This window comes from Acartia tonsa, chromosome 4 (assembly GCF_053477335.1).
Source record: "Acartia tonsa isolate MP-2025a chromosome 4, ASM5347733v1, whole genome shotgun sequence".
Classification (NCBI taxonomy): domain Eukaryota; kingdom Metazoa; phylum Arthropoda; class Copepoda; order Calanoida; family Acartiidae; genus Acartia; species Acartia tonsa.
In genome coordinates this window covers 20885814-21103843 of record NC_137263.1, presented here as the reverse complement: position 1 = coordinate 21103843, position 218030 = coordinate 20885814, and the positions used below count along the sequence as shown (strand labels likewise).

At 33.0% G+C, this 218030-nt stretch overlaps 14 protein-coding genes and 2 long non-coding RNA genes across 24 annotated transcripts; 8 read left to right on the top strand and 8 right to left on the bottom strand.

The window, feature by feature from the left end:
* Positions 1-4170: 4170 nt before the first annotated feature.
* Positions 4171-9318, bottom strand: LOC145316413 (uncharacterized). Its single transcript, XM_080156883.1, has 5 exons — positions 9133-9318; positions 8406-8505; positions 6394-6476; positions 5470-5919; positions 4171-4385 (listed from the first exon to the last, which is right to left on the bottom strand). The coding sequence occupies exons 2-5, from the start codon at positions 8494-8496 to the stop codon at positions 4305-4307; spliced, it is 705 nt and encodes a 234-aa protein (XP_080013009.1). The 5' UTR covers positions 8497-8505; positions 9133-9318; the 3' UTR covers positions 4171-4304.
* A 993-nt stretch (positions 9319-10311) lies between these two features.
* LOC145316412 (uncharacterized) lies at positions 10312-17697 on the top strand. Its single transcript, XM_080156882.1, has 8 exons — positions 10312-10502; positions 11932-12008; positions 12455-12536; positions 14025-14071; positions 14443-14589; positions 15290-15466; positions 16620-16709; positions 17172-17697. The coding sequence occupies exons 1-8, from the start codon at positions 10332-10334 to the stop codon at positions 17302-17304; spliced, it is 924 nt and encodes a 307-aa protein (XP_080013008.1). The 5' UTR covers positions 10312-10331; the 3' UTR covers positions 17305-17697.
* A 2990-nt stretch (positions 17698-20687) lies between these two features.
* LOC145316411 (uncharacterized) lies at positions 20688-33273 on the top strand. 2 transcript variants are annotated; one of them, XR_013878476.1, is made up of 7 exons: positions 20688-20818; positions 21600-21688; positions 21948-22795; positions 29105-29552; positions 29817-29903; positions 31200-32011; positions 32153-32334. XR_013878476.1 is itself a non-coding variant. In XM_080156881.1 (6 exons), the coding sequence occupies exons 2-6, from the start codon at positions 21605-21607 to the stop codon at positions 31308-31310; spliced, it is 1578 nt and encodes a 525-aa protein (XP_080013007.1). In that variant the 5' UTR covers positions 20688-20818; positions 21600-21604; the 3' UTR covers positions 31311-33273. The 2 variants fall into 2 exon arrangements, 1 of the variants encoding a protein (XP_080013007.1); XM_080156881.1 differs by having other exon boundaries at positions 31200-33273.
* Positions 33274-38764: 5491 nt separating this feature from the next.
* On the top strand, positions 38765-64408 carry LOC145316410 (immunoglobulin domain-containing protein oig-4-like). Its single transcript, XM_080156880.1, has 7 exons — positions 38765-38828; positions 48724-48799; positions 50374-50449; positions 59519-59575; positions 61506-61598; positions 62372-62475; positions 62937-64408. Exons 1-7 carry the CDS (start codon positions 38780-38782, stop codon positions 63016-63018), a joined length of 537 nt encoding a protein of 178 aa, XP_080013006.1. The 5' UTR covers positions 38765-38779; the 3' UTR covers positions 63019-64408.
* A 5994-nt stretch (positions 64409-70402) lies between these two features.
* Positions 70403-74301, bottom strand: LOC145316408 (translocon-associated protein subunit gamma). Its single transcript, XM_080156878.1, has 4 exons — positions 74046-74301; positions 73388-73569; positions 71355-71447; positions 70403-70868 (listed from the first exon to the last, which is right to left on the bottom strand). Exons 1-4 carry the CDS (start codon positions 74299-74301, stop codon positions 70782-70784), a joined length of 618 nt encoding a protein of 205 aa, XP_080013004.1. The 3' UTR covers positions 70403-70781.
* LOC145316409 (protein transport protein Sec61 subunit gamma) lies at positions 74248-75708 on the bottom strand. The gene is made up of 2 exons (XM_080156879.1): positions 75412-75708; positions 74248-74644 (listed from the first exon to the last, which is right to left on the bottom strand). The coding sequence occupies exons 1-2, from the start codon at positions 75468-75470 to the stop codon at positions 74497-74499; spliced, it is 207 nt and encodes a 68-aa protein (XP_080013005.1). The 5' UTR covers positions 75471-75708; the 3' UTR covers positions 74248-74496.
* A 1437-nt stretch (positions 75709-77145) lies between these two features.
* LOC145316407 (damage-control phosphatase 1-like) lies at positions 77146-82078 on the top strand. The gene is made up of 9 exons (XM_080156877.1): positions 77146-77281; positions 77415-77518; positions 77928-78083; positions 78488-78700; positions 79139-79253; positions 79663-79782; positions 80124-80241; positions 80524-80747; positions 81226-82078. The coding sequence occupies exons 1-9, from the start codon at positions 77162-77164 to the stop codon at positions 81379-81381; spliced, it is 1326 nt and encodes a 441-aa protein (XP_080013003.1). The 5' UTR covers positions 77146-77161; the 3' UTR covers positions 81382-82078.
* Positions 82079-82385: 307 nt separating this feature from the next.
* Positions 82386-92328, bottom strand: cutlet (chromosome transmission fidelity protein 18 homolog). 2 transcript variants are annotated; one of them, XR_013878470.1, is made up of 12 exons: positions 92252-92328; positions 91299-91807; positions 90907-91045; positions 90218-90424; positions 88826-89975; positions 87821-88044; positions 87391-87439; positions 86231-86309; positions 85580-85686; positions 84196-84314; positions 82769-83143; positions 82386-82549 (listed from the first exon to the last, which is right to left on the bottom strand). XR_013878470.1 is itself a non-coding variant. In XM_080156873.1 (11 exons), exons 1-11 carry the CDS (start codon positions 92312-92314, stop codon positions 83015-83017), a joined length of 2775 nt encoding a protein of 924 aa, XP_080012999.1. In that variant the 5' UTR covers positions 92315-92328; the 3' UTR covers positions 82386-83014. The 2 variants fall into 2 exon arrangements, 1 of the variants encoding a protein (XP_080012999.1); XM_080156873.1 differs by having other exon boundaries at positions 82386-83143.
* Positions 92329-92667: 339 nt separating this feature from the next.
* Positions 92668-103741, bottom strand: LOC145316406 (transmembrane 7 superfamily member 3-like). The gene is made up of 13 exons (XM_080156876.1): positions 103546-103741; positions 102872-102971; positions 102215-102320; positions 101121-101299; positions 100643-100805; positions 100134-100240; positions 99648-99799; positions 99003-99276; positions 98325-98529; positions 97781-97878; positions 96826-96937; positions 95436-95518; positions 92668-95194 (listed from the first exon to the last, which is right to left on the bottom strand). Exons 1-13 carry the CDS (start codon positions 103719-103721, stop codon positions 95126-95128), a joined length of 1824 nt encoding a protein of 607 aa, XP_080013002.1. The 5' UTR covers positions 103722-103741; the 3' UTR covers positions 92668-95125.
* Positions 103742-103743: 2 nt separating this feature from the next.
* Positions 103744-110756, bottom strand: LOC145315387 (solute carrier family 2, facilitated glucose transporter member 10-like). Its single transcript, XM_080155371.1, has 9 exons — positions 110635-110756; positions 109870-110103; positions 109384-109485; positions 108996-109078; positions 108319-108431; positions 107717-107780; positions 106543-106745; positions 106053-106200; positions 103744-105874 (listed from the first exon to the last, which is right to left on the bottom strand). Exons 1-9 carry the CDS (start codon positions 110730-110732, stop codon positions 105096-105098), a joined length of 1824 nt encoding a protein of 607 aa, XP_080011497.1. The 5' UTR covers positions 110733-110756; the 3' UTR covers positions 103744-105095.
* Positions 110745-122305, bottom strand: LOC145316405 (protein Aster-B-like). Of its 4 annotated transcripts, none has more exons than XR_013878473.1 (15): positions 122157-122305; positions 121371-121706; positions 120786-120927; positions 120400-120503; positions 119916-120028; positions 119300-119489; positions 118273-118581; positions 117681-117897; positions 117406-117523; positions 115892-115997; positions 115137-115325; positions 114917-114970; positions 114160-114316; positions 111225-113871; positions 110745-110890 (listed from the first exon to the last, which is right to left on the bottom strand). XR_013878473.1 is itself a non-coding variant. In XM_080156875.1 (14 exons), the coding sequence occupies exons 1-14, from the start codon at positions 122202-122204 to the stop codon at positions 114206-114208; spliced, it is 2037 nt and encodes a 678-aa protein (XP_080013001.1). In that variant the 5' UTR covers positions 122205-122305; the 3' UTR covers positions 113794-114205. The 4 variants fall into 4 exon arrangements, 2 of the variants coding, with proteins under 2 accessions (XP_080013001.1, XP_080013000.1); XR_013878472.1 differs by having other exon boundaries at positions 114086-114316; positions 122157-122304; XM_080156875.1 differs by lacking the exon at positions 110745-110890 and adding an exon at positions 117275-117347 and having other exon boundaries at positions 113794-114316; positions 117479-117523.
* Positions 122306-124893: 2588 nt separating this feature from the next.
* LOC145316379 (uncharacterized) lies at positions 124894-130691 on the top strand. Its single transcript, XR_013878447.1, has 5 exons — positions 124894-124971; positions 125865-125946; positions 127975-128133; positions 129641-129910; positions 130443-130691. It is a non-coding gene; the product is annotated as an uncharacterized LOC145316379 (long non-coding RNA).
* Positions 130692-132563: 1872 nt separating this feature from the next.
* LOC145316402 (uncharacterized) lies at positions 132564-142501 on the bottom strand. 3 transcript variants are annotated; one of them, XR_013878468.1, is made up of 5 exons: positions 142409-142501; positions 138856-138915; positions 135366-135507; positions 134088-134994; positions 132564-133624 (listed from the first exon to the last, which is right to left on the bottom strand). It is a non-coding gene; the product is annotated as an uncharacterized LOC145316402 (long non-coding RNA). The 3 variants fall into 3 exon arrangements; XR_013878469.1 differs by having other exon boundaries at positions 134099-134994; XR_013878467.1 differs by having other exon boundaries at positions 132564-134994.
* Positions 142502-148149: 5648 nt separating this feature from the next.
* On the top strand, positions 148150-157822 carry MICAL-like (protein). Its single transcript, XM_080156872.1, has 6 exons — positions 148150-148936; positions 149244-150405; positions 150941-151209; positions 151619-152421; positions 152998-153189; positions 154009-157822. The coding sequence occupies exons 1-6, from the start codon at positions 148619-148621 to the stop codon at positions 154184-154186; spliced, it is 2922 nt and encodes a 973-aa protein (XP_080012998.1). The 5' UTR covers positions 148150-148618; the 3' UTR covers positions 154187-157822.
* Positions 157823-159898: 2076 nt separating this feature from the next.
* On the top strand, positions 159899-176034 carry LOC145316400 (uncharacterized). The gene is made up of 18 exons (XM_080156871.1): positions 159899-160016; positions 161228-161297; positions 161738-161808; positions 162214-162262; positions 162904-162943; positions 163349-163522; positions 164070-164135; positions 165075-165169; positions 166676-166728; positions 167489-167558; positions 168074-168251; positions 168660-168690; positions 168963-169028; positions 170504-170551; positions 171242-171324; positions 173160-173180; positions 173752-173904; positions 174218-176034. Exons 1-18 carry the CDS (start codon positions 159904-159906, stop codon positions 175837-175839), a joined length of 3003 nt encoding a protein of 1000 aa, XP_080012997.1. The 5' UTR covers positions 159899-159903; the 3' UTR covers positions 175840-176034.
* A 911-nt stretch (positions 176035-176945) lies between these two features.
* On the top strand, positions 176946-209107 carry LOC145316399 (neuronal acetylcholine receptor subunit alpha-10-like). 2 transcript variants are annotated; one of them, XM_080156870.1, is made up of 14 exons: positions 176946-177033; positions 181650-181780; positions 184195-184317; positions 188629-188683; positions 190935-191095; positions 193060-193110; positions 196948-197071; positions 199057-199139; positions 202341-202437; positions 202840-202936; positions 206101-206191; positions 207235-207332; positions 207759-207902; positions 208777-209107. In XM_080156870.1, exons 1-14 carry the CDS (start codon positions 176994-176996, stop codon positions 208865-208867), a joined length of 1386 nt encoding a protein of 461 aa, XP_080012996.1. In that variant the 5' UTR covers positions 176946-176993; the 3' UTR covers positions 208868-209107. The 2 variants fall into 2 exon arrangements, with proteins under 2 accessions (XP_080012996.1, XP_080012995.1); XM_080156869.1 differs by lacking the exons at positions 176946-177033; positions 181650-181780; positions 184195-184317 and adding an exon at positions 184926-185015.
* Positions 209108-218030: the final 8923 nt, after the last annotated feature.

Genomic DNA, 218030 nt, shown 5'->3' with positions numbered 1-218030 from the left:
AATGTATTGAAACATTTTTAGTCTGAAAGTTAGATTAGATGAAGGGGAGCTTATTACTGTAGATATTTCGTAATCTACACTAGTTTGAAACCAATTAATCAAAACACAATAAAAGTGTTCACAGTTTAAGTTAAAAGAATACAGTAACGTGGTTATAAAACTTTGGGTGCTAAAGTAATTTATCCAGGGAGGGAGGGGACATTTGGGCTGTTTATTACACTAGTCCCCAAAGTTTTATAATAACGCCTCCTTAATGTTAGCTTTAAATTTTTGGACACTTTTCAAAATTTTCATAGATTTGTTAATTAAGTTGAGTGTCCAAATGTTTAAACCAATAAGGACACACCCTTTGAGATGCAAATAAATTTATTGGCCATTGTCTTATCCTCTAGTTTTCTGGTAATTTAAGTTAATTTTATTATAGTCCCTCCCTGCCTGAAAATTGGACGTAGTCATAGAAGTTTTCGGAAAATTTTAATCCGTTTTTAGCTTTTGATGAGGTACCCATTTTAATATGATTACGAGATCTCTACTTCCCCTTTAAGATTGATAATGTAAATGTAAGAGTGTACAGTACAGTACAATCAATTAAACCAGGATGATACCAATCAAAGTAGGCAAAGCAGATATTCTGAAGGTGCGAATTTCTTAAAAGAAAGCACAACCGAAGCTTTTCGCGCACGCACCTGTAAGAAGCTCTTTATAGTGCCTATTAAAAAAGGGGATACATTTAAAAAACTTTCGCCCGAAGTGGTCCAAATGACGTCATAGAATAATGGACAACTCTAATATGACATCATTTGAGATACTTTTGCCAAAGTCTTTTGATTTATACCCTTTTTTGTAGGCATTATAATGAGCCTCCACCTGTAAAGTTACCCTGCGTTATATTATCTTTTACAATTATTTGTATGTTGTAGGGTTTATTAAGACAACCCTAGCATTACCGACGACAGACAGAAGGACAAATAGACAGACATAAACAACGGTGCTACAATTTTTTTTATGACGGATTTTTTCTTATGCCTATATCTCCAAAGGGGGGTGTTGCTTCCCCCCTACCTAATAGCATAAACCCTTCCCTGGAACAATATAAAACTTCCTTGAAAATTTGGGTACAATCGTCCTGGCCGTTTACAAGACCCTACTAGACATACAGACAGACAGGTTGACTGATAATCAAACAGATTGATAGACAGAAAGACATCCTCCTGTTTCTTTAGGTTTTAAAATTTACAACCAAGAAATATTATATTGACGCATAAATACCAAGAATAGAAAAGACTGGCTACTAGATATAATTAATTGTTTCGTGTCTGGTGCTAGATAACAGTTGGGGCAAATAAAAACTTCAAGACCAATATGGAATCACCATATCCACCCCACCCTCTAACAAATATTAAAAAAATAATTGAGAGTAGGGGGCATTTAAGGCTTGTAGAAGGAAGAATATTTCTTGGAAACTTCAGATAGAAGGAATAAGGTAAATAAAGTACATATATTTTATTCTTATTCTATGAGGATTCCTACAACAATAGAGATTTTACTCTATATCTTACTTTAACCTTTGTTGTCTTTGTTCAATAGTATATATGGATATTCTATGAGAAATGTTCCGATTTTTATGTATAGATTTTTATAGATATTTTGGGTATAGTCCCTTTTAAGAGGCGGTTTGTTTTATTTACACACTAGCTTTTCCCCTAGTTGTAGCCCCTACGAGGCCAATTGCCTAAACCTGCAGGGTAATCACCTAACCTAACCAGACCTAACCTAAAACAACTATTAAAAGGTACTGGTAAAATATGACGAAACGGCCCTTTCGAGGTGTTATCACGAAAGGCACTAGATCTGATATTTATAACACATTATTTCCGTCTATTGCTTGGCATTCCTTCATAATTTTTTATTCATAAGCTTCGCTACTTACAAATGTTTTCATCCTTGTTTTCAAAATTTTATTTTGTTTGAATATTGTCGTATTATTCATTATCGTAACTGGTAATAAAAGTTGTCAAACTAGCAGCCATCAAATTAATTTGATAGAAGACCAAAAAGTACACAAGACGCCGCATCTGTCTTAAAATTGGTTGAAATTATTGGTGCTTTTACAAAAAGTGTGTGTTGAACATTTGTTACCCCCACCCCCTTTACTTTTAGGAATCTAAATCTAAACCTACGGCACCCTCAAAATCATTTGGGGGGGGGGGGGGGGTAAGGTATCACCCTTTATCCCTCTTCCACTTTTGGACGTCCCTGGGGCCGGGGGGGGGGGGAGTTTTTTCTTTTCCTAACCTGCTTACCCTAACTCTCTGGGCTATAAAGAAACAAACGAAAAGCCCCCTCCCCCCTCGTCTTATTTTCATTTTATTTCAAAAATAAGGAGGAGCAATCTGCTGTGTCAACAAGCGAATTTTTCTTATGATTATAATTCATGTCAATTTGGCAATAGCAAAGTTTTCATTTGTTGATAAACAAGTACAATTAAATTAGAATATACGTGGATATTATGACAGGGAAAATATTATCGTCAATTTAGGTTGCCAACATGGACATCACTTATTTTTTAGTTCGTTCAGTCAGTAGAAGGGGCAAAAAGAGTGATTGGGGGGGATAGTTATTTTAGCCAGCGACAAGTTCCACTTTATTAGAGGATATGATAATCTGGTGTAAGGTCCAATAAATAATAAATCCATTTACAATTATCATCTTACGCAATTTGCAAATTTAACCTAGGCTAACAAGTAACAACATTTAAATACGATTTGTGAAAAATACAAATATCAAAATAATTAAATAATAATTACTTTTTCTTTGGTAAGTTAATTTGACTTTTGACAATAATTGTTTTTTTTTTAATTTTTTAAATCCGACATTTAACTAAAAAACCTTTTTCGAACAATATTTTAATTCTAAACAAAAATGTCAAAGAAACCTAAATACAGGATCTGCATTATGCGGACATACTAACATTTTAAGACGTGATGATAGAGATGCTTTGCTTACCTAATAAATTAGTGTTCATTAGTCCTATAAAACCTTATTCTAAAAATCAGATAAATAGAAAAATATTTGTTTGGCATTGTTTAATGAGTTCCTACGCTACTTATGTTGTACCTTACTGTCACAAGAATCACCATGCCAAGTTTAAGTTACAGAGCAAGGATCACTTTTAGCTGTTGTCTTCTGGGTAACGATGCAATAGTATTCAAAAATAAAAATAAATATTTTGTCTAATTTATTACAAATTTATTTTAAAATCTAAATTTTTATATACAATTCTATTATTTACATAGTGTTTTGTTATCAAACAAGCACAGGATTATTAGAAAAATAGACAAGGAAATATATTATCAATTTACAATTTGAAAACTTTGAATCATTCTTAAAATTGTTTGTTTTAAGTCTGTGCAAAAACATAAGTTGACTTTTTAAGAAGTCCTATGTTATCATTGTAAAGGATTATTATGAAAAAAAATTTCCTTAAACTGAGGTGAATTCTTAAAATTTCTTTTTGCACCAGTAAAATCAGTTTGCCCCACTAAAATTTTAGTGAGGCAAAATTATCCCCTCTAAATTTTTAGTTTGCAAAAGTTTTTTAAGAATTCACCCCTGTATAGACTGAAGGCTCTGACGATGACAATTTTTTATCACAGAGACTGTTCAAATTTACAAAAGTTTATTTTAAAAAGTGCATGAAAAAAGTGTAAAGAAAAAATCCTGGCGTCTTTCCTCAAACTGCCTGGTTGAAACTCCCCATCCCCCATTAAAAAGATTAAATAGAGAGGAATAGTCCCGAAGGGTTAGAGCCACCCGGAGGGGTAAGGCATAAGAGAAAAAATACCCACCTCTTATTTTTTATTGCAAAAGTAAGGGGGGGGGGAGTAGCTCGACAGGCACTTTGAAGAAAAGCACAAGAATCCTTGCTGTGAAATAATTTTATTTGTTTTAGTTTCACAAAAAAAAACATTTTTGGTGAAAGATGTATACTTACAATGTCTTAAGAATTATTGCACTATTTACTATTATTTTTTTTGTAATTAGAGAAATATCATAAACAAGCAGCTTTTTTGATTTTTGGAGGGGTTGTGGGTGTCCCACCCCCTAAGAAAATAGCCTAAAATCACCACAGGACAAGTAGGAATATTCCCTGAAGAGTAGAATCCAATCGGTTCAGTGGTTACCGAGATCCTAAGGGACGGACAGACAGACGGACTGATAGACATCAAAGCTACTTTGTATTATAGATATCAAAAAATATAATAATTCATCCTATTCAAAGTTTGAAAACATGTAAAACTAAATTATCTTTGTTCTTCTAGTTCTTGGTTTGTTCTTTGATTTGATAACTCTTTCAATTGATATTTCAGCTTGTCAAAGAAATCCTAAAATTAAACAATAACATTAGCATTCCATAGTAGCGAATTTTAAAAAAAATATGGTAGAATTTATGGAAATATGATGTTAAAAAGGTAGTAAGATTTTTTGTTGGTAAAGATCTCGTTCACAGCTGCAAGTATCAAAAAAGTACAAAAATAAAGATGACAGTGTTTGTGTGCTAGTGACTGAAAATTTTAGAAACAGGCAGATACTGGTAGTAAAATTGCATAGCTAAATGAATATACGTGGAGTGTGGACATATTGACAGGGGAAAATTTGTCGTCAAATTAGGTGGCTAACATGGACCTCATTTATTGGTAAGTTCGTTTATCCAGTAGGAGGGGAGGGAATAAGTTGGGGTATCGCTATTTATAGCCAACTGTGAGCATTACTTTATTACAGTACATGAAAAACTGGTGCAATTTACAAGTAATATACATCAATTACTCTATAATAAATTTCAAGAATTACATTTTTACTTCAAAAAAGTTATTTTGTTTTAATTTCAGCAGTTGATAACTTAACATAAGAAAAAAAAGTTGGAGATTTCAACGGAAATATGCAAAGACAACCAATCTGTATTAGTTTTTTTTTTGGAGAGGGTTTAAAGTAAAATATTAAAAGTGGTTAATAGTTCAACTTTGTAACGCAGAGCGCGGCAAAATTTTCCACAACCAATCCAAATATCCATAGGGTTTATTTACATGTGGGGTACCATTCTACCCAAAAAAAACATTGGCAGAGATACGGCACCAAAAATGTAACAGTTACTTTATATTATGACATTCTTTTTATGGTTAAAAATGTTTGTTTTTGAATAAAAAAAAAAGGCTTTAAAACAATGGATTTTATTGACAAGTTTAATGCATTTTTTCTTTAGGTGTCAACTCTCCCTTTAATAGTTAAATTTTGGATCATGGAAAGAAACGAAGTAGCGGATTTCGTCGTTTTTTCATAGTAGCTTTTCTTTTATTCCTTACCATGCAGGGCAATTATTGCCATTTACCTAACCTAACCTATCTAAAGCTACTTTGAAAATACGACGAAACCCGGTACTTCGTGTACTTTCCATTATCCGAAATTTGTTACCTGAACAAGATATATAAGGTATGTAAGAAGAATAATAGCAGCAACAATTGAACTAGAATATCCTAACAGCACGGTACAAGCAACATGGTTTCCCCCAACACACTCACTCCCTGCACCACCATCCTCAACATTCTCGTAGTGGTCATAAGCACCATTGTGAATGCCAACTGAGGAGGTCAGGCTGTAGCCAGTCCTGGCATCGGAAATCAGGTACGGTCGTGGATGGATGGTAGCCTGGTCATCATCAGCCAGGCCTACAGCACCTGCGGTGGTACTGCAGGGGTGTTGCATGGCGTTGCATTCTGTCTGCACGTACAGGATGAGGTAGTAGCAGGAGAAGGCTGCCAGGGCGAAGCAGAGGAGCACGTGGGAGGTTAGCCAGGGAACCAGCAGAGGTCGGAGTGGCAACACCAGACCAAGAAATAACAGCAGGTTTGTCATCAAACATATCTGAAAAAATGATAAATAAATATAGATTGTATTTTATCATTTGTTTTGGACGGACATGTAAGTAAAATTTAAAGTAATTTAAGGGCCCAAAAAAACTTCTTATTTGGAGTTTGTTTTCTGATCGGCAGTATTTTATTGCATATGCGGAGATTTTTTATTTTAAACAGATTTTCTTTTTAATTTTATTGGTCTATAATGCACAAAAGCCTAAATTCAATCCTATTTTTCGTTATTTTGCCCACTTTGTAGCACAGGTAAAAGTTTTATTTCAGTTGGACTGACAATTTTGAACTTGTTCTAATAAAGAAATTAAAGATTTTACAATTATTCATTTTACAAAAATTATTAAGAAGCAGCTTATAGGGCCTATTGATAGGCAATATTTATTTTAATTGACCAATAGTAGGCCAGTATGACGTAAATTTTCACTATAAAGATTCATTAGTAATATTACAATTATCTTATTATACTTACTCCATAGACAGAGAGGCAGACTTGATGTAGAATATCCGTGGTAAATGTGGAAAATCCAGGTCCAAAGTCATGACCGTGAAGACCTATATGTCATCAAGAAATGGATAAGGTACAGGGATCACAAGGGATAAGACAATGGCTGATAAGTTGATTTACATCCCAAATAATGATACACAAATTACCCATCCTGTAGATTATAAATAATGGTTGAAACGTTTGGATTCTAAACTTAATTAACAAACCTATCAAAATTAAATAGAAGTCCCAAAAGTTATTAAGCCATAGAATAAATTTTTTTTTAGAAAACTTTGGGGACTAATGTAATAAACAGCCCAATGTCCACTCTCTCCCTGGATAAGGTATGTACCGGATATATGGCAGGGGCAGGGTTTCGGATCCGCATATTTTTGAGTCCAAGGATCCTTGGACTCAAAAAAATGCGGAAAAAATGGAAAAATCTACCTAAATTTATATAAAATCTCAGACATTCTCTTGATGAGAGCCTATCTTTAAGGTTTAGGTTCAGACTTGAAAATTAAAAGTATTTTTGACTTCGAATTAAAGAATAAAATTTTTTTTGAAAAAGGGATAGTTTCACGAAGTGCATTTAAAAAAAAATAGTGAACTGTAAGTTTTTTCTATTTTAAATAACGTAGTAGTGCATAATATAAAGTTATTGATTAAAATTAGGAGATTTTACCAGGGATTTTCCTTAAAAAATGAGTTTTTCATTTTTATTTTCAACTTCGTTGCGTGTTATTTGATAGAAATGATTGTGATAAAGAATTTTAACATTGACCTGACCAAACTTTTTTTATTTGACAATATCTAAAAGAGTTAGTGATTTGCAACATAAATTACATGAGAATGGTCTTTTTATATATATATATATATATGTTGTATGGTTAGTTGGTATTTCCGCTTGAGATAATGTGTATATTGTAAGGAAACCGGATGGTTTTCTTTATTTTTTTAATAATAATCTATAGAAAACCTGTCCTATAGTGAACCGGACGGTATTTTTTATGTTTTTTAAGTAACTTGTCCCAAGGGGAACCCCTGTTAAATTTTTTTATAACTCTTGTGAAATATGTGGAAAAAGATTATCTAAAATTGGTGTTTTGGCTATACATATTTGGAAAAAAATAGACCATTCTCATGTAATTTATGTGGCAAATCTCTTTAACTTTTTTCGATATTGTCAAATAAAAAAAGTTTGGTCTGGTCAATGTTAAAAATTCTTTAACATATAATCATATCTATCCAATGCCTAATATATTCTACTAAGACATATAAAAGTTCACTACTCTAAGTACCTTAACTCTTTAAATACACTTCATAGAACTATCCCTTTGGTGATTTTATTTTTATTGTCAAGGATCCGGATCCGGATCCGCACTGTTCAAATTTTGAGGATCCGGATCCGCATATAATCAATGCGGATCCGAAACCCTGGGCAGGGGTAACATAATGAGCACACATACATATGTTTATAATTGGGTTTTAATGTATATTTATTTGGTAGTTTTATAGACAGTTTTTTACAGAAAGAAAAATGGGAAATTATAATGTATTCCGGTATTAATGCTAAATTCGTATTTTTTTCTTTAGAAAATTTATAAAAGATATGATTTAACAGAAGTTGGGGTTTGGGATGTAGAGTTATATCAGGAAACTCAATTATAGGGGGGGGGGGGGAGGGCTGGTCAAATTTTACGAATATTATTGTGAGAAATAATTGCTTATGTTTGATTCATCTTTCTTTTAAAGTAATGAAAAATGGATTTATTTTTACTTGGATCTTACACTAGATTATCACATATTCTAATAAAATAAAACTTGTAGTTGGTTAAAACAACGACCCCCTTTCCTCCTACTAGATGAACGAACTACCCAATAAGTGATGCCCATGTTGGCAACCTAAATTGACGACAATTTTTTCCCCTGTCATAATATCGACGTATATTCTATATCCATTGTCCCGGCCGGTACTTATCCGTTTCTATTCCTGCCTAGTACAGAGAGCAGAGCCACAGCTATGGCAGTTCCATAGACAGAAACCAGGAGGACAGTGTCCCCTCGAGTTAGGGACGTACACCCCATTCCAGCCACCTGAATAGTAGCTCAAGTCACACATTAGATAATAGTTATTCATTGCATCGTATTATAAACAGCTTTCCGAGGATATTAAAATGAAAAATTAAAAAACTATAAACTTAAAACTAGTTTTGTTTGCCTCGAGTTAACAAAACTGGTATCAAAGTTATGATTTTTATTTTAATATACATGGAAAAGTGTCTATAATGCTTAATATTGTTTTTTCAGCATAGCTGAAATTCAGCAGATATTATTCGGTTTCGAAGCCATACTGAAAAATAAAATCTTGTAAGACTTTTAGGTTCTGATTATTTTTTGGCTTTAATATTTTGTTTGTATTTTTTGTAGGCACAATGTAATAAGCGAAGCATCTCTATAATCAAGTCTAAAAATTCCAGTACTTCCTATTTAACATATCCTATTTAACGACATACATTTACATCAAATTTGTATTCGAAATAATAATCTGTTCCTATGATATTAGAAATTCAGTTCTTCTATATTTGTTAGTTTGATTCGCTTTTATGGATGTTTCCATCCTTGTAAAATAAATTTTTTGACTAAGATAAAATATATCATTACATTTAATCTTAGAAGAAAATGCTTTAAAAATATTTCAAAACTTATGTTTGTAAAACTTACCCTAAAGTCACTTTTTAATTCTTATTTTCATATTTAACTATATTTAATTTTTTTATACATAACATTAGTATTTAAAACTTTCAAAACATTTGAATATCTTTTTGTGAACTAATATACACTTTTGTGCAAAACTTTCTCCATACTATGATACTACATCTTATTAAGGACAATTTGAGCCCCATACACAAATCACACACACATACACACACACACACACACACACACTCACACACACTATGGTTCACAATAATAATTGCAGATTTCCCCAAAAGTTTCCCAAGTAAAATTCATTTTACAACTGAGCATTTGAAGAAAGGTTGGAAAGTCGTCTTTGACAAAATATTTTTTCTGTTGAGAAAAATCCGAAATGACATGGGAAGAAATATTGAATAAACTAAACGTGGATATTATGACAGGGAAAAAATTGTTGTCAATTAAAATATAGGTTGATAACATGGTAATCACTTATTGATCAGTTCGTTCATCCAGTAATGAGGATGGGATAAATGGCGTTGATGGGAAAGATCGGTATTTTAGCCAGCTACAAATTTCACCTCATTAGAGTACATGATTATCTGGTGTAAGATCCAAGCAATAATACATCCATTGATATGACATGGGTTACAACATCCATAAAATCAATTATTTGTTACTGGAAAAGGATGTTTTCAAATCCACTCAAAGATAATTGGAGGGTGTCAAAAAATGTCATGTGATAGTAATTTTTTTTTGAAACACCTTGCGCATTTCTTGAAAAATTTCTGTGCTCGCGCTATAATGTAAAATTGTAGAGCCGCTGTGCTCCAAATATTATGAATGTGCTATAATTGATAGTCAAATTACTAAATAAGATTATCTATAAATATAATTTATGCGGCTGTGAGTTAGATTTAGATATAATTATCTCAGCTTCGCCTTTGTGTATGTAGCTTTCCTTGTTTTATAAATATATGATGAATTTTTATAATTGAGAATTGTTTATGTCAAAATTGAAGATTTAATCATTGCCCAAGGCCATACAATGACCGTTAGCTGCGCACAGCAGGTGGTCAGTTGACCCAATGCGCGCACACGCACACTAGGGGTCAACACACGCACACTAGGACAAAACACACACACACACGCACTAGGTCAACTCACACACACACACTACTGCGCTCAGGTCAACCATATATTCTCACTTTAGTTTTGCTTTGATAATGGAGTTATCACATTCTGACAGCTATATTAAGCCTTACGCCAACTCAAGTGCTGCGTTTTCAAATGTTCCATTTGAAGTACATAGAAATGCTGTTTTCAATAGTTTTGTTAATGATATGTTTGTTGATGAGCCTGGCGGTGGTTTTATGGAAAAAATTAAGATGTTTAAAGTGAGTATATGATGAATATATGATATCGATGAAATCTTAAATTTTTCATAAATTTATTTATAAATTTATACTTCTTTTTTTTTCTTTGACATTAGAGCTATTATATTACCAAATATCCGTCTGTTTTTCCGTCTGTCAGCTTCATCTAGTTGGAAACTTTTCTTTCTATTTTCTTGACACCTATTCAAGATAGACGGCTAAATACAGGTACTGCTCTGAAAAGCATAAGGTTTTCATAATTTCTTTAAAGATAGAATGCGTATAAACTATACAAAACATTTATCCGTCCTATTGTATGTCAGGCTCACTTTTTTCCACAACTATTGTATGTTTAAAGTTAGGTTAGGTTAAGTAAGGTTTCAGAGAGCCCAGTACGGTTAGAACTCTCCACTGAACCCTCAAACACATAAGGGGACGGGACTATCAGTGGTCGACTTGTTAGGACGGCGAGATAGTTTGCGTGGATAAGTCTACCATTACATTACCCCCCTAGAAAAAAGAACCCATAAGACTTAGGGTGGGTTCATATCGGAATTAGACAAAGCGGGGATATGCAACAGATAAAATTAACCTTAAAAACATTTCTGACCGAAAAAGAATTTTAAAAAATTGAGTTATAGAACACGACCACTTAAAAATATAATTCATTACTTATTAGTATGCAAAGACGACATTCAACAAAATTTTTGAATCAGAACTATGGCTTCATGGTGCTCCCTGGAAAGGCCTTGAGGAGCTGAATCAGGAACTTTTGTCCGTTTCAAAATATCTCGTTCCTAGCCTTAGAAATCACTAAAAAACCAAAATTTTTAAAGGTTTATTGAGAACTATCCAATTTGTAGAGGTTTTTTAGATTTTCTCAGGCTAGGAACGAGATTTTTTGAAACGGTCAAAAGTTCCTGACTCAGCTCCTCAAGGCATTTCCAGGGAGCACCATGAAGCCATAGTTCTGATTCAGTAAATTTTTGACTCCCATTTACAAATAGCTATACAATTGAATGTCTGGTCGTCAGCGGTTTTAAGACTTAGGATAAATTTTAAATCATCCAGAGGTGTATTATATCTATATAAATTGAGTGCAGATCCCCGCTTTGGCCTCAGAAAAAAAATGTCCAAAATCGACCCACTCTAATAAGTATTGTGTTTAATCGTCTGTTTGTCTGTCATACTCACTTTTCTTTACTTTTGTTCTTTATATTTTCATCATTGTTTTTTTTTGTAATAGTGAACCAAAGAAAAGTATTATACTGTTAATTGATTTTAGGTTAGGTCAAGTTAGGGTGCAGAGAGCCAAGCATTGTTAGAGCTCCTAGATTTAAAAAAAATAAGTAGGGGGATTATTTATTAATCTATTCGTAAGTTCGGTTCAGTCCTTGAATTAACTCCAAAATATGAAAAAGCAAAGTGCTATTCAATTCATTTATTTTAGTTTCGAGAAACAAACGAAGCATTTTCCAACATTGTAAAGGCATCCATAACTTCTGTTCTTATTGGAATTGGATACAGGTTCAAATTTTTTTTTCAAATCCGATCCATTTCCGCTGGATTAAAACCGGTTCTGGGTAAAATTGATAAAAACAAATATTAATATTTGGTACTATAGACAATTTTCTATGGATACAATAATAAAAATCAAAGATCCCTGTTTTGTTGGCCCTGGTAGTCGGAAAAGCAAACAGTTTTAATAATAGAGTGGCAGTGCAACAGATGTCTAAATTAATAGATAAATGTTCTAAAATTGCGTCAAATGCAGGATTCTTGAAATTGACTCATGTACATTTAAGACCCAATTATTTAGAGTTTTTACAACTACAATTTCTAAGCATCTTAGGCTTAACAATTTTTATATAACAGAGCTATTAAGATTTTTAAAAAATATCCTATAGCTATGTTAAAATTTATTAAATCACGAAACCTCATTTATATATAATAATAAAAATCTTATGTTTTAGCTTATATGTGCTTGGAATAATCCATGCCGTTTACCCTCTACCTGGCCATGATAATGGGCGTATTTTTCCTATCTATGTAAAGGTAAGTTTACCCTCTACCATGATAATGGATGTATTATTCCTATCTATGTAAAGGTAAGTTTACCCTCTACTATGATAATGGGCGTATTTTTCCTATCTATGTAAAGGTAAGTTTACCCTCTACCATGATAATGGATGTATTATTCCTATCTATGTAAAGGTAAGTTTACCCTCTACCATGATAATGGATGTATTTTTCCTATCTATGTAAAGGTAAGTTTACCCTCTACCATGATAATGGATGTATTATTCCTATCTATGTAAAGGTAAGTTTACCCTCTACTATGATAATGGGCGTATTTTTTCTATCTATGTAAAGGTAAGTTTACCCTCTACCATGATAATTGATGTATTTTTCCTATCTATGTAAAGGTAAGTTTACCCTCTACCATGATAAAGGATGTATTATTCCTATCTATGTAAAGGTAAGTTTACCCTCTACCATGATAATAGAGGTATTATTCCCATCTATGTAAAGGTAAGTTTACCCTCTACCATGATAATAGATGTATTATTCCTATCTATGTAAAGGTAAGTTTACCCTCTACCATGATAATGGATGTATTATTCCTATCTATGTAAAGGTAAGTATACCCTCTACCATGATAATGAATGTATTATTCCCATCTATGTAAAGGTAAGTTTACCCTCTACCATGATAATGGATGTATTATTCCTATCTATGTAAAGGTAAATTTACCCTCTACCATGATAATGGACGTATTTTTCCTATCTATGTAAAGGTAAGTTTACCCTCTACCATGATAATGGATGTATTATTTCTATCTATGTAAAGGTAAGTTTACCATCTACCATGATAATGGATGTATTATTCCTATCTATGTAAAGGTAAGTTTACCCTCTACCATGATAATGGATGTATTATTCCTATCTATGTAAAGGTAAGTTTACCCTCTACCATGATAATGGATGTATTATTCTTATCTATGTAAAGGTAAGTTTACCCTCTACCATGATAATGGATGTATTATTCCTATCTATGTAAAGGTAAGTTTACCCTCTACCATGATAATGGATGTATTTTTCCTATCTATGTAAAGGTAAGTTTACCCTCTACCATGATAATGGATGTATTATTCTTATCTATGTAAAGGTAAGTTTACCCTCTACCATGATAATGGATGTATTATTCCTATCTATGTAAAGGTAAGTTTACCCTCTACCATGATAATGGATGTATTATTCCTATCTATGTAAAGGTAAGTTTACCCTCTACTATGATAATAGAGGTATTTTTCCTATCTATGTAAAGGTAAGTTTACCCTCTACCATGATAATGGATGTATAATTCCTATCTATGTAAAGGTAAGTTTACCCTCTACCTGGCCATGATAATGGACATATTATTCCTATCTATTGTAAAGGTAAGTTTACCCTCTACTATGATAAAAGAGGTATTTTTCCTATCTATGTAAAGGTAAGTTTACCCTCTACCATGATAATGTAATAAAAAGACTTTAATATTTAGGAGCATTACACAGAAGAAACATCACAAAATCTGTTTGATCCTTACAGGTATAATAATAGCTATTTATTGCATCGTATTATAGACAGCTTTCCTCGGATAGTAGAATGAAAAATGAATGAAAGTTTAAAACCGGTATTATTAGAACTGAGGGGCTGGAGGCCCTGTCAAATGATGCTCTTCAAGTAAATGCACTATATGTTATTTACCTTTTTCGACATTTTTTCCAAAATCACTCTGTATTGTATTTTATTGATTTATTTTAAATAAATGTCTAAGCAAATATATATGTTTATTGTATAACCCAGACAACTATATGGCCCAAGTGGTGGGGACCTTTTTCGTCTGCTTGCATATTGCTGTCTGTTCTTTTGAAGCGACTTGGCAGCGGTCATCATGGATAAAATTTTTCATGCTTCAGTTTCTCTCATGTGTCGCATGGTATGCTCGGGTACCTGGTTGGATATTTGACTGGCCTACCTGTGGGAGGAGGACTCATACTCGCCATCACAAGCGCCATACTCTTCGAGATGCTTGAGAATACTAATCTCATCATTTTTCTATTCAGGTAAGTTTTCCTCCAAGGATCTAAAGGGATAAAACTGTAGCCGTTAAATTAATGTACATACCCAATGATGAAATGAATCACAAAATTACCCCTTCTGTAGATTACAGTTAGTTGTTGAAACGTTTTGACACTCAACTTAATGAACTAACCAATCAAATTTAAATAAAAGTCTCAAAGTTGTTGAGCCAATCAATAACTTTGTGGGCTAGTGCAATAAACAGCCATTTGTTCCCTTCTTTTCTGATATCCTTATATTTGTCTGCAGCAAATGATCTTACTAACCGTTATGGTTCTTCTTCAAACTTTTGAACCTTATCTGGATCTACAAGAAGCTTCACTGTAAAGGAAAACCATATCGGTCTTGTAGTAAGCAAGATCTTAAGAGACAAGCATACGACAGACAGAAAACTGTTCCTTTTATACAAGAATTTAAAATAAACGATGTCTAACTAACCTTCTATAAAGCTTAAGATCTCGGTAACCGTTGAACCAATTAGGCCAGGGGCGAAACCAGCAGTAAAAAACAAAGTAGCTGGATGTGTATCTCCCTGTTATAAATAATTCGCAAAACAATAATCAGAAGTCTATCTCAAGATGAATTACTCTTAAATATTTTCTGGGGGACTGACGTACGGACGGACAGACAGACAAAGTAATTTAAAGACCATATCCTAAACTTCACAGTAAACTAATAACTTAGGGAGAACTCTGGGACAAGTGAGCTGTACATGGGTGACAGCAGGATCAACGTGGTCGGTGACGTCATCAGCTGTGCCTGTGGCTACACTCTGGCACATGTAGGCACTAACATTCTGGGACCCTGGTTTCCACTGGCGGCTTTCATTGCCTCGGAGCTAATTCTTGCCGCAACTATCAGGTAAATTTTGACAAAAGTAAAGCTCTGTTTTAGTCAAATTTTCTTGGCTCTAGAAATATTTTCTTGAAAATGAAATGGATATGAAATATTGGTACTACGTCAAACACTAGATACGTCAAACAGTAGATGCGACAAACGCTAGACAGACAAATAGTAGATGCGTCAAACGCTAGACAGACAAACAATAGATGCGTCAAACACTAGACTACGACAAACAGTAGAATTTTCAATTTCGCGACAAACAGTAGAATTTTTAAAGTGCGACAAACACTAGAAGCGACATACGCTAGAATTTAGACTTAAAAAATATTCAAAGATTTTTTCGTTTATAAATACTAAATTTATATTACTATCAATGCAGGGACCTAAAGGGATAAGATATTGGCCGAAAATGTACATCCCCTATAGCATAAAATTAACGGTTAAAACGTTTGAACACTCAACTTATTAAACCAACCAATCAAATTCATTAAAGTACCAAAAGTTGGTTAGCCAACGAATAAGAAAACTTTTGACCCCCCCCCCTCAACCTCATTTTTTATTTTAGTATATTTTAAAATATTTTTTTTGGGGGGGGGGAGTAATTTTTTTAGGGCGAAATATCTGGGGAGGGTGGTGGTACCCTCAACCAAAATAGTTATAATCCTTCCCATGACCTATGAGAATCTACCCTGTTAAGGAGAATTCGATCGGTTCAGCATTTAGCGAGATCCTGCAGTATAGAAAAACAAACATCCTTTTACTTTTTATAAAGATTAATTCTAGCGTTTGTCGTATCTATTGTTTGTCGCCTTTAGAAAAAATCTAGCGTTTGTCATATTCTAGTCTTTGTCGCATTCTAGCGTTTGTCGTATCTAGCGTATGTCGTGTCTAGGGTTTGTCTGTCTACTGTTTGTCGCATCTACTGTTTGACGTATCTAGGGTTTGACGTAGTACCGAAATATTATACATAGATATTATGACAGGGAAAAAATTTAGGTTGCTAACATTGACATTACTTATTGGTCAGTTCATTAATTTAGCAGGAGGAGAGGGGATGGAGTAAAGGTAGTAGATGTGGGGATTGTTATTTTAGCCAGCTTTATGTTTCACTTTATTAGAGTACATGATAATCTGGTGTAAGATCCAAGTAATAATAAATCCATTGTTTAAGGGATGGAATGATTTTAATGGGCTTACAATTGCTGGCTCCAAGTGAGATGATCAAAGAGTGGCAACTGAATGGTATTCCAGAAGAGTTCAGGTAATTATCCTGTTATATGAAGTATTAAGGTTTTTTGTTTGTAGCTTACGATTTCGATAATTGTACTGATAGGGATATATTTACATTTTCAGGATAGATATGCTACTCTTATAACATTCTACCTTGTTGTCTTAGGGAGCATTATTCTAAAAATCAAATGTATAGGTTTATTGTATCATAAGTTTTTAGAGGAACAACCCAGGGAGGGAGGGGACGTTGGGCTGTTTAATACACTAGTCCCAAAAAGTTTTAAAATAACAACTTTGGGGACTTTCATTGAATTTTGATTGGTTGAAGTGTCCAAACGTTTTATCTACTAATAATTGTAATTTACAGAATGGATAATTTTGTGTATAACCAATACAATGGGGATGTACATTAATTTATCGGCCATTCTCATATCATTTAGATCCCTGGGAAATGCTTTAATCATAAAATTATCAGTGTTTTTTTACTTTTCAGGGAAGATAATGGATTAAGCAACAAGATGAATAGAATTAGCAAATTATTTCATGATAAAAATCTAAGTGAAAGACTTAATTCTCTTTTAATATTGTTGGAGGACAGAGAATCAAATTTAAAGTATCTCTTTTAGTTTTAAAAAAAGATAGATATAATAAATAATAAATTTTGGATATTGGAAAGAAAACGAAGTAACGAGTTTCTTTTCTCCTATTCCTAGTCCCTGTGGGGGGCTCTAACCTTGCGAAGCCTATATCCTATCCCTGCAGGGCAATCATCAACATTTACCTAACCTAAAATAATCTATGAAAAGCTACTGTGAAAATACGACAAAACCGCTACTTTGTTTTCTTTCAATGAACGTATTTTGTTAAAGAAGCAAATGATTTTTTTTAAATGCTTTAATATTGATGTAATATATATAATGACAATTTATAATTTGTGTTTAGATTTTTAGAAATCTAACTTAAATTTCTTGTTCTCTAATATTAAATATTATTTTAATAAATTTGTATTATCATTTGTACTTTGTATGTAAAATTTCCTGGTAAAATTGCAGTTTACAAGAATGGATATAATATTGCTTGGCTTTTACACCAGATTTTCATGTTCTCTAATAAAGTGAAACTTGCAGCTGGATAAAATGATGATATGAGAAAATTGAGCTGTTAATAGTACACTGAAAATGACGCATAAAAATTTTAGCATTACATACAGATCAACAAACCAATTGAGTGATAGAAAAAACTCAAATTAGAATCTACAAAAATTATTACAACGTCTATAATAGCCGCTGCTGAGGATAGTTTTTTTTTATTGCATCGTATTATAGACAGCTTTCAGCAGATATTATAAATTATAAAATTAAACCAAATTTGTTTAATTTTTGTTTTGATATTTGTAGAAAATGTAAGTAACACAATGATATAAATTATTTTTCAGTATTCGACTTGGAACTGGTTCTAATCCAGCGGATATTAATTGGTTTCAAAAACATTCTGAAAAACACAATAATTAACAATATAATTTTTATTTCCGTCCAAACATAACAGTTAGATTAAGTAATTATGAGCATTAATAAAGTTAAAAGTTATAACAACTTGGTTTAATACTTAATATTATAATATAAAAAAGGTGTATTTTTTTTTTCATCAAAACTGTGAATTTGACAGCCTCATTGAATTTCATGGGAGTGAATATGACAGTAAAACTGTGTTTATGACAGCAGTAAAGGTGTGATTTTGACAGTGGATAAAAAATATTGCCAAAAAAACAACTAAGACGAAATTGACAAAAACACGCCCACTTTTTGTCAAAAACACAGTGGCTGTATTTTTGCTAGTGGTAAAAGTTACAGCACCCCTTCTAGATATGCCATTAGAAATAAGCCAACTATGTCTCATAGCAGCCGAGAAAATCACTTTTCTTCTGAAGGACCGGACGCACTATGACATACAACGTGAGTTAAGGAGAACTTCTGCGCAGTACTAAAAAAGAGCTGGATTTAACTACCCTATCCTATTATATAAAGCTGTAAGGTTTTTTGTTTTAATCTAACGTCCAAATCGATTCTACTTTTCAGAGAAGCTTTATACATATCTTAGGGTAGTTTTAGGCTATTTTTCTGACCTCCCCTCGACCTACAGCTTCCAATGAATAGATTTTATATGCCAGGGGCGCAGCTGTTGAAATAGAATAACAGCTGAACATTGTCTTATTCCATAATTGATTTAAAGACCACTTGAATTAAAGGCTCGGTTCATTGGTGGGGAACCTAAAGGGGGACAAAGGAGTTTTATGAAGAGGTATTTGAAATCTCAGAAATACTGGTGTAGCCTGGGACGGGAGGGAGGGAAATTTAAATCCCTAGTCTGAGGAAAATTTCAACCAATAAGAGCTCAGTGTTATAAAAAAGTCTTATTTTTAATATTTATAATTTATATCATATTAAAAATACATACTAAAAAGTAAGAAAATATTACCATTAAATTTAAGTTTCATTTACAATAAACTAATTTTTATTAAATAAATTTTTTACGCGCAACCAATGAGAGTTGAGTAAGAGTTTAGTCACATGATCAATTCAACCAATGAGAGATCAATAATTCAAATTCTTTGGTACCAGAAGGTGACTATGACAGGGTGAAGGGGGGAGGGAGAAGGGAGAAATTTCACTTAAGAGGGGGATCACAGAGGGGAAGGGGAACATATTCTCTACACAATTAATACTAGAAGCTTAGATCCTCAATTCCTTATTTGACGAACATGAACATAAAGCATGAAAAATCCGACTATACAATTGGTTATAAGGTGAACATATTTCAGTATAATATGGCTATTAATTTTTCATATAATTCTTATATTAAGTCAGCTAAAAATAGTGAATTTCTCGGGATAAAGTTTGCTTTTTGGAAATTTTATACTAAAAAATTTAGTCCTTTGTATGATTAGATAAGTAATATGTTACCAAATAAAAACAAAAGTCTACGTCTGCTAGATATTCCTTTTAAATTTGGACGGCTGTGTTTGTCGTGTTGACAATCTAGAATAATAAATCTAATGGCACAGTATAGGAAGGGGTGTGGAGGGAAGGAATGACCTCAAAATGAGAGGTGGGAGGAAGGAGGGAGAGTGGTAAAGGGGGTAGGGATGAGGTATGAAGGGATGGGGTCACAGCGAATGGAGAGAGGGGAAAGGGGCTAGGGGATTTAAAGTAACGAATTTTAAATTTTCAGTCGGATGAAATCTTTTCCTTGGGTGCGCTGAAATAGTGAATTATTTTAAGCAATTTTAACAATTTTTTATGAAGTGTCAGTGCTAGTGTTATATATTATAATGCTTAATAGTGGAATAAACAAAATTTATTAAAAATCGAAAGGAATGTATGTTTTTTGATGATAAAAATCTTTAATTTTGAAAAAATGGCTCTGTTTTTATTTATGGATGAAAGGTTTTAATTTATCATAAAATAGCATTAAACATGCCAACAACAGATAATAAGCTTCTGAATACGGGAACTATGTTATTAATGCCGTTCACGAGATCTTCGAGGAGGAAAGGACGAAAATTTTCTTGTTTTGGTTTTGAATTTCTAGCGATACTTAAATAACAGGATGTCTGACTGTCGGCTAAGATCTCGTAGACGGCTAGACCGTTCGTTCCGTAATATTAGTTTTATTAAAGGGCGATTTATCTTGGGAGGGTGGTGGTACCCTTCCCCCTAAATAGTTATAAACCTTGCCATGACTTACATAAAGCTTACTAAATTGTGAAGGAGAACCATATTGGTTCTGCGGTTAGCGAGATCCTTCGGTACACATACTTACAAATCCTGTTTACTTTATTATGAGAACTAGTTGCTTCGCCTCTAGCCTCTATCCGGATATAACAGGAAAATAGCCTAAAACCATATCAAGACATTTATAAAGCATCCCTAAAAAGTACAACCCATTCGGACCAACGTCCAGCATTTCCGAGAACTTTAGCTTCAGACAAAAAATACATACAAAATTAAATAGTTTCTGGGAGAGACTTTCACCAAGAAAAAATACAAAAAGTTTAGCACATTGCTGAGAACCAAAAAATCTAAACCCTGGCAGCCTGTGGCCAAAATATAAATTTCTCAGCCCTGGGAGGGTTATCTATAGGTAACTTTTAATAATTTATTTTAACTTTATCTCGTTTTAGTGTTTTACGTTTAACGTTTAACGGATAGATATGTTAATTTGGACTTGTTCGAATTGTCCAATCGGTTTCTAACTTTTCATGATTCTTGCAACAATGAGGTACACTAAAATTCTAACAATAATCTTTAAGTCCAGTTTGAACATGATGATATATTAGACCTGCTAATCTTGTGATCTTGATGTTTGTCATGCTGATACCTAGGACAATTAGACACAATGATCAAAGCGCGCGTAGCACAATAATGTATATTTATACCTAAATAATATTCTTGTAACTTACTGTTTGTTCGTCAGATTTGATGAGCTTTGTTTTATGGATTTTGTCACTTTTCCTAAGAAATCACCGGTTTTTTAGGGGGGGGGGGGGCTGTATAAGTGCTAAATAAAATATTATGGGCTACTCTCACTTCTTGAAGCCCCTAGAATTTCTTGTGTAATAAACTAAGAAAATCATTGCATTCCCTGAAAGTACACTATTATCGCATCGTGTTATAGTCAGCTTTCCGCGGATATTAAATGTAGAATTATTAGAATGGTATGAAGCAGGGAAAGTAATCTGGCGTAGTTTTTTGTTAAAATTTTAAAATTCTTAAACAGATTAGGTATGATATTGGATTTTAAAACACATTTGTATGCGAATTAAGCTTTACACCCGGCCCGTAAACTGGTTTATATAATGGGTTAGGGGAGCTTCCAAAAACAAAAATATTATTTACACTATTTTTATATTTGTTTTTTGTAGGTGCTATGTCTTCGATGTACGGCCTAAAGCCCGACATGAACCATTTACATGGAGTTCATGATCCACACATGAACGGTCTTTCTTTACAGGTATGCCTTCATTTTATTCATTTCAAATCATCTTGATATCCAAGGATAATCAATGTGAGTAGAATCTCTAAAAATAGCTTAAACCTACCGCAGGCCCAGTAGTTATATTTCCCTGTAAAGTAGATTCCAATTGGCTAGCGGTTACCGTGGTTTAAAGCTTCAGACTGATAGACATTGTTCTACTTTGTATATATCAGAAATAAAGAAAATATTTTGTATATCTTATTTTTTCTTGGCTAATGCGTGCTATTATTTTCAGGAGATGATAGACACAGACATCAAGGCAGAGTTTGACGATGTCATGACGTCCAGCCAGCTTAGCTTCAGCGGGATTGATTCCCTGGAGCTGTTGGGCAACCTCGACCACCTGGAGACACCTTTTAAGTTTGATTCTCGGTTCCACGAGGTGGACGAGGTGTTAAATCATCCGCATAACACCTGGAACAACCACAGTGGCAATTCTATGAACATGAACGGGGGCCAACAGGATATGGTGGCTCTGCACAGCACATATTTTGATGACAGTCTGAGCGGCAATGTTATGGTGAATCCTGCAAGTGTGATGCCAGCCCAGCACATCTACCACCATCAACAGCAACAACAACATAATCCCCCCTCCCACACACCATCACCCGTACCTCCCATGGGTAATCAACAACAACAACATACTCTTACAGTTAATACGGGCTATTCAAATAACCCAACCCACTTGAATTTACAGTCCCCCTCACCATCACCCATATCACCCCATACATATCCAAGTCAAGCTGGAGTTGTGGCCCAACAACAGCAGCAACAACAACACCACCAACTATACCAGTTCACCACCCATCCCAACCACCAACAGAAAACATTAAAAATTCTGCCCCCAGTGAGTTCACCCATGCAGCAAGTGCCCAGTCCTAGCGGGGGTGCCCACCACCTCTCAGGTGCACCCCTAACACCCAACAGCATGATGAGAAAGAAGGTGGTGACGGGCAGTGGCATGCATCCCAAAGATTCAGGCTTTCCCAAGCCAGCATATTCATACAGTTGTCTCATCGCTTTGGCCCTTAAGAACTCCAGAACGGGCTCCATGTCAGTTTCAGAAATATACAAATTCATGTGGTAAGCATAAATTATCTTAATTTTGTCTTTAAAAAAATATTCTTATTCCTAAAAATCCTCCATACTAATAATAAAAAAATATATCTGTTGTTGAAAAGCAACAGTAGGAGTGTAGTTAAGGTTAAAACAAGTCACCGCAACAAATATTTCACATTCATATTGTTGACAATTGGCAAAGCCATCTTGGTGGTAGCAGCTAGTGTAGAGGTGGGTTTCATTGCTGTGTAACTAAGTGCTTGCAGAGAACAAGTCAATATTATTGTGTTAATACCATGTTAAATGTGACCAATTTCACCCTTGACATTGATCGTATACACACACACATCCACATTCCGCAGTAAACCACACACACACACACACACAATCTACCGCACGCCTACACATACACACACAAACACACATCATATGAGAACAAATATACGTATGTTGTAGAAATGTTAATATGATATATATATGTGTGAGTGTGTGTGTGTGTGTGTGTTCATGGATCATACAAGCAAAAAAATTTGCAAAAAAAATATTGATATCGTATCGTCACAGTTGTTGAGGGAGAAATTTTATTATAATATTTTTCTAATTCAAAGTTTCCCCTTAAATTTTTTTATTTTGATATAATAACTTGATGGTGCATTAGTTATTTTTCGCATCATATTGTAGACATCTTTCCGCGGATATTGAAATAAAAGATTATAAAATTATTAGGTACCAGTATTGTTAGCCCCGAGGGGCCGAAGGTTCGTGAAAAAGTTGTCTGTATAGCGATGCTATACATGATTTTTCAGTATGATTGTGAACCGGCTCTAATCCAGCGGATATTAAGGGTTTCGAAGCCATACTGTAAAATAATTTCCCCTACTTTTTACTCTTTAACCTTAATTATAGAATATAGGTGTGTGTGTGTGGTTATTGATTTATAATAGTTATATAGAAACTATTGATTTACAATTTCAACCTTTGTCGTAATTGTTAATTGTCATAATTTTATCATTTAGTGCCAGATTAGAATATGACCTATGTAATTATTTGATGCATTCCAATCATAGGTCACTCATCATCATCTGGTATCAATTACCATTCAATTTTTAAATTTCACGGTGCCTGAGTTGCTATTGCATCTCCACCTTCCCCCTCCCATATACTCCAGACAAAATATAGAATTTAATCTCATCCCAATTGTAATTTTTATCGAATTGACCTTAATTATGTCTAAATAATTGAATTTTGATTTTGTCAGTGGTGTGTAGTGTGTGTGTGTTGATTTATTTTTGACATTGATTTATCATTTTTTGATAATGATTAATTTAATTCATTTGGTATTAGCAATTTTTTATCAGGCAATTTAGCAGGTTCTAGGCTATTTCCAGGGGATAAATCTTTATTGGAATAAACCATGGGAAAAATTAATTTTTATTACTTGGATCATACACCAGATACCATGTATACTAAAGTGAATCTTGGAGCGTTCTAAAATAACGATCCACCCCACCCCCATCCTCCTGGTTTAAAAAGCTGACCAATAATTGATATGGGAAATAGCAACCTAAATTGACTACAATTTTGAATATTTCCTCTGTCATAATATCCATGTTGTATATTCTACAATCTACATCCATTATGGTAAGGGATAGAGGCGTAGCCAACCAAGATAAAAACTAACATATAAATTGTCCTTAATCAATATTAAACATTTATCCTAGCCCCAAGTCCTAATGTTTAATTGTCTAAAAAGATAATAGGAAGAAAATATAAAACCTCAAATGCAATTAATAATCAACATAATAAAGATGTCCTAGTAGGTTAATATTTTATTATTATAATAAAGGGAAAAATTATCAGGGAGATTGGTTAAAACTTATTTGGTTACTTACAGAAATGGATTACTTTGTGTTGGGAGAGCTATTTTAATGAAATATATCTTACTTTTTATGCAATGGAAATCTCCCAATCGGATCATAAAGAATATATTTAGCATTAAATGTTTCTCTACAAAAATCAAATCAAATGCTTCTAATTAAGAATCTAGTTTTCATCAAGGTGGGAGGGGACATTCTGCAGTTTATTAGTCCCCAAAGTCTTATATCATTTTCTTAATTGTTGGCCTAAAATTTTGTTAAATTTTGATTAATCTACAGAAGAATTAGTTTTGTGTATCATAATTTGGGATAAACATCAATTTACGGCCATTGTCTTACCCCCGAGTTTTAATAGCTTTCTGAAACACATGCCTAGTTATTAAATATTAATCAAATTTTTGTTGCTAAACCCTACCAAAACACATGGATTAACTTATGTATCTAACTGTTATTGAAGCATGTGTGAGTGTGTGTGTGTATGAAAGAATCATCTGTGTAAATTTGTAAAAATTTCAAGGCAGTTATCTGGTGTGAAGTTCATTTAATAATATTAATTCTTAACTTTTGTCTTGCTAATTTTTAATTTATTTGGGCTGAGAAAACCTTCTTTATGGCCCAGAATATTTAATCTCTTTTTTCCACCAGAATTTAACCGGTTCTAAATTCTTTGTCTTACAAAGATTGTCTGCAGAAAATAAATATAGATAATGGTTTTCATTTCACCCTTAATAAAAATGATATTTAGATATGTTTAAATAAGAAAAGTTTCATAAATATTGACCAAGGGAGGGCTTTTCAGTTAATATTTGAAATTGAAATTCACTCATCTTAAATAAATTTGGGCTATTCCTTTAAAAAATTACACAAAGTTACTTTAATAGTCATGAATCTATATGCTCGATGTTTTATACTAATTTAAAATGGGATTGAATCCAGACGGGATTTCTCCATATATTAAAAGGACCTAACCTTTCCCTTAATTTAATCAAATATCCACTTCGCTCTTCTAATGGACTTTTAACGAGTCCTAACCTCTTTTGTGGGTGCATTGTATATTTTAAATACTAGTGGCTGCTCCCCTATTATATAAATGAAAAGGGTCAAGAAAATACCATAATAAATACAATCCCGATACCCATTAGAGTCTTCTCGTAAATGTAGAACTGAATTATTTTGGTAGTTATCGAGATCTTAAAGGACTACTTAAACTTAACTCAATAGGATATAGTTTCCCTAGTACGTATTAGTGCATAGCAACATTTACAATTATAAAATTCCCTTTTTATATTCCAAGTGTCATTTTCAGTGGTTTTTAAAATTTTTAGATCACCTGCACTGGGGGATTTAAATCTCCTATTCTAGACCCTTTAAATTGCCCTCTCTCCTTACCATATTTCCCTTTTCTCATTTTTTCATGTCAGTAACCGGTTTCCAACTCCTAACCGTCTTTTCTGAAGAGCCGTTTAAATGTCCAACCCCTCCCCCCACCCTGCCCTCATTACTGCCGTTATATCCACGAAAGATAGTACCACCCTTTTCTCTCTTTTTCTTTGATTCATTTTTGGCCCCCCTCACTCCAGCCCTCCCCTTTTCACCCTTAATAATTTTTCCCATGAGCCCTAACCAATAGATATAGGAAGTCTAGATCCCCTATCCCGTAATTGAACTATGACAACATAAAAATTTAGATAGTGGACACTTTTATATACAAAGAGCAGTTATTTTTAATTTAACCCATAAATAAGCCAGTAATTAAAAGTTTCTTAGGATTAAGTATTGCTTTTTGTACTTACATCAAATATTATTTATCAATTTTAGTCTTAGGATGGTTTTAGGCTATATTACTTCTCTTATCTACCATTTCAAATACAAATCCACAAGAGGCTAAGGGGGCAACCGCTGGTTGAATCATAAAGGGTTAAATTTAAATTAATAGTCTTCAACGGCTAGAAATTACTTTTTAAGTTGAAAAGTTGATTATTGGTCACCTAGGGTAATACGTCTATTCCTAACCTATTTTGAATCGAAATTCTTATCTTCCTTCCCTTTAAATTACTGCCGGAAAGTCACCCCCAAATTCCTTCCCCACATATTTTCCCCCTTCCTCTTTGACACAAAGGAATTTCCCTCCTCATACTTCTATAGTTCTAACCGTCATTTTGTAGCTCACAAATATTTGGCGGGAAGCAAATTTCATTTCTTTCAAGAAGATAATTTTATAGGAAAGGAAATATTAAAAGTAAGAAAACTTTAAAAATTAAACATAAAAAGTTAATAGGTATGAAGTAAAAAACAAATTATTTAAACCCATTCTACTTTTGCTTTAATGTTATATGGCCAATATCATTATGATTTAGATTATATTCATTTCATAAAGTTTTAAAAATTAATTTTGCACTGATAACCTGATAAAATACTTCAAATGTGATTTATTTTCATTAAAACCTCCTTTATATTTCAATAAATTATCGCTGTATGATCTTATGTACAAAAAAAATATGTTTTTTTTTCAACCTATAATTGTGAGCGTTTTAGCTCGTGCCCAAAGGAATTTATTAAATCTCCCAAAAAATTCAACTGACAAATAACCGTCTTGGTATTAAAGTTCTTTTTTAAATGGATAGGAATTTTGGCTATTTTATTACGATTTATTTAGGTTTATTTAATTCAAATGTAAAGAATTGAAAGAGTTTTATGCTTGAAATGAAATTAAGAAAATCTTAAAAAATGAGTTATGATGTGTTGTACTTCTATAATTTAAACTAGCGGGTATGCCCCTAGTGGCCTTAATAGGGGCACTTGAGAAAAGAGTTAGAGGAGTCGATCTTCCATTTCAATTTAAGTTTGAAAAAATTGAAATTTTTATACTACGGTTGAATTTTTTTTTTTGGGGGGGGGGTGGGTTGGTTTTCGTCAACTAATTCTTAATTTGACGGGTTGAAAAGTTTATGACAGTAATAAGATACCTAAGTTATTTAAAATAAATTTTTTTTTCATACTTATGCTACTTCGTCCCAATTTCAAGTTTTGGAACGGGGTTTTTCTTATATGAGTTGACTTGTAATTCCAAAGAGTTCCTTACCTTTATGAAAAGCATTAAACCAATCCAGTCGTAAGACAGTCAAATAAAAAGACATTTTTTTTTTATATCGCAACGTTTTTTGAAACCTCACTCAATTATGTTAGTCTTAGTACTTATCTTAGAGAGATATTTATTTTGTCAAATTTTGATATTTAGGATTTTGAATTTATTTATGCTGCTTTTTAGCACACTATCGGCTTCGCCCCTAGCCTTTAGGGACTTCGCCCTAAGAGGTAAAGGGAATTCAACCCTTCCATATAGAATTTTTCTTACTGTCAAATTACTCGTGTGTTGTTCGCCATATATGAGTTCTTGGGGCAAAAAATAGGTACCTAAAACCACCACAGGTCCAGTATATTATATATTCGCTGAAGAGTAGAATCCAATCAGTTCAGTGGTTACCGAGATTTTAAGGGGCGGGCAGACGGACGTACAGACATCAAGCTACTTTATATTATAGATTCCATCCATATTGCTAACACACATACACACCACTCACATACACACACACACCTAACTACTCATTGAACAATGAAATGCAGTTGAAATAATTTGATTGACAAGTACATTTATTATCCTAATGTAATGTCAGCCAGTATAGCACTCAGTGCCAATAGATATATTATTACTTGGATATTACACCAGCTTTTAATGTTCTCTATTAAAGAGAAACGTGCAGTTGTCTAAAATAACGATCACATCCCTTTACTCCCTTTACCCCAACGGCTACACCCCTTGATATCTTTAGGGGTACTTGACTGTATTACCTAAAACAGTTTAAAACCTTCCCTGGTCTCATTAAAGGATGATCTACAGTTCAAGGTAGCCATTTCGGTATACTGTTTAAGTACAGATAGAATTTTTATAGATGATCTAGATATTATTTTATTAGCTGACCCTCATATTCATTTTACAATAACCTTGGTTTACATTTATAAAATAAAAATAATAGATAACAACATTCATTTAAAATGGGATTTATTTTTGTCCTTTTTGACAGATTTTGTTTTCATGGAAGCTTCTCACTAATAGCAAAGTTCCAAGTAGATATAAAAATCGAACATTAGAAGATTGGTAAGAGGTTTCGTGATTTTTAAAGGTGTTTTGAAATTTTATAAGCATAATTCACATCAATGGATATATTATTACTTAGATCTTACAGTATATTTTCATATTCTCTAATATGGCAAAACTTGCAGCGGGCTAAAAAACGATTTCCACTTCCGTTACCCTATTCCCTCCTCTCCTACTGGATAAATTAACTGACCAATAAAAGAGTTCCTTGTTAGCAATTTGAATTATTCCACTGTCATAATTACACGTATATTCTTCATTAATTTTTAAATTCAAAACTTATTATTTTTCTTATTTCAGTGAACACTTTCCTTACTTCAAGACTGCTCCCAACGGCTGGAAAAACTCTGTCCGCCACAATTTATCCCTGAACAAATGCTTTGAAAAGATCGAGAAACCCGCGAGCAACGGCGCCAACCAGAGGAAGGGTTGTCTGTGGGCCATGAACAAGGAGAAGATCACCAAGATGGACGAGGAGGTGAAGAAGTGGTCGCGCAAGGACCCGATGGCCATCAAGAAGGCCATGTACTTCCCCAACACCCTGGAGGCGCTGGAGCGCGGCGAGATGGTGAAGGACTACAACGCCAACACGGCCTCCCTGGACAGCGAGGATGAGGAGGATCCGAGGACCCCCGCCAGTGTCTCCTCACAGGGCAGCCAGGGTTATGCGTCCGCTGAAAATGATTTTATTGACATGGAGGGATTCCCGACTGTACCGGATAATTCTATGCCTGAGCTCAATTTACAGGTAAATTTGTCATTTGATTTTAGGAGCGCGGCTACTCTTCAAGGACATTTCCGAACGTCCGCCTGATTAGTATACAAACACATTTTAAATCATAAATAGATAAAAACTAATTTACAAAAGGATCGTTTTATGAAAGATTCATCTTAGTTGAAGTTAATTTTAAGATTTCAACAAATTTTACGGTGTAAGTTTTCCAAAACTAAAATCGCAAAATTGAGAAGAAGAAAAAATGCAAGGATAAAAAGTTACAATGTTTTTTTTTAGTCTGTTGGAGGTATTTACGATGACATGATGATAATTCACAGACGAAACACGTCACCTCCCCAAGTTAACACGGTGTCCGGACCTAAGGTGAGTTTCAAATCAGGGATCTAGAGGGATAAAACAATAGCAAATTAATTGATGTACATCACCAATGATGATACATAAAATTCCCTTTTTTGTAGATTACAATTACTGGTTGACACTCAACTTAATGAATCAACCGATTAAAATTCATTAAAAGCTCCAAAGTTGTTAAGCCATCTGTTAATAAAACGGTATTATTAAACATTGGGGACTAGTGTAATTTACATTGTCCCCCTCCTTCCTGGTAAGGTGTGAGGAGAGATTAGACTGTAAATTATACTGGTACCCAAAGTTTTATAAACCGCTCTCTTATTTGTTGTCTTTAAAACTAAGTACTTTTAATAAATCTTTATTGGTTAGTTCAAGCTAGCAGTGTTCAAACTTTTCAACTAACAATTTTAATCCACAGAAGAGGATTTGTTCATCAATTTATCTTATCCCCTAAGATTATACTTTTATGGGACTATTTACGAATGGTATTACAAGAATTTACATACTTTGAAAAAAAAGAGATTTCCACGAAGGGAAAAAAAATATTTGAGAAGTTAAGTTTAGGTTAGACTATAAGATTAAAGCTGTATTAACTACTTTAATATTTTACTATAGGCCGAAAAGCCACTGTGGCCACACTGAAGGTGGGGGGGGGGGGGGGGTCTACCCCCTCCTCCCAGTTTTCAAAGTTCTAAAAGTAAAAAAAATCCTTGACAGTGTGGGTGGACATACTCTCCCAAAAATAGTTATAAACCTTCCCTGGACCTAACATATCCTAAAAGAAAACCATATCGGCTCAGCGTTTAGCAAGATCCTTCGCTACAGACAATACAATAAAAGATAACTAATTATGGATATATTTGTCCTTGAATAATATTAGCATTATATGAAAAATATCCATTTTTCTCAATTACAGGAAATCTATTATGCACATATGCTACACACCCCATCCATTTATATCCATGTATAAACAAGAAAAAATTTGGCAACTTGTAGCGCAGCATTAACCAGTGAACATTATTCTTTTGATACGAGAAAGAGCATGTTTAATTTATTTTGTAAATAGATATATTATTACTTAGATGTTTTAGATTTTCATGTACTCTAATAAGGGCAAACTCGCAGCTGACTAAAATAACATTGATCTTCATCCACCCCTTTTACCTCATCCCCTCCCCCACTACTGGATAACCGAACAGACCACTGAATGGGGGCCAAAATAGCAACCCAAATTGACGACAAATATTTCCTTGTCATTATATCTACGTATATCATATATTCATTTTTATAATGAATTTCTTTTTTTAGATTGGAGTCTCCGGCCCCGTTGGAAAATCAGTTTTTATTCCACAGAGATATACAGCAAACTATTCAATCAACTCAATAAACTTTGCCCCAGTCTCTCACGCCGCAGAATAAAGTAGAAGCCTGAGTTGGGTAACAACAAATTATATTCTTTCACTCACATGTTGTGAGCTTTTAAAAATGTAGTTTTACCCCCCTCACAGGACATTATAGATAACAATAGAATTCAAATGGAACGGACAATTCTTTCATGATAATATAATTATCAAACTATTGTGAATTTTATGAAAAAAGAAATGTATATTTTGATGCCTGTGTTGCAGAAACTACTTAATGAAAAAGTGATAAAATAGTGTTACCAAACCAATCAACCTCACAAAATTAAGATTGCTCACTTATAATACTTTAAAATACTGATTTTTACCTATTGATATTAATCTTATTTCTTTTTGACAATTAATTTCACCCAGAAAATTCTTTTTAAAAGCGAAGCTTTTCTATAATTATTTTTTAAAACTTTATCGCACTTGCATTAACTTACTTATTGTATCCCTAGTCGAGTATAGAGACATTTAATGTTTTTAATTAATCAATTCATTCAGAAATTAAATTGCAGATTTTTTTCATTGGTCGCATATACTTAAGAAGCATAAAAATGGGCATGTATAATATTTGATTTAGCAAGTTATTTTTTTATTATGTGATATTTAATCTAAAAACCCATTTAGAATTTGTGCTTCATAATTAGATCATCTATTTTCTTTATGTAAAAAAAGTAGATTTTGAATAGTTTTGTAATATTTATTAATCGCATCGTATTATAGACAGCTGTCCGCGGATATTAAAGTGAAAAATTATAAGATTTTAGACAAGTTACAGGAAAACAAAACTGGTTTTAATTTTATGATTTTTTTATATATTCGTGGAAAATTGTCTGTAATACGATGATTTTTCAGTATGGCTGAGAACTGGTTCTAATCCAGCGGATATCAATCGGTTTCGAAGCCATACTGGAAATTAATGTTATACCATCTGCCAAAAATGGACTTCTTGATTTTTTGTAAGTCCTAATATTTTTTTATGTAAAAACTCCCTCTCCGGTGAGACAATCTAATCTTTTAAGCTAAATAATTTAAAACCAAAATACAAAGCAAAATATTTTAGAAATTAGAATTAATAAGAAGTTGTTATAAAGGAAAACTTTAAATATATTTTTTCTCTACATTCAATTTAAAGGGGACAGGCAAAAAACGTTATAATCAAAGTAAGTTTATATCAAACTGATGGAAGACAAAAAAAATTGTACCTAATGGTTTTGAATTTTGACAACATAACTACTTTTGCTCACTACCCCCCTTTATATAATATTTTTTTATACTTCTATGCAGCTCAAAAACTCATTCTCTATAATAGTTACTTATCGCATCGTATTAAAGATTGCTTTCCGCGGATATTAAATGAAAAATTATAGGATAAAAACCAGTTTGTGGTAATAGTTTATGATTTTTATTTTAATATTCATGGAAAATTGTCTGTAATACGATGCTATACATAATTTTTCGGAATGGCTGAGAGCCGGTTCTAATCCAGCGGTTATTATCGGCTTCAAAGCCATAATGGAAATATAAATTATTATTTTCAAAAAGTTTGTTAGGGTGCAATTACATTTATTTCAATTAATTAAAACATTAAAAAAAACGCGTGACGCCTAATAAAAAGAACAAAATTCATGCACAAAGATTGTTTTTATTTTTATTTTTTTATATTTGTGATATTATTATGTACCTACTACCTACAACAAAAATGTGAATCTATTCACGACATAACCATGAAAGTCAAATTATGAAAGATTGATAGCTGAAAAACTTTCACATGATGTAAATGATATAAATGAAGTTTGTATGCTCATGGTGGTGTGAATATCTAACTTATTTGTATTGGAAACCAGTGTATTATTATCTTTTAAAGATTATAATTTCAATAATATAATTTGATTATTATAATCTAAGAGTAATAATTAAAAATGAATACTTTATTCTTACTTTCTTATTGTTGTAAATATATATATTTTAGTGAATTGTTTTATTATTTTTTTAATAGCAAAGCTACTCTGTAACTATTTTTATTCTTATGTCCAGGGTTTCGGATCCGGATCCGCAAGGATCCGCATATTTTCGAGTCCAAGGATCCGGATCCGGATCCTTGGACTCAAAAAAATGCGGAAAAAATGGAAAAATCTACCTAAATTTATATAAAATCTCAGACATTCTCTTGATGAGAGCCAATCTTTAAGGTTTAGGGGTCAGACTTGAAAATTAAAAGTATTTTTGACTTAGAATTAAAGAATAAATATTTTTTGAAAAGTTTGGTGATTTTATTTTTATTGCCAAGGATCCGGATCCGCACTGACCAAATTTGGAGGATCCAGATCCTCCAAAAATCAATGCGGATCCGAAACCCTGCTATGGCTGTCTTTCGGTGTTAGGTTTGTCGGATTTTTAATAAAATTCTAAAAGTGGAGATTTTAGTAATAAGCCTATTCTTAAACGTCCATGGGTAGGTGTAAAGGGGGATTACCGCCCTCCTAAGTTACCCCATAAAATTTATCAAAGTACTATCCTTGATAATCCTTTCAAAACTTTAAAACCCCTCTAAATATAAAGCTTGGACGTCCCTAACCCTGGGTATTTAGACACTTTCAAGTAGTAACTTTATATAGAATCCAGATAGTTCATAAAATTATTTTAATAAAAAATAGCATGGCTATCAAAGCCATTAAAATGCTGTAACTATGAGAAAAACAGGGTCTATTAAACCAACTGAAGTGTTGTATATATCAGGGTTCTAAATGGATAAGACAATGGCCAATAAATTGATGTACATCCCCAATTATGATACATAAAATTACTCTTTCTGTATATTAAAATTAGTGGTTGAAACGTTTGAACTAAATTAGCCAACCAATCAAAATCTTCAAAGTTGTTAAGCCAACGAATAAGAAAACGTTATTATAAAACTTTGGGGACTAGTGTAATAAACAGCCCATTGTCCCCTCTCCGTACCAGCCACCTCCCCAATACCATTTACCCGAGAGTTGAACTGCTAGCAAAGGACTGCGCAAAATTAATTGTTCTATTCCGAGGCCCCCTCAACACACACTCACTTTACTTGCGGATCCTCGCGTCATTGACAAGGATTTACATAACAGCACAAATATTGGCTTATTCAAATGCTGATAGTATTGTGAATAAACATCTTTCACACCTCTAGGAAGCATATTAATACCTTCATGGGAGATTTCAGTCAGTTGCTTCAAAACCCTTTAGCTTGTCAAACCATTTCACAATTTTTTATCAATATTAATAAAACACTATTTTTATACAATAAATTAATTTTAAGCGGTAAAATATATCATAATTTTTTCGATTTGAGTGACAAAAAAGACGAAAATCATATATTTATGACATTAATAAAATTAATAAGTTAAAATGTATAAATATTGGTTAAATGAAGTAAATAAACTGCCTAATAATATGTACTTTGTATGATATACCTAGTTAGAATGGTAACTTAATATTAATCAAATATTATAATAATGGCATGATTTATTTTGTTAAAGTAATCAGGGAAGGTGTAGACATAGGGCTGTTTATTACACTGGTCCCCAAAGTTTTATAATAACATTGGCTCTACAACTTTGAGGACTTTTTTAAAATTTCAATTTCTTGGTTCATTGAATTGAGTGTCCAAACGTTTTAACCTTTCTTTGAAATCTACAGAAGGGGTGATTTTGTGTATAATCATCGGGGATGTACATCAATTTATAGGCCTTATCACTTAAATTTCCTGAAATTTATATTATGATTATAATAGCTGAATTGCAAAAGTAATTGTAATAGGTTTTATTTTCGAATTTTTCTTTTTTAGTTTATTTAACAATTTATTTATAATTATTAAAGAAAAGCTTTTCAAAATTAAATATTTGTCTATAGTTCTTGATTGAATTAAAAGAGTTAAACAAAAAAATGAAAGCGTGGCGACTCTATATATATTGAATATATTGAATAGAGTTAGTACGTCACTTTTAAACTTTTCGTCAATAAATTCCTTTATGAAACAATCTTTTAAATGAGTTTGACTTTTCTTAAGGTAATTTACATTTTTCTGAAAAGTTCATCAACTTTCTTAATTGTAATAATCCTAAATAATATTAACATTCATAAATATTAAAAATTACTCTGTATGTTCGTTTGTTCAATTGCTGATTTATTCAGCTTCATTTTTAAGGATAATGTCATCCTTGTTAATATTATTGTTTCTTTGACTTAACCAAAGCAGTTGACTTTTTAATAAGGTAAATGGATATACGTGGATATATTGACAGGGGGAAATTTGTCATAACCAGAAAGTCTGCTTTTTCAAATAAAATTATTTTTTAGATTTTGTAAAAATTCATATAGTGATAAAATATCCTATTATGGAATATTGAGTCCTAAGATTATTAGGCACACTGTAATTGAAGCATCTCTATAATTTACTCTTAAAATGTGCGTATGTCGATCGTCCATTTTCCCATCCTGTATATTAGAATACTTTTTTGTTTGATGTACACAATATTTTCTAAAACTATTTAATTTTAAAAGTGCTGACACTTTTATGAATGAATGTCAGTTAAGCTTGCTAACACGAAACTCGTTGATTGGTCAGTTCGCTTATCCAGAAAAGGGGAGGGGATGAGGTAAAGTAGGTGGAAAGGGGAATCGTTATTTTAGCCAGCTGCAAGTTTCACTTTAATAGATAACATGAAAATCTAGTGTAAGATCCAAGTAATAATATATCCATTCTCTTATTTGTAGCTTGACAGAGATTAGTCTAAACAGCCCGACAGACGAAGATAATTATAAAGAATAATGTGAATGTATTTAAGATTTAGGATATCAGAATTTTAAACTAGATTTATAAAGTAATGCAGATAAACTATACATCTTTTTCTAAACCAGGAAATCAGGGCTAGTACAATATGCGATAAATTGTATAGATTTTTTATTAATTGGATCTTACGCCAGATTATTATGTACAATAATAAATTGAAACTTGTAGTTGGCTAAAATAACGATCTCCCTCATCCACCCCCTTTAAGCAAACCTTGCTTACATGTTGGAACGAACTGACTTGGCCTATGGGTGGGGAGCTTTTTTGTCTGTTAGAAATTTGCTTTATGCTCTTATGTAGCGACCCTGCTGTTTTAATATTTTCGACGCTATTTGCTGATTTTCACGGTCCCTTCTCCATGTGTCCCCTAAATTCTTTAATACTTAATGTTTCCTACCTCGCTGATTAAAACTAAGTTTGAAAAGGAGTCAATGTAAATTATTTCCACTTTTTTATCTTACAACTTTCCTTAACTTGGGAAATAGATAGGATTGGTTTTAAACAAGGATGACAATATCTTGAAAAGAATAACCTGAAATAAATTTGAATATGACATTTCTGTCTGTCAAAATTATCGTAGAAGTATGAATCATCAATCATTAATTATGAAAAAAAAATCTATCAAAATAAAATATTAATGTTTATTTCTCGTAAATTGTTGATGATGCAAGGTACTGAATTTGGACGTACTTACTTATTTGCAATAAAACTATAAAGGTTTTTTACTAATTCAATATTCATATGTAATTTTATTTGTCTTAGGAATCACCATTCAAATCCATCGTTTTTTTCTATCAAGCAAAACTTGGTGTCAAAAACCTATTACTTTCATAGATAAGTAAATGGGTTTATTATTACTTGGATCTTACACCAGATTATCATGTACTCTTGTAGCTGGCTTAAATAACGAACCCCCCTTCTTCAATCCACCCTCTTTACACCATCCCTTCCCCTCCTAACGAACTAGCCAATAAATGAGTTACATGTTAACAAGCTAAATTGACGACCATTTCCCCCTGTCATAATATCTACGTATATTCTACATCCATTTAGGTGTCAAAACCCAAACACTATCATAGATAAGTAATCTCTGTGAAGAAAGAAAAAATATTAAATTATTTGTCCTGGCAAAATTGAAAATCTATATTTTTGTGACAGCTTCAAATTAGATATATTGTATTTTATAGATTGGCAGGGAGTGAGGGATATATCCTCAGTTTTTAACCAGGAAGGGAGGGGACATTGCATTGGGATGCTTATTGCTCTAGTCCTCAAAGCTTAATAACAAGGTTTTTTCCAAGGCCTAACAAATAAGTGGACTTTACTTGAATTTTGATTGGTTGGTTCAATAGTGTGCAAACGTTATAAACACTAATTGTTATCTACAGAAACGGTAATTTTGTGTGTCATTATAAGGGACATAAATCCATTTATCAGTCATTGCCATATCCTTTTAAATGTCTGGGCTTTAACATTGCAGTACCCTAGATTCCTGCAAAGTCCTGCAAATGCCGCGATACATTCTTTTAATACATTTTCAGGCAACACTTTGTCTCTCAATTTTAGGGGTTCTAAACCCACCAAGCCACAAAAACTTTGTGCTAAATGATATTATAAAATTCATGGATCCAAAGGGATAAGACAATGGCCAATAAAATAATATAATGCACAAAATTACTTCTTCTTTAGATTACAATTAGTGATTGAAACATTTAGACACTCAATTTAATAAACCAACCAATCAAAAAAACAATAAAAGTCGCCAAAGTTAATAATCCAACGAATAAGAATAGAAAGCATTACTATAAAACTTTGGGGACTTGTGTAACAAACAGCACATTGTCCCCTCTCTCTATATATAAAAGCAATGCTTAAATCTCATGTTTCACCTCCCTGTATCCCTGATAGATAGATGACAAAGAAATCAATATTTCAAATTGAATTGGAAAAGTATTTGCTTTGCAAAATCTACAGAGTTAAATATAATTTTAAAAGATGAAATTAATGTTATATATCGCATCGTATTATAGACAGCTTCCGCGGATTTTAAAATGATAAATTATAAGATCAAAACCAGTTATGTTAGAACCCTGGGGCTTAATGCCCTGGCTAACAAAACTTGTAATAATTTTATGATTTTTATTTTAGTATACGTGGAATTGTCTGTAATATGATGCTGAGTATGGCTGAGAACCGGTTCTAATCCAGCGGATATTAATCGGTTTCGAAGCCGTACTAGTATAAATGTGAATAGTTTCCTGGATGCAACAACATTTAAAGTGCATAAAATTTTTCTTTACAAAGACTTTAAGATTTGACTTTGCTAAATTTACTTACCCTAAAGTGAGCCCTACCCCCCCCCCTATCCCCCCTAAAAAATGTAATTATAACTTAAGAAAAGCTATAGAAGGATTGATTATTTATAAAATTAGATTCAATGGCGTGCACATAGGCGAAGAGTGAAGGCAGGCTTTCCGAATTCAATTTTTGATGAGGGTGTTTACATCCCCCATTCCAAGCTTATATATTTTAAATTTAAAACAGTTTCAAATTAAAGGAAACAAGTTATCATTATAAACTGAGTTAATTAGTAAAACAAAACTGATCATAAATAAATATCATGATAATATTTATGTTATAGAAATGCTAAGATGTCAGTAAGGTGGCAGATTGTTTTTCTTCTTCTGGGATTATGTATAGGTGAGTATAATATTATATGTACTTCAGTTATTTTAGGCTTATTTGTTTTTGTTTAATTAAAATCTCTAACCCCCCCCTGCCCCCCCCCCTCTCAAAAAAAAATAAATAAATCAGGCTAAGTATAAATGAAGATTCATATGAGAATACCTGAAAAAAATTGTTTGTATGTTGTAATGATATGTGGTAACCTCTCCCCTAGATACATTAGTGACTACACACCTAGTATCTAGAGAAGAGACAGCAGTAAAATAGCCTTAAACCAACTCTTTCAATATACAAATTTAATAAAACTATCCAAGGACCTCTGTGAAGCTTCCCTATATGGACAACTCAATCAAAAAAAAAACATTACTAAGATAATAAGGTAGTAAAATGTAATTACAGAAAAGTTTTGTGATTTATAAGCTCGTTTTCTTCGTCTAATACTTTATTTTCACAATCAACTATCGGATGTGCTCCTAGAGGTCTCTTGGGGCACTTGAGGTAATGGGAGCTTAATTAAACCCCCCCCCCCCAAATTATTTCACTTTCAAAAAGAAAAGGAAAAATAATTATTGTGGAATACATTTTTAAGGGGGGGGGGGGGGGAGAGTACCCAATCCAAAAATAGCTATGGACCTTCAGAATACATTTATATAAAAATCTAATGTCTGTATGTCTATGTCTATATATGTATAAGAAATTAATTCAGTAAAGTTTTACCCTCTCAAAGTTTCGATATTCTTTGAAACTTTCAAATATCCAGTCATCTGCAGATAACAGGCAGGCCAATAGTTGGTTAGATAGACAGTAGGGTGGGTCGATTTTGGACATTTTTTTTCTGAGGCCAAAGCGGGGATCTGCAAATGATTTGTATGAGTATAATACACCTCTGGATGATTTAAAATTTATCCTAAGTCTTAAAACTGCTGACGACCAGACATTCAATTGTATAGCTATTCGAAATAGGAGTCAAAAAATTATTGAATCAGAACTATGGCTTCATGGTGCTCCCAGGAAAGGCATTGAGGAGTAGAATCAGGAACTTTTGACCGTTTCAAAAAATCTCGTTCCTAGCCTGAGAAAATCTAAAAAACCTCTACAAATTGGACAATTCTCAATAAACCTTTAAAAATGTGGTTTTTTAGTGACTTCTAAGGCTAGGAACGAGATATTTTGAAACGGACAGAAGTTCCTGATTCAGCTCCGTAAGGCCTTTCCAGGGAGCACCATGAAGCCATAGTTCTGATTCAAAAAAAAATTTGAATGTCGTCTTTGCATATTAATAAGTAATCAAATATATTTTTTAGTGGTTGCGTTCTAAAACTCAATTTTTTAAAATTCTTTTTCGGTCAGAAAAGTTTTAAAGGTTAATTTTATCTGTTGCATATCCCCTCTTTGTCTAATTCCGATATGAACCCGCCCTAAGAGACAGTCAGATGGATAGATAGACAGCCAGATAGATAGATAGCATGTCAGTTGGATAGATAGGCAGTCGAATGGATAGATATTAAGATAGCTAATCGGATGGATAGATATACAGCCAAAGGGACAGATAGACATGCAGATGGATAGATATACAGTCAGATGGATAGATAGGCTGTCAGATTGATAAATATACATGCAGATGGATAGAGAGTCAGCCAGATGGATAGATAGGCTGTCAGATTGATAAATATACATGCAGATGGATAGAGAGTCAGCCAGATGGATAGATAGGCTGTCAGATTGATAAATATACATGCAGATGGATAGAGAGTCAGCCAGATGGATAGATAGGCTGTCAGATGGATAAATATACATGAAGATGGATAGAGAGTCAGCCAGATGGATAGATAGGCTGTCAGATTGATAAATATACATGAAGATGGATAGATAGGTAGTTAAATAAGTTTGCACATATTCAGATTGATAGGTATTGATGATATGGAAAGAGACACGACAATTATATGGAAAGATAGACTCTCAGATATAGTCTGCCAGGTGGATAGACATTCGAATGGATAGATAAACAGTTTAAATGATATACATTAAGATGGATAGACACATTTACTGGATAGATGTAGATAGACTGTCGAATGTATAGATAGTAAGATAGTTAGGCAGATTGATAGATATACAGCCAGTTAGATAGATATACAGCCAGTTAAATAGATACATAGCCTGTTGGATAGATAGGCAGCATGTCATTTGGATAGAAAGTCAGATTGATTGGTAGACTATTATACAATTAAAACTTTTCACAGATTAGAATGGTCCTAGGACAAACGCAGGAGTCCCAAACGTCGGAGTGGAAAAACGCAGGAGTGGACACTTAACCTAACCTAACCTATTTTAAACCATATTTTGGGTTTTTTAAATGCCTGACCCCTGCGGGGGGCTTATTTGTACATTCATATCTTAACCTAACCTAACCTGTATAGAATTACTTACTTAAATTAATATTTTAACACTCCTGTTTTTGTACGCTCCGACGTTTGGGACTTCTGCATTTGTCGTGGAACCATTATAATCTTATGGTTGGATGCATGGTTAATCATATACCTACAATACTATAAGGACAAAAGAGTCTTGCTTACCACTTAAGCGATATGATTTTCCTTTACAGAGTAGCTGGCAAGGTTGATGACTATGTTTTGGGAGGGTAACACCACCCTACTAAGAGAAATCGTCAAAATATATTGAAGAGTTGCTGCTGGGCGGCGCCAGTGTTGTAGAAACATGAATAAGAAACAGTTGATCTTAAAAGAGACAAATTATTTCTCAAATTATATGTATATTTTAAAAGAAAATATTTTAAGTGCTCCAAGGTCCATTTGTTCTACCGTCAGATTTCCAAATTTCTCTTTTATGGATGATGTTATCCTATTATATAAAGTTATTTTTCTGAAGCATAAGATCTCAGTAACTACTGGGTTCTCTCTTTTAGGTAGGCTTTATATTGTTACATTTTTGTAACACCACTGAAATTATAAACCACAACCATGCACGACTGAGCGCGCGGACAACCAGACAAGAATGAAGAACCAGCTACCTGTGAAAGAAGCCAGTCTTTTTTATACATTGATCGACAGTTTTCTTTCTAAAGAATCTAGAGTACATAAAAACGTCGTTAAAAGGGTGGATGTAGAATGGGAGCAGGTAGACATTTGCGCAGAAGATCTTTACGATCATCTAAGTGATGATGAATGTAATTATGGCCCACAGAATGTTTTTAAGTTAAACAGCTATCAAAGTAAAGCTTCTCTAAAATGCGATATTTGCAAAAGGATAGGACATAAAAATAGTCAATGTATATTTAACCCTAATGATAGTCTTAGGCTAGCAAATCTTCAAAATGTGAAAATAAAATTTTGTCTTCTTTGTAGAGATAAGGCCCATACTGACACTAAATGTCCTAACTTCCCTAATGTGAAACCTATTCCAACTGCTTGTCCCAATTGTCAAGACGCTGGTTTTTATATGTATAATCACCCTGTAGATGCTTGTGTAAAGAATAATTTTTTAGAGAAGTTAAAAAGATCCAAAGTACACATAAGAAAATGTTGCAACAAAAAACTTAATACTTATGATACTGACTATCTTTCTTCTTCCTCTTCTGAAAATGAAGATATTAATAAAAGATATAACACAAATCCTGTTACAGATCGTATGGAGAATCATATCGCCACTACAGATATGGAGTCTAATAAATCTGGTTTAGTTGTAAACAACGATATCAATATCGCCAATACAGATATTATGTTAAATAAATCCGTCCTTGTCACAAATAACGATAACAATATCGCCAATACAGATATTCTGTCAAATCAATCCGTGTCTCTTAAAAATGTGTCTAAATTAATTAATGTAAATGAAACAGAATGTAGTAATGTGTTGACAAAACAGAAACTCTTCATGGAGAAAGATGATTTAAATGTAAAATATACTTATGTAAATACTCCCTCTAATAAAAATTCTTGTCTTACAAAAAATTACATACAATCTTCCCTGTCAAAGTTTATGGGAAAGACATCTTTTATCTGTTCTAACCTTTGGAATATTATTATTAATCATAACTTCATTTCTCAAGCAAATTTATATTATTTAATACCTTTACTAATATGTGTCTGTTTATTAAACCCTGAACTAGCAATATATATCTTCGCTTTATGTGTTAATATAATATGCGCTAGTAGTTTAATGTTAGGTTTATTCCCATTGTATAAACTAAAAATAAATAATAAATTGACATATGGTATCCCTAATTAATTTAACCCACACCTAGATAAAGCAGATATAGAAGGTGAAATAAAAGTGAAATTGGGAAAATCCCACTTTTCACCCTTGGTAGTAGTAGATGAAATATTCACTGAGAGAAAAGGATTTTCATTACAAGTCCTTAGCCTCAATGATTTGATTAAAGTAAAAACCCCTAGTAAATCATTTTTCACCTCAATATTACCTAGCTCATCTACTCCTAAATCACTCGATTTATGGAACGAGATTGTTGGAATCTAAAAGGATTCAACAATCCTATGGTCCCTTTTTTGATTCCAGCCTAACTACTTGCTATATAACTAACATTCAATCAGCCCTTAAACACGCTCTAGATGAAATATCTGACGGTAGAGTTAAACGTAATTCTGATTCAGATAGTTCTAATCAAGATAGTTCCACTACTACTACTAGTACAACAGAATCTAGTGTCCCAGACCCTTACACCGAGGCTAAAATTAATGCAGAAGTTAAGCGTGTAATTGATCTTGTAAGAAAATTAGATACACACTATAATAAACCTAAAAAATCGTCCATGCAAATTAAAGCTTCAACTTACCACGGGATTAAGGTTATGATTGCTTGTTGGGTAAATAACAAGCATAGAACATATCTTGTGCACACTTATGAACAGGTATTAAAACATAATGGAGTAGCCTATTCAGAAACAACTAAAACAGAACAAGAATTTATGCCCTTAAATGAATTAAGAAAGCAGCTCCTTGAACTGATAGTTATGTCTGTATCAGGTACACTCAGATTAGACTTTACTAATATTCCCCTAAGTGAACCTGAAAAAGCGTGTACCGTTGACCTTGAAAACCTTACCTATGAGGAGCTAAGATCAGTGCAAGATGAACAAGACATAGCTTCTTTTTGTACTTCTACTCCCCAAGTTTGCATTGAAAAAGAACCTAAAATGAATGTTAGAAAAAAGCTCCTTGATTTCGGTTTGGGGGAGGCTGATGCTACAAAGTTAATATCAGAGTCTTTAACTTTGGCAGACGTATATAGTAAAGCTATGGACATTAAAGCCACCCAAAACACATATACCTTAACTAGAACCGTAAATTACGGAGAAATGGTTAACATTGACACCACTAAATTAAGTAATAAATTTAAGGAAGGTTATAAATCTGAAGACGCTATGTTCAATATATTATCGCCTATATTAAATGAATTGAAATTTCTAAATATTGTTTACGCTACCGAACTAAAATATCAAGATAAGCCTTTGTCAGCAAAATTTTTCAAGTGTGCAGCCCTACAAGATAAGACACACTTTTCTCGTCATGGAAACAAGCTATATTATTACCTTAATATATTCGAAAATAAAAATGTTTTCTATCCCCTGCCCTTTTGTGCTGAAACCTGTAAAATTTTAGTTGCTGATCCTTATGTAGAATTAGACGATAACAAGTTTGGAACCATATCCACCTCTTCTGATTCTAAATATGGTTATGTAAGTAAAATAACTCAAAACAAACCTACATGTTCTATGATAAAAAAACCTAGTGATATATGTATTTTTAAAGATATACCTTATGCCAAACAAATCTCAATACTCGACCTATTTGTATACCACTGTACAAAATCAGAAGGTTGTAATTATTTCAATGAAGGAATAGTTGTGGCTAAAGGTTTTATCACTATATCCGAATTTAATCTAAACTTTGTTGACACGGAAAACGATTCAAATATATCCTTTTTTCCAGAAGAAAACGAAATTCTGGTCAAAGGCTTAATATATTCAGCTATATCTGGTGCGGTTCTTGTTTTATTCGCTGCCGCTAAAAGGTTTGTTATATTTTGTTATAACAACGCTCACGCTATGGCTACTTGTTCTTGTTGTAAAACTAAAACTGGAAATACAAGAAGAAGTACAAGGTATACACCAGCTAATACACAAGAACCTGTGTTTATATCTCCCCAAGTCAATCCTAATCAGGAATAAAATATTAAAGCTGATATATTATTGACATGTCCCTAAATTAAGCATTTTATAATTCACTCTTTATAAAAATTGCGTAACCACAACAAGATAATTCAAACTTTATCTAGTTGTTATGTAAATTAATAGTAGTAAAATATATCAGCCGTTAATTCATTCTTTAACCGGCTAATAGAATCGAAATGTAAATCAATCAATAATCCATTCTTTATTCGATTGAGGAAATTTGTTATAAACCGACAAATAAACCATTCTTTATAATTAAATACATGCACGAATCAATCTAATAACCAATATGTCATACTTTATTTGGTTTATAATTAAATACATGTACGAATCAATCTAATAACCAATATGTCATACTTTATTTGGTTATAATAAAACAAATAAAAAACAGCAAAACAAAGAAACAATAATTATGATATTCAATTCTTATAATAATTATAATCAACAATTAGAATATGCTATAATTTTGGCGACATTAATTAATCTTTATTCTTTAATTTCTTATTTTTAGTTATGTTACATGTGTACCGCAAAAGTAATTAATTTTTTTTAATCTTTCGATCATTTTCGCCAATATTGTTACCTAAAATTGTGATACAAATTTTATGTAATTTTAAACATTTATTAATATATGAACTATATATTTATATATATTAAATCTTTTTAATGAAAAACTTAAAATGAAAAAATTAAATCAAATTTTTTGCAACAAAACTAAAGTTAAAATGTCATTTAATTTTGATTTTTTTTTATGCTTCATGACAATTAAAAATTTAATACAAATAGTAAATATTTCCCTTTGATTAAAAAAGGTAATATTGATTAACATTTTTAAAAAAATTTTATAGCCATCTATAGATATAATAATTTGTAATATATGATATTGTGTATTGTGTAACATGAACTTTTAAACATAAGTAATTAATGATACGAAGCAACTCCACTTTTGAACAAAAGTTTTAAAAATTCACAGATTTGTTTGTTATCATTCTACTTCATATTATTCATATTATCCGCAAGCTTCTACTTTGTCATCCTGGTTGAACCATCATATTGTCATCGAAACCTGAAAACAAAAACTTATACTATGTTGAAGACGACATTTGCAATGACTTCCAATTCTACGTTTAAAAGAAGCTAATAGTTCCAGGTTACTGAATGCATTGTAAGTTCCTGCCCCATTGGTCTCATTAAGAGGGGGGGAATTTATGTTACATTTTTGTAACACCACTGAAATTATAAACCACAACCATGCACGACTGAGCGCGCGGACAACCAGACAAGAATGAAGAACCAGCTACCTGTGAAAGAAGCCAGTCTTTTTTATACATTGAAAGTTAAACCATATATTTTTTAGTAGCGAAGCTACTCTATAATTCACTTTGTCCGTCCGTCAGTCAGTCCGTCAGTCAGTCCGTCAGTCCGTAACGCTATGGGGGAAATGGGATTTACTCAGCTCCTATAAAAGATAGAATGCTGAAATTTTTTGACAACATTCCCATTAATAAGGAGCACAATTGACTATAAAACATCATTTGCGGTCGGACCGATTTTTAGCAGGTTTTAGGCTATTTTTATATTTTTCTCCATATCTTCAGTGTTTATGGGCCGATTTTCAAAATTTTTTCAGTTACAGATATCAAAATTAAATTTTCTGTCGTTTAAAGAAACAATCATGAAGGCCAGACTGCCTTTTTAGCAGGTTTTAGGCTATTTTTATATTTTTCACATTTTTCTCCATATCTTCAGTGTATGGTCCGATTTTCAAAATTTTTTCAGTTATGGATATCAAAATTAAATTTCCCGTCTTTTAAAGAAGACAACCATGACGGCCAGACTGCCTTTTCAGCAGGTTTTAGGCTGTTTATAAATATATTTAACACTTTTTTCCATATCTTCAGTGTATATGGTCCGATTTTCCAAATTTTTAAAGTTTTTAAGGATTTAAAAATTAAATTTTTTGTCTTTTTAAGAAAACAACCATGGCGGCCAGACTGCCTTTTATCAGGTTTTTGGCTATTTTTATATTTTTAACATTTTTCTCCATATCTTCAGTGTTTATAGTTCGATTTTCAAAAATTTTTCAGTTGTAGATATCAAAATTAAATTTCCCGTCTTTAAAGGAAATAACCATGACGGCCAGACTGCCTTTTTGGCAGGTTTTAGGCTATTTATAAATATATTTAACACTTTTTTCCATATCTTCAGTGTATATAGTCCGATTTTCCAAATTTTTAAAGTTTTTAAGGATTTAAAAATTAAATTTTTTGTCTTTTTAAGAAAACAACCATGGCGGCCAGACTGCCTTTTATCAGGTTTTTGGCTATTTTTATATGTTTTACATATTTCCCAATATCTTTGTTTATTTTGATCCAATTTTGTCATCATACAAAATAAAACAAGGTTTCATATTTATTTTATCCAATAAATCTATTCTTGATTTTAGTAAAAACCTTAGAAATCTACCTGTACGTATTCCCATCTATGATTTTTTGTGCTTCGCTACTTATGGATGTTGTCATCCTTGTATTAAAATGTCTGAATAGTGAAAATACATATATTGTTGATAAATAATATCTTAATTAATTAAAGCGTAAAATATGCAATAATATAGATCCTATTATGGTTTAAGGCTATTTTTGGGCATAGTCCCTTTTGTGGCAACGCCTCTTAAGGGCGTTTTGTCGTATATTCACAGTACCTTTTGATATGTTATTTTAGGTTAGGCTAGGTTAAGTTAGATAAGGTGAATGCTCCGCAAGGTTAGGCAAGGTTAGTGCCCCCCACAGGTGCTATAAATATGGGAAAAACTACTGTAAAAATATGAAGAAACGCCCCTTAAAAGGCGTTGCCACGATAGGGACTATACACCTATTTCGTTTTCCGAGTTAAAGACTTTGAATGGTTTTAAGCTATTTTTCTAGCCTTTCTCTGCACTTTATTTTCCCTTGATGATAGGGGCGTAGCCGTTAGTTCTTGATGATATAGAACTACTGTATCTGTTAAGGAACTGTATAAATGCTATGTATTGTGAGTAAAACATAAGTTAGGCAAAGTTTATTGCAATGCACTCCCCAAAGTTGTAGAATTGAATTTGGTACAATTTGGCTCAATAAATTATATGGAGGTACAAATGTATTTATTTTCCAGTGGCGTAGTTACCAGAGTGTTCAGAACTCATGTATCTTGTTGAAACCTTGTATCACATGACAATTAATAAACAAATAATGAACAATTAATGCTAGATAAAAAAAATTTTCTTCAATTTTTATTTACTTTTAAATGTTCTTTTATTTTAGACATAACTAGGTCTTTCGCCCCTTGCATCTAGGTCTCGAGGGGAACTGAAAGGAACACAGTAATAGTGTCTGACTGATTATGACGTAACAAAAAAAATTAGCCAATGAGAGGCCACTATAAATTTTACCATTGGGCAATAACGGCCTCTCATTGGCTAATTTTTTTGTTACGTCATAATCAGTCAGACACTATTACTGTGTTCACTGAAAGTCAAGAAATTGTCAAAATCTATAAATGAAATCTGATTAATCTAGAGGCAATAGGGGCACTGGAGGGAAAGGGAAGGGATATTTTTTGCAAGTGCAATTTCTCTTGTATTGGTGGAGATACCCTCCCCCAGATTATTCCTAGGACCTAAGCATTTCCCCTTGCTAGTTCCTTAAATAAAATATTATATTGCAGGTTCGAGTCTGTCAGCTGGAGGACGGAATATTGGTCACAAACTCCGGGTGGCTGGAGAACCTGGCAGATTGACAGGGTAAGTCACATGGGTGCATAACATTTCTACAACCGACAAAAAAACACTTAGAAATAGATGTATATTTGACAATTTTAGATGTATAAATGTCAGTGTGTTAGATGTATATTTGTCAGCATGTCTACATTTAGCAAATTGCTGTCGAATTTATATCCATACAAACAATTTTGACAAAAAACTTCCAAGGTATATTTGACAGTTGTAGACATGAGAGCGTTATAGTCACATTATCTAAAAAATTTTACGTCCGCGACTAAACGTCTCCGAGAGTCGTCGAGAAGGTATCGAGTTCGAGACTTGGCTACAATTGTGTGATAACTTAAACGTTTCTATTGGGATAATGCCACGGCACCAACACAGGCGCAACTCGTTAACATGTAGTGTAAACTTTAGGACAAAGGCCATGCAATAAAATTATTACTATTGTATGATGATAGCTTAAATGATCATGAATTATTGTTTATCACTAAAAATAATAAATGAAGAATTAAAAAGTGTGAGAAAGTCCTTCGAAAAAAATATTTTTTAATCCAGCTGTAAACAAAAAGTTTTAGTATATTTTGCTTTTGCTGGAAGCAGTATATAGAGCCTATAAAATATAAAAATTGACGTCATAAAATACAAATAACTAAAGATAGGTCAATACATAGACTAAATAACCAATGGTAGACCAGTATACATTTTAATTGACCAATGGTAGGCTATTATGACGTCATTCTTTATAGGCACTATAAGCTGCTTCTTTCGCTGCTGGCCATGAAAATTTTGCGAGAAATAAATATTCTAACCTGAAAGTGTTTTTTCCCGTGTAACAAATAAAAAAAGTCTAGATCACTAATCCTTTAATTGGTCTAAAAGAAACACAGTGTAAGGACAATCCGCACAAATTATGTGTTAAATAGTGAACTACTTTTTTCCTTTCATTGTAATAATCAGTCAGCTATAAATAGATGTTTGGGGAAATTATTTCCTCAAAACATTTCGTCGGATGGAATCTTAAGAAAAAATTAGGAAACTAATATTTTACCTATTTTTTTGTATGATCAGCCATCTAGGGTAATAAATCTATTACCTGTGCATAAAGGTTAAGGGGAAAATATATACATATACATACATCCAACAGGGGAAATAAATATATTTCAAGAAATGCACTTTAAATGAAATTGAAGGCTGATATTATCTGACTTTAAGAAACATAGCTACTCAATTTTGTTGTTTATTTTACCTATTTTGTATAGTGATCAAAGGGGAAGACAATAGCAATAGACAAATATTTCAAGTATATGGCTTCGAAACCGAAACAGACAATTTTCCCCGAAAATAAAATTAAAATCATAATATTAATACCAGTTTTACTAGCCCCAGGGCAGTCGTACCCTCCCTCATAATAGTTATAAACCTTTACAGGACTTATTAGAAGCTTCACTGTAAAGGAGAACCATATAAGCCTGGCGGTTAGCGAGATCCTTCAGTACAAACAGACACCAAGACAGATAGACATCCTGTTACTTTTTAAGTAAGGATCAAGCTGCGCTTCTCTGCAACCTTATAATTCTACTTGTGTTTAATTTCAGGTACAGCCAAGTAAGAACCCCGTTCACAGATGAATGGCCTGATAATAAGACCATGCAATGGTATACAACTAAAAAGGTTAGGCTTACACATTTATATACAGTAGTGGTTGGGGGAGTCCTATGGGGGTATATATATGATAATAAGACCATGCAATGGTATACAACTAAAAATGTTAGGCATACACATTCATACTTATACAGTAGTGGTTGGGGGAGCCCTATGGGGGTATATATGATAATAAGACCATGCAATGGTATACAACTAAAGAGGTTAGGCTTACACATTCATATTATACAGTAGTGGTTGGGGGAGCCCTATGGGGGTATATATATGATAATAAGACCATGCAATGGTATACAACTAAAAAGGTTAGGCATACACATTCATACTTATACAGTAGTGGTTGGGGGAGCCCTATGGGGGTATATATGATAATAAGACCATGCAATGGTATACAACTAAAAAGGTTAGGCATACCCATATCATAGAGGTTGGTGGCCATTTGGAGTTGTAATTTGTACTTTTTTTTTGGGGGGGGGGGGGGCGGGGGGCATTGTGGTGGGTTAGACATAAATTAAGTTTATGTCTTTTAAAAGTTTATTTGATGCTAGCGGATACGCCCCTAGAGGCCTCTAGGGACACTTGAGTGGGAGGATTTAAAAAGAAAAAGAATTTTTTTTGGAGGAAGGTAATTTTTTTCTAGGGGTAATTTATCTTGGGAGAGTTGTGGTACTCTCCCCTAAAATAGTTACAAACCTTCCTAGGACCTATAAGTAGCTACAATGTAAAGGAGAATCAAAACGGTTGAGCGTTCCACACACGGTACACGCACACACAGACAGATATCCTTTTACTTTATACTAAGGATTTAAACTTAAAAAGTATTACATAAATAACATTTGATATGACCGCAGTCAAATACGAATAAAGAATTCCATTTAATATCCACATTTGTATTAAAATATCATTACCATAACCACAAAAAGCAATTTACAATATAATAAACTAGTGGCTTCGCCTCTAGCCTCTAGGGGCTTTGCTTCAAGAGGTTTGATTAACCTTTTTTGTGTGTTATTTAGATTTAAAAAGAAAAGTAAAAAAAAATTTTGAGGGGAGGGGGAAATTATTTTTTTGGGGGGGGGTTGGGAGTTCCCACCCCCCCCAAGAAAATAGCTTAAAACCATCACAGGACCAGTAGGTATATTCCTTGAAGAGTAGAGCCCCGTCGGTTCAGTATACTTTGTATTATAGGTACTTGGTACATTAACATTTTAAAGGAATATTTTTGATTTATACAAAATTTCCATTAGGAAATAGTGTAAAACAAATTTAGTTCAATACTTGTCAATAAATTTCATTTATCTAATGGCGTCAGGTAGAAGGGGAAATTGAACTGTTTATTACAGTAGTCCCCAAAGTTTTCTTATTCGTTGGCTGAATAACTTTGGGGACTTTTAATAAACTTTGATTGGTTGGTTCATTAAAATGAGTGTTAAAACATTTTTAACTCTAATAGCGATCTACAGAAGGGGTAATTTTGTGTACATCATTGGGAATGTAAATCAATTTATCGCCCATTGTCTTCTTATCCCTTTAGATCCCTGTAATAGCTTCCTCTGTAAAAGCTTTACACACATTATTTCCACAAAATGTAACTCTGTGAACAGGGCGTACTAAGGATTATTCTTTGAAGACATAAGTTCCAAAAATTGGAGTAAAACACTAGAGGGAAAGGGTTAAATAACTGTATGTCCCCACCCCGTGGACCCTATAACGACTTTCAATTAGGTCTTTGAATTTCATCCAATAGCGTCGTTAATATTAACAAAGGCAAGTCGCTAAAAAAGAGCAGAAAGCAGTTCGATAGAACGAAAAAGGTTCGCAACAGGGGCCAGGTAGATGTGACTGATGGTTTTTTTAATATATATATTTATTACATATATTTTTTAAAATATTCTCTTAGTTAAAAAATTTTTTTTGGTTTTTAATATCTTCCTTTTAGTTAAGATTTTAAAAAGGCAATTTAAAATGTTTCTAATTATCTTGAATTTAGAGCCCCAACGGTCAACATGCCAATTAAAAGGCGTGTGTCGTGTAGGTCAACTGTCCCACTTCCCCAGGCCAACCTGCCACCTCCCTTCCCCCTAAAGATGCCCTTAATTTTGGTGAGAACTTGGACATGAAAGTGACTTTGTGTGTGTGTGTGTGTGTGAAAGTGTGACTTTGCGTTTGTGTGTGTGTGTGTTTAGTGTGTTTGGGTGTGAAATTGCTGGTGTGTGTGTGTGACTTTGTGTGTGTGTGTGTGTGTGTGTGTGTATAACACTTTATAAGTTAACCAATTAAGATCTTCTTTCATGGAAATGCAAAATGAAAAGTTTGTTTGTCACCCAATGCTTTAGTTAGATCAAGATATTTTGCAATTTCACATAGAACAAATAGACCCTAAACTCAGGGATCTAAAGGGATGAGACAGTGGCTGATAAATTGTTGTTTATCTCCAACTCAATGATGATACACAAATTTACCCCTTCTGTAGATTGCAATTAGTGGTTACGAGGACAGCCAACTTAATGAACCAACCAATCAAAATTCAATAAAAGTCCCTAAGGTTGTAAAGCCAACGAATAAGAAAACATAAACTAAATATACTTCAATGTGAACTAAAAAATAAATTTGCCTTAGATTAGATTTTGCATAAAAACTAACTTTTTTTCGTTAAAACAAAGTTTATTGTTTGTTAATTAGAGTAAATTTATTACAATTACATATCAACCAAAATTATGTAGGTAGTTTTAATAAAAAAGATTAAGGACTTAAAATTATTCTGGTACCAAATTTTAAATAAACACGTTCAATTATTGAATTAAAAACTTTTATTACAGAATGATTAATTGATGCAAAGTAGCCCTGTCCAAACTTTTCCGCCAATAGTTTTATTTATTTAGTAAAATGTTAAATATCTTGATTGGACTAGTGAGGGGGTGATTATTTTACCCTGTTATTGTTATATTTTATTGGACTAAAAGGTTTTAAAAATTTCCATGTTCATGAATCACACTTAATTGTAAAAAATGCCTTTTTTATATTGATTTACAATTAAGATTTTAGTAATGTTTTTTGTCTGAAGCTTAAGACTTCAATAACTACTGAACTGATTGAGTTCTCCTTTCAAGGAAAGTTTCACATAGGTTCTGTGATGGTTTTAGGCTTTTTATTTTTAGATTTAATTCTTGGCATGGTTTCAAGCTATTTTTAAAGCCCCTCGCTGCCTCTTCAAATGTAGAGCCCCTAGAAGCTATGGACACTAAATAACTTACGTAATAACAGAGTTGTGTTTCCTGTTTATTATTATAAATTAATAATCTAATTAATGGTAAACTATAACTCTGAAAAGTTTAGGTAAAAAACCTAAGGTATATAAAATTCCAATGCACCGCATTCAAGTTTGAGAACAAGTTTTAATTAGTGTGGGCGCCTTTTCTTATACAAAATTTCGGGGATGGCCAACTGCTGATTTGTCATCGATTCTTTCCTCTACAAGCTCTGTATTTAAAGGGGCAGAAAGAGGCTAGAAAAATAACTTAAAACCATCCTGAAAATGAATTAGCCGAAAACCATCACAGGACCTACGTGAAGCTAACCTAAAAAAGAGAACCCAATCGTTTCAGTAGTTATTGAGATCTTTAGCTTTAGACACGAACCTTTTACTACCTTACATTATAGAATAAAGTAACCAATTGCTTTTTAATTCATCCGTAAAAAACAGTGTTCCAGCCTCCCAATGTTAATTCATGTAGCCACAGCTGTCCCCCTTGCCAACAAGCGGATGATGAGCCCCCTGCAAACTTTAACCTTATCTCCATTAAATTTATGTATAAGACTTTTACAAGTAAAATTGATCTTTTCATGCTTTGTGGAAAAAGTTTCATTTGTATATTTTGAATGGATATAGAATGGGTATAGAATATACGTGGATATTATGACAGGGAAAAAATTGTCGTCAATTTAAGTTGCTCATATGGACATCATTTATTGATCATTTCGTTCATTAAGTAAGAGGAAAAGAAAGGGATAAGTGGTTGTATTGAAGCTAGAAAAAGTGACTCCACAGATTATTACGTCATACGATAGAATAGCCAATGAGAGGCCAGTATACACTTATGGTAAATTTTATGCTGGCCTCTCATTGGTTATTCTATCACATGACGTCATAATCTGTGGAGTCACTTTTTTCTAGCTTCATTGTATTTTGAAAAAATAGAAATCAAAATATGATGAATGTATACTTTTATGAATTTTTGATTAGTTGGTTTAAATAGTTAGCAACCAAACTTCTTACCAATAATTTGTTTGGCATCTAACTTCGTCCATTGTCTTATCCCTTATGATCCCTGTCTGTCTTAAGCCTTTGCTTTGGTTAAGTATTATTATTACTGTAAAGTACTGGAAAGTTGGACAAGCTGAATATAATAATAGATGTAATATATACGTGGATATCATGACAGGGAAAAATTGTCGTCCATTTAGGTTACTAACATGGAACTTTCTTATTATTCAGTTCGTTTTTTTTTCAGTAGGAAAAAGGGAATGGTGTGGGAAAGAAATCATTATTTTAGCCCGCCGCGTGTTTCACTTTATTAGAGAACATCAAAATCTGGTGAATTATCCAAGAAATAATATATTCATTCATGGTGTATATAATCTGTATTCCCTACAGAACTATGCCATTACAATAACTACTTTATTCTTTATTTGAGTTTTAACTTTTTACAATTTCGAGTTACACATTACTTCTTAATTCTAAGCCAACCTGAAAATCTTTATTATCATGTTTTATATGTTTCGTTTTTATCTTACTTAACCAAACCTAAAAATTTAAATAATTTTAAAAGCAATAAAATATGTTTGATTTTCCTCGCATGCCTTTACAATAATCTAAAAAGGCCCACACTGTTGCTAAAACACAAAATTTTACTAATCTAACACACAGCAAGTATGAAAACATCCATAAAAAAAGCGTAGCCCCTTTAAAATAGAGGGTAGGAGCAACGTACATAATTTTGTAGCCAAATGGCATAAATACGGTATACTTCGCATATAATATTTTACCTTGTTGTCTTTAAAAAAAACATTTTTCCAGAAACAATTTAACATGGCTACATTAATGGTAAGAGTTATCAGTCCCCAATAACAGAAAAGCTTCGCTTTCAAAAATCTCAAGTTTCAAGATCCCTCTAGCATGGAATTTTTGTAGCGCAGATACTATATAATTATGTTCATGTCTATAAACAAAAGTGCATAAAAATTATTCTAACAAAACGATTACTTCACCATTTATTTTTAAAAAAACATAATTTTAGCTTCTACTCAATTTCCATATTAGACCTCCAAAAGCCAACTCCCCCCCCCCCCCCCACACCCTATTATCTTATATCTAGTGTAGAGTCATGTCTCTATACTACTGCGGGGGGCTCTAACCCTTCTGGTTCCTATCTCTACGTGATACAGCCCGGCTGTGCTTTGCTAATTTTGAATACAAATGTCCTTGTTATGTTGTAAAATGTAAAATCTAAAAATGTGTCAACATGTGAAAACCCTCCCAGTAGCGTCTAAATATTTTAGGGGCGATGCTAATTTCGGTCGAGGCATATCAAGATGTCTTGCGAACGTACAATAACTTTTTTCAGGGTGGACGGGGGTGTAAAAACTTCTTTTTTTTGGGGGGGGGGGGGAGGATTAAGGTGTTAAAATAACGCTGGACTTGCGATAGAATTATTTTGAAGGTTTCAGGGGCTTGGGGAAATACCCTCACGCCCCATATGCCTATTTGCCAAAATTAGGAGGGGTGAAACCCAACATATCTTTTAAAACTTTCAGGGTGCTAACCAAATTTGTTTTTAGTATTACCCTACAACCCACACCCCCCCCCCTTCCCATGGACGTCCTTGCCCACTTAAAATCATATTAGAACATAAACCTATAGATAGATAGAAAAAATAATTTTATATCCTTGTATTAGTATTATGTCGAATTTCGTTATTTGTACCAGACTGAAATTAACCGGCTCATATGATAGCGATCTCCAGCTTAAATTTGAAGGTTTCAAATTTTATGACCCCACATTTTATTTTAACTTTTAATATTTTTTATTTTTAGTTTATGTTTTACTCAATAGAGGTCGTAACAAATAATATGGATATTATTTTTTTCCGTCCACAAAGAAAATTTTTACATCGAAAACAATTTTAATAATCTTATTGTTTATATAAATCCATAACAAATAATAACAGGTTTTTTTAATTAAGTGATTTAAGTAAAACTGGGAAAATAATGGTTTTATATAGATTTAAAAAAAAAAACATTGAACTCCAATTATCGTCAATGTATGTAACCCAAATTTCACCTTACTGCTATTTGTTGAGAGATATTTCTCTGTTATCCGATGTGCTTACATGGTTTTCCACATTACATTTCAGGCATTCTTCTTGTTACCTTTACCTGACATATTTCTGATATTTAGGACGTTGTTGTTGATGAAAATTTTTAGTTTTATCCAAATTATCTAAGTAACAGGATGTCTCTCTGTACAGAAAGATATCGCTAACCGCTTAACTTGTATGGTTCTCCTTTACAAAGTAGCTTCTCTTATATCCTGGGAAGGGCTATAATTTCTTCGAGAAAAATAAAAAAAAATTTGGGATATATTTGCATTCTTAGAATTTAATTTTAGAAATGCTTCGCTTATATTATTGTACCTAGGAATCTTTTTTCCAAATTACAACCAAAAGAATAGAATAATTATTAAATATATAAAAGGGAGACTCTAAAACAATAGGACAAACGAACATTAACACTCGTAGATTAACCTGAATTTACGATAAAAGCTATCCGTTACGAACCTAATCATACACAATAACAAGGATGACAACATCCATAAAAGCGGAGCCCTGAAACGGTAAGACAAACGAACATTACTTCTTGCAGAGTGCCAGAGCTGAAAAAGTAGATAATTCATGCATAAGACTGAACTAAATTTTAAGTAAATGTGTTACAAAACTTCTCAAATACAGGATACTGTTTAACATACATTTTTAGAACTTGATTATAAAGAAGCTTCGCTTATAACAGTGTATCTTGTGGAAATATGAATAAGTATTTCAAAAATCAGATGAATAGGATGAATATAGTTTACAAATTTTTTTTTGAAAAAAGTTTTAAATGGACGTACGGACTTTCTGGTAACGATTATATGTATAGCTGCTACTCTTTCTAAATCGTACCAATTGTTGTAATAATTATCATGCAAAGTTTTAAATCGATAGGACAACTCTAACACGTTTAAATTAACGATAAGAGCTAATTGTCCCGGACGGACCAACCAACCAACCCTAATTATTGAAACGCTTCGCTTTTAAAAATACATAATCAATTTTTAAAGATGATCTTCCAGTTGTCTTAATTTACTATTCGCCTAATGGTTGAAAAGAAAATAATATTTTACAGAAAAAAAAACTATTTACAAACAATAATTATTCAGGTTTCCAATTAGTGAAACATAAGTATTTCTATGCTTGTATTTAGTAGCGCAACTGCTCTACAACTAGGGTATGTCTGAAGTATTTAAAAAGTAACAATCATGTTCTCTAATTAAATAAAAAACATGCAGAGGGCTAAACTAACGATTCCCCCTTCCACCCCCTTTAACCAATTCCTTCCCTTCCATTGAATAAACAAACTGACCGATAAATGAGATACATGTTAGCAAGCTAAGTTGACGACAATTTTCCTAATATCCTAATATTCATAAGTAAATATATTCATTCTACATCCATTGCTGTAGTCCTCTGTTATTTCTTTGGTCTACCTAGATTACAGTCACATACACTAATCTACTCACTAGGGTTGGGCCGGATACTTTTTTGGCCGGAAACCGGATACCGGATATCCGGCTGATTTCAAATGCCGATTATCCGGTTATCCGGCCAAATTACCGGATATCCGGCCGGATAACCGGCAAAATTACCAGATATTAAAGAAGTAAAAAAAAGTTTCTTCAGAAATCTTGTATAAATTTACATAAAGTTAAACTTATTCAGAAAAAATGTTCTTCTAGCTTCAATAATAAGAAAATTATAGCTATTTAAGATTTTTAAGCAGAGATTTTTGGTGTAAAGTATAAAAAATTATAGAGCTGGATATCCGGCCGGATAGTTTCAATATCCGGTATCCGGCCGGATATTGAAAATGGCCGGATATCCGGCCCAACCCTACTACTCACTCTCCATTTTTTTTCTAATTAATTACAGACAGGCACGAACAACATTTACTCTTTTGATAAGTGTATATCAGTTAACTGTTCTTTTTTTAAAAAATACACATTAAAGATTAATATGTCATATCTTAGTTAAAAGCTGCTCCGAAAAAAAGAACATAATAATGAACGGACGGACACACAGACAGACTGAGGGACAAACATCTTCTTACTTTATATACTAAGAACTTAAAAGAATACCCTTTTTTAAGATTTACTGTAAAAATATTAGAACCTGATTAAATCAATTTATTTGCACAATCAATCAAATATTTTTGCAACATTTTTAAAAATTAACAATAGAGCTAAGATAACCTAGAGACATAATAAGTATCTTGACGCAGGACCCAAATCTGTCCGGATCCGATCTTGATTCTGATTGGTCCAAATCCGATCTTGATTCTGATTGGTCCAAATCCGATCTTGATTCTGATTGGTCCAAATCCGATCTTGTTTCTGATTGGATAGCCCTAACTCAGGTATAATGGGGACAACGGGGAGGAGAGCGGTGTTGGGTTATTAACTTTAAAACAATCTTTATATTATTTATTTTATTGTTGATACATTCTAATTATTTCTGAAGAGCCTTTAGTTATAGGGCCAGTATGATTAGGGATAGGAAAAACACTCCCACTCCATTCTTATTTCATATATATTTAAAAAAAATAACAGGGGGGGGGGGTATCTGCGCTTAACTGGCACTTTTTGTGAAAATTATCAAAATTTTTAAACCGTTAAAATAAACTAGCTTAATTTGCCCTATTACTTTTTCAATATTAAGAGAAGAAGTGGTTAAAGATTGCTGGATACTACAAGTATGATTTTTGTTTCAGGGAGCCAGGATTACCAAGGCCTCTCATTTTGATTATGAATATGTTCTCGGCCATAAGGTAAATATTTTCCAGTATGACTTCGAAACGGATTAATATTCGCTGGATTAAAACTCATTAAAAAATCATGTATCTTATTGTATTATATCTGCGGAACGCTGTTTAATAATACGATGCAATAATTAAATATTAGCAGTTTTTCTCCCTATATACCCATTAATCCCACACAATACAAGCTGGCACAAATGAATTAGTTATCTGTATAAAAGAGGACTATCCACGAACAAGAGCAAGTGATTCTAAACATCTTTCAGCATTGACCCATAGTATTTTTTTATATTTGCTTTATTGTATAAAAAGTTAGGTTTCACCATGGTTTTATATGAAAAAAAATTTAAAATGTTAAGCATTGTTTGGTGCAATATCATCGAATGTTTTGATGAGTTCAAACTATTGTTTAAAAGCTTTGAAACAAAAGTATATTATTGTGATCAAAAATGTATATTTAGAAAAAGAGTTGGAAACTTGTAAACAGTTTAATTAATGTACTTTTGCAATTTACAACATTTGATGCTTTTCTGCAGTGTTATTTTATTTTGTCCTTTGAACTCAACAAAGCATTTGATGTTATTGCTTTAAAAATTGATTTACATTTCAAAGTTTTTTCATATAAAACCATAGTGAAACCTAACTTTTTAGTCATTAAAGCAAATATTAAACATAAACCTAGTATATTTACTAAAATAATACTATGGGTCAATGCTGGAAGATGCTTAGAATCACTTGCTCTGGTTCGTGGATAGTCCTCTTTCATAAAGTTTAGTGTATAATTCACGGGAAACTTTCATTACCATTGCATTGTTTTTTCAATATTGTAGCCCTTGCATTGGGGCATTTTGTTTCTGAAATGGGACTTAAAAGTAAGTGATAATAGAACTATACTTTGTGAACAACCAGGGGATGCTCCCTTTGGATCTAGGGGAGCTGTATTCAAAAGGAGAAAAAAATGCATTAAACAATCCCACGACTTAATTTAAAAAATAGCCTAAAACCATATGGGGACCTATGTAATGATACCCCCAAATTGAGAACTCAATATGTTTAATAGTTATATAAACCTTATGCTACAGACAAAAAATTCAACTTGAGGATTGATCTATGCTTTGTATTTTCAGCTTTGGCTATGAATAGTATAAAAAAGTTCCTAACTTAAAAATATCTAAAGATTTTACTTTTGTTTCCTACTGGTGTTATGTTAGCTGTATGTCAACAAAAACAAGGATGACAACATCCATAAAAGCGAAGCACTGAAACGGTATGACAAACGGACATTAACACTTGTATAGTGTCAGAACTGAATAATCAGAATATAAATGTATAAGAGTCAAAGCAAAATTGTAAGTAAATTTGTTGAAAAACTTATATGTACATACAGGATAATGTTTATGGACATACTTACATTTTTAGGACTTGATTATAGAGTTGCTTCGCTTATAACATTATACTTTTTTGTCCCAGGAATCAATATACCAAAATTCAGATCAATCGGATGATTAGATCACATAAAAATTTGTTGTTAAAAAAGTAAAAAAAATCAACATGTTTAAAATGGACGTACGGACATTTTGGTAATGATTATAGAGTTGCTACGCTTTCTAAATCGTACCTAACTACTAAAGGAATCACCATGCAAAGTTTGAAATCGATAGGACAATTCCAACATACCTAAATTAACGAAAGAAGCTATCCGTTACGGACGTACGGACGGACCTACCCTTATTATAGAAAAGCTTCTCTTTTAATATGATTAATTGGGCGAATGCCTTGACCTATGAACGTGTGCAAAATGATTAATATAAATTCACAGTCATTTTAATCATTTTTACTACCTACCATAGAACTTTCCCTGTACCTTGTGCATTGTTTACCTGAATTAACTGGGACATAATATGATTATTAATTATCATATTAAATGATTAAACATGTTCAGATTGTGTTTCTGTGCATAGCGAAGGGAAAGCCGCGACCCCAAATAATTTGGTACAAGGACGGCAGAGAACTGTATGCACACAGATATCTACATGTAAGTTATCCTTGTAATGAAGTAACAGGATGTTTGTTTGTACCGAATGATCTTGCTAACCTGCTGAACCGATCTGGTTCTTCTTAACAGGGTAGCTACTCATAGGTCCCGGGAAGGTTTATAACTATTTTTGGGTAGGGTACCACTATTATCCCAAGAAAAATCAACCATAGAAAAAAATTACCCCCTAAAATTTTTTTCTTCATTTTTTTAAACTGAGAAAAAGGGGGGGGCACCGTCCCTCAGAGTGTAACGTGGCTTAAAGGAAAAATGGGTCTGGCGGTTTGTCGGTCATGCTACAAAAGACATTTATATTGATATGCAGATGGTTTCTGGAATGATTATTTGTTTTATCCTCCGCTTTTTTTCTTGCCTCTTCCTCTGAACATATACCTTATAACTCACTTTGTCCGTTTGTCCATTTTGTACTTGGTTACTTATGGATGTTGTCATTCTTGTTATTACAAGACTTACGATTGATTAATTATAAAATTTAATACATTTCAATTATGACTTTATCAAAGTTTATTGTTTTTTTTAACATAACGTTAGCCTGTTGTAGTGCACTACTTTTTACTTTTTCAAAAAGATAGGCATGTCTAATAATATAGTAGCTTCGCTACAAAAATTCATGGATAAGACAATGGCTGATAAAATGACGTACATTTCACTTCTGTTGATTACAATTAGTGGTTGAAAATTTTGGTCACTCAACTTGATGAAACCTGTCCCCTCCCTCTCTGACTAAAAATGTTATTCTTTTTAATATTTAGATCAGTCAGTACTGGAGGGGTAAGAACAGGATCAAATCCAAGATGGAGATCGACCCCGCCACCCAGGGAGACGCCGGAATATATGAATGCCATGCAAATAACAAGTATCTATTAATTCAATTTATATAACCACAACCCCAACCCCATATAATTTTTAAGATATATATATTTTGCCCCAGCAGAAAGCTTTTATGTGTGTATACGAGTATTGCCCCCCAGGACTCTTCTTTCCTTGCATTAACCTAACTCACAATAAACATCAAAAATTCATTTTTTCTCTCCATCAAGTTCTATTATGGTTCAAATTCAATATGATGGAATATGTTGAACATAAGACTGTAATTAGAAATCAATACAAGTATGTTTTTTTTTATATTTATGGTTGAAATCGGTTTATGATAGAAATTCTTTTTCGTTTCCTACTGCGACGTAATCCATAAAAAAGAGTCTCTAAAATTAAAATTAGTCCTTATTTCAGCATATTAAAAAAATTAACCACGGTAGATTCGACAGAAACACTTTAGATTTATTACTAACAAAAGTTCAAAATTGATTATTTCTTCAGGTATTCTATTGACATGAGATCCTTCCGTACGGACTACAGCATCTTTGTCTCCTCTTCTGCCCTCTCATCAGGATATAAATAAACTAGTTGTAGAGTGGCTGCGCTACCAACCACCACCGGAATAGTTATTTATCGCATTGTATTATAAACACTAAACAGCTTTTTGCGAATATAAAAATGTTCAATTATAAGAGATGTCGAAGGCACGGGCTAAAAAACTTATGATTGTACATTTTTATATTCGTAGAAAACTGGATATAATACAGTGCTATACATAACTTTTCAGTATGGCTGGGAACCGGTTCTTATCTACCTGATATTAATCGGTTTCGAAAAATGATTCTAATTTAGCCTCGAATCCGATACATTTCTCTTGGATTAGAACCGTTAAGAGCCATTCTAAAAAATCATTTATCGTTACGTATTATAGATAATTTTCTACAAAAAATAAGATAGAAATCATAGTAAAAATGTTCATTTTATTGGTAAATGGGCATTCGGCCCCTCGAGACCAATAAAACAGACACTGATCCTATAATATTTCATTTTACTATCCTCGGAAACCTGTCTATAATACGATGCGATAAATAACTATTCTCAAATAATTCTACTGGTCTAAATTCAGTAGACATGTTCACAAAAGAGTTTTGGAAGTCTAACAATTTTTTTCTTAGATTAATTAAGTACAACAATAAAAAACCTATGTAAAAAAGAGATTTTTATATGTCTTTTGTGAAATTGACTATCGTAAGTTTAGATTGTGTTTCAAAAAATCTTTAAGAATATTGCGTTCTTGTTAATTTTTAGAAAAAAGTTTAAAAGTATCTAAGAGGTTTATGTTTTATTTGATTAATATATTAAAAACTAAATTATTCTTTAAAGTATTTTGGCATAACTAATTGAAGTTTAACTGTACTATTTATAAAACTGAATCACTCTTTTTCGAAGCAGTATAATTCATACTGTATGCATGTTTGTGTATTTAACCAAAGCACTTCAAATTATTTTGAATAAAAACTTTTTGGTAAATTATCTATGTCGTTGAAAAATGTCGGTCATCTTATTTATTTTTGGATCTATTGCAGTTCACGGTAAAATTTCCTGGGAACGACTATCTCAAAAAAATCTATGGACTTTAAAGGCTGCAAACGGCAAAACGGTGCACATAAAAGAATAACACTTATTTTGTGTATTTTTTTCTTTTTAGATCTAGACTATTCCAGATTATTTATATGCCTTCTTATGCCGTTTATCACGGTATGCGGCCATGCCATGTACGTTCAGCCGTTTGACATGACAGCTATCAGTTTTTAAAGTTCATCGATTTTTGAAGATATTCCTTACCAGGAACATTTAACCGTAAACTGCACTAGATCCTTATTTTCTTTGTATCAAAGTTGATGCCTTACATTATATTTAAGAATGTAGAAATTACTTAGAATTCAATCATATCATATCAAATATATAAACTTATTTGTTAATCATTTATATCTTTTGTAGCAAAGCTACTCTATAACTAACATTGTCCGTCCGTCCTTCCATCCACTATGGGTAAAAAATGTGCTATTTATGTTAGACCCATTATCATAAAGTAACATAATATGTGTGTACCGAAGGATCTCACTAACCACTGGACCAATATGATTCTCCTTCACAGGATAGCTTCTCATAGGTCCTGCGAAGGCTTATAACTACTTTGAGTTGAGGTTACCACCCCCCTCCAAAGATAAATCACCCCTAGAAAATTAGAACACCCCAAAAAAAATTTTAAACTTTTTCTTTTAAAACTACAATTAAAAGTGGGGGTTCGACTTCCCCCCAGCCTCATGGGCCCCTAGAGGCCTCTAGGGACGAATCTGCTAGTATGTTTTAGTGTAGCAACGCTGTTATAAATGTTTAATTTATACTTTAAGACAAGACACTCATTACCAAAACCTTGGAAAACTAATGAAAGGTTAATTAAGATAAAAGAGAGAAAAGTTTTTGCTTACTTTGTTGTTTATTTATCTTCTCAATTAATTAGAATTAGTTTACTTATAGTACATTAATTCTCTTTCAGGCTATCTTTAAATTCGTTTGCTGGGTGACGAGGGTCCAGCAACATTAAAAAACATCAGAACGCAAGGGCCTAAAAAATAGTTTTTAAAAAGTAGGGTGCAAATAGTTATTTATCGCATCATCGTATTAAAGACTGTTTTGTTAGACCCGAGGGGCCGAAGATCTGGGCTAGAACTTTATTTTAAAATTTGTGATAAATTATCTGTATTGCTATACATGATTTTTCTGTAGGGTTGAGAACTGGTTCTAATCCAGCGGATATTATCGGTTTGGAAGCCATACTGGAAATAATGTTTACTTTTATTTGTACAACTTAGATGTTAAGATCAATTATATAAGCTGCTTTTGAAGGATACAGCCGCTAGTTTATATAATTGTTTATAAAAGCCTCAAAATATAATTATTATAAACAGCTGGAAAATTATTACTTTCAAAAGTCTTTGAATGTTTGTAACAATGACTCAAAATAATGGATTTATTATCACTTGGATATTACATCAGATTATTATGAACTCTAATAAAGTAAAACTTGTAGCTGTCTAAATTTATCATCCAACCCCTTTACTCTATTACCTCCACTCCTGCAAGATGAAGGAACTAACCAATCATATCCATGTTAGCAACCGAAATTGGAGACAATTTTTCCCCTGTCAAAATATCCAGGTATATTGTATATCCATTCAGAGAATAAAGAAGACTAAATAAATAATTAAAAGCTGAACATGAAAGAAAACAATTACAATGTAACTTGTGTAAAAAGGATTAGTATTAAAATTAGAGATCTAAAGGGATAAGACAATGACCGATAAATTAATATATTAAATTATCCCTTCTGTAAATTACAATTGTGGTTGACATTTAACTTAATGAACCAAACAATAAAAATTCAATAATACCCTCAAATTTGTTAAGCCAACGAATAAGAAAACGTTATTATAAAACTTTGTAGACTAGTGTAATTAACAGACCAATGTCCCCTCCCTCCCTGATTAGGACAAGGACAAATATATCCATAAGCACTGAATCCTTATACTAAAGTAACAGGATGTTTGTCTGTTCGTTTGTGTCTGTGTATCTGTGTTTCTGTACCGAAGGATCTCGCTAACCGCTGAACCGATCGGGTTCTCCTCCTGGGAAGATTTTTAACTATTTTGGGGGAGGGTACAACCACCCTCCCAGGAGAAATGACAAAAAATCGAATATTTAAAAAATATATGGGAGACTTCAACGTAACCTAAAGAGAATTATCGTAACATAAAGAAGTAACGTAGAGACTTTAACAAATAAAAACATCTAAAGTGCCACTAGAGGTCTCTAGGGGCGTAGCCGCTAGTTAACAAATTAAGTATTTACTGCACAAAAACAAGTACGATTACATCCAAAAGCAGCGTAGATGTGTAATGTACTAATGATATTGAATAACAAGAATCACAACATCCAATAAAGCAAAGATCTAAAATCGTACAGTAGGCCAAATGAACTTTGACACTTGTAGGGTGTCAAAACGTAAGAGACAAATATTATTTTTAAGTCTTAACAAAATTGTACTTATATAAATTTGTTGCAAAATTGATTATATATAGGGTTCTATTTAAGAAGATACTTAAAGGACTTGATTTTTGAGATGATTTCCTTTAAATATTGCACCTTGTTATGCTTTAAATCATTTTACCAAAACAAGGATGACAACATCCATAAAAGCGAAGCACTAAAAAGGTAGGACAAACGGACATTAACACTTGAATAGTGTCAGAACTGAATAATCATAAATTATAAATTCATAAGGGTCAAAGCAAAATTGTAAGTAAATTTGTTAAAAAACTGCTTGATTCAGGATAATGTTTATGGACATACCTACATTTTTAGGACTTAATTATAGAGTTGCTTCGCTTATTATATTATACTTTGTTGTCCCAGGAATCAATATACCAAAAATCAGATCAATCAGATGATTAGTTCACATAAAAATTTGTTGTTAAAAAAGTAAAAAAATCAACATGGACGTACGGATATTTTGGTAATGATTATAGAGTTGCTACGCTTTCTAAATCGTACCTAACTACTAAAGGAATCACCATGCAAAATTTGAAATCGATAGGACAATTCTAACATGCCTAAATTAATGAAAAAAGCTATCCGTTACGGACGGACGTACGGACGGACCGACCCTAATTATAGAAAAGCTTCGCTTTTAAAAACAGATAGTTGATGTCAAAAATTATTAAAAATCAGCATGTTTTAAATTGACGTACAGACTTCCTGGTAAGGATTATAGAGTTGCTACGCTGTCTAAATCGTACCTAACTGTTATGGGAATCACCACTAAAAGTTTGAAATTAATAGGAAAATTATAACATGCCTAAATTAACGATATTTTATATGAAATCTGGTATATTTAACAAATGTATTGTCCTATTTAATCTAAACACTGAGAAAAGTTGTATAGAACAATTATGTTTGAAGTATTAGAATAAGAATTAATCTTAAACTGAAGGACCAAACCAAAATTCTTGAAAACTTTGGCTTTGATGCTTGAGGAATGGATATATTATTACTTGGATGTTACATCAGATTTTCATGTTCTCTAATAAAGTGAAACTCTTAGCGGGCTAAGAATAATGATACCCTTCCACCATCCCCTCCTACTGGATGAACGAACTGACCAATAAATGAGGTAAATGTTAGCAACCTAAATGGACAATTTTCCCCCTGTCATAATATCCATGTATATTCTATATCCATTGCTTGGGGTGAAGTTCCAAGGAGAAAGAAGGGAGCTGGTTATTAGTCAATGTATTTACTAAAGTAACAGGATGGCTGTGTGTTTGTCATTTCAAACAGATCTCTCTAACCGCTGAATCGCTTTGGATATCCTCTACAGTATTTTTTAGGGTCTAGGGAAGTTTTTACTTTTTTGCTTGTTTATTTCTGGGAGAGGCAACCTCCACCCTCTTAAGAGAAAAATCACAAATGCGAAGATTCATTATAAATATGTCTTTCTAACTAACTCTGGAATTGACTCACTCCAGGGACCTACTGGCATATGACAATGGCCGATAAATTGATGTACATCCCCAATGATGATGCACAAAACTACTCCCTCTGTAGATTACAATTAGTGGATGAAACGTTTGGATATTTAACTTAATGCACCAATCAGTATAAACTCAAATTTGTGAAGCCAAGGAATAAGAAAACGTTATTGTAAAACTTTGGGGACTAGTGTAATAAACAGCTCAATGTCCCCTCCTACCCTGATATATTCCTTATATTTCTATCTACGGACCCTTGGATGTTTATCTTCCTAGTTTGAAGACACATCAGGATAGTTGAAAGAAACACCAATCAGGCTTAAATCAGAGAGTTTCGCACGCCTTTCTTTAACAACTTCAAGACTTATACTTAGTAACAGAATGATCTAGTTAATTGTTAAATCACAATTTTTAGAACAAGCGTTAGGTAGATTTTAGGCTGATAGGTAAAGGGGGAGAGGTAACCCCATTAGTTTATTTCTTCTTTTCAATGTTGAATCTCTCTAGGCTAGATTTTAGCTACATAAAAAGAAGGTATAGTTACGGGCAAATTTGTATTGCCTGTATTTTGTACTCCTATTTTCTGAAGTAGTAAGGTTTTTTGTTTGGAGCTTAAGATCTCGAAAACTACTTAACCGAGTGTGTTTTCTATTTAAGCTTCACATATATATTCTATGGTGGTTTTGGCCATTTTATTTTCAGATTAAGATCTAAGGATGGTTTTAAGCTATATCGAAGCTTCGAATATAGAGCCCCTAGATGGTAGGGGCAAAACTGCTAGTATCTTAATAAATTAAGAAATGCCGTTGTTGGTTTCCACAGATTTAATTCAGAAATAAGAGGTATTCTATCTACGCGATAAATATTACTATTTTAAATCATCAAAAATAGAATACTAGCGGATATTCCCCTAGAGGCTTCCAGAGGCACTTGATATGTTATTGTTGAATTCAACAACCCCCCCCCCCCCCCTCAACCATTTTATTACAATTTAAAAAAACTATCGGCTTCGCCCCTAGCCACTAGGGGCTTTGCCCCAAGAGGTAATTAAAAAAAAATTAAGTACCCCCCCCCACTACTTTCCGTTAAAAAAAAATTAAGTACTCCAACTACTTTCTATTTTTAAAAAAATGGGGAGGGGTTTGTTTTTGGGGGGGTTGGGGTCGTAACTGTACCGCCCACCAAGAAAATAGCCTAAAACCACCACAGGACCAGTAGGTATTTACCCTGAAGAGTAGAATCCGATCGGTTCAGTGGTTACCGAGATCTTAAGGGACGGAAAGACAGACAGACATCGTTCTACAGTATTATAGATAAGCGCGCTTTTAATCCGATTTATTGACAGGTAAACTTACGCCGCACGCTCAGAGTGCATTTCAGAGTTATTTCAAAAGATTTAGACCCTTTTAGTACTTACTGAAATGATTTTAAAGAATGAAAGCTGTTAGGCCGTACGCAAATTTAAAAACGCTATAAGTTTTCTTACTCAGTATTTCCGTTTTTTTTATCTATTCTTTATGACTTTGCTTCCTGTAGTAGATGGGTGGCTTAGCATATAGTCCTGATAAATTTGATGCATTGCTTTCCTCTTTAACACTATTCCACAAAACAAAAGGTTGATGGTAAATCAACGTCAAAAGACAATACAAAATTACCCCTTGTGCAGATTACAATTAGTGGATGAATCGTGTGGACACTCAACTTGTTGAACCAACCAATTTATATTAAATATTAGTTCCCAAAGTTGTTGAGCCAAAGAATAAGAAAACATTACAAGACTTATGACTAGTGTAATAAACAGCCCAATGCCTCTTCCCTCCCTTTCTTTAAGTAGTTTTGAGGTGAACGTAGGACACAATAGACATAAAATATTCTGTTGAATTAACCATTATCTATCAATCTTCAAGAAAGTTCTTTTCTGTTGTCAATTTCTTAATCTTATCTTCAACTTGGTTTGTTTTGTAACACAGTGTGTTCTCTCCTAGGCAAGTAGATAGAGAGGAGTGAGAATCCTTTATTTCTATTTGTATGTGTAACTATTTTAATCATTCATGATATGGGCAGCATAATGTATTTTTAAAAACCATTTAGTTAGACCCAATTAAAAAGGAAAAGGTGTACTTTATCATTCCGAAATGTATTTTAGGTAAAATATACTCATTTTTAATCGCATCTCTAGTCGTAGTGAATCAAGCAATATTAGCTTGGTCGCTTTAGATTTAACTACCTAATGTATTTAAAGAATTTTTTAGAGGGGGGGGGGGGGGGTGGATATAAACTTTAAATTGACGACATACCCCAGCTATAGTAAAGTTGTATCACTAAAAAATAAATGAAATACCTAACTTGTAAAAATATCAAAAATTAAAAACAAAATTAATTTTTCAATTTTTATTTGTAAATAAATATTAATAACAAAAATGATGACCACAGATAAAGAATAACTATTTCAGTTATTTAAATGCGCTCTAACTAACTTCATCTTGAGTTATCAAACTAGAAATAGTTATCAACATAATATTAACTGGTAAAAAGTCTTTTTGTAGGAGAAGTAGGTACCACATTTTTATATGTTATCAGAACGAATTTATCATTGATAGGAGCCTTAATCACACAAGACTAGGAAAGCGTTTGTTGTGGTCACTTAAAAACAGTTTGTATTTATATATTCCAGTTTCAGGAACTCTGGTATTTGAGTTATAACAGTGTTGTTATCAGAACCAGCCGAGAGGGTGGCAGTCTAACCACTGGCATCCTAGTTCTTGGAACCAGTGGAGAGGAGGGCAATTATACCACTGGCACCCCCAATACTGAGCAGATAATTCACAGTTGGAGTTGTTCTCTGAAACATTTTAAAATCATGAAAATAATTATAAAATTTAGGACTCCTGCAATAAAAATTAAAATACGCGTGAGAGGATAAAATGCCACCTTCAAATGCACGACATGCACTTGTCATATCTATGAAATGGCTTGTGAGAATATTTAAAGAAGGCCAGGTGTACTAATATTTATAGAGGTGGGTTGCAAATTTAGCAGTAAATCATAAAACGATTAGTATTTTGAGAGTCGTGCAAAAGGGGGTGTCTTCAGCCCCCTGGCAAAATTAAGGGGGATGTATACACCCCCCCCCCCCCAAGTTGTCCTCCCCATAAATTCCCATAATAAAAAGCAGCCAAAAGGTGTAGAGGTAAAAAATGTGATAAGTTCTTTTGTTGTCTTTTGAGTTTGTTGATTTGACAATAAAAATTCACTCTTCTTTTATCCCCCCAGGCAAAACCCTGTGCACGCCACTGGTGTAAACCTTTAAAATAAAAAAAATACTTACGGCGAAGATGTAGAAAGAAGCAAGAATAACAATGGCCAAGAACATAGAGTTGTTGTAGAAAATGGAGAAAGTTGTTGCTTCATACTCAGCAACCTAAATTATTAAATATAGAAACATAGAGTAGTTATATAGAATATAGAGAAGGTTGTTGCTTCATACTCAGCAACCTAAATTATTAAAAATAGAAACATAGAGTAGTTATATAGAATAAAGAGAAGGTTGTTGATTCATACTCAGCAACCTAAATTATAAAATATAGAAACATAAAGTAGTTATATAGAATATACAGATGGTAAAAACATTTATATATTCTGGCGTGGAAATGTATAGAGAACAAGATCATATGCTTCTTAAAAATACACCAAGTATCAAGGTTAGACATTAAAAATTACTTTAATAAGGGTCATGCTGATAAAACATATTTATTATATGAAATAGGTTTAGAAACATGCTCTACTTTTCAAGTAAGAATCTTTAAAGACCTAAATACAGTTTACATTATATTTTGTGGGATGAATCAATCATATAACATCCAAAATGTTACATCATTTAACTCTATTCGTACCTTTTCCCCTTTTCATGAAGTCTACAGTTTAATGTAATTCAAAGTTGAAATAAAAATAGTTGGTATAACTTGATAAACCTAATTGAATTTGATGTGAGATAATTAACTTAATGAATTATGATAGAAAGGTAGACATATGCAGGGATAAAACAATTGCCGACAAATTGATATACATCCCCAATCATGATATACAAAATTACCCCTTTTATATTTAGTGGTTGAAACATTTGAATACTCAACTAAATGATCCAACCAATCAAAATCCAATTAAAGTCCCCAAGGTTATTAAGCCAACAAAAAGAAAACATTTGGGGATTAGAGTAATAAACAGTCAATTAACCCCTCCCTCCCTGGAGAATAGATATGTAACTTAACTAAACACTAATGCAGCACCTAAAGTTCTATATGTTAATTTAACCAAAAGACAAACAATATCAAAAAATGTATGGAGTCACAGGTTTATGAGGGTTTTCGGCTATTTTCTTTAAAGAACCAAAGCAACTGAAAAATTTAAATAACTTTAATATGAAAGGGGGAGAAAAGACCTTTAAGCCTTTAAACAAATTGTTTCCAGAATATTAATCACAGTGCTAGGTTGCTAACAGGGATGGAGGGGACAATGGACCGTATTTAGTCTGTACTCAAAATTTTTCTTTTTAGTTACCTTAAACACTTTGGGTACTTTTACTAAATCTTGATTAGTTGGATCAAACTAGCAGCGTATAAACTTTACACAAATATCAATCTACAGAAGGAATAATTTTGTCTATCATCATTGAGTTTTTTCTTTCATTGTTTTATCCCTAAAATCCCTGGGTTGTTAGTGATTATGCTAATTAGATTACTCTCACATCAAAACTAAATCTGATTTATCTTCTAGCTTAGATAAATATGGGGCTGCATGCTAAATATAAATAAACAAACTTATTTAGTTCATACCTAGTTGGTTTATGCAATACCAATAGGTTCAAATAGAAGGGAAGTTATTGGAAAGAGGCAATCTTAATATGATTTAGGATTAGTTCAAGCCTTTACCTAGTCAACCCGCCTCCCATTTTCAATCTTAGTTGTAGAAAGGTAAATTTTTTTTTGGAGAGTGGTTATTTTCTTTAGGGGACGATTTCTATTTGAAGGTAGGTGGTACCCTTCCCAAAAAAAGCTATAAATCTTTCCTTGGCCAATGAGGAGCTACAGTGTAAAGGAAAACCTTATCGTTTCAGCAATTAGGGAGATCCTTCAGTATACACATACTGACAGACAGACAGACATCCTCCTGTTACTTTAATAAAAGGATACCACTGGTTGTCTAATTAATAAATAATCAGCAAATAATCCTTATAATAAAGTAAAAGGATATCTTTCTGTATATCTGTCTGTGTGTGTGTGTGTACCGGAGGATCTCGCTAACCTTTATAGGGTAGCTTCTCAGGTCCTGGGAATTTTTATATCTAGTTTTAAAGAAACAAACCTCATTCTTCTTCCAGAGGATTCTCTCATCCTTCTCCTTCTTGCTGATCTTCTTATCATCCGCCACCTTGGCGTTCAACTCCTTGGCGACAGCGGCCTCCCTCTTATTAGCTAGCTTGTGCTTCAGAACGTGCTTTGTGTTTTTGTAGGCAAAGGCCAAAAGCCAGGTTGAGACCAAAGTTCCTAAATAAAGAAAAGATTTAAAATAAAGTTTATTGAAAAAATTATGAAGAAACCTGTTATTATCCTCAAACGAACAAGTGAACTAAAACAGTTATAAGCGTAGCATCTTTATAATAATCATTTTGAGACCATTATTTGAGAGGTACTTGAGCCACCACAAATTACGAGAAGCAATAAAAACATTTTTAATGGGTGTAAATGAAAGCATAGATTTTAACCCTTAAAAAACATTTTCAGAGGATAAAAAAAAATGTTGTAGAAGCACTATCTTTTAAGTTGAACTGTCTGCCTTGAAAATGTACTAGTTGTTACGTCTCTATTCTCTAGGTGTGGGTTTAAAATAGGCTAAAACTATCCTCAAGACATATTAGTTTCCCTGAAAAATAAAAGCAATAAGACCAGGAATTTTATGAGAACTTAGGCTACAGATAAAAAAAAGCTTGCTACTTTATAATATAGGATAAAGTTGAACTTACCAATGACGAACATGATAGCATATGCAGACATATCAACACTGTGCACCCTCCAGTACAACCACACTGGGATGGCAGACACTATAAAAGCATTTCCGTAGAAAAGTGCGCTGGACTTGGTCGACACGTTCTTGTTGAAACCCTCCAACAAGAGCTCCTCCTCCCGGGTGATCTTCATTTTGGGCGGCATTTTATAAAATGTGTGTCTGTAAAAAGAACATAAAAATTGAGAAACAAGTAATTTTGGTAGCGCGTACATTGGTTACTTAAATTACCATCATAAATACAAATTTAACAACAATGATTCTAAATATATACATAAAATATAAATTCATCGCATAGACATACATAATAGCATTATTTGTTAATTAAAAAGCCAGCTTATGTAAACTTTTTTATTAACAAATAAAGCTTTAATACGAGTAGAATTTGAGTCCATTTCTTCGAAGAGATCTCAAACTCCTACAATGATATTGTTGATGGGGATGTGAATGAGCTTGACAAAGAATCCGATAAATCCCATGATGGCGAAGCCGATAGCGGTGGCAATGGCAATCTTCTGGAACTCCTTTCTGTCAGGCTTGGTACATCTCTTAACCAACCTTAATAACAATAGCAATTAGAATAAAATTTACAAAGTTTAATCATTACTTGAACAGATAAAGGATCCTACTATGTTTATTTAACAAATCAGATAATGTATTTAATAACGAGAAATATTCAATAGGTTTCACAAGAAGAATGTAAAAATAAAATAATGTTAATAATCAATCTATAGAAAAATATCACAAGTTGCGGGGCCGGGTTTAGCTCAACTCTCAACAACAACGACGTAAACAACTTAAATGTAATGGTTTTTAATTTCCAATCAAAAGACTAGAGAAAGGGCTGTTTTTCTATATACCTATTGCTTAGAACAAAATCACTAGTTATTACGATTTTAAACTAACAAGATATAAAGAATCTGTCTGTAACTAATAATATCAGTAACCGCTGGATCGATATATTATATCTCGTTGCAGTTAGTATAGTACTTATAGGTTCAAAACTATTTACGGGTTTAATGAATTAAGCCGTTCTAAGATAAATCTTTAGCCGATACACTACATCAACCCCTCACCCCCCCCCCCCAAAAAAAAAATATGATATTATAATAGAAAAACCTCAACCATTAGGTAATATTATACCTAAATATTCAAATTTCAAACAAATCTTTCAAATTTTAGAACCACCGGATGCGCTATTTATCGTCTAGTTAGAAGCTCTGCATTAAACGAAGTAAGACTGAGAGAAAAGTAGCCCAAAACCATCTTAGGACCAGAGTATAACCATCCCAATAAATTTTAAAATCCGTGGACTTAAATAATACCTGATTGAGTCCTTGCTGAACTTCTTCAGAGGCTCCAATGCAACAACGATCTGGTCCATTTTTGTTTGTAGGGGTTGTTCTGAAAAATAATAATATAAAATCACTTTAAAATGATAAAAAAATTAAATTTATATAAATAACAGTTCACTGTTAGGCTATTAAAATGACTAACTTTCGAGTATTAAAATGAAGGCATAACTTCCAACACATAGAATAGAATAATATTGTTTTATGTAGTGTTGTCTCTCTCTCTCTCTCTAGCAGACAAAATAACTCCACGTCACAGCAAATGTTCCCAAACTCTCCACGTCTCGCTACGACCCGGTTTATACAAACTACACGATGTTATACGTCATCAACTACAAACAGTTACAACTACACGATGTTATAAAAACAGGGATAAATATACGATTTTCAGGTTAAAGTATGGGCCCCCATCCAATCTTGTAAAAAAAACATTCTATATAAAGATTTTGATACCCCTAATTCCAAACCCTTCCAATCGAAAATTGATTAAATAGAGGGCGTAATCTAACACGGCGGGGCTTCCCTTTACCCAATATATATAACCTATATAACCTAACCTCAGCCAAAAAAAACATCAAACGAAAAAGGCAGGGTAAGAGGTTTTAATTAAAAACGGGGGCTAAGTTACACTACTGAACTTGATTTGTGTCTAAATTTGCATAGTTCAAAATCATATCTAAATATTTTCCTAAATAATTTAAACATAGAAATTATAAAATATATTTACCCTGAATTCTACTACCTGCTTTTGTTTTTATTCACTAGCAGACAAATTTCAGTTTAACAGAGTGTACAACATTTTAAAGAAGATATTTTTTTTTAGATTAATTAAAACATTTTAAAAAAATAATTTTGTATTCATCACCAATGCTGTTCTTTTTCTTTTTTTCTTCTCTTTTTTACCAATCATTGAAAAAATCTTTAGTGGAAAATACTTGTTAAAAAAAGTTGATAACCTGTACAAAATCTTTCTAGCAGACCGTAAATTTTATAACATCTGATTCTTGTTATTGTTATATTATATTATTTTTAATTTTACATAAACTTATTGAATATTTTGTATTAAGGTTGTTTAATTTCTATCATGTTAAAAGTACAGCTAGTCAAGGAGGGAGCGGAAACTGGGCTGTTTATTAAACTATTGCACAAAGTTTTTACAGACCGTTTTCTTTTTCGTTGGCTCAACAGCTTTGTGGATCGACTTTTATTGAATTTTACTGGTAGGCCATTAAGTTGAATATCTAAACGTTTCAACTACCAATTGTAATTTATAGAAGTAGTTATTTTGTATCATAATTGGGGATGTACATTAACTTATCGGTCATTGTAATATTCCGTTAGACTTAACTCTATAAACTTCAACTTAGCTCTATTTGAGTTTATTGTTTTCCATAGATGTTTTTTTACAGTTTCCTCATATAAGGTTGTCTGGTAATTATCATTAAATGTCAAACTACTAAACTAAAAACTTAAATCTTTCGATAATAAAAAACTATACTGTCCCCTGTTTTTTTTTACTTTAATTCTTGGGCGTGTCCTAACTAGTTCTAATATTTCATGCATGGAATTAAGAGTATAAAAATCATCATATCGTCCCTAATTAACTATAAATTTATAAAAGATAGACCAATATAAGATGTTTTCTTTTATCGATTATGTTCAATTTCGTTTTTAAAATTCATGTATTTAAAATTAAATATTTTTCAGGCACAATACTCAAAAGATGGCAACTTCTCACAAAGGGTTAACAGACGTACCCCTGCATGGCAAACTGTCTGCCCAGTACAAAACCACTTTTGCGTATCCAACTATCAAAGACAGATGTCCGGTTATTCTCTGCAAGGTGAGAAATTATAATTTTTGGTAAAATTAAGTGATTCAACTATTATACAATTAATTATACAATGAATATTAAAAAATAATGCTTTTCCTTTAAACTATGTTCTAATTAAAACCAATTTTTACATATTTTTTAGATCATAGATCATTTATACCGAGAGAGGATAAATATCGGAAATAAATACGGATCTGAAGCACAAGAAAAGATTAAAGGAATCATAGAACAACTTTCAAAATTAAGGTAGATATTGTGTGTTGACTGATTTAAAAAAAAGTTATTTCAAATCAATAAAATTGTAAGTTAATATATAAAAGTTTCATAAATCAATCCCTCAAAATTTTTATCACTGTATCTGTTACTATTAACTACGCCCCTAGAGGCCTCTAGGGACCTTTGAGGATGGATGGTGAGGGGGGGGGGATGCGTTGCAGGGGGGGGGGGTTAAGTCATAAAAATAAAATTTCTGGGTGGTGGGAGTAATTTTTCAGGGGCGATTTTTTCTTAAGAGGGTGGTTGTATCCTCCCCAAAATAGTCTCCAAATTTCCCAGATACTAATAAAAAGAACCATATCGGTTCAGCGGTTACAGAGATCCTTTTGAACAGACAGACACAGATCGTGTTTATTTTATATAAAGATGAAAATTGCAGGTATGAGATGCAAACCAACAAAGCCATAACAGAACTGGATGATACTGGGCCAGGAACAGAGATCTGGAATCAATACCTGTCTGATAATGCTTCTAGTGGTGCTGGCATAACCTGGTATGAGGCTACTTGGATGTGGGCTGAGTGTTATATGTACAGGCAGGATTATGTTATATCATCTCAATAAACATTATTTAACTTCTGCTTACGTATCAATTTTAGTTCATCATAGTTCTACAAAATATAATTACGATTATTTTTATCCTAGGCATTTATTTTACTTAAGGCTTTTACTGAAACTTAGTATTGGTCCTTAGTAGGTTTAAGGCTATTTGAGAGTAAAAGTTAAAGGGAGGGAAAGTCATTATTCGTTACAGTAAAAAACACTCCCTCAACTAAGCTGTAACCAAAAACAGATTTCAGCTGATTTTTTTGCGCGACTTTGGGGATTAAATCTTCATAGTAAAGACGACCAAATATTAATTCAGATTTATTTCGTTTGGTGGCTAGGTATACCTAATTCCTTCCTTTAACCAACTTAAATAACATATAAAAAAATACAGGAGGATACTAAGTTCGTTTGTTCAATCTGTCGAACTTAAAGATTTTGACTTCTTTGTTCACCAGAAAGAGGAAGGTTTCCATGAATCTGTGGAGTCCATGTCACACCTTGGTGTTTGGTTGGAAAAAGAGTTGGAGAATGCTTCACAACACTCCAAAACTCAGATGGAATCAAATTTTAAAACCCTCATTAGAATATCATTGTGGGGCAACAAGTAAGTTCAAAGTTTCTCAAAAAAGATTTTTAAACTAAAATTACAATGTAGAAGTTTTATATACAATAAACAAGTATTTAAAAAAAGATTGGAATAAGACATTTTTAAAAAACTAATAAACTATTTAGCAAATACAATCAAAGGGAAGATTTGTTTTCTGGGTTTACATACTTCCATTTAATCTTTTCTTCTTATGACCGTTTTCGGTCTTGTTTCAAGTGACACTAAAAAACTAAAATATCGTTCCAACAATTCTTGAATTATATTGTTTTTAATGTTCTAACATGGACATTATTCATTGGTCAGTTTGTTCATCTAGTAGGTGAGGAGGGGATGGGGTAATGGGTGTATTGTTATTTTAGCCGGCTATAAGTTTTACTTTATTAGAGTACATGATAATCTGGTGTAAGATCCAAGTAATAATAAATCCATTATAAGATGTGACCTGTCCATATCAGCTGGAAGTAAACAGTCAGCCAGTGGGAATATTGTGGAACAGCTGGAGCACCTGGAACCAAATATACTCACAGATTCTTCACATCGGGCTTGGAAGGAATGTTTAATACATCAAAATCAATTTAATACTCTAATTTTTCAAATGAACGCCTACAAAAATAAGTTGTTTTCCAGGGATCTAAGGGGATAAGACAATGGCCGATAAATTGATGTACATCCCAAGTGATAGCATCTTTTAGATAACAAATTGAAACGTTTGGACACTCAACTAATTAAAGCAACCATTAAAATTCAATAAAAATACCAAAGGTTGTAAAGCCAACGAATAAGAAAAATTATTATAAGACTTTGGGGACTAGAGTAATAAACACTAAACAGCCCAATATCCCCTCTCTCACCAAATAGAGACCTCTAAAATAATCACAATGATAAAAAGGCCAAAAAAGACACATTTGAAATAGTTACATCAATATTTTTATAAAGCTAAACATAATTTTAATTGTCAGTGTTTGGAGGCTGGTGACTCCAATCAAATTATTGATATTATCATGGACAATGCAGGATTTGAACTATTTACTGATCTTTGTCTGGCGGACTATCTGTGTTCAGCTAAACTTGTTAAAAAGGTAAATTTGAAAAATGTAATACTTTTAAATCCTGAGGTTCGATTTAGATCTTCTTATTTTGATTTACTTTCTGTTGGAGAATTTTCAATCAGCGCATTTAAAATATTTGAAGAATTGATTTTTTTTATCTCATATCTCAGTAACCGGGTGTCTATGTTTGTTTCCTTAGATCTCGTAAACGGCTGTACCGACCGTTGCACTATTTGTAGGAAAGTTTCATATTGCTCTTGAAAGATTTAGGCATTTTTTTAGCTAGGGGGCGGGGGCTTGGGGGAAGGATAACAACATCTCATTTGTGTAAAATAAAAGATAATAGTGAACATATAATTATAATTTTTTAGGTTAGATTTCGTCTTAAGAACCAGCCATGGTTTGTATCTGACACAAATTTACATGATTTTGAATGGTGCATAAACTCTCTCTCAAACAACCAAGCTCACCCAGAACTAAAATCCTTAGGTGATATTTTTGATCTTTTTTTTTGTTGTAGACTAATGCTTTTTTGAAAATAAGAAAGAATAGTTGTTTTTATTTTTGTCTAACCACTCTAGGGGCCCAAACCCTGCGGGGATACATACCCTATACCCACTACAACCTATCCTAACAAGGGCAGTAAAACACAAGTAAACGCAAAAAACTACGAACACTTTCTCTATTATTTTAAAATAGGAATGGGGTCTATGCTTGATTAGGCAATTTTAGGAGACCACCAACATTTAACTTTATCTAACTTTCTTGCAGGATCTCGTTGGAAAAATTATGTATCAGTTGGCGACTGGGAAATTCTAGTTGATCCTTTCTGGACGTATCCCCATGTGTACAGCGAGATGGAGGGTTGTGACCCCCAGCTGTATGCTGCTCTGGCTCAAGCTAATATGCTCATATTTAAAGGAGATCTAAATTATAGAAAACTTGTGGGGGATATTAATTGGGAAACAACGGCATCATTCAAAACTGCCCTTCAGGTAATACTTATATCTGTACATTTATAGAAGAGTCAGGATTACTGTTAGTCTGTTTTTACGAAATAAAAAAATCACGCTTTCACAATATTTTCTTTTCCCTTTTAAACTAAAATTTCCAGGCTTTTGATTGATGTTAAATAGCATATACGTTGTTACTCTACATATGAATGTTGCCATCCTTGCTTACTTTCTTTAATTGCTTCATTATGACATAGGTCCTTTTTTTTCCCTGTCAAAACTGGAAATCGATTTATTATTACTTGGATGTTGAACTCTAATAGATACTCGCAGCTGGCTAAAATAACGATACCCTTTACCCCATCGCCTCCTACTTGATGAACGAACTGACCATTAATTTGTTAGCAATCTAAATTGACGACAAATTTTCCACTGTCAATATATTCACGTTTATTCTACATCCATTAAACATTGAGCACGAATTTTGGCAAACCAAAATAATTTTTATGTATATTTTCAGGGATTTCTTCCATCCAATATTCTTTCCCTACGCACCCTGAAGGCTGATGTAGTGGTTGGTCTGTCCGAGGGTCAGGCGGAAAATCTTTCAACCATGGACAAACAGTGGATGGTCACTGGTAACTGGGGGGTCATCCAGTTCACTGAGTCGCAATAATATGCAGAACTACAAAAAAAAGTTGGGGGTTACCCAGGGATCTAAAGGGATAAGACAATTGCCGATAAATTGAATAACATACCCAATGATGATGCACAAAATTGTCCCTTTCGTAGAATAAAATTAGTGGTTGAAACGATAAACACTCAACTTAATAAACTAATCAATCAAAATTCAAGTCCCCAAAGTTATTAAGTCAACGAATAAGTAAATTTATAATACAAAGTATCTTAAGATCTCTGTGGTGGTTTTAGGCTATTTTCTTGGGGGGTGGGACACCCCCAACCCCCCAAAAAACAAAAAATTCCCCCATTTTTTTTTGCTGAAGATTTTCTTTGTTCTTTAATTTTTTTTATCACCTCTTGGGGCAAAGCCCCTAGAGGCTAGGGGCGAAGCCACTAGTGTTATTATATAACAGCCCATTGTCCCCTCTCTCTCTGGGTTTACCTAACTTGATTAATAAGCATATCTATGGCATAATAGGCAATCCATCAAGGAGATATACTTTTTATTTTTATGTGATTCTACATAATATTGTCTTAACAAAATCTTCATTTTTTTCTTCGTGAAAAATATCCAATGCCGTTGATTATTATTTGATGAACTTTTTATGTGTTTATTAGTTATAAGCATCTATTTTGTATAATGATATGCATAGTTGTTTTAGCTTAATTGTAATAAATTTTATCATTTAAAATACCAATTCTTATTAATCAAAGTATTTTTTTCGATTAATGATATAATTATCTAATTGTTTAAGTCGTAGTTTGAATTGTTAATCGCACTGTAAAGCCATTTGAAGTTAGGTTAATATTAGGTTAATAAGGTTAAATAAGCGTTAATTTTGTTTATAAACATTGAGGTTTTAATGAATTTATTGTCAATTGACTATCCCTGACTGTAGGAAAATTAAATTTTGGCTACAATATTTTTAAGATGTTATTATGGCGATACTTTTGAACATAGTTAACCTTGCTTTAACAGAATTAAAAATATATTAGGTATATGACTAAATGAATAATTTATTTTTAAAAAACTTATAATAAAACTACTATTTTTATAAAAGCGTAATGGTTTAATAATCACATAATAAGCGTAAAAGTTTTCGTATAGGATGTTTTTTTTATAAAAATACATTAAGTTACATAATTCCATTTCTTAAATTGTACTATAAATAAGAATGATGAATGTAAGATGGGACTAAAACTATTTTTCTTTTTCTTTACAGGGATGTATATTGTAAATATTCCTGTATTCATGGTAAGGGTATATTTACCTACAATTTTTGTAATATAAAGAAACGGAGAAAAATTCATATTGGTTAGAAGATAAACAGATACACCCCTGTAATTATAAAAGTGGAACACGCTTACATTTCATCCCTTACCTATATGTTTACCATATATAACTACAAATTTGGCTAACTCACCAACTTAACATTCTTTAAAAAGGAACTAAAAATGTCATCAAGTCACACATAGACTTAATCACTAAAAAGTCAGATAATATAGTAAGACATGTTCACTTGTCTTATTAAAAATAACTATTTGAAAAATAGGTTCTCCTAAGTCGAGATAGTTATGCCTACATATTCTTTGTGATTCCAGCTACAATTTAGATAGGTATTCTTATCTCACATGAAATCTTTAATTTTGACATTTCTTCTGACTGCATTGCTGTATCCCTCCTTGAATTTGAACCAGACATCAGTTTTCACAATATCATTCTTTTTCTCCTCTACAGTTTTCTCTCTTTCAACAACCTGTAATGAAAACAAGTAAGATTTGCACTCTAGCAAAACTACTTTTCAATTACATCCATTTGTATAAAGGATTCAAAATGCATGGACATATATCTTTTTAACTCTTATTTTATACATCTTAATTGGAACTGATGATCTATTTTTATAGAGAAACATATGTATTCCACCAATAAATAGTTAAAAAATTAAATGTGTTTATACATATAATAATTTGTATAAAGTAGTAAGGTTTTTCTGTCTGAGGCTTAAGATTTTAATAGCTAATTGAACACGACAAGTTATTTTTAGAAAGGTTTACTTAGGTCCCAGGAAGGTTTTAGGCTGTTTTATTATTAGTTTAAGTCTTGAAATTGGTTGTAGGATTTTTTTAATCTTCGATTTTGAGGGCTTGGCTACTTGTTATTATATATAGTAGCATTTCTTTGTCTGCTAAGATCTGAACAGATTGAATTTCCATTTCAGGAAACCTTTTAGTCCTGGGATAGTTTTAGGCTTTTATCTTGCCCCCATTCCCCTATTGAATGCAGCCCCGGATATTCGAGGGGTTCAGCTGCAAATACTAAACATAGAAGATGGCTATTTTACTGTCAGTTTATTTAGAATGTCTAAAAAGCACCAGATAAGGTCAAAAATTTTCCATAATAATTGCATTGGCACTTGGTAGTTATATAATATATTTGGTAGTAATTAGACTGTAGATTAAAATACTTTAAACAGCTATAGCCATGAAATTCCCTAATTTGGCCTTACTATTAGAGTAAACAATAGAGGGGGGGGGGAGGGGTTAAATAACTGTATGTCTCCTTCCCGAGGATCCTGGGACCAATTGGGCCTTTGAAATCAACCAATAGCATTGGAAATATTAACACAGCCAAGAAGTCGCTACAAAAGAGCAGAAAGCAACTTGCTAGCAGACGAAAAAAGGTCCCAACCAGCTGGATTCAGGTAGTTGCCTGGTTATACATCTATACTATAGATTTATTGCCTTACCCTCCCCCTCTCAAAAAACACTCAAAGTTGACTTAAAAATTCGAATAATATTTCACGCCTACCTTGATTACCCTTCCAAAGAAGTCTGTAGCTTGCTTCTCCTTGATAACGACCTGCTTGGGGGTCAACTTCACCAGATGACTTTGTGTTGATTTAGATCCTTTGGGAGTAAAGTCTGTTCCTGCATTAAAATTATTACATTAGTAGGATGCTAAAATTGTTTCATAGTTTGATTTTGTATTTTATTTTCTCATTGAAAGTTGACAATTCTTGCTTCTGTCTTACATTTGCCTAGATAGCCTTATTGAGGTGTAATTAGACCGTATCTAGATTAAGATTAACATTAAGATCTTATCCGGCTTTGTATTATATTTAGTCAATATCAAAATCTCAAAAGAAACGCACAGGATTGTCCTTGATTTCTTTTAATGTTACCTGAAGGGTGTTTGTTCCTTGTTTGTGAGGACTTAGATGGAGTGGCCGAAGAGGGTTGAGAGCTCTTAATAATATTACCTGAAGGGTGTTTGTTCCTAGGTTGTGAGGACTTAAATGGAGTGGCAAAAGAGGGTTGAGGGCTCTCTTAATGATATTACCTGAAGGGTGTTTGTTCCTAGGTTGTGAGGACTTAGATGGATTGTCCTAGGAGGGTTGAGAGCTCTCTTAATAATACCTGAATGGTGTTTGTTCCTAGCTTGTGTGGACTTAGATGGAGTGTATGAGGAGGGTTGAGAGCTCTCTTAATGATATTACCTGAAGGGTGTTTGTTCCTAGCTTGTGAGGACTTAGATGGATTGTCCTAGGAGGGTTGAGAGCTCTCTTAATAATATTACCTGAATGGTGTTTGTTCCTAGCTTGTGAGGACTTAGATGGAGTGTATGAGGAGGGTTGAGAGCTCTTAATAATATTACCTGAAGGGTGTTTGTTCCCAGCTTGTGAGGACTTAGATGGATTGTCCTAGGAGGGTTGAGAGCTCTTAATATTACCTGAAGGGTGTTTGTTCCTAGCTTGTGAGGACTTAGATGGAGTGTATGAGGAGGGTTGAGAGCTCTTAATATTACCTGAATGGTGTTTGTTCCTAGCTTGTGTGGACTTAGATGGAGTGTATGAGGAGGGTTGAGAGCTCTCTTAATGATATTACCTGAAGGGTGTTTGTTCCTAGCTTGTGAGGACTTAGCTGGATTGTCCTAGGAGGGTTGAGAGCTCTTAATATTACCTGAATGGTGTTTGTTCCTAGCTTGTGTGGACTTAGATGGAGTGTATGAGGAGGGTTGAGAGCTCTCTTAATGATATTACCTGAAGGGTGTTTGTTCCTAGCTTGTGAGGACTTAGCTGGATTGTCCTAGGAGGGTTGAGAGCTCTTAATATTACCTGAATGGTGTTTGTTCCTAGCTTGTGAGGACTTAGATGGAGTGTATGAGGAGGGTTGAGAGCTCTTAATAATATTACCTGAAGGGTGTTTGTTCCTAGCTTGTGAGGACTTGGATGGAGTGGCTGAGGAGGCCTGAGAGCTCTTAGCTTCTTCCTTCTCATACTCTACTTTCCTAGCATCAATCCTAAAATATTAAAATTATTAGACTGTAAGTTTGGGCAGTTTTTGAGATTTAAAAGAATGAGACAAAGAACGATAAATTGATGTACATCCCCAATGATGATTTACAAAATTACTTCCTTCTGAAGAGTAAAACTTTTGGCTGAAACGTTTGAACACTCAACTTATGGAACCAACCAATCTAAATTAAATGAAAGTATCCAACGTTTTTAGCCACCGATTCAGAAAACGTTTAAATAAAACAACCCTAATTTACTTTTTGGTTTAAAGAATATTTACTACTTATGTTTTAATTTTTAACACAAATGTAATTACTCTATCATCGAAAACTCTCCAGAATGGCTTATTTTTCCATATGTCATTTGCCCTTGTTGGTTACAAGTTACAACTGTCTTTAATATATTCTATACCAAAAAACATCTGCAATATTGCCTTAACCCTTCCAAAAACCGAGATAAAGCTTTAAAGTTAAAGGAAAGGTAGAAATATAGGTCTATTTTATAGACATACATCCAACTACTTCAGTAGAGATTATAAAATGAACAAACCGTCTCATTCTCTCTAGTTCAATCTCATGGGCAATCAGCTGTTTTGCAGCATATGTCAAATCTACAGGACGCTTGATTCCTTAAAAAAAAATAATTTACCTTTATTTATCCAAGTCTAAATAACACATGTTATACAATATCTTACCCCAAAAATAAAACAAGAATTAGATATTAGTCCATTTATTCATATAAAGCGAGAATAAAATATAGTCCATTCATTAAAACATATCATATAAAATATAAAAAAACATATATCATATAAAAATCATGAAAATATAATAAAAACATAAAATCCTTAAAAAATTGACAATAACAATGCCGAGCCTGGACCAAAAATAGAATTTAAATTTTTAAGAAAACATCCAAAAACTACAAGGGTGGGTAAACTAAAAAGGGAGGGAAGCTATGAATAAAAGACACAAACTGAAAATCTCAACCCAATTAAACCAAACATAACTATCACTCATAAAAACCTGTATTTCAGGGATAAATATTACATAACAAAATATTTAATTTTTTTAACAAAAAATCCAGGCTCACCTTTAATGATATAAGTGTTTATAAATTGGTATATCACAACAAGAACAAAAATGTTCGAAAGTAGCATCTGACAGTCAGAAAGACAACTTTATAAAAACAGCTGTTTAAGAGATCCATACAAATTAAGAGAAAGCATTAACAAAAATTATAATAAGAGAAAAATTAAGAGGCATAATAACGTCTGAAGGTAAAGATCTCCGAAACTTCATGTCCGAATTGATTTTACTTTTCAGGATAGCTTTATAAATATTTGGAGTGATTTTAAATTAATTTTCTGTGCTCCCCCAACTTTCCTCAATACAGTAGTAGTTAATAAAGCATTTAAGAATACTTCCATAAAGCCTATTATCCCTGAAGAACAAAGGTACAAAGAAATATAATATAAAGATGGATAATAATTATGGACTTATTATTACTTGAATCTTACACCAGATTAACATGTACTCTAATAAAGTGAAAGTTAAAGCTGGCTAAAATAATGATCCACTCCTCTTTTTCACATCCCTTCCCCTCCTGGTGGATGAACGAACTGACCAATAAATGAGTTAAATGTTATAACTTAAATTTTCCCCTGTCATAATATCCAGGAATATTCTATATCCATTATAATAATATTGTACCTGGGAAAGCAACCACTGATTCAACATCAGGATCCATCTTATATTCATACTAAAATAATATTTATTATATTTTTAAATATTTTATGTTCACTTTGACAAAACATGAATATCATCTACAATCTACACAGTAAAAAAGATAATACATAATGTTTATTTAAGTCCAAAAAAATCAATACATTAAGTTATAAAATAGTATCACTACTCGCAGTACTATGTATATATCTATCTATACTTGTGCTCAAAATTGTTATAACAATAAATAAAGTCTATAGTTTATATTTTTTAATTAAGTGGCGTGCACAAATATTTGTAAAGTAGGAGTTGCCACCCCTCGCCCGCACAACCAAGAATTACAACTGTACGAAATACAGTTAAGTATAGAATTGATTTGATTACTAAATTTTTTTATGTGACCATTAAATTGCCATACCTGTCCCTCCATGTTTCTCTCCTGCTGGTAGCTGATATTATAGGCAATGTGAATATTCACCAGGTTCTTCAGATCTGCCTTCTCCTTGGCGGAGTACAGCTGCGTGTTGATAGGTCGCAGCACTGGCTGTACAACTGAGAGCAGGAAGGGTAGCAGCTCCCTCACTAGGACGCTGTTGGCACAGAAGGCTCTCGTTGATGGCAGCATCTCATTGGTAATGGTTTCTAAAATTTAAATTATGAAGAACATAGCAGGGATCTAAAGGAATAAGAAAATGGCCGATTAAGTGGTGTACATACCCAATTATGATATACAAAATTACCCCTTCTTTAGATTATAATTATTGGTTGAAATGTTTGGACACTCAGCTTAATGAAACAGCCAATTAAAATTCAATATAAGTACTCAAAGTTGCTAAGCCAACGAATAAGAAAACGTTATTTTAAAACTTTGGGGACTAGTACAATCAACCGCCCAATGTCCACTCCCTCCCTGAGAACAAAGAGACTTTCAATAAAGATAGGTAAGTGAGAGTATAGCAGTGTTTGGTAGTTAAATGTAAAATTAAACTTGCTGACTAGCATGGAAATTAAAATATCAGAAATGATTTTTATTCAAGAAAATAAACATTAAGCTATTAAATTCATATTTTTCCCTCAAGAGAATAATATATTAACAAAGGTAACAACATCCATAAGAAACGAATCCCTAAAAAATTATTGATGGACTGGCAAGCCGACAAAATGAGTTATATATCCGTTGTTCAGTAGTTATTAAAATATGTATAGGTATAAACTTAAGGAACCTTATTTAAGACATATTTATAGATCTTTTGAAGCATAACCGGCATACTAACTAATAAATATTTACCGTATGCTCATTGCATTGGTAGAGAAAATCTTTACAAAAGTTAAGCCGACAAAATCAAATTTCTCCCTTAGCTTTACGGAAGGACGTACAGACAAAGTGAATTACAGAGTAGCTTGGCTAATAAAAAATACTCACCAAGGACGTTCAAGTTATTTTGCATTTTATTTCTAAGATCCGTTGCCTGTGTAGGATAACTCAGCTTGACTCTGTTGGGAACAGCGTACAAGAAATGGGCCTTGACCAGCGGGTATGCCAGGTGTCCCATTATGCTGTAGTTCTGAGAGTGCATTATTTCATGGTGGACCAGATCATAGTAACAGAACCAATCACAACCAGAAATAACATTCTCCAGAGCAATATTTTTGAACGGAACGCTGAGGTAATTTTCAAATACACCGGTCATGATGCGGTCAGTTTCCCCTGACCGCGCAACAGCTGTTTGTATGTGTTTCATTCTGACAGCTGGATCATCAGCTGATTTTCCTGCCGGTACGGCAGCTGTTCCTCCTCCCCGCTGTTTGGCATCCTTACCCGGCACGGAGAAAACATCTTGCCACACACTAAACAAACTTTTGGTTGTGTCCTTAGACCCTAGGCTAACTGAGGCCACGTCGTGGGCGCGAAAAACTTTGCCGCGTTGGTTGAAGAACTGGAGTGTTGACAGACAAGAACGAATATCGTTGTCTGACTTCTTGCACAGGGCCAACAAAGCTGTCAGGTCAGTGCTTAGTTTCTCCTTCAAGGCTATTTCCTTCAGACGTTCAGCCAGTTTGACCGAGGAAGTTGGTGGAAAGGGGATGACCAGGGCAATCTGACGGAGGGGTCGGAGCGAGGGTGTGTACAATTCGTTGCAAATACAGATAACGGGTCGAAGAACCTGACTCGACTTTTTGTCCTTTTTCTTGCCGACGCCGACTTTGCCGGAGAGGACGGACACCAGGAAGTTTATTGTAGGCGCGGGAGCACCGTCAATTTCATCAATGATCAAACAGTTAGGGCGCTGGTCTTCTGTAAGGACACTTCGCATCTGGGTCGAAGATTCCAACTTCTTCTTAAAAGCATCCACAGACCTATCATCAGAGGCGTTCATCTCGACAATGTTATAACCCGCGTGTCGTGCCACAATGTGGGCTAGGGTGGTCTTGCCCAGGCCCGGGGGCCCGTGCAGGAGTGCTACATGCTGCTTGGGACGATGCAGCTCATCCAGTTCCTCAATGACTTCAGGTAGTATTTGCTGGAATTTTGGAGCCTCGTCGGGTTTATGACGGGGTCCTTTCCGTAAATCCTATAATGATATATATATAAAAGCTTACCAAATTAAACAATTTTTAAGTATGTTACCATGATGACACTGTAATATTTTATAAGGTTTATTTCTTGTAGAGCGAGAGCAAGGACCAATATTAAGCTCTAATGTAAATTATAATAACACATATTTGTCAATCAGTTTAAAAAAATGATCAATTCCAATTTTTACAAAAATACTCAAAGAATATTAAAAAAGCTATAATAATTTAAGTTTATTACCTTTCCAAAAACAAGACGATCCCACAGTTTCAACCATTTGAGAAGAGTCCTATTGGTCCCTACATCACTCAACAGATCCATGTAGCACCGAGGTTTAAACTTTTCCACCCAGAGTTCCTTTGTTGTTGTAGTATCATCCTCGTCAGCACTCTCTATACCAGAGTCAACCATTGCTGCAGTAATAGACTCAGATTCTCGACTTTTCAACTGAAAAAAAATGTTTGATTCGTACATTTTTATGTATAAACTTTATCATAAATGATTATAATTTACTTTAACGAGATATTAAAGGTAATTTAGTAGGACAAAGTAAAAGTCAAAGTTATTACCTACCTAGGTAATGGTAGTGATTTTTTTGGAGGAAGAATTTTAATGTCAAATACGAAATAAATTGGCAAATACACTTTTAGATATTTTATGAAACACATAAAACAAATACAAGAAAATTTCTTTTGTTCGAAAGGATTTTTTTTTTTAAAGAAAAACACAATGACTTCATTAAATCACTGTGATATAGAAATACCAGGGGGAGGGGGAGGGAACACAAAGATGTTTAAAAAATTCACAACTATTTCTTCCTTCAAAATATGTATGATCTACAAAAGCCAGAGTTTCATACATAAGACTTGGGAAAAAGATTATTTTGTAATCCATTGTCCTATCCTTATATCCAAGGGATAAACACCCACCTTTTCAAGTTCCATTTCTGCCTCCTGTAGAAGTTTATGGAAAGGAACCCCACAGAGCCCCGAGGGCTGCAGGGTTTTAGTCTTTTCACCTTTACCAAACAATGAACCGCCAGTTAATTCACTTTCTGCTTCTTTCATTCTGAAACATTGAAAAAAATAAAACTACAGGTTATGTAAAATGAACAGTTTTTTAAAGCTTGTTTGCTTTTTATATTACATATGTATGTGCTATAAAAACTATATACATAAAACCATAAATTTAAATACTAATTCACATTACAGCTATTTACAACTCAATGCAATGAGTTGATATTTAAGTTTATTGTTTATAAATTTTAAAAAATCTTGTCATAATGTTTTAGACATAGGTATAAACTAAATATTGAAATCACCTGAGGTAAAATCTTTCTCCAGAGTCCACAGTGACAGAGACATAATCCGAGTCCAGAGGAATTCTCTTGTACACCTTCCTCTCTCCCATCAATGGGACTCTATACCTGGAGGCAGCCGTCAGCTGGGACATTTGAGAAAACGTAGAGGAAACATTGCTTACGTCAGCTAGAACATCATTTGTGGTGTGGTCAGACTCAAAATCGCCAGCTCCGCTTACACGCTGACGCTTGGCGGTCGGCGTCTTCTCGGGTCGCAAGCGGTCAACATTAAGTTGGCCGTTCCGGTCAACTGTTCCTAATTGGGCAGTGCTGCTCACATCCTCCTGGGGCAAATCTGAGTCTTCAGAAATTCTGGAACGTTTGTTATTTGCAAATACATTAGTTTCGTGTGGTTTCAATGAAGAAGGTATTGCTGTCATGTCAGAATTTGTATCTCCATCTTTGCCAAATTGTAAAGACTTTCGGCTGGCCGGGGCATTCTCCTTCTCCATCTCTGCTTCTCTCTGGATCTGAAATACAATTAACGTACGGACTGTTTGGCATAAACTAATTAGGTATAGAGAGAGATTGGGGACAATGGGCTGTTTATTACACTAGTCCGCAAAGTTTTATAATAATGTTTTCTTGGCTCAACAATTTTGGGGACTTTAGCGAATTTTGATTGGTTGATTCATTAAGTTGATTGTTCAATCGTTTCAACCACTAATTTTAATCTACAGAAGGGGTAATTTTTGTATCATCATGGGGGATGTACAATGAACATCAATTTATCGGCCATTGTCTTTTCCCTTATGATCCCTGATCTGTATGACTGTTTTGTTATTTTAGAAAAGCATAAAAATAGAAGAGGTATATAGGTCGAGATAGGTCATTATGAATATGCAACCATTTGATTTTAATGCTCAATCCATCTATGAAATTAGAAAATCCGTCAGTCAGTTTGAGTCCTTTACCTCCAATTCTTCATCGAGCATTCTATCCATATCATCTTCATATTCTAAATAATCTTCTTCCATGTCTAGTTTTTTATTTGTCTGAAATATTGATAACACAAGTTATTCAATTACATATACAATGTTTTTTCATATTTCACTTGAAATCACAAGAAAATTATGTTTTAAGCATATTATTTTTTATCAAACTTAAGAGTGATTTTTATCAGAATCAAATTAAGGGTGTATCTATAGTTTAATTTTTCAATAACTGAAGGTTTGTAACTATTTTATGGAGGGTACCTTCACCCTCCATAGAGAATGCTTCCTAGCATAAAAATAACCGTACAAAATTTTTATTACTTTTTCGTTTACTAGAGGACTCAAGGGGCGTGGCTACTAGTCTATAATTAATTTAATACAGTTTTGTTTCTTCAAAAGAAATGGGGGAAGGGAGATTATTATTGTAGAGATAATGACACTTAAAATATTCCAACTCTTAACTTAATATTGATAAATACCACTCTGAAATAAGAAGAAAATAATTTATAATATCAGAATGAATTAAATGAATTTTACATTAAAAGCTTGCATTGTGTTTTACATATATGTGCATTTAACATTTTGTTTTTATGAGGATAGGACATTTCAAGATAAATTAACAACTACCCACATTTTTATTGTTTGCAATTCTGCATAATATTGGAAGAAAGGAATGTGGATTAATTTTGCTGCAAATGTTCTCTCCCTTCCATAACTTACATATTATATAAATTGTAAATAATAGTTTATCAATTGATTATTAGGGTAGGTCTTCAGCAATTGTAAATAATTTTGATCATTTATTGTTTGTGGTATTTTTAACAAAGGATAATTGTAAACAAGGATGACAACATCCATAAAAGCGAAGCACTGAAACTTTAGGACAAACGGACATTAACACTTATTTATTGTCAGAACTGAATAATCAGAATATAAATGTATAAGAGTTGAAGCAAAATTGTAAGTGTAAATTTGTTGAAAAACTGCTTGATACAGGATAATGGTTATGGACAAACTAACATTTTTATGACTTGATTATAGAGTTGCTTCGCTTGAAACATTATACTTGTCCAAGGAATAAACATACCAAAAACCAGATAAATCGGATGATTAGATTACAAAAAAATTTGTTGTTAAAAGAGTAAAAAAATCATCATGTTTAAAATGGACGTACAGAATTCTTGTAATGATTATAGAGTTGCTACGCTTTCTAAATCGTACCTAACTACTAAAGGAATCACCAAAGTTTGAAATCGATAGGACAATTCTAACATGCCTTAATTAACTAAAAAGCTATCCGTTTGTGACGGACGGACGGACCGACCCTAATTATAGAAAATCTTCGCTTTTAAAAATAGTAAAAAAGTTCAAACAGGTTCTGGGATAGTTTTAGGGTATTTCATTCATAATTTTAAGTTTTGACTGTTTTTAGGCTATTTACAGCTACCATTTAAAGTAGCGCAGTCGCTGGTTTAAGAAAATTTACACACAAACACATAATCATTTAAATTAATTAAAATCGACGAAAACCTGTCCCATTTAAATCTAAGGAAGACACACAATTTCATATTTTAACGATATTTGTGAACGACAATCTTGAATATCAAGTATTTTTTTTTATATTTTATGAGTATATATGATGTATATCAAAAATGTTTCTAAGCAAAAGAGGCGGGCTCAGACATCAGTTAGGGGATAAATTACTTATTTTTGGCTATTTAATTTTTTTTTATTTATTTCCCAAAACATAAGCACACCCCATATTGACTTTTTATAAGGACTAGATCAAAAAAAATCAAAAAAATAAATTAATTTTTATAATTCTATCAGAAATTTAATTATAAGTCTTATTGGAAGCTGCACATTTCATGGTTAAGATCAAATGAAAGACTAAAAGCGTTGTAAATCAAAGATTCTAATATAAAATTAAGATTTGTATTATGTAGGTTTATCTATAAAATACATGAACCTACCTACCATAACAGGTTTACTAAAATATTTCAAACTTTGAATTACTCCAATATATTCTTTAAATCGTTTAAAAATTAAAAATAATCAAAATTTTGTTTTAAACTTAACTATGTTTAATCAGCATAAATTATGTGTTAATATTTGTTAAATCATTCAGAATCTAAGTCGTCGTTTACTAAAAATGCAAATTATTTTTAGATTGAATTTTCAATTATAAATCTCATAGAGGTTGTTTTAATTTCTACTTTATAAAGCAAAAAAAAAAACTTAAATTTTTTCAAAAAGTATTAATCAATTGTTATAATAATGCCCAAAAGTTATTAATAATAGATAAAAGTATCATTAATTGATTATTGAGATACAGTATTTGTGATATATATGTTGGGTTACATCGTTTTATAGTTTTATAATCTATTTTCTCGTATTCATTCGAATCCGGTGGATAAGAACCGGTTCTCATCCATACGAAAAAACTATGTCTGGCATCGTATTCTATATCCGCAGAAGACTGTTTATAATACGATGCGAGAAATAACTATTATAAAAGCTCAAATTATCTCAAATAAAAAAATTGCCAACATTTTATCATATTAGTTTTGCTTGAAGTTAATATTAAGTTGCTACAAATATTTATATTAAAGATTAAAATCAAAACCAAAACCCAGTAGATTCAAAATTTATAAAGTAAGAACAATGAAATTTCTAGACAATTGAGTTTCAAGAGCATTAAAGTTCTTAGGTACACGGAGGAATAAAAATTTTGAGCTCCGTTTTCCTATAAAAAGAAGTTTATGTTTCTGAAAGCTGAATATCTAGAAATATGTATCTTCATTACTATTCCTTTCTAATTCTACTATGAAAATTAACAAAAATCAAATTTATTTAAATATTAGGCGCTGTGGCTGGAGGCGAGAATATATCCCTAACAGGAGCTGAACCAGATCCTGGCGACTGAAATTAAATAAACAAATATTAAGACAAATTAAAAAAAAACTTACTGTTGCTTGTTTGGCTTAGTGACTTCGTCTAAAAAATGGTAAAATCTATCGCAATTATCCTCATACTCGAGATGCAATTTATATGTCAATGTGTCAAAAATATCACAGTAATCACTTCACCAATATGTCACTAAAAACTAGCTCTTATATATTATAACTTTTTATCAAGACTAAAGGGCAGAACAAACTCTTACCTGAGCGGACGACCGTTGCCTTCGAGACCTGGAGGCACTTCCAGTGCCAGAAGAATTCACCTGTCCACCTGATCCTGATCCTCCTGCACAAATATTTTGTTGTTGTTAACATTTGACATTTTAATGAGGAAATGACTAAATATGGCTTTTTACATCTGCATACATAAATGTATTAGGGAAACGATTTTATGAATATCATATTCAATATTTATTATTAAATTGATATTTTTCATTTAGTCTTATTGTAGGTATTCTACTTTGCAGAAAATCCTAATATTGATACTGGGTGAACAGAGGTTTATTTCTGTTTTTAGGCTAAGTATAGGGTCAAGCGGGGCATTAACCGGTAAGGGGCATTACCGGTAATTTTTTACCCACCTTCAGAAAATGACATTTTTCTCCATGTTCTAGTCGACTGACAGAAAAAAACATAAAAGCAAATTTGTTCCTAATTAAATTGCCTACAAAAAAGTATGAAATGAAATTTTTGTGAGATGAATTTTAAGGGTACTTTTTGGGTCTCAAAGTCGGACGAAAAATTTTTTTCTTAAAATTTTTTTCACCTAGGTGTATAAAGATCGACCTACACAAAAATTGGTAAGACCTAGAACTGATCCGTAAAAACCTTTTGAACTAAGAATTGCCCGCTCTTTCCAAATCCGTTGAGAGCTTAAATGTAGAGTTAATATTTTTTTCAAAAATGACCAAAGTTCGCGCGGGGTATTTTTCGGTAACGTCGAAAAAAAAATTCAAATTCGATTTTTAAGATCAATTTTCAGGTTTTCTTTTGTAAAATCTAAAATTCAATATGGGCTTTTTAAGAATTAGGCCAAAAAGTGAATAGAACAGGTTTTTTTATATAAAAAAATTTAAATTTTATTTTTTAAGAAAATTTTTGTGAGAAAAAAATCGAAATTTCTCGTCTTTTAAAAAAAATGATTTTTGACATAGAAGGAATAGTCCGATCTTTATGAAAATTTTTGTGGATAATCCCTATAACCTATACTAATTATGATTATTCATGTTTGACTGGCCGTTTGGCCGTTTTTCATCGATTTTTTTTAGGTTGAAAAGACGTTAACCACAATGCCCCACCGTGGGGCATTTATCGGTAATTTCTTTGAGTCCAATTATGACAAACTTCTAAAAGTCCTAGGATAACGTCCTATTAGGACCTGATAGTCCTTTCCGTAAGCTTTCTAATGGTCTTGGTCCCATTTAAAAATATTAATATTTACCCCATTTTTTTTTCAAAAAACCAAAAAAATTACCGGTAATGCCCCGCCTCACCCTATGTAAATTTCAATAAGAGATACATACAGCTTTTCTCAATAATATAAGCTACTTGAGGTTAAGGACTGAGCCGCTGGCAACAAGTAAATAATTATACCTTGATGATGACCGCTGATGTAACCGACAACTGGGGGTGGGTAAGGGGCGGAGGGTGCCTCCGTGGTACCCATCACTTCATCATTTACCAGAGGGGTGCGCTCATCGGAATCCTCAAATTAAAAACAAATAAAGGGAATAGTAGCTTTTGCAAAATTCCGTAAAGGTGTGTTTTAAGACTCTAAAACAGTAGTAGAACGATAATATTCACTACATAGGTGTATTCCTTATTGAAAAGAACAATAGACAATTTTTTTTAGAGTTAACAATACCTGAAAATTGTAAAAAAAAGCCTGAAAAAATCGTCAAATGTTTCGATAATGTCAAACTGACAATAATTCATTTTTAACAGTATAGGTAGTAAAATTAGAGCCGATTTTGTTTGGGATATTAGAGGCATTAAAGTAACAAGAAACACCCTAGCCCCCACCCCCCTCGCCTAGCCATCTGGGGGCAAAAAAAACCCTAAACATTGACCTAACCTTAGATTTTTAAGACACCAATTGATTATACTTTTTATTTAGGGGTCATCATTCTTCAGGGGTTAGGTTTAGAAAAAATACATTCAACTTCTTTAAGCAGAAATAAGGAAGGAGGTTATCTGTGCTCAACTGGAACTATGTGGGGAAAGCACAAATTGACTCCAACAAGAATTATTTATCCTATTGTAAGTTTTTTTTTTGTCAGTAGGTTAAGAATTCGATAACTACTGAACTGATGGAGTTCTACATTTTATGGAAGCTTATTATAGGCCCCAGGATGGTTTTAGGCTACTTTCCTACTCTTCTTACTCCTTCGATTACAGAGCTGCTAGATGCGATGAGCACAGCCGCAAGTATTTTATACAATATTTAGAATTTATAAATAATGTAAAATAGTTTTCCCTCTTTAATTCTAAAAAAATAAAGGAGGTATGAAACAAATCTAGTGGCAAGTTGATAATCATATTTATGTACCTGATATCTTTCATAAGATCTAGCCCACCGCCACTGTTGAAATGGAGCTGTAGGGAAAGGTGCTTTCTTTCTCTCCAAAATCAGCTGACACACTAGGCCTGTAACAAACAAATTGTAAAAAAAGTTCTTTAGTTTGTTCAAAATAAAACTTAACTCTTAGTTTTATCTAGCATTTATATACATAGGTTTGAAAGATATATTTCTCTGTTCCAGTATGTTACAGATTAATATCCGCTGGATTAGAACCGGTTCTAAGCAATAATGAAACATCATGTATCTATTATATCGTATTACAGACAATTTTCACAAACATTAAAATAAAATCATAAAATTAATACCAGTTTTGTTAAACTTCGGCCCCTCGGGGCTAATAAAACTGTTTTTAAACTTTTTCATTTTAATAATCGTGGAATCTGTCTATAATACGATGCGATGAATAAATATAACGCAATTGAATTTCCTTACCATTTAGTCTTATTAATTAAAACACTTGAACCTTGTCAAATAAGAATAAACCAGTATTTTAAAGATTGCATTTGCTTACCTAGTACCATAACACCCAGCAAACAGGTGACCAGAATAAGGTCTGTCTTCTGGAACGGAGGACACTTGGCGGCCTCGCCATACTCATCATAAATAAACCTGTTGAGCACATTCTTGAAGGTGTACTTGAGGTTGGAGTTGGTGTACTGGTCTATACAGACTATCAGTGTTACAGCACCCAGGGTTACATTGGATATTATGCTTGCCTGAAATTATTGCATTCAACGTCTCAAACAAGATTAAATTTCATAAAAGCTGATGCCTTTTTGAAATTAAAAATGTGTGCCCCACAAACAAACATTTTGGAGACCAATGCTTAGAAGGTGATAATTTTTTTTCTAAATTGTTGGAAGAAGTAAAAACTATAAGCCTTTTAAAAAAAAATGGGTAATATCCTCTTAGAATTTTTTTTTCAATTTTGAACAGACAGAACTATGAACTCTGGCCGCAGCGCTCGGCTCCCTAGCCTGCCTAGCCGCAGCGCTCGGCCCCCTTGCCTGCCTAGCCGCAGCGCTAGGCCCCCTTGCCTGCCTAGCTGCAGCGCTCGGCTCCCTAGCCTATAACCTAACCTAACCTAAAATAGTTGTTCTCTGTCGGGGGGGGGGGGGGGGGGGGAGGAGACTCATTTTTCAAAATTTCTAAGAGGATAACGCCAAAAAATACATAAAAATTGTCATACCTTGTGCGTAAATGCTATGAAGAAGAGAGTTGGACAGAACAAGATACAAACATAGACCAGCCAATACGTTGAGTTGGTGTTAAAAGCCTGCACTCCACACAGTGGCAAGTACATAAGCACAGCCGACAGGATAAATCCGGTTTCCAGGGTGGGGATGAGAACAGCCAGGACAGGTATGCCAAGAAATATCCAGAAGAGCAGAACTGCGAGTCCTATGACAAATCCCGAGGCAGCAGTCAGAACATACAAATATATCACGTCAAACACAAAATACCTAGAAATAAGTAATAATAGAACAAAAATATATTATTAATATTATTTTGTAATTAAAATTAATTGAAAGCTACAATTGAATTTGATGTCTTTTTTAATAGCGAACATTGTTTTAATATTTCAATCAGGAATTTACAGTAAAATGTCTAAAACGCCGCTAGGCGAGGCTAGTTATATTTCTATATTTATTTTTGACAATTTTTCTTAGAAGGGTGGTTTTTCCCTCCCTCAAAATAATAATAAAACCTTCTTAAGACCTATGAGAAGCTACTATATAAAGGAGAACCATATCGGTTCAGCGGTTAGCGAGATCCTTTGGTAAAGACAGTAATATAGACAGACATGCATCCTGTTACTTTTATATAAGGATACCTGGATATGATGATAAAACCAGCAAAGGATCCGAGATAGAAACCAAACAGGAACTGGGAACACTTGAAGAATCTGTGCCCCATGAAGGTGAGAAAGAGCCCAACAAAAACTCCGAGGGCACAGGAAAGAAACATGAACGTGGAATCGTGTACCTAACATAAAATCAACGGTTGTATAAATGTAATTTAGTGCCTTCAACCCTAGTCTCTAGGATTCATGTCCCTATATGATAATTTTTACTTATTCATAGAATTAAACCTTTACATTATCATAATCAATCAAGCTTCTCCTAAAATCAATTACTCTGATAAACAAAATAAATTAATTATTACTTAGATTATAATGCATTTTAATAAAGTGAAACTTGTAGCTGAAGCTGGCTTAAAAAGGCCCACTTTACCCCTTTTTCTTCCCTTATTATAGAAAGCTGCTCATTCTCAACTTAGACTTATTGATCAGAATAAAGAAATTAATTCATTCGTTTACCTGACAACCAGTTTCTGGATCTGGATTAAAGGTGCAGCCATAGGTATGCGCTAGTCCATACAGGGATGTACTATTTTCGTATGCAACTATTACCGCAAAAATTCGACCTAAATAATTCTTTTATGATTGCATGCCTTCAATGAAGTAATGAACTGGAAAGTACGATTTCTTCAATGGGTAAATGAAGATCAATATTTAGTTGTGTCTCAAAAAACATAGACTTTAGGAAAAATTGGTATTATATCAAATATTTTAGGCTGAAAAATACTTGACTTAAAAGGTGTTTTACAGCTAAAACTTTTATTTTAACAAACAAATAACAAAAGGACTAGGACATAATGTAAAATTAGATAAAACATAAAAAAAATATTGCCTCTTTTTATTTTGTTATACAATGGTTAATATCTAATTTCTTTTTATCTAATGTTAAAAAACAGTTTAGTTTTAATTTTAATATCTAATAGCTTATTCCTAGGAATTTCTAAGATTTAATAAATAAATACTCTTACCTGTTCTAGGATAGTTTGTCAACTTAAGATTTGTTTTGTGATGTGTTAACTCTGCAACTAGATGGCCTTGATTCTTGATATCCAACAAATTTGTGAAATCTAGATATCCGGATAGAAAATATTCCATAGAACAGTCATTTTCTGGTAGATACATTTCATAAACCTAAATATAAAATCTTTAAATCCACAATAAGAAAATCTTGAAAATATAAGAAGCAATTTGACAAAAGTTTCAGACTTCTGTCTTAAATAGGAGCCGAGAAAATCATGTTTCCCCCAATTAATAAAAATAGCCAAAAATCTGCTAAAAGGTAATGTTTTAAAATTAAGTATACTCCATAATGTTGGGAATGTTGACAAGAAATTTCAGCCTTCTCTCTTAAATAGCAGCTGAGAAAATCACATTTCCAAGGACTGACGGACGAATAGACATAGTAAATTATAGAGTAGCTTAGCTACTAAAAATAGATTTACTTACTTGATAAACTAGTGTGTCTATATTAGCACAGGATGGCATGGGCAGAGCAGCTTGACTAAACTGGAGGTGGACCAGAGGACCCTGCCAGGTAAGGTCCAGGTAAGGTTTGACGAGGACTCCTGGCTCAGTATTGCACTCACCAGGCACAGGACTGTCACCACCATATTCACGTACAAATACTATACAAATTACATATTTTAAATATTTTAACTTTTTACAATGCAATATAAAAAACTTTTATCTTTGATTTTGACTACCTATCTAACATTTGAACCTTAACAAAAAGGCTCGCTTAGTTTAGTACTTTTAAATATTACTAGCGGCTACGCCCCTAGAGGCCCCTAGGGGCACTTGAAGAGGAGAGAGTCGAATTTAATAATTGAATTTCTTATTTTAGATTTTAAAAGAATTTTAGAAATTTTAGTGGGGGGGCAAAAAAAATTTTTTTTTTGAGGGGGGGGTTTCATTTTTGGGGGGGTTGGGGGTGTCCCACCCCCCAAGAAAATAGTTATAAACCTTCCCGGGACCTATAAGAAGCTACCCTGTTAAGGAGAACCCGATCGGTTCAGCGGTAAGCGAGATCCTTCGGTACAAACATACAAACACACAAACATCCTGTTACTTTATTATAAGAGATAATAATACCCATAGAAAGTTAATAAAATTACCTACAACAATTAAATACTATAAAATGTTTCATACATCTTAAGAGTTACCTTAAAACACCGTACCTACTATGTTTTGAAAAATAAGAGAACGCTAATCATTAATGGTGTCCCGTATTTTAGGCAGTAACATGACCCATCATCAACATCAAGACTACCCAAACACACCAAATTGTATAATATAAGAGAAACTTACAAACTCAAATATTATATAAAACTGACAGGACGTACATGGTAAGTCAACTAAATTGTGTGTCTATGTGACGTTCTAATGGATTGGATGTATCATAGCGAAATAATCTTTTTATAATGCAAATGAGTGAGTTTAACCATATTGGTTAATGGAAGAAGAAAAAGACCAATCTGTTTTTAGGTCTAGAAATGTAAAATCTCTTTCTATTAGTATATAAAATATATAAAAACACATACCAACAGCAGAGATGTTTCTAGGCCAAGGATTTGTAAGAATTGTTGGTGAATCCTTTAAATCATTTAGTGTCTTGTACAGAGCTGGACTTGTTGAATTCACACACACCTAAATAAATCAACATAGAATTTTAAATATTAATATAAATTGATCCTTGTTAAATAAAAGTAAAGTTAAGCCAAAAAAATAAGATTGCAATTTTCCAAAAAATAAAGAAGGGAGTAATTTTTTGTACTCAAACAAAAAACACAATTAAGTTACAATGAAGATACGGCAGCGGAACGGTCAATGCCGCCGAAAAACGCCAACTTCATCCAAGTGTTTTACAATATCTTGCAGAATTAGACAAATTAAAACTTAAATAAATTTTTTTTTTAAATCTAAGTATAATTGTCCTTGTAAATCATTTTTTTTTTGAGTACTATAAAATGTTTGAAAGCAACAATGAAGGATTTTTTAAAAATATGAAGGATTTTTTAAAATAACACAATTGGTACCAATAGGTGAAAAATCAGCGTTAAAAGGTGATTTTCCGATATTTAAATCTGTAAGGAAATAACTAAATAATCATGTTTAATAATACAAGTTAATAGGGAATCTTAGTAGCATACAGCAAAACTGAACCATCTTATTAGAAAATATTTTGTTTTAAAACATACCTCCGAAGAAATAGTAGGTGCAAGACTGATTGGATCCTTCAGTGAATGCGCTTCAAATATCAAAAACTTGCTGCTGTTCTTAGTTTCTATTGGAGTTAGCCTAAAAAAAGTTTAAATTACAGGGGTGTATACTGTATATTTTCTAACCTACTTGAATTTCTGTCCTTCCAACCCTCTTTATTTCAATCCCTATTCTAAAGAGTAAAACAATGATAACTACATCCATTAGTGGCGAGTAACGGATTAATTTTCGTAACACAGCCCCACAATATTTAAGGTTTGTCACTTACAAATACAATTCAGTTTACTAAATGCTTAGATAGAATTGACCTTTAAACATCAATTTTAAGTTTATCTCAAAGTGCCTTATTGAGTTAGTTATGATGTTTTTGGTACTGGGTAGCCCTGCAGGGTTACGTCACCGTAGAAATAGCCTTAACAGGGATTATTAATAGGGAACCCCCCCCCCCCTCACTACTTATTAAACTATTTGTCAAAAATAGGGGAAAAAAGGGAGGGGGTCAGTGCTTGACAGTAACTTTCAGGGAAATTTAATAAAATTGTCTTGGGCTTTTCCATTTTAGTATGACAAAACATCATTTTTAAGTTAAAATATCTTTTTGTTATCCTTAATAAAAGATTATATTTTGAAAAATAATGAAGACAATACTTACTCATAAGTAGTTCTTGGTTCAAGATGAATAACTTTAGGTGTCTGACTAATATGCAGCTTAACAATATCTCCCCCTGATTCCAAAACATCCTGAATATCACAGCTAAATTCACAACTAACAAATAACAAATTTTCCAAACAAAATAACAAAAATATCACACATTTTAATAACTTCATATTGGTTATATCATACTTCAGATCTGAAAATAGAATTATTTATTTTTGCATATATGTATAAATGTGCATAAAATTTGTAAAATATCACACAAGAGTAGAATTGATTAGATCACATTTTTGGAATGTTATAATATGTTAATGAGGTGCAGGAAGCATAATTTCCAGTATGGCTTCGAAACCGATCAATATCCGCTGGATTAGAACCGGTTTTCAGCCATACTGAAAAATAATGTATAGGATCATATTACAGACAATTTTCCACAAATATTAAAATAAAAATCATAAAATTAAAACTAGTATTGTTAGCCTAGACCTTCGGTCCCTCGGGGCAAACAAAACTGGTTTAAATCATTTAAATTTTCATTTTAATATCCGCGGAAAGCTATCTATAATACGATGCGATAAATAACTAATATGTATTTTTGCTCTAAATATAAATATTATTATTGTGATATTGCATAGATTGCTTAGTTAAAATACTGTAATAAGTAGTAAAATATTTTCGTAAAAAATCAATATATTGCAATTTTAACAGTATATCTAAATTATGGCTAAAAAATATTTATTTTCAAATAAAAGTTTAAGTAGTTTAATGTTTATTATAAAATATTTTTGAGCAATTTATTAATGTGAGTGCAAATTTCCCCGAGATAAATCACACAAAATAAATTAAAATATAAAGATAAATGTAATATATAATAAAAGGGGTAGTTACACGAAGTGCATTTGACCCTAAGTTAGTGAACATAGTATTTTTTCCTATTCTATGATATTATTGAATGCATTTATACAGAATATAAATTAAAGAATTTTAATTTATTGCCATGTAGTTTTCTAAATGTCCAGACATGGAAATACACAATCTTTTAAACATGTAATATTTTTATCAAAACAGCAATGCAAAACTTTTATTATTTACGTCCCAATGAAATACTTACAAAAAACAGTATTCTTTGAATTTATTAGGGTTGGCAATCCGGATCCGGAATCCGCCTAATTTTCGGCCAATTTTGGAATCCGAATCTGGAATCCGCCACTTTTTTTGACGGATTTTTTAAGAATCTGGAATCCGAATCCTGCCCAAAAATTCGACGGATTGCCATCACTAGAATTTATGCTTGAATTTGTTTTTCTGTAACCAACAGTTTATCATTTTTGGTTGTTTATCAATAACTGTATGGTGAAAGTTAATTTTTCTTTCGAATACCGTTATTGCTTACTCATAATTATCATGTTACATAAAAAAGTATTTTAAGGTTCACAACTGTTCCAAATAATTAACTCATGCAACTATCCCTTTTTTTATAAAATTTTAAAAGATCATAATACATATTTAATAGTTATGTTATTTTGATTTCATACTATGTAATAATACTAGAAATTAGAATCCTGTAATTTCATAAAATCAGCTGTGTTATAAGCTTCAGGTAGTTTTCTTGAATAAGAATTTTTTACTTTAAAACTTTTGGGATTCTTCAGCATATTCGAGATTTCTTCTAGGCTTTTGCCTTTCGTTTCAGGTACAAATTTATAAATAAAAATAATGGATAAAACTGCAAATAATAAATACATAAAAAATACCAAAGGCAGAGTTAAAACCCTAACTGCATCCAGAAAAGTGACTGACACAAACACATTAGCAGTCCAATTGACAGCTTGACCCATGCTCATGGCCTGACCCTTGAGACTGACCGGAAACAATTCTGTCAACAGGATCCAGGTGACAGGACCAAAGCTGAGACTAAATGCAGCAACATACAGAACAAGAGCAACAAATGCGAGGTAGCGAAGTCCGAAAGGAAGTTTGTTAGTCTCGTCATCACAGAGGGAGGTTATATTAACATTATCATTAAAATGTTGAATATGGCTAAACATATTTTTATGAATATGATCAGAAATATTTGATTCATAAGGCACTTCTGTTGTTGAACTAGCACTTGATTCAGAAATATTAAAGAAAGAATCATCCGCATGGCTACAGCTTTCTCTGTGGTGATAACCCACAGCAGAGTATTCATATCCAGCAAATATTGTAAGGGCAAATAGGCAGACAGCCATACAGGAGGATCCTACCAGCAACAGCTTTCTCCTCCCTACTTTGTCCACCAATAGGAGGCTTAGTATTGTGGAGGCTACTTTCATCATACCAAGTCCTGAACAAAAAAGTTTAGATTATCATATGTTTTTTATATAATAAATGCTCTTTGCGATAGAGAACATTAAAATATCTGCTGTCTCTCTTAAATAGCAGCCGAGAAAATCACTTTTCCATCATAGCGATACAGACTGACGGACGGACAGACACCGACAGGCAAAGAAAATATAACTAACCTACTGTGGCGCTGGCAGCCAGAGATTCTCCACAAAATCCTACAGCTTCAAAAATATCCGTAGCATAATAGAGTATGTTGGGTTGGCCAGTAATCTGGAGAAACAGTACAAGGGTCAGACCAACCATGCTTCGGTGCAGAACATTGTCCTTAAAATAACATATTACTGTCAATAAAAATCTTTGCTGAAGAGCAGGAAAGAAAAGCACATTTGACTCTAAATTATACTGATACCCAAAGTTTTATAAACATTATCTCTCATTTGAAGTTTTTAAAACATCTGGTACTGTTATTAAATTTTGATTGCTTTGTACAAAACTTCATTGTCTAAACTTCTCCACCAATAATTTTAATCTTCACAATGGTTAATTTTGTTAATACCCAAAATTTCTAATTATAAATCCTAGTTCAAAAATAGAAGGTATTAGATGTTGTGCCTAGTGTTTCATATAGGTATGCGCTGTAAGAAAGTCAAGATTTTAAATTTATACCTGTTTATCAAAGAGCTGAGAGCAAGATGACTCACTGGCCATCTCGACACTCAACCTGATGTTCACCATCTCCTGTTTCACCTCCGTGGCTGGGTAGATGGAGCGTAGCACCTCTATAGCCTCACTGTCCCGCTGGTGCAGCAGCAGAAAGTGGGGGGTCCTGGGCAACCAGTACATCCACACCAACTGTATCACAGATAGCACTGAAATATTTAAACTAGGATGATAACATCCATAAAAGCGACTCAAAAAATCCCTAAATTTATTACTCCAATATTTACATTTTTAAATATACACTTCAAAAGAAAAATGTCTAACTTGATCAATCTCGAAAATACAAAAAGACCATTAATGTATATAATGTATATGTGCAATAATAAAAGTTGCGAAGTTATGAGATCTAAAAAATTAATGTAAAAATAAGGTTCAATAAGTCTTAGCAAAGATGCCATGGGATGAGATATTATTGTTTTATTTGTAACCCACCTGAACTAATTCCAAACATAACTCTCCATCCATCCCTGGTTTCCATGAGAATATAGTTGACTAGGAATTATTATTTGTAACCCACCTGAACTAATTCCAAACATAACTCTCTACCCATCCCTGGTGTCCATGAGAATATAGTTGACTAGGAATTATTATTTGTAACCCACCTGAACTAATTTCAAACATAACTCTCCACCCATCCCTGGTGTCCATGAGAATATAGTTGACTAGGAATTATTATTTGTAACCCACCTGAACTAATTCCAAACATAACTCTCTACCCATCCCTGGTTTCCATGAGAATATAGTTGACTAGGAATTATTATTTGTAACCCACCTGAACTAATTCCAAACATAACTCTCTACCCATCCCTGGTTTCCATGAGAATATAGTTGACTAGGAATTATTATTTGTAACCCACCTGAACTAATTCCAAACATAACTCTCCATCCATCCCTGGTGTCCATGAGAATATAGTTGACTAGGAATTATTATTTGTAACCCACCTGAACTAATTCCAAACATAACTCTTCACGCATCCCTGGTGTCCATGAGAATATAGTTGACTAGGAATTATTAATTGTAAGTTTGTAACCCACCTGAACTAATTCCAAACATAACTCTCCATCCATCCCTGGTTTCCATGAGAATATAGTTGACTAGGAATTATTATTTGTAACCCACCTGAACTAATTCCAAACATAACTCTCCACCCATCCCTGGTGTCCATGAGAATATAGTTGATTAAGAATTATTATTTGTAACCCACCTGAATTAATTCCAAACATAACTCTCCACCCATCCCTGGTGTCCATGAGGATATAGTTGACTAGGAATTATTATTTGTAACCCACCTGAACTAATTCCAAACATAACTCTCCACCCATCCCTGGTGTCCATGAGAATATAGTTGATTAAGAATTATTATTTGTAACCCACCTGAATTAATTCCAAACATAACTCTCCACCCATCCCTGGTGTCCATGAAAATATAGTTGATTAAGAATTATTATTTGTAACCCACCTGAACTAATTCCAAACATAACTCTCCACCCATCCCTGGTGTCCATGAGAATATAGTTGATTAAGAATTATTATTTGTAACCCACCTGAACTAATTCCAAACATAACTCTCCACCCATCCCTGGTGTCCATGAGAATATAGTTGACTAGGAATTATTATTTGTAACCCACCTTAATTAATTTCAAACATAACTCTCCACCCATCCCTGGTGTCCATGAGAATATAGTTGACTAGGAATTATTATTTGTAACCCACCTTAATTAATTTCAAACATAACTCTCCACCCATCCCTGGTGTCCATGAGAATATAGTTGACTAGGAACGCCAGTAGGAAACCAATGGTGATTCCAAGCTCGTTTAGGGATACTAACATCCCTGATAATTATAATCAATTATTTGAAAGTATTAACGAGTTTTGTAAAAATATAAAGATAAGCTTAGTATTAACCCTAGGCAGGTTATATGCTATTCCTTCCTATGAAAGGAAGTCGACTCCCCCCCCCCCCCTATCCCCTAGAAAAATAGCCCTACCAAAATATTTAACCGTTCTACATTTTTTAAAACACAAGGAAGGGGGTTACACTGGACTTTAAATAAATTGCGTTTTATAAACACATTCTCTTATTCTTGGACAAAAAAACCTTAGGGACTTTGATCAAATTCTAAATGTTTGGCACAATATAGAAGTAGTACATTTATTAATAATAATTGGGGTTATATAATATATATCAATGAATCGTCAATTGTCATATCCCTAAAGACTCTGAAAAAAGACACAAAAATAAAATGTATGGGAGAGAGGATCGACCCCTCCCTCTGTATTGGGAAAATTCAATATACATTGACAAAAATACAAAATGTAATAATAATACGGCTATACTATTTCATTTTAGGCCAAAAAAAGGGTAATATTTTAGGCAATAAAACAAACAAACTTACCTCTTTGTTTTGGTTTAGCTATTTCAGATATGTAGAGGCACTCAGCCATGGCAGATAGACTCACTCCAAACCCAACAATAAACCTGAACAATTATACATAGTTACAGTATTATAAACATCATTTTGTCTTTTTTATTACCAAAATGAGGGTTTTTACCTAAAAATACAATTCATGTTACTAAATCATTGAAAACTAATATCCGAAAACTACAAATTTTAAACAATTGCAAGCAGTTTTATAAAAAATGTGTCAATAATATACATATATTTCTTCCTACATCTAATACATAAATCATTGGTATGCGTACCCATTTTATTTTTTAAAACAAGCTGAACAAATGCAATCTAAAAACTTTTACATTCCTTTGAACACACTTTGTATCATTACCTGCCAACAAGGAGGACAACAAACGAGTTTGCGCAGGCCATCATCAATGAACCAACAGTGAAAACTATAGCTGTCAACTGGATACACCATTTTCTACCAAATCTAAACAAAAATGTTTTTTAAGGTTAAAGAATTGGGTAAAGAGGACGGATTTAGGGTATAAAGAAATAAAATATAATCAGATATGACAACAGCTGTCAAATATAAGATTTGAATTAAAGTAGAACAATTCTATACAGGGATCTAAAAGGATAAGACAATGGCTAATAAATTTAAGTACATCCCCAAAGATAATAAACAAAATTAACCCTTCTCTAGATTAAAATTAGTGGTTGAAACGTTTGAACACTCAACTTAATTAACCAACCAATAAAAATTCACTTAAGTACCCAAAGTTGTAAAACCAACGAATAAGAAAACGTTATTATAGGACTTTGGAGTCTAGTGTAATAAACAGCTAATTGTCCCCTTTCTCAATTTCTATACCTGTTTAATATTTTACTGGCAAGAAGGCTGGCAGACAGTGCTCCCAACGGCATGAAACTGACCAGAGACTCCTCCTGGCCGCAGGTTAACTTCATGACGTGAGCCACCTGGACCTTGGCGCCAGAGATGACGCCAACATCATAACCAAACAGAACTCCTCCTATGGCAGCTATAACTGAGGCAAGATAAACAGTTTTGTTGCTGGGTGGAAGATTGCTGTCGTCAATGGAGAACCTAAATTTCAAAATATTGTATTTTAATAATAAGAATGGATATAGGATATACGTGGATAGGGTACAGGGGGTGGATGGGAGAGATCGTTATTTTTAAATCTCACTTTATCAAAGTACATAATAATCTGTTGTAAGATACAATTTATAATAAATCTATTGTAATAGGATACTTTTCGAATTGTATAAGGAGCAAATTCAATACTCCCAATTTTCCATCGGAATATGGATGGACAGAGAAATATGAGTTTCTGAGTAGATGCCCATTGGCTTGGAGAATATTTTGAAATAATTTCACAAGTTTATTTTAAACAGAAGGTGTGTAAATCATATTTCCTATAAGACTAAATGGATGGACAAACGGACAAAATAAGTTATTAAGTAAAAGTTCATTGGTCAAGAGAATCTTTTTAAAAAATTTCACAAAACAGTTGAATAATTTACCCCTATCCCTAAACATAAAAAAAAAACACGGGTGTAGGGTCGCTACTACTAATCTAGCCATTTATAAAGTAGCTGCGCTATTCATCAATACCTTCTGTGTCTAGAAGATGCTTCAGTGTCCTGACCATCCCCATCTTCATTCTCCTCCTCAAGATGATCAACAAGGACGTGTCTATCCTCGTCAGCCATTGTTTAAACACATCTGAACAAAACAAACAGAACCCGATAAATTTATGTATAAAATATGAAGTGGCACAAATATAATATAATAAAACTGTACTGGATAAAATCTAATAGATTGTGCATAGCAGAAATACAATGTCTGTAGCTGAGCTAGTGGTGTTAATCTAGATACAAAATCCATTGTAAGGGGTAGTTCATTAAATGGAGCTTTAGTAGAATCGTTAGTATGAAGTCAACAAGCCATAAAATAAATCAACAAAATAAAGAATGCTTATCTATCTAATAACAGAAAAGCATTATAAATTACTTAGGGTGGTTTTAGGCTATTTTCCTGACCTTTCCCACTTTCCCCAAGAGGATAGGGATGAAGCAACTAGTAAAGTAATAATGGCAGAATAATTAATTTACGATTAAACTTTCTTGAGGAACATATGATTATTTTATATCTAAATCAGAGTCTAAGAATTTAAATTAGTCATTTAAAATCTAGATAAACACCACCAGTAGTAAAATATACAATTACATAAAACAATAATTTAAAAGCCAATAAAAAATTGGTGTTAGAAACAAAATTTATGCATTACAATAAAACTATTAAATTGAGAAATGATTTTGGCAATCTTATGATGTTAATTATTTTTCATTTGAAACATAAAACAAGAATATACTCCCTAAGATCCATGGTAAAAATATGGTGAATTAAAAAACAAGGCATCTTAGGGATGAGACAATGATCGATAAATTAGGGTAGCCTCCAATTATGATAAACAAAATAAGTTCAGACAATGCTACCCCTCTCCCACAAAGATTTTAATCTAAAGAATAACAAAACAAGTTCATAAGCTTTGGGGGAAGTAAAACTTACAATACATTGTCCCTTCCCTCCCTGCTTTAAAACAATCTGACTGAAATTTGACAATATATTTCATAAGCATAAATTTCTTGAACAAGGCAAATAAACTTTAGTTTTTATATAAAAACAATCAGATAAATATTTGTTAATATTACACACATTCACAATAACATATTCGCATTAAAAAAAATTATCACAGAATTTGTAGAATATGAAATCCTTGTTTTGACTTGGATTTTTAATATATCACACGCTGGGTACAGTACGACGTACGGATGAAGGAAAAAGTAAATAGAAAAAGAAGGTAATATTTTCGCGCATCTTCTTAAAGTTGGGTGTTGGGTTGTAGTCAAACTGTTCTTAATTATGGACCATTTCATATATACATATAAATATATACATTTGGTATAATTAAGAACACTTTGACCTAATAAGAGCATATGACTACAACCAAACACCCAACTTCGCGGAAAATACGCGAAAAAAATAACCCTATTTATAAGTTACTGTATTTTTTAAAGAAATCTAATGGTAAATATATTTATTATTTGCATCGGTAACTCTGCTCAAATTGGGTTAACAAAAGTGTAAATTTAATAACACTTTAACGCATACATAACTTGAAGTAACCTTTACTAATCCCTTGATCCCTGGTAAAAATTTAATTAAGAGCAACGTCTTAATAGATTGATATTTATATTACATATACACAGATAGAAGGGTGACTGTGCAGTAAAATATTTCTGCAATATTATGAATCCGGGATACAGACAAAGTTTGATAATAACTTCAGTAGACGAAAGTTAAAAATGTAATCAAGGCTACGCAGATGCACATATGCCGTCAATGTGTCCTTTTAGCTAACGCGCGGCTAATGAGTTCTGATTTTAATACTAATTAAGGAATGGGATTTTAAAAACTGTAATATTAAGTTTTTAAATATGGAATTTTGATAGAATCAGAAGTTTTCATAGGTCTTAAAAAAACCTTACTTTAAGTTTACATAAAGGTATAGTATTAATACTAGTAATGAACTTAAACTTGAGCATTAATACAATATCAATTGAAGCTTTAATAAATCTTTGTTAGCCTTGTTCTACAATTTTAAAACCTTGTCCCTATCCCGATGAAGATTGCATACTTTGCAAAGGTTAAAAATTTAAATCTCTAGCAGAAAAATCACATGGTAAATCACATAAATAATTTTAGACAAATTCAAATTATTTTTATAAATTTATGTACCTATGGATCTAATAAAAACACTAAAATTTTAGATTAATTGGAAGGTAATATGGTCAATAAAGTGGATTAATTTTTTAATGGATTGTTCTATAAATTGTTCATAATGATTATATTACACAAGATTGAGACGGATTAAAAAAATGTATCACTTGATAAGACAGATATTTAGCGATTTGAATCATGAAATGTTTTTGTGCGTAATAGTTTCCTTTTGGGGGAAATGGGCAATTAGATAGTATTCTTGTTACATACAAAACAGGATTCAAATTTGTGCTCCTTAAAAATCTTATTCGGGGCAGCATGGCGGTGTCAACACCCCTCTATGATAAAAGACCTACATTCAAATTTTTAAAATCCCCCAATGCTTACTCCAACTTGCAATTGAATTTTCTGTACACGCCCTTGATAGCAATGAAGGGCTAAAAGGGTAAAGAAACTTAAAATGACAAGGATGACAGAATCCATAAGTAGTAAAGCACAAAAAATTCATGGATGGAAAAACGGGCAAAGTGATGATATTAAGGAGCAGATATTCAGAACAAATATTAGAAAATCACAAATTTTTTATAAAACTTTTGTAGCAGGACCTACAGGCCAATTAAATTGTTTACTGGATACTCACCAAAAATGTGCAATCCATCTTAAATAGCAGGAGAAAAAATTCCTCTTATAGTGATACAAACTGACAGACAAAGTATAGAATAGAGTAGCTTCGATACTAAAAAAATACATGGAAAAATATAATTAAAACAAAGATACCTGAAATTGACTAATATCCCAAAATACCATAAACACAATAAAATATCAAAACATAAAATACATAATTAAAAGGCAATGCTAAGAAATGCCAAGAAAAACAAAAAGCAAATGATATGTTAATACCTTGGTTGAAAATAAATATAATATAATAAATAATAAAAACGCAAAAAAAAGAAAATTAATGTTCACACAGAAATAAAAGTTAATGAAATCATTTAATCACCTCTTATTTAAATCGTTTGGACGTATACAAACGTATTATTTGACGAGTGAAAAATTAAACACAATTATCTAAGTACAAAATGTTAAATGCAATAGGTTACAAGGGAATAATAAGAAACAAAAGATAAAAAAAATCCTTTTCATACCTATAAATTTTAATTTCTATACCTAAATTTGAGATAAAATTAATAGTATTACAAAAACTAAAAATCTACTTTGAAAAAAACTGGCGTTGTGCAGAAATAACAGATTTGTTGGACTTTTTCCCATTTACATTAGGTACCTAGAAAACAGATTTAGAGTCTAATATTTAAAAAAAAATATATAATTCCTATTGCAGTATTTCCCAAATAAAACCTAGTAAAATTATAATTATGGCAACTATAAAAATGGTGGACCCCAATTAGAGTTCCATTTTTTGTTTTGTTTGAGCTAGTTTTGCCAGCAAAGACTCGAGGGATCTTGTATTTTCATCACTTGTCTGTTTCAATATCTTACCAGCATGCTCTAATATCTGAAAGAAGGAATAAAACTTGTTGAAAATAGAGTTACGTGCTTTGTTGTAGTAGCCCTGATTCTACGCACAGCTGTACTGAATGTAATACAAAATAAAGGGACTATGCACGAACGAGATTAATTTTAATTAAATATTTAGCCCTAAATAAAGTATATCAACCAAAAAAATGCCCTACGGGTGCTTAACATTACTTGCTCTCGTTTGTATATAGTCCCCTTTTTGAGCTAAATCAGAATTCTCATGAAAGCTACGTACATCTATAACATCATTCTGGCCTCATAGAGTATGACCTGTGATCAATTTTATAAAAAGCCTTAAATCTAACTAAAAATTTGTTTTTAATGTTTTTGAAATAATACCTATTAGATTTTTATTAGCCTTTTATGTACCTATGGCTGTACAAGGGGAGTTGAAGGTGGCGTTTAGGGTAGGATGGGAGGATTTAACTCCACACCATTTTTTTAAGTTTTAATTTTCATCACAACATACAATAAATTATAACCCTATAAAAGTCAACTTGTTTTAGATACAGAGACAGAAAAACATCCAACTACTTATCATAGTTTCTAGAAACAAATTTTTAATTGTTTAATTCACCTGTTCTGCCTCTATCAAGGATGCACTTATCTTCTTTAAAGAATCTGACACTTCCTAAAATTAAAAAAAAATCTTTTAGTACCTACCTAATATATTTTTAAAAATCATTTTATAGTTATATGAAATCTAAGCAATACAAAATGTCCTTGCAACGTCTAAGCTTACAAACAGATATCATTATTGTAAAGCTTTCCACTGAGAAAGAATAAATCATAGTCACCTGTCTAACTTGGTGGTGTTGCGCTACTTGTGCCCGGAACAGCTGAAACCATTCCTTGTCATTCTGGGGCAACATCTCCAACAAGTTGTAGTCTATGTTAATCATGGTGTCCGTGTCAGGTGGGCTGGCGGCTGGCTGCATCAAGTACATGTTGGTCAACACTATCAAGTTTACGGCACACGTCACAAACTAAAAATATACACAGATAATACTAGGTAGGTAGTGGAAATTGGACTACAAATTATACCTACTGGACTGCAACGATTTTTAATCACGTTTTTACATTCGATTGCTTAAAAACTTTGGAGACTTCAATTAATATTGATTGGATTGTACAATATAGCAGTATACAATTTTACCACCAACAATTTTGTCTACAGAAGGAGTTATTTTGTTTATCATAATTAGAGAGGTACGTGAATTTAATGTTCATTGTCTTATCCTTTAAGATCCCTGAGTAGTACATCCAGAGCTGGATCTTTAAATCATTTTATTGGTGAGCCAGATCGGGGTGAGCCAACTTTCCACCAATGAGAGCACAGCATTTTATGAAATTTGCCGTATTAACGTTTTCTTATTCGTTAGCTTAGGAACTTCGGGGATCAGTTGGTTCATTAAGTTCAGTGTCTAATCGTTTCAACCATTATTTGTAATCTATTTGCATCATTATAGGAATGTACATCAATCTATTGTCCATTGTCTTATCCCTTTCAATCCTAGCAATTCAGGCTTTTATTATAATGAAATAATCTTACCAGCATTAAAATGACTAGAAGGAAAAGAAGACCACTCCATGTTATTTCAATATGTTCGGGTCCGTGTAACACAGGTTCAGAAAGGGCACTTTTCAAAACATTGGTCCTGAAACATTATTAATATTATGAAGCTACCATTACCCATGACATACATTAACACAATAAAGGAGAAAGGTAAAATTAATGTGTTTCACTTTGTTTATAAACGCAGTGATCATCCTCTCTGTGTTGAGACAGAGCCACACCTTGTTGTTTATAATACCTTGGTTTAACTCTAGCTGCATAGTGATCAGCTACTTGATGATCATCCTCTCTGTGTTGAGACAGGACCACACCTTGTTGTTTATACATACCTTGGTTTAGCTCTAGCTGCAAAGTGATCAGCTACTTGATGATCATCCTCTCTGTGTTGAGACAGAGCCACACCTTGTTGTTTATACATACCTTGGTTTAGCTCTAGCTGCATAGTGATCAGCTACTTGATGATCATCCTCTCTTTGTTGAGACAGGACCACACCTTGTTGTTTATACATACCTTGGTTTAGCTCTAGCCACACCTTGTTGTTTATACATACCTTGGTTTGGCTCTCGCTGCATAGTGATCAGCTACTTGATGATCATCCTCTCTTTGTTGAGACAGAGCCACACCTTGTTGTTTATACATACCTTGGTTTATCTCTAGCTGCATAGTGATCAGCTACTTGATGATCATCCTCTCTGTGTTGAGACAGGACCACACCTTGTTGTTTATACATACCTTGGTTTAGCTCTAGCTGCATAGTGATCAGCTACTTGATGATCATCCTCTCTTTGTTGAGACAGGACCACACCTTGTTGTTTATACATACCTTGGTTTAGCTCTAGCCACACCTTGTTGTTTATACATACCTTGGTTTGGCTCTAGCTGCATAGTGATCAGCTACTTGATGATCATCCTCTCTTTGTTGAGACAGAGCCACACCTTGTTGTTTATACATACCTTGGTTTATCTCTAGCTGCATAGTGATCAGCTACTTGATGATCATCCTCTCTGTGTTGAGACAGGACCACACCTTGTTGTTTATACATACCTTGGTTTAGCTCTAGCTGCATAGTGATCAGCTACTTGATGATCATCCTCTCTTTGTTGAGACAGGACCACACCTTGTTGTTTATACATACCTTGGTTTAGCTCTAGCCACACCTTGTTGTTTATACATACCTTGGTTTGGCTCTCGCTGCATAGTGATCAGCTACTTGATGATCATCCTCTCTTTGTTGAGACAGAGCCACACCTTGTTGTTTATACATACCTTGGTTTATCTCTAGCTGCATAGTGATCAGCTACTTGATGATCATCCTCTCTGTGTTGAGACAGGACCACACCTTGTTGTTTATACATACCTTGGTTTAGCTCTAGCTGCATAGTGATCAGCTACTTGATGATCATCCTCTCTGTGTTGAGACAGGGCCACACCTTGTTGTTTATACATACCTTGGTTTAGCTCTAGCCACACCTTGTTGTTTATACATACCTTGGTTTGGCTCTAGCTGCATAGTGATCAGCTACTTGATGATCATCCTCTCTGTGTTGAGACAGGGCCACACCAAGTTCTTTATAAAAACTCTTGATTCCATTCCATGCGTTACTTTCTAAAAAAAAATATTTTTTTAAGCTCAATAGGACAGATACAAGAACATTAATGATTAACTCTTTAGGTACTCAACTTTTTGCTAGAACCAAAAACATCCACGAAAACTTAAGGTCTAATTATACTTCAGTTTTATGATAATAAAATGTCCCCATTACCTATTTTCCCTTTGATATATCCCCAAAGCTCTTTCTTGAACACAATTTCAGCCTTGACTAGAATTCTTGATGACTGATCAGTTTCTCTGTGCACGCAGATATGTGTTCTGATAGTGAATGAATCCGCATATGGGACCCCGCTGTTGAATGCCTCCAGGTCGATACAGTATATTTGACCGGGAGTCGAACATGTTCGCTCTATCTGGATCTCCTTCACCTAGGTAGGTTATACAACATATCATACTAATTTTAAATTAAACTAATCCTAATGTTTTTTTTGCAAATTAATGTTCAATGTCTAGGTACCTATCTAAGGAATAGTTATTTATCACAACGTACTATAGACAGCTTTCCGCTGATATGATATCAATATGAAAAGGTTAAAATCTTCGAGGCTAACAAAACCCGTATCATTATATTTATTTTAATATTCTTTGAAAATTATCTATAATACGATGCTTTACATGATTATACCGTATGTCTGAGAACCGGTTATAATCGGTTTCGAATCCATACTGGAAAAAAAGATTTCTTTATATATGACATAATTTAGTTGTTAGGTTTGGTACCTCAAGGTAAATAGGGAACTAACCTGACTAGTTTTAGGCCCCACAGGATTATTAATCCTCAGATTATACGACACCTCCCGAGTCTTCCCCTTCTCGCCCTCCCCCGTCTCCCAGTCCCCGACATCCAACTCCGTGGTGCCCCTGTTCTTGTGGAATGTAAAGTAGAAGTTGGAGTTGGTGAAGTAAAGTGTCTGCACCTCTGGCACTGGCTTGTTGACAACAGTGTTGAGAACCATATCACCTGGCACGGTCTGCATCCAGTCAGCTATGATGTCATCTATGCTCTCTCCTTCCCCAGATGTTTGGCCGCCACGACGCTGCTTGCCTTTGCCCTAAACATAATATCCTATTATATAAAGTAGGTAGTTTTTTTTGTATGGAGCTTAAGATCTCAATAACTACTGAACCGATTTGGTTCTCCTTTTTAGGTAAGCTTCACAAAGCTCCTGTGAGGGTTTTGGGTCATTATATTTCAGTTTGAAGTCTTGGGATGGTTTTAAGATATTTTTTAGTCCCTCTCTGTCTTTTAGAATACTAAGCTCCTAGAGGCTGGGGTCGTAGCTGCTTATATTTTTGAAAGTATTTCCTATTATATAAAGTTTATGTTTTTTAACCTAAAGCTTAAAAATTAAATAACTACTGAGCTGATTTCTTCATTTTAGGAAAGCTTAATATAGGTCAAGGGATGGTTTAAGGCTATACTTTTCCTCCCTCTTTAACCTTTTAATTATGGGACTCCTTGATGCTAGGGAAATAGCCACTAGTACTTTCCGATAAAACCAATAGAAACTGATATTGTAGCGAGAAAAAATAAGCATTTTTTCATCTACTTAATGAATAATCCTTTACGAAAATAAATTCTTTATATCTGAGAATTTAAAGTAAAGATACATACGTAAAACCCTCTCAATAATATATTAATACATACTACAGGGTAATGGCTAGGATTCTAAGATAAATATAAACTAACAAAGGCCAAGTTTTAATCATGCAAACACATATATAATTACCAACTGTTATCGTTCATCTGATTTTAGATTTAAATCTTACCCTACGATTAGTAGTTTGTGTGAGATCTTCCGACGAGGGAGCTCCCAGGGAGAAGGTAACAGGAGTGGATGGTGGAGGAGACCTGGCCATGACCCCGTCAGGTAGATCCTCTTCAGGATATTGCACCATAATTATCTGGTTTAGTTCATCTTCAGAAAGCTCCTCCCCGGTACAAACAGCTGACCAGAGTCTAGATAAAATGGATATAGAATTTATGTGATATATTGACAGGGGAAAAGTTCTCGTCAATTTAGGTTGCTAACAAGAATTTCATTTATAAGTCGGTTCATTCATCCAGTAGAAGGGGAGGAGATTCGATAAAGGGGATGCATGGAGGATATATTAGAGTATATGACAATCTGGTGCAACATCCAAGTAATAATATATCGATTCTAGATAAATACACTTTAACAATAAAATTAACGCTTATTTTGTTTTTAGAAAAAATACGCTGAATATAAATTTTTTTGTAATTCATTCTTTTTACTTGCAAGCACATAAAAAAAATTTGTAGGTATAAGAAAGGATTTATTCATATTTATTCTCAATTTTATATAATGTATTCTTTGAGTGCGTAAAACGGAAAAAGCCTCTTCGGCTTATTATTAATACTTACTTGTTTATAATATCATACGTAGAATCACGGTTATGAAAGGTTGCAAAGAAGTAGGTTTTCTTATTTTTGGTTGTTATCTGGATTGCGTTTGGTATCAAATAAGCAGTCTTCTCCTAAAATATGTTACCTAGTGATTATATTAAATAACAATCAACTAATTCGAGAAAAAAATATTTGTTATTGTTTCGTAATTTCAGATGTTTTTTTGGGGTCTGCTGTAGTAGTAATTACGATATTTATATCTGACCATAAACTATTAGGTAGTTTTTGTGATGTTTTGATTAAAGTACAACAATGAAGTGGGAAGTGGTTAATATTCTTTATGTTCCCACCCCGTGGACCCTGTGCCGACTTTCATTTGGGTCTTTGAATATCACCCAATAGCGTCGGAAATATTAACACAGCCAAGTCACTACAGAATAGCTAGATTTTGTGTTTGCCCAAGCCGAGTATTATTTGTTTCCAGTTATTATAAGAAACTTACTTTTGAAATCAATGTAACATCTTGAAATGCAATTTGTAAAGAATGCTCTAAGCCAAATATTTTACTATAAAAGCAAATATAGCCTGTTGATATGTACATTCGACCTAAAATATATATTTCATTTGTTATAAAATTTAATTTAAAGGATTTTTACAGATATTTTAGTAGTTTTTTCTGTACATAATAACTTTACATTAAAAAAATATATATAGATAGCAGCATCAGAATTATCCTCTAGGTTAGATAAAAGATGTTTCTATCTTGAAATATTTCTTCATTATCTTGTAAGCCATGAGAGGGTCTTTTTAAATATCTTTACATACTTAAATACAATAATATTTTCCAAAAAGGATAAAAAATCTTAGATCTAAAAGAAAAAAAATTACCTTGGCGCAAAATATCTTTGCTATGTGCACAGGAAAAGTCGACAATGAATTTGTTTTCTTGGTCGTTGAAAAACTCTTTATATTCCTTGTTTCTTGACTTGTAACTTGGGTACATCCCCTCGAACCAGGAACGTTTTTCTTCCTATACAATGAATGGATTTATTATTACTTAGATCTTACAGCAGATTATCAAGTACTCTAATAAAGTGAAACTTATATCTGGCTAAAATAACGATACCCCGATCCACCCCTTTAACCCATCTCCTTCAATCCTACTGAATGGACTAACTGACCAATAAATGATGTCCATGTTAGCAACCTAATTTCACGATAATTTTCCCCTGTCATAATATCCACGTATATTTTATAACAATTATAATATACTATTTAAAGCAAAAACTTTCAGCAATAAAGGTAAACATTTGTGAGGCGTGTTAAAATCTTCATTTTAATTTTGTTCAAATAGTTATTTATAGGACGATTAAAAGTGATTTTGAAGCGTGACATCATGTGCCGCTTGTCATACTTTTCAAAATACCTACAATAAACAATTCTTTTAAGTATAAGAAATAATAAAAAATTAACCTGAACTTCTAATTCGACATCATTATTTCTACTAGTTGTAGTTTTCACAGATTTGTCCGAATTATTCCTAGGCAGTCCCCCGTCTGATTTACTATCCAAAGGCCTACGACGGTGGTGTTTATGGGTGCTATTACTCCCAGAATGGATGATGCCGAGGGAGGGCGAGGTGACCAGGGTCGGCGTAGCATTTGGCGGTGGGGATAAATGCATCTGTTCGGCGGACAACGATGTGGTTTTCCGTCGGCTGGATTTGTGCTTGGAGGATTTTCTGGATGTAACTGAGGCTGCAGTGTTTGTGGTATGGTCCAAGTCACACCCAGAAAGCCCAGGATTGTCCTGTAAAATAAAAAAACAGATATAAAACAAATATAAATCATAATTATTATGTAAACAAAATTATTAGGTAGGTATTGTAATTCAGAGCAATTTTCAAATCACATATCAATATTTTTTTTAAATTCATAATCATTACAAGAATTTTAGGGGTTATATATCGCAATTAGAGCAGTTTTATCATCCCTGACGATATTTTATCGCATTAAGTAATTGGTTGTTACAATGGATATAGAACATACATAGCTAATGTGATAGTGGAAATTTTTTTTCCATTTAGGTTGCTATCATGGACATCATTTATTGATCAGTTTGTTCATCCAGTAGCAGGATGTGGTATAGTGGGTGGATGATCCCCCCGATCGTTATTTAAAGCCAGCTAAAAGTTTTACTTTTTAGAGTAAATAAAAATCTGGTGCAAGATCCAAGAAATAATAATTCCAATGATAATACCTTTAAGTCTTCTAGAACGTTTTCATTGTCATCCACACGCTCCACCATTTTCAACAATTGACCTACCACCAATTTTGTTTTATTATCACAGAAGTTATTTAATTTCTTATTTTTTTATATCATGTCATCTGAAATTTATGAATAAACAATCTTTTCTTTACACCAAAATAAATATCAAATAAATTCTAAAATAAAAAGGCAAGGAAAACAATGGCCAATAAACCAATGTGCAACCTAAATGTTGATAAACAAAATTATTCCTTCTGTATAGTACATGAATTAGTAGTTGAAACGCTTGTACACTTAACTCAATAAACCAACCAATCAAAATTTAATCAAAGTCCCAAAAGTTGTTAAGCCAACAATTGAGAAAACGTTATTTAAAAATTTAGGGGACTGGTAAATTAAACAGCCCAAGGTTCTCTCCCTACCTGTTAAAGGGCTTCGTCTTAATTTGGCCCAAGAAGATCAAACTAGCCCCTAAGATATCCCGTTTTGATACTTCAATGGCATAATCTAACCTGCAAAGCCATTAAAGAGTGCTTTTTATACTATAGATATACACTCATAAGCTTTATATACCTTAACCTCTGAGCATTTTGCCTAAAGAGGGACTTGAATTAGTGTTTTAAGAAATTATCTTTATATTTTTTTGTTGGCGTTCTCGGAGCCATATATAAAAGAGATTTAATCCCCCAAAATGTATCCTAAATCTTGCCCTGTACCAATACAAATCATCCCTGAAAATTGGGATATCATCGATCCATCCGTTTACGAGATCTTAGCAAAAATACATCTTGTTACATTTGTTTTTATAAAATTGATCCTGTAAATAAAAATAACCATAATTTCTATAAATAAAACTTATTAAATAGAATTTTCTTTGCTTTTAATGAAACAAAGATATACGACAAACAAAATTGTGTTTACTTTATTATGTTGTTGGTTGCTATGAATCAGAAAAATAAAACAGCGGCAAATGCGCTTTTTGAATAAGGAATCCGCGCCAACTTTGACAATTAATAAAGCTTCCCTGAAAAGGAGCTAGCTCAATTATTGTGACTGGTTAAAGTGATTGAGAATCTAATTCATAACTTAACAGTGGTTTAGAAGGGGTTAATATAAGCAGCATCGAAAGGCATTTTTTTAGTTTAGCCTCTTAATTTGATTTTTATGAAAAAAATATAAAAATTTTTTTTTGACTATTTCTCTTTAATTTTTTTTTGACAGTAAAATAACGGGAAAAATTTAAGATAATTACTTTTAAACAAAAAATCAAGAAAACTTATGTACTAGACGCTATTGGGTATAATATGGGCTTTCTTTTGGAATTGAAATAATGCGATAATATCAAAATCTTGCAAAAGAGATAGTTTTTTAGCATGTCTTTATTGCACTAAATTTTATATTGAATGAGGGGTTAAAGGAAAATGCTCTTTTTTATTACAAAATGGTGATTCTGACTTTTTCTAGTGGTTCAGTCGTATTAAAAATTAATATTGTAATGTCATCTTTTTTATATAAAAGTAATTTTATATAATTATACGACGTAAATTAGTTATTTTTCTGTTATTTAAATTGCGAAAAAAAATGTTTTAGCTAAAATAATCGAGTTCCTATTGGCTAGCCAATAGGATTTGAGGATTGGAGGGGGAGGGGGGTAAAAGGAGAATGGGATAAATAATTTTCATCATGGTTTCCAAAATTACTTTTTATTGTTTTTAAAAATATGATAAGTACTCTAACTATATTATTTTTATTTAATTTAACTCCCGCCTTTCACTATAAATTTTTAAATAAAAATGAAAATAAAATATTTTTTTTTTAATTCAAAAGTTGGCCGCTATGATTTGATCAGTTTTTCTGTTGTTCGCTGAATTTTTTCTCTAAACAATAAACAGAGTTGTCAAATTATCTGAGATTAAGATTAAATTACATTTTAATTTTTACACGTAAAAAATATTTTTTTTAAAAATACATTTTTCAATAACGACATTGATTAATAGCATTATTTTATTTTATTTTATAATTAATTGGTAAATCTGGCAACTATGGTGTCAGCTGATATTATGCCTATGATAAATTGATAATTGTCTGCTACAGGCTACAGGCTAAAGCTATGAATGACGTTTTTGAAAACAATATATTCACATTATTTTGTTAATTATTACAAGGAGCGTTGCGGAAGCGTTTAATTTTGGTGCGGCTCCGGCTCCAACCTAACATCAAGAAAAACTCGACATATTTTTTTCCCACGTCTACTTTTGACTTTTGAAGGTTCTAAAAGTAAAATTTTTGATAAAAATGGACTTGAAAAACTGAAAATTATAATTTTAAAAAAATCTCTTTATTTATCTAGTCCGGAGCCGTCTTTTAACTAAAATTACGGCTCCAGCTCCAGCAAAATTTGGCGGCTCCACAACACTTATTATAAGCAAAATTTGAACGGTTATATCTGTCCATATTCGACAGCTCTTTTTTTTGTGAGATATGTCAAAATGTTCAACGGCTAGCGAGACATACAGATAGATTAACTTTTACTTTATTATAAGGAATGGCGGCCCTTGGGTTCGTTTGGAGGGGGGGGGGGGGAGTGAAGTCGAACTCACTCCTCACTCTCAATTGTAGCATCTATTGAGAGCAACTCAATCAGTTTATTACTTATTGGAATCGTAAGATTTACACAATTAAATAAACCTTTAATATAATGTTGAATTTTAGATAAAATTTGTAAACAGGATTTTTTTTATTTCAGAAGAATAAATGTAACTCAAAAGTAAAAACAACCAACCAACATTTTTATAGAAAAGTAAAGGTAATTAATTCCATTTGTATTATTGGAATTTATAAACTTTCTAGTTCTGGACTGCTCTATACCTTCAAGGAACCGCCAAATTATTATAATTGAACATTATATTAGAATTATTTTAACTTTACTATCCATGGACAGAGTGCATGGCACGAAAGAAAGCAAGTATTGTTAAGCACCTTTAAAGAATCAGCATTTTTAATTTACTTGAAATATAGGATAAAGAAAAGGACATTCTTTTATAGTTGCCTCGCTCATAATACTTTACCTGTTCTAAGAATCATTATTCTTTAAAAAAGTTGTTAAAATGCAAAAAGAAATCAGCAAAGATGTATGGACTTTTTGGTAACGAATATAGAGTTGCAACGCTTTCTAAATCGTATCTAACTGTCATAGGAATCACCATGCAAAGTTTGAAATCGATAGGATAATTCTAACATGTCTATTCTAATAACTATATTATACAATAGTTTGTCAAAAAGATTAAAAATAAGCTATAAGCATGTTAAAAATGGACGTACAGTCTTTCTGGTAACAGTTATAGAGTTGCAATGCTTTCTAAACATCATGTTCGAAATTGATTGGACAATTCTAAATGTGTAATAAAACGAAAATAACCATTACGGACAGACAGACCGACCCTAATTTTAGAAAACTTCGCTTTTAAAAATGATAGGATTTTACCAGCTCTGTTAGCCAAACCCTGTAACTAACTCAATTGGTTTTAATCTAATATGTTTTCAATTTGATATCCGCAGAAAGGTGTCTTTAATACGATGCGATAAATAACGAATATAGATTAAATTAAACTTTAGAATTAGATTATACCTACAAAACAAATATCTATCTATCTACATCGTAAAAAACTTATGTGTATTTTTAACTTAAACATAATTTAGGTTTGATGATGGAGCTAGAGATGTAAGAGAACTACGCAAGAACAATCAGTTGGATGGTTTTGATTCCAGAGGAAATATTAATGTGAGTGGTCATTTTATATGCTTTTTTTATACACAAACTAGCAGATATGCTGATATATACCTACCTAATTCAAGTATTTTTCCTTTTTTGTTGGAGTAAATATTGAATTGAGGTACCCATCTAGTTATTAAGTTGATACTTATAAATTAATGGAGGAAGGGGTCATCGTACTCCCAAGTTACACTGGTATCCAAATTTTAAAAAACCACATTATCTCGTTCGTTAGCTTAAAAACTTTTGATCCTATTTTTAATTGTGATCGTTTGGTGTTTAAACTTTTCAACTTTTTCATCAATTTATTGTACATTGTGTTATCTCTTAAGATCCCTGATACTTATTTATGTTAAGATTTTTGGTTAGCCTTAATGGTTTTATCTTGAAAATAAATATTAAGCCAAATTGTTAATATATTTATGTAAAGGGGGAGGCGGGTGTGGCACTACAGGGTGCACCACATAAATCCGGACTTTTTTTTAAACGGCCCGGCCATAGCGCAAAACTACTTGACCAATCAGGATGTTTGACCCCACTATAAAAAGCTTAGGTAATAGGTAATGACCTTTTTGCCCATGAAAATCTTTGAACTATATAGGACGTGTACGCCGTGCTGGCCGTGCATATGTTCAACAAGGCAGATTCGAATTGCGCAGATAAATTACCATTGATTTATGACTTTGGCCTACTTAATCTGACCTCAGCCCATCTGTATGTGAGATGGGCTAATGAAACTTGCTGGATATACTATCAGATACCTAGTGAAAACTCTAGAAAAGACTAGAGCTCTCTAATTCTATCCAAGCTGACTTGGCTGTAGTACTCCGACAAAGTGAATCGTGGTAGATTTTAAGATGTCAAAAACGTCAAAAATCTCGGTTCTTGACTTCAGGGGCCCATATGGAACCTTGAAACTCGTTTCAGACTATGTATTGCACTGAAAACCCTATCTTAATCTTAGTGCCATTTTGAAAAAGGTATAAAACGTTGTTCTAGCTTAATTGTGGCCCAAATGAGAGCTGCCGTGTCAAAAGGTAGCTTTAAAGATAGGTTAATTTGGATCTTGCTGTTACTCACTCCTTAAGGAGATGTGGCCTCTCAGCAGCCCCGATCTTAATCCAATGGACTTTTGGGCCTCGAGCGCCATTAAAGCATGAACCAATACACGCGCCCATACCAAAAAGACCTCTCTTATTGCTTCTATCATGGAGAACTTTTCCTGTTTGAACAGGGACATGGTGACCAGGGTCGGCGGGCGGTTCAGGGGGCGGGTAGGGGCGGTGATTGAGGCTGGCGGCGATTTTATTAGATAATCTAATAGTCATATACCTAGGTTGCTTCCCAGTTTTTAATATTCAATAAAATCTTTAAAATTGACGATTTTATGTTTATTTGTTTAAAAATAAGAAAAAGTCCGGATTTATGTGGTGCACCCTGTATTTAAAACCAAAACTAAAAGTCTAATGAACTCAACTAAAATAGAGTTAAAGCACTGAAATTTTGCATGGCAGTTGATTTAAAGAGGTACACTGTGGATTCGTGGAACTGTAAAGGAATGTCAACGGAACCGCGGTTTTCACCAAAAACCGCTGTTTCCCGCCATAAATATTTTTTGTCTTTTATTGCCAAATCAGACAATTTTGAATGATCTGAGATAAACTTTTTTTTCATAAAAATTTCACAAGTGTCATGGGAAGCGGCGGTTTTGCCGCCGTTTCTTCATAGTTTTACAATGTAGGTACCTAATTAAAGCGACTGTCCTGCAAAATTTTAGTCCAAGTTGATTTCTTTTAATGTTAAGATTTGGATTTTATAAGTGTCACATCCGCCCCCTCCCTTTTCATAATGTAATACATATATTTATAGGTACAAGCCAATTTATTTATCTGCTCGTTATATTTTTCATTCAGAGGAAGTGCAAGGGCAGCTATTGCTTGAATAAAAAAAATGTGAAGATAACTTGCCCATCAAAACTTTATTCAACCAATTACAAATACACAATACTCTTAATTTTCACAAAATTCATTATCCCAGGTATTGGAGGTAACAAACAGGCCAGACACCCTGGAATCCTGACCTTATGAGACCTGGTTGTTTGGAACGTAAGGTCAAATTTTCCCTACCTGACCTGAATGGACGTTACAACATAATCAAGATCCACACAAGAGCTATGTCTGTGGAAAGAGATATTAGGTAGGTTTTAAGTTGCACTTTTGATTTTGTTTCTAATAGCACATAATTAGCAGAGTTGGAGTACAAATTAATATGGTAACCTAATTTTCATAACACTACCTACTCTTATTTCTGGCTTAACTTTTAGTACTAATATTCAGGGAGTAAGGGAGGGGACAATGGATTGAATATTCAATTTTCAAGAGTCTCAGACTATGGGTACTGGCGTAAAGGGAATGTGCACGAATTCAGCAGTTTCTGACTGACTTTGAGGCAATGCCCCGCTAACTAGCTGAGTTAGTTTTGAATATTGCAGACAGAAAAATTTGTTATTCATGGCTGGTTTTAACAAATATTTTTTCCCAAGAAAATGTCATTTCATGTATAGAAACTTTACTGTGATATTTATGTATTAAAAATCTAAGAACCCCTTGAATTTAGGTAGCAGTTAAAAATATATGAGAAGGGTTGACAAATTTCTAAACAAGATTTTTCTAGTGATTAATTACAGAATGTTTACTACATTGTGATCTATTGGCAATTTAATTTTCAATTAAATGATTTTTTTTAGAACTAATTTTGTTTTAATAGTTATTTCTTTTTCGTATTATAAACGTCTTTCCGCGGATATATAATGTACAATTATAAGATTAAAACCATTTTTTTAGCCCCGAGGTGCCGAAGGCACGGGCTAAAAAAAACTGGTTTTAATTTTATGATTGTACATTTTATATTCGTAGGAAGCTGGATATAATACGATGCTAGACATAGATTTTTTGTATGGATGAGAACCGGTTCCTATCCACCGGATTCGAATGAATACGAGAATAGTTATTTCTCGTATCGTATTATAAACGGCTTTCTGTGGATGTAGAATGTACAATTATAAGATTAAAACTAGTTTTAATCTTATGATTGTACATTTCTATATTCGTAGAAAACTGGATATAATACGATGCTAGACATAGTTTTTTTCGTATTCATGAGAACCGGTTCCTATCCACCGGATTCAAATGAATACAAGAAAAGTTATTTCTCGCATCGTATTATAAACAGCTTTCCACGGATATAAATGTACAATTATAATATTAAAACCAGTTTTTTTAGCCCCGAGGTGCCTAAGGCGCGGGCTAAAAATACTGGTTTTAATCTTATGATTGTACATTTTTTTATTCGTAGAAATCTGGATATAATACGATGCTAGACATAGTTTTTTCGTATGGATGAGAACCGGTTCCTATCCACCGGATTTGAATAAATACGAGAAATTATATTACCATTATCCCTTTACAATTTTGGTCATATTTTCTGGATAAATCTGGTTTTCATTGCTTTTCAGCGAAAACTCTTAAATTGAATTAATTGCCCATTGTCCCCTCCCTTACTCCCTGACTTTTATTACTTTGAGATTTGAGTTATTAACACGTAACAAGTTTTTTTTATACAAAGTACTTTGTGTGGAAGTATCACTGTGGCAATTTTGCAAAAAAAAATAACACTTTTTGGTATGAACTATTTTAATTTTTAGGTGATTTTTAGAGATGTTAGCTCGTCTGTGTGTGCAAACACAATAGGAGGTGAAATCCAAAGTTGTAAAGTTGTGTTAAGAAGATGGCATGTTTGACATTAGATCCATTCGGCATCTCCAGGCTAAAAAAATTGTATTAATCTTATTATTTACAGTTTTATATCCGCAGACAGCTGTTTATAATACAATATGATGAATTATTTTAATATTTGCATTTAAATTTTAGTTTTGTCTCAGATGATTCGAAATTGTCTATTTTGACGAGAAAAGGTCATAGAGAAAAAAATAAAAGAGAGGAATCGAAGCAACTAGAAGACGAAAATAGGCAGTGGGCCTAGAGGCCTACTCAGCGCTGTTGCCGCGCTAAAATTTATTGCTATTCCACTACTTTTCAAATGGGAGGATTAAAAATTATTAAAAAAAATATTTTTTTACTTTTTACTATTTCCATATTTAGGGCAAGAATATTAGATTAGATATTTTCGTTTTAATGTTTTAATTAAAAATTACATAGAATTTTATTTTTATTTAAAAAAATTTGTTCATGAAAGATGAATCCTTCTATTTGTAAAAAGGGGGAAATTTTTTTCATAATGAACATTCAGCTGATTCTGACCGCCAACGGCTGTTTGCTAAATATCGCTTTTCTTTTTATTCACATTATTATTTATGATTGACTTACAAAAAGCCCTGGGCGGCTTTTGATTTTCGTCTGCTTCTAAATTTAGGGATGGGGAAGTAGTATTTTACCATGAAAAAGGGGTGAGTATTCATCCTCTTATCCTTTTTCCTTATGGAAAAGGTAAATAAAAATTCGGCGGGAAATGACGTTTTCGATCTTAGTTGTAGATTCAATTTTTTGTGATATATCTAACATTGTATGTGATAATATACCTCAAAATAGAAATTTGTACCATTTGTCAATGAGATTTAAAAGCTGTAAAAATTCATTGTTCTATAATTTGATCATTATTACCTATAGTATTTTTTTTATTTACCTATGTACCTCAGTCCGATTTTTTTAACATAAATAAATATTTTTTAAACTTAACAGATTTTTTTCATTAAATATTTGTCTTTTTTTAAAGCTTGGCTACACTATACCTAATTCACTTTGTCTGTAGGTAGGTATTTAGGTTTTGTGATTTTCTTTGAGTTTATGCAAATTCTCTTTTCTTTTGTTATGTGAACTGAACATTTCCATTATAACATACTTCTTCCATCCTATGATTTGACTTCGCTACTTGTAGATGTTGATAATGTAGTTTTTATTACTTTTAGTTTTAATTAGGGTCCGAACCGTCCGTCCGTATGTAATATGTATACCCAGAAAGTTAGCTCTTCACACTTATTCAATTGTCGTATCGATTTAGGAAGCGTAACAAACAACTATATGTATAATCTTTACCAGAAAGACTGTACATCCATTAAAACATAGGGATTTTTACTATTTATAACTCCCTTTGATTCCAATTACGATAAGGTACAATGTTATAAGCAAAGCAGCTCTATATATAAGTCCTAAAAATGTAAATATGTCTATAAGCAGGTTTGCAACAACTCGTGCCACAACATACCAACTATTTTATTTTGGGTGCTTCTCCCTTAGTTTTAGAGATAATTGGGTAAAATCTTTTTAGTTGTGTCACTAATTAACCCAAGTTTTGGTATCTTTAATAAAACCGCCGCTCCCGCTGTCCCACTAAAAAATAACAAGGTTTCAAATGATTCCAAATTACCTGATTCGGCGAGAAATGCAATAACAAATTTTTTTTGGCGGCGGCGGAAACCTGCGGTAAATGGCAGGAGCGGCGGTACCGCCGCAGTTATTTATAAAAATATATTTTACTGACCAACCCAAAAAGATTTTGTTTCAATATCTTTAAAAGTACAATAAAAGCACTGAATTTAAGATCTACCTTGATAAAGGAGAATTTGAAAAAAATGACTGAAGTCCCAGGGTTACTTGCAATGGGAAATTTTTAAAAATAACATGGTCGCAAATGATTCCAAATTGCCTAATACAGCGAGAAATGCAATAAAAAAAATTTGGGGCGGCGACGAATGGTGGTCCAGTCACTGTTTTTTTTAAAGATACCAAAACTTGGGGGTTACACAACCAAAAAGATTTTACCCTATTATCTCTAAAACTAAGGGAGTAGCACCCAAAATAAAATTGCTGGCATGTCGTGGCACGAGTCACCATATTTACTTGCTATTTTACTTAGACTTATACATTTATATTATGTTTGTTCAGTTCTGATGCAAGTGTTAATGATTGCTTGTCCTACCATTTCAGAGCTTTGCTTTTATGGATTTTGTCATCTTTGTTGTATTTAGACAAGAAGTGATGGAAGAAAGGACTTTAATTTTAAATGTTATTTCGATATGTTATAGTAATGATTTTGCACGTAAAACGCACACCTGAAAAGAAATATTTAAGGGCTTGCGATGTTGCTGTTCGGATTATATTCAGGACAAATAAAAATGTTAATGATTGCTTAAAGGTTTTCGAAGTAGAAATCAAAAAGTGGTATTATCCTCTCAGGATTTTTACTTTCAATTTTGAATTGATTTGAAGACATTTTTATCAAGAAAATTTCTTATTCCTTAAATCATATTTCTTGCGACACAACCTATTTTTAAGAGATATTATTATCGGAATGCTGATGTAATTATATCAAATTATACCTAATATACCTATGTAAATTTTATTTCTTTTCCCAATGGTGAAATTGTCGTCCAAGATCGGGGAATTGTACCTATGCAATCTTTGGTAAATAAATTCGATCTTAGACAAAGTAAATTTTAGAGTAATTTATAAATTATCATTGCTAAAAAAAACTATATTAAAAAGTAATTCTTAACAGACTTACTGAGATATTAGGATTGTAGAGTCGCCACGCTTTAATTAAAATATTACTTTCTAAATGGTGTATTTATTTCAATCAATAAGTGTATTACATAACAAATACTTAACAATTTAGAATTTAATACACAGCTTTCTGGATATTAAAGTGAGGGGCTGAAGGTATCGGCAAGCAAAACTGGTTTTAATTCTATGATTTTTATCTTAATAGTCGCTGAATATTGTGTGTAATACTATGTTATACATGGTCTTCAGTATTACAGTTTGATAATCCTTATACTAAAGTAACAGGGTGTTTGTGTGTCTGTACCAAGGATCTCGCTAACTGCTGAACCGATCGGGTTCTCCTTAACAGGGTAGCTTCTCATAGGTCTCGGGAAGGTTTATAACTACTTCTTGGGGGGTGGGACACCCCAAACCCCCAAAAATCCCCCCCCCCAAAAAAAATTGTTTGAATTTTGTTTAATTAAAATTAAAAATTTCGCCCCCCCCCCCCCCAATTTTTTTTTACTTTTTCTTTTAAAATCTAAAATAAAAAATTTCAAATTGGGTTATTAAATTCGACTCTCTCCTTCTCAAGTGCCCCTAGAGGCCTCTAGGGGCGTAGCCGCTAGTCCTTATAATAAAGTAAAAGGATCTTAGTCTGTGTGTCTGTTTGTTTGTCTGTTTATTTGTACCAAAGGATCTCGCTAAATGCTAAACTGATCGGGTTCTCCTTAACAGGGTAGCTTCTCATAGGTCCCAGGAAGATTTATAACTTTTCTTGGGGGGTGGAACACCCCTAACCCTCCCCCCCCTCCAAAAAAAATGAAAAATAACCCCTCCAAAAAAAAAAATTTCCACCTTCAAAATTTTTTTTAATAGGTAGGTACTTTCTCTTAAAATCTAAAATAAGAAATTGGGTTATCAAATTCGACTCCTCCCTCCTCAAGTGCCCTAGGGGCCTCTAGGGGCGTAGCCGCTAGTATATTATATATATGAAGTAGCTGTGCAACTAAATAAAAAATTCAACAAAAAAACTATCACGAGAGCATTACATAATTGAACATGAATTCACAGGAATAAAGGAACAAGACAATATAAAGAATTCAATTTCTAGTAGCAGTCGCTACCGGCTAGAACAAGATGTAAACGGCTAGGAGAGGCCAAGAGTATGATGTTTAGATAGGGCTTGTGACATTTTTATGGGAAAATAGCCGAAAACGGCCTAACGGCTGAGCCGACAGCCTTTACTTTTGCAACTTTTTGTTCAATTTAGTGAAAAGAGACCTACATAGGATTTTCATAACGAAATTCGGATTCTAAGTGCCATTTGCAAATTAATTACGAAATGGTTGCATTTTAAATCCCCCCTTTACACACCTTTACTTCCCATAAAAATTATTATCCACTTTAAGGTGGGTAAGATTAGATTAATATTAATTGTACTTAAAAAAAAAAAAAAAATTTGGGAACCTAATAGAATCTTAGTTGAATTTTACAAACCATAGGTGTCAAAACTTAATTTAAATCTACAAAGGAGCAATTTTGTATATTGAAATTGTGGTTGTACATAAATTTTTCGTCGATTGTCCTAACCCGTAATATACCTGGGTACTTTTATTAAAATATTTTTTTAAATCACAATGAAAGATTGATCTACAACCTAATGTATTTGTCTACTCAAAAGGAAAAAGTAAAGAATAACATCAGCGGTTTCCCCTAGAAGCGCCTAGTCAAGCACAGATTATCGCCAACCCCCTTCCCCTACTTTGAAGTAAATTGGAAAAAAGGGGGGTTGATTTTTCGTTTGTTTAGGTCAGGTTAAGTTATATTGGATACTGTATTCCCGTAGTAGGGTAAAGTCATGGGAATACATGCAGGCACTTTTAGGGAAAGCACCGATAAAGCAATTGACATTAATCAAGGAAAGCAAGGAAGAAACGATAAGGGGTAGTTGCACAAAGTGCATTTAAACTTGAATTTATTGAACTGCATATTTTTTTATGTTCAATAGTTTAAACTACCTACATCTTTATGATCTATAGGTATTTGAAAGAATTTAAATTTTCTACAAGGTAGTTTTAAAAATATCAAGACTTGAAAATCATATTTTTTGGATTTTTGCATTTTAAATGGCTGTCCTGTATTCACAAAAACATTCTGATGACTATTTTGATGGTGTCTAATTGATTGCTATTTATTGTAATAAAAAATTAATTATGTTAGATGATATTCTTGTAATTTTTGCTTGCAATCAATCTTGTCAAATGCACTTCATGCAAGTATCCCTTCAATGGAAATATACAAACGTCATATGATTTAAATCAGTTTTTAGCGAAAAGAAAAAAGAACATTTTAACAAATAACTACTGCTTTGGGTAGGTGTTCGTCCCGGTGTCCCCGCATTTGGTCCCATTTGCCTGTGTAGTCGGCACATTCTTGCCAAAGTTTATCTAGATTTGTGGGCAGGTGAATGACGAGTAAGGTTATCCTATTGACATTCCTGAAAGTAAAGATATTGATCAGGTTGTACAAACTATCAGTGTATAAAAAAAGCAGACTAGACCATAAAAAATGCATTTAAATCTTAATTGATCGAGTTAGATTTAAGTGCAATAATATGAAAAGAATTTTCACTAGTTTTAAGTTCAAAAATTGGTTTTAAATACCTAACAACTTATCATTTGAAATTACTCTTAATAATATTGATTAGGTACTTTATCTGACCCCTGACTATAAATCCAAGCTACTTACATCTATTTTTTCATTCTTTTAAATTGACCAAAAATCTCTACTTCATTTGTCCATTCATTCGGTGTCTACCGTTTTTAGCTATCGAATGCTGCCCGTCTATCTATCTATCTAAAAACTTACTTAACAGTCCCATTGACAAGTCCCACACAGAGTCTCAACACCTCGCTCTTGTCTCCTCTGGCGGCTTGACCGCCGACTACAGCTGTACCTCATTCAGACCTTTGCCACCGCCTTAAGGTTGTTCGTTGTCAACAACATCAGCCTAAAAAACACAGAAAAAATAAGTTTAGTATCTTTGGTAAAGGGAAAGTTGCATGAAGTGCAAAAAATGATTTCGAGCAGAAGTTACGAGTATACCATAAAACATATATAACTTTGTATTACAATAAATTAGGGTTGGCAATCCAATCCGGAATCTGTTCAATTTATGGAAATATTTGAATCCGCAATCCGTTATTTTAATAGCGGATTCGGATGTTAATTGTTAAGCTAAAATCAGCATCTTGAGTTTTTTTATCTAAATATATATTTTAATTTTTAACAAAGTTAGGTTAGGTTGAGTAAGGGTTAGCAAATGGGCGATGTAGGGTCTAGAAATAGGAGAAAAGCTTTTGTAAAAGTATGAAAAAACGCTGCTTTAGATTCTTCCCAGTACCCGATAAAATTTAATTCCCTAATTTATTTTAAAAGGGGCCTTTTAAAATATTGCTAGAATCCGAGATCTGAAGATCTGGAATCCGTCAAAAAAAAAAATCCGGAATCCACGGATTGATCTGTTTCATTTTTGGGCGGATTTTTGTAAGCATTCTAATCCAAATCAGGTCCAAAAATTGGACGGATTGCCAACCCTACAATAAATACCAAACAATAAGATATCACAAAAATAGTCAATGTGCTGTTTTGTGAAAATAAGCCAACTATATCCATTGTATATATCACAAGAATACGATTTTCATTTCTTGATATTATTAAAACTACATGGTAGAAATTAAAATGTAGTTCAAACTATTAAAAAGGGAAAAATTAGCAGTTCACTAAATTTAAGTTTAAATGCATTTCGTGCAACTACCCCTTTAGTTATTTTAATATGTGTTTTTTTGTTTTAAATAAAGACTTTTTGCAAGACCTTTTTTCTTTTGAAATGAATTTATTAGTCCCAGTGTAGTATTTATATATTATTATATACAAGTAATAGGGTGTAAGTCTGTATGTCTGTATCTTGATAAATACTGGACAGAGAAGGTTTTTCTGTACAGTAAAATTTATCATAGGTCCAGGTAAGGTTTAAGGTTTGTAACTTTGTTAAAGCAAATAACCCCAAAAAAGAGTTAAAGCACTGAAATTAGGCATAGCATTTGCTTTTTCCGTGGGGAGACGGCGGCAGAACTGCTGTTTTTGCCGAAAACCGCCGTAAATTTTTGTCTTATTTCAAAAACTGCCATTTAGATAATTTTTAACCTTCTGAGAGAAACTTTTTTTTGTTCAGTTCCAAATTCTTTAAAACAACAGCCATGCCAAAGGGATCTATCCACGAACGAGAGCAAGTGATTCTAAGCACCTTCCAGCATTTATCCATAGTATTTTTTTAGTGAATATACTAGGTTTAAGTTTATTATTTGGTTTATCGACTAAAAAGTTAGGTATCACCATGGTTTTATATAGGGTTGGCAATCCGTATCTGAATCTGGGATCCGGAATCCGCCTAATTTTTTGGCCAATTTTGGAATCTGAATCCGGAAACCGTTTTTAAATAGCGGATTCGGATTCTTAATCCTTATACTAAAGTAACAGGATGTCTGTTTGTCTGTGTGTTTGTACCAAAGGATCTCACTAACCACTGAACCGATCGGGTTCTCCATAACAGGGTAGCTTCTCATAGGTCCAGGGAAGGTTTTCAACTATTTTGGGGAGGGTACCACCACCCTCCCAAGAGAAATCGCCCCTAGAAAAAATAACCCTCCCCAAAAAGAGACTTGAACGAAGCATAAACCAATTATTTCTCTAATTAGATATTTCAAATAAAAAAAAACATTCAAAGTGCCACTAGAGGCCTCTAGGGGCGAAGCCGCTAGTTGGTAGACTAAAATTAGAGCCTAGAGTTTTTAATACTTGTCATTATTATCATCTATAACACAAAGTAGAATGATGTCTGTCCGTCCGCCTGTGTGTCTGTCTGTCCATCCCTTAAGATCTTGGTAACCACTGAACCGATCGGATTCTACTTTTCAGGGTATATACCTATTGGTCCTGTGGTGGTTTTAAGCTATTTTCTTGGAGGATGGTACACCCCCAACCCCCCCTCTCACAAAAAAATTTTTTTTTTGTTTATTGGGGAAGTTGGTTCACAGCTCCTAGAGGCTGGGGGCAAAGCCGCTAGGTATATATAACATCTTTTAAAATCTTGTTCGATTCTCGGAAGTGAATTATAGAAAACACCAAGAACGTTAATTTTTAGGACATATGTAGCAATTAAATTTTCAATTTTTTAAAAAGCCTTTTAAAATATTGCTAGAATCTGGAATCCACGAGAATCCGCTATTTTTTTGGACGGATTCTTGTAAGAATCTGAATCCGGTCCAAAAATTTGACGGATTGCCATCCCTAGTTTTATATGAAAAAAAATTTAAAAGCAAAGCATTTTTGGTGCAATATTATCAAATGTTTTGATGTTTCAAACTGCTTTTTAAAGCTTTTACACAAAAGTATATTATTTTGATTAAAAATGTTTATGTAGAAAAAGGGTTGGTACCATGTAATATTGTAAACAGTTTAATCTAAGTACTTTTGCAATTTACAGCATTTAATGCTTTTCTGCCGTGTTATTTTATTTTGTCCTTTGAACTCAAAACGCATTTGATGATATTGGATCAAAAAACGATTTACATTTTAAAGTTTTTTTCATATAAAACCATGGTAAAACCAAACTTTTTAGTTGATAACTAGTATATTCACTAAAAAAATACTAAGGATCAATGCTGGAAGGTGCTTAGAATCACTTGCTCCCGTATGTGGATAGTTCCCTTTCATTGATGTAAACCTTTTTTAAAGTTGAGTTGTAGTTTAGTTTCAAAAAGTACACGACCGCCCCCTCCCATTTAAAAAAAATTAGGTATACCTATCTTGCCAAATTACATTACATAATTTTCATTCTAAGTGCTATTTCCCTTATGTTTCCACCAAAATTGGGATATTTGGAACTAAAAATTATATAGGTATATTTAATATTTCATTCATACTTGATAGCGGTATACAACATTTCTTATGAAAAAATTAAATTAAGCAAAACTACAATTTACTTTATTACTAACTAGAGGCGAAGCCCCTAGAACCTCTAGGGATACTTAAGGTTAGAGGGCAAATTCGACCCGGCTACCTCCATCTTTCAATTTGAGTTTTAAAAAGAAAATACCTAGTTTATTTTGGGGGGTAACCTTTAATTGGGAGGGTGAAGATACACTCCCCAATTATAGGTAAAAACCTTCCCTGGACCTGTAACAAAATTTATTGTAAAGGAGAACAATATCAGTTCAGCGGTTAGCAAGATCCTTCGCTAAAGACAAAAAAATACTTTATATAATAGGATTACTACGCAAGCATCCAAAAACAGTACCTGCATCTGGATGTTCATCTTCTGGGCGCTGTACTATGCCTGGCTTTCTGACTGGGTCAGCTAAATAGAAAGAAAAGTATGGCTACATTTTGTAAATTTAGTGAATTAATGCATTGGTAGCAAGTTTATTAGATGAACCATTCATGTATCCTATATCAAAATAAAAAATCAATGACCTATTGGAGAAAAAAAGCACGAAGTGCATTTAAAGAGTTAAGGTACTTTGAGTAGTGTACTTAAATATGCCTTAGTAGAATATATTAGGCATTGGATAGATATGATTATGTGTAAAAGAATTTTTAACTTTGACCTGACCAAACTTTTTTTATTTGACAATAATTCACAAGAGTTATATAAAAATGAACCGAGGTTCCCTTAGGGCAAGTTCTCTAAAGTTAAAGAACATAAAAAATAACATCCGGTTCTTCATAGGACAGGTTTTCTATGGATAGGTACTTTTAAAAAATAAAGAAAACCATCTGGTTTCCTGACGATATACACATTATCTCCACAAACTAACTAACCATACAATATAAACATATTTATATATATACTCCTTTGTAAGTTTTACATCAATATTACAAAAATATACATATCATAGAATACTCTTGTACCTAATTATTTTGTTGTATAAAAAGTTAAAAGCTCTAGGTATTAATTAGTAAACGCGATCAAAAGTTGTATCAAATGATTTTGCCATAGGTATATAACATGTAAAAACTTTGAAAATAAAAATGAAAAAGTCATTTTTTTTAGGAAAATCCCTGGCCAAATCTTTTAATTTTAATCAATAACTTTATATTATGCATTACTATATTATTTAAAAAGAAAAAAATTAACAATATTTTTTAAAATGCACTTCATGCAACTATCCCTTTAAAAAAAAAAAACGATGATTATGTTTCATTACTAATACTGCATATAGGCATTAATTAGGGCATACATTGACTTTACATAAGGGGAGGGGTAGTAAACGGTGCCGTTTATTTGTAATCTGTGAGTAAAATGGACAAAATATGGAGGTAGATTTTGAAACTTGGTACATAAGCCTTGTGCAATACGTACTAATTGTAAATAAAACAAGGATGACAACATCCATAAGTAGTGAAGCACAAAAATTCGTGGATGGGACTGACGGTCATTGTTGTTTTCTTCAAACGACGGGAAATCTAATTTTGATATCTTTAACTGAAAAATTTTGAAAATCGATCCATAAACACAAAAGATATGGGGGAAAATATAAAAAATATAAAAATAGCCAAAAATCTGCAAAAAGGCAGTCTGACCGTCATTGTTGATTTCTTCAAATGACGGGAAATTTAATTTTGATATCTTTAACTGAAAAAATTTTGAAAATCGGTCCATAAACACCAAAGATATGGGGAAAAATGTAAAAATATAAAAATAGCCAAAAACCTGCAAAAAGGCAGTCTGACCGTCATTGTTGTTTTCTTCAAAAGACGGGAAATTTAATTTTGATATCTTTAACTGAAAAAATTTTGAAAATCGGACCATAAACACCAAAGATATGGTGGAAAATGTAAAAAATATAAAAATAGTCAAAAACCTGCAAAAAGGCAGTCTGACCGTCATTGTTGGTTCTCCAAACGACGGAAAATTTAATTTTGATATCTTTAACTGAAAAAATTTTGAAAATCGGACCATAAACACCAAAGATATGAGGAAAAATGTTGAAAATAAAAAAATAGCCTAAAACCTGCTAAAAAGCCGTCCGACCGCCATTGATGTTTTATAGTTAATTGTGCTCCTTAATGGTGGGAATGTTGTCAAAAAATTTCAGCTCTCTATCTTTTATAGGAGCTGAGTAAATCCCATTTCCCCCATAGCGTTACGGACTGACTGACGGACTGACGGACGGACAAAGTGAATTATAGAGTAGCTTCGCTACTAAAAATTCTTTATATTAGGTTAGGCAGGGTGTCGGAGCCGTTTAATTTTGATGCGGCTCCGGCTCCTACCTTAAAATTAATATATCAATTTTTGTTCATTATTGAAATTGATAAAATAAAATAAATAATATAAAATATTTTGCTTTTATTTGATTAAAGCTATATAAAAGTAGAAGGATGTGTGTCTATTTGTTAAGTAACAATAGTTTTTCAGTTTATTATATGGAAATAGACCGTTGCCAAATTATATTATTACTTTAAAAAATCACTTTTAGCTAATCTGGAGCCGGAGCCGTTTTTAACGAAAAATACGTCTCCGGATCCACCAAATATGTTGCTGCTCCCGGCTCCCAGCTCCGGCTACGAAACACTTACACTTAACCCCTGTAGGCATCTCCCTTATCCCTATGGGGTTGGCCTCCGATTTGCCGAATTATTTTAATTAATGTCCTTAAGAATAGACACAGTGTTTTCGAGAAGAAAAAAAAACAATTAAAGTAAGTCTCTACACAAAAATAGACCAAAAAGCCTAGAAAACCCATTTCCGCAGTTCTTCTTACCAAACCTAACCTAAAAATTTTTAAAAATGGACTTTTTTAAATTTAGATCTAGTACCTAATAGACTAGGCATATGCACCAAGTTACAAGATTCTAGATCAATATTTAGCCCATTTTGATCACGGTTTCCGAACAGAATGAACGTAGTAACCCCTCCACCCCACCGCCCCCCTTAAATATTACTTTCAGACAAATAAATGAGAAATTGACATGATACACAATTGTTTAGGAGTTTTGTTTAACAATAACAATATTTAAAACAAGCGTCCTTATTTAATACAAAAATAGGAGAAACAGATATGTAGATGGAATGAAAGAGTAGAATAGCAACATAAAAGTAACATTTTCGAATACTATTTTTTTAATATTAATAAAATCTAGAGAACCACAGAGTCCAGAAACTCGTGGTACCCCTGATTATTTTTATATATGGGCACCTAAGAACTAATAGAGTAGCCATTAAGTTACTAAGTATACAAAGCTATTAGCTTTCGATGTTAGATTAAAATACAAATATCTTGTTTATCTATCAAAATTTCCTTGAATTTAAAAAGGAAAGAAAGGGTAGGTAAATTAAGTTATGAAACCTAGAATTAAACAGTAACCCTTTAATCTTCTTTAAATGTGCGCGACAATTTTACAATAGTATTGACTTACTGCCGGGTTTCATTGTTTAGAGCTAAAAGTTTAGTTCTAATATTGTCTTGATATAAAAATTTGAAGAAGTGTGAAAAGTTAAAATATGTAATCATGCAATATATTTAGTTACAAAAGTATTCATTTTCGATAAGAAATGTATATTTAGCAAAAGGAGTAAATTGTAATAATGTAAACAGTTTGATTAATGTACTTCTGCATTTAACAGCATTTGATGTAATAAAAAAGAAAAAGTACTTCAATTAGCAGCTGGAATCACTTTAGAGCTCATTCGATCGTGGATTGTCTCCTTTTTAATCAGCCTATATATATACACCTACAATAACTGACGGATTAGATTCATCTAAATCTAATTTAAAAGGTTTTTTTTGTTGATTGCAAAATATGCTAATTGAAAGAGTAGGTATTTTATCTAATAATGAACTTACATCTATAAGGGTTCAAAGAAGCAAACGCGTCGTAATCCATTTTTACTTTCTGAAAAAAAGTATCAATCAAACCTTATAAATTTTAAAATATCATTCAGTAGGTAAAATATTGCAAATGTCTTGACATATTTCAAAAACCAAATCATAAACAATTCACTATATGCTATTTGAATGAAATAAAATATAAAAAATTCACAACCAAACTATGTATATCAAAAGCAACGTCAACAAGCATACGAACAGTTGTTTATTTACATTTTACATATTTACCGGGCAATCAGCTGTCTTTGTGTATGTGTGTGTGTGCGTGTGTGTGTGCGTGTGTATAGACAGGCCAATACGGACGGAATCAGCTGTCTTTGTGTATGTGTGTGTGTGTTTAGACAGGCCAATACGGACGGAATCAGAGATGTGTAGATATGTGAAATATGCGTTATAAGCGGTTTGAATCGCTTGGTTTGTATCGAAGACCAAAAAAATTAAGAATTTTTTGGTTTTATTTTTTTTCATAAAATATATTCCTGTTATGCTAAAATTTATAATTTAAGCATAAATCTGTAGACATTTGTATTGTTTATAGGTTCTAGTAAATCTTTTTTTTATTTTTCTTCCCAAAAATGAGAAAATTATGTTTTAAAAATCATCTATTAGGGCAAGAAGTCTATAAGCAAAGTAAGAATATTAAAAATCTATCTCCTATATACCTAATAAAGGAAACTGAATATAAATTGCACTTTTAAATAGCCGTTTTATTGCTGCACAGTCTCTATTACCTCGATTTTTAATTTTCATCCTATATCAAGAAAATTATTTTTTAAACAACGCTTCCTTAACCACCATTTTTTGATCAAGAATATTGGTGCTAAAAAGAAAATCTATTAATTTTTCTATAAAAAAACTTATGGGATTACAAAAATGTGAGTGGTCAATGTTATTGTATTAAGCTAAAGCTTCTACATGGGTTCTACAAGAACCATATTAGCTACCTATACCCTTTAAGAGGTCTTAAGGGACAATTTGACAGGAATGCCTACAATACAACGATTATATTTAAATATACGGACTTTAGATCAAGAAATAACATGTTATAGATTAATTTACGTTTTAAACATTCCTATAATAATCTTTTTTGTCTGGAGTTAAAGATCTCGGAAATTGCTGATCCGAATGTAGGTAGTACTTTACTGGGAAGCTTTATAAATGGCACCATCCCAGTTGAGGAGTGAGATTCTACCCCATACGAAAAAATAAACCCCCCCCCCGCCATCTGTCAAAATAAACCCCCCCCCCCGGCATCATTTGATTTTGTACCCCATCTTAAATTTTGGTCCCTGTAATTTTCAATGTTTAAAACAAAGCTTGGTGGTAATAAACTATGAGTTATAGGGGTAAAATATTACATATGGGGTAAGTATATAAAATATGGGGAACAAAAATCACACATGGAGGTCCAAAAATTAATATGGGGTCATTTTTTCATGATGGGGTAGCTTCAAGTGCTTATATCTGGAGAACCATAAGAGATAGAGGCCTAGTTGCTTGACTGTGGTAACTCAGATTTAAATAAGGAAGCCATTTATGCACATGGGGGACCAAAATATGATATGGGGTATTTTTTTCATGATGGGGGTAGTTTCAAGTGCTTATATCTGGAGAACCGTAAGAGATAGAGGCCTAGTTGCTTGACTGTGGTAACTCAGATTTACATAAGGAAGCCATTTGTGCACATGGGGGACCAAAACATGATATGGGGTATTTTTTTCATGATGGGGGTAGTTTCAAGTGCTTATATCTGGAGAACCGTAAGAGATAGAGGCCTAGTTGCTTGACTGTGGTAACTCAGATTTACATAAGGAAGCCATTTATGCACATGGGGGACCAAAATATGATATGGGGTATTTTTTTCATGATGGGGGTAGTTTCAAGTGCTTATATCTGGAGAACTGTAAGAGATAGAGGCCTAGTTGCTTGACTGTGGTAACTCAGATTTACATAAGGAAGCCATTTATGCACATGGGGGACCAAAATATGATATGGGGTATTTTTTTCATGATGGGGGTAGTTTCAAGTGCTTATATCTGGAGAACCGTAAGAGATAGAGGCCTAGTTGCTTGACTGTGGTAACTCAGATTTACATAAGGAAGCCATTTATGCACATGGGGGACCAAAATTTGATATGGGGTATTTTTTTCATGATGGGGGTACTTACAAGTGCTTATATCTGGAGAACCGTAAGAGATAGAGGCCTAGTTGCTTGACTGTGGTAACTCAGATTAAAGTAAGGAAGCCATTTATGCACATGGGGGTACATAAATTAATATGGGGGTCATTTTTCTATAATGGTGGGTAAAAATTGAATATAGGGGCCAATTTTTTATGATGGGGTTGTGGGTTGAAATTAGGTTAGGTTAGGTGAAGTTAGGTTAGGTTAGGTTAGGTTAGGTTAAAATGGGTTAGGTTAGGTTAATATGGGTTAGGTTAGGTTAAGATGGGTTAGGTTAGGTTAAAATGGGTTAGGTTAGGTTAAGTTTGTTAGGTTAGGTTAAGATGGGTTAGGTTAGATTAAAATGTGTTAGATTAGGTTTAGTTGGTTCATGTTAGTTTAAAATTGGTTAGGTTAGGTTAGGTTAAGTTAGGTTAGTTTAAGATTGAGTAGCCCTGCAGAGTTAGGGTCTCCTGCACAGGTTAGGTAATATTGAGGAGCCCTGCAAGGTTAGGGCCCCCGGGGGGGGCCTAACCTTGCAGGGCTCCTCAATATTACCTAACCTAACTTAACCTAATTCCCTCTCCACCATAACAAATGGCCCCTATATTCAATTTTTACCCACCATCATGAAAAAAAAAAACCCATCAAATTTTGGTACCCTATGTTCATGAAGGGATTAGGAAATATTGAGTAGCCTTGCAGAGTTAGGGTTTCCTGCACAGGTTAGGTAATATTGAGGAGCCCTGCAAGGTTAGGGCCCCCGGGGGGCCCTAACCTTGCAGGGCTCCTCAATATTACCTAACCTAACTTAACCTAATTCCCTCTCCACCATAACAAATGGCCCCTATTTTCAATTTTTACCCACCATCATGAAAAAAGAATCCCCAACAAATTTTAGTACCCTATGTTCATTAATGGCTTCCTTATGTAAATCTGAGTTACCACAGTCAAGCAACTAGGCCTCTATCTCTTACCGTTCTCCAGATATAAGCACTTGAAACTACACCCATCATGAAAAAATACCCCATATCAAATTTTGGTCCCCCATGTACATAAATGGCTTCCTTATGTAAATCTGAGTTACCACAGTCAAGCAACTAGGCCTCTATCTCTTACGGTTCTCCAGATATAAGCACTTGAAACTTCCCCCATCATGAAAAAAATACCCCATATCATATTTTGGTCCCCCATGTGCATAAATGGCTTCCTTATGTAAATCTGAGTTACCACAGTCAAGCAACTAGGCCTCTATCTCTTACGGTTCTCCAGATATAAGCACTTGAAACTACCCCCATCATGAAAAAAATACCCCATATCATATTTTGGTCCCCCATGTGCATAAATGGCTTCCTTATGTAAATCTGAGTTACCACAGTCAAGCAACTAGGCCTCTATCTCTTACGGTTCTCCAGATATAAGCACTTGAAACTACCCCCATCATGAAAAAAATACCCCATATCATGTTTTGGTCCCCCATGTGCATAAATAGCTTCCTTATGTAAATCTGAGTTACCACAGTCAAGCAACTAGGCCTCTATCTCTTACGGTTCTCCAGATATAAGCACTTGAAACTACCCCCATCATGAAAAAAATGACCCCATATTAATTTTTTGACCACCATGTGTGAGTTTTAACCCCTTGCTTCAATTTTAATATCATAGCATTGTTTGCTACCCCATCTGTGTTTTTCAACCAATCATCATGTTTGTTGACATCCAGAAAAATGTATATTATGTAGTTCAATAATCGGCCACTAGATGTTCCTATTTCAAACAAACTATTGTTTTTTTTCTTCAATGGAGCCAAATTTTTATCTTAAAATATTGGGTAAAGTAAAGTATTAGAATATGTTGGTGATTTAGTATAAAAAAAGTCTTAAAAGAGAAATAAAAAAAATAAATAGAGGCATTTTCAAATTTTATTCAAAATATAGGAAAATATAGAAGAGTGAAAGGCATAGCTTCACTACAGTGGAGTATGGTAGCTTATGCTACCCTAATATAAATTCTTTCGCGCGAGGCTCACCTCGCAAACCCCTCCAGACTCTCCCCTCCCCCCTACCCAGATTTTATTTCCCCTTCTGACAATCATTCCCCCATCTGTCAAATCAGACCCCACCTTCCAATCCTGGCCCATGTTCCTATTTAGACCCCATCCTTCATTTTTGTCCCCTGTTCATTAATTATCCCTTCTCTGACATTATTTTGTTTCTCTTGGAGAGGTACAAAATATGAAGATGGGGATAAATTAACATGATGGGGACAAAATCATAAGATGGGGTAAAAATTTCATGATGCCGGGGGGGGGGGGGGTTTAATTTGATAGATGGCGGGGGGGGGGGGGGTTATTTTTTCAGATGGGGTAGAATCTCACTCCTCAACTGGGAACTTGCCTTTATAAATATCTTGGGGCGAGTTTAGAACTCCCCCTTTTCCCCTATAATAGAGGCGAGGTAATTAGTTTACAATAATAGTTTGATAAATTCGAAGGTAAGTAAATTAATCAGAACAATTTTTTTACAATCAATTTAATTAATAAATATGTATTTACCCCTGTTTCCACGAATGGTAATATATATCCCTGAATTGATGGCCCAACAGACATATAATGTTTAGATAATCCATCTGACCCCATTTTATGTCAAACATAAAAAAGGATTTTTAGCAGACAAAACCTTTGTTTATATACAAAGTCAATTCAAATAATATTGAATGGAATTTTTAAGGTTATGATTTATTGAAGGCTAAATTTATCTTATGAAATTTCAATATTCATAGTTAAATAATAATATGTTTTGTATGCTTCACATTATATGAGGGAAAAAATTTTTAGAGGAGACAATTTACTTAAGAAAGCCCACTCCAAAATCTGTAAAATATTTCAACCTATGTCACATCTGGAATGTACATTTATTGTTATCCTATTGACTGATTTAGAGCGTATACCTCTATTGGTGCGCAAGAGAATGCCGCGTTAGTCAGCTGACACAGTATTGACATTCATCACGTCATAATATTGACAATTATATTGAAATTTTGATATTTAATTTATTTGATCATGAAACATGCTCCATTTTGGCCTTTTATTGATAACATTTAAAACACTGAAATTCCTTTTCATATCTGTCAGTAGAAAATTATATGTTATTTGTAAAATAATTGTATTTTAAGGAAAAATAAATAACAAAGAACCATTGTAAACAAATAATTTTATAAATTTTTACTTTTACCAAAGTTATATTCATAGATAAAATGTAACAAGATCTCCCATTCCAGATATGATTAAAGCTTAATATGTTATGTTTTTTTTTCTATAAAAGGCCTTATGTTAATAATGCCACTGCAGCTTTGTTACAATGTAGTCTAAAAATGATAGGGACAGTAATATAAAAATCATCACAACTCTTAATTTTATGATAGATAAATTATTTAAACCATGTCCAATAAATAGTCTTTATTTAATAGCATGAAGACGAAAAAACCTTACAAAAGTTTAGCTACGAAAGATGTCTTAATCTGCAGAATTTTCCCCCAAAATTCCCAAACATAGTAATTTTCGACATGAATATGTTGATTAGCCTGACAGCTTCGATCATGTTAATTTTATTTAGTACCTAATAAAGAAAATAACTATTTTATCATAAAAAAAAACACACGGTGCTTAGTTAAATAGGATTACTTTTTCGGACATGATACGTCATTATCATTAAAATATCTCGGTCTAAAATGGTATTATTTATAGTTTGTAAAAAGTTTTGATGAAGGCTTGTTAATTATTTAGATTGTTTATGATAATGTTTTTTCTCAGTTAAAACTTTCTGATTGATGTACTTTTGGCATAGTTTAGTGCTCTTATACCTTTTCTAGGCAAAAAAAAAGTATATTTTAAAATAAAATTGTAATGGGCAAATAATTTTTTTCAGACACCCTTATTTAAAATGGTTGTGCAGTCTATAACTTTACTTTGTTGATACAAAATAAATTTGGCGAAAATAAAAACCTAAAATGGCCCTGCACGGTACCAAGGCCTTGGAGGCGTGGTGTAAATCCATCACCGCCTCCTATCCCGAGGTGAACATAGTCAACATGACGACCAGTTGGCGCAGCGGGATGGGCTTCTGTGCCATTATCCACCATTATTGTCCCCACCTCATTGACTGGGACACCCTGGATCCTGACAATATTTATAACAACAATAAGCTGGCGTTTGACATTGCTGAACAGCATCTTGGTATTCCGTCCTTGTTAGATCCGCAGGATATGTTGGAGTGTGAACTCTTGGATAAATTGTCAATATTAACATATCTTTCCCAATATTATCAGGTATATAACTTTTACCGTTTAGCAAGTTAAAAATTATAGATTCTTTAACAATTCTAATAAGCTTAAACCATATTTTATTCAATTTTTTTGCTTCAGCTGAGTATTATTTGTAACATTTTTTAGTTTATCATAAACCTTTATGTTAAATGTTAAAGTATATGATTAATCTAAGAGAGGGTAGAAGACAATTGCATAATAATTTACCTTTTGCACTTATATCTAATCATATCAGTAAGAATTAGGGAAGGATTTATTTATTTTAATTTGCTTATTCATAGTATAACCTACAATCACTTTTATTTTTCAGGCTTTTCATAGTCAATCTGTGCAAGCAAGAGTTCGCAAATTGGGGACCTTGTCTAAATCTTCAAGTGTCAATTCCGACTTGACTGATGGAAGTGGAGGCGGATCTAACACAAATTCCCCTAGAAAGATACCTACCATAGGACGTCTTTCGGATCCCTGTCGTATTTGTCAAAAATCTGTGTATATTCTTGAACGTCTTAACATTGGAGGCAGAATTGTGCATCGTACATGCTTTCGGTGCGGTCGGTGCGGAACTCAGCTGAGCCTTGCTGGATATTATGAAACCGAGACTGGTGACTACTGTTGTGAACTTTGTCCAGATGAGGAGAGGAGGGAAGAGTTGGAGCGGACGTCGGATGACAAAAAGTCGCTGACGGTCACTGCAACAACAACAACACTGGACAATGAGAAGGTTGTGGGTAAAGATGATGGTGCTAGTTTTATCAAAGTAGATAATGACAGTGGGCACAGCTCTGAAGCCGAGGAAGGGGATGAAGAACAACTTGATCTGGGAGACAGCAGCGAGGAAAGAGAGGAGGATAGGAAATCATTTAATGATAATACAGAAAGTAAAAGTATTGAAGAGATACCAATTGACAAGAATACAACCGATGATGTTAAATCTGCTCTTACCAGAGATCATGAATCTAATATTATTGCTGAAAATCTTGTAAATGATGTCACGCCTAATGATGAAGAAATTATCACAAATGACATAAGATTTTCAAATGATAAACTAACAAAAATTGGTTATGACCTAACCCCAGTCAATAATAACAATATTGAACAATCTAATGATACTAAAATTAGCCAACTTGAAGAGAAAATAGATGAAAATTCCAATAATTTTAAAACCCTTGTCCTGGACAGCAAAGAGAGTGTTGAAGAACTAGACAAGACTGATGTTGATTATCCAGATGATATGAATCCTTTTGGAGATGACGAGGAGGAGACAATTGAGAATAAAGTTGCAACTGTCCCAACCTGCACAAGAGAAGAATCCACCCCAAGTACTGAGCGCACAATCTCCCCGGGTGGTGGTGACAAAGATGATCTACCTCAGCCAGTTGCAGTAGGAGCCGCGACATCAGCAAGCACGAATCCCTTTGGCAGTGACATAGAATCTGATGATGAACTAAGTGCTACAGCTGACCAGTCAAAGGAATATTATTGTTTTTCTTATATGTTTTCTTAAAAGAAGCATGCAATTTAATTTTAGAAAATGATTTTATTATAATAAAGTAACAGGATCTCTGTTTGTCTATGTGTTCCTAAAAATCTGGCTAACCCCTTTATAACTATTTTGGGGGAGGGCACCATCAGCATCCCAAGAGAAATCGCTAAAATATAAAAATAATACTAGAGCCGCCTAGCGGCCTTAAAGATATCTTTTGGAAATATAGATTAAAAAGAAAACATAGCGGCCTCTAGGGGCGTAGCCGCTAGTTTTAGGATAAAGTATTAGATATGTGATACCTATTGTTTCACATTTTGTATAAAAGCATTTTCACACCTCATGACTAATTTCACACATTTTTATAATGCTTTCATCAAATAAAGTAGATTTCATAAAAATAAAATAATTTTATCACAATATTCAGCAAAGGTTTTATAGAATTTTAAAAAAAAATTTAGACAATTAAAAGGTTCTATTTTTAAAGATAAAACAAGAAAGACAATAATATTTTTGTCCAAAGGTGACGCCAAACATTGCTCAAACTAGTCAATTAAAATTTACACCAACTCTGGATAAATCCTTGGTTGTCTCTGCCTCTGACAATCACAAACAACAAAGAAAATCCTTGAATCCATTTGGCGATGGTTTTAGTTCTGATGAGAACGAATCTGTTGGCACGGCGTCCCCGTCTCTGTCAGTGAGAAGTGAGACGAGGGGAAAGAAGAAGCGGCGGGCTCCCTTGCCTCCATCAGCTGGAGCCTCCAGCAGCACCAGAGGATCACAGGTTCAGGTAACTTACAGTTCATTTAGATTTTTTTGATAAAATGATGATAATCGGTTTCTGAAGGCTTCATGGGCCTATTTATATTGCATATATTTCTCATTGCTGATTTGTCTGTTTGACTTTGTATGATAAATATTATATTGTTCAAGTAGTGGGCCTTGTGTACAGTTGCATCTTATTGCATGCTCTTACAAATAACGAGAGGGAAAGCGTCTATGATCAAGTAGCTTTGATTTGTTTGCTTAAATAGTATCGTGAACATTCAATCAGAAATAAGCTTAAAACATTTACAAACATTAGTTAACACTGTATTTTAATAAAGACACTAAACTTGAATCCCTGTTCTTTGTAGAATTTTAACAGAAAAAAAACCTTGACTATAGATTAATAAGTTACAATTATCATTTATTTCTAGTTGCAGTTGAGAACTCCTTCTCCATCCTTTTCCACGCCCAGAAGCTCCAGTGCTAGGACAACACCCTCCAGTAGTGGAGCAACACTTCGACCATCCGCGTCATATACTTCCGCAGAACAAGCAAAGCGTATCAAGGACGAAAATAACCAAAATCGCAGATCTCAAATACTAGAAAGTACGCGTAATCTAAGCGTTGCATCTAATAAGGGTTATGAGGTGTCCGGGAATTTCGTCGGAGACGGTGAACATCTTGCAACCAGCGACACCTCTCAGAGTCTTAGTGACTCTGTAAGCCTTATGTCGACCTCGACAACCACCCAGAGTTCTGTTGGAACTCGTGCAAGCCAAAGTACCGGTGCTTTCAGTCAACATCAACTCACGGACAAAACCGAAGAGGGTCAGTGGCGGAAAAAGAAGGGACCAGCACCGCCGCGGCCAATACCGCCACGTCGCGCGGTTAAAAAACTTCACCGGAAGGCCATCAATCAAGAGCTCGAGGACATCGAGGTTAAACAAAGTGAGCTGGAGCGGCAAGGAGTCAAGTTGGAGAAGTCCATCAGGCAGATCTGTGACAAGGAGGATGAGATGGGAGAGAACAGAGACTCTCTGGGTCCAGAGGCCGAGGATCTTATCATACAGCTCTTTGATTTGGTGAATGAGAAGAACGAGTTGTTCCGTAGGCAGACGGAGCTGATCTATATGAAGAAGGACAACAGGCTGGAAGAGCAACATGCAGATCTGGAACATCAGATTAGGATTCTTATGTGTAAGCCAGAAACACAGAAAACTGAACAGGATAATAAGTAAGTAAAGCTATCATATTATGTACTAGCAGCTACGCTCTAGAGGTTCTAGGTGCACGTAAAATGTATGTAAGTAGAACCGCTGTAAAGGAGAACCATATCGGTTCAGAGGTTAGCGAGACCTTTCGCTACAGACAGAAAGACAGACAGACATCCTGGTATTTATTATAAGGATATAACATATTTTTTCAATGCCCAATTTCAAAATGTTTTTTGCTTCAAACTTTCAAACTAGGTAAAATAAAGATAATAAAATAACCCTTTCTTGTAGTTATTGTAGGAAGGATAAATCTTTATATCAAAAACAAATAGCTACAAACCTGCACATAAGTGAGCTTTTGATATAAAGTAGGTAGTAAGCTTTTATTGTCTAATGATTTCAATAATTACTGTACCGAATAAGTTCTCTTTTTAAGGAAAGCTTCACATATGTCCCGGGTTGGTTTTAGACTATTTATTTTTAGATTTTTGATTTTTAGACCATTTTCTGTCACCTCACTACCCCTTTAATTTTAAAAATCGTATATATAGTCCAAAATGTAACGTTAATAAATGCTAAATATTATTGTTGTTTAGAAAAGAAGAGATGTTGATTAAAAAGCTGGTTGAGGTTGTGAGTGCGAGGAATGAGATAGTTGATTGTCTGGAGATGGACAGATTACGAGAACTGGAGGAAGATACCGCTATTGAGGATCATATGAGTAACTACGCTGCTGTTCAACCTGTGGAGCAGATTAGTAAGAAAAGCCTGGCGGCTAAATTTTTAAGGTATTTTTTATTTATATTTATTTAATACAATTTTTGGCAAAATTATAGAGCTGTACTTTTCGCTCCTTAATTTAGTGCTGCGCTTTTGATTGCAATATAAACCACCAACAAAAACTTGCTGGATAATTTTTGATTTGGGTTTTTTCCTTTATTAAATCCCGTTTCTTTCTGTAAAAGCTAATTCCTTCAGCCAAACAGCGTTAGAGATATTGTAATTGAAAGATTCTTTTTCTAATTGTTTTGTAACAACAAAAACGTTCAACAAGCACACTTATTCATTTCATGTTCTTGTTCGTAAAAAACAATAAGTAGTTAGTTAGCTGTAAAGAACCGGAAAAGTGTAAAGCTAATATGAGAATTAGTACGATCGAATCTCGTAATCCTAGATTCTATACACCCATACATTCTTGAAATAGGTTAAGGAGGAAGCCAAATGTATCGAGAACTTAAAACTTTGTTTTAATAAATCATTTTTCAAAATTGAATTTTTCTAGAATCCGCAACGCGTTTGTCTTAACATATAAAATAGAGAAAATAATAATACTTATAGGTTCTTAAATAGCTTCTAGGAAGCTACTTGTAATTCTCAGCTTTCTATTATTTGGTAAAAGTACTAGATAATTAAAATAAGTATTGCACCCTTTAAGCTAATACAAAACGAGATACGTGTATGCCCGTATATTGTCTGTCCGTTCGTCCGTCTTTCTTAGTAAGTTAGCTAAAAAAAACTCTAACTTCAACTATAATAGATTTTTCAAAAAGGCATCAGTTTTTATGAAAACTATTTTTGTTGATCTACAAATTGTGTTTGTATCATAGGATAAAGAAGAAGAAAAAGAACAAGGATGCAGATAATGAGAAAGATATTGATACTAGCGAGGTACCAGATGTGTCTGTCACTCAGTCAACACCAACTTCTTCACAGACAAAGACAAAACCAAACAAAAAGAAAAAAATAATGAAATATGCTTCCAAAAAGTTGAATTTATCACTGTAAAAATATTATACAGTGCTTAGTTGTTGATTTAAAATCATCGAATAGTCAAGACGTAGAAAATATTTTATTTAAATGAAATGTGTATTAAAGATATTATGAATATAGTAATGTATTATTATGCATTTAAGTATGCAACATGATATGTATTTATTGAAAAAACAAAACTAAAAGCATTTATTGATCTTTCATATCATAAAATTATGAGCCTGTTAGTCCTATTATCATGCTTGCTTTAGACAATTAAATATTAGATAAATATCCTAACTATTAATAATGATGTATAAGAAAATGTGTATTAGTAATTTAGAGTGAGAATAGTTGAAAATGTTTAACTATGCTTTATTAAAAAGGGGAGGTTGTGTTTTGTAGATCTCGAAGTAAAAAACATTTTTTAGTTTTAATTTTTTGCATTGAAGATGGTATTTGGTCGTTTTTCAGTACTGTTTAATACAGGGATCTATATGGTTAAGACAATAAATTTAAGTACATCCCCAATGATGATACACAAAATTACCCCTGCTGTAGATTACGATAAGTACGGGAATGGATAAGTTAAAAATAGAAACAATATAAAATAAATATAAAGGTTAATGTGTTTTATTTCTAAGGAAACGAATTGCTCTTCAGAGAAAACTAAATTAAAAAATAAACTACGAGATCTTATAAAACAAACCCCTCCTTTTTTGCCTGGAGTATTAAAAATGAAATGATTATAAAGCCTATAAGATTACTTACTAGATAGTACCTTGACCACGTAACATATGACACAATATTCAAGTACTTAAACTTTTAGTTTACATTAAGTAGAATTTTTAGTTGTAGAAAATCAGTTATTTTTCGCATCCTATTTCTGCGGATTAAAATGAAAAAAATTAAGATTAAAACCAAATCTGTAAGCCCCCTCCCTGGCTAACAAAACTGGTATTAATTTTATGATTTTTATTTTAATATTCTTGGAAAAATTTGATAATACGATGCTTTACATGATTTTTTAGAATAGCTGAGAACCGGTTCTAACCAAGCGGCTATTAATCGGTTTCGAAGCCCTGTTGGAAATTTTATTCTACTGATTTTTTTTTGTAAACCTTTCCCTGTCTCCTGTTCTCTGTAGTAAAGAGCTTTTAATTTTATTTTATTTATTTAAGAATAATTTGTCATGTGATTAAGATGGTCACTTAGAAACAAGACAATGCCTCTTTTCCACTCAATCAATCACAATTTCAAACAAAAGACTTGAAGAAAAGTATTGAAATTATAAAAGAAGAATGTATTTTTTCCAATAATAGTATTTAGCCACTAAATATAGAAGACATATATTTTCTTAACAAAGTAATGATCTAGAAACCCATAGGGATAGTTGCATGAAGTGCATTAAACAAGTTTGATTGCAAGCATAAGTTACAAGAATAACATCTAACATATATAATTTTGTAATACAATAAATAGCAATCAATTTGGCACTACCAAAATAGTTATCATACTGTTTTTTACAGGACAGCCAATTATGTTGCATATATCCAAAAGATATGATTTTAAGTCTTGATATATTTAAAACTACCTGATAGAAAATTAAATTCTTTCAAATATAAGTCTTACAGATGTAGTTTAAACTATTAAACTAAAAAATATATATGCAGTTCACTAAATTCAAGTTTAAATGCACTTTGTGCAACTACTCCTTTAAATAAAAAATTAAAATATCGTGAGGCAAGTATGTATAAAATATAGCTCATATAATAAATGAAAATAATATGTTTTTGAAGTAATTAGATTTACTAAAATATGACCTAATATGTTAGAAACTGCTTGATTGTTGCACATTTCTTAAAGTGTTTTAGCTTCTGAAGAAAAACTGTTACTCCCATTTTATTTTTCCGACAAATAGGAAGTTATGTAAAAAAATCTAACAAAATTCATTGCTTTCTTGACACTATATTTAAAAGGGAATATTAAAATGTATTGGTAGGAGAAGGTTTTTTTTCAGATGCTCTAGCCATGAATTATAGTTATCGCAATACTATTATCTCTCCGCGAATATTAAAATGAAAAATTTTGAGTTTAAAACATGTTTTGTTATCCTTGAGGGGTCGAAGGCCCGGGGCTTTCAAAACTGGTATTAATTTTATGGTTTTTCATTTTAATATTAAAAAAATGTCTGTAATATGATGTTATACATGCTTTTTCAGTATTGCTGAGAACCAGTTCTAATCCAGCAGATATTAATTGGTTTCTAGTCATACTGTAAAAGTATACCTGTATTAAGATTTGAAATTTACCAATCCAGAAAAAAACAACAATAGGTATTCTCTAACTGGTATTAAAATCCTTAAATAATGTAGTTAACTGTAAAAAAAAAATTAAATTAGTTATTTACTCGTTTCGTAGTCATTTTGTTCTCTTATCCGTGGCAAAGAGAGTTTAATTGTCCTTTGCTTTTAAGTAACGATTAACTACTAATTTAATGTTAGGCTATTTTAACCGGTCAAAAAACGGTTTCATTAACCGAAAGAACTTAAATAATCTATATAAAAAAACTTGATCCCAGTATGAAATAAATCTAGTGATAAAGTTAAATGAAATCTATGCATAAGTTTAAATATTTAAATTTTAACTAGTTAAAAAATATAAAATAATGTTCTTTATGTTTTTAAATTCTATATAAACAATTATTATATTTTAAATAATGTTTTAGTTGTTTTAATTTAACAAAATTACCACCTGTTTTTTCTTATGGCACACATAAATTACAAGTACTCTTTTTATGCGAAATGTTTTCAAAGTATTTTAAATAGATTCTTTTCATTTATATAGACACATATATCTTTCTATTTGTTCAAAATATTTAGATTTTTTCTAATTGCTGAGAGGATGATTATTTAGCGATTTTAATACATTTGAATCGAGCAATGTTTATTTAATTTGACATAACATGTGCTTCAAACTCACATAGCCGCCTATTTACCGTTTTTTTTTTATATATACATAGAACCAGGTTAATAATAACGAAGCTTTATTCGTTGCTCAAAAACTTTGGTGAATTCTTATTGGTTGGTTCATTAAGTTGACTGTCTTAACCAATAATTATAATCAACAGAAGGGGTAATTTTGTGCATAATTAATGGGGGTGTACTTCAATTTATCGGCCATTGTCTTATCCCTTTAGATCATTAAGTTTTATTGTTTCCCGAGCCCTCTATTAGTAAATTCTGCTTTAAGATATGAAACAAGAAATATTAGATTTTCCAGATTCAATCAGTTTTGTTAGCCCCGAGGGTCTAAGTTAACACAACTGGTTTTAATGTTATGATTTTTATTTTATTATCCGTTGAAAAAATGTCTACAATACGATACGATAAATAATTTTTCAGTATGGCTTGGAACTGGTTCTAATCCAGTGGATATTAATCGGTTTCGAAGCCATACTGGAAATATTATTAAATAAATATTCCAGATTTAATTTGATTAAAATCGCTGATTAATACTTTAACCTCAAGATAATTTTACTAGTATTTTGAAATAGCTTATAATTAAAGTTAAATATTTATGATTTTTGTGATAGTACTTTTTTGTCTGTTTTAGAATGATTAATAGTATTATTATATGATTAATTATTAACCTAATGAAATATATATTTTTCAAATATTTTTCTCTGGCTTTTTTTAGTAGGTCATTGGGGATGAAGTTTTAGGTAAATCAACCAAATCAGACTTACTGTTCAAAAAAAGTTATTTGAAAATCAGTTGGAGCGAAGGGAGATTGGAAAGTAGAAGGAGAGTCTTGATAAGGCGATTCTCGCATCGGGCTAAAATGACGATACTTCCAATACACCCCCTTTACCCCACCCCTCCGAGTCCCTACCTAGTGTAGGAAAGAACTGACCAATAAATGAGGTCCATATAAGCAGGAAAAATTTACGAAAATATATATCCACCTATATCCATTAATTTGTCAGAATTATACATCCAAGAGTTGACATCAGCTAAATTAGTTATTTTTCAAATTGTACTGAAAAAAAGGATTCTTGCGATTTAGAGCGATATTGTTTTTTTTTATGGTATTGTACTTAAACAACTAACAGGTGTTTGTTTTATAATTACCTTTCATTTTTTGGGGGGATAATATTCTTTTTTAAGTTATTTTATACAATTTGAGGCTTATAAATAAATCTTCTATTTATTTGCATGTCGGGCAAGATATCGGAAATAACTGGAACGGTTGGTCCAAAACTTATTCCAGTATGGCTTCAAAACCGACCAATTCCCGATAAATAGAATCGGTTCTCAGCCCTACTGAAAAATCATGTATAGCATCGTATTACAGACAATTTTTCACGAATAATAAAATAAAATCATAAAATTAATACTAGTTTTGTTAGTCCGGACCTTCGGCCCCACGGGGCTAACAAAACTAGTATTATTCTTTTATGTTTTTAATGTCATTATATGCGGAAAGCTGTCAATAATACGATGCCATAAATAAATATTCTTTGTCATAGTTAAAGGGGGGGTAAAATGTGGTGACTCGTTACACGACATTTTATTTTTGGGTGCTACTAACTTAGTTTTAAAGATAATTGGGTAAAATCTTTTTGGTTGTGTCAATAATTACCCCAAGTGTTGGTATCTTTTAAACAACGGCGGGGGGGGGGGGCGCCGTTTTCCGCCGCTTAGTGCTCTTAGGCCAACCTCAATACCTCACCTACATAGAAGTTATATTTACCCTTAGAATTTTCTTCTATTCAAATAATTTTTATTGTTTCAAAATTTAGTTAACCTTTTTACCACTAAACAATGATATTGTTTATGTACGTGTAAAATAAAGCAGAATTTAAGATATTTATGCTAACCTCATTTTATAATTGTCTTGCCCCTCTAAAAGGAGGGAGGGTGAAATAATGTAAAATTTGAGAAAAATAGTTTTAGGGGCCTACGTGTTAAAATAGGACGTTTTTGTGATCTTACTGGGCACTAAAATTTACTTTGTAGTACATTGCTACCTCTAAAATCGCTTAGATTGATTGATTGAAAGGGGTAGTTTCACGAAATGCATTTGAACTTAATTTAGTGAACAGCATATTTTTTGCTATTTAATGGGTTAAACTATATTTATAAGGCATATATTTGAAAGAATTTCAATTTTCTACCACATAGTTTTTAAAATATCAAGACTTGAAAATCGTCTTTTTGTGATATATGCAATTTAAAAAGACGAGTTTGAAGTCTTGATATTTTAAAAACTACGTGGTAGAAAATTGAAAATCTTTCAAATACATGCCATATAAATGTAGTTAAACCAATTCACCAGGAAAAAATATGCGGTTCACTAAATAAAGTAGAAATGTCTTTCGTGAAACTACCCCTTTTAAATGTTAAACGTTCCATTACAAGGACTTTGTTTATTGGCGTCTTTCACACTTATTACCTGTGTAGAGCACTCTGATAACCAACCTTCTTGTTCTTTTAATAAACAGAAAATAAGGGGAAAGAATATGCCTATAATTCTATGCCTAGCCCCTGTGATGGGAGGTCATTACCTACTGGGCTACTTAGTACCCAATGTAGCTTAACATAACCTGACCTAATGTAATAAACAAATAAGCGAAAAACTAACTCCACCCCTTTCATTTTCAATTAAGGAAACGGGGTTGATTTAATTTAGTGGAATGTAAAAAATAATATGTTTGAGGTCAATTTTTAAATTGTAAATGTTTAGAAGTGATGATGCATTTACTTTTTATTTTGATGTTTGGTATTGTGCATGGCCAGCAGGACCAATGTGCTTGGGAGCAGTACACTACAACATGGACATCTGGACGCAAAGTTGTTCTAAGGTACATACATACTGATTCTGGTCCTATTCGTGAATTTGTTTCTGGCTGTACATTTATTTAAAGCAAATAGTAAACAATGCATACATTTGTACACTACATAGAGTTCCAGGGAGAGAGCAGGGGAAATTGAAATAAATTATACTGGTACCCAAAGTTTTATAAGCACGCTCTCTCTACTTTTTTTGGAGGAGGGGGGGGGGGGGTACTTATAAAATCTAGTAGTGTCCATATTTTTCAACCAATAATTTTTAAAACAAAATAAAAATACAATTTCCTCTAATTGCTCTAACCCTGTTGAGCTGCCCAGTGCCTAATGTATACAAACCTGACCTTAAATAAAATTACAAATAAACTAAACCACCCCCTATATATTTTAATTTTGTTTTAAAATAAAGGGGGGGGGGGGGGTATCAAGACACTTTAAGTAATAAGGCCAATATACCTTTGTTGCTGGACACATGAAGTATAAACTTTAAATATTCCTTTGTTAGTTTACCTGTGCAAGAGTTGCTGGATACCTGGAGTATAAACTTTAAATATTCCTTTGTTAGTTTACCTGTGCAAGAGTTGCTGGATACCTGAAGTATAAATTTTAAATATACCTTTGTTAGTTTACCTGTGCAAGAGTTGCTGGATACCTGAAGTATAAATTTTAAATATACCTTTGTTAGTTTACCTGTGCAAGAGTTGCTGGATACCTGAAGTATAAATTTTAAATATACCTTTGTTAGTTTACCTGTGCAAGAGTTGCTGGATACCTGGAGTATAAACTTTAAATATTCCTTTGTTAGTTTACCTCTGCAAGAGTTGCTGGATACCTGGATTATAAACTTTAAATATATTTTTGTTAGTTTACATGTGCAAGAGTTGCTGGATACCTGGAGTATAAACTTTAAATATACCTTTGTTAGTTTACCTGTGCAAGAGTTGCTGGATACTTGGAATATAAACTTTAAATATACCTTTGTTAGTTTACCTGTGCAAGAGTTGCTGGACACATGGAGTATAAACTTTAAATATACCTTTGTTAGTTTACCTGTGCAAGAGTTGCTGGATACCTGGAGTATAAACTTTAAATATTCCATTGTTAGTTTACCTGTGCAAGAGTTGCTGGATACCTGGAGTATAAACTTTAAATATTCCTTTGTTAGTTTACCTGTGCAAGAGTTGCTGGATACCTGGAGTATAAACTTTAAATATTCCTTTGTTAGTTTACCTGTGCAAGAGTTGCTTGATACCTGGAGTGTAAACTTTAAATTCTCTTCTCAAGTGGAATTAGAGGTAGGAAATAGTTTAACCCAGGGCTCGGCAGCCACTGAAAGCCTCAGTGAAATTGTCAAATTATTACTTTAAAATTCATTTGATGTTTAAACCTGTTCCAAACCAGACAATCCATCTTTTGGAATTTTTTTTCTGTCACACTAGCGGGTTTAAATTTAAAGCTCATGTCTGGCCGCCGAGCCCTGGTTTTACCCCTCTAGGAAGCGAAGCAAATTTATAATTCACATGTTAGTAAGTCAGTTAGTTGGAAGAATAAGGATATCCAGGGTTCTGTTAAATACGATGTCATGTAACATTCGATTGCTATGCTGTTTATTTTGTTATATTACAAACATTTGTAATTTTTTTATGTGCTTCACTATTTAAATTTGAATCAATTTTTGTTTTAATTGACAAACTATAATTATAGAGAAGGTGAGCTATATTAAAACTTTGTTCAGGCATGGAGGGGAGAAGTATATAAGCTGAGTGATTCTGAATATAATGTTACTAACAAATGTTATAATGGAAGGTAAATATTGTTTTTAAGGATTGACCTAATTTTCAAATTTTAAAGAACACTTGTTTCCAATTTCTGTAGGGGGGGCTATGACATAAACGTCAATGGGTGGGGTAAAGAGGTGTTTACTACCCTCAAACTTTAAATCTCATTTTCCCCCCTCAAATTAATAAAAAAATACATTAGATTACCCCCTTAAACTTTTGAAACCCCTTATTTTATCAAAGTAAAAGCTTGAACGTCAATGGGCTCTGACCAAAAACTCCACAAAACCTTTCAAGAAGTTTTATCAACATTGAATGACTAGAAGCTCAGGCGTCTCAAAAAAATGAATGACAAAAATATATCTCAGTTTTTCAATTTAATCCTGAGCTTAGCCTTAAACCCTTACTTAACCTAACCTAAAATTTTGTTTAGATTATATCCATGTCAGTGTTTAGAGTTGGGATATCTCATCAGATATCAGGACTATATCTAGAGTTTTATTTTACACTTTTTGTTCAAAAATCACATCCTATAATACAAAGTAGTTTGGTTTTTTGTCTGTAGCTTTAGATTGAACCGATTAAGTACTTAATTTTAGACCTTTTTACATAGGTCATGGGATGGTCTTAGGCTATTTTCTTACCCTTTGCTTCTAGATGCTAGAGGCGCAGCTGCTAGTAATTAATACATAGAATGAATGTAGGGGTTGAATTCAGAAATTTCGAAATCTTGAATTACATTTGATAAACTTATTTTCTGTGGTTTAGAATTCATAACACACTACAGTGTAAGATATGATGATAATCAGAATTAAGACATAGAATTGTAAATTCAGGCGATTCTTAAAATTATATTAATGAATGTATTAAAGAATATATCTGGATATTATGACAGGGCAAAAATTGTCGTCAATTTAGTTTGCTATTACCCCTACCATTTATTGGTTAGTTCGTTTACACAGTAGGAGGGGAGAGGATAAGGGAAAGGGGAGTTATTTTAGCCCACTATTAGGCTCACTTTATTAGCGCACATGATAATCTGGTGTTAGATCCAAGTAATAATAAATCCATTATTAAATTCAACGCTTTATATAATCAATAAATAAAACTGTAAATGATATAGCATGGTTTGAATCCATCTGTAAATGTTTCTTTCAACTCAGGCTAGCTTACAGTTTACTTGAATTTAATACTCAAACCTAACCTTACCTAACCTATAGCAAAACACTTGGTTATTTTTCTTTATTATAGGAGGGTTTCGGTGCTCGAATAGGAACTTTAAGTAAAGCAACCAAAAAAATCTTTTTTTATCTGGTCAAAACTTTTATTGCAATACAAATAATCCAAGGAATGTCCAAAAAGGGCTCAGAGATAGCTACTATACCTATGAGAAAACGAAAAAAAATACTTCAAAAATTGTATTGGGGGGGGGGGGCCCGGGGGGGGATATGATTTTTAAGACATTATAGAAAGACAAACTGATTAGGTAAGTTGGAATGTAGACTAGCTTTGCCAAAAAATATTGGCGAATGGTAAATCCTAAAAATAACTGTAAGCATCCTGATAAGTTGAACTGCCCGCGTGTTCAAGTGAACCTGACTGTTCTGGTGAAGGAACAACCGCAACAGCACAAACTTCATCTACAACAACCTTATCAACTACTGTTTCAACAACAACCTTGCCAAATACTGTGTCAACAACAACTACAACGGTCACAACAACTACAGCTACAGCTTTATCAAGTATAGTCCACTTTTGATAAATGAAGCTCTTTATAGTGCCTACCAAAAAATGACGTCATACAATACAAATGACCAATGATAGCCAATACACAGACTAAATTACCAATATGGTAGGCCAGTATGACGTCATTTTTCATAGGCACTCTAAAAAGCTTCTTAATAAATCAATCAATAAATTTTTGAAAAAAAAAATTTTGGCTCAAACTTTGCGCGCATCCTAAACAATGTAGGTAGTCACGATATAGGCCTATTCGTTGAATTGCACAATAAACCAGTTTCATTTTTATCTCGCTTTTGTATGAAGCTTACCCCAATCTTTTAATACCAACTAAAAATCTGCTAAAAAAGTAGATTGGCTTTTGATTACAAAGACATTTAAGATAATACAGGGACCAGGAATAATCCATCAGAAGAAAACATTTCTCCAATAAAAAATAAGGCAGATTTTATAATAAGGAGCTGAAAAAAAATATTTAATTTCATCGATCTGAATTATTAGTTTTCTTGGGGTGCATTTTCCTTGCAATGTTATGATTGAAATATTCAGGTATAGAAATGCATCCGTGTATATCCAGTATTCCCTGCCATCCTGAAGCTATTTGTTTACCAACAGGTTCTGGTTTTTTTTTATAATCATTTCATTCATTTTAAAGGAGACATATTCAGGGATCTGAAGGGGTAAGACAATGCAATGGCTAAAAAAATTATTACATCCCTAATGGTGACATGCACAATTACCCCTTCTGTAGATTACAATAGTGGGTGAAACGTTCGAACATTCAACTTAATAAACTATCCAATCATGATTCGGTAAAAGTCCCCAATAAGAAAACATGATTATAAAACTTTGGAGACTAGTGTAATAACCAGCCCATTGTCCCCTCTCTCTCTCTGACAAATATAAATGCGAGGATATAGTTTTTAGCAACAAAGCTTCACTATGTATCAAAATTACCGTCCGTCTGTAACATACAGTTAGGGGGAAATGTGAATTTCTCGATTGCCATTCAAGATAGACGGCTGTGATGACTTCCTATTGTTTTTAGTTATGCTACAAAAGACCAATACATATTTTATACAAAAAGATTTTATGATATTTATTATTTTTAATAAAAAAATACTAAACAAACCTATAGCGGTTTGTCTTTATGTTTAAATGATACCAGCTAGGTATTCATTTGAATAACTTATTGGAACCATTTAAACATAGGTTGATCATTTCTTCATACATAGATGTTACCAGTTATTTTTTGTGAATGTCCTATTGGAACCATTCCAACAGGGGTTAATATCAACTTTATATTTAGATGATACCAGCTATTTATGTTAATGCCCTATTGGAACCACTCCAACAGGGTTAATCTCAACCTTATATTTAGATGATACCAGCTATTTATGTGAATGTCCTATTGGAACCATTCCAACAGGGATTAATCTTAACTTTATATTTAGATGATACCAGTTATTTATTACATTTAGATAATACAGCTATTTATGTGAATATCCTAATGGAACCACTCTAACAGGGGGTTAATCTTAACTTTATATTTAGATGATACCAGCTATTTATGTGAATGTCCTATTGGAACCACTCCAACAGGGGTTAATCTTAATGATCCAAGTAGTACTGACACTGCATGTACAGGGGTAAATATTTAGTATAAAATTATAGGTCAAACTAAAGAATTTTGTCTGTGACTTTACAGTGTACACTGAAACGACTGAACTTTAAGATCTTAAACTTATCTTATTTGGCATGGGGTTGTTTGGAAGGAAAGGGGGGAGAATGCATTTTTAAAGAATTTAATCAAATTAATTTTTCTAGTAGCTCAAATGCAAAGAGTTTTAACTTAAATTCAATGGATGTAGAATATACGTGGATATTATGACAGGGAAAACTACATCCCAAAAGGAAACTTTTTTGTCAAATAACGTATCCTCTCACTCCTAAGACAAAGCCTATAATCACTGTTTACGCAAAAGTGTCAGATCTCCCCCCCCCCCCTTTATTTTACATTCAATTTCTATGGATGTATAAATGCCAGTTTTGGATGTATTATTGACAGTATAAATAATATGTTAGATGTAAGTTTGCCAGGAGAATCGATTTTATTGTCATTTATACAGTCAAAAAACAGTTTACCATAAATACATCCATTACACTGGCAAAAATACATCCACTGTAAATATGCTGGATGTGTAGTAAATGGTAGTCCCCCGGGTAAACAAAGCGTGCTAACATAATAAATTCAGTAGGAGGAGAGGGAATTGGGTAAGGGGGGTGGAAAAGGAGAATCGTTATTTTAGATCGCTAGGGAAAATGAATATCTGGTGTAAGATCCAAGAAATAATATATCTATTTAAATTCTTATACATTCTTTCATCAGTGTTAAGAATGCAGTTTGATAAACTTTCCACTTTAATTAACTATACAGTTTGTTTTGGATCCACTCTCTTCATAATTAAGACTTCTCTATTTTGCAACTTAAAAATGCATTTTTCCAGTTTTTATCAAGCAATCAAATAGTTTTTAAGAAAGCCTGATAAATATTAGTATAAAAAAGCGTATCATTAAACCAGCGACAGTGCCCTTAGTACAAATTTAATTAAAATATTTTTTCCAGTACCTCATAATAATCATAATCATAATATTAATGAAATAAATGATAAAGTAAGTATCTAAAAGCTATCTGAAATGTAACAGTAACAGTAACAAGCCCTTTTCACTCCACAGGTGGAGCATAGGCCGCTTACAATTTGTCAGTGTTTCTGTAACAATGTGTCTTTATATGGATATGGGATAGGGTTGTCAGCCCTAAGCCCTATGATTGCGGTGTAAAGCGTCCATTTGCCATATCAGACAACCAACCCTTTGATTGCACGACCTTTGTCTGAGAAGTCCTAACTGTGCATGGTAGTGAGTTGCGCCTGTTTTGGGCCTAGGCATTCCCCCTACTCTAACTATTTATGTCGCGCACCTGACATAGCAGCAGTAGGAACCATGTTTAACGTCTTTAGTTATGACGCGGTGTCGGACCGAGATTCGAACCTATCACCTTCCCGACGACGAGCGGATGCGCTACGTGTTGAGCCACGGTCGCGGGTTATCTGAAATGTATATAAACAATATTGTTAACATTATTTTTTATCCAGACCTCTTCCGTGTCATTAAACAGTACAACAGTAGAGACCTCCGTCAATGACAGGATTGTAAACATTCACTACATCAAAATTAATCAGGTGTCTTGTTCGAATCCAGAGAACACTTTTAGAATTGTTGAAGTTAGACCATAGTCAAGAAAGAAGGAAAAGATAATTTACAAACTACTAAAAATTTAACTCACAATTTAAAGTATATTTTAGGATAAAAGGGGAGGTAGTTAAAAAGGTTTGCTAAGATTCTGCAAAGATATGAGTCTTAGGGCTTAAAAACAGTAGTAGAACGATAATATTCACTAAATATAAATATGCATATCAATTTTGTTTTCTATGGTTCTATTCAATAAGGAATACACATATTTAGTGAATATTATTATTCTACTACTATTTTTAAGCCATAAAACTCACACCTTTACGGAATTTTAGCACAACCTTTTTACCTACCTCCCCTTTTATCCTAAAATATACTTCAAATTGTGAGTTCAATTTTTAGTAGTTTGTAAATTATCTTTTCCTTTTTTCTTGACCCCTGTGTAGATCTTTACTCTAAATATAGTGACAAAAAATGTAACAAAAGTCATTTAAAAATTTATAATTGGGAAGGGATAGTCATATCTTGTCAGTTATAGCCCTAACCTTATTTCATTTTATTAAAAAATATAATTATAGGGAGTAGGGGGATAAGGTATCAGTACTCAACCGGCCACTTCTAAGCTATTACTGGATATATCAAAAATTTATATCTTAAAGTTTCATATGTGAGAAATAAAATAGATTGCAAAGCTGAATGTTTACACAAAATGTCAGCATAAAATTCTTGGAGGATATGTTTGCAGCGGACCCAACCTTCACTCTTCTACTCAACACTTTCCTTCAGGTTTGAATTATTAGGAAAATAGCTTAAAACCATCCTAAAACATGTAGATCGCTTTCCAAAAAAAGTACAACACTTTTGAACCAGTAATTTCCGAGATCTTAAGACACAAAATCATTACTTTATTGTATTCTAGGATATTTTTTAAATTTTCAAATCGTATGATGATATTAGTTACTTCGCCACTTGCCCCTAGGGCAGGTGGGGGTAGGTCAGAAAAAAAGCCTAAAACAACCCCATTACATTTATAAAGCTACTCTAAAAAGTACAGCCTAATCAGACAAGCATATTCATAGCTTTTTATCTTCGAAAATTTATTTACAGTCCTTCGAAAAATTTTTGTGGAGAGGGGAATAGATCAATTGGAAAGTAATTTTCCTCCTCCCTGAGATGCACAAATGGGAAATAGAGAAATTCATGAAGGCAATCTTTTCCTGAATTTACTTGCAATATGCCTGATGTTACGTCATTATTCTCTAAATTTTAGTATATAAAATCAATAATGAATATTTTTTTAGGATAACAGCAGTCTCTCAATCGAGGATTATTTAATCTACATGATAAACGACAGCCTTTTAAGCGTCGTTTTGGCAGCTGGTGTTGGCAGCAACAGCGCAGCTATCCAAGCTGTGCTCGATGTTATAAGCAGCAACACAGCAGCTGTCGAAACTTTTGTCAACACTTTGTCAAGTTTAGGTGAGGTATATTTTAGACAGTTTGATATAATCAAAGCATTTGATAGTGTCATTCCTTTTATTATTGCCTACATTGCATTGTAGTACTTTTTTCCAGTATGGCTTGGAAACTGATTAATATCCAAAGGATTAGAACCGGTTCTTAGTTGTACAGAAAAATCAAACCATGCATAGTATCGAATTACTGAAAATTTTCTAAGAATATTAAAATAAAAATCATAAATTTTTTTTCATCCTGGGAGGTACCGTGAGCTAGTAAAACTTAATTTAATCTTATAATTTTTCATTTTAATATCCTCGAAAAGCTATCTCTAATACGATGCTATAAGTAACTATTTTTTTACTAAATTTGTAATTTAAAAAGATATGTTGTTAATGATTTTCTAATGTTTATATTTTTATTTTATAGGACTCACAACACCTTCTAATAGGCTTATCAGGTTAAAAAACTATTCTTGTTTATAATTTTTATTCTGTTTCTTAAAGTAACAGGACAAATTGTCTAAAAAATCAGCCATGTGACGTCATTAAAATTGATTATCCATCTCTTTTATAGGTGTTTTTTTCGAACTTCTTTTATCTCCCTCATTTTTTTGACTTCACATGGCTGATTTTTATGACCTTTGTCTGGTTACTTCTTAAAGATGCATTCTAAAGTATAGATTTATTTCATTTTGGTGATTAACATTAATTTTTTTTTAATATTATTTAGATATGATAGAGCAATAAGTACAACTGTTTTAAAGGTTTACATCAAATACTTCTATGATTATGTTAGGTAAATATCTTTATTTACACAATTTTGTATTTAAAATCAATAGCATTCATTATTTGGAAGTCAATCAACAATTTTATTTAACCTAATGTGCTCATATATACTTTAATTTAATAATAATTGCTTATTAGACCATGAGGAGTCTCAATACCTTATTTCCTTAAAGGAGCATCTATAACAAACCACTTTAATTATGGAATACCCTTCCATTTTATTTAAAACAACGAAAATTACAAGTTGTTTTCCCCTTGTGAGATGAACGGTCTCCAGCTCTATTTATTTTTGAATGAGGAAGAAAATTTTTATATGGAGCCTTTTCTCTTGGGAGGTTTCATCTATCCTTCCCAAAATTAAGCTATAAGCAGACAGACATCCCTTTACTTTAAAAAAAGAACACTTGATGGAATTAGTTTCACTTGGACCTACATAAAAAAAAATATGGTAGATTTGTGCCCCACTTCAAAACATGAGATTTTACCCATTATGAAAAAAAGTGTCATCGCAAACAGAGTGAGAGAGGGGACAATGGGCTGTTTATTACACTAGTTATGTGTTCAAACATTTCAACCACTAACTTTTATCTACAGAAGGGGTAATTTTGTGTATCATAATTTGGGATGTACATTAATTTTTCGTCCATTGGCATATCCCTTAAGATCCCTGCATCGCAAAGTTTTGTAGTTGAAAGACATTGACAAGTCTCCACTTAAACAAATTAAAATCTTCAAAATTAATTAAATTTCTTAGAAAAACTGCAAATGAAATTAAATATGCAAAGTTATATTTTTTTATTTGTGAAGCCCTCGTGGTAGTTCGTTTGTTATAAATTATTTTGTCTTGTAAGAACTTTTCAATTTTATGGTTTATTGTGCTCATGATTGATGTAAAAAATATAAAACTTTAGATTTACACATATTTGGAAAGGTTTCGTTCCCAAATCTTGTAGTTAATTGGTACAGCTTCTTGTGTTTTTTTTTGTAGCTGTATAAAACCAAAATTTATTAGACGATTTCTTAAAATTGCCTAATCTAGCCCGGAATCCCGTACCTTATTTTGAAATAAATTGAAAATAAGGATTTTTTCTTTAGGATAGGTTATATGTTAGTGTACCTTAGGTTTAGGCAAAGAGGAAAATAATACCCCCCCAATGTTAAATTTATTTTCAAAAATAAGGTTGGAGGAGGGGGGGGGGGTGCGGTTCTTTGAGGGAAAGCACCATTAATTCTTGTTTGATATTTAGTAGGGTTGGGCCAAATATCCGGTTTGGCAAGATAACCAGGATACCGGATATTGAAACTATATATCCGAATATTGGATATCCAGCTGACTTCTAATGCCGATTATCCGGCCGGATATTCGATAATTTGCTGTATACCCGGCGTTAGCCAGATATCTGGCCGGATACCGAATATCTGGCATTAGAAATCAGCCGGATATCCGGTATCCAAAAAACTATCCGGCCCATCCCTAATATTTAGTTTGTTGCAATCATATCTGACTGGAGATGTTTGTGCTTTGTTGAAGGAAATTTCAAGGCCCAATTAAAAATATCCTTATACAAAAGTAACAGGATGTCTGTTTGTGTGTTTGTATGTTTGTACCGCTCCTTTACAACGTAGCTTCTCATAGGTCCCAGGAAGGTTTATAACTATTTCTATTTAACTATAGCAAAGCCGCTAGTAAAATATAAAGCTGTGCTTCTTATTGACATATATGTATACTACCGACTGCACCTCTATCCTCTATACCCAGGGGGATCTAAAGGGAAAAGCAGAAAATAGCTAAAAACTATCTCAGGACCTATTTGAAGATTCCCTAATCTGGAGAACTCATTCAGTTCATGAGTTATCGAAGTCTTTAGATGCAGAACAAAACCTTACTACTTTGTATGATAGATATTATAGTTATTTTACATCTTATTTACACAAATATTTGCCATCTTCATTCAAAAGTAACTAGATGTCTGCCTTTCTATCTGTAGCTTATGTTCTCTCTAACCACTTGAATATAATTCTCCTTTAAAGTAAAGCTTTTCATAGGTCGAGGGAAGAATTGTCCATAAAAAATACCCTCCCCCACAAAAAAAAATTCTTTTTACTTTTTCCTTTACTAAAATTTAAAATTCAAGTGCCCTAGAGGCTTCTAAAAGCGTAGCCACTAGTATACTAAATAAAAAAATAATTTTGTATTGGGCCGCGATATTGTATGATATAGGAGCTGGAAAACTTTATCACAGGCGTGACATCACTGTCATGTACAGAAGTGGAGAATATTGTGAAGCCTATCCATCAATCCATAGGAACAGAGACATTTCTTATCCTACCACTCTCTATATTATATTTTTTAAAGCGAATCTTTTCTATAATTACGGTCGGCTGTGCGTCCGTTCGTAACTTATAGCTTTTTTCGTGTAACGGTTAGATCTTTCTGTTATTGAGACAGGTTGGAATTGTCCTATCGATTTCAAACTTTGCATGATAATTCCTATAACAGTTTGGTATGATTTAGTAAGCGTAGCAACTCTTTAAACTTTACCAGAAAGTCTGTACGTACATTTAAAACATGCTAATTTTTAACTTTTTGACAAAATCTTTTTATATGATGTAATTATATGTAATTATCCGATTCATTTGATTTTTGGAAAAATGATTCTAAGGACAACAAAGTACAATATTGAATGCGAGGCATCTCTATAATTAAATCCTATAAAGGAAAGTATGTTTTTCTACCGTATTCTATATTTACGCACTTATAGAACAAATTTATGTACAATTTCATTTAGACTTTGAAATGAATGTTTTGCTTATCATGAACTGACACTTTACAAGTTTTTCCTTCCTTCTGAATCTGAGCTTCACTCTTATGGATGTTGTCATTCCTGTATTTTATTAAAAGTGTCCATAAAATTTATTTTCAATATGCAAAGCCTGCTCTATAAAGCTTAGTTCCTTAGTTTCTTTCTTTGTAGCTATGTAATGCTTGTTTTCTTGTTTATATCACTGTTTTATTATTTTTACTAGCTTAGCACCTAGCCATTGCGGGCTTTGCACCCCCCCCCCCCGGCCCCCCCCCTCCTACATTTACTTCTGATTTAAAAAGAAAAAAAATAGTTCAGGGAAATTTTTGCCCATAGTACACTATTGTATGTGACCATCTTCTCTGTAATAATCGATATTTTATTACTTGGATGATGCACCAGATTTTCATGTACTCTGATAAAGTAATAATAGCAGCTGGCTAAAATAACGATATCCCCCACCCATCCTCTTACCCCCCCCCTCTTACTGGATGAACGAACTGACAAAAAATGAGGTTCATATTAGCAAGCAAAATTGACTACTAATTTTTCCCTGTCAAAAAATCCATAGCCTACATCCATTTGTTTCTTAGGACTCTACTTTGCAATTAATGTTCTGAGTCCATATATGAATATTATAAGTTGTTTAGATTTCAAGCTTTCAATCAAAATTTTTTACTCTCACCCTTTACAGACATGATACTTCAATAATAACTTTTTTTGTGTAAACATGTGACAACAAATTGATATCTTATTAACAGTCTTGTAAAATTTTCCATGTTCTCATTTTTGTCCATATCAAACCAAAAAGCTGTAGTAAAAGTGTACATTTTAAAAGCAAAGATTTCCTAAAATGATTACAAAGCGAAGCATTTCTATAATTAGGGCCAGTCCGTCCGTCTGCCCGTAAAGGTCAGCTCTTTTAAAATTGTCCTATCGATTTCAAACTTTGCATATTGATTCCTGTAACAGTTAAGTACGATTTAGAAAGCGTAGCAACACCAGAAAGTCCGTACGTCCATTTCAAACATGCTGATTTTTTTTCATTTTTGGAATAATGATTACCAAGACAACAAGGTAGAATATTAAAAGCAAGGCATCTCTATAATGAAATCCTAAAAGTATGTCCTTTTACTGTATCCTGTTTAGTGTTTATGTAAAATTTTGTTTAGACTTACAAATTAATGTACTGCTTATTAAGTTCTGACACTCTACAAGAGTTATTTTCTGTTGGTCCCTCCTTTTCATTTTAGATCTTCGCTTTTATGGATGCTGTCATCCTTGTTTAATAGTTTTCATTGCAATAATCTATATGAAATTGTCTCTGTTAAAACCAGATAACAGCAAAATCTACAGGAAAAATAATCAAATAACACAATACAATATTGACAATTTAATCTTTCTATTTGTTATACACCTTGAAATATCAGGAGGGAGGGTTGGTTGGTTCATTAAATTTAGTGTCCAAACGTTTCGACGACGAATTATATTTTTTACAAAAGGGGTAATTTTGTTTAACATTATCGGGATGTATATCAATGAACACTCTGTCAAAATATATATCAGTGTAAATCTCTAATCGAACAATGAACCACTAAAACACCCTTATCCTTCCTCCCAAATAATTTCTATTTGCCATGTCAAAATTTTAAGAACCGGACTAATACTAAAAACTGGTAAAAAAGATGAGGTTGGCAGGGGGGGGGGGGGGGGGTAGCGGTATCGTAATACATAAGTTATATGAAGGATTTTACCAGTATTATCTATTTGAAGAAAGTATCAAATTACATTTCAAAATCAACTTAACATGAGATTAAAATATCAAAAAGATTTTGGAATTGAGTTTTGTTAGTTTCATTTCTGATTCAATTTTATCTTTCAAATCTACTCAAAATTAAATCCTAATTTGATTACTTGATGATGCCAGGATGTTGTTGACAACCCTGCAAATGAATATGTACATCAGCCAGGCATCCATGATCCAACTGTTCCAAGCTGGCATATTCACCTACATCAGAGCCCTTGTATGGTTGAAAAATATGGTACCCTGCATCGCTGACTTGTTCTATATCTCCCCAGCAGGTAAAAGGCCTCTAGGGGCACATGAGTGGGGGGTGGGATAAATGAACCACCCCACTTTCAATTTCTTTTTTTTTAAAAGTAAAAGTAAAAAAAATGTGGGGGGAATCCTTTTTTTCCTGGTGCCATTTCTCACTTAAAATACTTTAAACCTTCTCAGGATCTATGAGAAGCTACTCTGTAAAGGAGAATCATATCGGTTCAGCGGTTAGCAAGAACCTTCCGAACAGATATACAAACAAATGGACATCTTGTTACTTTAGTATAGGGATTATCTATCAAATTATTTTTGTTTAAAATCTTAATATTTTTCTAGAAACCCGCCTCTGCTCTTCAAACTTTTGCTGTACATCTCCATCTGAATGTTCTGTAAGCCAAGGCATAGCTGTATGCACTTGTTCTTTGATTGGTCAGCTTTATAGTAGTGAAGTCGGATGCCAGAGCACAACATCAACATTGCTATCCACAACAACTACTGCTTCAACCACTGCTTCTAGTTCCTCGTCATTAGTAACCACAACTGCCTCAACAGGCTCTATAGTGCCATCAACTACATCCTCTCAATCATCTGTTAGTTCAAGTGCACCATCTACTGGTTCAAGTGTGTCAACTACTACATCTTCTCAATCATCTAGCATGTCTACTACTAATGCCTCCCAATCTTCTAGCGTATCAGCTACTGATGTCTCATCATCTGCTGCAAGTGCAAGTGTGTCTTCTGCTTCAACTGGATCTTCAGCTTCAACTGGACCTTCTACTTCCCAAACATCTACTCTCAATATTGCCTCCCAATCCTCTACAAGTTCTAGCGTATCTTCTGCGTCAAGCGGATCTTCTGTAACTTCCCAATCATCTTCTATTTCAAGTGTTACTCCCAATATTGCCTCCCAATCCTCTACAAGTACAAGTGTATCTTTTGCTTCAACTGGATCTTCAGCTTCAACTGGATCTTCTGCTTTAACCGGATCTTCTGCTTCAAGCAGTTCTTCTGTTTCAACCGTATCAACTACTGATGCATCTCAATCCTCTTCTACTATTTCTAATATTGTTTCTTCACAACCTTCTGCAAGCTCAAGTTTACCTTCTAGTGTTTCTTCAACTGATGCAAGTGAATCTCCTACTGCTGCCTCACGACCTTCTACAGTTTCATCAGAAGCCTCTGAAAGCTCCACTGTATCTATTGCAACTGCCACAGGACAGTCAGCTCCATCAGGTGTGTCATCAACTATCACTTCAGAATCTACCCAACCTAGCATTTCTTCCTCGTCAATCGGTTCAAGCATAGTTTCAACAGCAACATCACAACAGTCAACAGGCTCAAGTGGGTCCATGACATCTCAAGCTTCTACTGGATCAAACTCACCTTCTCAATCAACCAATATGATGTCTCAATCAACAGGTTCATTTACAACATCATCTGTGTCAACTGTATCCAATGCCTCCTTAATAGCTTCTGTTCCACCAACTACTGGAGAGCAACCAGCCCCAACATCTACTACTATAGAAGGAGCTTCTACTTCAATGTCTTCTGGAGAAACATCTTCTTTAATGAGTACATATTCTTCTTCTTTGAACACAACTGTTGCTGGTGAAACACCTATCTACATACCCACTGAATCTTCAACTCCTAACACAACAATTGGAGAAACCCCAACCTACCTGTACACTGGATCTACTACCCCTTCAATGGGTGAAACTCCAATCTTATTGTACACTGGATCTACTACCCCTTCAATGGGTGAAACTCCAACCTTTTTGTACTCTGAATCATCAACCCCTTCAACAGGTGAAACCCCAATATATTTGTACACTGGAACTCCTACCCCACCAGCAGGTGAAACCCCGATCTACCTGTATTCATCCCCAACAACCCAATCAATTGGTGAAACTCCAATTTATCTGTATTCTGGAACCCCTACCCCATCTATAGGATTTTAGATGGTTTTAGTGAAATTAATAAATTGGAATTAAAAGATTAAATTTGCCATTTTATGTTTTATATTTTTAGATTTAAAATAAAAATAAATAAAAAATTTCTTTTGAAATTATCATAATACTAAAAACTTATGTTATTTTCTTACTTAAACAAACTATTATGAATATTTAATTTTAAATAAATGGATTGTTATTGTTTTTTTACTAAGTCAATTTTTTAGAGTAACTTTAATTCATCTAATATTGATTTTTATTTCTTCTTATTCAAATAAGAAATATCCTTTTTAACATTAGACAGCTAAAAGTATAGAAATAGGTATTAGAAGAATGGATATAAAATACGTGGATTCTCGCAGATGGCTATTATGGCTTTACCTCAACCCTTCCCCTGATCTTGGAGGAACTTATTGACTAATGATTGATGACTATCTTAGCAAACTAAATTGTTGACTAAAATTCCCCTGTCACATTATCCACGTATTCTATATATAATATTAAGAGGTTCAATTAAAATTAATATTCATATACATTTTTCAGATTTTTCAAAGCGTTTGATGTTGGTATATAGATTAGATCAGAACAAATTAAAATAAATGGCGTCAATATTCAGTCAAGATTTAGATATTCATTTCAATTGAATTTTCTAGTGTATCTGTAAATGAATTATTTATATAGGATGCTTTCAACATTTTTTGAAAAGATGGATATCCATAAATTGACGAAGTTTAGACTTCTATCTGATTAAAAAAATTTTAAATGGATTATTAATAAGGCTTTCAGGCGGCTGACGCGCGGCTGCCGAGCCCTGACATTTCTCCCTTACTCAAATTATACCCATTACAGCTAAGCCAACGCCGCGGGTGTGTTTGCTCAGATTGTAATTAATAAGTGTCTCCTAAACTGGCAACTATTCCCATTATAACCCATAACAATGATTAAGTGCTCCCTCTTTCTCTATCCCCCCATCTCTCTTTATATATATATTTTTACCAAAAGAGAAGATTAATCTGTGAGAAACCCGCCTGGTAGCTCCGAGAGAAACCATGCATGCGCGGGAAACAACCGGAGAACAAATATTTTGCTCAGGAGAGATCTCTTTAGTTTGCATACAGCCATTCTTTGATATGGTGTCATAAATTAAATAAAAAAGTAAAAAAATGATGATCTTACTTCTTACTCTTTGCTCCTTCCATTTTTGTAAGTTTATACTACAACCTCTAAAAATAGTGTAAATCCATTCCTATTATATAAAGTAGTAATGTTTTTTAGTCTAAAACTTTTGATCTTAATAAATACTGAACTGATAGAGTTTTCTGTTTTAGATAATCTTCACATATGTCCTATGATGGTTTTAGGCTATTTTATTTTGAGATTTAATTATAGTTAAAGCTTCTCTCTTCCTTATAATTATAAAGATGCCATGCCCCTCAAAACTTATATACCTATTCATGTTAGATTTAAAATCAACCATAGGATTCGTACGTGCCTCAACTCTACCATTTTTCTACATACTAGCTATCCTATTATACAAAGTAGTAAGATTTTTTGTCTGTAGCTTAAGATTTCGATAACGACTAAACCGCGTAATGAAAGATTCTTATAGGACCCTGGATGGTTTTAGGCTATTTGATTCTTATATTTAAGTTTGGTTTTAGGCTATTTTCCTACTTTCCTTACTCATTTGAATACATATGTCCTAGATGTTAGGAGCGCATCGCTAGTAACTTTAGAAAAGATTCAGATGAAAAAAAAAATTAGTTCATTTATGGAAAATAAAAAGTTTTTTATCCTTTTCCGTCAAAACGCGAATAGAATTTGTAAGTTTGTTTTTCATGGAATGAAAAGTTTATATATTTAAAAAAAAATGATTATGAAAATTAAACATTAAAGAACAATAACATTAAAATCAATAGTAATCACAGCATACACAGGTATATTCATATATGTGGTAAAAATAATACAAAAGCAATTATAGAAAACGCAAAAAAAAGGTTAAGAGGTTAATATTTTTAAATGCTTACATATGAATTACAGTTTGAGGATCTACATTTTATAAAAAAAAAGACCTCCAACTTTCTTAGCGACTGAGAAAATCTCGCTCTGTAATAAGGACGGATCCTCTGTCTATACTTTGGGGACTTTTATAGAATTTTGATTGGTTGGTTTATTAAATTCAGTGTCTATACGTTTAAACCACTAACTGAAAACTACAGAAGGGGTAAAAGGGGTAATTTTCTGTATTACTATTGGGGATGTACTACATCAATTAGTCGGCCATTGTCTTATAAAGAGTAAAGGTACAATTCATCTTTTCCAAAGTTTCTTATAGGATCAAGTAACGGATTGAACAATTCATCACTTGAACAAGTACAATTTTGTCTACTAGCTGCGAAACATCCACTTGACATTTCAAGTAATAAATAACTAAAATACAGTGAGAACGAATAGTTGTTTATCGCATTGTATTATAGAAAGATATTTAAATTCAAAGTTATAAGATAAACCCAGGGGTCGAGGACTTGGCTAACACAACTGTAACTAATTTTATTGTTTTTCTTTTAATTTTCGTAGAAAATTATCTGTAATTCGATAACCTTAAATAATTTTTCAGTTTGGCTGAGAATCATTCTAATCCAGCGGATATTAATCGTTTTTGAAGCCAAACTGGAAAAAGACTTGCGATTTTGGTTGTTTGACCAAATGTAGTCAGTAATTTCTTCTTAGAACCTTTGCATTTTTGTTGGCGCTCAATTTATTTGTTGGCGCTCAATTTATTTCGCTGCGTAGGAACTATTCGCTTGAATTTTGCCCTTTGTTTCTCGCTGTGTAGAATCTACAACATAATTCAACAAACGACCGGACATGCCATAATAATAGAGTAGCTGCGCTTTTCTTACTAACTAAAGAATAATGAAAATATCCAATAGAGCAGAGGAATAACAGGGTATTATTTAAGAACTGATTTATTGTCAAATTATTTGCAACTAGCAGCTACGGTCCTATCATCTAGAAGGAGTAAGGAAAGTAGGAAAATAGCCTAGAACAAACTTAGATATAAAAATTAAATAGCCTGAAGCCATTCAGGGACCTACAAGAAGCTTACATGAAATGGAGAACTCGGTCGGTTGAGTAATTATCGAAATCTTAAGCAACAGACAAAAATACCTTACTATTTTATATATAAAAGGATATTGATTACAAAATAGCTCCGTAACAATGAAGCAAAAATTAACAAGTAATAATGCAAATTTCGAAAAATCAATAAATTTCAGTTCTAGAAAAGCTATTGGAGATGAAATAAAATTAAGACTTTCATTATAAATCTGATGCCCGTTGACTTTCAAAATTAAATTTCAAAATGAGCTTTAAGAAAGTTTAAATATTTAAATTCAAATGTTTTGTTAAAGTCTAGCTGACACAGAGTCGATGTGCTGTATATGATCTCTTAAACACTATCCATGATTTTCAAAGTAACTAGAAGTCATATTTCTTAATCATAACAAAAAGTCGATAACTATTTTATTTGTTCGTTCATCTTTTCAGTTTTCGTTTGCTATAAAATATTAGATTCTAGTTTCTACAGCATTTTTTATTTGGGGGGGGGGGGGGGGAGGGTGCTCAAGTTGCAATTTCTCCGAGAGGTAATCTTCCTAAAATAACAATAAACCTTCCCTATAAGAAGCTTCACTATATCGGTCCAGAGGTCAGCTATTACTAGAGACTGACACACACACAGACAGATATCCTGTTAATTTTAAATAAGAACTGTTGTAATATAGAGTTACTAGCGGCTTCGCCCCTAGCCTCTAGGAGCTGTGCCCCATAAGGTAATTTTTAAAAAAATTGAAGAAAAAAAATTCTGGTGCTGCGCCCATAATTTATGTGAAGTAGTTTCTCCAGATTTTTTTTTGGGGGGGGGGGAATTTTTATTTTTAGGGGGGTTGGGGGTGTCCCAACCCTCAAGAAATAGCTTAAAATCACCAAAGGACCATTAGGTATATACCCTGAAGAGTAGAATCTAATCGGTTCAGTGGTTACCGAGATCTTAAGGGACAGACGGACGGTGGGACAGACATCATGCTACTTTGTATTATAGATAAATGGAATGTAATATCATATTATGTGAATTAATTTACATTCATTATGGTGTCATCATGTATTATATAACAGGGAATCATGGGGTTTAAATGCTAAAATTACTTTTAACTCCCCCTCCCCTTTATTAAAAATAAATTCAACTTTGCCCTAATTTTTACAGTACATCACTGATTGTTAGGACAGTTTTTTTATGTCATTGCCATTAAGATGGAATAATTGGTGTCAAGTTTTTTTCAATTGCAATTATATTTTTTTTTTGTTAGAATAATATAGTCATATACCTGGATTGTCTTCACCCTGTGAGGTAACCCTGTACTAAATTTAACCTAAACATCGTTGAATACAGCCACAGAGTTATAAATAAAAGAATTTTTGCTATCATTCATGAAAATATTTTAAAGTGAACTTTTGATGTTGGATAAATATTTTCATAAAAAAGCTATAGAAAACAAAAATTTTAATAAGCAAATATGACAGTTCAAATTTTATGTTCATTTACCTAAACAGGACAAGAGCATAGGATTCAGGCACGTCCAAGCTTTTTATTTTGAGGAGGGTAAAATAAAAGGGTTTAATCTATTTTTGTATTTTTAAACATTTTACCCCCACCCCTGGTATCTATGCAAACAACTCTAAGTGGAAACTTTCTCCCAACCTAGTTTTCCCCCCACTTTTAACCTTCTTTGCTTTAAGTACATTTGTAAACCAGAGGTGGATTTTAAAAAAATTCTCCAAAATCGCATAAAAAATCTACCAAAATTAAGCAAAATCTTATGTTAATGTTAATAACCCTTTTATGATTTCATTCATTTTTTTTTAGATTTTTAATGCGAGTTTGGAGAATTTTTCACAAACATTTTTAGCGAGCCTCACTGATTTGAGTGAGCCAAATAGTTTTTAAGAATCCACCTCAGCTTTACCTAAAGCTTACCCATACAATATGTCAAAATTTTAGCAATTTAATTTGAATTGACTTGGTGATTCACAGCTCCCATTGCCCAACCTTTCCTCTGATTTGCCCTTGTTTCTGTTATTTCCAAGAAAAAATCATGTTTCACGGAACAGAAAATTAATGACCTGTGATTCTATTATTGAATTTTCTTACTTTTCTTTTATATATTCTTTTTATTTTTTGTATTAAAACAAAATGTATTATTTTAGCTTCTTTTGTGTACAAGAAAAATAACACAATTTAAAAAAATTGAATAAAGCGTGCAAATCTTGAAGTTAAATCTCCTTTTAGAGTTCTGTGTAGTGAGTACAACCTGTGAACAAATATCCTGAATGGGTACCATGTGGTTGTGCTTATTAGTAGAGAGTATAATATACAATATTATAGGTCTGTATAGTGAGTACGATCTGTACATAAATATCCTGAATGGGTACCAGGTGGCCGTGCGTCCTAGCAGAGGGTATAATATATAATACTATAGGTCTGTGTAGTGAGTAAGACCTGTACACAAATATCCTGAATGGGTACCAGGTGGCTGTGCTTATTAGTAGAGAATATAATATACAATATTATAGGTCTGTATAGTGAGTACGATCTGTACATAAATATCCTGAATGGGTACCAGGTGGCCGTGCGTCCTAGCAGAGGGTATAATATATAATACTATAGGTCTGTGTAGTGAGTAAGACCTGTACACAAATATCCTGAATGGGTACCAGGTGGCTGTGTGTCCTAGCAGAGAGTATAATATATAATATTATAGGTCTGTGTAGTGAGTACGACCTGTACACAAATATCCTGAATGGGTACCAGGTGGCCGTGCGTCCCAGCAGGGAGTACAACACCTCCCTCAGCGTCACTTTTGTCCTCGCCCTCACACAGATCATTGATGTGGTAAGTTTTTACATTAACAAGAGCTGGATCTTTAAATCGTTTTTATGGTGCGCTGAATCGGGGCGATTCAGAGGTGAACCATAGGTGCGCTGATGGTGCGCCACAGCGCACCTATAAAACATTGATTTTTAAATTGATTTTCGGCGCGGTGTTGTTAGATCGCTTGCGCACTCACTAAAATATCGATCCACGCCAGTACAACTTTATTACTTAAACTGTGCCAGTATGGTATTTTATATAAAATGCCGTGTCAGTATGGTATTTTATATAAACCAATATAAAATTTACTTTAAAAATAACTATAAAAATATTTTCACAATAGTTTTGCAATAAAATATTAAAGTAATAAAAAAAATATTTATTTATTAAATACAGTTCACCCCGGTTTGGCCCGGCAATGCCACTCGCTGAGTACGATTGGCGCGCCGGTACCGCGCCACTGTCCACGCCAAATCGCCCATGCCATTTCGATTTAAAGATTTGTATTAATAATCTGATGGTGCGCTGAAATGAATCGCCCCGGTTCAGCGCACCTATAAACGATTTAAAGATCCAGCTAAGGATGGCAACATCCATTAAAGAGATTTGCTCTTAAAGGGTAGGACAAACAAACATTAAAACTTGCTAGAACTAAAAAAGCAGAATACAAATGTATGAGTATAAATAGAATTGTAAGTAAATTTGTTAAAACACTGCTTAAATGCAGGATAAAGTTTAAGGACAGAACATACCTTTGCTTTTAAAATGTCTATTGCTTTAAATTGTCTAATAGGATGTATGGGATGGTATAGGGTTGGGGTAGGAGGGACAAGGGGTAATTATTTTTTTTTTAAATACTTTCCTTTAAAATTTTAATTATTTATTTTTTAAATTTTATCATTCAATGTTATAATTAGTTTAGAGTAAGAAAAGACTCAAAAATTGAAAAATTGACGTGCACAAAATATGTAAAGTGTAGAATAACCTCAGTAATATAATTTTTTGAATTTTTCATCCTATGTAAACCTCATATTATTACACCTGAATTATACAATTGATTTGTACCTTTCCATCGCTCATGATAATTGTAAAGCACTCAAAAAATACCTTTTTTATGTTATTAAGATAAGCTTAAATGCCAGTAAAATATAAAATCTATAACCCAATGTTGCTTATGCCGCTAGTAAACCTTATAGAAATCAACCTTTTACAATTTTAAAAAATCTGCTGGAAAATGGAAGTCTATACCTGACCCAAATATGGCTATCCCTTTTTCAAAAAAAAAACTTCAAAGCATCAAAACGGGTTTAAAATTGAAGCTTGGTCGAGGCTGATGCGCGGCTGTCGAGCAATGTTGGAAATGTTGGATTTTTCACTTGATTTGACTGTTGCTTAATACACTACCTATATCGTAAATAATATTGAAGCAACCGCTGAATATATAAAGTCAGGCTCATAAATCTTTTTTAACTGCTTTCATGGTTCATTGGAGCAGAGAAAAAGTTGGATAGAACTGGGAAAAACATGATTTATCTACAACAAAGGGACATTTATGTCCACAATAAGCGCGGCGATATAATGAATTTGATTGTATAAGGGAATATGTATAAGAATGTTGCCAGGGAGTGATAGGACATTGAGCTGTTTATTAAAGTAGTCCTTAAAGTTTTATTACAATGTTTTCTCATTCGTTGGCTCAACAACTTTGGGGACTTTCATTGAAATTTTATTTGTTGGCGTGTCCGAACCATTCAACTACTAAATACAATTTACTGAAGTGGTTATTTTGTGTATCATCATTGGGGTTGTACATCAATTAATCGGCAATTGTCTTATTCCATTAGATCCCTGATTAAATGTGCAGGGATGGCTTAAGTAGGGCTTACAGTGATAGAATTTACCTCAAAGCCATCCAGCTTTCTTGAATCCGTGCGATTTGTAGCGGTTGTCATCCTTGTTTTCACATGTTAATTAGATGAAGTATTAATAAGATTTGCTGTAATAGTCCATATACAATATTAATTATACAATAATTAGATTGTCTACTTGTTTCATAATTAAACTTAAGCACATGACATTATTTATGAAATTGTACTTTAGGAATTTTACTCTCTGAGAAATCTAATACACAGTTTCACAACAAAAACCTGACACGGCTTTTTTAGACAAATTGTCTCATACTCCAAAATAGTTTAATCTGTCGTCTTGTAGTCGTGTAAGAAAAAAAAACTGTGGCATACAAAAGATATCAACTGCTTCAATTTAAATACTTAGTTAGGTTCTAGGGGCAATTGTTGTGCAATCAAAGGTTTGTCTCTTGTCCTACATAGAGAAAAGTTACAGCACAAGTTTTACGTAACAAAAATATCCTGATTTTCAGGAATATCATATGCCCCAAATCCTATGTGTTTTTTTTTATAGTAATATAATTTCAGGATGAGAGAAATCAGGTGTTGACAACGAACTGCTGGATGTCGCAGCGCTGGCTAGATATACAGCTAGCATGGAACACAACCCAGCACAAGGATATTCCAAATATTAGAATTCCTGCCACCCAGGTAACTAACAAGGATGTACAGCTAGTATAGAATACAACCCAGCACAAGGATATTCCAAATATTAGAATTCCTGCCACCCAGGTAACTAACAAGGATGTACAGCTAGTATAGAATACAACCCAGCACAAGGATATTCCAAATATTAGAATTCCTGCCACCCAGGTAACTAACAAGGATGTACAGCTAGTATAGAATACAACCCAGCACAAGGATATTCCTAATATTAGAATTACTGCCACCCAGGTAACTAACAAGGATGTACAGCTAGTATGGAATACAACCCAGCACAAGGATATTCCAAATATTAGAATTCCTGCCACCCAGGTAACTAACAAGGATGTACAGCTAGTATAGAATACAACCCAGCACAAGGATATTCCAAATATTAGAATTCCTGCCACCCAGGTAACTAACAAGGATGTACAGCTAGTATGGAATACAACCCAGCACTAGGATATTCCAAATATTAGAATTCCTGCCACCCAGGTAACTAACAAGGATGTACAGCTAGTATGGAATACAACCCAGCACTAGGATATTCCAAATATTAGAATTCCTGCCACCCAGGTAACTAACAAGGATGTACAGCTAGTATGGAATACAACTGCTGGATGTCGCAGTGCTGGCTAGATATACAGCTAGCATGGAATACAACCCAGCACAAGGATATTCCAAATATTAGAATTCCTGCCACCCAGGTAACTAACAATCAATCAAAACATCAATCAATCAATACATCAATCAATCAATAAACCCCCTTAAAAAGGTAAGGGCAACTGCACTTTATGAAAAGATCTATGTTTACAGCAGTATCTGCTACTTTAATCGTTTCAACGGATAAATTATGATAAATCAAGCTCACAACTTACAAGTCGCATTTAATTTTTTTTATCCGTAGCAAATACGCATTTTGATTTTATGTGAGAAAAAATATATTTAAATGTTTGATTTATGAAAGCACATTTTTTGATTGAGAAGGTGTAACTTATATACCTATGTATATATTTCTTTATCAGAATTTTCGAATCATATCAAGCACTGTATAATGCAAACACATATTTTTTTGTTGCAGTATGAGTGCGGCTAAACGGCTGGCCGCACAATATTGTAACTTTGTGCCGAATTCTCTCTTTGAATTACAATAGGTGCTTCCCCAAAGAGTGTTCGTTGAGCACTACCACCCACTTCTTTTTTATTTTCAAAATAGATTTATAAATAGAGGATATAGTTTTTTTTCTATGGAAGGTAGGGGGAGGCGAGGACTCTAACATGTGTAGTACCATTACATAATAAATAACCCACCCCCCCCCCAAAAAAAAAAAAAAATTAGTTTTAAATAAAATAAGGGCGAGAGGGTTTCGATGCACATCAAGGGACTTTGAGGGTAAATGCTGTATTATTTGTAAAGTCTTTTACATATTGTATGCCTGTTAAACAAAAATTTTTAAGGTGACTTCTTACTTGACTTGATCCGAAAAGTAAGAATATATTTGTAAAGAGGATACACAATTGCATTTCCTTTCAAATATATAATCAGAATGCAACCAGGGAGGGAGGGAACATTGGGCAGTAAATAACACAGTTGCCAAATTTTTTTTTACTTAAAAACTTTTATTGAATTTTTGATTGGTTGGTTCCATTCTAGCAGTGTCTAAACTTTTCAAACAATAATATCAATCTAAAGAAAGGGTAGTTTGGTTTATCATCATTGGGGATGTATATCAATTTATCAATCATTGACTTATCCCTTAAAATCCCTGGAATGCCATATATGAGATGATCCCTTAGATATGAGGCATTTATGGCAAATGAAAGGTATTATTTGCCATTTTCATATTGTCATATTGAGATATTTTAACTGTTTTCTCCAACTTTACTTCGTAAAAAAATGCCCATTTTACTTTGTTTTTAACAATTACGCTGATTGTGTCATAAGTAAGACAAGGTAGAAAATTTTCTTTTCGTAAGTCTCTAAGATCTTACAAACCGCCACGTTGGATCGAATGGACTCTTTATTTCATACCATGATTTAAGCTATTTCCTTGTACATTTACATACATGGTCGATATTTTTAATGGATGGAGGGAGTGGTTTCTCACGTCCTCTTAGGGAAAAGCCAGGTTTTTAGTTTTTGGTTAGGTTTGGTATGATGGGGTTAATATTTCAGTGTGCGTCTTTTATTCTTAGCCTATTTGGACTAATATTTGATTGTTTGTTTTATTCTAGACTTAGATGAATAATACATAATATACACTTTGAGACCAGGGAGTAAGGGAGGGGACAATGGGCAATTAATTCAATATAAGAGTTATCAAAGAAAGGGCATGAAATCCAGTTTAATCCAATAAATTTGTAGGAAATTATAAAGGGATTGTTAATTGAATAATAGATTTCCATAGCGTCATGTAAAGTGAAATCACAACTTGTTTTTGATGAAATATATTGAGGTTTTTTGGTGTGATTTTTATATTACAAGATTATTGGACCCGACCAGCTGCTAGCAAGAATATGACTGCCCCTTTTTGTTCTGTTTATTTCCCTTGCCCCCACCTCCCTTCTCCCCGTCTGCTACATTCCAAACTAACACAACGAGTGTTTATTTCCCTTGCCTCCCCCCTTCCCTTATCCCTTCTCCCCGTCTGCAATATCCAAAACATACATAACGAGTAGCGGCATTTCATGCGCAAGTACCCAAACTCAGTCAGAAACTGCTAAATTCTTGCACATTCCCTTTAAGCCAGTACCCAAAGTCTGAGACTCCTAAAAATTGAATATTCAATCCATTGTCCCCTCCCCTACTCCCTGCTTTGAGACACATATACAGTAGCCTCTCTACTTTAAAAAGTATGGATGAAAATTTTATTAATAAAGATGATGAATAAGTATTTATAAAGTTTCTTCTGGATGACCCAGAAAAAATGTTTTATATATTGAAGGGAAAATAGTTAGGTATTTAAATTAATCAAGGTTTGATTAAGCGCCTATTCTATTTGAAGGTCAGTTTTGTGAAAAAATTTTCATTATTGCTACACAGGGAGGGAGAGGACATTGGACTGTTTATTACACTAGTACCCAAAGTTTTATATTAACGTTTTCTTATTTTTTGGCTCAACAAGTTTGGGACTTTCATTTAATTTTGATTGGTTAGTTCATTAAGTAGAGTGTCCAAACGTTTCAACCACTAATTGTTATCTACAGAAGGGAAAATTTTGTGTATAATCATTGGGGATGTACATCAATTTATCGGCCATTGCTACTCTATAATTCACTTTATCTATCCGTCCGTCCCTCCGTCAGTACGTCATACTTATTTCAATAAGTTTTTTTTTATTTATTTAATTCTATATTGTTGTACAAATAAATGTATAAAAGTATAGATGTGTAACCCAGACATCTATTTTTTGTCTCCTAGCAAACTGCTTTGTACACTTTTAGAGCGATTTTGATGTGTTAATATTTCCAACCCTATTGTCTGATATTCAAAGACCCAATTGAAAGTTGGCACAGGGTCCCCAACCTGTGAACATAGAGTTATTTAACCCCTGCCCCGTCTATTCTTATATATAATTGAATATTATTCCTGCAGTAAACGATGAAAATCAAAGAATATTTGCTTGATAATATAACAATATGCATAAATTCCCCACTATACAATGTATAAAGATATAGTAAATGACTGTCCATAATTTATCTATATAGTTTCTATTGAAAGAGTCTAGAAATTCGGACATTACTTCATTAAATAGAATTATCCCGACCATTACAGGCGAGTCAGCAGAAAAAAATTACAGATCGTAAAAACATGTTATAGACAAATAATGATCAAATGATTTCTTTTATATTTGCAATTTCCGTTCCGCATTAATGGAAAGATTTTGGTTATTGTCTTTTTTTTCTAGGTTTGTGAAGGGAGGGGAGGGGGGGGGGCGGGGGCAAAATGATAATGTAAAGATTAATATTAATACAGATTATTTGTTTGGTAATGGGTTGTGCCTGTTTTGGGCCATGGCAATCCCCATACATTAACTATTAATATCGCGCACCTGACATAGCAGCAGTAGGAACCATCTTAAATGTCCTAAGTTAAGACAAGGCTGCGATTCAAAGATATAGACTCCTCGACGACGAGTGAATGCGCTACGTGTTGAGCCACGTTCGCAGGTCTTTGAAATAACTTATTTCTAGTACGTGGAGGGGGATCTAATCCTGTGGGACTCCTTCTAACCTATCCTTAGCTTAACACAACCTAAAATTGGATATTTTTAGTAACACAGATGCTAGACGACACATGAATATGATATATTTCTTTAGGTTTGGAAGCCTGACATAACATTGTATAATAATGCGGACAGACAGTATAATACAGGTAAATTAACTATACCCAGGGCTTGGCAGCCGCGCTCAGCAACGACCAAGCCTCTATTAAAGTCGTTAAAATTTTTGGGTATAGTCCCTTGTGACAACGCCTCTTTTAAGGGGCGTTTCGTCGTATTTTCACAGTAGCTTTTCTTCTATTTCTAGCCCCTGCTAACCTAACCTAATAATTAAAATCTACTGTGAAAATACGACGAAACGCCCCTTAAAAGGAGTTGCCACGAAAGAGACTATACCAAACTTTTTATAAAGAGGGATTGCCATATTTTAGTAAGTTTTAGACTTCCAGCTGATCTTTAAAAATTGCCAATGCTTGATTTCCCTTAGGCTTACAGGCGGTGGATGCGCGGCTGCCAAGCCCTGACTATAAGCAAGTCGGATTAGTCAACTTTAAAAAAAATTGGAATTAATGAAAAAATTTTATTTAAAATTACATGTGTAACACATTACATTCAGACTAAGCTTTATAGAACACTAAAATAAGAATAACATTAATTTTTGCCAGGGAGTAAGAGAGGGGACAATGGGCAATTAATTCAATTTAAGAGTTTTTACTTAAAAGCAATGAAAACCAGATTTATCCAAAAAATTTGACCAAAATTGTAAGGGGATCATGGTAATATAATTGAGAACAAAATTAGTTCTAAGAAAAAAATCATTTACTTGAAAATTAAATTACCAGTACATCACATTGTAGTAAACATTCTGTAATTAATCACTAGAAGAATCACCCTTAGAACTTTGTCAACCCTTCTCATATATTTTTAACAGCTACCTAAATTCAAGGGGTTCTTAGATCGTTTAATACATAAATATCACAGTAGAGTTTCTATACATGAAATGACATATTCTTGGGAATAATAATTGTTTAAACCAGTCATCTAAGGACAAATTTTTCTGTCTGCTAAAATCAAAACTAACGCAGCTAATTTGCGGGGCATTGATGCGCTAGTACCCAAAGTCAGTCAGAAACTGCTGAATTCGTGCATATTCCCTTTAAGCCAGTACCCAAAGTCTGAGACTCTTAAAAATTGAATATTCGATCCATTGTCCCCTCCCTTACTCCCTGAATTTTTGCGCATTTATGAAACCTGAACAGCTTTATGATGAAAAATAAACAGATTTTCAACAAATATATATATATATTTGAAAATCCTATTAGATGCTTTAGAAAAGTGAAGAAAAGTAAATAGATAGGATAAAAGCAGAAAAAAAACACAGATTAGAATTGATGGAAAAAAGGTTTTTAAAATTCTGAAACTCATTTCTTAGATAATTCTTAGAAAAATTATTAAAGAACAAGGATGACAATATTCAAAGGGAGTAAAGCACAAAAATCAGCAAAGATTTTAAATTTTTTTTATAAATCTTCCCTGAAATTAAAAAAAGCTTAGCTTAGGTCTGGCGGTTAGCGGCTATCTTTATCTTAGGCTACATACAGTTCTTCTTTATGGAGCTGAATGCTGGAGAACTGTGAAAACTGAAACAAACCAACTTAATGCATTTCACAATAGCTGCCTAAGAAGAATTTGCAAAATATTCTGGCCAAACAAAATATCAAACATTGAGCTGTACGCTAAGACCAAGTGCAATAGTATTGAAGCAGAAGTGAAATTTAAAAGACTAAGGTGGCTAGGACATGTGCTTAGAATGGAACAAAAAAGGTTTCCAAAAAAGTGCTTAAAATGGAACCCCACCACTGGTAAACGCAAACAGGGACGACCAAAAATGACCTGAAGGCAGAACACTGAAAAAGACCTAATTAAATTAGAATTGACATGGGGAGAAGCTGAAGCACTTGCCAAAAAAAAGGAATTCATGGAGGAACAAGGTGTTCGTATTCTCTGGACTTCACAGTCAAAAAGAGAGATGCGCCTGATGATGATGACATACAGACTAACAGACAGTCATTTTGTTACTTTTATATAGGGATAACAAACAAGCAGACTTGGGTTGCTTTTAAAGTAATTTCCAGTATGTCTTCGAAACCGATTAATATCCGCTGGATTAGAACCGGTTCTCAGCCATACTGAAAAATAATGTAAAGCATCATAATATCACAAATATTAAAATGAAAATAAAAATCATAATTTTAATTTTTGTAAGCCTGGGCCTTCGGTCCCTCGGGGCATACCTAATAGGTCTTCAACTTATAATTTTTCATTTTAATATCTGCGGAAAGGTATCTATAATACGATGCGATAAATAACTATTCCGAGAACATTAATGAAATTATTGTATAGGTATGTTGAGTACCAACGTTATAATCTCCTCTGATGGTGGTGTGACGTGGCTTAGCTCCGCCATATTCAAATCCTCATGCTTCATTGATGTCGAGTATTTTCCATTTGACCAGCAGGTCTGCTCCATGAAGTTTGCTAGCTGGACATTTGATGGATTCCAGGTATAACTATTTGACCAGCAGGTCTGCTCCATGAAGTTTGCTAGCTGGACATTTGATGGATTCCAGGTATAACAATTTTTCAAAGTAAAACGATGTCTGTCTGTCTTTCTTTCTTCCTGTTCGTCTGTCTGACCGTGTGTGTGTCTGTCCGTGTGTCTGTCTCATTGTCTGACTTTCCGTCTGTCTGTCTGTCTGTCCATCTATCTGTCTGTCCGTCTGAAGCTGGACATTTGATAGATTCCAGGCATACTAAAATACTAAGTAGAATGATGTCTGTGTATCTGTCCGTCTGTCTGACTTTATGTATGTCTGTCTGTGTGTATGTCTGTATGTCTGTCCGTCAGTCTGTCCTTTTGTCTGTCTGTATTTCTGTCTGTCTGTCCATCTGTCTGTCTCTCTGTCCGTCTGAAGCTTCCAGGCATTTTATAATACAAAGTAGAACGATGTCTGTCTGTGTATCTGTGTGTCTGTCCGTGGGTCTGTCTTTCCGCCTGTCCGTGTGTCTTTCCGTGGGTCTGTCTTTCTGTCTGTCTTTCCATCTGTCTGTCCATCTTTCCGTCTGTCCGTGTGTCTTTCCGTGGGTCTGTCTTTCTGTCTGTTTTTCCATCTGTCTGTCCATCTTTCCGTCTGAAGCTTGAGATCTCGGTAACTACTGAAACGATTGGGCTCTTCTCTTTAGAGAATATACCTACTGGTCCTGTGGTGGTTTTAAGCTATGATTGGAACCCCCCCATTATAAAGTAATAAGGTTTTTGTCTGAAGCTAAAGATTTCGGACATTGTTGATCCGATTGTTAAACTTTTCAGGGAAAAATGGCACCCTAAAAAATTCCCCAATTTACATATTTTCATGTAAAAAAAAGCCTTAGATAAACTAAAATAGTATTCTGTTCACATTAATTCAATTTCAATATAAATCAAAAACACCAAAGATATGGAGAAATATGTGAAAAATATAAAAGTAGCTAAAAACTGCCTAAAAGCAGCCTTGGATGTTTTACACGTAATTATTCTTCATATTGATGTTGACAAGAAGTGTAAGCCGGAAATACAGACATTTCGAATTATAGAGTAGCTGTAATGTTACTAAGGACATTTGTATAAGAAGAAAAAAATACTATAAAATCTATTTTTGTAAGAAAAAGTTTCAATAATTGAATTGACCTGGCATCACTTAGGATAAGACTAAAATATTTATCTTCTTTTCTTTCAAAATGCAAAAAATCCAAATTTTGAAAGATTCAAAATTTACATAATCTATTATGCTAAAAAACGCTTTAGTTGCATTTTATTATAATTTTTAAAGCACATTTCCATTTGCATTATAATATTATTTCACAAGTACTTGATTTTAGAATAAACATTTTCAAAAAATGTAAACATAGAACCTAGTAATTGTGTCTAACTTTTTATCTTTGTGACGTAACAAAAATCCATCTCTTTTTTAGGGGGTTTCCTTTCCCACCTCCCCTCTCATCCTTCGATTTTTGTTACGTCACAAAGATAAAAAGTTAGAGACTATTACTAGGTTCGTAAACATATAGTATTTAACGTTTTGAATAGTTTTTTTCCAATCATTTTTCTCTCATTTTTGATTGAAAAAAAACAATGGTGTCCCAAAAAATTTTTTGTCTGTCAATATTTGAAAGATATCCCGCTTCACCCACTTTCGACACACCCTTGCATATATTCTTACTAGATAAAATTACCCCTTCTGTAGATTACAATTAGTGGTTAAAACGTTTGAACAATCAACTTAATGAACCAACAAAATTCAGTTTAAGTCCCCAAAGTTGTTAAGCCAATGAATATGAAAACGACATTATACAACTGTTGGAACTAGTGTAATAAACATTCCAATGCCCTCCTCCTCTAAAGGCGGGCATACCTTGTATTGTAAAAATATGTTTGAAATTACATGACAAATTAAATTTTGTATTTTGAAATGAAAAAAATCTTGTTAAGGTGAACCTTGTAACTGAAGGAGAGGCTGCAGACCTTAGTAATTATGTCCAGGTAATTAATATATATAGAAGCTCTACAATTAAGGCAGATCTGTGTGTCTTTTTTCGTTGAAAATATATTTTTAATTTGTAATTGAAAATTTGTTTGTTGTGTAATTAATAAACTAAACCTGTGTCCGCGGCTCAACACAAGGTGCATCTGATCGTCACGGGGAAGTGATTGGTTCGAATCTCGGCCCGACACTTGGCCTTTAAAAAGCCGCAAATCATTACCAGGCACAGCAAGGCCTTCAGACAAAGGTTGTGCAATCAAAGGTTTGGTTTTCTGTTGGATGTTACTTAACCTAAAATCCACAGTGGGCGGTAGAGTGATGATGCCCTTGGGTTCTCTAGATGATCACAAATAAACAAGGCCTTAGAGTGCGTTATAACTATGACTTGATAACTAATAGTATGAGGATAGGGAGTGGGGACAAAACACCTAATTTAAAAATGCCTAACTAAAAATGCCTAACTAAAAACACCTAAGTTTTAAAATACCTAATGTTAAAAACACCTACGTTAAAAACACCTAATTTAAAAACACCTAATTTATAAATGCCTAATTTAAAAACGCCTAACTAAAAATGCCTAACTAAAAATACCTAATTTTAAAAATGTCTAATTTTAAAAATGCCTAATTTAAAAATACCTAATTTTAAACTATCTAAATGCCTAATTTAGAAATGTCTAATTTTAAAATATCAAATATTTTCACTAAAATACGTAAAATTTTGATAACATTAATCCAATTGGCTGATTGTTATTGTTAAAGGATCTTGCTACTCGATGAACCAACTCATTTTTACATAGACGTCCAAGAGGGGGGGGGGGGTAAAGTGGGGATTTTTTTCATTTCATAACCCCCCCCCCAAAATGGGGGGGGGGTTAACAAAATTTACCCCTGCCAACAGATTTCAGGGGGGGTAATTACCCCCCCAAGCTAATTTTACCCCCTGGGTAAAAATTTTTTTTGGGGAAAAAAAATTTGTGGCACGCTTCGCGCGCCATTTTACCCCCCCCCAAAAAACGAATTACCCCCCCCCTTAAAAAATTTTTACCCCTCCCCAAAAAAAAGCTTGGATGCCCCTGCATTTTTACAATGAAGCTTCCCGTATGTCATGGGATGGTTTATATAAGGTTGGGAAGGTTTTGGGGAGGTTACCAACACCTTCCAATGAGAAATCACCCTTTGAAAAAATCCCCCCTCCCCTCCGTTTTTTAATATTTCTTCAATCTTTCTTTATCAAACTAGAACAAAAATGGGAGATGATTAACTATCACCCCTAAGAAAAAAAGGGATGCTACGGTTACTTAGGTTAGGAAAGAAACCAAAAAAATTATAATTCATTTGTTTCCTTGTCCTTCAACCTTTGAAATTCTGGAGGGGGGGGTGTCATGAACCCTCAATCCCCCCCCCTCCCCCCAAAGACTTAACTGAATTCCCCTATGCACTGCAATCACATCTAGAGGCCTCTAGGGGGCGTAGCCGCCAGTTTAATATATTTAACAACAGTTTTAAGAAATACTTAAAATTAGGTTTTTTTAGATTAGGTATTTTAAAATTAGGTATTTTGAAACTTAGGTATTTATAGTTAGGTGTTTATAAAATTAGGCATTTTTAAAGTTAGGTGTTTTGTCACATTAGGCATTTTTAAAATTAGGTATTTTTAAATTAGACATTTTTAAATTAGGTATTTATAAATTAGGTGTTTTGTCACATTAGACATTTATAAAATTAGGCATTTTTAAATTAGGTATTTTTAAATTAGGTGTTTTGTCCCCACTCCTGAGGATAGGATTAATATTGTTAGATTTTGTATGTGTTTGATGTAGGATATAATAGGTGGTTTTCAAAATTTCACGTTAGGATTCTCCGATCAAACTATAATACAACTTGAACCTCGTTTTTTCTTCCTGCTTGGCTGATTATGTTCTCCAGTCTTATTTTTCTGTGCTTTTATATTCAAGTTTTATAACAAAATTATGTCAATACTACTTTTCTATTTTTTCTTTATTCAGCTATTTTTAAAAGCGAAGCTTTCCTATAATTAGGGTCGGTCCGTCCGTCCGTAACGGATAGCTTTTTGCGTTAATTTAGGCATGTTAGAATTGTCCTATCGATTTCAAACTTTGCATGGTGATTCCTGTAGTAGTTAGGTACTATTTAGAAAGCGTAGCAACTCTATAATCATTACAAGAATGTCCGTACGTCCATTTTAAACATGTTGATTTTTTTACTTTTTTAACAACAAATTTTTATGTGATCTAATAATCCGATTGATCTGATTTTTTGGTATACTGATTCCTGGGACAACAAAGTACAATATTATAAGCGAAGCAACTCTATAATCAAGTCCTAAAAATGTAAGTATGTCCATAAACATTATTCTGTATCAAGCAGTTTTTCAACAATTTTACTTACAAATTTGCTTCGACATTTATACATTTATATTCTGATTATTCAGTTCTGACACTATACAAGTGTTAGTGTCCGTTTGTCCTACCGTTTCAGTGCTTTGCTTTTATGGATGTTGTCATCCTTGTTTTTCTTCTTTTCATGTATGGATAAGCTTTAATTGATTATTCCATAATATTATTATTATTATTATTCTTTGGTTATTCAATCTGAAAATGTGACTAAACAAATACAATGCTTTCTCCACCAAAATAGAATAATAGTGTTTTATAATAGTTGTTTATCGTATTATAAACAGTTTTGCGCGGATATAAAATGCAGGCACGGTCTAACAAACTTGTTTTAATCTTATGACATTTTTATATTCGTAGAAAACTGGATATAATACGATGCTAGAAATAACCATTCTTCGACAAAATTGAATAATATCGTTTAATACTTCTATTTCTTTTTTATTTAATTTTCTTAACTTAAGCATGATTTTTTTCAGTGATGAAATTAAATATAACAAGGATGGCATCCATAAAAGCGAAGCACTGAAACGGTTGGACAAACGAACATTAACACTTGTAGAGTTACAGAACTGAATAATCAGAATATAAATGTGTAAACGTCGATGCAAAATTGTAAGTAAATTTGTTGAAAAACTGCTTGATACAGGATAATATTTATGTATATGCTTACATTTTCAGGACTTGATTATAGAGTTGCTTAGCTTATAATATTGTACTTTGTTGTCCCAGGAATCAATATACCAAAAATCAGATCAATCGGATGATTAGATCACATAAAAAATTGTTGTTAAAAAGTAAAAAACCTACATGTTTAAAATGGACGTACGGACATTCTGATAATGATTATAAAGTTGCTAAGCTTTCTAAATCGTACCTAACTACTACAGGAATCATCATGCAAAGTTTGAAATCGATAGGACAATTCTAATATGCCTAATAACAAAAAAAAGCTATCCGTTCCGGACGGACGGACCATAATTATAGAAAAGCTTCGCTTTTAAAAACTATTTTCCTTATTGTTCTTTATACTGAGTTGGGCTTTTATCATTTAATATTTTATATGCTTCGCTAATCATTGACATGTTTGCCCATTTATTTCTGGCCGTCAGTCCGCCCGTAACGCTTTGGGGGTAATGTAATTTTCTCGGCTTCTATTAAAGATAGACAGATGAAATTTATACTGAAGATTACTATGAAATATGCGAATTCAATATATACATTGTTTTGCCTATCTGTCTGTCGGTCATGCTGCTTCAAAAGATGTAAACATTATATTGTTAAGGTTTCGTGATTTTCTTGGAGTTTTTGCATTATATTTGTCCATTCCATGATTTTTTGTGATTCTTTACTTATATGTTGTCATCCTTGTTTTGATAAAATTAGAAATTATATCTTAATCATAAAAACCTTTTTATAGAATGGAGAGTGGGACCTGGTTGAGGCGAAAGTTGAGAGAAATGTTGTTTATTATTCTTGCTGTGCCGAGCCCTATCCAGATATTACATATCATCTCACTCTTAGAAGACGACCTTTGTTCTATGGTAAGCTATATCAAGAAGACGACCTTTGTTCTATGGTAAGCCATAACCAGATATTACATACCATATTACTCTTAGAAGACGACCTCTATTCTATGGTAAGCTGTATTAAGAAGACGACCTTTATTCTGCAGTAAGTTTTATCCAGATAGTACCATTCATCTCCCTCTTAGAAGACCACCTTTGTTCTATGGTAAGCCCTATCCAGATATTACATAGCCAGGGATACAGGGACAATGACAAATTAATTAAATTTTAGAGTTTTCGCTGAGAGGCCATTAAAACCAGATTTATCCAGAAAATTTCACGGATTGAGAGGGGGGGTGGTGCTAAAAGGGTTCACTTTAGAAAATATTGGATTATACAAAGATTTATTTTTTATTAGATCACTTAAATCACTTTGTCTGTCCATTACTTGGAAACCTTTTAGTGTGTAAAAAGAATGGTAGATAACCAGGAATAAGATGAAAGATAAGTTAATTTTTCATACTAGAGATAAAGGATATAGAATACATGAATATTGTGAAAAATTGTATTGTTCTGAAAAATTCAAACATTCCTGTATCACTAAGGTAAACATTATCTTGGAAGTGCAAGAACTCTGTGACTATTACCTTAAAGTCTGTGCGCCTATTTGGAACATATACATTTGTATACTATTTTGATGGATATTTTCATGGCTATTACACGATAGAACTGTTGTATAAACTTGATTTTCAAAATGGCAATTACTTGTACAATTACTCATGTAAGTGTTTGAATATAGCATGTCTAAAATCGCTATAGATTTTGCATTTAACAGTTTTTTGACAAAATATAGCCTTCGGCACCTCGGGGCTAAAAAAACTAGTTTTAATCTTATAATTGTACATTCTATATCCGCGGAAAGCGGTTTATAATACGATGAAAGAAATAACTATTAATATCCCGAAAAAGAATGTAATAAGACCTGAAGAAATGAAATAGTATCTGTAATGGTGTCCATGTCTTAATCTGTAATGAAAAATTACCAGTACTTATCCCACCATATGTTCACGTGCACTGTAAATCAAACTCTGCAATAAATTTCAAGGTTCAACAGCCGCGGTAAAATTTCCTTTTACAAATTTCAGACACTTTAGACAACCGACCGGCACAATTTTGGGCAATAAATATATAAGTATAGATGTATAACACAGACATCTACTTAGCCCACGTGGTGGGGACCCTTTTCATTGGCTAGCAAATTCCTTTCTGCTCTTTTGTAGCGACTTGGCCGTGTGAGTTAATATTGGCTGATATTCAAAGACACAATTGAAAGTCGGCACAGAATCCCCACCTCGTGGGTTAAGTTGCATATAGCTCGTGCCTCATCTATTCTTTTACTTAAATCTTTGGACAGCCTTACCTTTCCCTATAGCATTCTTTTCATAACATATCATTACTACTACTACTGACCGTCGTTTTTTTAGGGAGGGTAAAATACCACTGCTTAACTGACCGCTATAAAATTGGGCGGCTTCCGAATCCGCAACCATGCTAAATTGTTCCATTTCTATTTTTTCTTGTTGAGTGTATTAAATAAAAGATAAAAATAACATCTTTTCATAGAATATTGCTGTAATATTTTACGCTTTATTTTAGGTATAATCCCTAGAACCGATGAGTGGATCACAAAATACCCCCATTCCCCCCCTATTTCACCTTAGATATAATTTAGCACAATTGATATATAATATAATCGTGGATAATATGACAGAGGGAAAATTGTTGTCAATTTAGGTTGATAACATGGAAATCACTTATTGGTCAATTCGTTCATCCAGTAGGACGGGAGGAGGGTGGACGGCGGGTCGTTTTTCTTGCCAGCTATAAGTTTCACTTTATTAGAGTACATGATATTCTTGTGTAAGATACAAGTAAAAATAAATCCATTTTTAGCCAATAGTGGAAGCTAAAAAGGCAACAAACTTCTTTTTGAGGCCAATTTTAATGATAATTTGTTTTAGTGTTTAATCTAATCCTGCCGTGTGTTCTAATAACTGGAATAGCCCTACTTGGATTCTACATGCCTTCAGATTCGGGTGAAAAGGTGAGTGTTGTATTTGTCCATCTTTCTGTTCTTATGTTAGGTGTCAGTGGATTGTATATTTAATTTTTAGCAGTGCAGAAAATGTATTTTGCAGTATGGCTTCGATACCGATTAATATCCGCTAAATTAGAACCGTTTCTCAGCCATACTAAAAAATTATGTATAGCATCGTATTACAGACACTTTTCTACGAATATAAAAATAAGATCATCAAATTATTACTAATTATAATCTTATTATTTTTCATTTTGATATCCTTGGAAATATGATGCGATAAAACTGATTTTAAATTTATGATTTTCATTTTAATATTCGTGGAAAATTTACTGTTTTATGATGCTATACATGGTTTTTCAGTATGGCTAAAAACAGGTTCTAATCCAGCGGATAAAAAATTTGTTTGAAAGCCATACTGGGAAGTTGTTCATTTATGTAGACATGATTGCGCTTAATATATTTGTAAATCTTTTTGTATAATATTGAATATAGATGTAATCTTTTATAATCAATCAAATGTGCAATCTAGATATTTTTAGTAGCTCAGCTACTATACAATTAACTAGTATCTTTGTGGTTGTAACAATGGATATAGAATATACGTGGATATTATGACAGGGGAATTTCCAATTTAGCTTGTCAACATGCAACGCGATAATTGGTCAGTTTGTTCATCCAGTTGGATGGGATGGGGTAAAGGGGGTGGAAGGAGGGAAGTGTTATTTTAGCCCGCTGCGGTTTCATTTTATTAGTTAACATGAAAATCTATTTTACCATCCAAGTAATAATATATATCCATTTTTGTAACTCTTGAGCTTGATCTTTAAATCATTTTAGTTGTGAATCAGATCGAGGCACCCCGATCTAAATCACCATTAAAATGATTTAAAGATCCAGCTTTGTTAACTTATAAGTATAAATTATATTTTTATTCATATCTTGCATTTAGATCTTATTCCAACATTTTTTTTTAATTTAGGATGATTTGCTTTTTACCTAATGTATTTGGCTTTAAACTCATGAATATAAAGGGATTAGACAATAGACGATAAATAGTGTACATCCTCCTTCTGTAAAATATAAATGGTTGTTGAAACGTTTGGACACATTCAACTAATTAAAAATTGAATTAAAATCCCCAATGTTGTTGAACTACGAAAAGAAAACGTTAAAGAATCTTTGGGGACTAGTGTAATAAACAACCCAATGTCTCCTCTGCCCCTGCTTTTAACTACTCTTTAATAGACAGAAAGTTGATAACTTCAATGCTGCGCTGATTATTGTTTATCTAGAAGGCTTTGACTACCTCTAGATAAAATCGTCCTTGCGTGGTATACATTTCTTTCAAGACTGCCTGAATGGATATATTATTACGTGGATGTTACACCAGATTTTCATGTTCTCTAATAAAGTGAAACTCGCAGAGAACTAAAACAACGATACCCCCCCCCCCCCATCGATATCCCTTTACTCAATCCCCTCCCCTCCTGCTAGATGGACGAACTGAACAATAAATGAGCTACATTTTAGCAACCTAAATTGACTAAGAAATTTTCTATGTCATAATATCCACGTAAATATTATATATCCATTACGGCTTATCAATAGCATGTTAATATGTGTTTTTAATATGAATATTTTTTTTATGTAAATTACAAACTTATGGGCACTATAACATTGTAGATTCAATGAGAAAAATTGTATATTAAAGCAGCAAAGTTTATTTTCTGAATATTTTTGGTTTTTCCGAGAAGCTTCATATATGTCTTATTTGATTCGTAAAAGATAGGAATTCAGGTAGAATATTTGGTATAAGACTATATATTCATACTAGCGGCTGCGCCCCCTAGAAGCCTCTAGGGGCACTTAAGGTAGGAGTGGGAAAAGTCTACCTCATCCCATTTTAAATTTGAGTTTAAAAGAGTAAAAAAATATTTTGGGGGGGATTGGGGTGCAGACACTCTTCCCAAAAATAGTTTTAAACATTCCCAGGACCTATACGAAGCTTCACTGTAAAGGAGAACAATATTGGTTCAGCGGTTAGCGAAATCCTTCGGGACAGACAAAAAACGCTTACTACTTTATATATTCATATTTAATTTAGTCTAAAAAAATAGTCTGAAACCATCTGGGACCTATGTGAAGCTTCCCAAAAAAGGAAACTCAATCAGTTCAGTAGTTATTAAAATCTTAACTTCAGACAAAAAAAAACCTTGCTAATTTAGGATATAGGATGAAAAATGGATCAAATATTAGATTTGTAGGTAGTCTTAGACTTTGGGTACAATTGGGTACAAAGGTACAATCTAACAAAACTGGTATTAATTTTGTTTTACTATTTGTGGAAAATTATTTATATACATCATTTTTCAGATCTAATCCAGAGATTCAGTTCTAATCCAGAGATTCAGTTCTAATCCAGTGGAAATCCATCGGTTTGGAAGCCATACTGGAAAATCATCTCTATATTATGACTAGGTTACTCTTGGTTTAACACCACTGCTGTCAATGACTGTTTTCTTGATGGTTATAGGGGAGAGTATGTCACTAACTTGAGAAAAATAATTCTATATTATGACTAGGTTACTCTTGGTATAACAACACTACTGTCAATGACTGTATTCTTGATGGTTATAGGGGAGAGTATACCACCAACTTGAGAAAAATAATTCTATATTATGACTAGGTTACTCTTGGTATAACAACATTACTGTCAATAACAGTATTCTTGATGGTTATAGGGGAGAGTATGCCACCAACTTGAGAAAATAATTCTATATTATGACTAGGTTACTCTTGGTATAACAACATTACTGTCAATAACAGTATTCTTGATGGTTATAGGGGAGAGTATGCCACCAACTTGAGAAAATAATTCTATATTATGACTAGGTTACTCTTGGTATAACAACACTACTGTCAATGACTGTTTTCTTGATGGTTATAGGGGAGAGTATACCACCAACTTGAGAAAAATAATTCTATCTTATGACTAGGTTACTCTTGGTATAACAACACTACTGTCAATGACTGTTTTCTTGATGGTTATAGGGGAGAGTATGCCACCAACTTGAGAAAAATAATTCTATATTATGACTAGGTTACTCTTGGTATAACAACATTGTTGTCAATGACTGTATTCTTGATGGTTATAGGGGAGAGTATACCACCAACTTGAGAAAAATAATTCTATCTTATGACTAGGTTACTCTTGGTATAACAACACTACTGTCCATGACTGTATTCTTGATGGTTATAGGGGAGAGTATGCCACCAACTTCAGAAAAACTACCTCTTATAGGTAAGGTTCTTTTTTTCATAGGTTGAGAGATAAATAGCCTGAAGCCTATGAAAACGGGTATGCACCACGAGATCTTGATTGATTGCTTTGCATTACTTTTATGGCCCCACGGGCCCACGCCCAACCAACCTTTTGTTTGCTCTTAAAAATAGTGATGAGTTGCACCTGTTTTGGGTCAATCCATTCCCCCTACTCTAACTATTTATGTTGCGCACCTGACATAGCAGCAGTAGGAACCGATTTGTACGTCTTATATTAAGATTCGGTATTGGGCCGAAATTCAAATTTTTAAGCTATTATACACTTAAAAACTATGATATCTGAATTTTTTTTTATAGACTTTAAATCTTTAAATTGAATAAATAGTTTGGAGATACTGCTTTCAACTTTGAATTTTTTTAGGATTATACTATGGAGTAACAATATCAATAGTATCCATCGCAACCGGCTTATCTGTGGTTACACTTAATCTTCATCATAGAGGAATTAGAGGAAGAAGGTAATTATTATCTATAGTTTATCTGTTGTTACTCTTAATCTTCACCATAGAAGAATTAAAGGAAGAAGGTAATTATTATCTATAGTTTATCTGTTGTTATTCTTAATCTTCACTATAGAGGAATTAGAGGAAGAAGGTAATTATTATCTATAGTTTATCTGTTGTTACTCTTAATCTTCACTATAGAGGAATTAGAGGAAGAAGGTAATTATTATCTATAGTTTATCTGTTGTTACTCTTAATCTTCACCATAGAAGAATTAAAGGAAGAAGGTAATTATTATCTATAGTTTATCTGTTGTTATTCTTAATCTTCACTATAGAGGAATTAGAGGAAGAAGGTAATTATTATCTATAGTTTATCTGTTGTTACTCTTAATCTTCACCATAGAGGAATTAGAGGAAGAAGGTAATTATTGTCTAGTTCATCTATTGGTATTCTTAATCTTCGCCATAGAGGAATTAGAGGAAGAAGGTAATTATTATTTTTAGTTTATCTGTTGTTACTGTTAATCTTCACTATAGAGGAATTAGAGGAAGAAGGTAATTATTATTTTTAGTTTATCTGTTGTTACTGTTAATCTTCACTATAGAGGAATTAGAGGAAGAAGGTAATTATTATTTTTAGTTTATCTGTTGTTACTGTTAATCTTCATCATAGAGTAATTAAAGGAAGAAGGTAATTATAGTAATTATTATAGTTTATAAGTTGATATTCGTATCTGCATAAATGAAAGACTGAACGACAGGCGGACATGACTAGCAAAATAATATAGAGATTAGCTTCGCTCAAAAAACTGCAATGCTTATATAAATGGATATATAATACGTGGATATTTACCTTTATACAATGTTACTCTCAGCTGGCTAATATAACGTTACACCCCATCCCCCGTTATGACTTTACCCCATACCCTGCCCTGGAGGAACGTATTGACCAATATTTGAGGACTATATTAGTAGCATAAATTGACAACAATTTCACCTGTCACAATATCCATTCGTTTATAGCAACAGTAGCTGAAAAAGAAATCCTGAAAAATAGATTTTCGATGTGGAAACCTTAAAAAAAATACTAATTGTATTAAATATAACAAGGACAAGAAATTCGTTAAGAAGCGCAACAATAATTTTTTTTTTGTAAAAAAAAAAAATTAGAACATATTTTATTTATGGCTAGTATAGAAGGTAGGTTATTAAGGTATAAAAGAAGCCTATCTGTCCTTATGTCCCTTGCGATGTCGGTAACATACAATATCTAAAGAGAAGCTGCGCTTCTAAAACTAAAAAGTGCTGAACATATAGAAACTAAAAGAAATATTTGCTCTGCTAAGAAAAATTCTATAAATGTTTTTTACTACCATATATTTATAAATTGTGCTTATTTTAGTTCTATAAAACTTTTTAAAAAAGATATTCTAGAAAGGAGAGGAGGGGGGGGGGTTGTCGTTATCCCCAACCCGTCTGAATAAAAGTATAAAGAAAAATTAAATTTTTATGTAAATTTTGATCTAATTTGTCTAAAATTGTGTTTCACTAACATTTGTTTCCCGGAGCTGGCTTTTTACGTTTTATTTATAATTCCTGCTTTAAATAATTGAAATACCCGCGACAGTGGCTTAACACGTAGAGCATCCACTGGTCGTCGGGTAAGTGAACTAGGCTCGACACCGCGTCATAACTAAAGACTAAAAATGGTTCCTACTGCTGCTATGTCAGGTGCGCGTCAAAAATAGTAGTCAAATATAGTCATAAGTAGGGGGAATACCTTGATCTATAAACAGGCACAACTCATTACCATGCAAAGTTAGGACTTCTCAGACAACGGACATGCAATCAAAGGGTTGGTTGTCTTACAAGCGGATGATAATCTTTATTCTAAAAATCGAATTAGAATCCTTCACTAACTTTCGGAGGATCCTAATTATCAATACACATCACAATAAAAATTTTATAAAATTCAAGGAATCTAAAAATTGTATTCTTGGTTTGCCTTTAAGGAATATATGAAAGAAACTGTTGAAGAATTTATATAATATATTTATAATAAAGTAACAGGATGTTTGTCAGTCTGTTTTTTTTGTAAAAAAGGATCTCGCTATTCGCTGAACCGATATGGTTCTCTTTTACAGGGTAGCTTCCCATAGGTCCTGGGAAGGTTTATTGCTATTTTGAGGGAGGATACCAGTATCCTCTCAAGAGAAATCGTCTTTAGAAAAAAATAACTTCCCCCTCCTCAATTGCCCCTAGAGGCCTCTAATTGTATATAAAGTTATAAAATTAAATTTCTGGCGGGAATGAATAATTGCAGAGCATGCATCAAATTTAAATGATGTATATGTATTGATAACAATGTAAAAAAGTGTATATATATGCGTGTTTACATCATTTTATCAAAAAAATACCAAATATTCTACAAGGATTTTTTTTGAAATGATTCCTTTATATAAAAAGGGTGTTTGTTATCTTTAATTTAGGCAAGTGAGAATTGTTCTACCGATTTCAAACTTTGCAATGTAATTCCTGTAACAGTTTGATACGTTTTAGAAAACGTAGTAATTTTTTTGAACAACATTTTTTATATGATACAATTATTCTGTTTATCTGATTTTTTTAATGATTCAAGGTACATATCGACTTTTTACTAATGATTAAAGGGCTGTACCTAATATTTATAAAATCACCTTTTTAAATCGATTGGACAATCTTTACGCGTAGATTAAGGATAAGAACTATCCGTTACTGACGTGAGGTCTGACCCAAAATGTAATTTAATTTTAAAGATGTAATAAAATATTGATCTTTCCCCAAAAGGACGTCCATGGTTCTTAAAGACGGGAAGACAACGGAATGGACGTACAGACAGAGTTTAGCATTATGGTAGATGTGCTATTTGCTGTTTTGCTGTTTTGCTGTTTTGCTTGATCACCAATATAAAACTAATGAATGTAGAATATACGTGGATATTATGACAGAGGAAAACTTGTCGTTAATTTTTTTAGACTTTATTTATTGGTTGTTATTCGTCATCCAGTAAAAGGAGAGGGGATGGGATAAAGGGATGTAAGTCTTTATTTCAGCCAGCTACAAGTTTCACTTTATACAAAGTAAAAGGTAATCTAGTGTAACATCCAAGTAATAATAATCCATTGTAAAACTATTTAGAGTTCCGAAGTTTGTTCGGTATCTTGTGTTCAATATTCTTGCTAAGATGCTGTATATCAAAATTGAAGAAGATAAATGTTCCTACAGACAGGTATGTAATAAATTTTTTAAAAATAGCAAAGCTACTCTTCAAGTTGTAGCGTCCGTTTATCCGTAATCAACAGTCAAAACATATATTTTTAAAGCAAAACTTTTCTATAATTAGGGTCGGTCCATACGTCCGTCCGTACGGAACGGATAGCTCTATTTGTTAATTTAGGCATGTTAGAATTATCTTATCGATTTCAAACTTTGCATGATGATTTCTGTAGTAGTTAGGTACGACTTAGAAAGCGTAGCAACTCTATAATCGTTACCAGAATGTCCGTACGTCCATTTTAAACATGACGATTTTTAACTTTTTTTTGTTTTTGTTTTCTCTATGCCCCAACTATTTATCTTTTTAAAATTTCCCCTGTGCGGTTCAAACACACAATCATAAATACATATCAGACCAGCAAAAAAACCTTCGATGAATTAAGTAGGACCCTTTTTTTTACCAAGTCGAGCATCTGCTATACTTAACTTTTCATAACCCCCTTTAATACATTGTTTCTAGTTCGGTTAGGGATTTCTAACCCTGTATGAAGCATTATATCGGACACTTTGGCTTCAACCAACGGTCACTAAATCAGAATCAGGGGTTGATAAATGTAACTGGACAAATTGTCTCAAAAATCAGCCTTGTGACGTCATAAAAATGAGGGAGATGAGAGGAGAAATGGGAAAGAAAATCTCTAAAAAAGAGATGGATAATCCCTTATTTTTATGACGTCACATGGCTGATTTTTAAGACACTTTGTCCAGTTACTTAATAAATGCATTAGGTGTAACTAGAGAGGGGGAGGGGTGATCAAAAGTATATTGGCTTCAAAGGTTTTTTAAGTGCCAACTCTTTCGTTTAAGTACTTTTATAAACCTCTTGGCTAAAACAGAAGTTAAAAAATTTACAAACAATAATTTTAATCTGCAAAAGTGATAATCTTTTCATCATCTTGGTGGATGTATATCAATTCAAGGTCCAATGTCTTATCCCTTTATATCCCTGCTAAAAACATGAAGTATGCATCATTTTAAAATAAATTGATTTTTTAGAATGGTATAGGGCCTGGAGAGGAGGGGAATGTAATGACTTTTCCAAATGAAGAAGAAGTTTTGAAACAACAACTAAAAGAATCTCATATTCTTCACTCGTAAGTATTAGATACAACTATTAGCCATCTAGTTTTTACGTCTTCAACCAATTCAAAAAGAAGTCAATGTTTTTTATTATTTTTTTGTAAGACCCAAATATTATAACAAATTAGCCTAAAACCATCCTTTGGCCTGTGAAGCTTTACTGTAAAGAAGTACTGAATCGGTTTTGCTTTTAAGCTTCAGACAAAAAACCTTTCTACTTTATATAATAGAACTAAAAGCTGCTCCCCTAGCTATTAAGGGGCTAAAAAATAGCTTAAAACAATCCCAAGACATAAATGTGAAAATATAATGGCATAAAACCATCACAGTATCTATGTAATGCTTACCTAAAATAGATAACCAAATTGGTTCAGTAGTTAATGAGATCTTAAGCTTTAGACTAAAAACCCTTACTACTTTATGTGAATATTTTATGAAAGGATGGAGAAGCTGCCACCAGGGCTGCAGGATCTGATTATAAGATTAAGAAAATGGTTGATGACCTCTGAGACCCGGAGGAAGGAGACTGAATCCAAGGAGAAAATTAAGATGGAATGGCAACAATGCGCCCTGGTTGTGGACAGGTATACAACACATGTTTCCAAGTAATAGGATGTTGGCAAGGACGTCACGAGGGGGGGGGGGGGAGGAAAGACTGGAATCATAAATCTCCTAGTATAGAATCACTTATTTAGCAAGTTAACTATAAATTGTCCGGTATATAATTGTCGTAATATTATAAAATTGCCCTTGTAAGAAGCTTTAACTGAAGATGCTAATTTGCTTGTCAGTACCAACATATTAAGATTAGCCAACCAATGAGAGAACTTAAACTTTGGGGACCAGTATGAAATACTATTTAATGTCCCCTCCCTTCCTTTATATACAAGAATCCGATGATTAATATAGGTAAACCTATCAGCTTCAACTATCTTGGTTGATATGATTGTATGCCTACTTTAACGAGAATGACTACATCCAGAAAAGCGAAGCTCTGAAAGCACACGGTAGGACAAATAAACATGAACACTTAGCTGAACATTAATTAAAAGTTGTACACAAAATTGTACATATGTACTTTGTGCAGAATTCTGTTTAACTTTAAAGACATACTTAAAATATTAGGTCTAGATTATAGAGATGCTTCGCTTGAAATACTGTATCTTGTTGTCTAAATCAATGTTTCAAAAATCAATTGAAAAGAATGATTATATCATAGAAAAAGTTGTAGTCAAAAAAGTTAAAAGCCAGTATATTTTAAATAGACGCACTGACTTTCTAGTAATTATTATAGAGTTTCTACGCTTCCTGTACCGTGTCATAGGAATCATCTTACAAAGTTTGAAATCGATAAGACAATTATAACATGTCTAAATTAACCAAAAATAAGCTAAACATTACGGACGGACCAATCCTAATCATAGAAAAACTTCGCTTTTAAACATTATTTAATTTCAGATTTTTGTTGCTTGTATTTGTATGTGGAACTATATCCGCCACTCTGAGTATCCTCTACATGTCACCACACACACAATTATTCTCTTTCTAAACATACAGACATAGTTATAGAGTATCTATCCACTACTCTGAGTATCCTCTACATGTCACCACACACACAATTATTCTCTTTCTAAACATACAGACATAGTTATAGAGTATCTATCCACCACTCTGAGTATCCTCTACATGTCTCCACACACACAGCTATTCTCTTTCTAAACATACAGACATAGTTATAGAGTATCTATCCACTACTCTGAGTATCCTCTACATGTCACCACACACACAACTATTCTCTTTCTAAACATACAGACATAGTTATAGAGTATCTATCCACCACTCTGAGTATCCTCTACATGTCACCACACACACAACTATTCTCTTTCTAAACATACAGACATAGTTATAGAGTATCTATCCACTACTCTGAGTATCCTCTACATGTCACCACACACACAATTATTCTCTTTCTAAACATACAGACATAGTTATAGAGTATCTATCCACCACTCTGAGTATCCTCTACATGTCACCACACACACAGCTATTCTCTTTCTAAACATACAGACATAGTTATAGAGTATCTATCCACTACTCTGAGTATCCTCTACATGTCACCACACACACAACTATTCTCTTTCTAAACATACAGACATAGTTATAGAGTATCTATCCACCACTCTGAGTATCCTCTACATGTCACCACACACACAACTATTCTCTTTCTAAACATACAGACATAGTTATAGAGTATCTATCCACTACTCTGAGTATCCTCTACATGTCACCACACACACAATTATTCTCTTTCTAAACATACAGACATAGTTATAGAGTATCTATCCACCACTCTGAGTATCCTCTACATGTCACCACACACACAGCTATTCTCTTTCTAAACATACAGACATAGTTATAGAGTATCTATCCACTACTCTGAGTATCCTCTACATGTCACCACACACACAATTATTCTCTTTCTAAACATACAGACATAGTTATAGAGTATCTATCCACTACTCTGAGTATCCTCTACATGTCTCCACACACACAATTATTCTCTTTCTAAACATACAGACATAGTTATAGAGTATCTATCCACTACTATGAGTATCCTCTACATGTCACCACACACACAATTATTCTCTTTCTAAACATACAGACATAGTTATAGAGTATCTATCCACCACTCTGAGTATCCTCTACATGTCACCACACACACAGCTATTCTCTTTCTAAACATACAGACATAGTTATAGAGTATCTATCCACTACTCTGAGTATCCTCTACATGTCACCACACACACAATTATTCTCTTTCTAAACATACAGACATAGTTATAGAGTATCTATCCACTACTCTGAGTATCCTCTACATGTCACCACACACACAATTATTCTCTTTCTAAACATACAGACATAGTTATAGAGTATCTATCCACCACTCTGAGTATCCTCTACATGTCACCACACACACAATTATTCTCTTTCTAAACATACAGACATAGTTATAGAGTATCTATCCACTACTCTGAGTATCCTCTACATGTCACCACACACACAATTATTCTCTTTCTAAACATACAGACATAGTTATAGAGTATCTATCCACTACTCTGAGTATCCTCTACATGTCACCACACACACAACTATTCTCTTTCTAAACATACAGACATAGTTATAGAGTATCTATCCACTACTCTGAGTATCCTCTACATGTCACCACACACACAATTATTCTCTTTCTAAACATACAGACATAGTTATAGAGTATCTATCCACTACTATGAGTATCCTCTACATGTCACCACACACACAATTATTCTCTTTCTAAACATACAGACATAGTTATAGAGTATCTATCCACCACTCTGAGTATCCTCTACATGTCACCACACACACAGCTATTCTCTTTCTAAACATACAGACATAGTTATAGAGTATCTATCCACTACTCTGAGTATCCTCTACATGTCACCACACACACAATTATTCTCTTTCTAAACATACAGACATAGTTATAGAGTATCTATCCACCACTCTGAGTATCCTCTACATGTCACCACACACACAATTATTCTCTTTCTAAACATACAGACATAGTTATAGAGTATCTATCCACTACTCTGAGTATCCTCTACATGTCTCCACACACACAATTATTCTCTTTCTAAACATACAGACATAGTTATAGAGTATCTATCCACCACTCTGAGTATCCTCTACATGTCACCACACACACAGCTATTCTCTTTCTAAACATACAGACATAGTTATAGAGTATCTATCCACTACTCTGAGTATCCTCTACATGTCACCACACACACAATTATTCTCTTTCTAAACATACAGACATAGTTATAGAGTATCTATCCACCACTCTGAGTATCCTCTACATGTCACCACACACACAATTATTCTCTTTCTAAACATACAGACATAGTTATAGAGTATCTATCCACTACTCTGAGTATCCTCTACATGTCTCCACACACACAATTATTCTCTTTCTAAACATACAGACATAGTTATAGAGTAGCTGCGCTACAAAGGATATTTGGGATCATAGAAAGAAAAAAAAGTAGCGGGTTTTGTCGTATTCTCACAGTAGCTTTTCTCCCAATTTTAGCCCCTGCGGGGCAATCATTAACATTTACCTAACCTAAAATGACCTGTAAAAAGCCAATGTGAAAATGCTACGAAACCCACTACTTCGTTTTCTTTCCATGATCCGATTTTTGATAAACGTGCTATGATATTGTAATTATTCCATCATGTATTAGGAGTAGTTTTTAAATGAAGAATTAATTATTAATAAATAAAGTATAAATTTTGAAAAATTAAAAGTTTATTTAAATTAGTAAATTTGCTGTTCCTAGAAGAAAAATATAAATACATTTATAATATTTATCGCATCGTTTTGCATACAACTTTCCGTGGATATTTTAATGAAGAATAATGAGATTTAAAACCCAAAGGGCAGGAGTCCCGGGCTAACAAAACTGGCATTAAGTTCATGATTTTTATTTGAATTTCCGTGGAAAATTTCTGTAATACGAAGCTATACATGATTTTTCAGTATGGCTATAAATAAATAATTTCCTTTTTTTAAAAATAAAATAAATAAAACCTTATGGAATTATGAATAAGCAATGTGTTATAGAACCCTTTTTAACAGTCATGGTAGGCAGCCAATACCTTTTTTTTTAATTCAAGATAGCTTAAATATTAAGGGACTAATAAGCGGTTTAAAAAAATCATTTTACGTTGAACAACCAATTGTCAAATTGCAATTTGTATTTCTAAAATTAAATCTTCTACCCAATACCTTCAAATATTGGCTGGTTAAGTATAAACTTTAAGTTTTTTTAAGGAAAATATATTTATTTTAGCTGTCTGAAAAATTGGACTTTAAAGGAAAAAAATGCACCTATTTAATAAAAGTCTACAGGTCCATCCATCTGATTTGTTCTTAATATATAGAATGTTTTATTTTGTGTTTCGCAACTAATGTATGTTGTGATTCTCCTGTATATATATGATTATTAATTAATTGTATACAAAAAATCCACTAAATATTCGCTTGTAAATTGCTATAAAATGAATCTGTAACAAGCTAAATAAGAAAAAAAGAGAAAATTAGAAAATTAGTTTTGAGAAAACTGCAATAAGAGGTTGAAAGCATCTGATTCAGCGGATAATAGTTATTTTTCGCTTCGTATTATAGACAGCTTTCTGTAGATATTAAAATGAAAAAATCATAAGATTATGCCTTCGGCCCATAGGGGCTAACAAAACTGGAAATAATTTTATGATTTTTTATTTTCATATTCGTAGAAAATTGTCTAATATAATGCTAAACATGAATTTTCAGTATTGCTGAAAACCGGTTCTAATCCAACGGATATTAATCGATTTCTAAGCCATACTGAAAATTACAATTAAAATATTAAACCCTTAGATTATATTAACTTTTACTAATAATTCGCTTGTTGGTTAAAATTTTTATATTATATGTTTAAATAATTTAAAATGAGAATGTAGTATAAAATTCTGTGATTTAAAAAAGAAAATATAAATTTAAACACTGTGTTGAAATATAAACTAAAAAGATATATATGTAACATGTATTATGAAATAAAAGTAAAGTAGATGATTCTAAAAATTTAATGGAGTGATTCTAATCTACAAGTTGTTAGTTTTGGTCTTGAACTATTTTAAAAGTGAAGCTTTTTTATAATTAGGGTCGGTCCGTACGTATGAACGTAACGGATAGACGTTTTCGTTAATTTAGGCATATTAGAATTGTCCTATCGATTTTGCATGATTTGTTCTGTAGTAGTTAGGTACGATTTAGAAAGCGTAGCAACTCTATAATCGTTACCAGAATGTCCATACGTCCATTTTAAACAAGTTGCTTTTTAACTTTTTTAACAAAAGTTTTTTATGTGTTATAATTATCCGATTGATCTGATTTTTGGAGTACTGATTCCTATTACAATAAGGTACAATATTATAAGCGAAGAATCTCTATAATCAAGTCCTAAAAATGTCAGTATTTCCTTAAACAGTATCATGTATTTATTTAATTTTGCAACAACTTTAAAAGTCTTCAGCATTACAAATCTGCTTATTCAGTTCTGACACTCTACAAGTGTAAATGTTCGTTTGTCCTTCCATTTAAGAGCTTCGCTTTTATGGATGTTGTCATCCTTGTTAAATTGTACATCATTGTCACTAGAATCATCATGCAAAGTTTGAAATCGATAGTTTATGTAAAACATGACTAAATAAAAGATCAGAGCAATACGTTACGGAAGGACATTCAGAATAAATAATTGCTTCGCTTTTGAATGAACAAAATATCAAATCCCTCTTTTTCTTAATTGTCAAATGTTATGTTGAAGTCAAACCTACATTGAAATTGTTATTTGTTTCGTACACGTTAATTATACCTAGAATATTTCAGAAAATGAACTTTTCATATTGGAGGAGGGGGGGGGGGATATTGTGGGGGTTGGGGGAGCTGTTTATTACACTAGTTCTCAAATGTTTATAATAACGTTTTCTTATTCGTAGGATTAGCAACTTTGGGGACTTTAATTGAATTTTGATTGGTTGATTCATTAAGTTAAGTGTTCAACCACTAATAATAATGTGAAGAAGGGGTTATTTTGTGTATCATCATTGGGGATGTACCTAAATTTATCGGCTATTGTCATGTCTCTTTAGATTCTTTTTCGGAAAGCACTTTATATTAGTATTTCGATGTGAAAATTTAATTGTTTTCAGTGGCGTGCACAGCGATTTGTGAGGGCAGGGGAGGGGGTTGTAACCATTAGAATGTGAAAAAAGGAAGATAAGCCTTTCCAATTTAAAGTTTAAATCACCCTGTTTGAATGGGGGACTTACCCAACATTTGTAAGTATTCTTCTGCAAAGTTTCCAATAGATAGGACGATTTTGACATGTGTAAAATATCGAAGCTGGCGCTTTTACTCAAAGTACCTTGTTGAGCACTGATAACCCCTTCACATCTCCTGATTTTTAAAAATAATCTAAAAAAAATACAAATGTCCTTTTGCAAGGACGTCCAAGCTTTTTTATCTGGGGGTTGGCGGGGAGTAATCACCCCCCTATATTCCCACCCCCCCTTGGACGTCCCTGTCCTTTCGCTTAGTTCAATACTATAGGTTAGGTTGGGTTATGTTACAATAGGTTCTGGGTAGCCCCACAGGGTGGTATTCGTACTCAACTGTTGTTACACACTTACAGACAATCTCCAAATGTAATAATCCTCGCTTTTAAAAATTTTTTTTTTTTCGTACAAGTTATAAAGAAACGCTGCCTATTTGCGACTGTAAAACAGATAATAGTTATTTCTCGCATCGTATTATAAACAGCTTTCCGCGGATATAGAATGTACAATTACATTTTTATATTTGTAGAAAGCTGGATCCCAGCTCGTTTTTTTTTCATGCTAATTTTCTGGATTTTACAAGTATTTATGTAAAATTTGACAAAATTGGCAAATTTTACATAAATGCATGTAAAATTTTACAACTACCATTTTTTGTTGAAAAAATTTTACAAAAAAAACTGTAAAATTTTACATAACAAAAAATCTATTTTATCTATGTTTTAAATGAATGTAAGTCATTAAAAATTAATTCTAGTACTTTAAAATAATTATTTCTATAGAATGAAGCCTAAATTGTATTGTAGTGTCAATAATTCGGACTTTGCCAAAAAAAATGAATTTTACATCATTTTACAAATTTTTCTGTAAAAATTTTACAACTTCAATTTGAGGCCAAGTGTCAATAAATCGGACTTTGACAAAAAAATTTAAGTTGTAAAATTTTTACAGAAAATTTTATAAAAATTTTACAACTTCATTTTGAGGCTAAGTGTCAATAATTCGGACTTTGCTAAAAAAATGAATTTTACATCATTTTACAAATTTTTCTGTGAAAGTTTTACAACTTTAATTTGAGGCTAAGTGTCAATAATTCGGACTTTGACAAAAAAATGAAGTTGTAAAATTTTTACAAATTTTTCTAAAAAAAATTACTCAACAAAAAAGTTTTTTAACTATTATTTTAAATTTGTATTCTTTTAATTACATTTTGATAAGTTTTCCTTCTTTGAATATAATCATGGCTTGTTCTTGTATACCCCTATTATATATTCAAACAATAAAATAGAGTTTAACAAGGAACATCTTACAAAATATAAAAAAAATTTAAAACTTGTATTATATGTAGTTCATAATTTTGCTGCTAGGTGGTGTTTTTGTAAACATATAAAGATGAATTGTAACTAAATTATACAATACCTTAACTCAAATTTTGTATATCTTTAATCATTTAGGTTGGTAACTTTTGTAATTGTTCTTATATAGTAGTTTACAAGAATCAATTTTAGACAGTGCCAAGATAATTTAAATTTCCAACTATACTGCTAAATATCTTAAAAATTGCAGGGCTTTATAATAATGCAGTAACCCATGATATTTTTAGGAGGTCCTGTTATTATTATTTGAAAATTACTATTTTCAATGCCCCCCAATTAGATGGTATATACCCAGCTTTGTCTATCTGGGTGGGTAATAATCTTTCTCTATCTGGGTAATAATTAATCTGTGAAGTTATACACATAATGAGCAAAATACAAACATATTTATTGACCAAAATTTTACATGAATTTATGTAAAACCATGTAAAATTACCTAGAGTTTTCAAACTTGTAAAAATTTTACATAAATTGATGTAAAATTTTACAAAAAAAACGGGAAAAAAGTTGTGAAACAAGCGTTAGGTTTTATCAAGATTTTTTTTCTCATAATTTATGAAAAATTTTACACGTTTTACTTCGTACACCTTTGAAAAATATTTTACATAAATTGTTGTAAAATACAGTAAATAAGCATGAAAAAAAAAACGAGTTGGGGATATAATACGATGCTAGACATAGTTTTTTCGTATGGATGAGAACCGGTTCCTATCCACCGGATTCGAATGAATACGAGAAAAGTTATTTAATTGTCCTGAACCATAAAGTAGTAAGGTCTTCTTTTCTTAAGCTTGTGATTTCTATGACCACTTAAGTGAATGAATTCTCCAATTTGGGGAAGCTTCACATATGTCTCAGATTGGTTTTAGTATATTTATTAAAAAATTAAAGTCTTGGGATGGTTTTAGGCTACTTTTTCAATCTTCACAATAAAACCCCTAGATGAAGGTTATGCAACCGCTGTCATTTAATAAAAAGTAAAATTGATTAATGAGTTGATAGATTATTAGGATGGTTAGATATAGTGTATGCCAAGTATTGCTGTTTATGCACAGACAACATCGTCACAATTAACTTATTTAGCCAAATATTTATCTCATAAATACCTTATACAATAAATGTATTAGTATAAATGTATATTCCAGACAACTGTCAAGTGTTGGGGACCTTTTTAGTCTGCTATCAAATTGCTTTCGGCTGTGTTAATATTTCCAACGCTATTGACTCATATTCAAAGATCCAATTGGAAATTGGAACAGGGTCTCTACCCCCTGGCTAGAGTTTAATATAGATCATTCTTTTACTTTAATCCTTATACAATAATACTTAAAGAACACGCCTAACTTGAAATGAATCAAGAAATGTATGAACCATAAGCAATGTAGTAAATTGAAAATATTCAATTTAGAGTATTAGAAAAAATTTGTGAAATTTTTATAACATATAAACATCAAATTTATCAGAATATTGACTTTTTTCATACTGTATTGGTTCTAGCTAAATGGATTTCTATTACTTGGATCTTACACCAGAATATCATGTCCTCTAATAAAGTGAAACTTGTAGCTGGATAAGCTGACGACTCCCCCCCCCCCTCCTACTTGATGAACAAACTGACCAATACGTGATATTCATGTTAGCAACCTAAATTGACAAAAAATTTTCCCCTGTCATAATATCCACGTATATTCTATTTTCACATATGGTTGGTAACCCAATACTCTTTCTTGATTCTTTTCAAGAAAGGCGTGAAGAGGCATTTAGTTAGGTAATTAGTCAGTCTCAATAAAAGCACCAACCAACCTTGATTTTAAGCTATCAAAGAGCATTCAGAATACAATTTACTTGGTCCGTCAGTCTGTCTGTAATGCTCTTGAGGAGATCATATGTCTACTAGGAAAGTGATTTAAGATACCCCCAAAGAAAATAGCCTAAAATCACCACAGGACTAGTAGGTATATTCCCTGAAGAGTAGAGCCCAATCAGTTCTGCGGCTACCGAGATATTAAGCTTCAGACGGACAGATAGACATCGTTATACTATGAAAAAATGTACGCTTCACCCTCCCCCATATTTTTCACCTTCCTTTCGCACACTTCGAATTGTATAATAGGTTCCAGGGTAAAAAAGTTTGCAAATAAAAAATTAAATATTTCCACTTTGATATTCTGAGAAATAATTACAATTAACAGGGATCTAAAGGGACAAGACAATGGCCGATAAATTTATCTATATCCCTAAAGATGACACACTAAATTACTCCTTCTGTATATAACAATTAGTCGTTGAAACGTTTGGACACTCAACTTAATGCACCATAATTAAAAGTTAATAAAAAGTCTCCATAGTTATTGAGCTAACGAATAAGAAAACGTTATTAAAGAACTTCGGGGACTAGTGTAATAAGCAGCCCAATAT

Excerpts from the sequence above, each read along its gene's own strand:
- cutlet (XM_080156873.1), bottom strand. The coding sequence starts at position 92,314 with ATGGAAGAAGATTATTTAGAATATGAAGATGATATGGATAGAATGCTC. Across the intron at positions 91,808-92,251 it reads TGCTCGATGAAGAATTGGAG|ATCCAGAGAGAAGCAGAGAT; the intron begins GTAAAGGACTCA and ends ATTGTATTTCAG. Across the intron at positions 84,315-85,579 it reads TAGGAACAAACACCCTTCAG|GAACAGACTTTACTCCCAAA; the intron begins GTAATATTATTA and ends ATTTTAATGCAG.
- LOC145315387 (XM_080155371.1), bottom strand. The coding sequence starts at position 110,732 with ATGGCTGACGAGGATAGACACGTCCTTGTTGATCATCTTGAGGAGGAG. Across the intron at positions 110,104-110,634 it reads GCATCTTCTAGACACAGAAG|GTTCTCCATTGACGACAGCA; the intron begins GTATTGATGAAT and ends TTTGAAATTTAG. Across the intron at positions 109,079-109,383 it reads GTTGTCCTCCTTGTTGGCAG|GTTTATTGTTGGGTTTGGAG; the intron begins GTAATGATACAA and ends ATAATTGTTCAG.
- LOC145316409 (XM_080156879.1), bottom strand. The coding sequence starts at position 75,470 with ATGGACCAGATCGTTGTTGCATTGGAGCCTCTGAAGAAGTTCAGCAAG. Across the intron at positions 74,645-75,411 it reads TTCAGCAAGGACTCAATCAG|GTTGGTTAAGAGATGTACCA; the intron begins GTATTATTTAAG and ends ATTGTTATTAAG.
- LOC145316411 (XM_080156881.1), top strand. The coding sequence starts at position 21,605 with ATGTCTTCGATGTACGGCCTAAAGCCCGACATGAACCATTTACATGGA. Across the intron at positions 21,689-21,947 it reads TGAACGGTCTTTCTTTACAG|GAGATGATAGACACAGACAT; the intron begins GTATGCCTTCAT and ends TATTATTTTCAG. Across the intron at positions 29,904-31,199 it reads ACACGGTGTCCGGACCTAAG|ATTGGAGTCTCCGGCCCCGT; the intron begins GTGAGTTTCAAA and ends TTCTTTTTTTAG.
- LOC145316399 (XM_080156870.1), top strand. The coding sequence starts at position 176,994 with ATGATGATCTTACTTCTTACTCTTTGCTCCTTCCATTTTT. Across the intron at positions 177,034-181,649 it reads TCTTTGCTCCTTCCATTTTT|GTCTGTGTAGTGAGTACGAC; the intron begins GTAAGTTTATAC and ends ATAATATTATAG. Across the intron at positions 184,318-188,628 it reads TTAGAATTCCTGCCACCCAG|GTTTGGAAGCCTGACATAAC; the intron begins GTAACTAACAAG and ends ATATTTCTTTAG.
- LOC145316408 (XM_080156878.1), bottom strand. The coding sequence starts at position 74,301 with ATGTACGCGCTACCAAAATTACTTGTTTCTCAATTTTTATGTTCTTTT. Across the intron at positions 71,448-73,387 it reads TCCTCTGGAAGAAGAATGAG|GTTGCTGAGTATGAAGCAAC; the intron begins GTTTGTTTCTTT and ends TTAATAATTTAG. Across the intron at positions 70,869-71,354 it reads CTTCTTTCTACATCTTCGCC|AGAACAACTCCAACTGTGAA; the intron begins GTAAGTATTTTT and ends AAAATGTTTCAG.
- LOC145316410 (XM_080156880.1), top strand. The coding sequence starts at position 38,780 with ATGTCAGTAAGGTGGCAGATTGTTTTTCTTCTTCTGGGATTATGTATA. Across the intron at positions 59,576-61,505 it reads AATATGTTCTCGGCCATAAG|ATTGTGTTTCTGTGCATAGC; the intron begins GTAAATATTTTC and ends AAACATGTTCAG. Across the intron at positions 62,476-62,936 it reads GAATGCCATGCAAATAACAA|GTATTCTATTGACATGAGAT; the intron begins GTATCTATTAAT and ends TTATTTCTTCAG.
- LOC145316412 (XM_080156882.1), top strand. The coding sequence starts at position 10,332 with ATGGAGTTATCACATTCTGACAGCTATATTAAGCCTTACGCCAACTCA. Across the intron at positions 12,009-12,454 it reads CTTATTGGAATTGGATACAG|CTTATATGTGCTTGGAATAA; the intron begins GTTCAAATTTTT and ends CTTATGTTTTAG. Across the intron at positions 14,590-15,289 it reads CTCATCATTTTTCTATTCAG|GGAGAACTCTGGGACAAGTG; the intron begins GTAAGTTTTCCT and ends CTAATAACTTAG.
- MICAL-like (XM_080156872.1), top strand. The coding sequence starts at position 148,619 with ATGGCCCTGCACGGTACCAAGGCCTTGGAGGCGTGGTGTAAATCCATC. Across the intron at positions 148,937-149,243 it reads ATCTTTCCCAATATTATCAG|GCTTTTCATAGTCAATCTGT; the intron begins GTATATAACTTT and ends TTTATTTTTCAG. Across the intron at positions 151,210-151,618 it reads CCAGAGGATCACAGGTTCAG|TTGCAGTTGAGAACTCCTTC; the intron begins GTAACTTACAGT and ends ATTTATTTCTAG.
- LOC145316413 (XM_080156883.1), bottom strand. The coding sequence starts at position 8,496 with ATGGGGTGTACGTCCCTAACTCGAGGGGACACTGTCCTCCTGGTTTCT. Across the intron at positions 6,477-8,405 it reads GGCTCTGCTCTCTGTACTAG|GTCTTCACGGTCATGACTTT; the intron begins GCAGGAATAGAA and ends GATGACATATAG. Across the intron at positions 4,386-5,469 it reads ACCTTATATATCTTGTTCAG|GATTTCTTTGACAAGCTGAA; the intron begins GTAACAAATTTC and ends GTTTAATTTTAG.
- LOC145316406 (XM_080156876.1), bottom strand. The coding sequence starts at position 103,721 with ATGAAGTTATTAAAATGTGTGATATTTTTGTTATTTTGTTTGGAAAAT. Across the intron at positions 101,300-102,214 it reads TAGAAACATCTCTGCTGTTG|TATTTGTACGTGAATATGGT; the intron begins GTATGTGTTTTT and ends TAATTTGTATAG. Across the intron at positions 96,938-97,780 it reads GATCTTATGAAAGATATCAG|GATTCCGATGAGCGCACCCC; the intron begins GTACATAAATAT and ends TTTTAATTTGAG.
- LOC145316400 (XM_080156871.1), top strand. The coding sequence starts at position 159,904 with ATGATGCATTTACTTTTTATTTTGATGTTTGGTATTGTGCATGGCCAG. Across the intron at positions 170,552-171,241 it reads GTTTGTGCTTTGTTGAAGGA|GCTGGAAAACTTTATCACAG; the intron begins AATTTCAAGGCC and ends TATGATATAGGA. Across the intron at positions 173,905-174,217 it reads GTTCTATATCTCCCCAGCAG|AAACCCGCCTCTGCTCTTCA; the intron begins GTAAAAGGCCTC and ends ATATTTTTCTAG.
- LOC145316405 (XM_080156875.1), bottom strand. The coding sequence starts at position 122,204 with ATGGTGGAGCGTGTGGATGACAATGAAAACGTTCTAGAAGACTTAAAG. Across the intron at positions 118,582-119,299 it reads CACAAACTACTAATCGTAGG|GGCAAAGGCAAGCAGCGTCG; the intron begins GTAAGATTTAAA and ends TATTATGTTTAG. Across the intron at positions 115,326-115,891 it reads TTCTAGTCATTTTAATGCTG|TTTGTGACGTGTGCCGTAAA; the intron begins GTAAGATTATTT and ends GTATATTTTTAG.
- LOC145316407 (XM_080156877.1), top strand. The coding sequence starts at position 77,162 with ATGGCAACTTCTCACAAAGGGTTAACAGACGTACCCCTGCATGGCAAA. Across the intron at positions 79,254-79,662 it reads CTTCACATCGGGCTTGGAAG|TGTTTGGAGGCTGGTGACTC; the intron begins GAATGTTTAATA and ends TTTAATTGTCAG. Across the intron at positions 80,748-81,225 it reads CATTCAAAACTGCCCTTCAG|GGATTTCTTCCATCCAATAT; the intron begins GTAATACTTATA and ends GTATATTTTCAG.